Consider the following 248,747-nt stretch of genomic DNA (forward strand, 5'->3'; position numbering starts at 1 on the left):
AGGAAATGCAAATGCTGTTTCCTGTAGGAAGTCTGGAAGTAGCAGCTTCTGGGACGGGCACCTTCCTCTAGATTTTTGCAGCAGCTCGGGGTTGAGATGGAGCTGGCTCCTCTCTGCCCTCCTTCTGCCCTCCACACATGAACAATGCCATGTGTCTGTTTTATAAGCAGACTTCATCATTGTTATTATTTCAGTGGGTTTACTAAATGCCTGTTTGCACATATGCCATGCTAGCTGCTCCAGCATAACTGACGAGTCATCTACAAATCCTCTCGCCAACAAATTCTGGTTTTGTGTTTGAGAAACAGTGTCACACTGTGGCCCGGGGCTGGCCTGGAACTCACATCCCTTTTCTTGCTGCAGAGTCCCACGAGCTGGTATTACAAGCATGCACCATTATGCTCAACTTCCTTCTGATACCATTCCACTAGTATTCCTTTTTTTTTTTTTGGTTTTTATTTTGTTTTGTTTTTGTTTGGTTGGTTGGTTTTTGGTTTTTCGAGACAGGGTTTGTCTGTGTAGCTCTGGCTGTCCTGGAACTCACTTTGTAGACCAGGCTGGCCTCGAACTCAGAAATCCACCTGCCTCTGCCTCCTGAGTGCTGGGATCAAAGGCGTGCGCCACTACGCCCGGTTTAGTATTCCTTTTTTATAACTAATATCTAAAGTGGCCATACAAAGTAATGGGTTTCACTATGACATTTTACACACGTGCATAATTATGCCTTTGTTATGTAATTCAAACTAAAAGATACTAATTTTCTTATGCGCATAAAGGCCATGAATGTGAAACCTCTCAAGTCTGCCTCAGGCTATTCAGATGACATCTTAGCCATTGACCACCTGTTCAAGAAAAAGCAACATTGGACTGTGACTGATGCGGCTGCTATCAAACAGCATGTGAGTGATGGCCGCCGTCAAACACCTTGCCCAGGCTGCACTGTCAAAAGTATTCTCTACTGAGAAGACTCTGCCTCCAAAAACAAGCAAAGCTATCCACTCTATAGTGAGACAAGATGAGCTGTAGCCTGCCCAGAACTCCTGGGAGAGAGTATTACCTGAGAGATTCAAGGAGGAGGGGGCAAGACCCAGAGCTGCAGGGACCGAAGGTGCCCTGTGTAAAAACATAAGGAAGTGGCAGCATTAGAGCATGGTGATTAGCTTCATCACATGCTGAAGGGAGGTAGTATGGAGTCAGTGCATTCTTAATAACACAGGGTTATTAAGTAGTTATGGTTCCAAAAGTAGCCAGGGAGCGCAGAGTCGGGGTTAAAACTGCATTGTGGAGCCTCTCCAAGATCTGTGTGCACAGAGTGTGAGCAGCTGAGGTCAGCCTCAGCTGTGATATTCCTAAGAATCCTTCTGTTTTACTTGGGCAGCAATCATCGGGCTTCCGATGCTTCTGCCCCCCAGCTTTCTACCCACCCTGTCGGTCTCCTCATAGCACGAGCGCGCACACTCGCTCATAACTGGGTAACCATGAGTAATGAGATCAGGAGACATCACAGAGGGAAATGCGCAGCTCCTTCTCTGTGACCACTGAGTCGTGGAGGGGGCGTGGACAGAGTCGTGGAGGGGGCGTGGACAGAGTCGTGGAGGGGGCGTGGACAGAGTCGTGGAGGGGGCGTGGACAGAGTCGTGGAGGGGGCGTGGACAGAGTCGTGGAGGGGGCGTGGATTGTAGCAATGCGCTGGGGTGTGCGGGAGGAAAGAACACAAAGCATCATTGGGCAGTGACTCGTCTCGTTAGCACATTAAGCATCCAAGTCAATGGAGGCTGCCACTGGCCAGAGACCTCCAGGACCAGCACCAGTCTCCCTAGAAGTCAGCCGTAGAAGAGCAGCAGGGATCTCTGTGTCAGGTGAAGCAAGCTAGGGCGAACTCATGGGTGATTTCAACATTTGTTTAGCAGTGGCCACCTACATGTGGATAACTGATTTACCCCAGCCTGGACCTCTTCCCTATACACTGGCCCTCTGTCACTCACCACCTGATAAACATTTCCCCCTAGATGCTCACTCTCATGACATACGGAGCTCAGCCCATCGCGTGCTCACTCTCATCTCCCTCAATCTGGCTCTACCCTGAGGATGCTGTATCCATCTCAGTGGGTATCACTGTTTACTCAGTCACCAAAGCTAATCCAACTCACTCCGGGATGCTTCCCAGGTCTGTTCCCTACACTCTCTCCCCGTTTCTCTGCCTGAGTTGAGCCCTTCCACGAGACTTACCAGGTCACCAGCCTCTAGTCCGGTGGCCCTCGATTCTGCAGCTTTTCCCCTCCAGCCATTTGCCTACCGCTCAGCTAATGATCTAACGTGGAGATGTAAACATGCCATTGTCCTGCTTAAAGATAAAGGCTTGAGCTGAAGATACAGCTCAGTGGTAGCACTCTGGCCTAGCATGGAAAAGGCCCCTTGGTTTAATCCCCAATTCTGGGAGCTAGGAAAGAATGGATGCAGTAAGACACTTCCTCCCAAGCAGTACCCCAGAGACAGAAGGAGGAGGATTGCGCGTTGGAGAGCAGCCTGGGTTACTGAGACTTCCAGTTCTAGTAACCGGCAGAGTTTTCTACTCTACAGGGCTGAAGGATGTATCTCTCGCCACCCAGAACCCAGCTCCCAGGGCATGCTTTTTGTGATGCTCTCCTCCACCTCGCCAAACCTGCTAACTCAGTTACTCTAACATCACTTCTCTTTCCCTCACTTTAACCCCCACATTCGGGCAACATCAAGAGGCTCCCGCCATGTCCAGAATTTTTCTTTTCTTTAAGTACTTGCTTTTCTGGCCTCTTCTTCCTGGGACTCCTTCCCACCACCCCTTGTGAACCTCAGCTTTAAAATCCTTAAGGATTTGTTCAGCTCAGCATCTCCTCCCAGGTAACTCTCCCTGCCTTAGGCTGTGTCAGGTACCTTTATATCCTAACTTAGCCCCATACGGCTTCCTGTCTTAGTCCATATGTATTAGTAGGTTTATGAGTGTTTTATCTCAGCACCCAGGAAGCAGAAGCAGGAAGAGCTCCACAAGTTCTAAACCAGCCAGAGTTACAGAGTGAGACCTTGTCTAAAAGTTAACACACATTTATTTAGTTAGTTAGTTTGAGGCCTCACTTTGTAGCTCTGGCTGTTCTGGAATTCACTATGTAAACTAGGCTGACCTTGAACTCAGGGACTCACCTGCCTCTGCCTCCCAAGTTCCAAGATTAAAGGTGTGTACCACCATACCCAGCTTTCTTTTTTTTTTTTTTTTACCATTTTGAATATTTTTTATTATTTTCTTTATATGCATTTCAAATGCTATCTCGAAAGTTCCCTATACCCTCCCCATACCCTCCCCCCGCCCTGCTCCCCTACCCACCCACTCCTGCTTCTTGGCCCTGGCATTCCCCTGTATTGGGACATATAAAGTTTGCAATACCAAGGGGCCTCTCTTCCCAGTGATGGCCAACTAGGCCATACTCTGCTACATATGCAGCTAGAGACACGAGCTCTGGGGGTACTGGTTAGTTCATATTGTTGCTCCACCTATAGGGTTGCAGACCCCTTCAGCTCCTTGGGTGCTTTCTCTAGCTTCTCCATTGGGGGCCCTGTGTTCCATCTTATAGATGACTGTGAGCATCCACTTCTGTATTTGCCAGGCACTGGCATAGCCTCATATGAGACAGCTATAACAGGGTCCCTTAAGCAAAATCTTTCTGGCATACGCAATATTGTCTGGGTTTGGTGGCTGATTATGGGATGGATCCCCGGGTGGGGTAGTCTCTGGATAGTCCATCCTTTCGTCTTAGCTCCAAACTTTGTCTCTGTAACTCCTTTCATGGGTATTTTGTTCCCTATTCTAAGGAGGAATGAAGTATCCACCCTCTTCTTGATTTTCTTGTGTTTTGCAAATTGTATCTCGGGTGTTCTATGTTTCTGGGCTAATATCCACTTATCAGTGAGTGCATATCTAATGACTTCTTTTGTGATTGGGTTACCTCACTAAGGATGATATCCTCCAGATACACCCATTTGTCCAAGAATTTCATAAATCCATTGGTTTTAATAGCTGAGTAGTACTCCATTGTGTAAATGTACCACATTTTCTGTATCCATTCTTCTGTTGAGGGACATCTGGGTTCTTTCCAGCTTCTGGCTATTATAAATAAGGCTGCTATGAACATAGTGGAACATGTGTTCTTATTACCAGTTGGAACTACTTCTGGGTAATACCTCTTCTAAGATAGGAGAGGTATTGCTGGATCTTCCGGTAGTACTATGTCCAATTTTCTGAGGAAACTCCAGACTGACTTCCAGAGTGGTTGCACAAGCTTGCAATCCCAGCAACAATGGAGGAGTGTTCCTCTTTCTCCACATCCTCGACAGCATCTGCTGTCACCTGAATTTTTGATCTTAGCCATTCTGACTGGTGTGAGGTGGAATCTCAAGGTTGTTTTAATTTGCATTTCCCTGATGATTAAGGATGTTGAACATAAAAAAAAAAAAAAAGATGTTGAGCCATTCTGTATTCCTCAATTGAGCATTCTTTGATTAACTCTGAACCCCCATTTTAATGGGGTTATTTGAATTTCCAGCTTCTATTAAAAAGAATGAACTTATGAAATTCCTAGCCAAATGGATGGACCTGGAGGGCATCATCCTGAGTGAGGTAACACAATCACAAAGGAACTCACACAATATGTACTCACTGATAAGTGGATATTAGCCCAAAACTTAGGATACCCAAGATATAAGATACAATTTGCTAAACACATGAAACTCAAGAAGAATGAAGACTGAAGTGTGGACACCATGCCCCTCCTTAGAATTGGGAACAAAACACCCATGGAAGGAGTTACAGAGACAAAGTTCGGAGCTGTGACGAAAGGATGGACCATCTAGAGACTGCCATATCCAGGGATCCATCCCATAATCAGCTTCCAAACGCTGACACCATTGCATACACTAGCAAGAATTTGCTGAAAGGACCCAGATATAGCTGTCTCTTGTGAGACTATGCCAGGGCCTAGCAAACACAGAAGTGGATGCCCACAGTCAGCTATTGGATGGATCACAGGGCTCCCAATGGAGGAGCTAGAGAAAGTACCCAAGGAGCTAAAGGGATCTGCAGCCCTACAGGTGGAACAACATTATGAACTAACCAGTACCCCGGAGCTCTTGACTCTAGCTGCATATGTATCAAAAGATGGCCTAGTCGGCCATCACTGCAAAGAGAGGCCCATTGGACACGCAAACTTTATATGCCCCAGTACAGGGGAACGCCAGGGCCAAAAAAAAAAAAAAAAAAATGGGAATGGGTGGGTAGGGAAGTGTGGGGGGGAGGGTATGGGAGACTTTTGGGATAGCATTGGAAATGTAATTGAGGAAAATATGTAATAAAAAATATTTAAAAAAAGAAAGAAACTAGGAGAACTTTAGTACTGAAAGTTGTTAAACAATGTGCAAATTATATAAAGCCACCAGACTTCACAAAAATAATTTAATGAATTTTTAGCAATAAAATTACTTTGGATAATAAAAAAAAAGAATTTCCAGCTTCTTGAGCTCTTTGTATATATTGAATATTAGTCCCCTATCAGATTTAGGATTGGTAAAAATCCTTTCCCAATCTGTTGGTGGCCTTTTTTGTCTTATTGACAGTGTCTTTTGCCTTACAGAAGCTTTGCAATTTTATGAGGTCCCATTTGTCGATTCTCGATCTTACAGCATAAGCCATTGCTGTTCTGTTTAGGAATTTTTTCCCCTGTGCCCATATCTTCGATGCTTTTCCCCACTTTCCCCTCTATTAATTTCAGTGTCTCTGGTCTTATGTGGAGGTCTTTGATCCACTTAGACTTGAGCTTTGTACAGGGAGATAAAAATGGATCAATTCGCATTCCATACCCAGCTTTCAAGTGGTACATTTTGATTTCCACCAACTCCTAGCTCCCACGCAACCCCATACGTAGTCTTACTGATTTTCACATGTATAACTCTAGAGCCACCAATAATTACAGTTCGTACATCAAAGAGAGTGAAGGTAGCTACGGTGAGTTAATATCTGCCCTCTCGCCGCAGGTAAAGAAAGCCACGGAGAGTTATAACTTAGGAATTGCCCTTGACCACCGGAAAGAAATGCTGAACCTCTGGAAGAAGATTCGAGGGGATTTGGTTGGGATCGAAAGCAACAATGAGTCCTTTTACAACACCTTTTCGACCTACACCTGGTCCTGGAACGTCTGCCAAGAGCTGCTCTCCGCTAAGGACCTCCGCTTGCACGACGCCAGCATGAACAAGAGTTCCCCCTCCAACTCTGGGTTATCTTCCCCATCGGACTTCAGTGAGTCTGACCCGGAGACGGGGAGGAAGAGGAAACGGAAAAGTTCCAGAGGGTTTCGGCAATGAAAAGCCTACGTTTTCTAAACAGCTCTTCGAAAACCGCTTTCCATAGTAATCAAAAGTATGGTTTCTTGCTTTTATCTATTACATGCCTAGGTGGAAATTTTGACATCTTATGGATTCCGACCAGTAAAAACCTTTAAATCCGGGATGCTTTCTCTTTCTGTGGTTTATATAATTACCCTATTACTAGAGCCAGGCATTCTTCGCTATGCCCACTTGACTTAAAACAACCAAGATACCAGCAGAAAGCAGGGGAAGTTGGCCTGGGTTCCCAAGAGCCCTCTGGACAATAAGCGTCTGAGTTTGGGGTAACTCTAAATGGCGGATTTGCTTGACACCAGATTCAGAGGATTGCAGCTGCAGGGAACCCTAGCAGCATACCCTCTCCCCACGCCACAAAGAACCTCAGAGAAGTTTAGGAATTCCTTAGGCACACCTCTCGCTTAGATGGCTCCTTCAATTAACAGCTCATCCATTACACGAGAGACACAACTATATTGAAAATATAGGTACCGTAGTGTTGTGTGCATGTATGTGTAACTGCATGTGCAAGTGAGCACATATGAGTACACTCGAGTGTTCTCGCCCATGCTGGTGTGTGGAGCATAGAGGTTGATGTCGGGGCATCTTCCTCAATTGGTTCTCTGTTCTGCTTTTCGAGACAGGGTCTATCACTGGACCTGGGGCTCACCATTTCTGCTGGACTCTGGCCAGTGGGCCTCCAGAATCTGCCAGTCTCCATTGCCACCTCAGTGCTAAATTTATAGACACAAGCCACCACATTCAACTTTCTCCAAGGGCACTGGAGATTGAAACTCTGGTCCTTGGCTCACACAGCAAACACTTCACCCGTCGAGCTATCTGTGCACTTTGGGATGTTGTGGCTGTTATTGATAAAACTCAACTGTCCAGAATTTACTGTCTTAAACATAGTTAAGTGTGTATCATTCTGCTTCTTAGTTCCATTCATTCTTAGAGTCTTGGGGCACTCTGAAGTTTTTGACAGTTTTTTCAAATATAGGCACACAACTTTGGAATTCTATAAACATTAAGTCTACATTAACCATTTGATATATTATCAGGATGGCAAAAGTGGTTTTTTTTTCCTCTGCAGATTCTCATCTGTCTGTCCCTGTCTCTCTCTCTCTCTCTCTCTCTCTCTCTCTCTCTCTCTCTCTCTCCCTCTCTCTCTCTCTCTGTATCTGGGGGAGGGGTGACAGACTCATTCAGCCCAGGCTAGCTAGCCTCAGGCTTGATAAATAGGCAATTGATGGTCTTGAATTCCCTGATCCTCCTGGCTCTGACTCCTGCATGCCAAGTGTAGAGCTTGCAGCCATGCCCCACCATGCCAGTTTATGTGGTGTTTCATATCAAAACCTGGCCTCCATGCATGCCAGGCAAGCACTGTGCCAACTGAGCCACAACTGAAAGTTTGTCAGTTCATACTGATCCCCTTTCCCTCCCCTTGCCCTCCTTCTGTAACCGTGGCTGACCCGGAACCGGCTTTCTAGATCAAGCTAGTTTAGGGCTTGCAGCACGGGTCATGCTTCTGACTCCCAAGTGCTAGGATTATGGTTCCATGGATCATGCCCAGCTCTTGCTCTAATTCTCTAAAGCTGATAAACTCTATCTACCTACCTACCTATCTATCTATCTATCATCTATCTATCTATCCATCTATCTTTCCCCCCATTTATTGAAAATAGATTCTTTTTCATTCAATATATCCTGCTTACAGTTCCCCCTCTCTCCACTCCTCTCAGTTCCTCCCACCTCCCCTCCCATCTGGATGCACCCTCTTTCTGTCTCTCATTAGAAAAGGCTTCTAAGCGAAAACCACAAAATAAAATAGAAAACAAAAACCATAAAACAAACACACAAATAAAAACTATCACTGAACAAGACAAAACACAAAAAGGGAAAGAGCCCCGAAGGCACAAGAAGAATCAGAGACCCGCCCATTCACTTACTCAGGAGTCCTATAAAATCTCTACACTGAAGCTGTATACACAAGCACACAGACCCTGTGCTTGCTACTTCAGTCTCTGAGTTCATGTGAGCTTTGCTCTGTTGACTTAGAGGGCCTTGTTCTCCTGGTGTCCGCCATCCCCTCTGGCTCTTACACTTTCTTCTTCCTCATCCCCAGGGGTTCCCTGAGCTCTGAGTGGATGGATTGGATGGAGACATGCCATTTAGAGCTGTGGGTCTCTGTGGGTCTGTGTGGGTCTGTGTGTGTGTGTGTGTGTGTGTGTGTGTGTGTGTGTGTGTGTGTGTGTAATGTCTGAGTCCAGTAATTTTAACATTGTCCTGGACAACACAGTAAGGCCTCAATCTCAAAATATAAGTACAGGGGCCTGCAGGATGGCCCAGTGGGTGAAGGTGCTTGCAACTAAGCCTGAAGACCTGAGTTCAATCCCCAAAATCTATATGATAGGATAAAACCAACTCCTGCAAGTGGCCTTCTGACCTCTTGCATACCCAGTAACTAAATAAACAGGCACATGAGTATGATTTAAAAATTAAAAATAAATATTAGTTATTTTATAGTTATACTTTGGGGGAAAGCATTGATGAGTAACCATATTTTCTAACCAAAAGGTAAGATTATTAGTTTTAAGAAAATATCTTTATTTTTTATGTGTGTGTTACAATGTCTGAGAATATAGAATTAGGAGCTAGGCATAGTGGCACGTGCCTATAATCCCAGCACTTCGGAAGCAGAGACCAAAAGACAAGACCACAGGAGTTCAGGATCATGCTGCAGTGTGGCAAATTCAGGGCCAGCCTAACTTACATGAGATCCTGTCTGAAAAGAAAGTATAATATAAAATATTAGAATTACTGCAGGGTTTTTTGTTTGTTTGTTTGTTTTTTCAAGACAGGGTTTCTCTATGTAGCCTTGGCTGTCCTGGAACTCACTTTGTAGACCAGGCTCGTCTCGAACTCAGAAATCCGCCTGCCTCTGCCTCCCAAGTGCTGGGATTAAAGGCGTGCACCACCATCACCCGGCAGAACAAGATATTTTTAAGGAGTTCTGATAGAAAAAAAATTTAACCTGCAGGGCACGCCCATCTCTCTGTTGCACTGTTGCAGACTACATATAATAGTAGCAACTGACACCTCCCTGCTGGGATCTATACACAGGGACAGGCATCCACCCATTCACTCACCAGCTTGCTGAATTGCCTGCTGTGTGCCAGACCCTGGTCTAGGATCTAGATCTGTAGCAGATAGAATGCCTGACTTGCCCAGATCTTAGTAACAGATCTAATTATAACCAGTGGCTCAGCAATGCCTGCTGGTGACTTTGGTCAGGGCAGATGAGGAGAACAAATCTCTATTCAGCCCAGATAGGGAAATGACCAAAGACACTCTCCCACCCCAGACCAGCCTGATGATTCAGTAAGCTAATTACAGGACGCGAGGGAGGGATTACAGAAGCACTCACACACAGCATGGGTGACCCTTAGCAGTTGCATCACTGAAAAGCCCACGCCAGCATGGGTAACAACTCTCAAAGGTTACACCCTAGAGCTCCCTGCTTTCAGAAATGACTCCTCTCTCCCAGGAGTTGACTGGGGCTTATATTACCCAGGGAAAGTGGCTTGCACGTTTCCTGTTTCCTAAGCTGTCTTAGAAGCTTCCCTCCTCCCTCTTGGAGGGAACATGTCAATTCAGAGGAAACAGTCACAGCAATGACAAAATAGGTTACAAAAATGAATGTTTAGTAGATGGGTCTCATTCTGTTGCCCAGGCTTACCTTTTGTTCCAGGCTCAAGAAATCCCCCTACTTCTGCCTCCTGAGCAGATGCACTAAAAGTGCACCACCCACCATGGCCAGACTGAATTTTTAATAGCAAGAAACTTAAAACAGCCTAAATGTCAATGAAATCATGCTACAGCTATTCAAAGTCAGACCAGAATGTCATTACAATAATGTTTCACACAATGAAACATTCCCCCAGCTGTTATTAGGTTAAACTATTAAGTTAAAAAGCGCTTAAGGTGTGGCTCTCCACACAGATGTGACAGCATGGCTGTGACCACAGCACTAGAGAGACTGAGGCAGGAAGACATCAAGTTCCAGGTCAGCCTGGGCTACATAGACCATCTCAAGCCAGTACCCCCAACTCAATTATGTAAGCAAATTAATGGAAAGACTAGGAAAATATAAAACAAAGTATCGATGAATCAAATGGTGGGATATAGCATTTTCTGGTCTTAACTGTATCTTCTAAATATTCCACATATTTGGTTTTTAATAAGGGAAATGTAGCTAAGAGTGGTAACACATGTCATTTAAAAGGCAGATGCAGGAATCTCAAGTCTCAGGCCACACAGGGCTATAGCAAAACCTTGTCTCAAAAAACACGAATAAAAGGTGTGGAAGCTTGAGTAAGAATGGTGAGGGGGGCTGGAAAGATAGCTGGCTGTTCGGGCTGGAGAGATGGCCCAGCCGTTAAAGGCTAGGCTCACAACCAAAAATATAAGAATACTGGCTGTTCTTCCAGAGGTCCTGAGTTCAATTTCCAGAAGCCACACAGTGGTTCACAACTATCTATAATGGGTTCTGATGCCCTCTTCTGGTATACATGAAGACAACATACTCATATACATAAAATTAAAAAGAAATGTTAAGGGGCTGGTGAGATGGCTCAGTGGGTAAGAGCACCCGACTGCTCTTCCAAAGGTCAGGAGTTCAAATCCCAGCAACCACATGGTGGCTCACAACCATCAGTAACGAGATCTGACTCCCTCGTCTGTAGTGTCTGAGGACAGCTACAGTGTACTTACATATAATAAATAAATAAATCTTAAAAAAAAAAGAAATGTTAAGGAACCTTTGAATAAGGGTGGTAAGGAACAGTCTGACGTGAGTAGCCTATGCTGCCATCTGAGGCCATTGTAAGATCCTGGCCCATGCTGCCACCCAGGGCCATGTCTGGGTCCATGACCCTGCAGTGGCTGGAATCTGTTAATGTCAGTGGCCGGTGTTACCACCAAAAGCCATGCAGATGTCCCTGGTCTGGGCTGCTGCCTGGGGCCATGTTGATGTCCAGGGGCTGTGCAGTGCTGGCCCCACCACTCACCTGAGCACAGTGGGAGAGCTGGCCCTGAGGGTGTGACAGTGGGAGAGCTGGCCCTGCCCCTCTCCAGCGGCATCACTCAGGAGAGTGCCTACCCCACCCATCCCACCCTCATCTGAACAACACAGTAGTGCTGGCCCACAGGAGAGCACAGGAGATATGGTCCTGACCCTCACAACCTGCAGGCAGGAGAGCCAGTCCTGACCCTCACAACCTACAGCATTCGGGAGAGCAGGCCCCATCCTTTCACCTGAGCAGAGTGGGAGAGCCTACTCCTACAGTGTGAGAGCAGAAGAGCTGTCCCTACCCCCTCACTAGCGGGTAGTGCTGGAGAGCTGGCAAACTGACCTACACCTCACGCTCAGATACGGGGGTTTGAGTTGGCCCACCCCAACATCTACCCCCTTTATGAATTGCTGGAACATATGAAGGGGTGTAATATCTAAAATGAACTCAAGACCACCCAGTACCTTCTCCCTTCGAAAAGGACTTTCCAAACTGTACTAACAGGCCAAGTGCAGAGCCAGATAAGGAAGCTGGCTGACTAAACAAATGTAAAAACCTAGTTTTATCGGCCAAAATGATTAAGCCTGCAGCTACCAAAACAATATTAGCTGTTCTCAGAGAAATAACCATAACAAGATTAGCAATTCTCCTGCCCCCTGCTCCACACTGAATTCTGACAAAGACCACAAACCACCCTGACCTTGTTGTGAGAATTCCCCTGGCGTTAATAGCTGTGACATTAATAGCTGATCCATAAGTTCAAAATGTACTATTACTTTGCTGACCAAATCATAATAACCCACCATGGGGGCAAGCAAAGTGAGTCACTAGGCCAAAGGGTTACTTAGTCACTATACAAACCAACCAATGTCTGAAAGGGTCACTTGCTACACCAATGAGAACCCTGTTGCTCAAATCTGCCCCTTACAAAGGTATAAAAAGTGTGTCCTCTCTTTGTTCTTGGTCTCTCCTCTGGCCTGCGTGCTGGGAGGGGAGTCCCCAACATGTTAGATCAATAAAAATCCTCATGCGTTTTGCAGTGATGGCGGCGGTCTCTGTGGTCCTTGTGAGTAAGGGTCGTTTGACACTACAACAGGGGCAGGTCCTGCAGAACCCAAGCTGCAGGATCTCCATGACACAGGCCAATAATAGGCTATCTGAAAAGAATTCAAGAGAGGATCCAGTATTGATAGTATAGCAGAAGCCAGAGGTACCAAGCCAGATCAATGATATTTGCAAGCCGTTTGAGTAAAAGAGTAAACTGTGTGATACACCGCAGATTCGACAGAGAGATGGGGTTTTTGTTTTCTTTTGGAGGGTAGGTTGTGAGGGCAATAGGGAATATGGAAGGAAGGAGAGATGAGTGGGATTGCATGCTGTGAAATCCACAAAGAATCAAAAAGTTTTTTAAAAGAAAAAAACAAAAACAAAAAAGGTTATTAAATCAGTTTATACAAAAGGCTGCTCATGCTCTGTAAAAGTTAAAAAGAAGCAATTAAGACATCAAGATCCTTCCCTGGAGCTCTTGTTCCACAGCAACGCCATTAAATGGCCCAGAATTGGCACCGCCTGCAACAAGGGGTTGGGAGGGTGATGGGGTTGGGGTGGCTGGGTCATGAAATGATTAACTACCCTGCCCTGGGCTAACATCCAAGTCGATCCCCTGGAGAGCCTTTAGCCTTTCCAAGCATTGAATATATCCGCTTAGTAGGAGAGTGCCCTTTATCGTCCACTAGGGGGCCCCTCGATTCCTCTGAAACACAGTTCTCAATGTATTCTGACCACCTTGCACCACGTCTTCCGAACTCCTTTCAAAAGATGTTAGATGCTTCAACTGCCGAAGGAAAATGAGTTGGTACAGGCCAGCAAAATACATTGTGTAAACTCATTTAGTGGGTTAGCGAGAGGGCACAGCGATTAAGAGCTGCTCTCGAAAGAGGACGTGAATTCAGTTCCCAGCACCTACATCAGGCAGCTCACAACTACCTGTAACTCCAGCTCCAGGAGATCTGATATTCCTCTGAACACACACACACACACAAATAATTTTTTAAAGAAAATGGAGAGGTGACTCAGCGGTTAAGAACACCATCTGCTTTTCCAGAGCACCAGGGGTCAAGTCTTAGCACCCACGTGGCAGCTCACAACTGTGTGTAACTCCTGTTCTAGGGGATCTGATACCTTCACACAGAAATGCATGAAGTTAAATTACCAATGGACATAAAATAGAAATAAATAAATTTAAAAAAGAAAACCAAGCACACACACCATTTTCAGTAAATGATACAATACACTGAAGTAAATAGATACACTGAAATACACTGATGTAAATAGACACAAAAAAGAAAATGGTCTAAAAACAAAAGCTCAAGTTTAGAATAGTTAAACATTTGGAAATGCATGTTGTAATTCCAGCACTGGCAAAGTTAGACGTGACAGGAGGGTCCAGAGTTTGAAGCCAGATAAGGGTACACAGTGACACACTCATCCATTTTCAGAAGCCATGCATTTGAAAGAGTAAGGAGGGGAATATGGGAGGGTTGAGGAGGAGTGATGTAATGTCATAATCTCAAAAATAAAAACCTAGCCAGGTGTGGAGGCAGCACACATCTTTGATCCCAGTACCCAGAAGCCAGAGGCAGGCAGATCTCTGAAGTTGAAACCTTCCTGGTCTACAAAGAGAGTTATGAGATAGTCAGAGCTATATAGAGGAATTCTATATTTAAAAAGAAAATAATAATTAAAACACACACGGGGGGGGGGAAGAAGGGAGGGAGGAGAGGAGAGAGAAAGAGAAGCAGCCATATATTTCAAATGGCTCACTTATTAAAAATAATGTTGGAACTTCAAGTAAAAGGACAATGAGCTTTCTGCACACACAAAAATTATATAATGGGATTGTTGAATGTGAACACTAACAGCTTTTAAAGAGCATGATATTAAAAAAAAAAAATACATATAGCTGGATGTGATGGTGAATGCCTTTAATCCCGGTACTTGAGAGGCAGAGACAGGCACATCTCTGAGTTTGAGGCCAGTTTAATCTGCATAGAGAGCTGGAGGCCAGCCAGAATTACATAGTCCTTCAAAATGTATCAAAATAATAACAAAAACAACAACAATAATAACAACAACAACAATAACTCTGGCTGGTAAAATGGCACAGCAAGTAAGCTGCCTGCCACCAAGCCTAAAGAAATTATAGAGCCTGGAGAGCCCTATAATTAAGGGCACTGGCTACTCTTCTAGGAGACCCATATTTTGATCCCTGGTACCCATATGTTGGTTCACAAGCATCTGTAACTCCAGTTCGAGGAGATCTGGTGCCCTCTTCTGGCCTCCATGAGCATTGCATGCACGTGGTGCACAACCATGCGTACACATAAAGGGGAAATTTATTTAAATAGAAAATATAAGGCTAAAAATGTGCAATTATAAATTATATACCAGTGACCTACTATTAGTTTTAAAATATTTATACATATATGTATAGTATATAAGTGTACAATGTATACATTTAAATAAATTGAATACATATTACAAGCTCTATGCATGAACGAATTACAATTTTTATTGTGCCAATTAAGCCTGGCTTTTCAAGGAGGTGTGGTCGGTTATGTCATTTAACACGGAAGCTTCATGCTCTCAAAACCCACGCGCTGCCTCCCCGCGGACTGTGGTCTGGTGACCACGTCTCATCACAGTCGGCTAGTCAAAGCTTTTCCTGGGGGGAATCTTGGGACCTGCACGGAACCGTACTCGAGGGAATAGCCTCCTACTTCCTCCCCGTGCTGCACGCCCTTGTGCATCTCCAGGGAGAAATGACTCCTTTCGGACTCGCCTCCGCTGAGCTTCCCAATCACTTGGAACCCGCCCCGCCCCGCCCCGCCCCGCCCCGCCCCGCCCCGCCCCGCCCTCCATCTTCCCTCCCAGTGACGCTACTTCCGGAAGGGGCGTGGCCCACAGGAAGTCCTCGCCTTCGGGAAGAGAAGGCGTTTCCGTCTCCGGTGTCATGGCGGCCTCCTTCCCTGAAGGCGTGCCGGAGACCGAGGACGGGAAGAGACCGCAGTTCGGGCACCGGTTCCTGAGCGACCCGGCGCGCGTCTTCCATCACAATGCCTGGTAACTGCCCTGCATCTCGCCCGGCTCTTCGCCAGCCCGGAGCACTTGGAGAAAAGCCCTGCCCGCTGGCCCTCCTCCCGCGGCGGTAGCTGAAGCGTTCGCCTCCCGAGGACCGACGTTCCCGGGTCCGGGACCGGTGGGCCTGAAGCTGCCCGTTTGGTTTTCACAGGGACAACGTGAAGTGGTCCGAGGAGCAGGCCGCGGCGGCGGAGAGGAAAGTGCAGGAGAACAGCTCCCCGCTGGTGTGCCCGGAGAAGCAAGGTGCGCTCCGTTGTGCCCGCAGTGTGGGACGCGCCTCCTCCAGACGGCAAGAAAAATGGGGGCACCGGGATCGTTTTATCACTGACCTGATGGAGAACTCCGGCCCAGAACGGGTCGGGGAGGGGACGGGTTAGGAGGCAAAGGGGCTGTCTTCTAACAAAGTCTTGAAGCCATTGGGGTTGGACTTTGTTGTTGTTGTTGTTGAACTCTCTAGTTCTACGAGTGTCGCGTTGATGTGGCTGGCCTGTGGCAACCGTAAAGTCGTTCAGTCATCTTAGGGTAGCTTCTACAGTTTACCTTCTGCTGGGACGTTTCCATCAGAGCTAGATTGATGTGGTCGGATCCTAACGTACTGTGGGAGGAGAGGATTAGATCATAACATCTTTTCTTGAGGTGTTGGGTTTGGAGATGTGGGACTTCTACCAAAGAAAGATGCGTGCAGCAGAGTGGAGAGACGAGTCTGCTCAAAGCGAAAGAGGTCATTTCCGAAGACAAGAATAATTCCTTTATAAAATACTAGAACTGGTTGTCCCTGTTTCTAGGAGGCGTTTGAAAGTAAACCTGGAACTTTAAGGTAATAGGCATCAGGGGGTTGGAGAGATGGCTCATCGGTTATGATAATAAGCACTGATAGTTTCTCTATAGTACCGAGGTCACTGGCCAGGCACGTACCTCCTAAGATGTAGGGGTGTAATCTCTTGGGAGGCAGAGACAAGAGGTTGAGTGGGGTCAAGAGCATCCTTGCTACGTAGAGTTCCACTCCTGCCTGGGCTGCATGAGAGCTTGTCTCAAAAATAAGTATATGTATATATTCCAGTTGCAAAGTAGGCACCCTGCCTGCATTGTTAGGTAGATAAGACTAGATAAAGCTTCGTAGAGTTGAGAGGGATTTTGAAAATCATGTAGCCCAGTATCCTCTTTTCGCAGTTAAAGGACCAGTTAGCCAAGTGCAGTGGTGTATTCCTGTAGACTCAGCTCCGTGGGAGGCTGAGGCAGAAGGATCACTGAATTGGAGGCCATCCTGGGCAGCATAGGGTGATCTAGTCTCCAAAACGATTAAACTTGGACCACGGGGCCTTAAGTGCTTTGCCTAGAGGTAAGCAGTCAGTGGTGGATTCCAATTTCTCAGGTTTTTATTCTTTCATCAATTCTAGTCCAGGTCTCTTGTGTTGACAACGAGCAGAAAAAGAGCCCCTATCAGTCTCCTGATTAATCAAAACTCTTCTTGCTTCTGGAAGGCAGTTTCCCATTGTCTAGTTTTGTGTGTTTTCTGGTTATTTATTTTAGTATTCATTAGCAATCTTGACTTTGTGCCTGGCCCCTGCATTCTAAAGAAGCAGGAACATGCCTTCTGAAAAGCTTCGTGGATGACAGTCACTGAATGTATACAAACGTCCAAAGAACCTGGGACATTTAGCTTGTAAATTTAAAAAAAAAAAAAAAAAAAAAAAAAAACTTACAAGGGAAAATAATTACCACACACACCAAAGAACCTGTCTGTCCCTGACGAGTAGAACCTTGAAACCAAGAAGAATTAGGTCTTTACTTCTGTGCAATGCTAGGGATTTGCTTAATTTCATAATTTTCCTGTAGTTGAAGGCCATCCAAAGCTGTGTGAGGAAAATGATGGGTAGCTAACTCCCTGTCTGGTGGTTCCAGCAGAAGCTGGGTTTCCTGGGGATGAAAAGTGAATGACCTTAATGTAAGATAGATAGCAAGATGATTACCAGTGGAGGTGTCCAGTTCTGAGACTATGACTGTTCTTAAGCATACTTCTGGATAAAACGACATTTGGTGATGCAGGACAGTTGACATTAGATATAAATAAAATATTTGAGACTGACGTTTAATATTCTTTCTTAAATGTTTGCAGTTGATTATGAAGTCAATGCCCATAAATACTGGGATGACTTCTACAGAATCCATGAAAATGGGTTTTTCAAGGATAGACACTGGCTTTTTACTGAGTTCCCTGAATTGGCACCTAGCCACAGTCACCTGACGGGTGTACCCTTGGAGAAGCAGAGGAGTGACGTCTGTGAGGACGGACCTGGCTTGACAGCAGAACAGCACAAGTGTTCTTGTGCCAGCCCTGGATGTGAGACTCAGGTGCCTCCCTTGGAAGAGCCAGTGACTCAGAAGCTCGGTCACCTAGAAATTAGTGGTGAGGAATTTCCTGGCTCCTCTGCCACCTACCGAATACTTGAGGTAACTTGATTTTTCGAATAATAGAGTTAGTGAAGATGCCACATTTTACTCGCAGATAGACTAGAAAGGGTGACCCAGAGTGTCTTCTGTCAGATCAACTTGGCTAGATTTGAGCATCATATCAGCGTGGAATGGTCACCCTTGTTTGTTTGTTTGTTTGTTTGTTTGTTTAAACCGAGAAAATACCTAGGTGCTTACTATCAGGGAAATTCATATACAAGGGCCTACCAACTCCACTGGAAGCTAATTCTAGAGCTGGTAAAACTTGAATTAAATCCATTGCCATGAGGGGGGGCAGTGCTGGGAGTTGAACCCAAGGCCTCAAACAGATTAGCTCTTTACCACTGAACTAATCTCGTAAGCTCATGTCACTCCTAGAGTAAAGGAGTACTTGGTCTAACTGTAAGGAACGTTGCAAAATAGCTAAGAAGTATGTCTGCCAAGTAGCCCTCCATAAAGTTTACAGTTTGTGTTGCTGCAGAAAGCTCTACATTTAGCACAGTGCTACAGTGTAAATGTTCTCAGCTGAGGCTGTTGTGGGAAGCAGAGGTCCTTGTCCTCACAGATACACATAGGGGAACCTGGAAGGTTAGCACTCAGAGTTGTTCCTTCAAGGGAAGGAATGCAGGACTTATTACTTGCCTAGAAGGCTGGGAGCAGAAGTGGTTAATGGTGTGGTGACCAAACCAGACGCCTCACCCTTATCATAAGTTCTTTTTCTCAGTCGACTTATAGAAGATGTCACATGTACTGTACAAAGAGTTTCAGTGTATTCACATTGATGTTTATTCTGTTTCTTTATGGAGATTTATGGATGCTTTAGTGTACACATGGGCAGGAATTAATCATCACCACTCAGGGTCGGCCTCCCTGGGTGGTGTTGAGCCAACACTAGCTGTGGAGTCACGGTGAACCTGCCTTCTTGCCTCCCAGGTCATCTATGCTGGCCATAAAGGTCGCAGAGACCCTGCAGTCTATCTTTCTAATAATGGTGTAGTGAAATCATTAGGAAACTAATGTGTCTGCAAGGTTTTTGCTGGAACTCAGGATGTAAAAGTAGCTTGTGTTCCTTTTTTTAGACTAGCTTTCTTCAGCCAGTGGAAGCTGGTGTTCTTGTCCTTTACTAAGTCTCTTTAATTAGAGTCCATGAGAGATCAGGAAATGCCATAGGTCCTATACATTTCCTAGAACAATTCTTAAAAGCTGGGCATGACAGTGCCTGTAGTCTCAATACTCAGGAAGCTAAGGCTCGAAAACCATAAGTTATAGACCATCCTGGAGCCTGTTAAAAAAAGAGAGAGAGAGCAAGAAGAAAGAATGGCGGGGAAAGGGTTAATAACTTCTGGGACTAATGGTTCCTTTCTGTTGCAGGTTGGTTGTGGTGTAGGAAACACAGTCTTTCCAATTTTACAAACTAACAAGTAAGTATGTTGTCAGGTCTTCAGGACAGTGAAGGGAAAAGGGGAGGGTTTGCTCCTAGAAGCGTGGGTTAGATATCCATTTAGGAGTAGCTTTAGTTTAGTGTTAGAAAATTAGAGTTAGCACCAGCCCCAGTGCTAATGTGTAATGTCTTATCTGAAGTGCCTAAAAGACCTCTGTGTTGTGTTTCTCTTGTAAGCTCTGTGGAGTATCATTAGGTTGTTAATCCTTACACGACCACCGTATGGTCAAGGTGGGATGGCTGGCCTACCTGGCATTGTCTCCAGTTCCCCTGAAAATCTGCCTCTGTGGCCAGGTGGTCAGCACCTGAAGTCTAGGTGTCCTTCAGTGCGGTTCCAGTACTGACTGGCCGGGATTAGCGTCAAACCCCACAGGTTAAAGGCCTAGTCTTAACAAGACTTCTCCCACTTCAGATTCTAGCTGCAAACACAGGTCCCCCATACTTGTGATGTGCTGTAAGCCGGGAGAGTCTTCAGTCCCCTCCTGGTTTTGGCTGGTTTTACTGTTCATCATGAGCGGTATTGTAAGGACACAGAGAGCAAGCATCCAGGTGAGGAGATAGATATGCAAGGTGAGGTCTGAAACCCGTGTGCTCAGGTTCATCTCATGGAGGTGAGAGAGGGTCAGGAAACCCTACCACAGGAACAGAAGGTCAAAGGTTATTGCCAAAAGACTTTTAAAGAATCTCACAAGTCTTGGAGTACTTCACATTCTCCATAAGCCACTTCAGATGAGAGTGTGTCTGAGTCTCTCAAGAATTATGTAGGTTCTTGTGATGGTGCAGTTAGAGCCCTTAACCACTGTGGCTGTACCATTTAGGATTACTGGAACTCACCTATTGATGTAATGCTTGCTTAGAAGTTCTGGGTTTCCTACTGATGGTTTGATAAACTTAATATTAGCCATATCCACTTGTCCAAAAAAAAAAAGATAAAAATCACTAATATAGTTTATTTGGATGAGTGACACTCTTTGTCATTTGACTGTGCTACTCTACAAAGAGAACAGTCATGATCCAGTTTCTCTCCTAATTGTTGCTTTTTTCTGCCTGTTTCAGTAACCCAAACCTCTTCGTTTACTGTTGTGACTTTTCTGCCACGGCTATTGAACTGCTCAAGGTAGGTACAGTGGCTCCTGTAATCTCTTCTAGCTGAAGGAAAGAAGCTCTTCTAAAACCCACACTCACTAACTCTGTTTTTGTGGCCTGAAAGCTTAGCAAATGAGTACAGCAGCCACAGTACAGAGCCAGGAGATGCTGAACCCAGCACTTGGCTAGCACTCAGGTGGGGTCCCAGACCTCTTCAAACTCATTAAGATCGTGCGTGCGTGCGTGCGTGCGTGCGTGCACTTACAAGTGTCAGAGGTACTGGATTCTCCGGGGCAGTTATGAACTACCTGATATGAGTGTTCGCAATCAAACTCATGTCCTGCAATAACAATAAGATGTTAAGATGAGCTCTTAGCTACTGAGACCTCTCTCCAGTCCCATCTGCAAACATTTTTGTTTATTTTTGAAAGGCAGTCTTTTTTTTTTTAAGATTTATTATTATACATAAGTACACTGTAGATGACTTCAGACGCACCAGAAGAAGGCGTCAGATCTCATTATGGGTGGTTGTGAGCCACTATGTGGTTGCTGGGATTTGAACTCAGGACCTTCTGAAGAGCAGTCAGTGCTCTTACCCGCTGAGCCATCTCACCAGCCCTTGAGATGCAGTCTTATGTACTTCATGGTGACCTTGAACTGGCTATGTAACCTTCCTGATCCTCCTGACTTCACTTTCCAAAAAGTGCTAGAATTTCACCCCTTTTGGTGACCAGAAGTAAATCCTTCTGGTGGGAGTTCTGGCATTTAAGACAGGATAAGCCTTTTTTTATCCTGTGTTCATGTCTTCTGACCTATTTGTCGCTCCAACTCTCCACAGACAAATTCACAATATGATCCTTCTCGCTGTTATGCCTTTGTTCATGATCTCTGTGATGAAGATCAGAGTTACCCAGTGCCTGAGGACAGTCTTGATGTCATCGTTCTTATATTTGTTCTTTCAGCAATTGTTCCAGACAAGTAAGTTTAAGGTCCCTTAGCTAATAGCCTAACTAAGATAAAGCTGTAAGTGAAGACCTTGAACTCCAATTATGCCCTAAATACAAAGGGTTTTATTATGTCTAGTAGACATGAAAAGCCAAGAGACTGTTGTATTGATGTCCGCCTTTGTTTGAGCCTTTGACCCTCTGCCTGCTGACTGTGGACTGGTTCCTGCTTTCTTTGTTGGAAGCTAAGTCTGAAAACCCTGGGAAGATATCCACTTAGTCCACTCTCAGCACGTGCTGCTTCAGAGTCAAGATGGCTGTCTCATTACCAACCTTTTAAATGCTTGAAATAAGTCAAGATTCTTAACACCCTAAAATCTATAATGACTGTACTGTGTTTTCTGGTGTTAGGAAAACTGAAATACAGCCTTCCATAAAATCAGGTTGACATAAAGGGAATCCAAAGGCTGGGTGGTAGTAGTGTAAGCCTTTAATCCCAGCACTGGGGAGGCAGAGGCAGGCAATCTCTGAGATGGAGGACAGCCTGGTCTACAGAATGAATGAATCTCAGGACTACACAGAGAAACCCTATCTCAAAAAGACATGGGGAGCAGGGAACAGTTGGATTGCTCTACTGGAGAGCTGGCTCAGAGGTGAAGGGCGCCAGAGGACTGCAGTCTGCTTCCCAGCACCCACACCGTAGTTCACAGCCATCCATAACTCCAGGGTCAAGAGTTTCAACATCCACACTTGGCTTCCATGAGCACTGTATGCACATGATGTGCATGCACATAAATACCAATATATATAAAATAAGAACGCCTTTCTAAGATACAATTTTAAAATTTCATGTAGGGTCAATGAGATGGCTCAGCAGGTAAAGGAATTTCCACCAACATGAGATCAAGCCCAGGGTTGTGTGATGGAAAGAGGGAACTGACTCCCCCACATTCTTCTCTGACTTGTACATGTGATATGTGCACGCACCCCACACACACATCACAGTAACTAATTTAACATATTTTTGTAAGTTCATGTGCAGGCATCTGGTGATAGGGTTTAGTATGTGTTTAGCTTGAGTTCCTAAGGGTGTGCCTCAGAGGTCAATGTGCTTCACACGTACAGGTCCCTGGGTTCAATCCCTAAACCAAGAAAGAGAAGGAAGGATAGAAGTATGCCCTGGGGTCTCAGTGATGCAGGAGGCTGAGGCAGGAGTTAGCCCTGGAGTTCAGGGGCAACCTAGGCAACGAAGCCAAAGCCCAGCTCCAAAAACAAAACGCCTGTGTTAATCAGACTGCTGCAATCCTGTGAAACTGCTCACTTGGAAGTAGAGTCAGTTGTGAGAGCCTTTGACACAGCCTACTGAGCTAGCCATCTTCCTCTAGATTAGCAGTAACGTCTCTGGCCCAGTAGTATATGAGGCTTTGAAACATTTTGTGTAGACTGTATTCTTCAGGTGCTGTAAGTACCTAATCCTGTGTCAGACTTTTGGAGAGTGCTACATGAGCATTTACTTAGAAAGAGAAAAGGTTATTTTGGCTTGTTTTGTTTTGAAACACTGCTTTTAGGCCTTCAGCAAGGGGGCATATCACGACAGAGCAAAACCTCTCATTCCACAGTCAGAGTAAAAAGAGAGGAAGGGGAAGGGGACGGAATCTCCCTGTTCCTTACCAGGGCACCCACACATGCTTCCCAGTGACCTAAAGGTCCGGACCTTTGAGTTTCTACCACCCTCTAGTAGCTCAAAGAAGAGCCATGCTTTTAACATGTGGCCTCTGGGGAAAAGCAGGGGACAGGTGGGAAGCCCCCTGGCAGTGCTCACCTGCCTGCTGCATGCAGCACCATGTAAGCTGGGGCTTTTTATGTGTACAGTTTTTTAGATTGTTTTTCTTTTTGGTTTTTAGACCTGAGCTGGCCTCTGACTCAAAGTCCTCCTGCCTCAACCCCCCTGTAACTGTGAGCTTTCTCACCCACACATAAATTCCCCAAAATAATGACCCTAGACTTCTATATATGAATAAATGCTGAGGCCCATAGCTTTGGCTCTGTTCCCTGACTGGCCCGTATCTTAATTACCCATTTATTTTATTCTGTATTCTGTTACCTGGCTGGTTACTTGGTCCTCAGTTTCTCATGACTGTCTTTTTCTCTGTCACGGAGCAAATCTTCCTCATGCCTGTCTCTGTCCTATAAATTCAGTCTCTTTGTGCCAGATTCCCAAATTCTAATCCTTCCTAACCCTTCCCCAGCTCAGTGGCCAAAGGTTTTTTTCCTAACAGGTGGAACTTGCGTACATTGCACAAAAGATTCCTCTGCACCTTCTGAGTGCTGAGATTGCAGGCTCGTGCCATCACACCTGCAGCGTTATCTTCACAGTTGAAGGAGTTTGGGTGTGATCGATGTGTGGGTGCCCTGGAAGGGGACAGTGGCCTTCCTCTTCCTTTCTGTTTACCCTGATCATGGAATGAGAGGTTTTGCTCTGGCCGTGATGAAGACCTAAACACCAACTTCTCTCCAAAACACAAGCCAAAATAAGACAAGTCATGAGTATGGCCATACATACACTATATGTTCAGGGCTCTTAGAGAGCTACAGGAACCTGTTGCAAGGGTGGCGATCACAGGACCAGCAGGAAGTGAGTCAGGTTTAATACTTGGAATGTCCACCACCAGGTAGGACATCAGGGCTGGCTTTTAGTGTCAGAGTTAGGAAGTCTGTTGTCCGGGGGTTTGCTATAGGAGGGGACGCCATCCCTAAGGAGACTTACACTTCATTCCCTGCTGCCCTCCAGGATGCAGAAAGCGATCAGCAAGCTAAGCCGACTCCTGAAGCCTGGAGGGGTGATGCTTCTTCGAGACTATGGCCGCTATGACATGGCTCAACTTCGGTTTAAGAAAGGTATGTGAGGGTCTGGAGAGATGAGTCAGGGCTACGAGTCCTGGCTGTCCTTGGGGAGAACCCAGATTCAGTTTCCAGCATGCACATGAGGTCTTAGCCGTCGGTGACTCCAGTTCTAGGGGACCTGGTGCCCTCTTCTGACCTAAACAGACACTGGGCGTGCATGAGGTACAGATACATACATGTAAGCAAAATACAAAAAAAAATTAAAAATATATAAAGATGTGGCCAGGCAAAGTAGCATATGACTTTTTTATCAGCACTCGGAGGCAGAGGCTGAGCTCTGTGAGTTCAAGCCTGGTGGTTTACATAGTAAATTCCAGGTCAACTGGGAGTTTAGCTCAGAGTGGCACACTTCCAAGCATGTGCAGTGCTCTCAGCACTAAAGTCAAGTCAGATGGCAGGGTGAGAAGACATCTTCGGTGTTCACAGCAGGTGAAGTCTTTCTTGATGTTTGTGTTTATCATAGTGCTGTCAGGAACTTGATAAAGAGAAGATCCAGGACCCACCCAAAAAAGCAGCTCAATTTAAATGACCCACAAACACATGTTCATCATTCCTCTCAGCCCCGTTGCCGCCGCTTCAAGCAAGGAGCCACGCGCCTCTGCTTAAGATAAAAAGACAGTTGCCTCTGGCCTTTCTTTTTTTTGTTTTTCGAGACAGGGTTTCTCTGTGTAGTCCTGGCTGTCCTGGTACTCACTCTGTAGACCAGGCTGGCCTCGAACTCAGGAATCCACCTCTGCCTCCCGGGTGCTGGGATTAAAGGCGTGCGCCACCATGCCCGGCTTTTCTCTGGCCTTTCTTAAGCACTCTCATTTTTTTTTAGTTTATCCATCTTGGAAGAAACTCTGCCAGCATAAAGTAGGTATAAACAAAACCTTAGAAGCTAGGATTGCCACACAGTTTGTTCTGGAGAGTTTCTGCTCTGTGTTACTAGGTGAAAAAACCCATGTGTGGATGGATGATCATTTTAAGCCTGGTCGCTTGGATAAAAGTTCACTGGGAAGAAATGCATGTTGTTCCATGTGAACTGTTAGGAACACGTGGGGAAGTTTCACAGGAAAACTGAGTTCTCATGGTGTGTGCTTGGGGACTCGAGCAGCAGCATGGGCCAGTTTAGTTAAGAGTCAGTTTCACTGATCTTGTTTTTCTTTTAACGGAATTTGTAGGCTGAGCGGGTGGTGGTGCCTGGGACTCAGCTCGGATCACGTGTATTATTACATACTGACATTGGCTTTCCCGTGGTGCTGCTCCCTGCTGTTCCTTTGTAGGAAGTTGTGAGTTCCTTTGAAGAATCGCATGTCACCCAAATGAACATCTGATTTTTTTTTTTTGAATTCCCGTTGTTGAGGGGAAAGTGCTTGGTGCAGGTGTACACGGAGAGGTGAGATAGAGTCCCACTCGGTGTCATCGTGCCCTGACACTCTATGCCAGCCCTCCTTGCCTGAGCCTCCTCTACTGGGATTAGAAGTGTGAGCCCCCACAGGTAGCCTGTTGCACATTTGTTAAATGATGGAATTCAAAGTACTTTAAGGATTGGAGAGAAGTCTTAGCAGTTAAGAGCATTTTCTGCTCTAGCATAGGACCTGGGTCCAATTCCAAGCACCCACACTAGACAGCTCACAACTTCCCATAACCCACAATTCCAGGGAATGTGACATCCCAGGACTCCGTGAGCCCTGTGGTTCACATAACTCTCTCAGGCACAAGCTTATACACAGAAGCTTAAAAAATAACAAACCCTTTTTATTGTTGTTGTTGTTTGGTGTCTTAATTAGGGTTTTACTGCTGTGAACAGACACCATGACCAAGGCAAGTCTTATAAGGACAGCCCTTAATTGGAGCTGGCTTACAGGTTCAGAGGTTCAGTACAGTATCATCAAGGCAGGAAGCATGGCAGCATCCAGGCAGGCATGGTGCAGGAGGAGCTGAGAGTTCTACATCTTCATCTTTAAGCTGCTAAAAGACTGGCTTCCAGGCAGCTAGGATAAGGGTCTTAAAGCCCACGCCCACAGTGACACACCCACCTCAAAAAGGCCACACCTCCTAATAGTGCCACACCCTGGGCCAAGCATATACAAACCATCACATTTGATTTAGTTTTTCAAGATGCATTTTTTCTAGAACTCTGTCTGTAGACCAGGCTAGTCTAGAATTCACAGAGATCTGCTTGCCCTGAGTACTGGGATTAAAGGCGTGCACCACCACCACTGCCTGCCATCCATTTTGTTTTTCAAATGTATTAACATATCTGGTTTTGTCGTGTAACTGCAGGTCAGTGTCTATCTGGAAACTTCTATGTGAGAGGTGATGGCACCAGAGTTTACTTCTTCACACAAGGTATGAAAATGGTGATGTATTAGTGCTAAAGGCAGTGTCTACAGGTCAGGTAAATAGTTACCTGCCCTTAAGTCACCTGTCCCTCCAGCCTTTCTCCTCTCATACTGCCCTGAGCTGTCACTTGAGACAACTCTGGCTCATGCTTGTTGTAAATGATATTTGATAACTGTATAAGCTCTTAATATGAACCGTCACTCCCCACCCCACCCCCAGTTAATCAAGACATAGTCCTATGGATTTATTTAATCAGATTAGACAATTCATAATTACTGGACAGTTGCCCCAATCTGTTTTTCTATATGCCAGACTGGCTCATTTGCAGCTAGCCTCCCTAGGTTACTTGTTTGGAGCCTTGGCTGCCATTGTTCCATCAGCCTGTCTTCTGGATGCACTTCTGTCCGCATGATCGTGGTCCATCTCCTCTCTACTCCTCCTCTTCCTCCTCCTCCTCCTTCTCCTTCTCCTCCTCCTCTCTCTCCCTGCCCCCACCCCATCCCCCAGTTCTTGTCCCTGAACCTGCCTCTGTCTCTGTCTCTCTGCCACACTACCTGAAACCACCCAGCCCTGTAGTTGAAGGCCTTCCTACCTCTGTTCTCCCCAGTAATTGGCTGTAGCCACTTTTGTTTAACCAATAGCTTTAAATTGGAGAGCGGGGGGGGGGGGGGGGGGCGGGTGAGGGTGAGGGTGTATGTATACAATGTCATTTGGTGTACGTGAGGATGTGCTCTGCTCTAAATCAGCTGCTTTTCCTCTCACTTCTGTCTCTTTGTCCAAAGTGGGAACTTGCCCTTTTGGCAAGTCTCAGCCTCCAGCCTCGTCTGATTTGCCCTTTGCAGCAGCCTGTGCTTCAGGTGCAGCTGTGTCCAGGTGAGGCGCGACCTGGACCATCTCTGCCATCAGCCCTGTCCACAGGCTCCTTCCACCAGTGCTTTAAGAGAACTGGTGGGCCCTTTATTGAGTCATATACTTAAGACGTTGTCTATGTAGCATTGAAAGTTGTCCTGTGGGCTGGTGAGATGGCTCATCAGTTAAGAGCACCGATTGCTCTCCCGAAGGTTCTGAGTTCAAATCCCATCAACCACATGGTGGCTCACAACCACCTGTAATAAGATCTGATGCCCTCTTCTGGGGTGTCTGAAGACAGCTACAGTGTACTTACAGATAATAAATAAATAAATCTTAAAAAAAAAAAACAAAGAAAGTTGTCCTGTAAGACATTGTGTTGACATACTCATCTGTCGGCTTGGGAGAATAGTTTTTGGTTTGGGAATTATTGCTTTGTTTGAAGCCAAGTCTCTCTGTGTAGCCCAAGCCAGCCATGAACCCTATCCCTATCCTGCTATCCCTTGCCAACTGCTAGTGTTATATATAGGCTTCCCTTCACCCTTATTGTGTCGTTTGTTTGTTTGTTTGTTTGTTTGTTTGATTGATTGATTGATTGATTGATTGATTGATTTTGGGGGTGGTATGTGAATTTCTATCTTCTGGTTTTTTGGTTGGTTGGTAGGTTTGTTTTGATATTTTGGTGCCCAAACCTGGACCTGTCATTGTCAAACTGTCACTACATCAGTATTCAATGCTAATAGGCCTCTTAAAAAGCACAGTGACTTAGGAGGCAGAGGCAGGTGGATTTCTGAATTTGAGGCTACCACAGAGAAACCCTGTCTCGAAAAAAAAAAAAGGCACAGTGTCGAGGCTCCACTTCACATGGAGAGTCGCTAGCAGAGCACCCTCTCTCCAGAGCAGCCTCTGTAACGCTGGCTCTTTTCACACCAGGTGAGCTGGATACGCTCTTCACCGCTGCTGGCCTGGAGAAGGTGCAGAACCTGGTGGATCGCCGCTTGCAGGTGAATCGAGGGAAACAGCTGACCATGTACCGCGTCTGGATTCAGTGCAAATACAGCAAGCCTCTAGCACTCCGCTCCAGCCAACATGTGCCCATTCCCCACGCCACAGAAAGTTCTTCACATTCGGGGCTTTTGTAAGAAGACATCTGTAGACAGCGGCTTGTTGATGATGGACAGTCTGGGGATTCAAGGAGCTCTAACTTTGAGCCTAAGAACAACTACTTTCCGGTTTTTAGCCAGGTGCAATGACACATGCCTTTAAACCCAGCACTCAGGAGGCAGAGGCAGACAGATCTCTGAGTTTGATGACAGCCAGTGATACACAGAGAAATCCTGTCTCCAAAAGCAAACCAAAAAAGTGTGGTTTTATTTCTAAAGCCCATTAATGCGTATTTTCTGGAGTTCGTTTTATTAATATCATTGGTCGAGGCAATGCCCTGGTGAATGTGGGGAGTTCAAAGGGCAACTTGCAGGAGTCAGTTCTCTCCTACAGGCTGGTCCTAGAATTCAGACTCAGGCTTGACAGCAAACACCTTGAGCTTTTTGACTGCCCTCAAATTTTTTAATGACTAGAGTTTTATATAAAACTCATTCTGTGACCAAAAATGACCTTGAAGTTTAGATCCTCTTGCCATCATATTGCAAGATGATGATGGTCCACACCTTTAATCCTAGCACTCAGAAGCCAGAGACAGGCGATCTCTGAGTTCAGGGCCTGCCTAGTCTACAGAGTGAGTTCCAGGACACCCAGGGCTACACAGACAAAAAAAGAAAAATAAGAAAGGAAAAAGAATGCTAACACATTTGAGAGTTAAGAATTTAAAATCCAAGCCTGGCCAAGTGTGGTGGCTCACAGCAGAAATCCCTGCGGGTAAAAAGCTGAGTTAGGCCGGGCGTGGTAGCGCACGCCTTTGATCCCAGCACTCAGGAGGCAGAGGCAGGCAGATTTCTGAGTTCGAGGCCAGCCTGGTCTACAAAGTGAGTTCCAGGACAGCCAGGGCTATACAGAGAAACCCTGTCTCGAAAAACCAAAAAAAAAAAAAAAAAAAAGGCTGAGTCAGCACAGGGATCCCGTTAAGATCAAGGCTAGCCTGGACTGCACTGTAAAACCATCTCACAGATGGTGAATATGGCTCAGTGGCATGAGCCCTGGAGCCAGCCAGGTACGGGGTGTTAGCTTAATCTAAATTGGCATGGGGGGTCTGAGATAGGAGAACTGCCTTCAATTCCAGGCCAGCCCAAGCTACATGGTGAAAGCCTGCCTGGCTTGTTTGATCCTGGGGCAGGATGGAGGTGATGCTGTGCTCCGCTGCAAGGTGCTGGATTATGAGGGCCTTTTACTGTCTCCAGTATTAGCACTAGAACGAAGGCTCAGCAGGTTTAGGCACTTGCTGCCGAGCGTGACAGCCTGAATTCATGTCCCCAAAACCCACATGGTGGAAGGAGAGAGCCATCATGTGCTGTAGCATGTCTGTGTCCTCAGACATACGTACCAAAATAAAATAATTTTCTATATCTTTTTGGTGGTGTGGCTTAATTTAGATGGTGTTTGATAGGTTCCCTCGCTGTCATCTCTAGGGCATGAGAGCACTCTGGCTGTGCCATCTGTCACCCTATTGACCACCAGGATTTATTGGTTTGCTCTGGTCAGCTAAGCAGGTGTCCCCTTTCACCTTCACCATCAAAGAGCTGGTCTTCTGTCCCCTACTGAAACCTCCACACAAGCTCAGTTATCAACTGTTGTGTAGGAGAGTTCCTTGACACATGATCCCTGCCACACATTTCCCATGGTCTCTGTCCAAAGGGTTTTAGCTGAATCATTCTAATAGCTGCACGTGGCTCTACAATTAAACCTGACGCGGCTGAGTTTCCTGAAAACAGTTGGGTTGGGAAGGTGGCTCCAGCTGCGAAGCTGCCTAGAAAGATTTGCTTAGGTGTATCTAACAGAAATGCTTCAGGATAGCGGGGCATGGTGGTGCACGCCTTTAATTCCAGCACTCGGGAGGCAGAGGCAGGCGGATTTCTGAGTTCGAGGCCAGCCTGGTCTACAAAGTGAGTTCCAGGACAGCCAGGGCTACACAGAGAAACCCTGTCTCAAAAAAAAAAACAAAAAAAAGAAATGCTTCATGAAAAGACTTATCTTCCTACGTCAAGTGCCAGCCATTCAGCTGGAGAGAGAAAGTCAATATTCTTTGAAAACTGAAGGATGGTTTGATGTGGGGCAAGTACAGAGAGCTGTTGGGGTGAAAGGCATGCCAGGTCAGGGTGTAACTCAAGTCCTTGCCAGTGTGGATTCTGTGGTGCAAAGGTGATTCGTCCTGAGCCTGACCTCTCTCGGTCCCTGTATGGGGGAGGGGGGGTGTCTCCTGTCTTCCTTCTTGCTCTCTTTTACTCTTGACTGGAAAAGTGGGACCCTGGAAATTTAACAAGAGGAAAGCTTAGTTCACGAGACATTTAATGTTCCTATAATTTGATTCCTGTCCTTGGAGACATTGGCAACAGTCAGGGCTTCTCTGGAGTAAAGACGAGCACGGGGCAGTTTCTTTCATGCTGTTGACAAAGGCCTGTTTTTTCATTGGTGGCTATAGCTGCTACGTCCAGAGGTCCAGAGCCCGGCTGCATCAGGGCATCACAGGTCTCCGCTGCTTCATTTGATCTTCAGGTTGTGATTTGACAAACTTGGTGATGAGCTTCCCAGTTGAGATGGTGATGTGGTACCCTGCTGCCTCTGCAGTGAGCAGTCAGCCAAGGTTCACAACTCAGAGGTCTGCTGGCTCTAATCAGTGGGCCATGTAGACAATTAAACATGACTGAGTTTAGGGGCAGAAGGCCACATATGGTTACTTGTTCCACAGAGGGGTTTTAAGGCACAGTAGCCAGAATATTCATCCTGAGATGAACCCAGATCCATCATTCCCCAGTTTCCTTTCCATGAGATAGGATTTCACCATTAAAATAGAAAATATCTGGTTACTTGTAGTGCCACACACCTTAATCTCAGTGATCAGAAGGCAGACAGACATCTAGATCCCTGCGAATTTGAGGCTTGCCTGGTCTACATAGAGAGTTCCATTCTAGCCAGGGCTACACAGAAAGACTCAAAAAGTTTAAAAAGATTCATATATATATATATGTTGTGTCCGGCCAGCAGATCACAGGCCTGGGTTCTAGCCTGGAAAGGCATTTTAAAAACCTGGAAGAGAAGAAGGACTAGGCAGGCGAGAAAAAGATGCAGCTAAGACAGTCATTCTGATCAAAGCTCAATTTTACTATTCTGCATGCAGTTATGAAGCAGGGGAAGGGGGCCCGATTCCTGCCAAATAATCTTGGAGTCCAGTAGCAGGGTGACCACATGATGGCTTCGGAACAGGAAAACGGCCCGGCCGGCTCCAGCGGCAAGCTCTACCCCTGAGCAAGCAGGTTTCAGGCTGGGGGAGGGGAGACTACATATATATATATATAGAGAGAGAGAGAGACAGAAAGATAGACAAACAGACACACACCTTCCGGGCCACTTGGGTCAGCGGGTAAAGGCTCTTTTTGTCTTGCTGCCAAGCCTGTCAACCTGCATACCTAAGTCTGGTCACCAGAACTGATGCGGTGGCAGAAGAAACCCATCCTCTGACTGCATCTGTTTTTAGCAAGTTTTGTTTTTTGTATGAGTGCACTGTCGCTGTCTTCAGACACACCAGAAGAGGGCATCGGATCCCATTACAGATGGCTGTGAGCCACCAAGCGGTTGCTGGGAACTGAACTCAGAACCTCTAAAAGAGCAGCCAGTGCTCTTAACCACTGAGCCATCTCCCCAGCCCCAACCTTAGCATGTTTTAGTAGAGTATCACCCAAGAGAATAATAGTTGTCAGATTCCCATTGGCCCAACCCAGAATGCTGGGTTGTTAGTTCAGCTGGAGACTGTTAACCCTAGAAACAACACAGCTTGGAAGAATGGGTTATTAATCTGGGATATGGGAGTGACAGTGGAAGGGAGCTCCCTGAGAAGAGATGCTGCCAAACTTACACCAGAAGTTGATGGTTAGCACATCAGGGCATTGGGTGGGGACAAAGGTTTGTCAAGCTAAGGCTGATCCCAAATCTCTTATCCAAATAAGCAGAGCCCTTGCTGAACAATCTAAATGTGCTAACATTTCTTGGAATATTTGCTATCCTTACACACACACACACAGTCTTGTACAAACTAGGCAAATGCTATACCATTGAACCTATGTCCCTAACCTTGACTTTAAGACTGAAATGTAGAGCCAGGCATGGTGGCTTTATTCCAGCACTCAGGAAGCAGAGGCTAGCAGATACATTTGAGTTTGAGGCCAACCTGGTCTACATCATTCCAGGACAGCCAGAGCTAACTACAAGGTCCTGTTTCAAATAAAAAGACTGAAATTTATGGTGGCACATACCTTTAATTTCAGCACTCAGAAGGCAGAGGCAGGAGGATGTCTATGAGTTCAAAGCCAGCCTGGTCTACAAAGGAAATTCCAGGACAGCCAGGGCTACATAGATCCTGTCCCCTAAAACAAACATTTGAAAAAGTCTTTTTAAGAGACTAAAATGCCTTTCAGGCGGGTGTGACACTGCCTACTGTAGTCCGAGAACTCAAGGTGCTGAGGATGGAGAACTGGAGGGCAGCCTGGGTTATAGTGATAGCCTGGGATGTGTGGTGAGGTGGAGAGGGAGGGTGCTCTTCCTGTCTCTGTCAGGGATGTAGGTCAGTGACAGCTCTTGGCTAGCACGTATGACCCCTGGGTTTGATCTCTTAGGCACACATCCCCAAAGGTTGTTTGTTTGTTTGTTTGTTTGTTTGTTTTTCAAGACAGAGTTTCTCTGTAGCTCTAGCTGTCCTAGAACTCACTCTGTAGACCATGTTGACCTCAAAGTCACAGAGATTCACCCGGCTCTGACTCCTAAGTTCTGGGATTAAAGTCCTGTGCCACCACTGCCCGGCCAAGATGTCTTTTTTGTATTTAATTGTTACAGTCACCCTGTGAAAAATGATTTATCTCCATTTTGCAGATGACTGCATCTGCTCTGGAATTCAAGAGGGAAAGTAGTTTACCAAAGTCAGGCAGATAGTGTTAATCACAAGGTAAGCAGCTTACAGAAGGTGAACTGAGGGTCTGGAAAGATGGCTCACCAGTTACGAGTGCTTGATGCTCTTCCAACTTTAAGGAAGCTTGATACAAATTACTAGCTGCCATAGTCTATGGGCTTAAACATTCTGGGGGCCAGCCAAGTGTGTTGTAGTACGGAGGACTGGGAGGGGGCAGCACCTCCCTACCAAACCTCCAACTTTAGTGTTAGAAAAGGGCAGCTGGCTGAAGTGTAATAAAAACATCAGAAGTCCAGGAGCCAGAGCTCAGGCACACACATATGGACCGATGAGATAGCCTGGCGAGTAAGGTCTCCTGCTGTCAAGGCTGACGACCTGAATTCAGTCCCCGGGACCTACACATCAGAAAGAGAACCCAGGAGTTGGCACACATGCGCACAATAAGTAAATGTCGCACACACACAAAAAGAAATTGGCGAAATTGTGTTTGTTTTGTAAGATCCAAACTGAAACACACTGAGGAAAAGCTAGCAAGGAATGAACCTGTTTAGCCTGCCCAGGGCCGTTTGAGTGAGTCAGCACAGGGTTCTGCATCTCCTCTTCATGGACGGTGGGCGCCACGGCTCTCGCCATGACCTGCCAGCTACAGTCAGGCCGATGCTTCCTTGTATGTTAGGATGACACCGTCCTTATGGCCAGTTTGCTTTCTACTAAGTAGCTGAGTTCTGGCACTGGTCCTGGCGCTGTGTCCCTGTCCCCCCTCCTCCCTTCCTTGGCACAAGAGCTGTTTCCCCTTTTAAAATTATTTCCTTGTTTGTGTGAGTACATGTGTGTGTAAGATGTACGTTCTCTTGGGGGAATGGCATGCGCAAGCTGTAGAGGATGTCAGATGTCCTGTATCTATTCCTTTGTGACAGTGCCTCTCATTGAACCTAGAGCTAGACTGGCGGCCAGAAGGCCCCAGTGATCTTCCTGCCTCGCCTCCACAGCACTGGAGTCGTGGGCCAGGATCTCTGCCGCATGGGTGCTAGAATCTGAGCTTGGGTCCTTGTTCTTGCAACAGCAAGATCTGCTGCCCATGGAGCCATCTCCACCCCAGCAGCTATCTGTCTTCTTTTAAGGATTTCTTTGTTGGTTGGTTTTATGAAGCCCAGGTTAGTCTTGAACTCCTGATCTCCCTGTGTCTATCTCTAGAAGGCTGGGGTTATAAGCCTGTACCACCACACTGGCTTGACACTTAGGCTTTCCTACTGTGTTCGCCCTTGCCACCAATCTATTGCCTCATGATTACCCAGACAGCCATGCGGTCGTACATCTCCACCCAGTAGGTCCCTTCCGTCCTGCCTCTCCTACCTTGTGTCCACTCCCAGGCACACATAAACTGGAGCCCAGACCCCTCCCACCTGGCCCCTCTCTCCTGATCTCTGACTAGTGACCAGGTCCTCCGGGCACGGTGACTACAGCTCTGTCTTCCCCATGACAGCTGCACTCTGACCTTTGCCAGAGTTCATGGATGTTCCTCTCTAGACTCACAGCGGAATCTCAATGCCTAGAGTAGCATCTGCCCCAAAGAGAGGATTCGGTAAATATTTATAATTCCCCAGGTGAGTGCGTAGAATGTCACCTAGGAGCTGGATCCCTAGAGAAAACCAGGAAGTGACATCCTCTGAAACAACCCAGTGAGAAGAGCGGCTCCCAGAATGTCCCAGAAGCCAGGCACACCTGGGCAAGGGATGGAGGCCATCAGCTACCAAAGGGAACAGGTCATATGGGTTCAAGGTACAGTGCACAGTCCCAGGTGACAGCAAGAGCAAAGAACAAGACACTAGAGATGGCAGTGTCACCAGGAAGCGTGTGATTCCCAGATGAGAATCAATCCCTTGTCTTGAGCCTTTAGTTTATCTAAATAGCTCCTGAACATCTCCCTGCACTCCCAAGGCCTTCTAGAACCTCAAATTCTGTCTAAAAACTCAAAAGAGCAGAAACTTCATTGAATTCTTGAAGCCCCCAGCTGAGAACACTCGTTCTGTCAGTGTTTTGTAGTTAGAGCGGCTACCCATCCCTTGGGAACTGGGACCTGGAACAAGTAAGCAGGCTCTGTGCCTGAGAGTTCCAGGATCCACTCTGCCCCTCAGCCTTTCAAAGGATTTCAGTTTCGCCCTGAGGCAGGAACAGCTACTGCTCAGCTTGGGGCCTGTGTACTTTTTAGACACTTGGGAAATGTTGCTCAGATTTTCATTTATTTTGAAAATTCTGACCTGGGGGGTATAGCTCAAACAATAGAGAGTGCACTTCCCACTTGGAGACTGTATTCAATTCCCAGCACTGAAAAAAAGAAAATTAGAAAAAAAATAGATAGTGATGAAAATGTTAATGAATCTAGACTAGATTATGGGCTGTTTGGGGGAAGGAGGTGGTTTTGTTCCTTGCAGAGCACAATGCTAGGCAAGTTCTCCAGCACTGAGCTCTGTAGACCAGGCTGGTCTCGAACTCGCAGATCTGCCTGCCTCTGTCTCCCAAGTGCTGGGATTAAAAGTGTGACATCATTTTGTTGTTGTTGTTAACAAATGGAGAAGCCCCTGGAAGTCGTCACCCAGAGTCACAGTGTGGCCTGACCCTCGGTTGACGTCACCTCTTCACTGATGGAGAGATAGGCAGATGAGCCAGCCCTTCACTCTCTCTTCCTCTACCTGAGGAACGTGTATGTACCTGTGGGAAGAACAGTCGCCTCTAGCGTGGTGGTGGTGGTGAAGGTGGGTGGGAGAGGATTGTTGGTAAGACGGGAGCTTCAGATGGAGGCACCCAGAACACCAAGGAGCAAAGGGAGGCTTTTATATTTACTCTTTTATTTTCAAAGATTGACTGATTTATTTTATGTATATGAGTACACTGTCACTGTATTCAGACACACCAGAAGAGGGCACCAGATCCCATTACAGATGGTTGTGAGCCACCATGAGGTTGCTGAGAATTGAACTCAGGACCTCCGGAAGAGCAGTCAGTGCTCTGAACCGCTGAGCCATCTCTCCAGCCCCCTTTATATTTATTCTTAAGGACATCACTTCAACTTCTCTACCTCTTGGTACTGGGTGTTGTTTTGTATGTGTGACTGAGTATGGATAAAAGTTCATGTGTCTAATTGTGTGCACATACACGTGTGGAGACCAGAGAACAATTGAAGGAGTTAGTTTCCTTCTCCCACCATGTGAATTCCAGGGGTTGAACTCAAGCCGACAAGTTTTACCCTATCTCCTGCCCCGGGACCTCGTTTTATGAGGCAGGGTCTCTCACTGAACCTGGAGCTCACTGATTTTGGCTAACTGGCCAGCAAGCTGTATCCTCCTAATTAGGGTAGGATTATGGTATGGTATGTATGTAGTGTATGCATGTATATAGTATATGTATATATGTACATATGTAGTATATGTATGTATGTAGTATATGCATGTATGTATGTAGTGTATTATGTATGTAGTGTGTGCATGTATGTATGTAGTATATATGTATGCATATAGTGTATGTATGTAGTATATATATAGTATATGTATGTAGTGTATGTATGTAGTATATGCATGTATGTATGTAGTGTATTATGTATGTAGTGTATGTATTGCCATGCTTAACTTTTTGTGTGAGTGCTTAGGACCCAAACCAAGCCTCAGACTTCCATGGTAAGCACTTTACTGAGCAATGTCCCCAGCCCAGGTTTGTTTGTTTGTTTGTTTGTTTACTTGTTTGGTTGGTTGGTTTTGGTTTTTTGAGACAGGGTTTCTCTTTGTAGCCCTGGCTGTCCTGGAACTCACTCTGTAGACCAGGCTGGCCTCGAACTCAGAAATCTGCCTGCCTCTGCCTCCCAAGTGCTGGGATTAAAGGCGTGTGCCACCACTGCCCGGCTTGTTTGATTGTTTTAAGAAAAGTTCTCAGGGACTGAAGAGATGGCTCAGAGGTTAGAAGCACTGACTGTTCTTCCAGAGGTCCTGAGTTCAATTCCCAGCAACTACATGGTGGTTCACAACCATCTGTAAGGAGATCTGATGCCCTCTTCTGGTATATTTGAAGACAGCTAAAACATACTCATGTACATATTAAAAAAAAAAAAAAAGCAATTAAAAAAGAAAAAGAAAGAAAAGTTCTCCATAACCCAGACTGAAAGTCACTATGTAGCCCAGGCTGCCCTCAAACTTGGTCAGCCCTCCTGCTTCAGTCTCCAAAGTGCTGGCATTAGAAATGTGAACTAGGGGCTGGTGAGATGGATCAGTGGGTAAGAGCACCCGACTGCTCTTCCGAAGGTCCGAAGTTCAAATCCCAGCAACCACATGGTGGCTCACAACCACTCGTAATGAGATCTGGTGAGTCTCTTCTGGTGCGTCTGAAGACAGCTACAGTGTACTTACATATAATAAATAAATAAATAAATAAATAAATAAATAAATAAATAAATAAATAAATCTTAAAAAAAAAAAAAAGAAATGTGAACTAGACTTCTCAGTATTATAAACTGCATCTTCCATCCTTCTTCCTGGAGCTCTAGGAGAGTGACTTAGGATGCTGCCACCAGCAGGCTATCCTCAAGCAGACTCACAGAGGATGGAGACTTTTCCTGTGTGGCAGGAAGAGAAATGGCAGGACCTGGCCAAAGAAATATAGTTTTGCAAAGATCCATTTGCAAGGCACATGTGTGCCTTAGAACAGTAAAGTACCTTTTATTCTCCTGTAGAAATTATCTCCTAAGCGTACTGCCTCTGTCTGCTAACCTAGGCCTAGTTCGGGAAGCTTCTAGCCTCCAGACAATCTTATCTAAGCCTAGAATGTTTTCAGCCTCTGAAACTTCCTGCTGAATAGGCTTAACCTTTCTAGTTATTTCTAAACTCTGACTGACTGATTCAACTCAGCTGTTCTGGCTCAATCTCCTCTCCAAGCTGACTGATTCAATCTGGCTTCTCTCTTGGCTTCTGACTTAAGCTCTGCTTGACCCCAAACTAATTCTGGTAATATGTTCTAATCTTCTGGCTCCTTTTCATTCTCTGGCTTGTTCTGTCTTTGCCCGTGTCTAGCTTGTTCTCTCTTCAACCTGCCTCTGTAACCTCCTGGTACAACTGCCTCCCCTCTCCCCCTCCCCCCCACCCCCTCCCCCTCCCCCCTCCCCCCTCCCTCCTCCCTCCTCCCTCCTCCCTCTCCTCCTTCTTGCTCCCCCTCCCCCAAGTAGCCTCTTTTTCCTTGCCTAGTGAGAGATGGGCATAATCTATTCTGTCAAACCTTTCTCTGATTCGTCACTTTATCTGCCACTCAATATGACATCACTTTCAAACATGTATGCATTCTTCTACAAACTTTACCTTCATTGTCTGGAATTAAAGGTCTGTACTAAGGGCATGTCTATGTTCCAGCCAGAGGGATTAAAGGTGTGTGCCAAGGGCCAAGCCACACCACAACTAGACAAGGGTTTTGTTGTTGTTTTGTTTTGTTTTTTAGTAAATAACACAATCTCAGAGTATGATCACAGGGGTTCCCAGTGTAATCAAATATTCTACAGCACAGAACAGTACACAAGGCACTTAGGGTGATACTGAGAAATGCATTCCAAGGGTTGAGGAGAGCTCTTGCCTAGCTTTGACCTCCAGCAAAGGGTGGCTGGCATTTGCACATCTCCCTCCAAGCCTTTATAAACCTGGCATGGCGTGATGGGATGACTAATCCCAGCACTTGAGAGGTAGACGTGGAAGAGTCATCATTGACAGCATAGTGAGTTTGAGGGCAGCCTGGACTACTTGAGAGAGACCTCCTTGTCTCAAGAAGAAACGAGAGAGAGAGAGAGAGAGAGAGAGAGAGAGAGAGAGAGAGAGAGAGAGAGAGAACAGAGAAAATGACAAATAAAACCTCTCCCTGGAAAGAGAGTGGATGAAGGGAGAACAGAGAATAAAGAAAAGTGGATGAGGGCAGGGGGTGGGGGGTGGGGTGGGCCAGCAGGACAGGAAAGATTGAGGATGGGAAAGACAGACAGAATGGAACACAGGTAACCAGTACACAGGTAGGATTGGTGCTGCTCATGCAGGAGGCAGAGTGTGAGAAACCATCAGGGAAACTAACCCCCAATGATGGCTTCACCCAGAGGGTCAGGAGACCTGAAGGCTTAGAGGGAGCTGTGCAGATGCCAGCCACCCGTAGGCATCACGTGGCGATCTCTGAGGCCTGAGACACAGCCTGAAACTAAGAGGCAGACAAAGGGGAGGAGTCACCAAGATGGCAGTCTGTACCATGGATTGAGCAGCAGGAAGAGCTAAGGCTGGAGGCTGTGCGGAGAGGACACTAAAACAGGATTAACTAGTTAGAGTCAGGTAGTAGAAATGAGGGGAAGAAATCTGTCTTCTTTTCTCAGCCCTCCCCCTCCTCCTCTTTCTCCTAGGAAATCTATGTTGAAAAAAATAAAATAGTTCCCAATAAAAAGCCAAGCACACTGCAGACTGCGGTCCACAGCCTGCGCACGTTCCTCTTCCCAGGTTCCAGCCCCTAAAGGAACAAGGGATTTTCTGGTGCTCTTGTTTCTGCCTGTAACCTGCTTTCTGGCGGATCAAGTCCTTCCCTAGGATGCTTAAAAATGGGAGGAAGCCATTTCTAGGTATCAGGCTCCACACAGGGTGAGCCAGGGAGCTTTGGCGGTCAGGAGACTGAGAAGAGGACAGCAGGGTGCACAACTGCAGGTTGAGGTTGAAGCACGTGCTCCAACAGCCCCTGGGTGGGAAGCCTCCACTCAAAGCTAACAGCGGGCCGGAAGTGCTGAGCAAGCTGAAAAGAAAGGGCAAGGCTGGACCGCCAGGTACCCCCCCCCCCCCCCCCCAGAGCCGGGACACTCATTACTATGAGAAGCTGCCTGAGAGGAGCGGCCTGATCATGCTTGACGATTAGCTGTGCTGCTGGGAGAAGAGGTGTGGGGATTACGGAATACCCACGCTCTAGAGGTGGACAGTGATGGGGGGGTGGGAGGATCAGGGCAAGCAGCAGGTGCTGCTGCTGCTGCGTTCTTGGGATGGGGGAGAAAAGCATTGAGGTTTCTGTTCTGACCCACTGTAGGGCAGGTGCACTTCCAACTGGAAATACCTTAAAGCCTGGGGGGGGGGGGGGCGGTAATGAAGGCTCCTGCTGCTAGAAGCTGGCTGCAGTGGCACTGTGTTTAAAGCCGCAGGCTCAGCTTTCTGCACCTGGAGGAAGTGACTGTGCTTCCACGAGGCCCGGGGGATACTGCCCTTGTTAACACCTTCCAGCTCACCCCCACAGCCTATTCCCGCCCCACCAGCGATTGGCCCTCGGACCAGTCAGTCCTTGGGGAAGAACAATCTGAAGGTGGGTAGGTCTGGAAGTCCAGCAGGGATGAGTGAAGGATAGTCAGCTTGTCAAGGGAGCCTAGAACTTGGCTGAAATATAAAGTAAAAAAAAAAAAAAAAAAAAAAAATAGCCACAAGGCTGTGGGGGTGGGGAGGGTGGCGCACACCTTTACTCCCAGCATTCCAGAGGCAGAGGTGGATCTCTGAGTTCGAGGCCAACCTGGCCTCCAGAGCAAGTTTCAGGATAGCAAGGGCTACACAGAGAAACGGGGCGGGGGTGGGGGTGGGGGGTGGGGGGGAGGGGGGGTGGCGGGGGGGGGGCAGGGGAGATGGGATACCCATAAAGCTAGAGTCGTGGCTCAGTGAAGATATGCCTCCTTTGCATGTATGAGGCCTTAGGTTCATGTTAGATAATTTTGTGGTTTAATTTCTTGTGTGCGATAATGTGCTGTGATCAGATTAGAGAATTCTGGTCCTTAGGAGACACACTTTTCTGCACCACAGACACTAACAGGAAAGCAGGAGGAACACTCTGGCTTTGTCACTTGCTTTTGTCACTGACTTTAAAGGTTACCCTCACTAGTTCTGCGGGAGACACCATCTCTGACCGGTCAGTCGCAATGGTCATGGAACACAGAGATAGCTCAAATTACTACAACACCACCCAAGCGGGCCAGAGTTACGTGTCAGATGGGTGTGCCCCTTTCACCAGAGGCCCACACGGCCCCCCAGGGCACAGTGACACCACCCTTCCTGAATGCCTATTCTACAACCATAAGGTTTCTAAATGTACGGCATGGAGCACTGGCAGCTGGGCGGGTAGGTTCTAGATGGCCTGGCTTTAGAATGAACCACGCCTGTTCCCCAAAACAAACTAAACAACTGCAGGTTGCCTGTGTTAATATATACCCGGTAGTCCTAGCAGTCAGGGGCAGAGGCAGGCGGATCTCTGGGTCTTGGAAGCACATTCAGGGATTTCAAAACATCACACACACACACACACACATACACACACACACACATACACACACACACCACACACTTTTGCTGTTTTTGTGGGGTCCTGGGGACAAAACAAAACGCATCACCCAGGAGGTTGCCTGGGAAGCTGAGGCAAGAGAATCAAAATTAGTTAGGGCTACATAGCAAGCAAGAGGCCAAATTGGGCCACATGAAAAAGACAGCAGCCCCCGGGGCAGCCGTGACAGCTGACGAGAAGCCCAAGGCAGGCACACTCTGCTAAGTCCCCGCTGATGAGAAGCCCAAGGCAGGCACACTCTGCTAAGTCCCCATGGTCTTTTTCTCAGGGAGCGCCTGAGAAAAGTCACTGCTTTTCACTACTGATGGCTCTCTCTAGAGCCATGACTCCCCATCTTATAGATGGAGAAACCGCTCTGTCAGTGACAGGTCTCATCAGTCCTGAGGGCAGGGAGTGTGTGAGTTACCCTGTGGCTCCCCATGACTGGCAAAATGCCAGTGGAAGGGGGCAGGGAGGGAGAGTGCGCTGGGCTCGCCCTGTAGTGGCTGAGTGCTGAGTCGCTGGCCACTGTACACAGATGGTCCCACTTAAGCTTGATGAAGCCTCTGGAGGGTGGGATTATTAACCCCTAGAGGAAACCCTGGGCCAGGAGGTTAAATAGTGTGCCAAAGGTCACCCAGCAGAAATGAGCTGAAAGTCTTTGAACAAAAAACGTGTGCCCTTGACTGCCTGCCAGTGTACTGTTTTCTGACAGAGCAGGAGTGGACTTCAGGAATTCCTGAAGCCACTTTCCTTGAAAGGGGTTAGCACCGTGCTGAACTCAGATAATTGTGTGTGGGTGGCTGTCAATGCTAGTGAGTGAGTGAATGAATGAATTGAAAACCAAACTTCCTGGCTTTCCTCAAATGGAAGAATTTCTCCAAGAGCCTTTTTAATGCTCAGTCTAATTACAATTACAGCAAAAGGGCGCTGGAGAATTGCTGGGTCAGTCCTTTATAATCTGTCAAGTCCAATCTGCAGGCTGTTTATGTGTCGAGGTCAGAGCAGTCGTTGGCCACTCTCCTCTCAGTGTGGCAAAGAGAAGAACATGAAATCTGTGGATGTAAAACAGATTGACAGACAAGGCAATGCTGAGGTGGGGCCAGGGAGTACCAGAGTTCTAAGTTACTGTCATCCAGGCTGCTCCTCGCTGATCAGGCTTCTCTCTCCCTGGTTGGGCTTCTCCTTACTGATCAAGCTTCTTCTCTCACTGGTAATGCTTCTCTTTCCCTGGCCAGGCTTCTCCCTCACTGGCCAGGCTTCTCCCTCATTGGTCATGCTTCTCCCTCACTGGCTATGCTTCTCCCTCACTGGCAGGGCTTCTCCCTCACTGGCTATGCTTCTCTCTCACTGGCCAGGCTTCTCCCTCACTGGCCAGGCTTCTCCCTCACTGGCCAGGCTTCTCCCTCACTGGTCAGCTTCTCCCTCATTGGTCATGCTTCTCCCTCACTGGCTATGCTTCTCTCTCACTGGTCAGGCTTCTCCCTCACTGGCCAGGCTTCTCCCTCACTGGTCAGCTTCTCCCTCATTGGTCATGCTTCTCCCTCACTGGCTATGCTTCTCTCTCACTGGTCAGGCTTCTCCCTCACTGGTCAGGCTTCTCAGGCTGCCAGGTCACAGTTTTGCACTAACACTGAGCTGAATACCTATGCTGACTTGCCTGGGACATTCTCCGGGAGGCCAGCAAGATGAGGATGGCAGCATGGACCTGGCAGCTAAGCGGCTGTGACCAGCTTGTCAGGTGATTTTGGCAGAGTGAGCATCGCCCACTGTGCTCTGGAGTGCAGACCCCTGGGATTTTGAAGTGTGTAACTTGTGGTGAGAACTGCTTTTCCTTTGTGAAATAAAAAAACAACAGCAACAGACACGATGGACGGCTTTGGAGTTGTCTGTTAATTTGGAAAGTGTGAGGCACAGAAGGTTAGGGGTGTGTGGTTGTGAGATGTCACAAAGCAATTCCAGCTCTGCCCCACTCAGGCAGTCTTGGGAAGGTGGAGCTGTCTCCCCTGAGCCACTAAAAGATTTGTTCATCACACACACACACACACACACACACACACACTTTTGCTGTTTTTGTGGGGTCCTGGGGACAAAACAAAATGCATCACCCAGGAGGTTGCCTGGGAAAGCTGAGGCAAGAGAATCAAAATTAGTTAGGGCTACATAGCAAGCAAGAGGCCAAATTGGGCCACATGAGACTCTGTTGCAAACAGACAGAAAATCTCCACGACACTGGCAGTTAGTTCCATGGGAGAAAGGCAGACCCACAACTTGTTTCTCATGCCCTTGTAATGGGAAAGGACTCAGACACGACTCTTTTCCATCAGGACCAAACATGATTCTTCCTGATCTAAGAAAGGCATCAGAGGTCATTTCTGATGTTTTCTTTGTCAATGTAACTCAGAAATGATGTTTTCCACAGTAGACAGCTCTCCAGCCAGCTCTCCGGTTTTAAACCGTCAAGTAGTCAGAGATGGCGGCTCATGTGTTTAACTCCAGCACTGTGCAGGCTGAAAGAGGAGGATCAAGTTTGAGGTCAACTTGGGCTACATAATGAGATCTTGTCTCAAAAAGTCCAAAAAGGGGGGTTGGGGGCTGGAGAGATGGCTTAGTGACTAAGAGCACTGGCTGCTCTTCCAGAGGGCCTGGGTTCAATTTCCAGCATCTACATGGCTGTTTACAGCTGTCTGTAATGATCGTTCCAGGGAATCCGATGCCCTCACACAGACATACATGCAGGCAAAACACAAATCAATGCTCCTACAATATAAACAAATTATTAAAAAGTCCAAAAACAAAATGAAAATCTCTAAGTAAAATAGTCCATTTCAAAACAAATAAAATTAAACAAAACAACCCCCCATCCTACCCTCTTTTTTTTTTTTTTTTAATTGGAAACAGTTCTGTTCAAGGTCTACTTGAAGCAGGGACTCACTGACTCCTCTTCAAGTATGTTTCTGGACAGGCAGGGAGCAAAGTCCCTTTTCTATGAACTGGTAGTAGGCCTGGCCCCTGGATACGGAGAGATCCAAGAGAACAGGCCACTGCAGAGTCTAGTGGAATCCAGTCCCGGCTCTACCCTCGTGATCTCCAGGAACTTGAGTAGTTTCATCTTCTCCAAGGGCAGCAATGACACTCCCCCAGAGTTCTATCAGTAAGTGTTGAATAACTGCCATCGGGCCCTGGACTACAGAGGTGACAGAGGAAGGATCCTGGATGCCCACAAACCAATTAGACACTGAGATGATATAACATGATAGATGATGTGTTTGTTGTGGCAGGAAAGAGCAGTCTGAAGTGCAGAGAAAGGAGAGCTAGAAATGTGTATATCAATGTAGTTTCTGGGACTGGGGGAGGGACTCAGTGATGGACACTTGGGGGTAAAGTGCCCGCCCGTCCGGCATTCAGACAGCTCTGGTTCAAACTCCACCACCACTCCACCCCTGCACAAGAAAAACAGAAACTGCTTGGTGGTGGCTGCAAAAGCCTTTAATCTCAGCACTCTGGAGGCAGGGGCAGTCAGATCTCTGAGTTTGAGGCCAGCCTGGTCTACAAGAGGGAATTCCAGAACAGCCAGGGCTACACAGAGAAACTTGTAGGCTTAGATTTTTCAAAACCTACTTTATTTAATTAGGGTTCTTTAAGCTTTCAACCTCCCTTCTAGCCCACCCACCAGAGGTAGGGGGAAAGAAAGGTTAGGAAGCAGGGTTTGTAGACCTGTTTAGAAGTAGTTCTTTGGGGAGATCGAAATCTTTGTTATCAAGATAGCGGCGGTCCAGTCTAATCAGCAAACACCAAACAGGAATCACTAGTTGAGGCTCGATTCAGAAGAAACCACAAGTCTCTGCCAATCAGCCGGAGTCCTCAGAAGTGACAAGAAGCAGCCGGAATATCACCGGAAGTTCTTTGCCGAGTTACTCCCTACAAAGTCCCAACAAGTGAAGATCAGCGAGCGGCTCGGTGCAAGGCGAAGCAAGGCCAGAGCTTCCACACTCCGTTTGTGGGGTCGTATTTATATTTCTTCTAACCATCGCTTGTCTGCTTCAGCAAAATATCACACGACACAACTGAGGCCCCAAAGAAACCTGAAGTGGAGGCTTCTGAATATGCGAGGTGATGCAGACTCCCGTGGTGTTTTGCTGAGGTAAGACCTGTGGGACACATGCTGTTTGGAAAGGCTATAAATAGGACTCCGCAGACAGTGGCAGCAGGCTTGCATAGCTAACTTTGCAACGCTTTGTTGGTCTTGCTTCCTCGATCTTTGCTTTGCTGAGAGAGGCTCAGCAGAGAACTTCTCTCAGGCAGCGTCCTGGCAGTTTCTGCTTGACCCTGCTACCACTGCTGATTGCTGTTTGGTGTCCTGACACTACTGAACTGGACTGCAGGTTACCCTGACAAGTGGAGATTGAAACTGCCCCCAAAGAATTCCCTCTAAACAGGTCCACATACCCTTGTCCTATTTACCATTTTTTCTCCCCTACCTTTGGACAATGGGCTGGCGGGGGGTAGGGGAAGTCAAAGCCTTTGTGAACCCTTATTAAAAGTAGGTTTTAGGTCTGGAGAGATGGCTCAGCGGTTAAGAGCACTGACTCCTCTTTCCGAGGTCCTGAGTTCAAATCCCAGCATCCACATGGTGGCTCACAACCATCTGTAATTAGATCTGATGCCCTCTTCTGGTGTGTCTAAAGATAGCAACAGCCAGTCAGGCAGTGGTGGCCCACACCCAGCACTTGGGGGGAAGAGGCAGGTGGGATCTCTGAGTTTATGGCATACTTGGTCTACAGAATGAGTTTAGGGACAGCCAGGGCTACACAGAGAAACCCTGTCTCAAACAAACAAACAAACAAACAAACAAAAACCTACATAAAAACAAATCAACCCCTCAAAAAATGGAGAGTTGGGAAAGAGAGGAAAGGAAAGATAAAAGGCATGGTGGACTTAGCATCTAAGACAGGAGAGTCTGCAGGACTCACCAGGAAGGGCCTATTTATTTCTTGTTTACCATCTAAAAATACTTGTGATTTTTTTTTGTATGTTTCCAATGTGTGTGTGTGTGTATACCTGTTCATGTGTGAGAGGGGTGTGCCAGTGTGTGTGTGCAATCAGAAGACAACCTCTGTGTGAGTTCTGGCCTGCCACCTTGTTTGAAATGCCTCAGCCACACAGGGATAGTTTATTGAGCATTTGCCCCAGGACTGATGGATCAGGGTCAAAGTCCAAACTCAGGAGCTGACTGGAAACCCAAGCCAGGATCCTTCAGAGCTTTTAAGTCTGAAATCCATGAACATCTGTGCCAAGTTCTTCAACCAGTCAGGATGTAGGGATAGGGGACTTCCCTGGGAACATGTTTTTGTTGTACACTTATCCTGTTCCTATTGGTTGGGATATTCAATTGTGGCAGGGACTTACCTTGCCTAACATTCATCTCGTGACTTGCCAACCAGGATGTCAGTTACCCATGTATATGACTCTTTCTGCCAAATAGGATGTCAATTTCCAGGGAGGTCTTGGGAACTTAAAGCTTTCCACAACCCCTATACAAAATGGAAGTCTTGTTCCAAATGTATTTTTATATTGGGACAGGTGGCTCTCTTGTGTTGGTGTCCACCCCAAGGGCATCTTATAAAGGCAAAAACCATAAAAGCTTATACATAGGTACAGAAAGTGTTGCTGGGCCGATGGGTCAAGTCCAAGCTTATTGTAGCTATACAAAGCAGTTCTGACTGACCTCTGTTGTGATTGGTTTCTAAGAACACCAAAACACAGAACATAACAGAATATGTAATCAACTTGGGCATGAGAAAGTTTCCTAGTAGCAATAGAAACAGTGTAGGAGACTGATTCCTTGTAACAGTAATAACAGCATTAAATGGCTGGCTAGACAGACAGGCAGTTACCCAGGCCTTGATATGAGGCACAGTGTCTTATGGTATGTCCAGACTAGCTGATTGGCAAGCTGCAAGGGAGTCCTCTTGCCCTTCCCATTTCACTACTGCAGGAGAGTTTCAGTGACCCATGGAAAATCTATATACTGAAGGAAGTCAACATCCAAGTGTTGTTGCTTTGTGGGTGTGCTGAGTAACATACCATTCTCTGGACATTTGCATCACATTCTTCTTGAATCTGACAAATGCTGGGGCCAAGGGCCCTAAAAAAATAACAATTGGATGCTTGGTGATAGTGGCTTTCTTTTTTTTTTAAATTTTATTTTATATATATGGGTACATGCATGGTTGTGTACAACATGCCTCCCTAGTGCACTCAGGGGTCAGAAGAGGGTGCCAGACCTCCTGGAACTGGAGTTATAGATGGTTGTGAGCCACCATGCAGACGCTGGGAATTGAACCCAGTCCTCTGGAAGAGCAGCCAGTGCTCTTAACCAGTGAGTTCTCTCTTTAGACTGAGATAACTAGATAACTTTATTTTTGGTAGAAAAGGTGATCTTACTCTGTGGTAGAGGCTACCACTGCCCCTCCAACTCTAGGGACTCCAGCACTCCTTTTCTGTGTGTACCCCACACATACTGCATACACATGTAAATGAACAAAATAAGACACAAAACAAACAAACAAAACAGAAAGAGTTGATGGGATGGGGGGGGGCAGGGGGAAGTGTTGAAGCAAAGTAAAAGAGCCTATGGTGCTTAGAGGAGGCCTAAGAACTCATGACTTGGTCTCTTGAAAAGTGCCTGCCTAGGACCCCTGAGGCCTAGGTTTCATTCCAGGACTACAAAACTTAACGGGGCAGAGTCCTCCTGTATCCAAACAGCTGGGAGGTCGAGGCAGGGGGTACTTAAGGCCAGCCTCCTTCTATGAAACTGGATCTCAAAACAACAAAAGATGCTGGGTCATGGTGTGGGGGTGGTGCACACCTTTATTCTCAGTACTCTGGAGACAGAGGCAGACAGATTTCTATTAGTTCCAGGACAGCCTGGTCTACAGGACAAGTTCTGGGACAGCCAGGGCTACACAGAGAAACCCTGTCTCAAAAAAAAAACAAAACCAAACCAAACAAACAAGCAAAAACCCCAACAGGGACCATATTCCTCAGTCTTGTGTGCACATTCCAAGAGTGAATCACACCGCCTCATTTGGTTTCACAGCCCCTGGGGACAAAGGCCTGAAGTGCATTTTTTACATACCAGAGGAGACCTGGTTCCCAGGTTCTCCCAGCATCCCTCAGTCCCAGCCTGGCACACGATGCCCCTGCCTGAATGTACCAGCCTCTTCCTCCACAGCTCCTCCCTATATACTCCAGACATTTGACATTTGCTCTTCTTCTTCGTCGTGTCATCTTTCTTTCTTTCTTTCTTTCTTTCTTTCTTTCTTTCTTTCTTTCTTTCTTTCTTTCTCTCTCTCTCTCTCTCTCTCTCTCTCTTTCTCTTCTTCTTCTTCTTCTTCTTCTTCTTCCTCTCCTCCTTCTTCCTCTCCTTCTTCTTCTTTCTCCTCCTCCTCCTCCTCTTCCTCCTCCTCTTCCTTCTTCTTCTTCTTCTTCTTCTTCTTCTTCTTCTTCTTCTTCTTCTTCTTCTTCTTCTTCTTCTTCTTCTTCTTCTTCTTCTCTCTCTCTCTCCCTCCCTCACTCCCTCCCTCTCCCTCTCCTCCTCTTCCTCTCCTTCTCCTCTCCTCTTCTCTTCTCTTCTCTTCTCTTCTCTTCTCTTCTCTTCTCTTTCTGCACAATTGCCCACTTCCTTTTCTCTCCCTCTTCTTCCCCCTGCCCTGTCCCCAGGGCAAGTTCCCCTGGCCTTGGTCCTTGGGGCTAGTAAACTCACCCAACCTAGAACAGCTTCCCAATAAACCTGCCTTTAATATCATCTAATCTAGTTTAAATTGGCTCATTTTATGGGCAGTGAAGAAATAACATAGCAGATGGTGACACAACTGTGAAAAGATCAGTACCTATCCTGATGGCCATGGCCATTCCTGAGCACATAGGGACCACTCTATCACTCTCTCCTCTTCTAGGTACATCATTTCTTTTTTATTTATTTATTTATTTATTTATTTATTTATTTATTTATTATATGTAAGTACACTGTAGCTGTCTTCAGACACTCCAGAAGAGGGCTTGATGCCCTCTTGTTACGGATGGTTGTGAGCCACCATGTGGTTGCTGGGATTTGAACTCCTGACCTTCGGAAGAGCAGTCGGGTGCTCTTACCCACTGAGCCATCTCACCAGCCCCGGTACATCATTTCTTGAGACTCTGTAAGTACCCATCACCAGCTACATCGTCTCACTTAACCCTTACAACCCCAAGGTGGGCTCATCTGCAGCAACCAGCTGTGTAGGGATGAGAAATTCCATTTCCTAGTAATATTGGCTTCCCTCAGAGCACTCAGCAAAACTCTGCCAATGGAATAGCCAAGACTGTCTTTTGATAGCAGGGGTGGCAGTAGTGGTGTGATGGACTGGTATCCTTGCAATCTATCTATCAGACAATTGAAAAACTGGACCCCAAAGACATAGGCATTTCCCCAGGAATACCTTGCTGGGAGGAGCAAAAGCCCCAGCAGGACATGGGGGATGGGCTGGGGTGGGGGTGGGAGACATGTGGAGCAGTTGCCTTTCCAAAGGAGACTTTACCCAATCCTAAAGTTTTGTCACGCTGGGGGAGGAGTGGAGCAAACTTTACTCTAAGCACTCAGGAGGCGGAGGCAGGCTGATCTCTGAGTTGGAGGCTAGAATGATTTAGAGTGAGTTCCAGGACAGCCAGGGCTGCACAGAGAAACCCTGTCTCAAAACAAAATAAAAACAAAAAAGAAGCAGCAGATATTATTATAGATGGGTTTAAGCCTCCATATACTTTCTTTGATATTACAGAAGCCCACATTTCAGAAACTTTAAATCTCTCTCTCCTCTCTGTTCTCTCTCTCTCTGTAGGCAAGGCTAGCCTTAAACTTAAAGATCCAACTGCCTCTTTCTTCCCAGTGTTGAGATTAATGGCATACACTACCACTGCCAGGCAACACTTTGAAAAAAATGAAAAAAAAATGAGATTTGGGGTTTTATAGAGAATTTGGATTTTAAAAGAGACTGGATTTTTTGTGTACATGAGTACACTGTAGAAGTCTTCAGACACACCAAAAGAGGGCATGGGATCCCATTACAGATGAGCCATCATGTGGTTGCTGGGAATTGAACTCAGAACCTCTGGAAGAGCAGTCACAGTGTTCTTACCTGCCCTCTCTCTAGCCCCAAAGACTGGATTTTTTTTAAAAGATTTATTTATTTATTATATGTAAGTACACTGTAGCTGTCTTCAGACACTCCAGAAGAGGGCATCAGATTTCGTTATGGATGGTTGTGAGCCACTATGTGGTTGCTGGGATTTGAACTCGGGACCTTCAGAAGAGCAGTCGGCGCTCTTAACCACTGAGCCATCTCGCCAGCCCCTGGATTTTTTTTTTAAGATTAAGTTTTTCATTTAATGTATGAAAGTCACATGGTGTTCCAGGATTGAACAATTCCATGGAAACAACAAGACGTTTCGGCCACCTCAAGCAGTCTTTCCAATAACAATTTAAAATCCATTCAAGAGAGGCAGGGATCTGCCAGAGGGGCTGCAGCTAGCACAGTGCTGGTGGCTGAAGACCAGAAGTGGTCCACTGTACTGTGTAATTATTGAAAAACTATGCAGGCTATCACTGGCTTCTCTTGACTGCAGTAGTCTTCCTGCCTCTGTGTCTACCCTCAAGTGGTGGTCCACACAATAACCATCAGTTACCTGGGGGTGTGTGTGTGGGAGGGTGTGGTCACTCGCCTTTCTAGTCATCCTTCCCCTGCAATTAGTCTGCTGCAGCTTGCTATAAACCCCCTCCTCCCAGCCCCGTCTAAAGAAAACGCCAGAGACTTGTAATTTATTGGTCAGATTTATTACAGTAAATTCTCAACCCACAAAACACTCCACACACAGATTGCAAACACAAATGATATCACCACAAGCTTCACGACTAGATGGGGCTAACCCACCCTACATATGATTTAATCTTCGAAGAAATGCCCACTTCATATGGCTCCCTGGACCACACGGTTCTGATTCCTCTTCCTCTCCTATAGATTCCATCTTATCTACAAGTCTCCATCTTCCTCTCTGTCCCTGAGTGCTGGGGGCCACCCCAGTGTGGGATGTTCTTTCTCGTCGGTTCTTATTGAGGCAACGGCAGGGGAAGAGCTTAGGCAGAGGGTAGGACTTTGTGAGATATTTAGGGTTGCTGTATAATAAAACATTTACTTATCTAAGCCCAAGTTACTAAGCTGTTGTAGCTGACCTGCTTTCTGTGATCCTATAAGGCCAGAAACTACAGTTTCTGGCACCTAGTGCCACTACTTCAAGCCACAAAGGATTAAGTAAATAGCCTTTGTTCTATCTCAGCAGGAACTGCTGGGCTCTAACTTTCAGCCTGCTAGTTAGAAGTCTCAGGAAGAGAAGACACTTAGAGAAGTGATTATAGAGTTTATTACTAAGTTGTAAAAAGTTTCCTATGAAAGCTATTTAAGAGGAAAAGCAAAAAAATCCTGTGTGGGGAAAAGGAAAAATTCTCTAAGTAGGAAAGGGAAAAGATTCTAGTCTAAGTGGGGAAAGGCAAAAAAGGTCTCCTCTGTTGATTTCTCTCATCTCTTTGTCCTCAGTACTTATACATCTTTCAGAATACATGAGCATGTGTTACAAAATTCATCACACGTTCACACAAAAAATCAAATCATAAATTGAAATAGAAGTTTACAATAGTGAATGTTTACATGCATATCCATTAGGAGTAATTATCTGGCTAAACATCCATCACTTGTTTCAGCTCCACAAATTCACTGAAGGTTTAAAACCATAACGAAGTTATTAGTGAAGTTTTGTATAGGCAAACCCAGTCGGAACTTTATCTTCTGTCCCAACACCTGTAATACATCAATTAGTTCCCTTTTAATGACCTTTGGTTAATTTTATTTTTTCTTTGAGACTGGGTTTCTCTGTGCAGTCCTGGCTGTCCTGGAACTCACTCTGTAGACCAGGCTGGCCTCGAACTCAGAAATCCACCTGAGTCTGCCTCCCAAGTGCTGGGATTACTGCCCGGCCTGGTTAATTGTTTTATAACCTCTTGGAATGTGCTCTGAGTAGGAGAAAGTCTGGTTACCAACTAAGAGCAATTAACTGGTAACACTTGGAAGACTGACAGAGTTCTCATTGCAGCTTTGACTATCAGAAAAAGACCTAATAGCAGTCCCGTTAATAAAATAGCTTAATAATCACAGATATGATTTTAGGAATTCTAATAAGATCATCACTAAGACTTAAGTCATCTATTTGTCTATATAGCATCACTACAAGACAGTACATCTTCATGGATCTGCAGAGACCTGCTCCAAAGGGGTGTGCTCCTACTTAGTGATTGTTATATATGTTTAATGATTACGAAAAAAGCATATTAATATCAGGAATCTTTCCTAAAATGAGTCCCTCACAGCCTTGCTTAATGAGGGCTCACCTGTCCCAGATTATATAATAATCCGAGGCAGGCCACTTCAGGATGATCGCCTGCTAGCTTGTCCCATTATGGCTCCTGACACCTGAGCCTCTCTCTGTCCAGCCTCTAAGACTATCAGGCCGCCCTCTTTCCCACTGCCCAATCCCAGGCTCTAGCCTCATTTTTCACCCGCCCTCACCTCTGTGTCTACAGCACACAGATTCCCCGAGGCTTCTGAAGGAGGCCTCCTGGTCCTCTGGCCTTGGAGCTGTTCAGGTAACCGTAGCTAGCGCTTGAAGTGGAACCAGAGCTGGAAGATTCCGTTGGCGAACCGGCAGCGGAAGCCATGGCCGTGTGAGTAGTCACACTCGCGCCTGACGATCTTGAAGGCGATGTCGTCGTAGGGAGGGCAGGCGTGGAAGTGCAGGACCGCAAAGTCCGGGTTGTCCGGGCATGCCTCCAGGAAGTACTCGGGCGTGGCGCGCTTACGGATGAGGTCCGGGTAGAAGATGTTGAATTTGTAGCCCTGCACGATCTTGAGCGGAGGGTTGTCCGAGTCGTAGTGCGTCTGGTTGTATTTGTTCCACTCGAAGCCCGTGTGCACGCGGTTGAAGAAGCGCGGCTTGCAAGGCCGGTACTTGTCGGCCCACAGGTAGGCGCCGCCGCCCAGGGGCATCTCCAGGCTGAACTGAACTGCGCCTCGTCCTGCCCCATGCCCTCCCTCGCGCACCGGAAGAAGATGTCCTCAGCGCTCTCGCTCGCATCACCCGGAGCCTGAAGCTGCTGGCGAGACAACAGCAGGCGCTGCAGGCCCTCGTGCGGCTCCAGCACGTGCGCGTCCACGGGCAGCTCCCGTGCTATGAGCAGCCTAGCTCGTAGTCCCCGCCAGACTCTGCGGGATCAGGTCCTCCTCCAGCAGCACTTCCTCTCCATCTGCCTCCCTTGGTACTGTGGCCCCCTTGGGTTCCGCTGTGTGCACTGAAGTCCTCCGGCTGGGAGGCCGCTCCTCAAGTTCGGGGCTGTGGGTGGCCGTGGGCTCTTCTGGCTTGAGGATGGGGAAGAACGGCTCGCTCTCCACACCCTGCTCCTGCTTCAGTTGGAAGAGCTTCTGTCTAAGAACATCTTAGTGGCGCTCACGGAGCCTGGCCCTGGCCATGAGTGCAGGCAACTGCTGCAGCAGGCTCTCCCAGTAGCCCATGCCGAGGTTGGGGCCGTCGGGACGGACCTTGCCCTCGATGGCCTGGAAGAGGACCCGCAGCTGGTTATAAGTCTTTCCCTTGAACACCGACTGCACATCGGAGCTGACCGAGGTGTTGACCGCCTCACGGCGCTCGCCTGTGTCCTTGCCAGAGGCCTCCAGCTTGCGGAGCTCGGCGAGCTCATCCTCTGTGATGGTCTTCATGCCCCGCCAGAAGTCCACGTTCTTGCCCGGCTCCAGTTCCATGGACACCTGGATGTCCTCGAGCAGGTCCTCCATGTCCGCCACCGTGAGGCGGTTGAGAAAGGTGTAGGGTTCGTGCGTCTCCTCCGGCAGCTCAAAGTCCTCCTCTGCACTGATGTAGTTGGCCAGCAGGTCGATGGACTTGGCCCGCCCATCTCGGATTCGGATCTTGGAGCGAAGCTTGGCCTGCCGCAAGTGGAAGCTGTCCTCCTGCTCCTCCCAGGCCTGAAAGTGTTCTGCCTCCTTCTCCCGCTGCAGCGACTCCTGCTCCTGCTCCCGCAGGGCTTTCTACCGTTCCCGCTCTAGCCATAGCCGTTTGACCTTTTGCAGCTCCAGCCGGTTCTCCTCCCGGATCCTCTTGTCGCGCTCCTTCAGCTCCTTTTCTCCCAGGTGGCTGATGCCTTTCTTCTCCGAGATCTTCGTCCAGATGAAGGTACCCAGCAGGTTGTTGTCTCCAAAGGGGTTGTCGGTGTTGCTGTAGCCCATGTACTCCTCACCCCAGCCCATCTTCTGGCGCTTCTTGCGCTCCTTAGCTTCCTTCTTGGCCAGTCTTCGTGCACGCTTTTCCTCAGGTGTCTCCAAGGCCTTGAGCAGCTCTTCTTGCTGCTTGCGCTCCTCAGGAAGCCCCAGTCTTTCCTGCAGGCTGTGCTGCTGGCTCAGGGCCATGGCAGCTACCCCGGGAATCCGGGAGTGTCTTGGGGAGTCTGAGCTAGACGCTGATGACCCCGGGGACCAAGAGTGCCCGTGACCCTTCCGGGCCCGGGAGCCCTGTGCCTGCTCCTCACCCGAGTCAGAGCATGAGAACTGGTCCTGTAAGTGCCAACGAGGTGGCCGAAGGCTGCTCTGGTTTCGCCTCCTAGACTCTGCTGCCAGGGTCCTTAGGAATCTGACCTGCGCCCCAGGCTGCTCTGCTTGTCTTCCCACTGGCGCTCCTGTCCCACTGGTGTTCCTGTCGCCTTCAGCTGCTCTGCCTGTGGCCCCGGCTCCAGCGCTGGCTCTGGCTCTGGCTCTGACTCCTACTTTGTTACTTCCATCCCCATCGAGAGTCAGGTCTCTTTTGGTGGGCCAGCGAAGCCATAATGCCTTTATGTACATTTTTACAAACAGGAAGGGGTGGATCCCACTGGGCGGGGCCAGTTCCAAAACCTAGGTGAGCTCTCCCTGCCTGTTTGTTTGTTTATTTGTTTTTTGAGACAGGGTCTGTATAGCCCTGGCTGTCCTGAAACGCACTCTGTTGACCAGGCTGGCCTGGAATTCAGAAATCCTCCTGCTTCTGCCTCCCAAGTGCTGGGATTAAAGGTATGTGCCACCACTGCCCGGCTCCTTTTTTAAAAAAATTTTATTTATTTTCTGTATATAAGTACACTGGAGTTGTCTTCAGATACACCAGAAGTGGACATAGGATTCCGTTACAGGTGGTTGTGAGCCACCATGTGGTTTGATGTCAAGAAATCAAGAAGAGCACTCAGTGCTCTGAACCGATGAGTCACTTCTCCAGCCCCAAGACTAGATAGTTTTGTATTGTTTTGTCCCCCCCCATATATTTGATATTTTATTATATACAAGAAAAATACGTGTTACAGAAGAGCTTCTTTATATAAAAAGCTAGAAACACACATACATATTCAATGTAAATCCCAAATGGCACCCAGCTTACTACATCCTTGGACTTTAGGAATTATAAAAAAAGACTTTCAATTCAACTACAGCACTGTGAGGCCCTCATTTAGTGGTCCCCTTTGCATCTGTACATAGCTTCAGACTGGAGTTTCAGGTTGATTTTAATGACGACACCTTAGCTTCGGATCACATAGAGCTATGTAGGCCCTCAGTGGCAGTCTGCTCGCTCTTGGAGATGGAGAGATCAGAGGACTCTTCCACTTTACACTTCTCTACCGGGTTAAGGCCTCTGTTTTGTCTTTTCCATGTGGCTTTTTGTGCTGGAAAAACGGAACACCTCCGCTGGAAGAGCAATCCACACTGGTATGTACACTTGTCTCTCGACTTACAAGTTCTTCAGTACACTGCTCTAGAGCCTCCCTCTCTTCATCCATGTGTGGAGACAGAGTACTTTCTCTCTCTCTCTCCTCTCCTCTCCTCTCCTCTCCTCTCCTCTCCCCTCTCCCCTTCCCCCTCTCCCCTCCCCCCTCTCCTCTCCTCTCCTCTCCCCTCTCCTCTCCCCTCTCCTCTCTCTCTCTCCCTCCTTCCTTCTCTCCCTCCCTCCCTCTCTCCCTGTTCTCTTCTCTCTCTGTACTCTTGCTCACTTCTTTCTTTTCTGTTCCCTCTTCTAGCTGCTGCCCCTTTCCTATGCTGAGTTCCCTGGCCTTGGTCCTGGGGGCCAGTGAACTCATCCACCTGAGAACAGCTTGCCAATAAACTTGCATTTAATATAATCTAATCTGGTTTAAATGGGCTCATTTCATACGAAGTGAAGAAATAATACCCAGATTGGGCCAGAACTGGGAATAATTAGGTCCCCGGCCGATGGCCTTGGTCATTCCAGGCCACATGGGGACCACTCTGTCCTCTCCTCTTCTAGATACATCATTTCTTTTTTTTTTTTTTTCTTTTTTTTGGTTTTTCAAGACAGGGTTTCTCTGTATAGCCCTGGCTGTCCTGGAACTCACTTTTGTAGACCAGGCTGGCCTCGAACTCAAAAATCCGCCTGCCTCTGCCTCCCGAGTGCTGGGATTAAAGGCGTGCCCTGCCACGCACGGTGATATATCATTTCTTGAGATCTGTGAATACCCATCACCAGCTACGTTGTCTCAATTAACCCTTACAACCCCAAGGTAGGCTCATCTGCAGCAACCAGCTGTGCTGGGAAGTTAAGTTTCCTAGTACTATTGGCTTCCCTCAGAGCTCTCAGCAAGACTCTGCCAATGGAATAGCCTAGGCTGTCTTCTGGTAGCAGGAGGTGGCAGCAGTGGTGTGTCAGGCCTGGCAGGAATGGTATTCTCTCAATCTATCAGACTATTGAAACAAAGGACTCCAAAGAAAGGAATTTCCCCAGGAACACCAACCTGGGAAAAGCAAAAGGCCCCAGCTGGAGGTAGGGGATTGGCTGGGGTAGAGGTGAGGCAGGGGATTTGTGGAACAGTTTCCTCTCAAACTTAGGTATCACACAATTCTAAAGGCTTGTCAGGCTGGGCAGTAGTGGTGCAAACTTTAGCCTAAGCCCAGGGCAGGCAGAGGCTGGCTGATCTCTGAGTTTGAGGCCAGCATGGTCTACAGATTGAGTTGCCGGACAGCCAGGGCCACACAGAGAAACCTTAAGTGGGAAAAAGAAAATAAAACAACAAAATGACTTGTTTTTCCCTCTTCCTAATATGGCCACATTGAATAAATCTCCTTTTCTTTCTGCTTTCAACTTTGAATTTGGCTGCTTTTTTGTTGGGGTTTTTTTTTTTTTTTTTTTTTGGTTTTTCAAGACAGGGTTTCTCTGTATAGCCCTGGCTGTCCTGGAACTCACTCTGTAGACCAGGCTGGCCTCGAACTCAGAAATCCACCTGCCTCTGCCTCTCAAGTGCTGGGATTAAAGGCGTGCGCCACCACTGCCCGGCTGAATTTGGCTGTTTTAAATGGCGTATTGAGGATGGGTAGGCTGCCCTGACTTGGGGCTCAGGTTGGGACCTCCACTGCCTGGGCAGGAAGTTGCAGGAAAAGGGCACTCACTCAGAGACTGCATTTCAGTAGGTGCCCAAAGGAACATAACTGAGTTGTTTTTTTGTTTTGGTTTGGTTTTTTAGTTTTGTTTGTTTGTTTGTTTGTTTGAGACAGGGTATGAAGCCCTGGCTGGCCTGGAACTCTATGTAATCCAGTCTGGCCTCAAATTCCCAGTGATCCTCTTGCCTCTGATTCCTGAGTCCTGGGAGTAAAGGCTTTTTTTCCAGTAAGCTGGTGTTGAAAGGAATGGGTGGTTGTGCTATAAAGGCATCCAACTTGAGGTTGGATAATTTTTATATACTTTTCATATGTCATGAAACATATTTTCCAGCCATTTAAAAACGTAAGACAGGAGTGGGCCCGTTGTCCCAGTTGCTTGCGAGGCTGCAGGGTTACTTGAGCCCAGAAGTTCTGCATCATTTTGGGCAACATCATGCAATGCAACAAAATCATAAAAAACACCCTCAGCTTGAAATCCATACAAAGACGGGTGGGCAGATGGAGCCTGGGGGCCTGCAGTTTCCTGACCCTTGGTCCACATCCCGGCCTTCTCAGAGCTCCTTATCACCTCACACCCATCTAGCCTGGACCTACCTGCCACTGACTGAGAATCTCTTTCTTCTCTATGGACATTCATATCAGATCCTAGCTCTCCTGTGAGCTGTGTTACGCACAAAGAATCATTATTTAGCTTAGAATTTAGCTCAGTGGTAGAGTCCTTGTCCGCCATGTTTGAGGCTCTGGGCCTGATCCCCACATGATCCAGTCTCAAACCACCTGTTTCCCCATCTGAAAACTGTTGACCATGATTCCACGGGCAGTGTTAAAGTTGACATGACATCTGATAACTATCAAGTAACCGTGGCTGACGTAGAGTAGGCGTGCCATCAACCAACTGCTTGCAGGAAAGTACACTATAGATGAAAATTCCAGGTCTCAGCCTCCCTGAGGATTAAAAAAAGTTGATTAAAAAAAAAAGTTAATGGGAGAGATGGCTCAGTGGTTAAGAGAACTGACTGCTCTTCCAGAGGTCCTGAGTTCAATTCCCAGCAACCACATGGTGACTCACAACCATCCATAATGAGATCTGATGCCCTCTTCTGGTGTGTCTGAAGACAGCTACAGTGTACTTACATGTAATAAATAAATAAATCTTAAAAAAAAAAGTTAATGGGAGAGATGGCTCAGTGGTTAAGAGAACTGAGGTGGTTCTTTTGTTCTTATTTGTCAGGTTTTCTTTTTACTTTTTACTTACAGGGTTTTTGAGAATAAAGCTTTGTATGTAGCCTTGACTGGCCTAGAACTCCATGACCTCCAGGTTTGTGTCCTGAGTGCTGGAATTACAGATGTGAGCCACCACATCCAGCTAACTACGGTTCTTGTCATTGTCTCTCTCTCCCCAGTTTTGCTCTAATGTGGGCTGGGTGTGGTGGCACAGGTCGGGAGGTAAAGACAAGTTAATCTTGCTTAGTTTCAGATAGCAGCTGAGGCTTTAGGAATTCCTGTCTCATCGATTCTCGGCCTTTTGGCTAAGATCAAGTGTAGGAATTCCTGTCTCAAAAAACCAAGGGGTGGGGCAGCAAAGGCTAGTCCGGATGGTTCAGTATTTTAGCAGTGGGGACTTGTTAAAACAGAGTTTATGCCTCTCTTGCATTTTAGCTATTAGAAAGAGGGAACATGGCAATGATTTTTAAAATATGGAGAAGAGGTTAAAAGAGGACATGAGGGAAGGGAGGCTGCTCTTCAGGGAACAGGAAGATTGTTCAGCATCAGTGAGCTGTGGGGAAGAGCTTATGACTTGATAAGTGAAACAATTGTGTCAAGACTTGCTTAGGGTGTGGGGGATTGACTTCAACAGCAGTCTGCTTGCTGCCTAGCAAATGCAAGGCCCTGCCTGGGTTTGCCTCCTAGGATGGGGGTAGGGAGTATATGTTCAATTGGCTTAAGCAGAGCTTCCAACTAGGCAGGGAGGGGAGATAGGAAACAAGAGATGGCCGGCAGTGGTGAATCTCAGGGAGGCTGAGTGCTAGGGTGTTCATCTATGCTGTACTTTCCTGCAAGTAGTGCTCCATTTTGTTAGATATGGGAAAAAGAGGGACTGGAGAGATGGCTCAGTGGTTAAGAGCACTGAGTGATCTTCCAGAGGTTCTGAGTTCAATTCCCAGCAACCACATGGTGGCTCACAGCCATCTATAATAGGATCCAATGTCCTTTTCTGGTGTGTCTGAAGATAGCAACAGTGTACTTACATACATACAATAAATAAATCATAAAAAAAAGAAAAAAGAAAGAAATGAAATGGGAAGAAGAGAGGAAATAAGACTGACAGCTTGCTCAGTCTGTCAGCCAGTTACTTGATAGTTCCTGGATATTGTGTCAACTTTAATACTGCTCATGGAATCGAGGTCATAGTTTTCAGATGAGGAAACAGAGGTGGTGAGATGGAACAGTCTTCTGTCAGACCACTGCCTTTTCTCACTGGCCACTGACAATCCTGTCATGTCTGGGGCTGGAGGTATAGGCCTTGGTTTCTATACCCAGCAACACAAAGTCTGAGCCCCCTAAGTCCGCATGGTAGGGGATGAACATAATCTAAGAGATTTTCTTTACTTTTTAGTGTTTAGATATGTAATATTCTTCCAAAGGGCTGCTGTGCTTAAGGCTTGGTCACACTGCGGTGGCACTTTTGGGGAGTGATTGGATTATAAGGGCACTAACTTCAACAATGACCCATCTACTTACTAGTTCATAAACAAATGGGATCATAGGTCCTTGGATGGAAGAAAGAGGTCCCTGCAGGTAGATGTTTGAAGCATATATCTTGTCCTCAGACACTTCCTGTTACAAGATGAGCATCTCGACTCCATCATGCCCTCTGACATGAAAGAGCGGCGCCAAGGACCTTGGGCTGAAATCTCTTGAGATGGAGGCCTTAAATAAATTCTAGTTTCTGCAAGTCGTTTTCTCAGATTATTTGTTACAGTGACCAAAATCTCAATAGCCACACTCCAAAATGTAATGTTTATGTTAAAATGATAGACAACCTCAGTTTTGCTTCAAATACTATCACTAAATGGTTCAATCCATTGATAGCCTGTTTTTCCAAATCAAACTGCACTGACAAATCAACTTAATGACAATTACTTAGGTCCCTGGCAGAAATGTGACGTTAAGGGCTGGAAAGGTGGCTCAGAGATTAAGAGCATTGACTGCTCTTCCAGAGGTCCTGAGTTCAATTCCCAGATATCACATGGTAGCTCATAACCATCTGTAATGGAATCTGATGCCCTCTTCTGGTGTGTCTGAAGATAGCATCAGTGTACTAATATACATTAAATGAATAAATAAATTAAAAAAAAAGAAATGTGAAGTTAAGCTAAAAACCATTAATTCAGGAATTACTGTCAGGTACATAAATGTTGCAGGATATTTGATCATGCTGTGAACTCAGAGGTTGTGTTATTTACTGAAAAGAAAAAATCTGTCTAGTTGTGGTATTGCTTACCCTTTGCACACAACTTTAACTCCACTGGCTAGAATATAGACAGGCTCTTAATACACACCTTTAATCCCAAACAATGAAGGTAAAGTTAGTTTGTAGAAGGAAGCACCCATGTTTGAAAGTGATGTCTAATTGAGTGGCAGACAAAGTGATGAATCAGGGAAAAATAGACAGGATAGGATCTGCCCAACTCTCACAGGAAAAGAGAGGAAAGGGAAGCTACTTAAGGGGCGGTGCAGAGAAGGAGGAGGCAGCTTTACTGGGACTGTTGTACAGAGATAGGCTGCAGAGAGAGAACAAGCTAGACACAGGTGAAGACTGAACAAACCAGAGAGTGAGAAGGTGCCCGGAAAAGAGAAGCCAGATTGAATCAGTCAGTGTGATGGTTTGTATATGCTTGGCCTATTGGTTCTATTAGGAGGTGTGGCCTTGCTGGAGTTTGTGAGTATGGAGTATGTGTGGGCCTGGGCTTAAGCCCTTCACCCTAGCTGCCTGGAAGTCAGTCTTCTGGAAGTCAGAAGATACAGAACTCTCTGCTTCTCCTGTACCATGCCCATTTGGATGCTGCCATGTTCCTGTCATGATGATACTGGACTGAACCTCTGAACCTGTAAGTCAGCCCCAATTAAATGTTGTCCTTTATAAGACTTGCCTTGCTGGGCAGTGGTGGCACATGTCCTTAATCCCAGCACTTGGGAGGCAGAGACAGGCGGATTTCTGAGTTTGAGGCCAGCCTGGCTACACTAACTACAGAGTTAGTTCCAGGACAGTAAGGCTATACAGACTGGGGTATTGCTGTGATAGGCCTGACCATTCTTTTGTTTGGAAGAATGTGGGTTTGGGAACTTTGGATTTGGAAAGCCATAGAATGCCTTAAATGGGGCTTAATGGGCTATTCTAGTAGGAATATGGAAGACTTTGTTACCAAGAGTGATTTGAATTGTGTGGACCTGGCCCAAGAGGTTTCAGTGGAGAATTTCAAAATGTGGCCTAGAGACTGTTTTTGTGGTATTTTGGTGAAGAATGTGGCTACTTTCTGCCCTTTTCTGAAGAGTCTGCCTGATACTAAGGTGAAGAGACTCAGATTAATTGCATTGATAAAAGAAGTCTCAGAAACACCTAACATAGATTTTGTTCTCTGGTTAAGTCTCATGAAGAGCATTTTAAACAAGAATAGTAAGAGATGAAAGAAAAATATAAAATATATGATTCGAGTATTAAGGGGCACCAGGAAGTGAATAGAGCTGAAGCCTGTGTACAAGGATATCACATTGAATTAAGGCAATAGTGACCTTGGGGCAAGACCTCACCCATCCAAGCATGGTAGTACAAACCTTTAATCTCTAGGAGGCAAAAATAAGCAGATCTCTGAGTTCAAGGCCATCCTGGAACTGAGCAAGTTCTAGTTGAATAAAAACTGAAATCCAGGCTTGGTGGACCAACTTTTAATCCCAGTGTTTAGGAGACAGGCATGCAGATCTCTGAGTTCAAGGTCAATCTACAGAGCAAGATCCAGGACAACCAAGATTAGACAGAGAGGAAGTAAGAAAACAAAGCTGGTAATAGAATAAGGGGGTGGGCTATGTTCCAGCCCCAGCAAGCAGCAGAACACTGCAGTTTTGGCCATGTGGCTCTGGCTTTAGAGTGAAAAATAGAAGGGACTACTGGGACAACTGATGTTGGTTAGCTAGAGCTAAGAAATTAGCTGTGATTAAGAAGAGACCAGCATCACTGAGGTGAAATATGGAAGTGTTCCAGGAATAACCAAGGTTGTACCTTGTGCTGCAGCTGGCCTCGGTAATATGTAAGAGTCCCTCACGTGGTACTGGTTTTGAAGGCATGAAGGGGTCATGAAGAGCAGCTGAGGCTCGGCACTGTGAGAGGTCATGGAAGGCCATTGGTGAAAGTGCAGCCTCATTTGCAGTTGATGGCCCAGGACTGAAGAAGTCATGCCAAGGAGTTGAGGCTTGGCACCACGAAGAGAGCCTATAGGTGAAGCCTAGTTGCAGTGGAAGACTCCAGCGTATTGGAGATGCCGGTACCATGGATGATCACCAAGAATAGCAGCAGTAGTAGAGTAGATCAACCAGAGCTTAGAGTACTACAGAGGGTAGAGATGGAGAAGTGACAACAGTGTGGAGAAGCCCAAAAGATCATATGTGGATCTCAGACATTGAAACAAGAAGCTGTAACATGGGCTGGTGAGATGGCTCAGTGGGTAAGAGCACCCGACTGCTCTTCCAGAGGTCCGGAGTTCAAATCCCAGCAACCACATGGTGGCTCACAACCATCCGTAACAAGATCTGACGCCCTCTTCTGGAGTGTCTGAAGATAGTGTACTTACATATAATAAATAAATAAATCTTTAAAAAAAAAAAAAAAAAAAAAAAAAAAAAGAAGCTGTAACATTGAAGATGCTTTGGAGACTCCAAGATGTTTGAGATGCCAGAGCTGTGGGTTATCTCCTGAGGAAAGCTGCTAACAGGGAGTGGAACCAGCCCAGGAAAAAGAAGTTTGTTACAGTCAACAAAGATGAAAAGGGAGTTGGAGATCTGAAGACTGTTATATCTGACATGGAGATGCAGAGTTTGGAGTTTGCCCAGCTGGTTTCCTGTCTTGCTTTGGGGATTACACTAAAGTGATTGGATGAATCTCAGAAGAGACCTAGAACTCTGGACTTTTTACATTCTTAAGACTGCTATGGACTATGGGGACTCTGGAAGTTGGACTAAATGTATTTTGCAGTATTCTGTTTAGGTGGGACCCCCATAGACTCATATGTTTGAACAAGTCTATGGGGGCCAGGGAGTGGAATATAATGGTTTGTATATGCTTGGTTCAGGAAGTGGCCCTATTGTAAATTGTGGCCTCGTTGGCTTAAGACCCTCACCCTAGCTGCCTGAAAGTCAGTCTTCCACTAGCAGCCTTCAGATGAAGATGTAGAACTCTCAGCTTCTCTTGCACCGTGCCTGCCTGGATCACCATGCCTGCCTGGATGCTGCCATGTTCCCCCTTGATGATACTGGATTGAACCTCTGAACTTGTAAGCTAGCCCCAGTTAAATGTTGTCCATTATAAGACTTGACTTGGTCAGGATGTCTGTTCACAGCAGTAAAACCCTAAGACAGTCAGCTTGGAGAGGAGTCTGAACCAGAACAGCTGAGTTGAACCAACCAGCCAGAGCTCAGAAAGAACAAGAAAGACTCAACTAATTCAGCAGGAAATTTCAGCGGCTGAAAACATTGTAGGCCTAGGTAAGATTGTATGGAGGCTAGAAGCTTCCAGGACTAAGCCTAGGTTAGAGATGTAGGCAGTAAGCCTTGGGAGATCGTTACTACAGGAGAACAAGAGATACTTTAACACATAAACTATCTCATTTAATCCTCCAATGGCCCCGTGTTTTAACACCATTTTATGGACTAAGGAGCTGAGGCTTGGAGCTTAAGCCTACACATCCTTTACAAGGTCAAGGTTGGGCTGGGGTTAGAATCAAGGGCTTTACATAGGGTCTGTGTCCGGGCTAGCATACTGCAACATCTTTCAGAGGTCGGAGGTGGCAGCAGTGCTACAGGTACCATCATCTCACTCTTGCTTTATGTTGGTTTTCTTTTTCGAAACAGGCTCTCATTCTGTATCTCAGGACGGCCATGAAAAATCCTCTTGCCTAAGCCTCCTCAGGTGCTGGGATATTAAAGGTGTGAACACCATGTCTGAACTCTATAGTACTACTACCACCATGTCCAATGATAGCATCTCCCTCACGTCAATCAGTGTGTGTATGTGTGTGGCACAGCATGTGAGTGGAGGTCAGAGGACAACCTGTAGTTTTTCTCCCTCCTATATCAAACTCAGGAATCAAATTCAGGTTCTGAGACTTGGTGGCAAGTGCCTATACCCTACTCTCTCACTCTCTTTTAAAGATTTATTTATGTATATGAATACAGTGTAGCTGTACAGATGGTTGTGAGCCTTCATGTGGTTGTTGGGAATTGAATTTTTGCCCCGGCCCAAAGATTTATTTATTATCATAAGTACACTGTAGCTGACTTCAGACACACCAGAAGAAGGCATCAGATCTCATTACGAATGTTTGTGAGCTACCGTGTGGTTGTTGGGATTTGAACTTAGGACTTTCAGAAGAACAGTCAGTGCTCTTACCTGCTGAGCCATCTTGCCACCGCCCCCCCAAACCATCTCTTATCCTTTTGGTTGTGAGCCTATTTCTTACCAACTGAGCCATCTCTTCAGCCTTGATAAACCATTTCTTTGGCCCTGGTATCACCTTTCTGATGAAGGAGGTAACCATTATGGAACATTCAAGAATATGCTTGTCAGAGATGGCTGTGGCACTCTCACCTGTAATTTCAGAACATGGGAGGCAGAAAATGGAGGACTGCTGCAAATTTTTGTCAGCCTAAGGTAGAGTGAGACTTTGTCTCAAAAACAAAACAAAAATTACTCAGGAGTCTGAGGCATCAGAGGACACATGATACGGTAAAAGGTGTTAAAGTGTTCTGGTGTCTTCCTCAAGATGCTTTTTCTACAATTTAATTCTTTAACAACCAGCCACTTTGCTTTTGGTAGTTCCAAAGGCAATGTTAGGAAAACACAACTTGAATACAGATCCTCAGGGACAATCACATATATATGTATTATAGGCTCCATAATGAAGTACAATCAAAGAGTCTGCATAAGTTTAACCCAGATTTCCCCAGTTTCTTTGTCAAAGCAACCTTTCCTCTTCCTTTGATTCTTTTTTTTTTTTTTTTTTTGGTTTTTCGAGACAGGGTTTCTCTGTATAGCCCTGGCTGTCACTTTGTAGACCAGGCTGGCCTCGAACTCAGAAATCCGCCTGCCTCTGCCTCTCAAGTGCTGGGATTAAAGGCCTGCGCCACCACGCCAGGCCCTTTGATTCATTATTAACCTACAGAGAAATCAGCACAACACACTGTGGAGAAAACTACAGCTAGTCTCGAGTATGACCAGGGGATGTGTGATTCTCTGACTTTAACATGAATTTGGAAAACTTTTCCTTTATTTCTCTAAAACCAAAATCTGGTTCCATCTATGTTTAAGTTTTTCATAGCTGATGGGAACTGGATTCTTATACAGGACATAGCATCACTTGCCATTCTCAAACAGGCTACTTCACATGACCAAACACTGTTTACATAAATTGATCCCTGAAACCAAGGTTATAAATGTTACAAAAATTTTTCTGAGAAAAATCTATTTTCTTGCCTGTTATTTTTATTATATTTTTTTTGAGCCAGAGCTTCTTTGTGTAGTCCTGGAGCTATATATAGTTAAGGCTGGCCTCAAACTCAAAGATCTGTCTCTGCCTCTTGAGTGCTTGGCATCAGAGGCATGCGCCACTAGGCCTGGCTAGTATATTTTGAATTATATGATGCTTAAAATAAGAAAGTCTCCAATTTTTCTAAGTAGTTTCTATTGGAACAGCTGTTAAGCCTAGAGTGAGCACACTTGGGTGGTATGACTTTCCTTGACACCTATATGTAGTACGATTTATTTTGTGTGCCTGGCCCTTTAAAGGATCCCCAATGGCTAGTCAACTGACTCTTTGGAAATGCTTAGCCGTTAGAACTGCTTGACCCTATGACCTTTTGTGTCAGTTAACTCTTGGACTTCAGGAGACAGAGAGTAGGGTCCAAGAGTCAGAGGAGTAGGAAGAGAGAAGGGTCAGAGAGTAGGGTTAGAGAAGACAGTTGGTACAGAAGAAAGGAGACTGAGAAGGACTAGAGAGGAGAAGGCAGTTGGTGAAGAGAATGAACAGTGAAAAGAAAGGCTGGTGAGCCAGGGAAGCTAAGCTGAGCCAGAAAAGATCCTACTGTTAGGAAACAGAGGGAGAATCCATGAAGAACTCACACAAAATAGCAGGAAAAAAAAGACATAAAGCTTCATTTATAGAAAATTAAAATTGCTGGGCAGTGGTGGCATTCGCCTTTAATCCCAGCTCTCGGGAGGCAGAGGCAGGCGGATCTCTATGAGTTTCAGGACAGCCAGGGCTACACAGAGAAACCCTGTCTTGACCCCCCATCTTCCCCCCCAAAAAGGTGAAACTAAAAATTTCATCTGTCTTCAAATGGTTCCTTTAAAACTGCACTCAGGAAACAGGCATCAGGGCATATGCCTATACTGCCAGCTCCTAGGGCCTGGGACAAAAGGACTGAGAATTTAGAACAATCTTGGCTACATAGTGAGACTCTCTGAAAACAGATAAAGGTGAGTCTGTGTGCTTGGAATGTAGTTCAGTTGGTAGACTGCTTGCCTAGCTTATAATTAATCCTAGCTCTTGGAAAGCAGGAGCAGGAGGACCAGAAGTTTGACAGTATCTTCAGCCAGTGGGAGATCTAGGTTAGCCTCAGCTATACATTAGACCTTTTATCAAAACAAAAAGCTGAAAATGGGACCTGTGGTCTAGAAAGGGCACTGGGAATCCTCTAGCTCTAGCACAAGGTTGGTGAAACTTGAAACGATTAGATAATTGGCCCAGACAACTTGTTTGTGGACCAGCTGGAAGAACTCAGTTTCAACTGTCCATTTCTCTTTCTCTTCTGGTCTCCTCTCCTAATTTATGACACTCTAGTGTTATTTAAGGAGTTATTTTTAGGCTGTGTATAGTGGCTGCATGCCTGTAATCCCAGAACTCTGAAAGAGGTCGAAGGACCCACCACCTAAGGCCAGCCCATGCTGCATAGTCAGTTGCAGGCCATATTCTTTTCAGATTTATTTTTAATTATGTCTGTGTGTGCACATGAACGCACTGTCCATGGAAGCCTTACGGGTGTAGATGTTTTGGAGCAAACCCAAGAACAGTGCCAATCTTAACCACGGAGTCATCTCTCCAGGCCCCTTTCTTTTGGTCTTAAGATACCCAGGCTGGCAATCTTGTTTCATCTCAGTCTCCCAAGTTATGGGAATGTGGGTGTTATTTTCTTGATCTCACTATAATCAAAGAACTGTCTTTGTTTTCCCACTGTGCAGACTTGAGGAGCCACAGTGCACTCCTTTTGTTCATCATTTTCATGCTTGAGACTGACTGCATTCTGGGGGCTCCTCCTTGCCCCCTTTCCCTACCCTTTGCTCCTGACTTGCTCTTCCCCTCTTCCCTTCAAAACGTTCATCTTTCCAAGCAGCCTGGGATCTGGAAGATGACTCCCAATTTGAGTTTTTCTACTTGAGTTCTGAAGGATGGAGAATGTACAAAAAGGAATTATCATCCTTTGCCCATTTGGCAGGTCTCTGTCCAGTCAATATGTGGAAAAATTAATAATAACAGAATTCTACTTTGGAGTACTTGCCAACGCCTGGAAAAGTTCAAGCCGGCTGTGTAAAAGCTTGAATGTTTCTCTTGTGATTCCCTTGTAGTCCTTCAGACACGTTCAGACATCTGGTCAAGGAAGCATCAGAAGAAAACAAAAAGCTGAGTCGTTACTTTGAAGTCCGTGTCTTGGCTCGTGAAACTAGGTGAAGAAAGTGACTTTTTCCCCCTTTGGCGCTGGGGTCAGAGGTGGAACCCTTTCCCATGCAGGAAAGCCCTCCTGTCGCAGGCGCTCACCCTCTCAGCAGACACTCTGAAGAGCAGGCCCCCAGCACCCCAGGAGGGCCATCTTGTCACCGGAGGTTAAGATGGAACCTCCCCCTAGGTGCTTTGAGAGAGTTCCCCGGGGGGCGGGTAGCGACCTCCGCTCTGGAGGGGGGCATGCTGGTGAGGGCTCGGCTGTGATCCCAGGACACCTTTGTCCCTGGAGACGCCAGGCCAGTCAGGTACGTGGAAGGCGAGAGCCGCCGGCCGGCTTTCCGTGCCTGTGGCGTGGCGTGGCGTGGCGTGGGGTCTGGGGACGTGGACCATGGCTGCGGGGGATGGCCGGCTGGCGGACATCGGGTGGGCACCGCGAACTCAGTGACACCCCTTGCCCCGCTCCCGGGCTCTCTCCTCGGATCCATCGCTGGGCAGAGCAACCTCTTTCCTCACCCCAAAAAATGTGTGTAGATGAGAGGCAGGGCGAGCGCGGCAGTCCCGCCGGGTCGCCGCTCCGACGCTGCTCCGCGGCCTGAGGCGCAGCCCAACCGTCGGCCTCCGACTCTGTCTCCACAAAGGCGGGCTCCCGAGGCTCCGGCCCCGGCCGCTTACCCGGCGCCCCCGAGCCGACCAACCACCCCTCACGTCGCAGGCGGGGCCGCAAGCGCCGCCAGCCGCCCGCCCTCAGCAGCCCTGTCAGGCGCGGCCTGTTCCGCCGGTGCGGGGTCCCCTGGTTAACCCCTGCCCGCCAGCGCGGCCGCTGATTGGAGGAGGCGGAGCTCCGGGGGCAGCAGCGACCCTCCCCCCAACACCTTTCCCGTCCCCTCCCCCACGGCCGGCACTACCTCCCCCCCACCCCAGGAACACCCCCCCCCCGTGCCTCCCAGCCGTGCAAATCTCGCGAGGAAACACGCGGTTTCACTAGTGTGTTTACACCGATCACTACTAATCCGGACCGAACCGATCCGGATTAAGGGGCCGGAGGCGGGTCCTGGGCACTAGCGGTTCCGACCCCCCCCCCATCCCGCCCTCCGCGCCGCACCCGAGTGGCCCCCAGCCGAGCGGGCCCCCACTTCTCGGCCCGACCCAGACCCTTCTGCGCCTCCCTTGGCCTTTGTCCGGCGCCAGGAGGCCGGCCCCGCGCCCCCCGGCGGCCGCCCGGGCCCGGGCCCGCGTCAGCCGCCTGGCTCCGTACGCGAGCTCGGGGATCTGCGGCCTCCGTGGCCCCCCTCCCCCGCCCGCCCTGTCGTGGAGCCCGGCGCCGCCGGCGGCTGCCCGGGCGGGGGGTTGCGGCGCTCAGGAGAGGCCCCGGCTCCGCCCCGGGCCTGCCCAGGGGGAGAGCGGAGCGGTCAGCAGCCGGGTCGGGTCGGGGCCCCTCCCGAGAGGAGAGTGGAGCGGCAGCGGCGGCAGGTGAGAAGCTCAGCCCCTGGACGTGGAAGGGCGCCGGGGCCTGGGGTATTAACCGTCCCGGGGGCCCCACTCCAGGGCCCGAGGAGGCTGCGACCCGGGCCGGCGTCGTGCCGCAGCTCCTGGGCGCCGAGGCGGGAGGTGCTCCCCGAGGGCTGCGGGGTCGCCGAGGGGCCGGGCCGAAGATGGACCAGGCCCAGGCCTGGGAGTGTGGCGGTCGGCCTGCCGGGAGAGGCGACTCCGGGGAGCTGGAGGCCTCGGCAGCCTACGGGGCGCCCCCGAGAGCTGTCCCTCGCTCCGTCCGTGACAGGTGGGCCCGGAGTTGGGGAAAGTTTGGAGCCGGCGAGGGGCGCCGGGACCAGGCCCCATCGGTCCTGCTTCCCGGCTTGGGGCCATTGGGAGGATCCCGGTCCAAAGCCCCTCTGGAAAGAGATGGGGTGGGTATTTTCTGATCATGAGTTGACATTAAATGGGGTAACTGCTAGGGCCTCATTTTCTGGGCCAGGCCTGGGGATGGAGGGTTGGGAAATGTTTCCAGAGACCTTGGGATTGGGGAGAGACTGCATTGTAACCTCTGCCTTTCCGACCTCGATTATTAGGGCAGGACAAGTAGTGAGCAAGGCCACCTACCTACTTAGGGAAAACTCGGTTTTCTTCTCAGTCTTTTTTTTTTTTTTTTAAGATGCCTTTCTACCATTCTAACAGTTTCCTAATTCCTTACTTGTGTGTGTGAGTGAAACTTGAATTCGTCACCTTTTCATTCCCCTTTGCTCCAGGCATTCAGTCCAGGAAGGGAAATGAAAGTTAGGACGGGTGTAGGGGATGTTACTGGAAATTATGGAGCTGTTAGATTGCAGAGAAGGTTTGATTCCTTTTTCAGTGAACTTTAATACAAATTTCTGCCAATCACTCCAGGAGTGCCTCCAGTAACTCTGGAATACTAGAATGTTTGAAGGGTTCCTATGTTATGATGCATGCTCTTTTTCTATTCTCAATATTGAAGAACTTTTTAATGGATGATGCAAGAGTACTTTCTCCCATCGGATGGACAAACTTGCTCATAGCATCTACATTAATTGGTCAGGAAAAGAGTTTAAAAATGGTGCCCTCCTGCTCCTCCCTGTTTGGGAGGAGTGCAAGCAGGTACCCAGAGTGGAGAGGAAACTACTGTTCCATGGAGTGGTCAGAAAAAGATTTTGTAAAGGAATTGTTACAGTTACATCAATTTCCTGAGTGAATGTAGGTTGATGGTTTATGTTGGGTTCTACATTACATTTACCATGAAAGAATTCCATTTTTCACTAGCTACTGTGAGCTATTCAGAGAAAGGAGCTATATACAGTAGGGCTTCTTGACGTTATTTGCAGCTTCTGATTCACTCTGGATTCACTTGAAATTATTAAATGACTCATATTTTTAGCTTAACTAGTTCTTATGTGTTTGGGAAAGAAATCTCTAGAAGTACTTAGATTGAAAGGTATCTGACAGGAGTTTTCTATTTGTAAGTTTGCCCTTGTTCTACCCTTCTGCTTAACTTTTACAGAGTTTATATGAAGAGTTTCTTTCTTTTTTTTTTTAAAGATTTATTTATTTATTATATGTAAGTACACTGTAGCTGTCTTCAGACACTCCAGAAGAGGGAGTGTCAGATCTTGTTACAGATGGTTGTGAACCACCATGTGGTTGCTGGGATTTGAACTCTGGACCTTCGGAAGAGCAGTCGGGTGCTCTTACCCACTGAGCCATCTCACCAGCCCCTTTATTTCTTTTTATTTACTTTTTTTTGTAATTTTTTTTTTTAAATTTATGTAGCCCTAGGTGGTCTTGAGTTTGCTGTGTGTAGACCAGGCTGCCCTTAAATTTGTGTCTGTCTGCTACTTATACCTCTTGAATGTTAGGATTATTACGGGGGGTAGACTTCCATACCTCCCTCCCCCTATAAAGACCAAATTAGAATTCAGGAAAAGTAGAAACGATCCTCGTAGGTGAGAACTTGAACTGCTACGGAATCTTAGATAACTGTTGATGACATCAGATAACTTATAGCACTTGAATGTGTATTTCCTTGAGGTTTACAAAATTACTGTGTGTTTTGTTTTACACAAAACTTTTTTCTTTTCAGTTAGTTTTCATGGCTTCTTGTCCCTCTTTCTTTTTCTGTAGAAATGATGGAAGAACTGCATAGCCTGGACCCACGAAGGCAGGAATTACTAGAGGCCAGGTTCACTGGAGTTGGTGTAAGTAAGGTGAGTTATTCAGCGATAATGAGCATTTCAGAGGATAACTTCAACACATTTAGGAGTTGCACAGAAGAGTTTCTGTGCTAGAAAACAGACTGATAGGTTGCAGGGGAGATTTGTCACGGGGTCCAGTGAACTTTGAGAATCCGCCAGTCATTCCTGTAGTCTATTTAAGTGTTTGTTGGGAGACTGTGCTTCTGTTAAGGGCAGAGCTTTCCTGAGGGGCTTGCTGCAAGACTACTGTTAAGATTGTGGATCTAGATTCTGTTTCATTGTCCGTTAAAACTTCTCAGCCACTCAGGAAGAAAAAGGCATTGTATAGCGTTCATACACTGGCTCTGTTGGGTGGTTACGTGACGGAGAACTGATGAATTGGCTGAGGTCTGCTACCTCTCCATATCTGCAGATGGCAGGCAGAGTCCTCCTGGTTGTATCCGCAGACTGCCTTTTCATTCTTCTTAATTTCTACTAGTGGTTTTCTTCTTTTAATTAATTAATTTACTTATTTTATGAGTATTTGCCTGCATCTGAGTATGTATGTACTTGGTGTGCATGTTTGGTGCCTGCAGAGGCCAGAAGGGGGCATCACATGCTCTGGAACTGGGTTTAGATGGGTGAACTGCCATGTGGGTCCTGGGAACTGACCCTCGTCCTCTGAGAGCGCTGTGCTCTTCTCTGCTGCACTGCCTGTCTAGCTTCTCACTGTTGCCATTTTGTGGAAGTGTAAACTGAAATCAAGCCCACCTCACTGGGCAGGTGGGATGTTGATAAGATAACACTATTCTGGCCTTCCGTGTTTTTCGGTACCTGCCTGTTTACCCCTCTGTTCTCACAGGACGGTTTTAGTGCATTATGTCTGTCAATAATGTTTTATTTAGGAGCTTTGCCCAATGATCCAAGGTTGTCTTATTACTTGAGCGTGAGATAAGTCATGTCTGCATTTTGATGTATAATATATATAATGGATTCCTGTCTTTTTCAAAAAATGCTATATCTTACAGGAATATGATATTAATTTCATGCTCTGGCTAGTTGTTTCCTCAAGGAGGAGTATGTTAGGTTTATTATGCTTGGAAAACCTAGCTTCTTGGAATAACTTGGTAGTTTTTTTTGTTGTTGTTTTTTGTTTTTTGTTTTGGTTTTTCGAGACAGGGTTTCTCTGTATAGCCCTGGCTGTCCTAGAACTCACTTTGTAGACCAGGCTGGTCTCGAACTCAGAGATCCACCTGCCTCTGCCTCCCGAGTGCTGGGATTAAAGGCGTGCGCCACCACGCCTGGCTTGCCTTGGTAGTTTTTATTTACTTGAAAAGTACATAGTACCTACAGTACACTGGGCATTGTATATGTGTTGTTGATAATACCTCTGTATTGAGCTTTGGTAGTTCTTTAATTTTTGTTTTGTTTTTAAAATGTGTAACCTAGGTTGGTCAGTGATTTGTGATTGCCCTGTCTCAGGCTGGTAAGTGCTGGGAATACAGGTGTCCACCGCCATACCCAGATGTACATTATGTTCATGAATGCTTTGTTTCTTCAGCTACTCTAGTAACTGACTTTGGTTGCACTTTAGAGCAACTGTACCTCTGATCATTACATACTGAAGATAAACAAGTAGACATAAATTATTTGTTCAAAGGAATATTTTGAGTACTTTGAAAGAAGTGTGCTGTGCTATTTGAATATTAAGTCAATATCTGGTCCAATGATGACACGTTTCTTTAGCCTGGCCTAGAACTCCTTGTTCTTCCCATCTCAGTTTCCTAGGTGCTGGGGCTATAGGTGTGAGTAACTGTACTAGGTCTTGTTTATAACCATTGACTGATGTTTGTGGTATAAAGGGTCAAACCCAGGGTCTGCACTTGCTAAGCAAGCACCTTACCATTGAACCTTACTTTATATGTCTAGTCACTTGGGGTTTTGGTGGGGTTTTTGTTTTTTAAGATGGTCTCACTTTGTAGCCCTACTACTCAGGTGCTGGGATTAAAGGCATGTGTCACTACACCTATCCAGCCCTTCTTAATTTTTTGTTTTAATTTTTTTTAAAGATTTATTTATTATTATATCTAAGTACACTGTAGCTGTCTTCAGACACACCAGAAGAGGGCGTTGGATCTCATTACGGATGGTTGTGAGCTACCATGTGGTTGCTGGGATTTGAACTCAGGACCTTCGGAAAAGCAGTTGGTGCTCTTAACCACTGAGCCATCTCTCCATCCCTTGTTTTAATTTTTTTATTGAGATAGAGTCTTTTCCAGGATAGCTTTGAGCTTGCTCTATAGCCCAGGCAGACATTGAACCAGTGATCTTCCCACCTTAGCATCTTGAGTGTTGGGAAATACACTGTTGTCTTTTCCCTTGGCAATTCTGCATAAAACTCATGCCTTTAACTACTTTATTTTAGAGACAGGATCATATTATGCAGCCTAGCCTGGTCTGGAACTTAATTGAGGCTGGTCTCAAACTCATGGTCCTTTTGTTTCTCTCAAAGTGCTAGAATTATAGGTGTGTTCAGCTAAAACTCATAATTAAATCTATTTACATAGTTTCCTACTACGAAAGTTTATATTCAAACTGCTTATAGTTAATTTTCCCAATCTTGTTTGTTTGTTTGAGACAGGGTCTTTTGTATAGCCCTGCGGGTCCTAGAACTCACTCTGTAGGCTGGCCTCGAATTTAAGAGATCTGCCTTGCCTCTGCCTCCTGAGTGCTAGGATTAAAGGGGTGTGCCATCACTCTTGTCCATTTTACTAATCTTTGTTGGGCTTCTTTCCTTTGTATGTAACTACAGAATAGCTCTATTAAAGTGTGCTTTTGGTAAAATAGGTCCAAGTGATGGGAACGAATGACATTTTAATTTTACTGCTTAGACTCAAGATCATGTAACTAAGTTATAGGAAAATTTCAGTGTACACTTGAGAAGCTGAGGTAGTAGGATCCTAAGTTAGAGACCAGCCTGGACCACATGGTAAGCCCTGTCTCTAAAAACAAGCAAACCCCAGACCTCAAACTTTAATACTGTTTGTTAGAAAGTTCATAAATACTAAGTTGCTTCTATGCCATTAATTACACATTTTGACATGTCTGTCATGGTAAGTATATTTATCTCAATAAATGCATTATTTAGTGATCAGGGGAAAATTGATTTCTTTAGCACAGAATTGAAAGAAAGGTAAGTTACTGCATTATTTGCAGACAGGTAAAGGAAAGGAAGTTTTATTTTGTTTTGTTTTGTTTTTGAGTTAGAGTCTTTCTGTGTAGCCCTGGCTGTCCTATAACTCACTCTGTAGACCAGGCTGCGGTCCAACTCATAGAGATATTCCTGCCTCTAGCCTCCCAAGAACTGGGATTAAAGGCGTGTGCTATCATTTCCTTGCTAATCTACTCTTTTTTTAAAAATTATTTATTTATTTATTTATTTATTTATTTATTATATGTAAGTACACTGTTGCTGTCTTTAGACACCCCAGAAGGGGGCATCAGATCCCATTATAGATGGGTGTGAGCCACCAGGTGGTTACTGGGAGTTGAACTCAGGGTCTCTGGAAGAGCAGTCAGTGCTCCCAACTGCAGGCTGAGCCATCTCTGCAGCCCAAGCTACTCTTTTTTTATATATAACATTTTTTTGAGATAGTCTTATTATTACTCTTTCTGTTATGGTTAGGGCTAGACATTATATCTCACGGGTCACCTATTGAAATGAGGACAGTGGTATTGGGTAGAAAGGATGCTTTTGGTGAGACTCCTTTTCTGGTTTACTTGATGTGTTGTGGGTCATGTTTTCCCAGTAAGGATGGCACTGTTGACAGCGTTCAGTTTGTTAAGATGGAGACAAGTCTCTACCTTTGCTGGTCCACAGTGACTTGCCTGTGATGGTGCCATCTAGTGAGATCTGTGTGATCTCCTGAGTTTGTCCTAAGTGCTCAGGACACTTTCAGATGCCCATAGTAGGAAGGCAGTCAGAGCCGTTGTGGACTCTTTCCAAATGGACAAGAGTGCTGGAAGTAGTTGCAGTCTTTGAACGTTCTGGTTATTGCAGGGCTTCTACCGTATTGCTTCTGCTTTTTCACACCGAAAATTCAATGTAACTCACAAAACTTTGGCAAACCATATTTATTACTTACATTCAAATGCTTATTTATATTTTGGCTTTTAATTTCACAATTTTTTTTGTTCTTGCACAGCACACGAATACATTAATTTTCTCTATGTTAATAGGTTTATTTAATAATCATTAAACCAGAACTAATTGGTTTGGGATGCTTTATGTAGTTTTTGTTTAAAAGGTTTAAGATGGTTTTTCTGAGTTGGTAATAGGGAAAAGATGCATCATGCACAGCAAGGAGCCTGTGGAGCACACGCTTCTGCTGTGGCTGCCACTTTGTAGGCAGAGCTGGAAACATCCCTTTACAAGGTTGAGGAGATAAGATTAAATTGGGTGGTAAACTTTCTCACCTAATAGTTAAGCTAGCTGTTTGTTTTTTCCAGGCAGGGTTTCCCCATGTATTCCTACTGTTCTGGAACTCACTATGTTCAAGGCTGGCCTTGAACTCAGAAGTCTGCCTGCCTCTTGAGTACTGGGATTAAAGGCATGTACTACCAGCGCTCAGCAAGCTATTTTTTTTTTTAAACTCTGTCTTTTTTCCCTAATATTTATTTGTCTTTATATATGTGTTTTGCCTGCATATATATCTGTGCACCACATGTGTGTAGTACTCAAAGAAGCCAGAAAAGGGGTGTTGGATCCCTGAGCTGGGTTACAGGTTGTTATGAACTGCCATGTGGGTGCTGGAAACTGAACTTAGGTCCTCTGAAGACTACTTCAGTCCATCTCTTCAGCCCAATATCTCTTTCTGTGTGTGTGTAGTTTGAGACAGGGTTTCAGGGAGCCTTGGCTGTCTTGGTACTCAATATATAGACTGGCTGGCCTTGAATTCACAGAGATCCACCTGCCACTGCTGCTGCTGCTGCTTTTTTTTTTAAAGGTTTATTTATTTATTTTATGTATATGAGTACACTGTCGCTGTCTCCAGACACAGCAGAAGAGGGCATCAGATTCCCATTACAGATGGTTGTGAGTCACCATGTGGTTGCTGGAAATTGAACTCAGGACCTCTGGAAGAGCAGTCAGTGCTCTTAACTGCTGAGCCATCTCTCCAGCCCTGCCACTGCCTCTTGAGTACTGGGATTAAAGGCATCAACACTATGTTTAGTTCAGGATCTCTTTCCTTAAGGACTAGATAATTTACTTTTCATAATATAAAACTTACTGTCTTGTTTTCAATCAAGACTTGTTACAGTTTATTCCTTCCTCTGCTCCTCTGTAGCAATTTAAATGTGCATTTTCCTTGATTCTGGAGATGGAAGGGGGTGTGGAATTCCAGCCTTGCTTGTGCTATTGTTTATACCTAGTAGGATATACTTAAATTTTTTATAAATTTTATTTCTGTTGGGAGTTGGTACAAGTGCTGTTTCACACTTGTGGAGATGAGAGGACACCTTGTAGGAATTGGTTCTCTCTATTTACCATGTAGATTGCAGGGATTGAATTAAGGTCATTAGGTTTGGGACCAAGTACCTTTACCTGCTGATCTATTTCCCTGGCCCCTTAGTTATATCAGATATAAAAAAGTGTGTGTGTGTGTGTGTGTGTGTGTGTGTGTGTGTGTGTGTGTCTCCCAGGTATAACAGGTTTTTATCTTTTTTTTTTAATTAGGTATTTATTTCATTTACATTTCCAATGCTATCCCAGAAGTCCCCCATACCCCCCCCCCCCCACTTCCCTACCCACCCATTCCCACTTCTTGGCCCTGGCGTTCCCCTGTACTGAGGCAGATAAAGTTTGCACGATCAATGGGCCTCTCTTTCCACTGATGGCCAACTAGGCCATCTTCTGATACATATGCAGCTAGAGACATGAGGGGTGTCTGGGGGGTACTGGTTAGTTCATATTGTTGTTTCACCTATAGGGTTGCAGATCCCTTTAGCTCCTTGGTTACTTTCTCTAGCTCCTCCATTGGGGGCCCTGTGATCCATCCAATAGCTGACTGTGAGCATCCACTTCTGTGTTTGCTAGGCCCTGGCATAGTCTCACAAGAGACAGCTATATCTGGGTCCTATAACACATGTTGTTTAGCAAGTCTGTACTTAAGTCATTGAGTTAACAGACACTCTCCGTTCTCTTTTTGCAAGCTGCTATGTCACTCCCACAGGTTGAGTTGTAGACTTGCTAAGGACCACTTTATTACAATGTGCTTTGTAGTTACAGAATATCGACTTGTATAAACAATGAAATGATTGCAAAATGAAAGAGTTTTTATTTCTTTGAAAATTAGATTAACTGCCCTAGGAGACTAAATTTAAGGTGTCAATAAGGAGGTATATACGTGTATACATACAAAAGTTGGCTTACACAGTGATGAGTTTAATTACAGCAGTTCTCTCCATGAATGCTGTTATACTTTGTTCCTATTCATTTTCCTTCCCCATTGCACCTTTTTTTTTTTTTTTTTTTTTTTTTTTTAAACTATATGGAAGAATGTTAGGTCTTTGGCAGTTGTCTTTAAAGTTTTCATTTTACTTTTTGAAGAAATTGAAACTGGAAGTTGTAGATACATTATGGGTGTGGTTTTTGTAAGATTACACTTACAAAATATACACATGTATCTATAACTTAAAGGCATATCTAAAAAAAGTGACAAAGATTGAGCATTTTGAGGAGCTTGAAATGTAGCTGAATTGGTAGAATTCTTGTCTACTGCCTCCCATTCATGAGGCTCTAGTTTCAACCTTCAGCACCCTCATAAACCAGACAAGGTAACATAGGTCTGTCATCCTAGCCAGAGACAGAGAATCAGAAATTTAGGGTTATCCATGGCTATAGAGGAAAAAAAAAAAAAAAAGCCTGGACCTTGTCTCAAAGAAAAGAAAGAATGTGGTAGGATACTTGTCTGTCATGTGTGTAAGCCCTGGGTTTAATTGTTAGTTTCACATTGTTGTGACAGAATACCTATAAAAACCAACTTGAGGAAACAGTTATTTCTGTTCACTGTTTTCTGTGACTTTTTGGCTCTGTTCCTTGGCTTATAGTGAGACAGACAGACAGAACATCATGGTAGAGAGGGTTTGGAGCAGAGCAAGGAAAGGTCCAGGGACAAGACACAGTCCCCAAGAGGCATGACACCATGAGCCCACTCCTTCACCTAAGTACCCTAATTTTCTGTTACCTCCTAAGAGCCTGCAAGTTAAGAAAAAGTGATTAAGAGCTGCACGTGCGCGCGCACGCGCGCACACACACACAAATAAGTAAATAACACTAAAGAAAAGAACTCCCATATATAAATGATGTCAGAACTCTTTTGATCCAGTCACTTTCCGAAGCCCCACCTCTGAACTTGGCTGAATTGGGTACCAGGCTTTTAACACATGGTTTGGGGAAATCGTTTTGATCCAAACGATAATAAATTCTCAGCATTACGAGAACTTTTTTCTTTTGCTACTTTTTTTTTTAATTAAATTATTTTATTTATCTACATTCCAAAAGTTTCCCCCTTCCTGGTCTCCCCTACTCAAGTTCTTTACCCGATTCCCTCTTCCCTTTTTTAAAACATTATTTATCTTTTAAATTTAATGTATATTAGTGTTTGTTTGCTTGTCTGTGAACCATGTCCACTCTTGGTGCCCTCAGGTCAGAAGGCATCTGATCCCCTGGAACTGGAGTTATGAGTGGTTATGAGCACCATATGGGTGCTAGGAACTGAACCTGGTCCTCTGCAAGAGCAACACTGTTCTTAACTGATGAGCTATTTCTCCCCCCCCCCCTTTTTTTTTCCAGAGAGAGTTTCTCTGTGTGTAGCTCTGATTGTCTTGCTGGAATCTACTCTGTTGACCAGGCTGGCCTTAAACTCAAAGAGATCCTTCTGCCTCTGACTCCCAAGTGCTGAGATTAAAGAGTTGCCCCACCACCGCCTAGCTCAAGTTATTTAGCATAAGATTCTAAGCAGGATTTCCTATCACTTAGTTAAAATCAAAGGTGGAAGTGTTGAAGATTTCCTTCTGAGCAACATTGGAGAGCATAAGCATACCCTTTCCAAATATGTCAGCTGGGAGCTGGCTCCTGACAGGGGCTCCTGACAGACACAGTCTCAGGTGCCACACACAGACGCCAGGAAAATGCACGTAGGACAGTGCTTCTGCTTTAGTGGCTTTCATGCCCCTTCTACTTTGAAAGTCTTCTATCCTTTTTACTCTTATTACTGATTCTCATAGAAGTTGCAATATGTGGCTTATCAAAGGCTCATGGTAACATCTTTGCCCTCTTTTAGACCAACCTAGGGCCTTGAAAAGACAGTGAGACCCTATCTCAAAACCCAGGCTATACAGCACTCATCGTAGGTAGAAAACCAGTATCCATTTTTTTCTTTAGTTTAAAAATAAATGTGTGTGTGTGTGTGTGCGCACACGTGCACGTGTGCAGGTGCCCACAAGTGTTACTACTGTTAGAGGTGGCGCCTCACATGGGTGTTGGGAATTGAACCTGACTCTCAATAAGATCACTTTTAAGCTCTTATCCTCTAAGCTTTTTTCTCCAGCCTCAAAGTCTTTTTTAACTCAGTGTATTGAATGAAACAGAAGGATAATTGAGTTGAAGAGTGCCATACATAAGTTAGTGGCATTTGTCTCTGGCTCATATACTTAAATGAGCCCAGTGATTCTCAACTTTCCTAATGCTGGGACTCTTTCTTTATACAGCTTCTCATGTGGTGGTGACTCCAACCATAACATTATTTTTGATACTACTTTATAACTGTAATATTGCTACTTTTGGAATCATAATGTAAACATCTTTTTTCCATGGTCTTAGGTGACCATGTGAAAAGAATCATTTGACCCCAACGGGGTCGAAGTCCACAGGCTGAGAAATGCTGCTGCAGCCCTTCTCTAGTTCTTTATTGCAGTGCTGGGAATGAAAACCGTTGAGTTACATCCCTTGCTCTAAGAGGATTGCTGAAATAAAAGATGTAGACTGTGCTGTGCGGGCCAGCAGTCAGCGTGCCATCCTCACCCTGATGGCTCGATACACTTCATTTGTCTCACACAGTTTACACCGTGGGCTTTAGTGTTCTTCAGGCTTCTGGAGAGGCTGCAGTAACTGTAGCTCTCTAAAATTTTACAGACCAACAAAATTTATTCTTTTCTTGTTATCTAGCCTTGGCTGGCTTGGAACTCTCAATGTAAACCAAACTTTAGCTTCAGATTAACAGAGATCCAGCTGCTGGGATCTCTGGCTGGGATTGAAGGCATGGGATACTGTAGCTGGCTCAGAATTCATTCTTACCTCATGAGTATTTCATAGCAGAAATAACTGAGAGAAGTGACACTTCATACCCAAGAGTGACTTATAAAACAGATCTATTTGACCCATTGTTTAACAATAAAGCTAACGTCCTAGGAAATTAGTCTACAGAAGTTCCACCTTACCCACAGGGACAAATGCCTCTAGTGGATGTGAGAAAGCACAGACAGTGATAAACTTTATGTGCATAAACATACACAATGTTTTCCTATACATAGGCTCACCAGTGTAAAGAACTGTCACTGTAGCTGGTAATTCTTGTAGTTCAGGTGTGAGAACAAAAAAATTAACTTTTTCTTATTTTACCTTTTTCACACCTTCATAGAAGATTCATCCTGGCAATCTCAGCATATAAATCTTAGCAAATTCCACATACAAGTTTTTTTTTCCTTTCTGTATTAACTTAAGAACTTTTACCCTTTCACTTAAACAAGACATTTTTTGTCATGCCGAGTTGCCAGCATCACTACTCTGGTTTGGAGGCAGTAAGTAAACTGAGTCATAAGCAGGAGCACTGCAGGCTGTCAGCAGTCAGACTGCTCCCCACCAGGACACAGGGTCTTTCGCACGTGAGGTAGGACGGGCTCCCATGGTTGCTCATAACAACATACAATTTAAAACTTAAGAATTATTTATTTCTGGACTTTTCCATTTAGTATTTTCAGACCATAGTTGAACAAAAGTAAATTTGTGGAAAGCAAAGTCATAGCTAGAAGTAGATGACTGGATGGAGGAAAAAAACTTTGAGCTACTAGTAATGAGAACCTTAGCCACAGGCAAAGTTAATACCACTAAACTGAGGAGAAAGCCTTTCACTGACTTCTAGATTCTGTGAACTGCTATAAACTGCAAGAAATGTGTACCAGAAGGATCCCATAGCTAGTACCAGTTCTGTCAGATCCCATAGCTAGTACCAGTTCTGTCAGAAAGGCAGTTGAAGTTACAGCAGTATGAGTGTGGGCCGCTACTTGGCTATTGAAGGGGCTTGAGCAGGGTGAGTAAGTTCTGCTTCTGTAGGGTTGGTCTCATTTCATCCAGCCACGCAAGTCTGCTTACAGCTTGCATCCTTAGATGAAGCTTTCCAGTAATGGCACGCAAAGGGAGCCCAGGCAGAAAGTCCACACCTAGTATACCTGTTTGGTTTTGTGTGTGTGTGTGTGGGGGGGGGGTTGTTTGTTTTTTGAGACAGGGTCTCTAGGTAGGTTTTCTTTGAGCTAAGTGTATCCTGGTCACTAAGGCCCAAGTGTTTTCACACATTAATATGACCAACAGATCTGATTTGGGGGGCTGGAGCGGGGGGTGGGGAAGACAAGGCCTTAGTATATAGTCTCAGCTAGCCTCTTAACTCACAGATATCCTCCTGTCTCTGTTTTCCAGCTGTTGGGATTAAAAGCATGTGCCACCTTGTTTTGTACAAATCAGTATTTTAGCATAGGATCCCTGTGTGAGGTGTCTTGGCCTTGATTATGTCATTAGGGGAGTAGCTAGGACGGATCCCGCCTCCATCCAGGTTAATGTCTTTTCACAGCAGGGGTAGTGGCGATTTATAGCAAGATATCCTGCGGTTGTCATTCGCCTCTTACTGTTCAGTTTTTCTTAGCTTTCTAGAAATTTAGAAGCAGAGAATCTAACTGCTCTAGCTGTACATGAGTCTTCCCCTCTCCCCCACCAACTTTTGACACAGACTTTGACTCTTTGGATGACCTAGACAAGTTCCTTGTCTGATTTCTCTTGTTCTTCCATAAAACTGGCAAGCCTGGATTAGAGAAATAAGATAGTTCATTGGTTAAAAGTGCTTATGATTGTTACTGAGGAGCCAGAGCCCACATGACAGCTTGTACCTCCCTGTAACTCTAGTGCTAGAGGATCCACCTTCCTCTTTTAGTCTCAGAAGGCTCCTGTACATGGTGTACCTGCATTCATTCAGGCTGAAGCACACACATATAAGCTTTATTTATTTTTTTGGTTTTTTTTCAAGACAGGATTTCTCTGTGTAGCCCTGGCTGTCCTGGAACTCACTCTGTAGACCAGGCTGGCCTCGAACTCAGAAATCCACCTGCCTCTGCCTCCCAAGTGCTAGGATGAAAAATTTCTGACATATAAGCTTTTTAAAATCTAGGACCCCCCCCCCCCCAAGCCAGCACCTCCATTTCCCCCTTTCTACTAGTCACTTTTCCTTCCCAATCAGAGGCTGAGATGGAAAAAGCTTGCCACTGTCTGTTCGTCATTGTAATTCTTCCCTTATACAGGCAAGTTCCTTCTAACCCAGTGGTTCTCAGCCTTCCTAATGCTGTGTCCTTTTACTACAGTTCCTCATGTTGTGATCCCCAACCACAACATTATTTTCATTGCTACTTCATAACTGTAATTTTGCTACTGTCATGAATCATAATGTAAATATTTTTGAGGATAGCAGTTTGCCAAAGGTGTTGCAACCCACAAGTTGAGAATTGCTGCTCTAGGTAGACAGCTCAGCCTCAGTTGTGTTTGTATCTGATTACTAATAGCAGGTGTCACATAGCTGCTGCTATAGCTTTCTTACAATGGACTGTTTCAGAGGTTATAGTATTTTCTTTAGAACTTAGGCCATTTTCAGAATATGCTTGCTCTCCTGGTAGACCATATCACCTCATGCCATGTGAAGAAAGATGACAGCTCATGGAATTGGTACCCAGATTCATCTTTGATTCTGTCAGATTTCTGTTAAGATGCAAGTATGACCACATCTACTGTGTTTTGTGTTAGCAGAAGTCATGACAAGCCCAGAGGAAACAGTTATACTACCTGTCTAGTGAGAGTCAGGGAGCTGGAGAGATGGCTCGGGACAGTGGCAATGAGTACTTGCTGTTCTTACACAGGACCTTGGTTCAATTTCTAGCACCTAACAGTTTGTAACTCCAGTTCCAAGGGTCTAGTGCTCTCTTCTGGACTCCTAGGGCACTGGGCATGCATATGGTACATGGACATTCATGCATTCAAAGTATTCACACACATAAAATAAAATTTAAAAGGATAATATAAAAAGACAGTGGTAGGAGAGGCTGGGGATTTTATTAGGTAGGTAGAGTGCCTACCTAGAATGCATGAAGTACCCTCAGCTTGATTCCCAGCACCACAAAAACTGGGCATGGTGGCAGGGCCTTCAGAAGTATAAACTCATCTTCAGCTATGTAGGGAGTTCAAGATCAGCCTGGGCTACTTGAGACCCTGTCTCAAAACTAAGGGTCAGGGTGGAACTCCTGTGTTTCTAGCATTTGGGAAGCAGAGATAGGAGAATTGTCAGTTTTGAGGCCAGCCTAGGCCACATAAGACCCTGTTTAAAAAAAATAAACAAAAACCAAAAGAACCAAAACTGTCAGACAAGGGGCTGGAGAGATGGCTCAGTGGTTAAAAGCACTGACTGCTCTTCCAGAGGTCTTGAGTTCAATTATCAGCAACCACATGGTGGCTCACAACCATCTGTAATGGGATCCGATGCCTTCTTCTGGTGTGTCTGCAGAGAGTGATAGAATACTCACATGAAATAAATAAATACATCTTTAAAACAAACAAAAAAGCCCTGTCAGAATAAACTAAGCAGCTGCAACTGCAGATTGTTTATAGGAAATCCTCTCTGTTTTAACCCATACAGTTTGTATTACAAATTTGTTTTAATTTAGTTTTAAGACAGTGCTTTTCTGTTTAGCTCAGGCTGGCCTCAAACTTAAAATTTTTACTTCAGCTTTCCAAGGCATGTACCACCATTCCCAACATTAAAGTCAGCGATCCAAGACTCTGCCTGGAGCTAGGAGTGGGACAGTCCAGACAGATACATCCCAGAGAGTTGAATATGCTGACTCACACTCAGGAGGCAGAGGCAGGCAGCTAAGCTTAATTCTAAACCAGCCAGGGTTATATTTTGAGACGTCATCTCAAAAAACAAAACAAAACAACAAAAAACACGCAAAAGATAAGAGTTGGTATAAATGAACTAGAAAATAAGTATGTATAACCCTATTTATAGCCAGACCCTATCTTAAAACACAGAGCATGGGCCCTTGCTATCAAGCCTGGATTTCACATCCAGGGTGGGACAAGTTGCCCTCTGACCTTCATCTATGTTCAGTGTTACACATAATGCCTACACCTGCAAATAACACACAAAATAAATGCACTTGTAGAAGAACTAAGATTTAATTTAGTTTTATTTTTAATTACATGTATGTATGTGTTTATGTGTTGGGATGTGCATGTGAATGAAGGTATCCTTGAAAAGTAAAGAGAAGGGCGTTGGATCTCCTGGAGCTGGAGTTGACCAGTGGTTGTGAGCCACCTGCAGTGAGTGTGGGAACCAACTACTGGTGCTCTGCATGGGCAGTTTGTGCTCCTAATGAAGCCAAGCCATCTTTCCAGTGTTCCTGCCCCCCGCCCCCAGAGAATGTAAGGATAAAGCAAAAAAAAAAACCCCAACCAAACAAAAGAGCTAAAGCCTTTAAAAGGTAATTGAAAGCCAGATGTGGTGGCACTTTGTGTAAGTTTAAGGTCATCCTGGACTAGGTAGTGAGTTCAAGGAAAACCAGGGCTGCCATACAGAGAAACCCTGTTTTGTTTTGTTTTGTTTTGTTTTGAAAAAAGGTAATTGAGAAGCTGGGTATATATCTTGTGACCTCAGCCCAGGCTGAGGCTAGAGGGTCTAGAATTTAATGTCAGGCCTAGGCTGTCATAGTGAAACTCTGTCAGTGGTAGTAGTGGTAGTAGTTGTATTGGTAGTAGTAATAGTAATAAAATTAATAAATCTTGTGTTTTATAAGTTTGTACTAAGAGGCCTCCTTTATGTATTAGTATAATTAGATTCTCTTATAAAAAGACCTGACAATGCTGGAGTTTATCAGCAGTTAAAGAGGGCTTGCTTCTCTTTCAGAAGACCAGACCTCCATTCCAGCACTCAGATTGTGTGTCTTACACACAACTGCTTATAACTCCAACTTGGGGGGAATTGTGCCACTGCCCTCTTTTGGCTTCTGTGAGTACCTACAACTTACATGGTGTATACTCACACAAATAAATAAGTAATTTTAAAAAAACTTAAAAAAATATATAAATAAAAGGGCTTGATAAGTAGACTGTCTTAGTTAAAGTTTCTATTGCTCTGATAAACATGAAAACAACTTGGAAAAGAAAGGGTTTATTTCATCTTATTATTTGTTATCCATTGTCCAGGGAAGTCAGGGCAAAAACTCAGCAAGAACTGATGTAGAGGGCTGGAGAGGTGGCTCAGCGGTTAAGAGCACTGACTGCTCTTCCAAAGGCCCTGAGTTCAAATCCCAGGCTCCCAACCATCTGTAGTGAGATCTGACTGTCTCTTCTGAAGACAGCTACAGTGTACTTAGATATAATAATAAATAAATCTTTAAAAAAAAAAAACTGATGCAAAGGCCATGGAGGAATGCTATTTGCTGGCTTGCTCAACTTGCTTCCTTATAGTATCTAGGACCATCAGCCCAGGGGTGGTGCTGCCCACAGTGTGCTTGGTCCTCCCACCTTGCATACTCCCCTACCCCAGAGAATACCATAGATGAAGCAGAGCCCGACACTCACTACATTCATTTCATTCTCTAATCTTAGCTGTTCTAGCAGCTTGTGAACTAAGCTGAATGGTTAGAAACACATGAAGTCTCCTTATCCCAGACCTTAGTAAAAGCTGTGTGATCTGAGGTGGGTTGATAACTCTTTTTCTTCTTTTTTTTTTTTTTTTTTTTTTTTTTTTGGTTTTTGAGACAGGGTTTCTCTGTATAGCCCTGGCTGTCCTAGAGCTCACTTTGTAGACCAGGCTGGCCTCAGAAATCCACCTGCCTCTGCCTCCCAAGTGCTGGGAATAAAGGCGTGCATCACCACACCCAGCAGGGTTAATAACTCTTAAAATCCCTTTGTTCCCTTTATCCATAAGTACAAATAATAGCAGCTACTTCACAAGGTTATAGATTAGTTTCATAAGGCTATCATAATACAGACTGTGGCTTATGAAATAGAAACACCGTCTTAAAATTTTGGAGGCTTGAAATCAGGAGCAAGGCACTGGTAGGTTGTGGTTTCTGCACTCTCTCTTCTTGGGTTCTAGGAAGCTACCTTCTTGGCTGTGCGTTAATGTGGGTTCCACACACACTTGCCTGCCTTCACTCTTCCTCTGTCTCAGTGTCCTGAGACACTGGTCTAGTTGCATTAGGCCCATTCTAATGACCCCATTTACATGTGATCCAAACATGATTTACATGTGATCCAAATATGATTTAGCTGGGTCAATGAGGCCTGGGACTTGCTACTGAAACCCATGTCCTGAGTTTTACCCTTGGGACCCACATAGTAGGACAGAAGCAACTCTATTAAGTTGTCATCTGAGTTCCAAAGGTGCATTCTCGCTCTGTCTCTGTCGTCTCTGTCTCTCTTTCTTTCTCTCTCTCTCTCTCTCTCTCTCTCTCTCTCTATCTATGTATATACATACATATATATATCATGCATGCATGAGTACCCTCCCCCACAAATAAATATAATTTAAAATTTCAAATTTAATTATTTTGAAAACTTCCTGTGGCTAAATACTTTGAGAGGTGCTGAGTATTGATAAGGGTTTCAGTACATAAACCCTAAAGACTATAAACTTCATGATAGACTCATGGGAAGTGGTAAGTATATCTATGTAAGAAGGGGCTGAAGAGATAGCTCAGCAGTTAGAGCACCTCAGGTTCAGTTCCCAGCACCCGCACGGTCTGTCCAGGTGTCTGTCTAGGATCCAAAGCCTCTCTTGCTTTGGATGCATGCACGTGGTACACAGACACGCAGACAACATTCATACACAAACTACATTAATTAAAATGTAAAGATATAGGGAGCTTCTATTCAGGCATCCCTTCCTACCCCATTCACATTATGAACTAAGAATGTATTATAAGAACCAGAAAGCTGAGATTGATGCACATATATTCTTTACCACTTTCTTTGTGGTGTTGAGGCTTAAACATAGGGGCCTCGTGAGCACTCATCTCTCACTGCTACTGAACCACAGCTCCAGCCTAGTCAGCTTTTGTCAGAGTAGATTATTCAGGTATCTTTTGTGTGTACATACATGTACTTGCAAAGGCATTTGGCATGTTTCTAAACAGTTTTAATTTGCTTTAGTAGCTTTTGTGACCATCCAAATCAAAATGCAGAACTGTGGTCAGCACAGTTGTTTCTTGATGCTTCTTTGTAGTTATCATGCTTATGGCCTCTCCTTCAGAACCCTTATCAGTGATCACTTCTAAGTTGTTTTCTATCTTCATTGATTTCTTTTGAGTTAATGTTTAAAATTAAGACTCTGGCTTGTGGATGTCTTTAGTATTTCAGGGCCATTTACTGAAAGACTTTAATTTTCTTTTTTTTTTTCTTTTTTTTTTTTTGGTTTTTCTAGACAGGGTTTCTCTGTGTGGCCCTGGCTGTCCTGGAACTCACTTTGTAGACCAGGCTGGCCTTGAACTCAGAAATCCGCCTGCCTCTGCCTCCCACGTGCTGGGATTAAAGGCGTGCGCCACCACTGCCTGCAAGACTTTTAATTTTCAACTTTCATAATTATATATTCTGCTGAATTGCTCTTGCACCTTTCTCAGAAATCAAGTCCATCTTTTTATTTTTTAAGATTTATTTATTTAATATACATGCAATATTCTGCCTGCATGTACACCTGTAAGCCAGAAGACAGTACTGTTTCTCATTACAGATAGTTATGAGCTACCATGTGGTTGCTGGGACTCAAACTCAGGACCTCTGGAAGAGCAGCCAGTGTTCTTAACTGTAGAGCCATCTCTCCAGCCCTCAGTTGGAAACCTTTATGTGGGTTTGTTTTTCATCAACTGTATCTTTATCAACTTACAGCTCTAAATAAAGAGCTCTAAGTGGAATGGCTTGTTTGTGCGAGTGCTACATGAATGTTGGTCATTTCTTTGTTCAGCAAATGAGCGATGGCTTTTCACTGTGTTTAAGAATTAGGCTCAGGGCCTCATGAATTCTAGGCAGGCCTAGAATCTGTCATTGCCTTATTCAATAACCTTATAGTTTTAAAAACGCTTTTATTTATTTGTATGTCTGTGTATCCATGTGAATGTATGACACAAGTGCCTATAGAAGTCAGAAGAAGGCATTAGATCCCCTGGAGCTGGAGTCATAGGTGGTTGTGAGCTGTTGACATGGGTATTGGGAACTGAACTCAGGTCCTTTGAAAGAGCCGAAGTGCACTTAACTGGTGAACTATTTATCCAGCCCCTATAATTTAGTTTTTAATTAAAAGTTAAAAATCCGTTTGTGTGGGTATACCCATTAATGTATGTGTGAATGTGTACCATAGCATGTATGTAGAGGTCAGAGAACAAATTTTGAAATTGGTTCTCTCCGTCCACACAGGGTCTGCTACACTCACCAGACTCACACTGCAAGTGCCTCTGCATACTGAACATCTCACTGCCCAGCAGCTTTATAATTCTAAAAACAACATTGTAGTGTGATCAACAAAATACATAATATAAAATTATGTGGGTTTTTTTTTTTTTTTGATTCTTTGAAGCATTTAGTACTATCTGGTCAAAACTATATCAGCAAGTTAGCCTTGAATGCACAAAATTTACTGAAAATCTCTTCATATACAGTTTATGCTTTTGTCCCAGGAGTGTTTTTGCATGTGTATGTATGGGAACTGTTGACACTTGTGTGTGTGTGTGTGTGTGTGTGTGTATGTGTTTACAATTTTGGGGAGTCAGTTTTCTTATATGTGGGCTTGGGGGATCTAATTTAGATCACCAGGCCAGCACAGCAAGTGCCTTAATTCATCAAACCGTCTCACGGATCCTTACTAATGTTTGGTTTTTTTCCTTTATTTTTATTTTATGTATATGGGTGTTTTGCCAGCATGTGTTATCTGTGCACTGCTTGTGCAGTGTCTGCAGAGGCCAGAAGAGGGCGTCAGATTCCCTGAGTTGTGAGCTACTAAGTGTTCCTGTTGTGAACTAGAACTGGGTCCTCTGTAAGAGCAACAAGGGCTTCTAACTGCTGAGCCATCTCTCCAGCCCTAGTAATGTTTTTTATAGCTGTTTAATTTTGCTTTTGTGGGGGTGAGACAGTACAGGGGAATCAAACCTTGGGCTTTGTGCAGCCTAAGCAGATGCTGTACCAAGGTGAAAATAGAGTTATATGTTGATACTTAGCATGCCTTTAGATTATAGTAATCTAGTTCAATTTTCATTTTGTCATAGTTGTTTTAATGACAGGGACACTTTTAAAACTTAGCACGTAAATTTTGCCTGTAAGCCTTGGTTAGTTTTTACTAGACAGTAAGCTGCTTTAGAACAGGAAGTGTATCTCATTGATCATTAATTAAGTTTAATCCAGGGAATTTATAATAATATGAGATGCTATACTTGAAGATGAGAAAAGATTAACTAATTCTTAATCTTTTTAAACTTTTGGTTATGTACACATGCTATTTCAAACAGTATATCTACCACTATATATCTGTAATTATTTTCATTGTAATTGCTAAAAAAACTTTTTAATCCTCTTATCTATGTTCACCACTCTTACTGTCACCTTTGTCCCCATCTTAGTCACTGATCTATCGCAGTGAAGACACTGTGACCACAACAGCTCTATAAGAAAGCATTTAACTGGGGGCTTACTGCTTCAGAGGGTCCTCTGTTATTATCATGGCAAGGAGCATGGTGACAGGCATGGTGCTAGAACAATACCTGAGAGCTGCATCCTGGTCTGAAAGCAGGGAGGGGGGGAGCAGAGAGAGAGAGAGAGAGAGAGAGAGAGAGAGAGAGAGAGAGACAGACAGACTGATTGACTCTGAATAAGGGCATGCCTCTTAATCCTTCAAACAGTAAGACTCCCTGATGACTAATCATTCAAATACACGAGCCAGTGGGGGTCCTTCTTATTCAGCCCACCTTTCTTCAATCACTCCCTTTCTTCCTTCTCTTTCTCCCTCTCCCTCTCCCTCTCCCTCTCCCTCTCCCTCTCCCTCTCCCTCTCCCTCTCCCTCTCCCTCTCCCTCTCCCTCTCCCTCTCCCTCTCCCTCTCCCTCTCCTCTCTACACAGTCTTGCTGTGTAGGCAAGATTAGTTATAGCTCACTATGTAATCCAAGCTCATGTTATACTCATTACCCTTGTTTCTGCTTCGGGAGTGTAGAGAGTACAGAAGCATCACTGTTTGGCTTTATAGTTTCCTTTAGGAAATGAAGATCATTTCATGATGAAGTAGATGTGGTCTTATTGCAATCTTGGGGGAATTGATTTGCAATGATTATATTAAAGGTAGTTCATGCTGGGAGCATGGTTCAGTGATAAAGCACTTGCCTAATACACAAGCTTTTTATAGGGCCCAATTCAACTGGTTTGCTGTTGGCTAGCCAACTTCCTGGCACCATTTGCTGAAAAGACTTTTCTTCATTGAGCGGCTCTAGCACCTTTCTCAAGGATCAGTTGGTCACAGTTAGAGTGTTTGCCAAGAGTCACCCTCTGTTCCACCCGCTGATGAGTTAACACTAGTTAGTACTGTTAGTACTGTTGCTCCTGTTGCTGCTGTTGCTTTAGAGAAAGTCTTGGTGTCAGGGACTGTGATTCCTTTTCTTTGTTCTTTCACATATTGTTTTGTCTGGTCTGGTCCCTTACAATCCCATATGAAATACCAGTATTTATTTCTTATTTACATTGAGCTCTGGAAATTGAACCTAGGTGTTTTAACCTTTACTACTAAGCAACACTTCTAAGTTCTGCCTCTACATTTTAGAATCAACTTAATCATTAATTTTGTGTGTAAAAATGTGACTATCATGAGCACAAAAATGTGTGCATGCAGGCGTGTGTGTGCGTGCGTGTGTGTTTTCTCTTTCTGTTGTGGGTTCTGGGGATTGAACTCAGATGGTTTGTACAGGCAGAGGTTTTACTCACTGAGCCATCTTGCTGCCCCCAGCTTAATATAAGAAAATCAGTAGAACACTAGCTGGGAGTATCAGTAAATTGGTGAAATGGAGACGGAGATGTTGCCATCGCAGCCATATTAAGTCTTCTGACCTACAAGCATGGGGGGGAGGAGTGTGTGTGTGTGTGTGTGTGTGTGTGTGTGTGTGTATGTTGTTTACTTATTTTAAGACAGTCTTACCCTCCTTTAGCCTGGCTGACCTGGAACTCAGTAGATGATGGGCAGCCAGTCTCTGCCTCCCAAGTTCTGGGTTAAAGGTGCGCACTTCATACCCAGTATTTATGTTCTACATTTCCTTGAATCCTTGTTTGTACTTTTTTTTTTTAAAGATTATTTATTTATTATATGTAGACACACTGTGGCTGTCTTCAGACACACCAGAAGAGGGCGTCAGATCTTATTACGGATGGTTGTGAGCCTCCATGTGGTTGCTGGGATTTGCACTCAGAACCTCTGGAAGAGCAGTCAGTGCCATCTCTCCAGCCCTTGTTTGTACTTTCTAGAGTATAGGTTTTATACTTCCCTTATTAAATTTATCTGTATTTTAATGCTTATGCCTATATAATTGTTTTTAATGTAATATTTATATTATTTACTGCAAATGTATAGAGATAAAATTTGTGTTTGTATGTTGCCACTTTACTTCATTTACTTCAGCCATAATTGAATGGATCCATTCTGGTTTTCTGTAAACATGATTGTACTATGTGTGGATTAAAATAGTTTCACTATTTCTTTCAAATATGATGCCTTTTATTTCTTGTCAGTTGCCTTGGCTGGACCTTCTAGCCTAGTGTTGGCTAGAAGCAGCATGTGTGAACCTCCTTGTCTTACTCCTGGGAAAACAGGAATTAATACTGAATTAGTTCTAGGGTGACATACTTCTCTCCCCCATTTCTTTTCTTTTTAAAAAAGATTTGTCTATGTTATATGTATGTTTCCCCTGGATGTGTGTTGTACACACCATGTGAGTGTCTGGGGCTGCTCTCAGAGAACAAAAGATGTCGGGGTCTCCTGGTACTGAGTTGCCAGTGGTTGGGAACTACAAGAATAGCAAGTGCTCTCTCTTAACCTCTGAGCCATTTCTTCAGCCTCTCTCTCTTCTTCCCACTCCCCTCCCCCACCCCTTTGACAAGGTTTCATATAACCTAGCTTGGTCTTGACCGAGCTGTATAGCTGAGGATGTCCTTTAATTTTGGATCCTTGGGCTGGTGAGATGGCTCAGTGGGTGGGAGCACCCGACTGCTCTTCTGAAGGTCCGAAGTTCAAATCCCAGCAACCACATGGTGGCTCACAACCACCCGTAATGAGATCTGATGCTCTCTTCTGGTGCATCTGAGGACAGCTACAGTGTACTTACATATAATAAATAAATAAATAAATCTAAAAAAAAAAAAAAAGAATCATGTTGTCCACCAAAAAAAAAAAAAAAAAAAATTTGGATCCTTGTACCTCTACCTCCTAGTTGTAGGGAGACATGCACTACCATTCTCAGTTTTGTGATGCTGGGGATTGAACCCAGGTCTTCCTGATACATGTGACACACGTACTTTATTAACTAAGCTATATTTCCAGCTGAGTTTTGGATTCCTTGCAGATGTCCTTTGTCAGGTTGAGGAGGCTCCTTTCCTGTTGATCTTATGAAGCCATTTGATTTTTTTTTTTTTTTTTTGATTTTATTTTTTTAGACAGGGTGTTATGTAGCTCATGCTGGCCTGAAACTTACTACATAGGATTGCCTTGAACTACTGAATGTTCTGCCTCCAAGAGTGCTAGGCTAGCAGGTATGCACCACCAACATTAGGCTAGTGATAAAGTAGTTTGCCATTTCCTATTGTGTAATTTTTTTCAGACAGGTTCTTAACTATGTAACCTCCACTGGCCTAACTCTTATGATTGCTGGAACTGTAGGTATGTGCCATGTTGCCTTGCGTTAACTAATACATTGTGACAATGCTGGGTACTGATTCTCTCTACCTTCTAAATTTTTTACTGTTTCTTGTTTTGGGGACAAGCTTATTTCTCTGTCTTCTCTTCTAGCCACCCTTAATCTGAAGTGTTAAACTTCTGGTGTTGTTTCTCAGAGAGAAACCTTTCTGTGTATTGCCCTAGCCTGGATATCTGTGGGGGGAGGAAGGCTCTTCTCCTTCAGATCCTATCTGTCTCTAGCTTGGGCTCCTTTGACCACAGCCTTCTGAGTACTGAGATGTTTTTAATATTGCATTCATGTCTCTGTAGGATGTTTTTCAGAAAACACTTTTTGGTTTGGTTTTACTTGGGAAGTAGAGGCAGATGGATCTCTATGAGTTGAAAGCAAGTCTGGTCTGCATAGTAAGTTTGAGGACAACCAGAGCTATAGAGATAGAGACTCTTTGAAAAACCAAAGTGTTTGTTACAGTGATCCTTAACTGCAGTCACAGAGAGCCATTAACCTCCTCAGGTGCTGTCATCGTGAGAGGCTGTTTTTATGACTTGCCATTTTTATTGTTCCTAAAGAATGGCTTTAGGACATGATCATACTCTTGAAGGGAAGACTTGCCTATGTGTAAAGCAAATAAAACTATCAATAGTTAGAGAATTTGAGCATGGAGGCCACAGTGTTGTAGCTGATCCCTTTCAGCTTGGTTTAGAGGGGTTGTAACAGCTGCTTCTGGTTCCTCTAATCTGACTTAGACATTCGAATCTACAGCCCTCTTGCATACGTTTGCTGTCATCTTAAATGAAAACTTTAATTGCTCATAAAACATTTTCCTTCCAGGGGCCACTCAACAGTGAGTCTTCCAACCAGAGTCTGTGCAGCGTGGGGTCGTTGAGTGATAAAGAAGTAGAGGTAAGCCGTTCCTGAACAACCCTGCTCTCATGTTTATACCTCTAGTCTGGGTTCAGGGTAGCACCATGTCACTGCAGGGCATTTCAGTGCAGTGCTGAGCTGTTGTCTTGGTGCAGCTTTGATGTGGCCCTCTGTCACATTTTTACTATACTCATACATGGGCCTTTTCTTTCTCTTTTTTACATCTTCTTTTGGGGGTGGGGTGGGGTGCGGGGAGGGATGGTGTTAGGAGCCTTAGTTTTTTAATAAAGGTGGGAGATTTGTCATTATAGCAAATTAGCTAGTTACTCTTGAGTTCTAATACTTCTCTGTACTCGTAGGTCAGTGGCTGAATTTAGCAGTAGCATTTGAAAGACTTTTTGTTGTTTAGTTTCCATTTTTTCCTGCTTAGCTGGAAGATAGTATTAAGTAGATAACTTACCCACATGGATATAGGTGCAAGTCTTTTTTTTTTTTTTTAAAGATTTATTTTATTTATTATTCGTAAGTACACTGTAGCCTTCTTCAGTCACCAGAAGAGGGCATCAGGTCTTGTTACAGATGGTTGTGAGCCACCATGTGGTTGCTGGGAATTGAACTTGGGACCTGCAGAAGAGCAGTCAGTGTTCTTAACCTCTGAGCAATCTCTCCAGCCTTAGGTGCAAGTCTTAAGTCAGTTGCTTGCTTTGTACTGTGAAGCTTTCTATAAATTTAGTTAGTTGAACAGACATTCAGGCCTTTACTTTTAAATCTCCCCTTTTTTTTTTTTTTTCTTAAAGATTTATGTATTATATGTAAGTACACTGTAGCTATTTTTCAGAAACACCGGAAGAGGGCATTCGATCTCATTACAGATGGTTGTGAGCCACTGTGTGATTGCTGGGATTTGAACTCAGGACCTCTAGAAGAGCAGTCAGTACTCTTAACCACTGAGCCATCTCTCCAGCCTGGGCCTTTCTTTTTAAAGGGTTGGGTTTAAGCACTTTTGAAGTTGTTTGAAAGCCTGCTATATGAATTGACATTTGTCCTTCAAAAATACTTTCATGAGACAGGTCTACGTGCGTACTCAGGCAGGCCTTGAATGTGAGATCCTGCCACAGTTTCCTGCTTGTGGGATTACAGGCATGGGCTACCATACTGCTAAAACATCTTACATTTTGTGACAATTCTGAATTACTGATGAGTATGTTGAAAGTAAATAACTTTTATTTTAAATTTTAAATAACTTTCTAAAAGTTGTTTATGTTTGATTAAAAACCCTGTACTTTTCCTGTTTCTCTGTCCCAAAAGCAGGACACTGATTTAAGACTTGTCTGTGCCAGTTATAACTCTTTTATATCTATAATATTTTGCATATACTCTGTTATCCTAATGTGAAAATTTACCAATATTCTAATTGTGACATGCATGGTGTTTAACAGACTCCTGAGAAAAAGCAGAATGACCAGCGAAATCGGAAAAGGAAAGCCGAGCCATATGACACTAGCCAAGGTAGTGGCCATCTTACATTAAACCCAGGCTGTCTGCGTACGTGAAGTGGTCTAACTCCCAGCATGTGATTTGTTTGCTTTGAAGGATCCCTGACAGAGGTTTCTGTGTTTTAGGGTATTAGGCTATTGCAGACTTGCTATTTGACACACACTGACGAAACGGTGTCAGTTCTTTGGGGACTCTTGTTTTCCCTGTGTACTTGAGTGATTTTCTTACTACAGACTTTTCTTCAGACCAAACAGGAATCATATGGGAAAGAGGGCACAATGAAGTCTTGTTAGTAGTGGTAGCCAGAAATGGTTTCATCTACAGAACTCTTCCATAGGAACCTACTGGGATGAAATTTGTATCAGTGATAGTTACACTGTTAAATATATAGTCAAGGATAAGAAAAAAAAATGGTTTAGCCTTTCCCTGTCCTGGTTAAGGACTGGAATTCCCAGTCTTTTTGCATTGATGTTCCCTTTTAAAAATCAGTAGTTAAAGTCATTCTGTCTTGTGTGAGGGAAGTCCTTCCAAGTTTACAAAGTTATGTAAAAGGTGACCAGCTCTTTAGTTCTGATGCATTTGTTTGAATCTTGGTTTCTTAAATTGGGATGTGGATTATAGATGATTTTTGTTTCCTGATTTTAGCATGTATATTTTTAAAACAAGGTGTGAAAAATTCCCATCAGTGTTCATTTAGTCACTTGTTACATAGAAGAGATAAGGTAATCTTAGTGTACGGGCTTGTATCATTTGTTAAAAGTAAAGCTGACACTTAAGATGACAGCGTTGTGATTGGTCAGTTACTGCGCTTTGACATGCATTTCAGTGATGATGGCTTATGTGTGCATTGGAAAAACTGTACCTAACTTTGGTTTCATTTTCAGGGAAAGGCACTCCTAGGGGACATAAAATTAGTGATTACTTTGAGGTAAGTTAAATTGGGGGTTAAAAAACAACCTCCAGTATCTTTAAACAACTTAATAATACTCTTGTTTATTTAAGGCGTTAGAAAGTAGTGTTTTGCCTTTACTGTGATCTTGCCCTTCTCTTTCCATCTTCATCAAACTAATGTTGGCCATCTTGTAATTAGAAGGACTGCTGCAGGTTTGCTAGGTTTAAGTTTTGTATCATGTGTCTTGTCTGTGATGATAGAAGAATTCACATATGAAGTGCACTTTCTCTTGGCCAGATTAGGTTTTGTGTTTCTCAGTGATTAAGGTACAAGGACTTGTCTCTCCTTGTGGAATGTATGTGTAGTGAACTCAGTGACTCATTGTTAAGTGGTTACTAAAGATCACTAACAACTTCTACACTACTGTCTTTCTGCCTCATGTATTTTGAGACCAAGTGGGGGTGGGGAGATGCATTCTTCTCTCATGTCTGTCCAAAACCATGCGTACTTTCAGCTTCAACCCATGTTTTCTATGTATCTTGTTACATTTCTTTGGGAGCTCTTTCTCAAAACTCTCATTGAAAAGATAAATTTGGCTTACATGGCATTTTATCTCTAGAATGAGATGTATTGACTTAAAGGGCCATGTATAATTAAGACCTGTTTGTATGTTAATCTTTTACTCTCCTCTGAAGCATGGTACTGTTTTGAATTATTCATATCCATTTTTCCCTGTTGGCCAGTTTGCTGGGGGAAGCGGGCCAGGAACCAGCCCTGGCAGAAGTGTTCCACCAGTTGCACGATCCTCACCGCAACATTCCTTATCCAATCCCTTACCGGTAAGCATTCACCTGGAGAATTTGACACCTATTATGTAGGAGACCAGTAGCCCAGGAACACTAAAGCCATTTCTCTTCCATTAATTACCCATAAGGAACGAGGGAGTAAACTTTATGCTGTTGCCTATAAATCACTTACTTAGATTGACATCTTTCATTAGCAAGTCAACTCTCTCAGAGTTAGTCCATTCTTTGATTCTTAATGGCAGCTCTTTAATTGCCTGTAAGCCTGTCCAATTTACCAGTCTGTTAAGAAAGTAATTCCAATCAGACGGTGGGTTTTAAACCATTGCCAAATTCTAATTTCTTTTCTTCCTTTTAAAATTTTAATCAGCTTCTGATATCCATATCTTTTAGGCTTTCTCACTGATGTGGTAGAAAACATAATGTATTTGAGATTGGTTTGTTTTCATCCTTTAAGAGAGATTTCAAAGCTTTAAAAAAAAGGACAAGGGCTAGGAAAGCTGGTTCCTATAAAGTTAGGTTAGCACTGCCCATCAGGCAAAGGATCTAAATTTTAGTAGCTGATGTTGCTACTTCCTGAACTCGCTAATGTAGGGTTTTATATTACTTTGCTCCAGTACCTTTGGGTAATTTGTTGACACTCTACAATGTGACTTATCTGTCTTTATGTCAGATTTCAGGAGCTGGGGTTAAAGTAAAAGTAAAAAAAAAAAAAAGGCTGGGATGCAACTTTGTAGTAGTGTGTTTGCCTAGAATTTGCAAGGCCCTAGCTAGGTTCAATCCACAGTATGGCTTTCATGTATCTCATGTAGTTTCGGAGCTCAAGGAATTGTAAAGTTCATTTGCCAGCCCTGCAGAATTGAGTGGCTTCTGTAATACAGTACATGGCTTAGTAGCTCCTGATGCTCTTTGTTCTTGCCTACTTGTCTCCTGTACAGCAGTCTTTCCTGTGCTGCTCAAGGCTTCCTTGAGTATTGTGAGGCATCCTGCTGCTCAAGGCCTTTGCACTGCTGTTTTCTTGTACGGAACCATTCATTGCCAGATTCCAGCAACCTCTTTAATAGGATGTTGTTCAAAAATGACCTTAACAGAGATCTGCCCTGCCCAGCCGCTCTAAAATATCATTTTCTTATACCTGGTTTCTCTGTTTGCAGTATTGCTTTGTGTGTGTGCATGGGTGGGTGGGTGGGCGTATGTGCGCGTGCTCGCACACTCATGAGCACATGCTTAGGCATGCACTTGCCACAGACTATAACTTGGGGTGTCTGTCCTTGCCTTACACCTTGTTTGAGAAGGGATCTCACCACTGCTACATGTATTGGGTCACCTGGCCTGAAAGTTTTTGGATATTCTGTGCCTGCTTTTCCACTATAGGAGTATTTGGGTGGCAGACATTCATTACCTTTATGCAGCTTTTTTTGTGAGTACTGGGGATTTGAACTCAGGTCATCTTGCTTGCATGGCAAGTGCTTCTGCCCATCTAGCCATTTCTCTACCCATTTCTCTTAGTGTTTGTCATTGCCTCTGTTCCTTCCGTCTCTCAGTTTTTTGTTCTACCTCCCATCCCTTCCTTCCATACACAAATTTCGATATATACTTAATTTTTTAAATTGGTATCAATTTTCAGATTACACAAACAGTTGTCCATAGTTTTCACAAACTGTACCAGCATAAGAAACCAAATATTACTAGCCCTAAAACATCACCATTGTGTTCCTTGCCATTCTAGCCCTTTCTCTGCCACTAGGTATAGCTGCTATCCATAAAATCATAAATATGTATTGTTGTGTTTGGTTCTCTGTGTTCAGTATTATTTTTGTGAGATTTATTGATATTGTCCTGTTTATTGTAGATTGTTTATTGTTATTATTATATTGTATAGTTTTAATATTTTTTTGTGTGTAAGGATGTACCTGCTTGCCCATGTGTGTGTTGTGCACACATGTGCACACATATGCAAGAAGACAACCTTGGTTGGATGTCATTCCTCATGTGCCATCTTTTTTTGAGACATGATCACTCACTGGGCTAGAACTTGCCAAGTAGGCTAGGCTGGCTGGCAATGATTTGTCTGTCTCTGTTTCTTCAGTTTTGGAATTTCATGTATATGCCATCATGCTGCACACACACCACACACAGCTGCATGTATGAGTAAACACACATATCACAGGATGTATATATAGGTGAGAAGATAACTCATGGATGTTGGTTCTCTCCTACCATATGGATTCAGGAGATCAAACTCAGGTTGTCAGACTTGGGGTCAAGTGTCCCATGCCCGGCTCTCCCTACCTCTTTAGTTTTATCTTTTTGGTTTCGTTTCATTTCATTAGGGAGCTGGTGAGACAATTACATTAGACCAGGCTGAGGCTGGTCTCACACCTGCCTCTGCCTTCTGAGTGCTGGGATGAAAGGCATGTGCCACCATGCCTAGCTGTTCTTTAGTGGGATCTAGGGATCCACCTCAGCTCTTTGTGTTTTCAGGGCAAGTGCTTTACCAACTGAGCCATCCCTTCAGCCTTAATAGTAGTACATTTTTATTTAATAATTTGTCCTAATTTTTAACTATTAACTCATTACCTATCTCTTCGTCCTCAAGTATTAGTCTTGCGAGAGAAGGCACCTTACTGTATTTCTTGTTCACTGCTATTTTCGTCTGTTACAGTTTTTGGTTTTGTTTTTCTTCCAGTTTTATTATATAAAACAAGTTATTTTTTAATCATTCCCTTTATTTGGCATGGAAGAGATAATATCTTGTTCAGTTTTTCAACCTCTAGCATCGAAAATGCTTAGGACCCAGTGGCCTCTCAAAATTGTTCAAAGGGAAGATAAAGTGAAGAGGTGTCATTTTGTATCCCTCTTCTTTGTGGCGCAGGGGTGGGGTGGGGGATGCTAAATACTGAACATTTTTAGGGTCTTGCACTTGCCTAGCGAATGTTCTGTTGCTGAGCTACTTCCAAAGCCCCATTAATGATTTTTTTGTATTTTTTGTTGAATATTTTAAATAAAAAATGTGCATAAAACGTGAGCATTTTCATGAAGGAGTTGGCAAAAGTCATGACAGCTGACAAGCAAGGAATGTTAAAAAAATTTTAACAAACAATATATGATAGAAAAGAATGGTCCTTTAAAGCTTAAAATATTTTTCTTTGGCCTTTCAATAACAAGATTGTAAAAAAAGATTATAAAAGTAGTTATAACCATCACATACAAGAAGTAAACTTTGCAGGAGTCTGTAAACTTAGATGTCCTTCCTTAAGTCCCTGAATGTATCCCACCTCTATGCCAGAGGTAATCTTGTTTCCATGGTAACTGCTTTTCCTTAGCGTTTCACTGTTACTCTAAGCAGACACATTTAACTACAGCTTAGTTGTGCCATTAAGTCACCTTTGCTAAGTATACTGTTTAGGCTGGAGAGTACAGCTTAGTTCAGAATATTGCTTGCTATAGTGGTGGTGCACACCTTTAATCTCAGCACTCAGGAGGCAAAGGCAGGCGGTTCTCTTGAGTTCAGGACCTATCTTGTCTAGAGTGAGTTCCAGGACAGCCAGATCTACATAAAGAAACACTGTCAAAGAAGAAGAAAAGAAAAAGCATTGCTTGATATGTGCCAGGCTTTATTTAAATTTGATCATCTGCTTGTTTTATCAGTTACTAAGGCAGGTGTGGGTATTTCTCATTATGACTGTAGAAGTTGCTTATGTATTTATGTTAACCTTTACCTATATATTAGGTGACTTTATTTACTTGAAGCTCTTTATTTTAGTTTATTTCATTTATACTGGTATTTGGCCTGTGTTTATATATTTGTGTACCACTTGTGTGCAGTACCTGAAGAGTCCAGAAGAGGGTGTCTGATCCCTTTACCTCAGTAATAGATGTGAACTGCCATGTGGTGCTTAGAATCAAACTCAGGTCTTCTGGGAGAGCAGACAGTACTCTTAATTGCGGAGTCAATTCAAAGCTCTTCTTCAAATGTGGTTTGTGTGATTTTAGTATATCCAAACCATTATATGTTCTTAGTATTTCATTTTATATACAATCAGCTTTTTGTTAATATGATTCCTGGCCAATATAATATGGTTGGATTTTTCCTTCATATATTATATAAACTTTTCTCTTAAGGGAACTGCTATATTTATTTAATTCTTTGGTATTGATTGATTGAGACAATGTCTCATGTGACATGGGCTAGCCTTGAAATTGCTATGTAGTGTAAGGATGAACTTAATTTCTGATCCTCCTGCCTACCTACCAAACTCTGGGGTTACAGGTGTTTGCCACCCTGCTTGGCTCCGGGCCTGCTCTTTACTCATTTTTACTTTTTATTGTACTGGGCATTGAACTCAGGATCTAATTCACACCAGGTAAATGCTCTGTCACTGAGCTAGATCCTTAGCCATCTGCTCTGGCTGCTTTTTTTGGTATTCTGACGTTTCAGTGTGTGTCATTTTGAATTATCTTCTTCTTGGTTAATGACTCTTTGGGGTCTTGGGGTCTGTGAGTTGGTATGCTTCTCCAGTTTTGAATAATTAATAGTTATTGTCTCCTAGGTATCTCTGCACTGTGCATTTTCTGCTGTTAGCAGAGCACACAGGCATCATTTCCCTTTGTCTCTTTAACTTCACGTCTATATAGTCTTCTGTCTGTGTATGCTTTTTTGTGGATTATTGCTTCTTGCTCCTCAGTTTCCAAATTGCCTTCCCCGGCTCAATCTCCAGGACCGTGCCACATGCTAAACAAGTGCTCTACTATGATACTATGAACTATTTCTATCCCGAGTCCTCTTGCTGCTTAAAAACAAAAAGCTCTCTGCTTTTTACTTACTTCTGTCAAGCTTTGTTTACTTTTTAAAGATTTACATTTTTAACATGTGACTGTTTGCTTGTGTATATGTATGTGAGCCGTGTGTGTACCTCATGCCCATGTCAGAAGAGGATGTCATAACCTCTTGGCACTGGGGTTATAGATAGTATAGGTGCTGGGAACTGAACCAGGGTCCTCTACAAGAGTATAATATGCTCTTAACTGCTGAGCCATCTCTCCAGTCCTCTTTATTTTTAAAAATCTTTATTGTGATTGTAGGGGTCAAACCACAGGTCTTGCTCAGCAAGTATTTTACCATTGATCTCTTATTTTTCTAAATCTTGAACACATGATTTTATAGTCAGTATCTGATAATTCTGGCATCTGAGGTTTTTATAGTTTCTGCTCTCATTTTTTCTTTTTTTTTTGTGGTTTTATTTAACTTTACACTGTTTTCTAATGATGTATAACTTAGAGTTCTTGAAAAATTATTTTTGACTGTGAAGATATATTTGTTCTTTGAGGGAGAATATTTGTTTTTTAGTTTCTAGAGAGTTTAGCTTTCTGTTGTAACCTCATCACATTTAAGGCCCATATTTGTTTTTTTTTTTTAAAGATTTATTTATTTATTATATGTAAGTACACTGTAGCTGTCTTCAGACACATCAGAAGAGACAGTCAGATCTCATTACGGATGGTTGTGAGTCACCATGTGGTTGCTGGGATTTGAACTCCGGACCTTTGGAAGAGCAGTCGGGTGCTCTTACCTGCTGAGCCATCTCACCAGCCCGGCCCATATTTGTTTGGTTGGTTTATTTTTGGTGTTTGTTTCAGCTGTCAAAGAATTGGTTTGGATTCTCCTAACACTTTCTAAGCCCAATTCCCTACATGGCCGAGGCAACTTCCTTGAAACCATGAGGCTAGAAGAAAGTTTTCTCTTGGTTTACTGTTTCCCTAAGAATTGCTGCATTGGAGGCCCACCTTGCAGTGGAAAGTGTTTCCCGTTGAGCTCTCTACTTGGTTGGGCTTTGGGCCAGAGATTACTTGACATCTTGGTGCCATATATGACTTTGATGTTTTATTTATCATGTGCTCTTAGGTTTTGTCCTAGCAGATCCTATATATTTTATCACATCCCTGATGTTTGTATATTCTTTAAAGATATTTATCCTGCCCCTTTAAAAATTGCTGTTTTGATAAAAAGTCTTGACTATGCTGGCTTGGAACTTGTTGTGGATTAAGGCATGCACCCAGCCGTGTTTGTTTATCCGTGGTGTCTAGGAATTGAAGGGTTTAGCTATATCCCTGGCCTGTGTCGTGTCTTTAAATTTGCTTTCCAGGGAAAGATTTATTCAAATATCCTAACCTGCCTTTGTTTAGTTAAAGACTTTAGACCTTAGTGGATATTTATTGAATGTAGGGCAGAAAAGTTGACTTAGTGAGCACATTGTAATGAATGGTTACCACAGTGTTATAGTGCACAAACTCAGACTCTTATGTTTGGTAAGAGTGTTGATACTGAGGACTAGTTACTTACAGATTGGAAAACTAAATTCATTTGTCAGTAGAATTTGATATATTTATCTTACTTTTACTTTCTCAAATGAATAGTTAAGTAGCCAGACATTATAGTACACAGCTGTAATCCCAGCATTTGTGAAGTTGAAGATAGAGGGTCATGTGTTTGAGGTTAGTCTGTGCTAAATACCCAGACCAAGGGCTAGAGAGAGAGTGCACAGTTATGAGCACTTGTTTCTGGCACCCACAATGGCTCATAACCATCTATAACCTGTAACTCCAGGGTATCCAACAGGCATACATATACTGCACATATATGCATACAGGCAAAATAGTCATACAAATAAAATCTAATGATTTTTAAGTAAGATAAAATTAGATGTGGGTTAAAATACATACTATGACTTTGACGTTTTTCCTGATAAACAGATTATAAAGTCTCTACAAAACAGCCATTTCTACAAAGGCCCACCTTGGCTACAGAGCAAGTTGAGAACCAGTATATGCCATTCAGTGAGACTGTCTCAGAGAAAACATAAAAATGATCTGGGAAAAGCCAGGTGTGGTAGTGCATGCCTTTTAAACACCAGTATTTGGGCGACAGAGGCAGGCAGATTCAGACAGATCTGAGTTAGAGGTAGCCTGGTTACACAGTGAGTTCCATGACAGCCAGAGCTATATAGTGAGACATATCTCCTCCCCCAAAGAACTGGGGATGTAGCTAAGCACATTCAGAGCAATCGTCAGCCCTACCCTCACTCCCCAAAGGCGGTTGGCAAGTGTTTCTATTTCTAGATCCTTCAGGATATATACATGTATGTTTGTACTAGTTGGTGCTAGTTTTCCTTATTTCAATCATATTAATTTATTCAGTGTCCTATAAATATTTGTGTTTTATAAGTAGTGTTGTCATTGTAATTAATGTCTCCTTTGTAAATACTTTTATTGTTTGTTTTGCCTGTTGAGACAGGCTTCCTGGAACTCACTCTGTAGACTAGGCTGGCCTTGAGCTCATAGAGATCCTCCTGCCTTTCCCTTCTAGGCACTGGATCAAAGGTGTGACCCATCACCACTCAGATGGCTCAGCCAGTAAAGCTTAGGCTCACGACCAAAAATAACTTCTGTATAATTCCTTAGTCAAAAAGTATATTTACAAAGATCATTCCAAGCTGGGCATTGGCGCTATACTCCTGTAGTCCTAGCACTTGGGAGGCAGAAATGCCTGTAGATCTCTGGGAATTTGAGGCCAACTTGGTCATCAGCTTGTCTTTCAAGTTTTGGGACAGCCAGGACTACAAAGAGAGATTCTGTCATTATATAGTTATATTTAGGTAATATATAGAGGTATATATTATATAAATACTATATGGTGTTACGTACATTTCTGTCAACAGTTTTAGTTTCTTTTGGCATATCCAACTAAAACTGAATTTTGTCATTACAATCTTTCTACCGAGAAAAATACTTTGATTTAACTTTGATTTTTTTTTTTTTCCTCTAGGGATATTAAACATCTTTTCATATGTTGAATGGCCTTTTCAGTTTAGCTAGGAGGACATTTTAAGATTCTTAATTTGGTGTCATGTATGTTGTAATTATGTTTACAAATTCGTGATATGCTTAAATTGATTTTTTTTCATTTAACTTTATAAGTGTCTTTTATTATTTTATACTTTTTAAAGTATAGAATAGAGTTTATTCAGGGCACGGGGAGGGGAGCTAAGAGGGTAGTAGAGGCAGAGAAAGGCAGGGAGAGGGAGAGAGTAGAGAAGTAGAGGCCGACTGTGACCACGTAGAGAGAGGGGGAAGAGAATAGGGAAGGGAGTAGGGAAGGGAAGAGGGCAAGAGAACAAGAGAGACTATGTTATACATCTTTAATGTCACTATGATTCAAAAACACACACATGCATGTTGCATCCCCAGGTATAAAATCTTTGACCACTAAGCTATAGCAGCATTTGCTTATGTTTTCTTGTATAAGTTTTCTTTTTCTTTCTTTCTTTTTTCTTTCTTTCTGAGATAGGGTTTCGCTGTGTAGCTCTGGCTGTCCTTCAACTCACTTTGAACTTATATTAGGCTGGTCTCGAACTCAGGATCTGCCTGCCTCTGCCTCCCAAATGCTGGGATTAAAAGTGAATGCTGCCACCAGCCATCTTCTTGTTATAATTTTTATATGTGATAGAAGATAGGAAGATGCTTGTCTCTCTTTCCTGTATAACTTCAGAAATAAGTGTGTTGATCTTATAAATACATTCTCTTTACTATAAAACATGCTTTGATCACAAATTATATAGCCATATTATATGAATTTGCTTCTAAATTCTTTGCTTTTTTTGCCACTAGAACTTAAACTATATAAATGCGTAAATAAGTACTTTGAGACAAGTTATCACCCATGTAACTCAAAGCTGACTGAATTCAGTGCCCCTTACTTCATCCTCAAGTTTTGGGATTACAGGAATGTCATTTTGAAAGTAGTTCTGTAGCATGTTTTGATATCTAGTAAGGTTTTCCTAATACTTTTTTTTGCGAGGGAGAGGGGTTCAAGTCAGGGTTTCTCTGTTTAGCCTTGACTGTCCTGGAACTCCTTCTGTAGACCAGGCAACTCTGCCTCCTGGGTGCTAGGATTAAAGGTGCGTACCACCACTGCCTAGATCCCTAATATTCTTTGTTAAACATTATGTGATTTTCATGTAATCCCCTAATATAATCTTATAAAAGCCGGTGAGAATTTATCCTTCCCCTCCAAAGCCTAGAGTAAAATAGGTAAAATCTCTGCTGGTTTTAGAGAAATTGGGAATTTGTGCATTTAAAACAGGATATTACCATCTAGGTTATCTTTCTCTTTGTTTGTTTGCTTGCTTGTTTTGTGACAGGATCTCTCCATATAGCCTGGCTGTTCTGAAATTAGCTTTGTAGACCAGGCTGGTCATGACATCACAGAGACCTGCCTGCCTCTCCCTGTCTTGTGTAGATTGTCTTTTATGTTTATCTGTGAAATTGTTTGGTTTTCTTTACATATATTTTCATAGTCATGGTTTTTGATGTTTTGTTATTTTCAATGTGGTTTTCTTCTATTTGCTGATGATAATTGTTGGTGTGTAGTAACTATACCTATCTTGTACTTACGTATCTGTCTACTGAAGTTTTTTGGCTAATTTGCTTGGTTTCCTTTATGACTATTTACCTCATCCAAAAGGGACACTTTTAAATATTTTCCAGTGTTTATATCACATTGTCTAATTTTCTTTATTCCATGTTACCTTTGCCTGTTCAACAATAATGAATGTTCTCTACTTACTATAGTACTCTTTTTTTTTAAAGAAAGATTTATTTATTTATTTATTTATTTATTTATTTATTTATTTATTCATTCATTATATGTAAGTACACTGTAGCTGTCTTCAGACATACCAGAAGAGGGCATCAGATCTCATTTACAGATGGTTGTGAGCCACCATGTGGTTGCTGGGATTTGAACTCAGGATCTCTGGAAGAGCAATCAGTGCTCTTAACCGCTGAGCCATCTCTCCAGCCCTACTATAGTAATATTTTTAGTGACTTTGAGAAAATACTCTCTTAGGTATTAAAATTGGATACTTCTAGTTTAAAAAAAACTTTTAGAAAACTTAAAAAAAAAAGTTGCCTGATAATATACAAGTTGATTGATTTTTTTTTTTTTTTAATGATCCAAAAGAAGAATCATAATTTTTTTCTGCCATTAGTGTAATGAATTATTTTAGGAGATTTGCTAATGTCTACCCATCCTCTCCATTTCTAGAGTAAACTAGACATGGTTGTCACATGGTTGTCACATGTTTCCCCTTTACTGTCCTATGCTTGCTTGCTCTGCTTGCATTTAGTTTAGAGCTTTTGCGGTATAATGAGATATAATGAGAGTAGAATTCAGAGTGCCATAAACTCTTGTCTGTAAAGCCACACAGCAGGTATTTTAAGTTTTTGTTTACTTATAGGATAGAAATAACTTTTCCTGTGTAAGATTGAGAGATCTATGGAGGTGATTTACTGAACAATACAAAGTAATCTGAACGTTGAGAGTTTTGTAAAATTGAATCATTAGAACGTCTTTTATACAATCTGAGTAAGGTATTTGCTCAGGTTTGAAGATGGTGGCCATGTGGTTGCACTCTGTTTTCAGAGGAGTTTTGTGTACCATGCTATTGAAACCTGTTGCATGTTGTCAGTACTGATTACCCTTTCTTACATCAGCTGTGTGTCCTCTTTAATGTTTTCCAGCGTCGAGCAGAACAGCCTCTGTATGGTTTAGATGGCAGTGCAGCAAAGGAGGCCTCAGAAGAGCAGTCTGCTCTGCCCACCCTCATGTCAGTGATGTTAGCAAAACCGCGACTTGACACAGAGCAGTTAGCGCCACGGGGAGCTGGCCTCTGCTTCACTTTCGTCTCTGTAAGTAGAAGTCTACATGCTTAAAGATGTTTATCCTTCTGGATTTCTAGAGAGGATGTTTTCTGTTCTTTCATTATTTAAAAATGTCAATTTAAAAATTTTAAAATTTATGTTGAAAATTATATGTATATGGGTATGCCTGTGTGGGTATCCATGCATGTGTGAGTGAGTACCCAGAGTCCAAAAGATAGTTGTTAAGTCTCCTGGAGCTTGAGGTAAAGGTGGTTGTGAGTCATCCAGCACGTGTGCTGAGAGCTAAACTTGAGTCTTCTGTCAGAGCAGCACAGCTCTTAACCTACTGAGCCTTCTCTCCAGCTCTTCCTTGTTACTTCTTAAAGGCATTACCAGTACTTCACTCAGTCCCTGGGGTTGAACCTCTCTAGAGAGGCTGCTCTGCCCAAGTCTTGAGTATACATGGGAAGGAAAATGTGATCTTAGGTTGGCAAAAAGTAAAGAAAATTCAGATTCCGTTTTAGACAAAATTTCATCTAACTGAAGAATCACTAAATTCTACCTAACATTTATGTAAGGTAATACTTGAATAGTGTAATTTTATTCTTTCTGTGGGCAGGCATTGTGAAGAGGGTATTCCCCTGTGTATGAAGACGGTCCACTCTCCTGTCTTCTCATTCTTGAGTATTATATGTTCCTTTTTAAAAGGACTGTTCTGTTTGTTCATTTCAACTTCTCTTAAGTATTTTTAAAAAATAATTATTTTATGTATGTGAGTACACTGTCACTCTCTGCAGACACACCAGAAGGCAGGGAGGGCATCAGATCCCATTACAGATGGTTGTGAGCCACCATGTGGTTGCTGGGAATTGAACTCAGGATCTCTGGAAGGATAGTTACTGCTCTTAACTACTGAGGCTTCTCTCCAGACCAATTAAAGATGTTTTTTTATTTATGCATGTGTGTATCTATGTATGTATATGTGTACTAGTGTGCTGGTACCCCTGGGAATCAAAAGGTGGTGACAGGTTCCCTGGAGCTGGAGTTAGGTAGGTAATGTGAGCCTCCCTAGAGTGTGTGTTGGGAAATTGAACTCAAGTACTCTGTAGAGCATCAAGGACCCTTCACTGCTTAGCCATCTCTCCAGCCCCTTTGTCTTTCTCTTCAAGGAGTATGTATTCAGGTTGAGGGTTCAGCTTAATTGGTAGAGTATTTGCCCAGCATCCATGATGCCCAGGTTCAGTTCCCAGTACCACATAGAACTGGGCACATTGGTATGTATATGTTTGTAGTCACAGTGCCTGAGAAGTAAGAGATTCATAAGATCTAGTGATAATCATCAGTTGAAGGTTATCATTGAATATAGTAAGTTTGAGGCCAGCCTGGGCTAAATGAGAACTCTGTCTCTAGAATAGAGAGAGAGGGATTTAAATGGTTTAAAATACTGACTCCATGTTATTTACCATAATTTTTCTTAGTTTATGTGTTTTTGCCAATGGAGGTGTGATATACAAGTTGGCCCTATTGCCCCACCCCCACCCCACCACCATTCTTTTGAGACGGGCTTTCACATGGCAGCCTAGGTGGGCCTGAAACTCATCATATAGCCCTCACTACCCTCAAACTTGAGGCAGTCCTGCTTTAGCCTTTTGAGTGCTGGAGTTACAGGTATGTGCCACCTGTGGAATATCTAGCAAGAGTACCTGACTTGTCAAAAAAGAAGTTACCACCAATTCCATGTTCACCTCTTGGTCATTTTCTATAGTTAGAAGACTTCCTGGCTATATTTTTTTTGGAGTTTTAATTACATCCAAAAATTTTATATACCCCCAATTAATCAATACATTGTTAGAGATAACTACTATTATGACTTCTACTCTTCATGAATACCTACTAAGCTCAATATCCATTTCTCCCCGACCACAGGCTCCTTCCAGCTTTTTTCACTCACAGTAGTTTGTGGTACTTCACCACATGGTTGTGTGAATCAGCAGTTCATTCATTAGGTCTGCTCAGTATTCTATTCTAAAAGCAATATATGGATTATTTTTATAAATATCTTATGTGTACTTAAAAATTGTATGTTTGTCTCTTTTTATATATATATATATATATTTTAAAGGTATTTTCCTCATTTACATTTCCAATCCTATCCCAAAAGTCCCCCATACCCTCCCCCCCACTCCCCTACCCACCCACTCCCACTTTTTGACCCTGGCATTCCCCTGTACTGGGGCATATAAAGTTTGCAAGTCCAATGGGCCTCTTTTTCTGTGATGGCCGACTAGGCCATCTTTTGATACATATGCAGCTAGAGTCAAGAACTCCAGGGTACTGGTTAGTTCATAATGTTGTTCCACCTATAGGGTGGCAGATCCCTTTAGCTCCTTGGGTACTTTCTCTAGCTCCTCCTTTGGGGGCCCTGTGATCCATCCAATAGCTGACTGTGAGCATCCACTTCTGTGTTTGCTAGGCCCCTGTGTAAGTCTCACAAGAGACAGCTATATCAGGGTCCTTTCAGCAAAATCTTGCTAGTGTATGCAATGGTGTCAGCGTTTATAGGCTGATTATGGTATGGATCCCTGAATATGGCAGTTTCTAGATGGTCCATCCTTTTGTCTCAGCTCCAAACTTTGTCTCTGTAACTCCTTCCATGGGTGTTTTGTTCCCAATTCTAAGAAGGGGCAAAGTGTCCACACTTTGGTCTTCGTTCTTCTTGAGTTTCATGCGTTTAGCAAATTGTATCTTATATCTTGGGTAGCCTAAGTTTCTGGGCTAATATCCACTTATCAGTGAGTACATATTGTGTGAGTTCCTTTGTGATTGGGTTACCTCACTCAGGATGATGCCCTCCAGGTCCATCCATTTGCCTAGGAATTTCATAAATTCATTCTTTTTAATAGCTGAGTAGTACTCCATTGTATAAATATACCACATTTTTTGTGTCCATTCCTCTGTTGAGGGGCATCTGGATGCAGGGATGGTTTAATATACGGAAATCCATCAACCTAATCCATTATATAAACAAACTCAAATAAAAAAAGCACATGATCATCTCCTTAGACTCGGAGAAAGCATTTGACAAAATCCAACACCCATTCATGATAAAAGTCTTGGAAAGATCAGGAATTCAAGGCCCATACCTAAACATGATAATAGCAATCTACAGCAAACCAGTAGCCAACATCAAAGTAAATGGTGAGAAGCTGGAAGCAATCCCACTAAAATCAGAGACTAGACAAGGCTGCCCACTTTTTCCCTACCTATTCAACATAGTACTTGAAGTCCTAGCCAGAGCAATTAGACAACAAAAGGAGATCAAGGGGATACAAATTGGAAAAGATGAAGTCAAAATATCACTTTTTGCAGATGATATGATAGTATATATAATTTTATATATATATAAAATTCCACCAGAGAACTCCTAAACCTGATAAACAGCTTCAGTGAAGTAGCTCGATATAAAATTAACTCAAACAAGTCAATGGCCTTTCTCTACACAAAGAATAAATAGGCTGAGAAAGAAATTAGGGAAACAACACCCTTCTCAATAGTCACAAATAATATAAAATACCTTGTCGTGAATCTAACTAAGGAAGTGAAAGATCTGTATGATAAGAACTTCAAGTCTCTGAAGAAAGAAATTAAAGAAGATCTCAGAAGATGGAAAGGTCTCCCATGCTCATGGATTGGCAGGATCAACATTGTAAAAATGGCTATCTTGCCAAAAGCAATCTACAGATTCAATGCAATCCCCTTCAAAATTCCAACTCAATTCTTCAACGAATTAGAAAGAGCAATCTGCAAATTCATCTGGAATAACAAAAAATCTAGGATAGCAAAAACTCTTCTCAAGGATAAAAGAACCTCTGGTGGAATCACCATGCCTGACCTAAAGCTTTACTACAGAGCAATTGTGATTAAAAACTGCATGGTACTGGTATAGCGACAGACAAGTAGACCAATGGAATAGAATTGAAGACCCAGAAATGAACCCACACACCTATGGTCACTTGATCTTCGACAAGGGAGCTAAAACCATCCAGTGGAAAAAAGACAGCATTTTCAACAAATGGTGCTGGCACAACTGGTGGTTATCATGTAGAAGAATGAGAATTGATCCATTCCTATCTCCTTGTACTAAGGTCAAATCTAAGTGGATTAAGGAACTCCACATAAAACCAGACACTGAAACTTATAGAGGAGAAAGTGGGGAAAAGCCTCGAAGATATGGGCACAGGGGAAAAATTCCTGAATAGAACATCAATGGCTTGTGCTGTAAGATCGAGAATTGACAAATGGGACCTCATGAAACTGCAAACCTTCTGTAAGGCAAAAGACACTGTCAATAAGACAAAAAGGCCACCAACAGATTGGGAAAGGATCTTTACCTATCCTAAATCAGATAGGGGACTAATATCCAATATATATAAAGAACTCAAGAAGGTGGACTCCAGAAAATCAAATAACCCCATTAAAAAATGGGGCTCAGAGCTAAACAAAGAATTCTCACCTGAGGAATACCGAATGGCTGAGAAGCACCTGAAAAAAATGTTCAGCATCCTTAATCATCAGGGAAATGCAAATCAAAACAACCCTGAGATTCCGTCTCACACCAGTCAGAATGGCTAAGATCAAAAATTCAGGTGACAGCAGATGCTGGCAAGGATGTGGAGAAAGAGGAACACTCTTCCATTGTTGGTGGGATTGCAAGCTTGTACAACCACTCTGGAAATCAGTCTGGTGGTTCCTCAGAAAATTGGACATAGTACTACTGGAGGATCCCGCAATACCTCTCCTGGCCATATATCCAGAAGATGTCCCAACCGGTAAGAAGGACACATGCTCCACTATGTTCATAGCAGCCTTGCTTATAATAGCCAGAAGCTGGAAAGAACCCAGATGCCCCCTAAATTTTTTTAAGAGTGTTCTGTCTGCATGTTGTATGTATGTACCTGGGCTTGTGTCTGCATGTTGTATGTATGTACCTGGGCTTGTGTTGCTCACAGTGCCAGAAGTGTCACAGATGGTTGTGAGTTTCTTGATGTGGATTCTGGGTCCACCCTGTCTCCTGAAAGAGCAACCAGTGAATACTCTTTTTTTTTTTTTTTTTTAAAGATTTATTTATTATTATTTCCAAGTACACTATAGCTGTCTTCAGACACACCAGAAGAGGGCGTCAGATCTCATTACAGATGGTTGGGAGCCACCATGTGGTTGCTGGGATTTGAACTAAAGACCTTCGGAAGAGCAGTTGGTGCTCTTAACTGTTGAGCCATCTCACCAGCCCCAGTGAATACTCTTAACTACTAAGCCATCTCTGTTGACTATCTTAAGGAAGAAAATAAAAATAATGAAAGAATTAGCTGGGTTAGGGAATCATGAACTATTTGAAATACTTCTTGAAAGCTTGGTTGAAAGTTCAAGGAAGGAAGCAACCATACTTAAAAATGATCCTCTCAGACTGAGGAAGGCGGTCCTGTTGAACCAAGTGTTGCTTTTGGAATAATGCATGTCATATGGGCATGGAAGAAGGGATACTGACCTAACTGGCCATCTGCTGACAGACAGATACTTCAGTCACATTGCCCTGATGTTGTGGAATACTTTTTTAGAACTATTGTAGCTTTGCTTCGAATAGTAAAGTATTTAAATATGTTTTTTTGAGGGTTGTGAATGCAGGCACACTGTCATATTGCTTCTTTATCCCATTGTCTAGCTTTTACAGATCTGTTTGGTTTTGGCTTTTTGTTTTTTTCCTTTGAGACAAGGTTTCTCTGTGTAGTCCTGGCTGTCCTGGAACTCATTATGTAGACTAGGCTGGCCTCAAACTCACTGCCTGCCTCTTCCGTCCAGTGCTGGGACTAACAGAGTGTGCTACCACTCACTTCCTGGCTCTCCATTAGAGACCTGACTTTCATAGGCAAAACCATTTGTTCTTTTTCTTTTGCATGAGTTGTTTGCTCATGTATGGATACACACATAGATGTTAGCATTAGGGTATCTCTATACTTTTGACTTCCATGGAATTTATCAGTTGGGTAAACTGACTGGCTGGCCAGTGAGCTGTAGGGATTTGCCTGTCTTTCTTTACCTATCTTTTACTGTTTAGATTATGAGTGTGAATGTGCAGGCTGGGCTGTGGTAGTGCATGCCTTTAATCCCAGCACTGGGAGTCAGAGGTAGGTGGATATCTGTGAGTTCAAGGCCAGCCTGGTCTACAGAGTGAGTTCCAGGACAGCCAGGGCTACACAGAGAAAGTCATGCCTGCCTTTTATGTGAGTACTAGGGATCCAAACTTGAAACTCAAATTCTATGGTTCTATGGCAAGCACTCTACCTGCTAATTCATCTCTCCAGCCTGCTTTTCTTCTTTGTCATATGAATTGCTTCCAATTCCAGAGGATGCCTCATTTATTCTATACATTTTTACTGTATGTCCACTGTATAGTTAGATACACAGAATTTTGATCAGCATTCCCACTATTCCCTGATGTAATCCAAAGGGATATGGGACAAGGGACATGAGGTGAGTACATTAGAAGGGCTACCTACTCAGTCCTATCAGTACTTTCAGGCTGTCAGGCCGAGCTAGAATATCCTCATGCTGCAGAGTAACCAAGAGATCAGACATACAAAACCCCAGTGCCAGGTGTTTTGATATACTTCTTTTTGTCTTTGCTTCTTAGTAATATAAAAAACAAATGTAAGGGCTGGAGAGATGGCTCAGTGGTTAAGAGCACCGACTGCTCTTCCAAAGGTCCTGAGTTCAAATCCCAGGACCATCTATAATGAGATCTGATGCCCTCTTCTGGTGTGTCTGAAGACAGCTACAGTGTACTTACATATAATAAATAAATAAATCTTTTTTTAAAAAGTGCTGTGAGTTTGATGGGAGAAATTTGATCTAAAAAAAAAAAACCATGTGAAAGAGTTAACTTTAATATACAGCAAGTATTATATATAAATCAGTAAAGATAGGCAGGGAACAGAAGGGCAAAGGTGGCTTCATGGGAAAGAAAAAGCCAAGTGCCGAGTAACTCAAAACTTAGGTCATAAAGAGCTATAGTATTAGAAGATAACTTTTTTATTGTGTTTGCTTTTGTATCTCGAGACAGGGTCTCTCTATATATATATTCCTGGCTGTCCTGGAACTTGTTCTGTAGACCAGGATGGCCTTGAACTCTGAGATCCACCCTCTTGCCTCTGCCTCCCGAGTGCTAGAATTAGAGGCATGCACAACCATACTTGGCTAAGAAGATGACTTTTAACAGAGATTAAGAAATTCTGCATTGGGCTGAAGACATGGTTTAATAGGTTAAGAATACATACTACCTTTACAGAGAGCCCGGGTTTGATTCCCAGCACCCACATGGCTTGTGGTCCTCTGTAAGTCTAGTTCCAAGAGACCCAGTACCCTCTTGAGGCCACAGAGGGCACCAGGCATATGGGTGGTATTCAGATATACATATATATAATGCACTCATACATATACAGTAGAAATTAATCTTAAAAAATAGAAATTTGATATTTGTCTACTTAGGTTTTAGTTTAAAAACATTCACAGTTTTGTATTGACTAGAAATTAATTGGTGCAATTATTTGGAGAAATTGGTAATGCACTTGTGTTAAATTCATATATATTTGGGCTACAAACTCTGTTCCTACAACACTACAGAGATAATTGTTGTGAGGTTTTTGTTTGATATTTAGTTTATGTGTATGAGTGTTGTACCTGCATGCATGTATTTGTCCCATGTGTGTCTGGTACTCTCAGAGGTCAGTTTTCCTGAAGTCACAGATGACTGTGAGCCACCTTGTAGGTGCTGGGAACCAAATCCAGGTCCTTTGCAAAAGTACTAAGTGCTCTTAGCTGCTGAGCCAGCTCTTGTTTGTAATTACAGAAGTCTGAAAGCAGGCATGGTGGTGCACGCCTTTAATCCCAGCATTTGGGAGGCAGAGGCAGGCGTATTTGTGAGTTCAAGGCCAGCCTGGTCTACAGAGTGAGTTCCAGGACAGCCAGGACTATACAGAGAAACCCTGTCTCGAAACAAACAAACAAACAAACAAACAAACAAAACAAAAAACAAACAAAAAAGAAGTCTGAAAGCCGTTTTCCTTCACTGTGTTTAAGTGTATGGCTTCCACATTGCTAAACCTAGAGATCAGTGGTCAGAGCTTATCCAGCACAGTTTGTTAGCCAGCACACACTCTCACCTTGGCCTCTATTACCGTGCTTCCTCGCTTCTGTCTCTACACACTGGGATGTTGTAGAACTCAGGCTAAAGATTCTTTTATCTACCTCCATTTTCCACTTAATCTCACCTAGTTTGACATTAAACCCTGTCACCTGTGTACAAAAGACTTTCAAGATTCTCTCTGTAGTCAGATCTCTCTGCCCTGAGTTCCAGACCTGTATAGCCAGTCGCCTCCAGTCAGTGGCACCTTCTTTTTCTGTCCAAGTGTATCAGCTTTCAAAGTGTTTTGGCATTCTAATTCCCCACTCACCACCCACTTCTGCAGTTTTACATATCTGAGTATTGTCTGCTCTTCATCTATTTCTGCCTTAAAAACATTTATTCTTATCTCTTCGAATTTAACCCTACAGTCAGGAGCAGTAAATATTAATGATCTTAGCTTCAGAAAATGCCCTGAATTCCTCCACTTAATTCTATTCACTATTGCCACTGTAGCTGAAATTTTTATCCCCCTGTTGAGATTTCAGCCTAACTGGACTCCTTGCCCCTCTATTTGTTCTTTTAGTTTCCTCAGTAGCACCCAATACTACTGAACCCCAGTTCATATGTGCCGCCTCTGTCTCACAAGTCCTTAAAATGGCCCTGCTTGGCTTGTTCCTGCCCCCATCCCTTGCTGCTTTTTCTTTTCTTACCAAGTGGCATTCAGACTGACTACTTTGTTTAAGTACTACCAGCTTTGTTGTTAGTTAAAGCCTTTGCACTTTTGAGGGTGAAGGTTTTAAAACAGTCTTGGGTATTCCATGTTAGCCTTAAACTTACTATATAGCCAAGGCTAACCTTGAATTCCTGTTCCTCCTGCCTCCACCTCCTAAGTGCTAGAGTTAAGAGGTCTGCACCTCTATATCTAGCTTATGCTTGCTCTTGCCTCAGCGTTCTCCCCCTAAGATGTCAATATACCTTCTGTTCTCTGTTTCAAGGAACTCTACTAGAGAACCCAGCTTGAGCACATTATAAAATAAGTCCTCACTGCCTTCCATTCCCCTAACTAGCTCTTGGGCCCCACTCTTTTGACTCATATCTTAGCTGCAGTAAAATGTACTGTGCCTGACTCCTTACTCTCTGAAATGTCAGCTGTTAGGTCAGAACTGCCCAATTTATATCTCCAGTGTCCTGTGGAATTTACTGTGATAGGAACTCAATGTATTTACATGTTGCATAAATTAATAAGGGCATTCTTCATAAAGGAATTGGTAAAATGAATTATAATACATTTATATGTTGGAATGCCATATAGTAAAAGGAGTTTTATATGTGTGTGTGTGAAAACTAGCAATGAAAACTGTCTGTCTGTAAAAATAGTATGATAGAAAATTCAGAGTTCATTTGTGTGTGTGTGTGTGTGTGTGTGTGTGTGTGTGTGTGTGTGTGTGAGAGAGAGAGAGAGAGAGATTGGAATTAAATCATGCCTTATCTTTTTGGGGGATGGGCTGGGGTTGAAACTGGATTTTATTGTGTAATTCTGGCTGTCCTGGAACTCACTGTATAGACCAGGCTGATCTCCCACAGAGATCCATTTGCTTCTTGCCTCCTGGGACTTAAGGTGTGTGCCACCACACCTGGCTAAGCCTTATTTTGTTAGGCAAGCACTCTCACTGAACTATATCCCAAACTCAGAGATGAATATTAAATTATTATGTAATCTCATGTTTAAAATAGGAAATGTTAAGACATAGTATATAATCTTCTAAATTGTAAAAATACTCCATTTGTACAATTCACAAGACCTTAAAACAATGGGGAAAATGCAAGTCTTTTTTGAGGCTCCTAGAGGAGATAGCCACTGCTGACAGATTGTATTTGAGATTTTCACCTTTACTTCAGATAATGTCTCTTATGTAATCAGTCAGTCAATCAATCAATATTTACTTATTTATCTCCCTCCCTCCCTCCCTCCTTCCCTATCAACCTATGTACCTACCTATCTATTTATGAGACTGAATTTTTCTGTGTACCCCTGGCTGTCCTGCAACTCACTCCATATATCAGACTGGCCTTGAATTCAAAGATCTGCCTTCCAAGGATTAAAGGCATGCACTACCACACCCAGTTGAAGATGTATTTATAGTTCATGTATTTGAGTGTTTTGTCTGCATGCATGTCTGTGCACCACATGCATGCACTGTCTGCAGAAGAGAAAAAGATGCTCCCCTGGAACTGGAGTTAAAGGTGGCTGTGAGCTGCCATGTAGTGCTGGGAGTTGAACCCACACCCTCTGGAAGAGCAGCCAGTGTGCTCTTAATCACTGAGCCACCTTTCCAGCCGTAACAATCTTTAAAAAGTTCCATTTTCAGGGCTGAGATGGCTCAGCAGTCAAGAGCACTGACTGCTCTTTCTTTCTTTCTTTTTTTTTTTTAAGTTTTTATTTATGAGTACACTATCTTCAGACACACCAGAAGAGGGCGTCAGATCCCATTACAGATGGTTGTGAGCCACCATGTGGTTGTTGGGAATTGAACTCAGGACCTCTGGAAGAGCAGTCAGTGCTCTTAACCGCTGAGCCATCTCTCCAGCCCCTGACTGCTCTTTCAAAGGTCCTGAGTGAGTTCAATACCCAGCAACCACATGGTGGCTCACAACCATCTGCAATGGGATCTGATGCCCTCTTCTGGTGTGTCTGAAGACAGCTGCAATATATATACTCTGTGTGTGTAAAAATTTTTTTAGTTCCATTTTCCCCCACTATGAAGGATTTATTTAACATAATCTTGTTTTCACCCAATCTTTTCAGATGTTCATATATTATGTATATAAATTTGTCATTTTAGCTACAATTGAGACTTTGTTATGCAAATTATTCTAAGACCTGAAAACAATAAGGAACATTATAATATTACAATTGTTTCATTGTTGGGCATTGCAAAAGCCAAATGATTTTTATTGGATTCACTGAGAGAAACAGTTGTAGTTACTAATTTAGTCTTCATTGGATTAAATAATTCTTGTTGTCAAAGTCTGGTGGATCTGTTTTTTAATCTTTGTCTGTATATATGTCCATATGAGTACATGAAAAGGCTAGGGTTGATACTGGGAAGTCTTCCTTAATTCTGTTTCCACCCATCTGTCTGTCTGTCTATTTATTTTGAGACAGGGTCTCTCACAAGACTGGCCAGTGAGCCTCCATTATCCTCCTGTTTCTGGCCCTAACATTGGGGCTACAGACATGTCCTGCCTAGCTTCTTCACGCTTGCATGGCAAACATTCTACCCACAAAACCATCTCTCCAGCCTTTTAAAACTTTTTTTTTTTTTTTTTTGAGACAGGGTTTCTCTGTGTAGCCCTGGCTATCCTGGAACTCACTCTGTAGACCAGGCTGACCTCGAACTCAGAAATTCGCCTGCCTCTGCCTCCCGGGTGCTGGGATTAAAGGCGTGCACCGCCATGCCTGGCCTTTTAAAACTCTTAATGCCAAACTACTGTTTCTTTGAAAGCTCCTTTAAAACTATGTAGGTATTTTCTCTTTGTTTAAAAAAAAAATGTGTATATGAGTGTGGTATGTATACAGAATGCTGCACTGCTGTACCCAGTTTTTTGTATGAATACTTAGGGCATGAATTCAGGTCTTTATTTCTGTATGCCAGGCATTTGACTAAGAATCCATTCCCCCACTGTTCTCCTTTCTGTCTTTTGTTGTCATTTTAAATTTTAATAAAATAGATATATAGAGTACAAAGTCTATCAGTCATTGTTGGTAATTTTTTAAGAAATATTTTCAGTAAAAATCTAGCATTGGGGCTAAAGAGATGGTTCAGTAGTTGAGCACTAAATGTTTTTCCAGAGGACCTGAGTTCAATTCCCAGCATCCACATGGCAGCTCATAACTGTCTGTAACTCCAAGATCTGACAACCTCATACAGACATACAGGCAGGCAAAACCATAGCAATGTGCATAAAATAAATAACATTATTTTTGAAAGATCCAACATCAAACTAATGTAACATTTCTAAACCTGCAGAATTCCCATCTTTCCCACCATTCTGGGAAATTCATTTTGAGAAATTGAAAAAATACCAAACAGTGGAAATGGTAAGGCAGTATCACTATATACAACAACTGAGAATTAGCCTGTACCATCAAATGATTAGTTTCAGTTTTTAAGAAAAATGTACGCTTATCTAAAAAGATGAAACCCCACCTCCCACACTCCCTTTCGTTTTCCACTCACACAGGGCAGCTCACAGGAGGTAGAACTGTATCATTCTCATGTATCTTCTAAACATTACATATATATGTGTGTATCCATCACCATACAAAGTCCTAAGCTTCATGAAAGAAAATTTATGTTGATGAAAGTCATCGTAATCCTTCAGTCTAGGCTCATCCCCTAACTCCCTACACACACATTGTTTTTAGGCATCTTTTTGTTTTTAGTGGATCTATTGTGGTGCACTTTACAGAGGTATATGTAGTATTTCATCTTAAGAATTTTCCATTGTTCTTGGCAGGCATGTCAGTATTTCCCAGTATTTATTTGGCTACCCTAAATCAATCCCAGGTAAATTTCCTGGTATCTATATGCTAATACTCACAAGCTAATTTAGTGTTTCAAGGAATGTTTCCCTGTTCTCAAAGTCAAAACCAGTCCATTGTTGTATAGCTTTTTCATATTCCACTTCCAGTCTTCCTAGATCTTACTTTTACTTTTCTGCATAGTTCATGGAATGCTTTTCTTCCTGCAAGAACAGTTTACTCCCAAACAGCCTTGGTATTCCCTTCTCTCCTGTGCCATTGCCTCATATTCTAAATTCTAGTAAACAAATCGGCTCTTTGTAAATCCATTCAGTTCTCCTGAATCAATATTAGACCCACCATGTTTTCCATAGGTCTGTGCTTTAAGATATGTTTCACTGGTCTCTCAAGTCTTGATGTCACTCTGTGTATTTATCATTTTCTCCAGCTTCTGTTCAGACTTTTTTTCACTTCTTCACCATCTCTTGACTTCTTGCTTCAATGCAGTTTGCTAGCCTTTAGTCTAATATAAAGATACAGGTGCTTGGAGAAAAGGTTCAATGGCAGAGTGTGCCTAGCATACATGAGGCTTGGGTCAATCTTTAGCTCCACTTGGTTTAATTTACTTTAATATACTTCTTGCCTTGGTGCCAAATGGACCCAGAGGCTGTACTCAACAGCTGGGCAAAGACCGCAGTGTTCCCCTGGCCTATTTAAGGTGTGTAGCTTAGGCCCGGTGAGCTCACTGTTTAGCAAGGGTGACCTTGAACTTTCAGTCTTTTTCCACTTCATAAATATGGCATTTATAGGAGTGCAACACTACTCCTGGTTTACACAGATTTTTTTTTTTTAAGATTTATTATTCATTTTATGTGAGTACACTGTCTCTGTCTTCAGACACACCAGAAGAGGGCATCTGATCCCATTACAAATGGTTGTGAGTCACTATGTGGTTGCTGGGAATTGAACTCAGGACCTCTGGAAGAGGAGTCAGTGCTCTTAACTGCTGAGCTATTTATCCAGCCCTATACAAAGTTCAAAAATTCCTCCCCACCCCCATTAATACTAAGACTACAAATTAAACTCTTGTACATGCTTAGAAAGTTTTAGTTGTCAATTTTATTTTTAAATGTGTGTGTGTGTAGTATGTGTTTGTATATCTTTGTGCACATGTGTATAAGAGCATATAGAGGCCAGAAGTAAATGTTGGGTGTGGTGTTTTACTGTATAACTTTGACTTTATTTTTTTGTGACAGGGCCTCTCACTGAACATAGAGTTGAACAATTGCCTAGACTGGCTGTTGAGCGATTTCTAGGGATCTGAATTCAGCAAGCATTTTCACTGAGCCAACCCTTTCACTGCTCAGTTTTACTTTTTGTAAAGATTTATCTTTATTTTAAATTATGTATATATGTGTATATGAGAGGTATGTATACATGAGTGCAGGTTCCTAGTGGTGTCAGGTGCCCTGGAACTGTAACAAGCTGTCTACATGGGTGCTGAGAACCCAACTCATACTCTCTGGAAGAGTACACTATTAACTCTAAGCCATTTCTTCAGCTTTATTTTATTATATTTTTTATTTTTCCAGTTAGGATTTCTCTGTGTGTCCCTAGCTATCCTGGAACTTGCTCTGTAGCTCAGGTTGGCCTCTAACTCAGATCTGCCTGCCTCTGTCTGGCTACAAATATTTAATTTTTGAGGTAGGAAATTGGCTCAGTAGTCACTTCATCAGATGGTAGTAGATAGCTTTCTCCTTTTTTATTATGTTTTCGGTCTTAAACATAAATTTAGTCCAAGCTGGTTTGGACTTCATGGCCTCTGGCCTCAGTATCCTAAGTATTGCTTGCTTCATTTCCTTTGACTATTGGAATAGCCTAGTGAATTTGTTTTTCTGTGTTGTCATGTGTGTATGTATATGTGCTGGGAATGACCCTAAGTCTTGGCACATGCTAAGCATATGCTGTACAGCTGAGCCCTACTCCCAGTCCTGGCTCCATGACTTTCTGTACTTGGAACATTAGTAAATACAACCATTGTTTGTGGTGTTCCTATTGCTGTGAGCTTTATTTACTCTATCACCAACTGATGGATTTGGATTGTTTCCAATATTTGGATCTTAGAAATTACATTGCTGTAGCATTTATATGAAAGCTGCTTCTGTGTACATGTTTTCATTTCCTTAGGTATGCTCAGAGATAATTTTACTGGGTCATTTGGTAGCTACTTTTGAGGAATTGACGGAATTTTTTTTTTCCCATAGCAGGTACACCACTTCATATTCCCCATCAGTAAGATACTTTCCCTTAACTTAGAGAGTACATTGTGATTTTCATTTATATCTCACAAGTAAATACTTTGTTTTATTTTTTGTTTTATTTGGTTGTTATAGTTAGTAGTCATTTAGTATCTTTGGTGAAATATGTACTGGATTCCAATGCTCTTTTAAAAAATGATAAGTGTGTGTGTGTGTGTGTGTGTGTGTGTGTGTGTGTGTGTGTGTGTGTGTGTAAGGGTAGAAATGTGGTCAGAGGACCATTTAGGGATTCTGATCTCTCCTGCCATGTGGGCTCTGGGCATGGAACTTTTGTTATCAGGCTTGGTGGCAGGAACCTCTACACAATGAAGCAGCTCACTTTCCCCCCACCCCCACTCCTTTCTAAATTCAGGTTACCTTTAATGTTGAGCCATAAGAGGGTTCTGTGATAGTCCTGTCATATACGGGCGGGCAGAGGGCTGTTATTCCGTGTCGTGTCCTTCCTTGGGTGCTGCTCATAATTGAACTCACAGCTTCATGCGTGCCTAGTGTACCCCTCAGCCGTATCTCTTGCTGCAAATGGGGTCTTTTGAAGAACAGAAGTTGTCCAAAATATCCATTTTCCCTTCTGTTATTTATGCTTTTGGTTATACCTAAGAAGGCATTATCTAATCCAAGGTCATAAATTTTTAGCTCTATACTTTCTTCTAAGTATGCTATGTTTTTAGCTGTTGCATTTAAGTCTGCCATATATTTTGTTTTAAATTTTGGGTGATTTAAGGAAAAGAATTTACCTTTATTCTTTTGTGGGTAGGCATTTAATTACCACAGCACTTGTCACAAAGACTATGTTTCCCCCCCACTGAATTATCATGCTACCCCATCAAAAATCAGTTGACTGTAAATGCTGTGAGTGCTTCTGGACTATAATAATTTTACCTTACTGATATACATGTCTCTTTCTATAGCAGCACCCTGACCTCCACCTCTAAGACAAGCCCATATGAGTCTTGATCTCCTGATTCTCCTATTTCTGCCTCTGGATTTGATGGCATTATATTTATAATCTCTCCCCCCTTCCTCTTTCCCCTGAAATAGGGTCTCATGTTCCCTACTTTGGTTTGGGCTATCTGTGTAGCTAAGAATGACCTTGAACTTCTTAGTTGCCCTTCTTCCTTTACCCTCCAAGTACCGGAACTGCAGGCATGTACCACTATGCTTAGCTTGTTTGTGGTCATTTAACTTGTCTTTCTTAAGTTTATTGTTCTTGGCTTTTTGTTGTTGCTCTTGTTTGTTTGAGTTTGGGAATTTTTTTTTTTCTTCTTCTTTTTGAGACAGGTTTCTCTGAGTAGTTCTAGCTATGCTGAGGACCAGGCTGGCCTCGAACTAAGATCCATCTGCCTCTGTTTCCTGAGTGCTGGGTTTAAAGACGTACACCACCATTGTCCTGTGGGTTGTTTTGTTTTTAAGAGATGGTGTCATGTAGTTCCTAGTAACACTGAATGAAAATGACCTTGAACTTGTGTCCTTTAACCTCCCATAAACTGAGTTTATACACATGAGTCAACAGTTTATTCCAACAAATATTTATTGAGTGCCTACTTTTTCTTTCACTGTTGAATAGTGAGCCTTGGGCCTTGTACTTTCTAGGTGAATGCTCAGTAACTGATACATTCACACTTTTCAGTTTCTTCCTTTTATTCTGATATGGGGTTGGGGGGGGAGCGGGGGCTGAATTGCCTAGATTGCCTTGAAGTTGTGATTCTCCTGCCTTGGCCTCAAATAGCTAAGATTTTAGGCCTGTACCACCAGATAAAATTTACTTTTAATTATAAACTCCCTTTAGGTAGACTAGGGTGTGGATTGTGTTCATTTCCCTTGCACATATGCTAATAGTTCTCAACCCTGTGCTGAGGCATTGCAGGTACTCAATAAACTGTTTTGACATGAATACATAAAAGGGACTGTTTGTAGACCAGGTATAGACATCTGTAATCTAGACACTCAGAGATTAGAGGCTAGAAGGTTTTAAGTTTGGGTTCAGCCAAGGATATATAGAGAAACCCCGTCTTTCTATATATTCTTATATATATATATATGTACATACATACACACACATACACACACACTAGATATAGTCTGTATATTCTATAAAAATAAAAAACAAAAACAAAAGATTGTGATCTACCTGGCAATGTGGGGAGAAATGGCTCAGTGCTTAGGAGCATTTGTTGTTCTTTCAGAGGACCAGAGTTTAGTTTCAGGTATCTATATTGGGCAGCTCACAAACACTTGTCACTCCAGGACCCCAGAATCTGATAGCCTCCTCCTCCTCCTCCTTCTCATCATCGAAAAGGAGGCCTAATGAAATGGCCTGCCTTAAAAAGGTCACAGCATAAGTCCCTAAGAGAAATTATTTGTGTGAATTCTTTAGCTTGTTAATAATTGTTGTGGATGCACACAGCCTGGGGTCTCTACTTCATTTAACTAGCTTGATAACTTTTCATAAGTGCTAGGTTTCACTTAATTTTTTTTTATCTGTAAAATAAAAATAATCATCACTTTAGTAGGAATTTTTGTGCATATGTATGCATGTTTGTATCTGTACACAGGTACCTATGTTGGTACATGTGGAGGCCAGAAATTGATATTGGATGTTGTTCCTTAATTATTTCTCCACCTCTTTTTGTTGTTGTTGTTTTATTTTTATTTATTTTTATTTATTTTTTTTTTTATCTTGTTTTTCAAGACAAGATTTCTCTGTGTAGCATTGGCTTTCCTGGAGTTCACTCTGCAAACCAGGCTGGCCTCAAAACTCAAAGAGTTACACATGCCTCTGCCTCCCAAGTGCTGGAATTAAAGGTGTGTGCCACCACCGCCTGCCTAAATCATATAAATTTAAAAATTACTTTGGGCTGGAGTTGTCAGTTAGTAGTAAAGTACTTACCTAGCGTATGCAAGGTGGGCTTTTGTCCTTAGCACCACCCAAAGCAACAACAAATGACCCACCATACCTCACACAGTGTCATTTAAAATATGATCTGGGGAAATGACGCAGAAAGCCATGTTCAAGCATGGAGAGCTAAGTTTAAATCCTCAATATCCAAGTAAAAAGCTAGGTGTGATATACCTATAATCAGAGGACTGGGCAGACAGAAACAAGAGGATCCCTGAAGCATGCAGGACAGCTAGTCTTACCAGATCAGTGAACTTCAGATACAAAGATAGGCCCTGTCTCAGAAAATAAGGTCTCTCTACCTTATATTTTGATAGAGGAAGACACTCAACTTTGACCTCTGGCATACGCACCTGCATGCGCACACTCACACACACACAAAGTGTGTTCATATGTCAACTCAGCAAGTAGAAGTATTACAAACAACCCAGAATTTTAAATACTTCTCTGCTTGTGGGTATTTTTTAACTTGAGACTTTTATGAGTATTTCCAATTCTATTTTAAAGCTTCGTTCATTTATTTTTGTTCTCCTTCTTAAATCTTGCTTGCTCATTCACTCGTTCTTAGTCAGTATGTATGTGCACACTGCACACTTGTGTGAGTTTATGTGCACCATGTGCATGCAGGGGCCTGAGAAGATGAGGATGTCAGCTTCCCTGGAACTGGAGTTAGAGAGAGTTATGAGCCACTTGGTGTGGCTGCTGAGAACTGAACTCGGGTCCTGTGTAAGCAGTAAGTGCTCTAAATAGCAGAGCCATTTACATCTTCATTTCACAGTCCTTTCTACTTGGACTATGTGTTTGTCCCCTGTGTTGTATATATCACTCACTTTTCCTGACAAAGGCACATTGAAACTTACATGCAAAACAAATTATAGAAATAACTACCCAATTTGTAATTTGTGTATAAAATAATTTATGATCATTTGATTATTTAAAGCTTACCTTCAGAAACATGAAGGTACCATATCCAGCTTTTGGATCTCATATTTAACTTGTTTTATTTTCCTCTTGGTCTTGACTTCTGACTATCATTAGAAAGGTTTGTCTTATAAAGAGGTAAATGTTTCTATTCATACACAATTATGGAGAAAGATGCAAAACTTTCCTGTGATTGGTGATGTACTTTTATTATAGGCTCAACAAAACAGTCCTTCTTCTACGGGTTCTGGCAATACAGAACATTCTTGCAGCTCCCAAAAACAGATCTCCATCCAGCACAGACAGACCCAGGTAGGTGGGGACACTGTAGAGCTATTATATTCAGGAATAGACCTGACCATGTAGAAAGTCTGTAACTCTTCCCTTTACCTTTGACTAGACCCCATTGTTTAGTATTTCTGGTCCTTTGGAAGGAATTTTTAACAGGCTTTTCTTTACTGTTGTGGTAGGCATGATTTTGCTGCAGCATGGTATGAAGACAAGAGCATACATTTTGAAGGCTTCTGGGCCTAGGTGCAAATTATGACTCTACTGTTTGCATTTAATATAATGCAAAATTAGAGTAATTCCAATCACCTTAGGCAGTGGTGACAGTAGGCTTTCAATAAATGTTAATTTTAAGAAAGTAGTTTATTTCCTGTACTTTGAAAATGTTATACCAATAAAATTTCTTCCTTAAACAGTCTTGAGAAATTTTCTAACAGAGACTCTTCTAAAAATTAACATGGTGTTTCATATGCCTGTAAATCCCAGCAGTTTGAAGACTAAGGCAAGAGGATCTTGGTTTCAAGGCCAGCTCAGACTGTCCCAGGAAAGTAAGGAAATGAAAAAAAAAAAAAAATGGAAATTATATTTTAAAAGGATAGTAGATCTTTGCTCCAACTGTGTTTTTCTAAGTTAGGTTATTGGGTGTTCTTGTCTGTGTTCCTCTCAAAACAGGATGCTTGTCAGTTAAGAACTTTATAAAAGATTTTTATTTTATTGGAACCACCAGTGTTTGGATATTGAAGAATCCTAGATAGTTGAGCACTCAGAACTTTTTTCCCTTTCTACTTTCTTTCTGTTTCCACTAGGGGGCACACTTGTTCCTCAAAACTGCATCCTGTCACCTAAAATCCTTTCTAGTCAAATCTGATTTCAGTTCTATGGTGTTGCATCATTTTTATTCAATGTACAGTATTGTGAGAATTTGTATAGTTAATTCCAGAAGTAATGTTTTTGCAGTACAAGTGTTGTGGATGTGGCTAAGGTTTGGAGGATGGGATGAGGAAAGCAGATTCATTTCCTGAGTTACCTGTGCAGCTATTGATGTTAGCAAGTGCTGCTTCCAAAAAGCAAGGAAAATGTGATGGCATGTAATACTTTGTGACTAATTCTAAATTTGTTTGCTTTTGTCTTTGTAGTCTGACCTCACAATAGAAAAAATATCTGCACTAGAAAACAGTAAGAACTCTGACTTAGAGAAGAAGGAAGGAAGAATAGATGATTTATTAAGAGTAAGTATAAGAGTATTCAAGAGACTATAACAAGCACCACTTCTGTATACTTGGATCATGTGCACATTGTGGATAATTATGATAGCCAATTAACACAGTGAATCATAGTCTAAATACCTTCTTTAAGTTGGAGAATTTGCAGAGTAGTATTTTGATATTTGGCTTTATGTTAGAGAAGTAAATATGTGGGGTTGTAGTTCATATAGAACTATTGGATTAAGTTTCACATTTTTACCATTTGAAAATAGTCATTTTTATATTCTTGCTTTTTAAATTTTTCTTCTGAGACATGGTCTTCCTCTGTTGCTTGACTGCCCTAGAACTTAGTGTCTAGATTAAGCTAACCTCAGACTCTCAGTGAAGCCTGCCTTTGCCTCTGCCTCCTCTGAGTGTTAGACTTAAAGTGTGCAACACCACACCTGGCTTTCACAATGTTAAACGATTTACTGGTTATTCCTATACATGCCACATACCTCATACTGTATACATGCAGGAGACCATGGGGCTCAAAAGAGGGCATTGGATTCCTTAAAACCAGAGGTAGTTAGTGAACCACTGTTGTGGGGTACTGGGAATTGAATATGGGTCCTTTCCAAGAGCAATAAGTGCTTTTAACTGCTGAGCCATCTCCAGTCCCATTTCTTACATTTTCAAAAGCTGTTTACAGGGACCTTTTCAGGGCATTCTGGATCTTTGGTTTCTGCACCACGTGTGCATGTGTACATGACTGAGTCCCACTGTGTAGCCTAGACTGGCCTTCAATTTATAATCCTTCTGTCATGGCTTCCTAAGTACTGGAATAATAAGCCAGTGTTACCATGCCGAATACTCTAATGTATATATTCATATTTACCTTTCTTTCTCTTCTTCTTCCCCACCCCACTTTTCCTTGATTTAGTATCTAATCATTTATTTTTACTTATTTTTATTTTTTTTTCAACTTTATGCATGGGTATTTTGCCTACACCATGTATCTTCCTGTTACCCTTTGAGAGGGCATTGGACTCTACAATTGGAGTTACAGATGATTGTGAGCTGCCATGTGGTGGCTGAGATTCAATCCTGGGTCCACTGCTAGAGCAGTTGGTGCTCTTAACTGCTGTGTCTCTAGCTCGTAGTTTTACTTTTTTGAGACAGGGTCTAATGTATCCCAGGAAGCTATTCATTACTTTTTTTTTAAGGTAATTTGTGTGTGTCAGCACTCATGTGCCTTGGTTATGTGCAGAGGTCAGAGCCTGGCCTTAAGGAGGTGCTTCTTGTCTTCAGTGGGAATCCCTGGGGCTGAATGGACTCAAACTGTCAGACTTAGCCCACTGAGCCACCTTCAAGTATTTATTACTCTAAGAAATTTATATTTTTGCCTGGACTCAGACTTACAAGTAGCTCTAGTGGACAGCTGGTATCTCTTGGCAGTCTGTGCCTGCAATTTTTCTTTGGCTTCCTTTATTCTATTGGCTAAAAGTTTAGCAGATTCTGCAAGCTCTGATTTTTCTTAGTGCATTGTTTCTTCAGAGGAATGTGCCAGTGCATATGTTGGGACACCTAGCTAGGGTGACAAGACACTGAATCTTTGGTGCTTTGGTCTTGGGTTTCCTACACTCCTTCTGTTTAAAGTCTTTCAAACAACATGTTAGCAGATATTATGTTCTTTAGAGAAACAGAATATTTGTAGACTTTGCTACATCATTTGGACTCCATTGAAGCAAGACAGAATCTATAAATCCCAGAGACTATCTATCCTTTAAAAAAAACAAGTTGAGAGCACTCAAATTGCATACACAATACAACTCAAGCAGATTTGCATGTTCTGTCTTCAGTTTTTTGTTTGTTTGTTTGTTTAGTTTTGTTTTTAAAGATTTATTTATGTATATGAGTACACTGTAGCTGTACAGATGGTTGTGAGCCTTCATGTGTTTGTTGGGAAATTAAATTTTTTAGAACCTCTGTTCACTCCAGTCAGCCCCGCTTGCTCCGGTCAACTCCATTGGCTCAGTCCCTGCTAGATCTGGCCCAATGATTTATTGATTATTATACATAAGTACACTGTAGCTGACTTCAGACACACCAGAAGAGAGCGTCAGATTTTATTACTAGTATTTGTGAGCCACCGTATGGTTGCTGGGATTTGGACTCAGGATCTTCAGAAGAGTCAGTGCTCTTAGCCACTGAGCTGTCTCCCTAGCCCAGTTCTTTGTTTTCTATAACAGGAATATCTCTTGCTTACTAAAAGGCACATTGACCACACACAGGTCAAGGTGCTCTGCTCTATAAGGAGACCTGGATTCTTGTTCCCAATGTAGGTTTGAACCATTGTAACCCTTCCGTTTTTCCCCCCCAGAGCTACTTGGCCACAAACTTTTGGAAAGTATGGAGTATTTGTCCATTGCATGTCCAGCAGCCAGTTCTGGGAAGGAGATGCCCAACTTCATCCCAATGAAGCCCAGAATGTGCTTTGAATATAGAATGTGTCAACACTGACCCACCTTTTTTTTTTTTTTTTTTTTTTTTTTTAATTTAATGATTGGGTCTTCTTTAGTGCTGAAATTAAAGCTGTGTGTCACCTTGCCCAGCATCTTCAAACTGATGTTCTCATTCCTCATCAGAGTTACATTCTATGGGCCTCCTTACTCATAGTTGTTTCCCAATATTTGAATGAGAAAAGCCATTTATTTTTAAGCAACAGTCTTACTTACATTTTGGTTGTTTGCTTGAAGTAAGTGTGTGTGTGTGTGTGTGTGTGTGTGTGTGTGTGTGTGTGTGTGTGTTTTGTATGCACATGTGTTGGGAGATCAAAAGAGCATATAGCATTCTAATTTTTCACTTCTTTTCCTTTGAAACAGCAACCTTCTCCCTGGAACTAGCCTTAGTGTTTTTCTTCCTCTGTCCTTCACAGTGCTGGGAGCAAAGGTGTACACAGCTGTGTGTCTGGCTTTATATTGGTGTTGAGGGTTTGAACTAAGGCCTTATGAGTATATAACAAGCACTCTTACTCACTGAGATATCTTTCCAGCCCCTTGGAGTTGTTTTTTGTTTTTGGTCCACTTGGATGCTAATTGAGTTGACAGCTAAGATTTATAGTGAGATTGTCTTTCTAAAAAATCCTTAGTCAAACTCCAGTCTCAGAGTTTAAGTCCAGAGCAGCGCCACAGGACTCGACAGGGATTATGGCTTTACTTACCTTCTTTATAGCCTGACGATTCGTCGAGATGATGGGAGAGCTCAGTGGCAGAGCACTTGTGTACATGACCCCACCACTGGGATGGGGACAGTGTTGGAGAGAGATCCAGATTGCTATGGTGGAATGTGGAAAAACTCAGGCCCTATGTTAGCTTTACTTTTAGGTCCCTTTGTTCTTCACCCTCATCTTCTACCTACTCATGATCCCTTTTTCCTACTTGATTCCTTGCTTGTCTTCTAGAGACTGACTCAGGGCCCTTTCAAGTTCTCTGTCTGTTGTTACAAAACATTCTGACCAACAACAAAAAGGTTGAAAGTATATTTGACTTACATTCCCAGGCTCACTGAGGGAAGTCAGGGCAGAAGCCAAAGGCAGAAACTTGGAGGAGTTTAGAATGGGAAGCAGAAGCATAAAAGAACACTGCTTGTTGGATGGCTCATTGACACATGCATAATTAGCCTTCTTACACAGCTCAGGACCGTTTCCATAGGGATGGTAGAGTCCTCTTTGGTCTGGGTCTCCTACAATCAACCATAGATGTGCCTACAAGCCAATCTGATCTAGGCAATTTCTCAAGAAAAAAAATTTTTTTTAATTTACTTTCAGGAAATAAAAGTTCATCATGCATTTTCTCACTTTAGTAAGATGTTGTGTATGACTGCATTGGGTACTGTCAGCCAGCTCCTACTCCCAGCATGGACTTGTAGAAACTGTTAAATGTTAGAAACCACAACTTTACATGGCCACAGAAGACTTGGTGAGATCATTCACCTTCCAGAAGTATATTAGATTTTGTATAGACATTCTTGGTCTTTTGCTTAAAGGTTTTTCAATATGAATTAGATAGTCACACTTACCTAAGTGCAATAAGACTTTTCCTTTGATAACATGGTCTATAGGATTCTGTAGTAATAACATGTATGCCAGTATAGAGATTAGATATATTTACAGTGGGAAACTGTTTGACACAGGCTGCTTTAAAACTGAAGCTGAGTTGTCACACACCTTTAATCTCTATACTTGGGTCTCAGAGATAGGCAGATCTCTGTAGTTCAAGGCCTGGTGTGTAATATTTCTAGTACAGGGTTTCTACTACAGGGTGAGCTCCTGTCTTAAAAAAACAAAAGCAACAAAAGACACTGGAGAGATTGCTTAGTGGTTAAGGACAATTGCTGATCTTTCAGAAAACCCAGGTTTGCTTTCCTAGTAACTATGTGGTGGCTCACAAGCATCTCTAACTCCAGTCCAGGGAATCCAATGACTTCTCCTGGTCTTGGAAGGCATGCATGTAACGCACAGACTAATGTGCAGGCAAAACACCCAGACACACACACACACCCCGTCTTTTTTTCTTTCCTTCCTTTTTTTTTAAAGCTGAAAAAAGTCAGCAAATTTTATTGTTTAATAACTGAGTGATAAATTCAGAAATTTTGAAGTCAAATTTGGCCTTGGGTTAGTAGTTCTTTCTCTCTCTGTTGTTTTAGGAACCTTGAGTATTTCAAAGTATTTAGCCTATCCTGTAAGATTCTGACCACAGCTAAATTATCTGTATGTTCATTCTCATATTCTTGAAGCAAGATCTTCTTATTTCTGGTTGGTGGAGGCATGACTGTCTGGGCTTCTCTGGGGAGAATCATCCATGAGAACTCATGTTCCTTTTCTCTTTAGAAATAAGCTTGGTATGTAGGTCAGCACATGTTTAGCATACTTACGCAAGGTCTTGGATTGATTCCATAGCACCACCAAAAACAGAATAACTCTTACATAAACAACACTTACATGGTTAACATAAAGATTGATTAAAGGGGTGAAGTATTTCCTTTATAGAGACAGACTTACAAAACAAATAGTAATGATTTTTTTCTCTTCTTAGAAAGTATTTTCTGCTAATCTATCTTCCTTAAAACTAATTTTAAAACCTTTTCCCATTGAAGGCCAACTGTGATTTGAGACGACAGATAGATGAACAGCAAAAGATGCTAGAGAAATACAAGGAACGATTAAATAGATGTGTCACCATGAGCAAGAAGCTCCTTATAGAAAAGGTTAGTGACGATGAGCCTGGAGTGTATGTCCTAAGGGGTTTTAGTGTGTGTCACTTTTTAAACATTTATTTATTCTGTACACAGTGTTCTGCCTGCATATATGCCTGCACACCAGAAGAGGGTGTCGGGTACCATACGAGATGGTTGTGAGCCACCATGTGGTTGCTGGGAATGACCTTTGGAAGAGCAGTCGGTGCTCTCAACCTCAGAGCCATCTCTCCAGCCATTGTCAACACTTTCTTAACTGAGATAAACATGTTGAAATGTAGAATTTCTGAGGAATAAAGTTCTTATGACAGCTAGAGTTTTTTTTCCTTGCATGTACACCAGACCTAGATTCTCCAGGTGATAACATGGATATGATTTCTGACTCTTTCGTATGAGTTTGATAGTTTGTCTCTGTTGAGTTTATTTCAGGTGTTGGATGCCTCCTCCCCTCCCTTCTTCCTTCTATCCCTTCTCTCCTCTCCCCCTTTGAGAGATGATATAGATTTATCAACAGTATTTTCCTTGATAATACTATAATTATCAGTTTGTAAAAATGCTAATTATTGTTTTGTTCCTTTTACTTCAGTCAAAACAAGAGAAGATGGCGTGCAGAGATAAGAGCATGCAGGACCGATTGCGATTAGGCCACTTTACTACTGTCCGGCATGGAGCCTCGTTTACTGAGCAGTGGACAGATGGTTATGCTTTCCAAAACCTCATCAAGTAAGTCAGCTGCCAGGATGAAGTGGAGGAACTTTAAATGTATTTGGATTTTTAAGGTTTTCTGTAATTATTGTTGGTTAAAAAAAAAAAAATGTAGGATTGCCAGGTGGTAGTGGCTCATGCCTTTAATCCCAGCACTCAGGCAGATGCAGGTAGGCAGATCTCTAGTTCAAAGCCAGTCTAGGCTACAAAGCAAATTCAGGCCAGCCCAGCTTACATGATGAAAACCCCTGTCTCAAAAACAAAAGAGACAAACTGTGTCTGTCTGTCTGTCTGTCTGTCTGTCTTGAGTTATATATCTAATACTGCTCTATTAACTTTATTTATTTTGATTTGTTAGGTCAGTTTCATCTAAGACTGGAAGATATGTGGAGGAGGCATTATATTCTTATTACTAATAATTTACTTATTTCCTGTAGTAAGGATTGAAACTAGGGTCTCCTGCTTGGTAGGCAAGCACTGTACCATTGAGCTAAATCAGCTGCATGTCCATTCAGGACAGTCTCTAACTTTTGACCTCCAGGTCACAGTTAGGACTTAGGTTCTCTTTCTCACTTTTCTCTGTTGAGATAGGTTGGTTAATACGAATTGGAGAGGAGAACATGTTACTACTTTTGAGTGACAATGAACCATAAAAGATTGAGTCCCGAAAGAAAAGTACAAATATTGATGCTATATAAATACCTATGAAACATCAACTTCAAACTTAGTTCAAGAGTATTTTTGCTTTGTAAATATACCAAATATGTGGTTGGTTGGTTGGTTGGTTGGTTGGTTGGTTTGTATGTATGTTTGTTTGTTTGTTTGTTTGTTTGTTTGAGACAGGGTTTCTCTGTATAGCCCTGGCTGTCCTGGAACTCACTCTGTAGACCAGGCTGGCCTTGAACTCAGAAATCCACCTGCCTCTGCCTCCCAAGTGCTAGGATCAAAGGTATGCGCCACCACGCCCGGCTTTGTTTGTTTTAATAAGAAGAGGCTGTCACATCAGAGAATATCCAGAAAGTAGAGTAGCATCTTCCCTATGAGTGAGGCATACCTGTGCAGCTGAAGTGTACTAATACTAAGGCTGTCTGTCATACCAAGGCGTGCCATCCCATGACACCTTGACCAAGAAGCACAAATTGCCCGTTCTGTGTTCATGAGTATGGAGTCAGAGGGTAGTGCTACTCAAATCTCTTAATAGTGTAGCTTCAGCTGTATAATGTGCACAGACTGAATCTAAGATAGGATGGTTAGTTGCCAATTAAGATATGTAATGAGATTGTTTTAAAAATTCTTTAGCCAGGTGTGGTGCGCACGCCTTTAATCCCAATGCTTGGGAGGCAGAGGCAGGTCTTGAGTTTGAGACCAGCAAGTTTCAGGGCAGCCAGGGCTACACAGAGAAACTCTGTCTAGAAAAACAAAAATAAACAAACAAAAGAAACTTCTTAGCCAAACTAGTGCACTAGGCCAGTGTACTGTATATAGTTTTTCAACATTATTGTTGTATGGTAATTAACAGAGTTAATTTCAAGGCACTCAGGACTTCTCATAGGGTGGGCATTTCATACCAAGTTTTCCTAATGTAATACAGATTTTATTTTCTTAGCTTTTAAAAGGGAATCTGAAAATTGTTCCTTTCAAGTCTGTAAGGTCCTAGCAGGTATTTATTCACTTTCCCTTACCTTTCAGTCATCATCATAACTAGTTCCTTAAAGTACAGGCTCCTTCCAAAAACATTCCCACTGACTATGGGGCCCTTACCCTGAAGGCTAAGTACAAATCTCTATTCCATGAAGCACGCTTAGCACTCGTGAAGTCTGTCAGACATGCAGGTGAAAAGTTGTTTGCATGAATTCCACAGCAGTGGAATTTATTTACCTTCTGTGTCATATTCTTTATATTTCTAGGCAACAGGAAAGGATAAATTCACAGAGAGAAGAGATAGAAAGGCAACGGAAAATGTTAGCAAAACGGAAACCTCCTGCCATGGGTCAGGCCCCTCCTGCAACCAATGAGCAGAAACAACGGAAAAGCAAGACTAATGGAGCTGAAAATGAAACGTATGTTCTTGATGCTATAAAATGAAATACCCCTTTTCTCCAATACAGGTACCTTGTTGAATATCTGTGGAAACACTTAGAAAGAGTTCCCTGGGGTTTAAAATTTTATTTTTATAGACATGTGAATGGATTTGTTCAACTCAAAAGCTATATAAGATATATTAGCTGGTCCATCCCATAATCATCCACCAAACACAGACACTATTGCATACACCAGCAAGATTTTGCTGAAAGGACCCTGATATAGCTGTCTCCTGTGAGGCTTTGCCAGTGCCTGGCAAATACAGAAGTGGATGCTCACAGTCATCTATAGTATGGAACACAGGGCCCCCAATGTAGGAGCTAGAGAAAGCACCCAAGGAGCTGAAGGGCTCTGCAACCCTATAGGTGGAACAACAATATGAACTAATCACTACCCCTAGAGGTCGTGTCTCTAGCTGCATATGTAGCAGAAGATGGCCTAGTCTGCCATCATTGGGAAGAGAGGCCCCTTGGTCTAGCAAACTTTATATGCCCCAGTACAGGGGAACACCAGGGCCAAGAAGTGGGAGTGAGTGGGTGGGGGAGCAGGGTGGGAGGGTATAGGGGACCTTTGGGATAGCATTTGAAATGTAAATGAAGAAAATATCTTTAAAAAAAAAAGATATATTAGCTGATTTTCATAGCCATCCTATAGCCAGAAAGTTTGAAATGAGAAAGAAAAGTACTGTTACTTCTGGACAACATATATTTTGTTTGCCTGTTGATAATAAATATATCACTAATAATTTTCATGTATGTGTAGCTCTAGGTTAAAATAAATTTGTATCATTTTATGGTAATTGATATTGTCTTACGAAGATGATCTGGCTAATATTTTAGAATGCTCTTTATTGGCTAAAAGAGTACTCCGTTAACACAAACTTAGAAGTAAGCCAAGATGGGCTGGGGATAACTCGGTGGTTAAGAGCAGCAGCTGCTCTTGTGAAGAGCCAGGGTTCTCTTCCCAGCTCTTATATGGCAGCTGACAACCGTCTGTAACTCTGGTTCCAGGAGATCTGGTACCTTCTTCTTACCTCTGAGGGCACCAGGCATGTATGTAGTGCACAGACATACAAGTAGTTAAAACATCCATACAAATAAAGTAACGAAAAAGTGTAAGGCAAGAAAAAAGTGGTTGCTATTTTAGAAAAAGAATACTTCACACTGGGCAGGTGATCATGTCTTTAATCTCCACAATTAGGAGGCAGAGGCAGGTGGATATCTGTGAGTTTAGGGCTAGCCTGCTCTATAGAGTGAGTTCCAAAATAGCTAGGGCTACACAGAGAAAACCTGCCTCCAATGCCTCTCTTCCCCCCAAAAAGGAGTATTTTATGATAAGACAATTCTTGGCCTTCGAAGTGTTCTTACTACCTCCCATCCCCTTGCCCCCATGTTCCATACTTTTTTCTGGACACTTATGGAAAACACTAGTATGGCATTTCTCAGCTTGTGGGTTGTGACCTCTTTGGGGTATAGGACCCTTTCACAGGGGTCACCTAAGACTATGAAAAACACAGATGCTGCCAGGCAGTGGTGGCACATGCCTTTAATCCCAGCACTTGGGAGGCAGAGGCAGGTGGATCTCTTGAGTTCGAGGCCTGTCTGGTTTACAGAATGAGTTCCAGGACAGCCAGGGCTACACAGAAAAACCCTGTCTTGAAAAACCAAAAAAAAAAAAAAGAAAGAAAAATACTGATATTTACATTATGATTCATAACAGTGGCAAAGTTATAGCTATGAGGTAGCAACAAAAGTAATTTTATAGTTGAGGGTCACCACAATATGAGGAACTATATTAGAAGGTTGCAGTATTAGGAAGGTTGTCAGTCAAAAGTTATTACATAGCCATCATACACAAGAGAGATTGAAAATCTTTCTCTCTTCTTTTCTTCTTTTGTCTTTAGTTGAAAGTAAATTTCTTGTCCAAAATTAGGACAGAGAGAAGATGCACACACACAGTATTATGTACACAAACATTAAAAAGATAAAATGCTTATTATTTTGCTTTTTAATGTTTATATATCAATATACAAAACCACATTAGCCTATAATCTATGCCAAGTGTACTACTTAAATTACAACTGTGTTAACAAGTTCAGGAACTGCATCTTCTTCTGTTCCAGTGAGAAAGATGCTTAACTCACCCTCACCCATGTATACCCAATGTGTTAGGAAGTCTTACCTTTGACACGTGCTTGCTAAGTCTATGTTAGATGCTTATTTTATGCCAGGCCCTGTTCTGGATTGCAGATCTTAAAGGAAACAACCCCAGTTTTAGGAGTTCATAATTTATACAGGGGGGACAATACCTAAATAAGCCAAAATTCCAATATAGTGATAAAAGTGTCTGTGGTAAACTAAGTTTGAGAAACACTTTTGTTAATATAACAGTATTTTAAAACTAGTATATTTTGTATCAGAAACGCCAAGCATTTTATTTGAAAGATTCTGTAGACATCCCAGGTCATTGTTGTCTTTGATGAGTTCTGTGGTTATATGTAGTGGGTCTGCCCTCCAGTATTACTTGAAAATTATTTATTACCAGTGCATGAAAACCATTGACTTAAAAATGATAAAAAAAAAAAGGTGTAGAGTGTGTGTGCATGCATGCCACGAGTACACACCACCAAACACTAATTAGATTTTAATCTAGACCAGTAAGTTCATTAGTGATTACCAGATGGAGTCTGTAAAATCCAAGCTCGGGGGCATTCAGTCCACTTCTTAATTATAGGATCTGAGACTTAGCTCTTGTGTCTGACCAGAAGCCAACACAGGCCTCTGGAGTGAGTTACATTATCACTTCCTGATACGGAACCTGTTAAAAAACTGTCATTGTCGTCGTCTTCTTCTTTTTCTCCTCCTCCTCCTCCTCCTCCTCCTCCTCCTCCTCTCCCTCCTCTTCCTCCTCCTCCTCCTCCTCCTCATCCCTCCTCCTATTCCTCCTCCTTCCATTTCTCCCCTTTTCATGGGATGGACTGGAGTAGTGGGTACAGGTGTTTCTGCAGCCATGGCTGATGCAGCAGCCCTGGTGCTTCTGTTGTTACCTTTTTACTTGCATCTTTCCCTTAGCTTAAGCCAGAGGTTGTTTGTGGCCCTTTCTGTGAGAATTCAAAGCTGTGTCCTGTTTGTCCTGGTAATTTAGTATTCATGTAAATAGTGACACTTAAACCTTTGAAGGAGGTGAGGGTGGGGAAGTTAAAATTGGAGTAAGTTCACTTTATTCTTAGAATGGAGGATGTGTGCTTGGAATAGTCGGTGGAACTGAGAGTGAGCGCTTGTCCATCACGTTGGCCCTTGCTTCAGCGCTCTCTAACATTCTATTCCATAGTTACAGCATTGTGGTAGCTAGGTGTTATGATGTATGTAACATGTAACTAAACATTTTGTAATAATGGAAAAATATAGCTTACATGCTTTTCTTTTTTTTCTCAAACTTTTGAGTCTTCTTTACATCTCGTGTGAAAATAAGAGTTTCCTTAATTTGATCATCGGACTTCAAAATAAACTGGCTTTTAGTCATTTTAAACATGAAAACCATATATACTCTAGGAGCATATTAAAGCAATTCTGTTCAGGTAAGCATGTTATTATTCATAGAATTTACTGAAATCGCCACCATTGTTTTTCAGGTTAACGTTAGCCGAGTACCATGAACAAGAGGAAATCTTCAAACTTAGATTAGGTCATCTTAAGAAAGTAAGTATGATGGGAAAATCTTTTTTTTTTTTAAATTTTAAACAAATTTTTTATTAGATATTTTCTTCATCTACATTTCAAATGCTATCCCGAAAGTCCCTCTACCCTCCCCCCCAGGGAAAATCTCTTTAAGAAACATAATTTCCACTTTATGTTTGATACAGAAATGATTTGGTCATTTGGACAAATATAATTAATTGTACCTTTGCATGCTGCAGGAATACCATGTTGCTGCTGCCACTGTCATGTCTTGTAGTCTAATGGTTGGATTTTTATTTTCAAGTCAGTGAGAGTTGGTTTTACGCCAGTGACATATTGGTAGAAAATGTGTCTATTTTATAGAGCTGCCCACATGACTATCCTTAAAATAGAAATGAAGTGTACTGGACTCGTACGTCTGAAATTGATGGAAGAACTCCTTTGTTATTAGTAGCTCTTATTTTTTTGCCTGAAGTAACTATAGAAAATAATATTGTACCATCAATATTCTAATACTTAAAAGAATTTGTTGGTGATATTCACTGAATCTTTCAACAAAAATAATCTTTTTATTGAAGGTCATGGGCATGGTATCTGTTGTTTTTTTTTTGAGAGAGTTTTAAGGCCCAGTTCAGCCTGGCCTAGAACTCAGGATCCTCTTGTCTCAGCTTCCTAAATACCAGAACTAAAGGAATGCATCAGTGTATCTTATCATTGTCATGTATGTGATATGAGGTTGGTTTTGGTTGTCGGGCTAGTTTGTGTGTGTATACCTGTATATGTGTGCATGTATGTGTATGTTGGAGATTAAATCCAAGACTTTAACATGTATATAGTATGAAGTGGGCTTTTTTGTTATTGTTGGGATAGGGGGTGTGTGCTGGAAATTGAACCCAAGGCATTAAAGATGTTAGGTAAGTGCTTTACCACAGACTTAACATCTCTAGCCCCAAGATACCATGAATGTAGTTTTTTGTGTCTGTCTGCCCTCCCTCTGTCCCTCCCTTCCTTCCTTCCTTTTGAAAGCTCTTAAATACCGAAGCCCAGGTGCTTAGGTGTTAAAGTTTGTTGTTCTTTTAGAGATCTAAGTTTGGTTCCCAGCATGTCTGGCTGCTCATAACTGCTTTTAACTTCAGCTCCAAAGATTTGATGTCTTCTTCTGTCCCCTGCTATGACCTGTACACATATGGCATACACATATAGACACACACACACACACACACACACACACACGTAAGTAGAAATAAATATGCGTGCATGTATTAAAGATGCTATTTATGATTATAGTAATCAACATTAGTTTTTGTGTAAAACATACACACACACACACACACACACACACACACACTTACTTGTTAGATGTTAAGTTAGTGGAATTTAAGGTATCGAGTATATTCAATACCCAAAGAGTAAAACCAGACAATAAACCTGAATTTTGTCAGATTTTTGCAAAGCCTGTATGTGTATGCATGAAGCATTGCTGGAAAGTTCCCGGTGGCTGCATCTGAGTGGATGATGATGAATGCAGAGGAGCTTTTGGTTTCTTTACAAGTGAAATAGATGTCGTTATTTTTAAATGAAAAGGTAAAGTTCACTGGATTCTGAACTTTTTTCTTTTCCCCTTTTCAGGAGGAAGCAGAAATCCAGGCAGAGCTGGAAAGGCTGGAAAGGGTTAGGAATCTACACATCAGGGAATTAAAAAGGATACATAATGAAGACAATTCGCAGTAAGCAACCTGGGGCATAGTGAGCTGGAAATTGCTGACTATTTTATGTCGTGTATGATCTAGAGTGATGTTTTTACTTTTTTTTTTCCTCCAAATGAGTGTATTTAGTTCCTTTTTAGGTTATAGTAGAATTTTATGAACAAAATTTCAATCTTTATATTAAAAGTAAGGTTATATATGTGTGCATATAGCAATTTACATGAGTAGAGTTTACTAAAACAGTAACGCTTGCCAGCTGTGAGGGTGGATGGGGTTTGTGGCATTTGAAGACATAACTGTGGAGCCTTGGGAGATGGAAACCTGGCTACAGTGTAGGAGAATATTAGGTGAGTTCACATCCATTTTCTGTGTAGGTAAGACTAATAAAACTTAAATTTGCCACATTAATTATAGATTCACACTCACCTTTGTTTATAAGCCATTTCTATGACTGAAATGAGGGAAAGTAGCTTACAAGTGGGAAATGATCTTTATCACTGATTAGTTCTTCCCATCTGTGTCTGACCATGTGTTACCTTTGACCACTGGGACCCATGGACCATTGCTCTGCCAAGTGGGAGGTACCAGCCCAGCATTTACTGTGGACTTTATGTATCAGGAAAGGGTTCATTCTGGCCTCAACACTTAATTCTCATGATAGCCCCATAGTCTTGCATATATCAGTCAGGAAACAAGTTTAGAGAAATGAAGTTAATTTGAACAGGAGCCAAATTAAGAGTTAAATTTAAAGAGTCTACTTAATTTAAATCTCCATAATAATATTATCTCTTCCCCACAGGCACACTGTTTTATTACAATAAGAATAAAGGAATTTTAGCACTAATTGGGGTACTGGTTATAAGTTTTTTTTTTTTAAGTACTAGGGTTGAAGTGTAAGGCATCATGCATGTGAGGCATGCATGCAAGCTGGGTCTTATTATGTAGCCCTGACTGCTCTTGAGCTTTCTTTCATTTTCTGCCTGCTTCTAGAGTCTGGGATGATAGTGCATGTACTACAGGAAGAATCTGTTTTGGGTATACACTGTATCCTAGACTTAGATTTATAGTAGACTTATCTAAAGAGAAAAACAAATTTGGTTAGATGGCACAGACCTATCTACATGTATTCCAAGCATTTGGGAGGCTTAAGCCAGAGTGAAATGAAACCCTGTCTCAAAAACCATAAAGGTGGGACATGATGGTGTACATCCACTACCCCAACACACTTAGCAGGCTGAGGCAGGAAAACTGGGGAGTTCCAGGCCAGAGTAAATCCTGTCTCTAAAAGACTCAATTAGACAGGTATGGCGGCACACAAGTTTAGTCTCAGTATTCAAGAACTAGAGGCAAGTGGATCTCTGTGAGTTCAAAGCCAACTTGGCTTACATAGTGAGTTCCGGGTGAGCCAGGGCTACATAGCAAGACCCTAGAGAGAGGGCGGATGGGAGGAAGGAAGAGGGAGAGAGAGATATGAATTCATATAGAACACATGGAATACTTTATTTTCAAGGCAATATAAAAATACCTTGAAGCTTTATATGATTTTAAAATAGAAAAAGGAGGGAGATCAAAATCAGCCACAAGTTTATATGTAGCTACTGAGACAAGAATCACTATCTGGCTTTAATGGCTGTTACTGTTTATTATAATTCTCTTTATTTCAGCTGTGTAACCTTGTACTCATAATAGACTATACTGATGTTAGTTGTCAAGCTCTTAGCAGTGGCTATATTAAAGTGTTCATTTAAAGTTGGAGATGTTCTAGGAATGCTGGACTATGGAAGACTAGTCTTTGACCTCAGTGTGTTATGAATTGTGTTTCCACAGGTTTAAAGACCATCCAACACTAAATGACAGATATTTGTTGTTACATCTTTTGGGTAGAGGAGGTTTCAGTGAAGTTTACAAGGTAAGTACAAAGAACTGGGTACAAAGAGGGTTATTCCAATTTGTAGAAATTTTCAATATTGAGAACTGTGAGTTGATATCTACAGATTTAAATTCAAAAGCTTTTGGATAAAGATCTTTAGGAAAATTGCTTTCAATAAATTTCTGTGACCACAAAAGACAGGATCTCCCCCTATAGCCCAGGCGGGCTTGTACATCATGTAGCTCTAACATTCACAACAATTCTCCTGCCTCAGTCTCCTGAGTGTTGCCATTCTAGTTATGAGCAACTGTGCCTGTTCTTTACTTTTTTTAAGGTAGAAAAATTAGATAAAATGATAAGAGGAAAAAGTCCTAATTATAAATTATGTTGAATTTGACCCTGGTTTTGTCCTTCCTAGTGCATTCATATTTGTTCAGGATAGGTATTGTGTTCACTTTAGTCTTAAATTTTTTGAACAAAATGTATTAAATTATATTTTTAGAATTTTTTTTGAAATTGTGTGTGTGTGTCTGTGTGTGTGTAGACATCTGTAGATGTTTGTGGGATCCTCTGAGGACTACACTTAAGTTCCCAAGATTAAATAAACTCAGGTTGTCATGATTAGTGATAAGCACCTTTACCCACTGAACCACCTTGCTGGCTTCAAATTGTTTCTTTTATGTAAGCTAGCTTTCTGCTTTAGAGCAGTCTCACCCAGAGTGTTGGGTACCATAAAAAAAAATTTTTTTTTAAAAGATTTAATTATTTTATTTTGAGTGTCTTCAGACACACTAGAAGAGGGCATCAGATCCCATTACAGGTGGTTGTGAGCCTCCATGTGGTTGCTGGGCATTGAACTCAGGACCTCTGGAAGAGCAGTCAGTGGTGCTCTTAACCACTGAACCATCTCTCCAGTCTGGAGCACTGCATTTTTAAAGGTTGTCTTTATTTAGTGCTTTCTTAGGGCCCATGGAGGGACCAGATATCTACAGCTTGATTTCCACAAGTAGGAGAGGCACCCAATTTTAAATATCAAAGACTCCACATTGTGTTCACCAACAAACCTATATATTTTTTCATGCCTGGTTATAAAATGCAACACTGATTTATTGTGTGATTTCATCATTGTGGAATTCTGTTTTGTAAGGTATAGAGATGTGGTCTCTGCTGCTAAGATTTATGTTTATTTATTCAACATTTTATGGTTGAGACGTCTGTAAAGCATGCCTTTGCTTCAGGTAGAAGCAACAACCCCTTGTGTTTTATTTGTTCCCCTCTTTGTTAAGTCCTGGGGTTTCAGCCTCGTGTCTCCATGGGTGTGTTAGGCATGCGTTCTCTTGCTGGGCTGTAACCCCAGACAGGTTTCCCTTTTTAACAGGTTCACTTTTTTATTTAGTTTTTTTCTTTATTTTAAACAATATTTTTATGTGTACGAGTGCTTTGCAAGCTGTACATAATGTGTGTGTGACACCTGTGGTGACCAGAATAGGTTGTCAGACTCCTTGTTCCAGTTACAGATGGTCTTGAGCCACCATGTGGGTGGTGGACATCAAGCCTAGGTCCTGTGGAAGAGCACAGTGTTCTTAGCCAAGGAGCCATCTCTCCATCATCTTGAATATTACTTTTTATGTATTTATTGGCCTTTGGAGCCCAGGTTTGTCTTCCTATCTTGGCCTCCTGTGTGTTGAGATTACAGGTGTGTATGCTGGAACCAGTTTTTAAATTTTTTTTAATTTTTTTTTAAATTTTTTTTGGTGATTGATATATGTATACAATTTACCTCTTTAACAACTTCTACTACTTCTATTACTACAACTACTTCTTTTCCTCCTCCTCCTCCTCCTCCTCCTCCTCCACCTCCTTCTTCTTTTTGGTTTTTCAAGACAGGGTTTCTCTGTGTAGCCCTGACTGTCCTGGAACTCACTCTGTAGACCAGGCTGGCCTCGAACTCAGAAATCCACCTGCCTCTGCCTCCCAAGTCCTGGGATTAAAGGCATGCACCACCATGCCTGGCCCTTTTTAACTTCTTTCCCCCTGTTTTTATGATGTTTTCACACTGTAGCCCAGACTGGCTCTAAATTGACAGAGTGATTCAGGCTGGCCCCAATTGTTGGCAGTTCTCCTGCGCATGACACGACCTTTGTTTTTTAAACAGCCCCATTTTACACATAACTTTTCTAGAGAAGCAATGGGAAGACTCGTGGAGCACTGGCCACCTCTGTTCTCTGTAGGCGTGCTGTACACTTGTGCCTGTGTGCACAGATGAGCAGCTCTGATTGACCAGTGCTGGGCTGCTGCTCTTCAGGAAAGCCCATTCCTGTGTGCTACTGCTGGAATTAAGACTTTGCTTTCATTGAGTTCATAGTTGTGACACCAAATGTAAAGCTGAGTGGTTTTGTTTTGTGTCAGTTCTTATTTTAGCGAACACAGCACACTGAATTATGGGATACTTTGTGAATGGTCACACCAATGATCATATCCAGCTGAGCTGTTTCCTGTAGGAAGCAGTCAGTCAGTCCGTGTCCCAGCTGGGCTGTTTCCTGTAGGAAGCAGTCAGTCAGTCCGTGTCCCAGCTGGGCTGTTTCCTGTAGGAAGCAGTCAGTCAGTCCGTGTCCCAGCTGGGCTGTTTCCTGTAGGAAGCAGTCAGTCAGTCCGTGTCCCAGCTGGGCTGTTTCCTGTAGGAAGCAGTCAGTCAGTCCGTGTCCCAGCTGGGCTGTTTCCTGTAGGAAGCAGTCAGTCAGTCCGTGTCCCAGCTGGGCTGTTTCCTGTAGGAAGCAGTCAGTCAGTCCGTGTCCCAGCTGGGCTGTTTCCTGTAGGAAGCAGTCAGTCAGTCCGTGTCCCAGCTGGGCTGTTTCCTGTAGGAAGCAGTCAGTCAGTCTGTGTCCCAGCTGGGCTGTTTCCTGTAGGAAGCAGTCAGTCAGTCCGTGTCCCAGGGTTTCAAAAGGAAACAGACAGTGTTGGTGCTTATGAATCTTCTAGGCTAGCTGAGGGGTGAGAGACAACCTAAGGAAGACAGGTCCTAGATCAGGAGGGATGAAGTCCAGAGTAAGTGAGCATTATTGGGAGCAAGCCTGAGAACATCTGCTTGTGGTGTTTGCTTGAGTTTGTCCTTTAAATCCCATGGTGCCAGTGTGTCTGGAGACTTCTAAATTATCTAATCACAATTTTCAAGAAGACGGTTGCAACACTGGAGCAAGTACATGATCTGTCATTTGCTGCTACTTTCATTTAATAATGTGTTTTGGATGTTGTGTTGGTTGATTTGTTAAATAGAAGCTTCAAGAGAGTTCCCTGTAAATTTTGTTAGTATTTATGTAGAATATAATTTATTCCTTTTTTTTTTAATAGGCATTTGATCTAACGGAGCAAAGATATGTAGCTGTGAAAATTCACCAGTTAAATAAAAACTGGAGAGATGAGAAAAAGGAGAATTACCACAAGTAAGTGTTGCTGAAGTGTCTGATGTTTCCACAGACATTAATGATAGCTGGGGTGTGTGTTTTTTGTTTTTGTTTTTTTATTATTGTTGTTTTGGGTTTTTTTAAGATTTATATATTTATTTTATGTATATAAGTACACTGTAGCTGTACAGATGGTTGTAAGCCATCGTGTGGTTGCTGGGAATTGAACTCAGGACCTCTGCTCTCTCTGTCTCTGCTCACTCCAGCTCAGAGATTGATTGATTGATTGATTTATTATATGTGAGTGCACTGCTGCTGTCTTCAGACAGACCAGAAGAGGGCATTAGATCCCATTACAGATGTTTGTGAGCCACCATGTGGATGCTGGGATTTGAATTCAGGACCTCTGAAAGAGCAGTCAGTGCTCTTAACCCCTGAGCCATCTCTCCAGCCTGGGTGTTTGCATTTTGAAAGTGCTTTGGATGAATTATTGACAGTTTTCTTTAATCTTCCTTACTGTCCCAGCAAAGAGAATATACTCCATGTCTTACCAATGATAAAACTGTTACTTACAGAACTTGAGACTATTAGAAGCTGAGTTTAAACACAGCCATCCACTTCGGAGCCTGTGCTTCTGACTCCTGTTGTTTCTAGAGACAGTAAACTAGGTCCTAGAAACTATTGTTTGTCTGTAGAAACTCAGTGATAATTCCCTTAGTCAACTGGGAAGGAGACAGTGGGTCTGGAAGAATGGAGTCTTAGTGTGCCTTCCTGTGGCCCGTCCACTTTCATATTTCAAATTTCTGTGATTGTAGTGCTCTGCTTCCTGTGGTTGCCTGTCTTGAGAATGCCAGTAAAATGGCATCCCTTTTCTTTTCTGTCCTTGGGATTGCGGGGCTAAAGGGTGGTTTCTTTGGAATGAATAGTTATTACATATGCAGCCGTGGATTTCTTTGTTCCACTAATGCCAGGTTTTGTCATATTCCCTCCTGAGCTTCTAAATACTGACGTTCATGGCTCATTTGTTTTGGAATCTCCAGACTTAATTTGCTAATACGTTCCCCACTGAGCAATTTTGTCTCCTTGTGATAGATAGGAATATTGAGTGAGGCAGGTTCTGTCCCTGAAAGGAGAAGACGAGCCCCTTTTGATAATAACAAATGCTTTGAGTTACAGAAATAGCCTTGGCCTTGGTGTTTTGCTTTTTGTTTAGATGTTTGTTTTTGTTTTTTTCTCATAAGACTTTGAAGGAGAAAAAATTAGTAGGTATTGAAGAAGCCTTTTAGTTAACTTCCTAAGTCTTAAGAGGAAGGTTAGATATTTCCTCAACAGTCTTGCTTTAAACCTACTGTGCTCCAGGGAACTGGAAGTCTTTCTGTTCCACACTAACAGAACTCAGCATGAGAGAAGTAGGCTTTAGACAGAGGTAGGACAAGGGATGATAAATGCCTTGTGTAAAACTCCCTGTGTGCACATGCTCACATGACAAGCAGCTGCAGTCCAGATGTTTCTGAGAAGCCAGATACATTATTAAAAGTCCATTCCAGTCACCTGACGTCAGGAATATATGGCATGCAGCAGTGAATGCCAAAAACACTTTTGAGAAGGAAACCACATATTCTGACCAATTATAAATGAAAATTGTGTTGTATTGAGACTTACAAGAATAGTTAATGGTATTGATCTAGGATATGCATCTCTCTACAAATACCTGTCATTAGCTACTGTAAAACAGTGTTTCTAGGGACCAGGTCAACCTTGAAAACACTTTCTCTGCTGGGACCTGTACATATTTTGCAAAGTCATAGACTCAGATCTAGCTTCTTGTTGACCTTAAGAGAACTGTGACACTGCATACCAGAGGAACTGCAGGAAGTTAGGCCCTGGTTCCTTCTCGATACTCTTGGCAAGCAGGTTGAGCCTCCGTGATTATAGATTGAGGTGTTCTGTTTTAGTTTTAGTTTTACATTCTTTGAGACAGCGTCTCATGGTGTAGACTAAGCTGGCCTTAAACTTACAGCAATTCTTCTGCCTCTGTCTCCTCTTAATGGTAGGATTTTAGATATGTGCTACCATGCCCAGCCAAGTGGTTGTCTTTCTCTCATTTCTACTGGAATTAGATCAAGTGAAGTGGCTGGAGAGATGGGTCAGTGGTTCAGAGCACTGTCTATTTCAGAGATCCTGAGTTCAGTTCCCTGCACCATATTCGTCTGTTACTCAATTTCCAGAGCACCTGACACTTTGTTCTAGCCTCCTCAGATACACATGCACACAGGCACACACAGACACACACACACACACAGCACTACCTTGATATCTCCCCCCCCCCACATACATACACATAGACTTTTGTTCATACATATAAATGAAAATAAATCAGGAAGAAAGGGAATGACTGATAGACACTGCCTCCTTTGTCTAAACTTTGGTCTTCTAACTAGAATTGTGTGTCTATTATACCTTCTCACTGTTTCCTCTTGGGGGAAGGGGAGGATCGTGGCACCTGAGATTGTCAGCCATTTCTCAGTTGACATATTGGGAAAGGGGTGTTCTTATGACCTCCAGTCTTGCCTGGGAAGAAATCTTTAACACTTCCACATTTGATTTTAACTAAGTGATAGGAAATCCTGCTATGAGCTTTATGCTATAAATAATGATAAGTTGAAGTTGGGGCTGGAAAGATGGCCCATTAGTTAAGACACTGGTTGTTCTTGCAAAGGACCTGAGTGTATTTTCTAGCCCCCACATGGTGCTTAAACCATTTGTCACTCCAGTTCACTAAGTAAATCTGTTTTTAAAAGTGGGTGAGTTGGTTAAGTGTCTAACTTCTCTGAACTTGGGTCAAGTACATAATAGATTTTGAAGCGTGCTTTGATAATTTAGCATTAGATTAACATTGAAAAGGAAGTATGCTTCAGTGTTAGTAAGCATTGCCCTGCTTAGTAAGGTCTTATTAAATTGTTTTTCTATTTGGGGGAGATTTCCCACTTTTGTTTGGAGCAAAATAATTTATTTGGTTAAAAAGAAGCTTAAAACATTCTTGTTGTGTTAAATTTTGAGTTGTATTCCTGCCTCTTGGGGATGGGAGAGGGGCATTGAGAGCAGGGTCTTAAGTATGCTAGGCTAGCATTTTGCTAGATGATAATAACCTTTAACTTCTCCTGCCTCCATTTGTATATTGCAAGTAGGATTATAAATGCATAACATCCACCATATAAAATTCTTTCCCTTCTTGTCTAAGCAAAATGCAAACTTGATATATATATATTACCCTTGCAGTATGAAAATAACGAATTACTATTTTTCTTTTAATTTGTGTAAAGCATGGGTGAGGCGGAGCTAGGGTGGAAGTGTATGATGTATGTGTACATGTGCATATTCATGTGGAAAATAGTGGTCTTCTTAGTCTCAGTCCTCCTTAGGATTTTGTTTTTTAATTAAATTTTTTTTTAAATTATGATTGTGTGGGTTTACATGCACACTTTTAACATGCATGTGAACTATCAGAAAACTGGTCTTGGGAGTCATTTCTTTCCAACCATCTATGTTCCAGAGACAGAACTCAAATTATCACATAGCAAGTTCTTTTTGTGTTGAGCCATTTCACCTTATTTATTTAAGACAGAGTATCTTCACTATAATTGGAGTTTGCCATTTTGGACAAGTGTCTTGGCCAGCAAACCCCCGAAGCTACTTGTGTCTATACCCCCAACACAGAGGCTTTAGTGTCACTGTGTCAGGCTTTTCACATGGTCCAGGGGTCCCAGTCTGGGTCCTTGAGCCTGCATAACAAACCCTTTACCCACTTGATCATCTATTCCTCCCTACTACATTTCTTTAATTTTCCAAAACATAACAAAATGTCTACAATAGGAAAAATTATTAAGCAGTCTTAATTAGTAAAAATAATTTATATCTATTTCTGTATTTATTTAAATTATTCTGGGTTGGAGAGATGGCTCAGCGGTTAAGAGTACTGTCGGCTCTTTTCGAGAGGTCCTAAGTTCAGTTTCTAACAACTACATTCTCACAACCATCTAAACTGAGATCTGGTCCTCTTCTGGCATGCAAGTGTACACGCAGATAGAGCACTCATACACAGAAAATTAAAAAATAATTTATATCCAAATTTATATGTCCTTATATAATAGCCTTATATTAAATTTTCCAATATAAAAGCAAGCATTCTAGAAATCTGTTTACATCATTCAATAAGAAGAAAAAAATGATACATTTTAGTGTATACATTTCTCCTGCTTTCTTATTTATAGTCCTTTAATCTATTGGGTGCTAATTAGAATGTTGATTGTGAGGGATCCAGATCAGTCATGCCTTGTTGGAGAAGGACAAAGCAATAGCCTGAGAGCCTGGCAGGGGCTGTGTTGGGCTTGCTGTTTCAGGGATTCCTGTAGTTGGTGAGGACTTTGGTATAAGTTGTTTGACATTGGGTCTCATTCTGTAGCCCAGCTGACTTTGAACTCATGCTGTTCCTCCTGCCTCAGTGTCCTAAATGCTGCTGTTACAGGTATGCAGTCACACCTGGCTTAGAGAATGAAAACTTTGAATGACACTTTCTTTCATTCTTAACTTTGTCTACCACTTGTTTTCTGTTCATTTACAATAAAAATGCTCTGTACTTTGAAATGTGCAAAAGTTACTCAAAGAGACATATTATAGTCTAGAAGTTTGCTGAACCAGAAGTGACTTGAACAGTGATCCCTTTTTTGCCATAGAGTTGCAAGTTGTTACTGGGTTTTTGTTCATAATTTTATTTTGTCAAAGGTAAAATATTGCACTGAATCCTAAGTAGAGCTATTTGGTGCAGTGGGATTTTGAGCCAAGGCTGTGTGTGCTCAGTAACCACAGGAATGCATCTCTAGATTTCCCACTCAGTGATGAAGAAGCCAGAGTCTAAGGACCCAGGTCCTCCGTTCTTCACTTAGTGTGTGTCTGCTACTCCCGGCCTTAGTATGGGCCTGTCATTTCTGTATAGGGAGACAGTGATGATAAAATGAAGCATTAGAAACAGCAGTGAAACTTAAAGTAGCATCTTGGCGTTAACTCCAAAGTATCCATTAGGAAAACCTTTAATAGTTACTGGGAGGCTTCTGTTCTTCCCTCATTTCCCCAGTTTTTAAATTTAATATTTTTTTAAGTTACGTGCTTTATGTGTACTTTTTGATATGTTGGAACATACCAGCTTCAGAAACAATTTTTTTCATTTATTTAATAGGAAATTTCTCTTTTCTGACTTCTTCCTTAAACAAACATCTTTTTTTTAACATCTTAAATGGTGTTAAGTTGCTTAAAGCGGTTTCTAGTTACTGTCTATAAAAAAAGAACCACTTTTAAAACCTTTTGATAAATATATGATGCAAATGCTCGTGCGTGTATGTGTGTGTGTCACTCTGTGTGTGTGTGTCACTCTGTGTATGCGTGTATGCCTTATACTGTGTGTGCAAGTGTATGAACCTACATGTAAAGACTAGAGGACAGCTTTATATGTTCCCCAGGAGCCATCACCGTGGTTTTCTGAGACAGGGTGTCTGTCTGTCTGTCTGTCTGTCTGTCTGTCTGTCTGTGTGTGTGTCTGTCTCATTCGACGTCATCAGATGGGCTAGACTGATGAACCAGTTAGCCCCAGGGACCCACCTTCCTCTGCTTCCCCAGCACTGGGGTCATAACCACTGGCCACTGCACCCAGCTGCTTTGAGCTCAGGACCGTGTTACTTGGTAGACAAGTAGTTTTTTGACTAAGCCAGGCCCTAGGGTGCTCTTTTGAAATTCTTTGTGTGGCTGATACATATCTCATATATATAATACACTTTGCTTTTACTTTTACTATTTTGAACTTGAAAGGTACGTTTTAAAACTTCTTTAGTTACATTTATTTTACTTATTCTGAGTAAAATAACACTGTAGGTCAAAGGATAAATTGTGGGATTCAGTTCTCCTTCCACCCTGTGGGTCTCAGGAATTGAATTCAGGTCGCCAGATTTGGCAGCAAGATTCTTACCTCCAGAGTATCTAGTGACCTCAAAAAGTCATTTTGTTTTGTTTCGTTTTGTTCAGTTTCAAGTGAAGGCATTTGTGGTGATTCATGCTTATAATTGCAGCACTTAGGAGATAGAAGCTAATGTCAGTAATCATCCTTCATTACGCTTCCACCTTATTTCATGAGATGTGGTCTCAGTCAGACCCAGAACTTGTGATTTGGGGGTTCTCTGTGTTTATCATCCGAGGCTGGGGTGCAGATGGGCTACCATGCCCACTCAGCGTTTACAAAGGTGCTGGGTCCATGTCTGCTCCCCATGCTTGCATCGCAAGCAAGCTCTTCACCAGTACACTGCCTCCCCAGTCCCCGGAAGCATTACTTTAGAAGAGAAGACTGTGATTTTTAGTATTGAGTATTAGCATAAAAGAGGTGTGGTTGTCACAGAAGAGTCAACATCCATTCATTTAAGAAATGCTTGAAGGCTGGAGAGATGTCTCAGAGGTTAAGAGCACTGACTGCTCTTCCAGAGGTCCTGAGTTCAATTCCCAGCAACCACATGGTGGCTCACCGCCATCTGTAAAGGGATCACTGCCTTCTTCTGGTGTGTCTGAGGACAGCTACAGTGTACTCACATACATAAAATAAATAAATCTAAAAAGATTTTTTAAAAAGAAAGACTGAGCACCTGCGATTTTTCTCAGTGGCTAGATAGGTTGAGGAAAGAGTGATTGGGTGAGATGACCAGATGTATCTTCCTGGAGCAAACGGATGCACATGCGGGGACGGGAAGTGCTAGAGAAGCGAGGGCCACGTGCTCTGTGTTGATGCTCCCTTGTGTTTGCAGGCATGCGTGTAGGGAATACCGGATTCACAAGGAGCTGGACCACCCCAGGATAGTGAAGCTGTATGATTACTTTTCACTGGACACTGACTCGTAAGTCCTGCTCCTCTTCCCTTCCCTTATCGTCCTGACATACTGAATACTTGTGGGATGGAGCTTAAATCTAGGCCCAGGAAATACTCTCTAAGTGAATTACATTTATTAATTTACAGGCAAATAGTTATAACAATTTAAATTTGGATCTCTTGACTAAAGAACAAGGGCACTGCATGCTGGTTAAAAACTGGCTTGACAGGGAGAGAGGATAAGGTGATTGCCAATATCTGTGGCATCAATATTTCTATTATGTCCAATATTAAGATACCAATTTTAAAAATTAGAGAACTTTATCCTAAATTATATACTTTCTTATTCATCCATCACAGTCGAATGAGTTTTCATGTGTGTCATAGATACATGGGCATTATCCAAGATCATTGTAGATGTTTTCACTCTCAGAAGAAACCTGAGCCTTTTTACTATTACCTCTCTGTTTTACTCTTCCTCTGTTTAAGCAGACACTGCTGTCTATCACCTTTAGAAGTCATGTTGTGGACAGTTTCACACATGGAATCATGTAGTATGTGTTCCTTTGTAATTGGCTTATTTAAGTTAGCATGGTGCTTATCCAGATATATGTTTGTTGTATTTAGGTGTCATTAGTTCCTCCCTTCTTATAACCAGGTCTATTTATCACACTCTGGTTAGTCTTATGTACAGTATCTAGCCAGCTCACCGTGTTCCCGAGAGTGTAGCAGTCAGTCCTTAGGAACTGGTTCCAGTTGCTGCTGACGTGCCACTAGCAGGCCCAATCTAGAGGCTGATACACACATCATCATCCTGTTATCCTAAAGCAGGATGGTTAATGTGACAAAAGGAAAGACAACCTAGTGACGCAGGTTGTTGGAATACAGGTTTCTGGGCAATAGGATTTTAGAACTGGGAGGGATCTTAGGGTTCAGGCTTTTCAAATATCAAAAAAATAAAATTATTAATGTAAGATCTTTGGTCCTCTTGATAATCCTGTGTATAGCAATAAGGTCAGTAAGCTGCAGAGCCTTTGGTTTATTCAGGGTTTAGGGACATTTCAGTGTTTGAAAACTTTTTTAGTTGCAGTTAGGCCTGAGTCAGGAGAACATAAGATACCTTAGGTCTTGCCCGTCGATGTTACATCACTCTCCTAAGGCTGTCTAAGAGTTTGGTCTATCCACCCAGAAGCTTTCTCAGACAAGCAGCCCTTGTGTAGACGTATATCCAAGAAAAAGAGTCTGACTCATTTCAGCATCTCAGATAAGAATGGGCATTTCAGATAGGCTCTCAGAGCATTACCATGCATTTTAGGTGTCATAAAAACTATAGTTTATTGTTCAGTCCTGAGATTCTGCAAGTGTGTGTTTGTAGTCAGTTGCAGTGTGGCTTGAAGTTCAGCTTATAGCTGTTTACTACTTCCTTTCCTTCTACTGCATTGGGGGGCATCTCTGGTAAGCTGTCAGTGGGCGCTCATCTGGGTTCAACCAGTGAGTAAGCACATAGCTCTAGTTTCCCTGGTGACCTGACTTCGAATAGCACCACCTTCTTCCTCTGACCCTCTGGCTTTAGGGTGCTAACAGTTTCCTGCTGTAACTAGTCACAAGGGTGCCTTACTGGACAGTTTGTCTTCTTAGATCTTCAGCTTGTAAATCAAAGCCTCTGTCTTCAATATTCAAGTGTTTTTTATTTCTTGGTTAAGTCCTGACTGATAAACCATAACCTAAAAAGATTTTTTAAAAAAGTATATATCTCTCAGGAATATTTTTTTAAAAAGTATATATCTCTCAGGAATATTCAAGTAGCTCAAGGAAACATACATCAATTTTAATACTTGGGGAGATAGATGCATTAGTTGTAGTGCCAACAATAACGTGCAATTTTAAATGGGGGATATGAGCGATATATTGGCATGAATATAAGTAAAAGAATCCGTACCATATGGAACACATTTGTGTAGTCTTCTGCCAGACATAGTATACAACTAGTTCTTGAGACCTGAGCAGAACTTAGACTCTTCCTTAGTGTATACACTTATATTGGACACGTGCAAGGATAATTGTGTGATTGATCACTGTGTAATAATGGACATGTGCTATGGGTATGCAGAGGAGACCCTGCTATAAGAGGGTGACTAGACACACATTACAGTTCTTGTCAGTGTTCTTAGAAGAAATGCGCCATAATGAACTTTGGCACAGTTGATGCCACTATGGAGATTGCAGAAGCTCATCTCCCAGAGAGCAAGTGTCTCGCCCTCTGAGCCTTTGGCAGCTGATAGAAAGGAATAGAAGAAGTTTTAGGAACAAAGGAAGGAATGGAAGCTCTGAGACCTGAGCTCTGCTGAGAGTGGTTTAGGTGGTTTGATCTGCTTTTTACTCCACTGTTAAATGCTGGTTTATGCCTTCAGGTTTTGTACAGTATTAGAATACTGTGAAGGGAATGACCTGGACTTCTACCTAAAACAGCACAAATTAATGTCGGAGAAAGAAGCCCGATCCATTATTATGCAGATTGTGAATGCTTTAAAGTACTTAAATGAAATAAAACCTCCCATCATACACTATGACCTCAAACCAGGTATGGCTAACTTTCAGGAGATATTATTAAATGACTTTTAAGTTTATTAAGTCAAAGAATTTGACAGGAGCCAAGAAGACCCAACAGTCTATCACTGTAGATGCCTGGGTAACGTGGGAAGAAGAGTCCTGGGCCGCTTGGTGCTGGGAAAGGGGGGATGGGTGGGGAAATAGTACCTTGTGTGCTGAACCAGGAAAATTAATGATGACATTTAGAAACAGCTGTTCTGGCAAGTTCTATTTTGGCTTTTTCCCATTACTCACAGAATGGAGCAGTTTGTCTCAGGTCTCCCTGATAAAGTATACATATGCCTTGCCTCATTTTCTTAAGGACCCAAGCAGTTTTTATCTTTTTAAATTATCATTTAACTTAGTAGGCATCAGGAAAAGGCAAGGAGCCTTTATCCCTTACTTTATATTTCTGTTAGCTCGCTTTTTGTCTGTTTAAATGTGTGTGCCTGTCTCCTTTTATGTGGAGCTATTGGCTGTGACCTTTAAGTTTAGCCACTCACCATTCTATTTCTAGAAAAGTCACTACACTTTTCCTGCTATAGGTGGCGCTGTGGCACCATTTTTGATTCCCAAGAATGTTTTCTTTATAATTCCCCTACCCCCACCTTCCTGAAATTGCTGTTCTAAGCTTGGTAGCATAGAGAGCACACTGAAAGTTCATGTGAAATTTTCCCACATATTTTCCTCCCCTCCCCTCCCCTCCCCTCCCCTCCCCTCCCCTCCCCTCCCTCCCTCCACCCTCCCTCCCATCCCCTCCCCCCCCCCTCTCTCTCTCTTTCTTTCTTTCTTTCTTTCTTTCTTTCTTTCTTTCTTTCTTTCTTTCTTTCTTTCTTTCTTTCTTTCTTTTTTCCTCCTCTTCCCCCGCCTCTTCCTCTTCCCTCTTTCTTCTTCTTCCTCCTCTTCCTCCTCATCTTCTTCCTTCTTCTTCTTCCTCTTCCTCTTCTCCCTCCTCTCCCTCTTCTCCCTCTTCCTCTCCTCCTCCTCCTCCTCCTCCTCCTCCTCTTCCTCCTCCTCCTCTTCTTCTTCTTCTTCTTCTTCTTAAAAAATCAACTGTACAAGTAATATTTTACTTTGGCAGGTCATTTTTGTTTCCAGTGCCCAGCGTGGATTTTGGCACATTAAACAGGCAATTCTAAGAAAATAGAAATTTCCAGTGGACACTGAGGATTCTCCCAAAGTTAGAATTAGACTGTTTTATTCCAAAGATTTAGAATTCACTTGTTCCCTTCTTGTGTGTCTTTTCTCTTAATAAAGAAGTCTCATTTTATTCATAAAGGTCTTTATCTTTTTAGGTAATATCCTTTTAGTAAATGGTACAGCATGTGGAGAGATAAAAATTACAGATTTTGGTCTTTCCAAGATCATGGATGATGATAGCTACAATTCAGTGGATGGCATGGAGCTGACGTCACAAGGAGCTGGTACTTATTGGTAGGTATCAGGGAGGAAGTCTGCCAAATCGGCTGGTGGGGAGGTGGCTCTGTTATACTGACTCCTTAGTGATTAACAATTAATCCTGATGTAGTCTGCTAAGACAGAAGTAGAGTTTTTAGTACTTTGATTTTCTATATCAATTTTTCTTCTATTTTCTTTCTGTTCTTGAAAACCCTTGAGAGAGTGCTTGTATAGTCTGTCCCCTGGAGATCTGTGTTTATTACACAGTGCTGACTGTACAAGCCAGCAGAGAACAGGGTTGTTTAGTTGCCTTAAAAAAATAGCCCTGAATTCTTAACAGTTCAAGTAGAAGCCTCTCCTTGTGTTAATAGGATGAGGGATTTGTTTCTAGGATGATGAATTGTTAAGTCAAGAATTAAGGATAGGCCTAAAACAAAACAACAAATCTATAGATTCCCTCATATTCCTGTTTGTTAGCATGTCCTAAAGGGTTTGAGACTCCTTTCTACTGAGCCCTGTGTCATCCTTCTCCCAGTCACCTGACCCCACCTAGCTCTGCCTCACAGTTCTGTGAGCACTCCTGCCTGCTATTGGCTTTTCACTAGTACTTTCTACAGTGAGAGTCACAAAGCATACCTGTGCCTGGGCATGTGATTTTGTGATTGTGACCTTGTGATTTTTATCCCCTTCTGAGGTTGTTACACAAAGCCACATTCTGCCCTAAATGGTTCTTAACCTAAAAAAGCCTCATAGCACAGGAGCGGTAAGTAGCATGCTGCTATATCCCAGGCTGAGAAAGCCCCGGGCTTAGAATTCTTTGTAGTAATGAGGGGCTCTAGTGGAAGCAGATGAAGGGGCGTGCCATTCAGAACATGCGGAATGAGCCCTGCTCTCCTAACTGAGCTTCTGATTGCTAGGTGGACAGTGAGCTGCGTTTCTGTTTCTCTGTACGCTTGGGGAAGTGGTGCCTATAGTCAAGAGTAAGTTTCTAAGTTAAAACCTTGAAATTCTATGTTTAAAATAGAGGTTACATTTATAGTGTTTACTTGACTTGGGAGATAGTGTGGGTTAGAGTGACTGTCACTAAGTGACACAAAAATGAACAGAGTTGGTACCTCTGGGAAAGAGGTTTGCACCTCTATTGTATAGGACTTGCACTTAAGCTTTGTTATGTGTTAGCGTGTTCTTTTTAAAAAGTGTGGACAGCCTCTCTCTCTCTCTCTCTCTCTCTCTCTCTCTCTCTCTCTCTCTTTCTCTCTCTTTCTCTCTCATATGTTTAAAATAGCTATTAAAAACTAATAGAATATGCAATATATAGTAGTACATACTTTAATCCCAGCACTAGGAGGCAGATGCAGGTAGATCTCTATGAGTATAAAGCCAGCCTGGTTTAAATAGTGAGTTCCAGGTTATCCAGGTACACAGCGAGACCCTGAGACCCTGTCTCATTGCTACCTGGTGCTATTTTTGCCAATTTATTAAAAAATAAATAAATAAATTCAGCAATTAAATTTGAAATAAAAATCATATAATGCTTTGCCCCCCCCCAAAACTTATTAGATAATATAAACAGTTATATGGGGTTGGGGATTTAGCTCAGTGGTAGAGCACTTGCCTAGCAAGCGCAAGGCCCTGGGTCCAGTCCTCAACTCTGGGGGAAAAAACAGTTATGTATATGAGTAATGATTAAAACTGGAGGATGGTTACTTGGTTATTTATTTGAGTGTTTTAAGTATATTTGAATATTTTTCCATAATGAAAAATAAGATAGAGGGTTTCTGAACTAGCATACATATGGTAGCATACACATTTAATCCTAGCACTCAGGAGGCAGAGGTAGATGGGTCTAAATGAATTTGAGGCCAGCCTCGTCTACATAATGAGTTTCAGAATAGCCAGTGCCATGTAGAAAGATCCTACCTATAAAGAAACAAATAGTTGGGCAGTGGTGGCGCATGCCGCCTTTAATAACAGCCCTCAGAAGGCTGAGGCAGGAGAGTTGAAGCAAGTGTTTCATGGTGACTTCAAGAGCAGCACGGCTACAAAGTGAGACCCTTACAAACCAAACCACGAGGTAATCGAGCCCAGGTGATGCTTTGGGCATTGTTTCTGAGCTTCACGTCTTCTCTGTGAGGATGTGGATTATGATAAAAATGGGCCTCTTTTTTTTTTTTTTTAACAATTCCTCCAAAAGCTCTTGGTAAGAAAGTACTATATTTGCTGTTTTCAGCATTATAAAAAAATTAGTTTTTTAAAATACTAATTAGTATAGAAAAAATTAGTTTATTTTTCATTTATAGAGAAACCAAATCTTAGAAGTTGAGTTACCAGACATGTACTGTTTAATTGAACTGTCTTTTACATTCTAAAAATCTTAACAAATTAACCACTCTACCTTTTGGATGAGTTCACTACCCCTGTTCTTCCCTGCCACCTCTTGGGGGGGGGGGGAGCCCTACATTTTTGCAGAAAAAATATATTCCAGCAGTCATTTTAGAATCAAAGTTATGCTGAGCAGTGGTGGCACACGCCTTTATTCCCAGCACTCGGGAGGCAAAGGCAGGCGGATTTCTGAGTCCGAGGCCAGCCTGGTCTACAGAGTGAGTTCCAGGACAGCCAGGGCTATACAGAGAAACCCTGTCTCGAAAAACCAAACAAAAAAATAGAATCAAAGTTACATTTGTTAGTACCCAAAGGTAAAGCGTAGTAAAGACCCGGCAACTATGAAATCAAGGGTCCAAGAAAGTTTGAATGCCACTTGGAAGAGCTGTTCTTATCATTTTTTTCTTTTGCTTACATTTTTTAAAAATATTTTTTCTCCCCTTTTTAGTCATAGTGAGTTGTATATCTTTCATTATTTAGGATAATTTGTTACGTTTTGTGTGGCACTGGAAATCCAACCTACAAACTCATCGCCACTGAGCTACACCTTCAGTGAATGTCTTAGGTACAAGTATATATTGTAAAATAATCTACCATAGGCTGTAGTAAACATCCATATGTCGATGAGAAAAATATGGAAGTAAACAAGTTTGACAGAGAATGTGGAAGGTTTTCCTTAGGCTGGACTTTGCTGCTCTGGGTCTACAGAAATTTATCTATTGTCTTCAGAATTCTGCCTTCCAGCGGGGCTGTGGCTAGGATTCCAAGCATAGTTCTTTGATTTCCTAAATGCTCACAGGTACCTGCCATACAGTTTGTTGTAGTCCTCTATCCTCTAGATTCTTTAGAGGCCAGTGGTGGGAGAGAAGAGGGTTAGGTAATGGTCTTTGTGTGGGTTTTACTGCAGTGTTTGTTAGTCTTTCCGCTGTCTCACCCAGAGTAGAAACATATATCTCCGGATAATTCAGAGTTTAGTGTTACTCTGAATTTTATATTGGAATTGTTGTAGTAAAAACTTCTAAAAGATGCTGTCTTAAATAGGCAGAATAGACTCTGCTTTCATAGATCTCTAGGTCTTGAATTTATTTGGATTTAAAACATTTATTAATTTTAGGAACTGGAAATGTAGCTTAGTAGAAGCTCTCATTCCATCTTTAGCACCCTAAAAAAGATTGATTTTCGAGAAGTCTCCTTTGGACAGCATGAAAAGAAACCTCTCTTCTTTTTTGGCAGAGGGTGGGGAGGGTGGGGGGGGGTTCGAGACAGGGTTTCTCTGTGTAGCCCTGGCTGTCCTGGAACTCACTCTGTAGACCAGGCTAGCCTCAAACTCAGAAATCCTCCTGCCTCTGTCTCCCGAGTGCTGGGATTAAAGGCGTGCGCCACCATGCCTGGCTCAACTTCTATTCTTTTTAACTGTGTGGTTTAAAGCTATCATAAAAGGGATTTTGTTTCTTTTGTGTCACTTCATGTTTAAAAAAAAATATATTTGGGCTGAATATATCCATGGTAGAACACTTCCACACTTGAGACCCTGGGTGTGATCCTAGTTATCACCATCAGTAAAGAATACTACCAATGACAAAACTTGTGAATGACACTTGGAGTAGACACAACCCTGGGAAAGGAGGTAGTGGGGGGTGATCAAAGTGAAACTAGAGAGAACATTTACCTCTCTACATATTGAGAAATGATAAATTGTGATGCCACATGAAGATATTGCCACCTATGTCAGTTCGAATGAGAGCCTTTCATTTACTTGTATATATTTCTTTTTTTTTTTTTTTTAGATTTATTTATTTATTATATGTAAGTACACTGTAGCTGTCTTCAGACACTCCAGAAGAGGGCGTCAGATTTCATTAGGGATGGTTGTGAGCCACCATGTGGTTGCTGGGATTTGAACTCTGGACCTTCGGAAGAGCAGTTGGGTGTTCTTACCCACTGAGCCATCTCACCAGCCCCCTTGTATATATTTCTAACCTGATAGTTGAGTCTTAAGTGTTGGGTATAAGGGTGTGTGGGTGTGGGTGCGCGTGTGCACATTTTATATAAAATGTTTGTTTGTTTATTGTGAGGCAAGGTCTTTCTCCTTAACTCTGATTGTTCTGATTGTCGCTATTCACAGTTTCACCCCCCTTTGCCCCTGTTCCTCAGTGCTGAGTGCTCAGTTTTTAACCCTTTATTTGCCTTTTTGTATACAGCTTGGATTTATATATTTAATTTTCTGAGTGTTTTATTTCTGTTTTCTCCTAGGTATTTACCACCAGAGTGTTTTGTGGTTGGGAAAGAGCCACCAAAGATCTCAAATAAAGTCGATGTTTGGTCAGTGGGTGTGATCTTCTACCAGTGTCTTTATGGGAGGAAGGTGAGGAAGAAGGCAGTGGAGCAGCCTGGGGCCATACCCACCACCTCACTGGGATTCTTCTTTGCAGTTAATCATTGGAATCCTGAAAGTAGTGGTTTAAAGAAAATACAGACTTCTCAGTAAATGCTTTGTGTATACCTACAAATTCCAGGCTGAAGAGCACCTACTGAATTCTCCCAAGCCATCAGAGACATGCATGTTGCAATCTCAAATATAAGACATGTTTTAATTCTGATGTGAATTCATGTAAAATAGGGTGTTGTATTTTTTTAAGATTTTGCTTTGTAGCTGTGGTTGGCCTGTACTATATACGTAGCAGAGGCTGACCTCAGACTCAAGGCAATCCCTGTGCCTCAACCTCTTGAATGCTGGTATGACATCACGTCTGTCTTGAAATCCTTTAGTGGCATGAACAATCTGCCAAAAAAAATTTCCCAAGCTTTCCAATAGGATCTGAAACTTAACCCCTAGATTTTATTTGTAACCACCTCATTAGATAAAAGCTGTTGTTAATAAAAAAAACATACTGTGTGCTCGTGTGTGCTTGTGAAGCCTAGAAGTTGACCTCAGGTTTGTCATTAATTCTCCATCTATTTTTTGAGTAAGGTCTTTCACTGAACATGTCTGAGCCAGCCTGGCTAGCTAGCAAGTCCCCACAATCTCCCTATGTTGGGACTACAGGCACATATGCTGCATCTGGCTTTTTTGTGGGTGCTGGGGATCAAAATCAGGTCCTCATTTTTGTATAGTAAGTAAGCACTATACTGTTTTATTTGTTAATTTTGTTTTGTTGAGACTGGTTCTCACTATGTAGCCCTGGCTGGTTTGGAGTTGTCTATGTTTAGATCAGGCCGGCCTTAAACTTACAGAGATTGTCCTACCTCTGCCTCATGAGCACTGGGATTATTAAAGGAGTGAATCACCATACCTGGCAAAGATTTATTATTTATTTATATGTATGTATCTCTGAGTACATGAGTGTGTGTGCCCATGGAAGCTGGAAGAGGGTCTCAGATACCGTCCTTGTTTGCTTCCTGTTGCTGTGATGAGCACCAGACAAAAGCAAAAGCCTGTCTCAGGAGGTGGTATTAGCTCATGCATCAGGATCATTGAGAGAAATCAAGGCAGAAACCATGGAGGGATGCTGCTTACTGATTTGGTCTTTGTGGCTTGTTCGGCTTGCTTGCTTATATCAGCCAGGACCACCTACTCAGTGACACTACTCACAGAGGGCTTAGCCTTTCCACAAAAAAGCCAGGACCACCTACTCAGTGACACTACTCACAGAGGGCTTAGCCTTTCCACAAAAATCCTGAATCAGGAAAATCCCCCTTGTCTTGCCTATAGGCATTTGATGGATACAATCAAATAAGGTTTCCAGATGACTCTAGCTTGTGTTACGGTGACAAAACTAACCAGCACAGATACCTTAGTGCTAGAATTACAAGAGGTCGGGGGATGATAGACTTGGGTGTTGGGAACTGAACTGGGGTCCTCTACAAAAAAGGCAAATGATCTTAGCTGCTGAGCCATCTCTCCAGCTACCCCTCCCCTCCTTTCTTATGCTGAGAATGAGAAGGTGGTGTCAGAAAGTATCCCTTAGCCAGGTGTGGTAGTTCATACCTATAATACCAGTATTTTGGGGTCTGAGACTAGAGGATCCAAAGAATTCATGGGAAACCTTTAGTCCCAGCACTTGTGAGGCAGAGGCAGGCAGATCTCTTGAGTTCAAGGCCAATCTGGTTTAAAAGGGAGTTCAGGACTGCCAGGGCTATAAGAAAATCATCTCAAGAAAACAAAACAAAACCCAGAAAAACCATCTCAGAAAAGTAAGGGCTAGAGATGTAGTTCAGTGGTACAGTATGTAACATCTACAAAGCCCTGGGTTCCATTCCCATGCCCACACAAACAGTAATTCTTTTCTGCTTCTAATAAAGGTCTTATATCATTAGAACAAACAATGATGGTATTTTCCCTCTGAGCATGTCTTTTATACACCCACACGTGTATAGTATATAGTACATATTAGGGTCCTGTTGTGTATTCATATTCCTTCTGCCTTTAGTGTTTAGGCAGAAAGCAAATGGGAGTTTTGTAGGCCCTGTGAACTCTTAATATTTTTATTAGGTTCCCAGTGCGAAGTCTTTAATGTGCATAATGCCTTCCTCTTTAGCCTCTTGTCCTTGGACCAGCCTTTACCCGACAACTATGCAGAGCTAGTAGAGCTTAATTATTTTGTGTTCTGTTTACGAATGTTGAATTGTTACTGATACTAGCGATAGAGGCTATGTAGAATTATTTCAGATCTGTTAGGGACACTGAGCTTTTAACCTGGTTTTTAAAGTTTTTGTTTTTGTTTTAAGAAAACTGCAGCTTGAGGCACAGTTAAAACCCCTAGGTGTTCCCAGGCCTTTGTTGTTATCTGCCAGGTTTTGTTTCTTTCGAGGTGGGATCTTTGTTACATAGTCCAAACTGGCCTAGGGCTCACTGTGTAGCCTTTGCTGGCTTTGAAATCACAGTGACTCTCTTGTGTCAGCCCCCTAAGTGCTGAGGTTACAGTTATGAGTCCCCATTCCCATCCTTCATACTGGATGCCAGTAAAACATTTTCTCTTCTAACCTTTTTTTTTAGATTTATTTTATGTTTTTGAGTGTTTTGTTTTGTTTTGTTTTTTCCTGCATGTACATATGTGCACTACATGAGAGCCTGGTACCTACTGAGCTCAGAAATTGTGCACTGGGTCCCCTGAAGCTGGAGTTACAGATGGATGTGAACCACCATGTAGTTTCTGAGAGTTGAACTCAGGTCCTCTGCAAGAACAATCAGTATTCTCCATTTCTGAGCCATCTCTGCAGCCCCAGCCACACCCATGATTTATTTAGCTTTCCATCCTATTTTGTGTACAAATTAGGTTGGCTAGTGGCACATAAATATGTATAGTCACCAAAGGAGTGAGTCAGGGTGCAAGAGACAGCGGGCTTCTTTCCGACTCTTTGTGAGTAAAGCTGGAGATAGGAGAGAGGGTTTCTACTTCTCTGTCCTGCCTTGAGTGGCCTGTGCGCTCTGGCCTCCCTGTTAAGTGTCGCAGGTGAGAGGTAGAGGAGACTTCTGTGGTACTGAATTGTGTGACCAGAGGCCAACCTTAGTTTATTCTGTTTTTATGTGACAGCCTTTTGGCCATAACCAGTCCCAGCAAGATATTCTACAAGAGAATACTATTCTTAAGGCTACTGAAGTACAGTTCCCGCCAAAGCCAGTAGTAACACCTGAAGCAAAGGTAAGTTTGATTCATTGACCAGCAGAAACGACTGTTTCCTGTTTTCTTTGAGTGGTAGTAACTGGATTAATATGAAATTGAGCCATTATTAAGCAGCAGGATGGGACAAATTAGTGTTCTTAAGAACAGTAGGTAGAAGAATATTGCTTATGGTCTGTCTACCTCACCCCCAAGTTCAGTAAAAGAAATTTGACAAGCAGATTTAATTTACAAAGGCTCTGTGATAGATGACAGGGAAGGCTACGTACACTCCAGAGGAGTTATACCTGGCAGTGTGTGTAATAGGAAGGGCACCCAGTTTGATGCCTGCAAGAGAGGCTGGTCTGTCTGTCTGGGGAGCTAAGACTGCATAGGAGAAATGATGCAGGGGTGCTAAGGTGGAAAGGTAGAGAAAGCCCCCTCTCCATTTCTGATGGCTTGGTTGGGCTAGGTCTCAATGGTGAAATGCTCTCTGGTCAGTACCTTGAGTAATGTGAATGTATAAGTTAGAGCCATGTGTAGATTTGAGGGAAGGCTGTTCTACAGAGAAGGGCAGGTTGTAGCTCTGCAGAGAGGTGAATTGTGGGAAGCAGGCAAATGGTGGGGTCATGCCAACTGTGTGGTCGGTCCATTTGCTGTTTTAAGAGCCTACACCATCAGCTATTTGAAGATACATTTATTTAGTCATTTTATAGTCTGAGAACCTTTTATGTATTTCACTAGGAAAGGCTCATTTTCTTTTCTTTTTCTTTGTCTTTTATGTATTTATTTTTTCACACTCCAGATTTTATTCCCCACCCTCAGACTGTCCCACATCCCATACCTCTCCCCCACCCTGAAAAGGCTCATTTTCAAAGCCTAGAGTTCCATGTTCATTTCAATAAATATGTGTCTTCCAAATACATTAAGCAAGCAAGTACCTGTGTCTTCAATTTTGAAAAGCCTGAGTTGCCTTTCTATCTTTATATTTTGGTAAACATTTGAAAAAAATAGAAAGTCAATCACTTGTTGCATGTTTTAGGTTTTCCAGAAACCCTATTTTATTTTATTTTATTTTATTTTATTTTATTTTATTTTATTCATGCTGAAGCCTGAACTCTAGGCCACGTGCTTGCGAGCATGCACTCTCTCTCTAGCTCCAACCTTAGCCAAGTTTAACTTTTCAGTTAGTTTTAGGATCATAACAAAATAGAGCATGAAGAACACAGTCCTTCTCATGATAGGATGTGTTGTCACCAAGGAGCCTGCCACACATTATCATCAGCTCACTGTGAAGTATATATTCTATATGAGTGTAATGTTTTACACTGAAAAACTGACCCCTTGGGATTGAGGGTATAACTAAGTTGGTAGAGTGCTTGCCCAGCACGCACAAAGCCCCGTCTTCCATCGCCAGCACTGCACTAACCAAAAGTGGCTGGGTGCACATGTGTGATCCCTGCATTCCAGAGGCGGAGGTAGGAGGATCAGAGTTCAGGGTCATCTTTGGCTACTGAACTTGAGACCAGCTTAGGAAACAGGAGAGTCTGTTTGAAGGGGGGGGGGGGGGAAGTTGATTAAATAAATTGCATTACTGGTAAAAAAAATCCATGGAAACGGAAAACACTTAAAAGTCTTTATGGTAAGAATTTCGTAAATAAGACTGCACTGCCTTTTGCAGTGTGTGGGAAGGGAATGCCCATGTTGATAGTTGAAGTTAAGTCATGTCTGAAGTACTCAGCAAACCCCAGTGCTGGTGCTGGCCCTTGTCTTCTAAGGTCTGCATGGTGGATTTTGGGAAAGGCTATAAACCTGTTTTCTGGAGGGAGTTCTAGCACTGGTTTTGGTGCCTCAGATACCTGTGTACCAGGATCATCTTTTCTATGAAACTTCCTTTTCAGGCATTTATCAGGAGATGTCTGGCCTATCGAAAGGAAGATCGCATTGATGTGCAGCAGCTGGCCTGTGACCCCTACTTGTTGCCTCACATCCGAAAGTCAGTCTCCACAAGTAGCCCTGCAGGAGCTGCTATTGCATCAACCTCTGGGGCATCCAATAACAGTTCTTCGAATTGAGACCAACTCCTAAGGCCACAAACTGTTGAGCACACACAGTGGACATACGGCATTCAGCAGTGGGTTTGGAACATAGTGAATCCGAATGGATCTCATGAAACCTGTACCAGGTGCTTTTATTTTCTTGCTTTTTTTCCCCATCCATAGAGCATGACAGCATCGATTCTCACTGAGGAGAAGCCTTGGGCAGCTCTGGCCAGGCCTCATAGGAAAAGGTCCCGCCCAAAGTTCCAGCGTCAACGGTCACCATGGGTGGCTGCTCTGAGTGAGGAAAAAAATTAAAAAGAGAAAACTGGTTCCATGTACTGTGAACTTGGAAACATGCAGACTCAGGGGGTTCCCTGACGGAGTGCTTCAGAGGAAGAATGTGGACTTGAAAATACAGACTGGGCTAGTCCAGTGTCTATATTTAAACTTGCTCTTTTCTTTTAATAAAATTTAGGTAACATCTCCTGAAAAGCTGGTAGCACAAGGCTCGGCTGGGGATGGTGTTTGACTTGGGAGGAAAAAGTTGCTACTGCCATTAAAGGCACTAGAGTTAGTGTGCTAGCCCTGAATAATCTCAGTTTCTAAAAACATGCAGCTTCCTTCACCCCTTTTTTATTTTTGAAAGAATACATTTGGTCATAAAGTGAAACCCGTATTAGCGAGTACGTGGCAATGTTCATTCCGGTCAGATGCAGCTTTCTCCTCCATCTGGTCTCCCGCGTGAATGCTTCCCTCGCCTCAGTAGGGAGAAACAGTGGGAGTTCTGAGATGCCTGGGTTTTGCCATCGGACAAAGAATGAGGTTAGAAGACTGCAGTTTGGAGTCTCTCTGGGTTTTCAGATACTTCTTCACAATTTGAACACTTGACGGTTGTCCCTTTTAATTTATTTGAAGTGCTATTTTTTTAAATAAAGGTTCATCTGTCCATGCAGTCCTCCTGGATTCTCTGATTATATATAGTAACTATGGGAACTGCTTCCAGAAGTAGACAGACGGCTCGAAGGGTGTCTAGCTCCTGCCCACAATCTTCTTGCTCATTTCTTGCTAACCATTAAACTCGATCAACACATGGGCTTTTCCAACTCTGTTAGATCTTTGAGGAGAACAAATCCTCTCTCAGGCATTTGAATTGTGGTGAATATGCTCTGGTGTGTGTGTGAGCATGGACCCTCTTCTTACTCACTTAGAGTTTGTTTTTTTTAAATCTCAAGGAATATAGGTATTTCAGCTTTTCTTCCCCCCCCCCCCCCCAATTTGGCTTATTTCTGAGATGTGTGATCTCCTGGAGGTGGAGCTGAAATGGGAGCCGTGTGACCCCACTGTGCCCTGGAAACAGCAGATGACTCTGCAGGAGAGAGTTGGAGCCAGGGCCTGAACATGTGGTAGCCAGCTTGGAATGTTACTGACATGTGGTAAGAGAGCCAGCCAGAAATACTTAGAGCTGGAGAGATCAGAGCAGGGGCGGGAGTCAGGAAGGGCAGAGCTCTTAAGGCAATTCATGCCTCTAGTGCTCTGTGCTTGCTAAAAGTGTTCCTAAGGACACCTTTTCTAAACCCCTGTGCATTTTGTAGTCCTGCCCCACACTCCTTGGTATCAAGTGATCTTAAAGAAAGGCAGAGCATTCCAAACCAAAGGAACTTGTAGGTAGGTTTTGTCGTATGGTGCTCTGAGGAGAGAAAACTCCTGAGGCTTTGGTGAAATGTGTATTTTGTGTGTACCTCTCCCCTGCTTAAATGCTAGGGCTGGAGCAGGACCTTCCGTATGCCAGGCAAGTGCAGCTCTAGCCTCAACCTGCGCTCCCATCCTGCTCACTGCCTGTAGCTTCAGTGATGATAGGATGTGTCCGTCCGCAGGCACGAGGAGAGGGTGAAGTAGAAGCCATGGTAAACTAGCGCAAAGGAACTCAATGTGCGAATGAGTGATTCTTGCAATTTTTAAGTCTTGACTCAGTGTGGAGAAAGATGCTGTGGCTTTAGGCCCTCCTTCCCTCACTTTTGGCCCATTTCCTATGTCCTTAGGAGTGTGTGGCAGGCTTACTTTGTGTCTGCCTTTTCTCCCTTTATCCTAAAGAAGGGCGCCATCCCTTCTCATGTGAATCAGTCTGAGTCTTGCCTGGTCTGGCTTGAATCTGCGCACGGCATCTTTCCACTGCCTGGAGAAGCCCCAGAGAACATACACTGGCCTCTTTTCCTCTTTGAAGGAGCCAGTAAAATCATTGAGTGGGTTTCTCTGATGTCAGATGAGTTTCACTTTCTCCAAGGTGTAGTCCCTTATTGCCACAGTGTTGACTTACTCTGTCCAGTGCATCCGGCATCCTTTTAACATTGAGGTGTGACTGTCATCTATAGATATGCTAGATTGCATTCCTGACTGTTCTGGGACACATGTGGCCCATGGCTGGACTCTTCCTGTAATACAGTGACCAAAGAAAGTATTAATTTATAATTAAACTTATCCATACTGTTTTGGCCTTTTCCAACATTGGATATAGGGCACAAGGACATACATTTAAAATAAATTATAAGAAATTAGGGTGATGAGATGGCTTAGCAAGTAAAGGAACTTGCTGACAAGCCTGATTACCTAAATTTAATCCCCGTGATCCCAGAAAAGTAACGCCTACAAATTGTCCTCTGACCTCCACATACCTGCCTTGGTACTACCATTACCCACACATAAACAAATTAATAAATGTAATTTTAAAAGAAACTAATTCCCAGTCTCTTGGTTTCGTTCAGGTTCGTTCTCCAGCCTCACTCAGGACCCTCTCTTTATCAAGGGGATATTGCAGTGGAAATCTTGGTAGCTGTTAGGTTCCCATGGGTCCTACAGGCATAATGGAAATGTGTTGGCTTCTGTAGTACTTCCTGTGCTTCTGATGTACCAAATGGTGGAGGTACAACAGTAAATAGCCAACATAACAAATGAAGGTCTAGTTAAGGGCTCACAGTCCATGAGCACCTGGGCTCGAGAAGAGACCGAGTATAGGGCCCAAGGGGGAGGGCTTGTGTGGTTAAGTGGCTTGCATCCCATTGCTGTGGCTGACCTGGGCACAGTGGCTAATTATCAGTTAGAGCATTGTGATCTTAACTTAGATAATAGTTCTCTTTAAACAGTTACTTTGCAGGGGCCTAGAGCTAGACGTGGATACTGGGGCTTCATTCTAAGAACATAACATGTATAACTAACTTGGCCACCTTTCGTGATTTTTTTTCTTTCTGAGACTTCTACTACCCTATGTGTTTCTAATGTTCCTCTTTCTCCTCGTTCAGTTTTTTAGGCAGAGTCGATCAGGCTTTAAAAGTTAGGCCTGAGTTCATATCCCACTTTTGCAGTCTCCAGGGACATCTTGTACTGGGAATGCAGGGTAAAGTGCCTGACAAGACTCTGTAAGAGGAGCTGAGTTTAGAATCCCTGAATTCACTGGTTTGAAGTTGAGAACCTTCTTGCCATGCTGGCAGGAGATGATTTTGCCATTCCGTGTCATCAGTGGGTCTCATTCTGCCTGGAAGGCAGCTTCTGCTGTGTCTGGGAACAGCAGCAGCGTTAGGAGTTTGTTAGATGTGTACATTCTTGGGCCCCATCCCACAGACTACAAAACTGGAGGTAGAAGTTTAAATATCTGTGTTATTCCTAGGTTTCTGATCCAGGTGTGTGTTTGAGAGCCTAGCCATGGACTGTTTGCCTCCTAGGGAAGGATGAAATGGAAGGGTGCCTTTTCTGTACCTGCTAGTCCTGTAGTGATGACGGCAGGGTCACTGGAGAGATCAGCTGTAAGACCTCTTAGTGCTAGTGTGACCAACCTCCCTGGCGGGTGTAAAGGATGTATTAAAGAAGACACCTGTCCCTCCAATTGATTGAACAATGTACCCCAAGAAACTAGAACTTCCTAAGGAATCTCACACTGGGGAAGAAAAATCACCTAAAGCTGGGGCCGCCAGTGATGGGTCCTTGACAGCAGCTCCAGATCCGGACTGCTTCATTATGCATATATCTTGCTTTCTACTTACACTTACCTATGTATGCTAGGACTCTGAAGATGGATGCACCCGTCACTGGAGCTCTTCATCCCTCTTTCACAACGTAGCTACAGTGCTTTTCACTGTTTTCAGCTCTTTCACTTGGCTTATTGGAGATGGGTGACAGAACCTGGCATGTTGGAGCAGCCAGATGGAACCCAGGGCCTTGCACACCTAGGTACTTCACTTAGCTTTCTGGCTTCTTCCAAACTCACCCAACTGCAAGAGAGATGAGTTCTGTTTTATTTTTATCTTTGGGAACCAAAGTCTGTCTATCTTAAGCTTAGGGCTTCTGGACTGTTGTTAGACACTGTCATTATGTGGAGCAGCAAGAAGGCCTAGACAACTCCTACAGGTCTCGTAACAATACACTTGGAGCCATTCTTCCCTTTGGCAAAACACTAGCTATCTTAATATGAGTTAACTATTTGGGTTTTCCCCATACATGAGGGACTACAGGACTACAGGAGAGAGACTGCTTCAACTGGCACTCTGATTAAGCAGTTCTTTGGAGGGGTGAAGAGGGTTAAAGGGGGAGAGGCCTGGTGATTGAGGGAACCTGCCAGAGGCTGGAAAAACAGGCAGGTCTGGGGCCAGGTGGGGGCAGGGAATACAAGAGTGCTTTTGTGCAGGCTGAGCCCAGCAGGGGCCCTAGACAGACTGGAGTCTGCCTGAGGAGTGTGGAGGAATACTGCTCTGGACTTGAGACCCCATGGTGAGAAGGGTCAGAGAGCGGCCGGCCCAGCCGCACCCATCTGGCCCTGGGTCAGGCCTATGGGTGTGGTAGTTAAGTGTCCAGTGAGAAGACTGTTAACCCCAGGTCTGCTAGCATCAAGCTTTCTTCCCTTGGAGACTGCATAGGGGAGGAGGAGCAGGGGGCCTTATAGAAGGGGCTCAATAGTACTGTTGCAGAGTAGGAAAGTGAAGCCGAGAGCCATTTGCTGACATGCAAAAGATAGAGCTGAAGTAACTGGGAAGGTTACTACAGGTTAAATCTTTTGGAACTGGATTCAGGGAGTGCTATGTTTGCACAGAGGTGGGTGTAGGCAGAGTAGCACATGGGCTTACAGACAGACAGACAGACATGAACGTTTATCCTAATCTCTATCAATCCTAATTCTGCCATGTTTTTTCCAACCCTTCCTCTCCCTCCTGGCTAGTGGTTGTCAGGACTACAATGAAGTGCTGCCCAGACTGCCTCTGCAGTGCTGGGTTGGCTGGAAGAGAAAGAAAATGTGACTCTTAGAACTCCATTAGTGTTTTCTAGTATCCAGCCCTCTCAGCTTTGATTTATATGGATATTACTTCCTCAGACTTGCTATCTTGCTTTGTCTTGTTATCTTGCGTATAGATTAGGAGGTGATAGGGCCTTGATTAGTAAAGTGTTTATGAGGCAAACATGAGGACCTGAGTTTAGATTCCCAGTTCCCACATAGCCTAGAATCCCAACTTGGAAGACGGAGATAGGTGGATCTCAAGAGTTCGAGACCAGCCTAGTCTATAAAGAGTTTTAGCTAAGCCAGGGCTACATAGTAAGACTCTGCCACAAAATAAGAGTTGGAGAGCAACTGAAGAATATACCTAATGCTAACCTGGGTTCCATACACGGGTTTGTTCCATACACAGTGGTTTGTTTGTTTTGGGGTCTTTTTTGTTTTTTTTTTCTGTAAGCTTGATGGTGGTATGGTAGGGAGTGGGGCAATGAACACCAGGTATGGCTAGTTGCCGTTTCTGTCAACAAAATCTCTAGAGGACATGGTCACAGAACAAGTATGTGCACTTGCTCTCCCCCCACCCCTCTTAAACACACACACACATGTTAGAATGGCCCTTTCCTTAACCTGAGCTGCTTATAGCCCAGTGCCAATGCCCTATGGTAAGGTTTTGCTCCTGGAAGATAAGAGAGGTGTGCCCCTCCAAATTAGTTCCAGAATCCATGGCTCTGTGTGTCTATAGCATCTTTTTGTTGTTGTTGGTTTGGTTTGGCTCTGTTTTTTCTTTTCAAGACAGGGTTTCTCTGTGTTGCCCTTGCTGCACTGGAGCTCTGTAGACCAGTCTGGCCTTGAGCTCAAGAGCTCCACCTGCCTCTGCCTCCTGAGTGCTGAGATGTAAGGTGTGTACCACTACCTCCCAGTCCATGTCTGCAGACGCATTGGTTCTTTACCTGGGGTTATCTCCACAGGGGTCACATACCAGATAACATGCATATCAGATATTTACATTATAATTCATAACAGAAGCAAACAGTTTTAAAGTAGCAATGAAAATAATTTTTATTGGGGGGGGGGGTCACCACAACATGAGGAACTGCTATAAACAGGCCGCATTAGAAGGAAGATTGAGAACTAATGCTTTAGAGCTTCCTACAACCTCAACAGGAGGGTTCCATGCCCATGTTTGTTAGTGTTAGTCAAACTGTCAAACTGACAGAACCTCTCCTAGGAAGTCTTTTTTTTTTTTTTTTTTAATTTGGGTTGAGAGATGGCTCAGCGGTTAAGAGCACTGACTGCTTGCTCTTCCAGCGGTCCTGAGTTCAATTCCCATCAACCACATGGTGGCTCACAACCATCTGTAATGGGATCCAATGCACTCTTCTGGTGTGTGTCTAAAGACAGCTACAGTGTACTCATACATAAAAATAATAAAAACGAATTACTTATTTTATGTATGTGCATACACATACATAAAAAGAGGAGTTGTGTAGATGAAGTTGACCTGTAGGGGATTGTCCTGACTGTTAGTTAAGGGAACATGCAGACCATTGTGTTAGCCAGACAAAATCTGCCTAGGCTTACAACTGGGATGAAAGTGACAGTAGGGCTTTGTGTCATCAGTCACTCAGGTCACCACTCTACAAGTGAAAGTGCCACAGATGCCACATGGGTACATTTCTAACACATCTGACACATCTGTGTAGAAACCTATGTCTATCAAATGCGAGGGCTCAGGAATATGATGAATTCGTACTTGAGCTGAGAGGATGCTGGGAGCTTAAGTGGTACCTCTGGGCTCTGGGGATGCGTTAGCCTTCTTGTCCTTATTTCATCCACCAAGCTGTTTGATTGTACCGTAATTGCACCACTGCCTGCTGGAGAAATGCAGGTGGTCCAGCCTGCCAAGGGCCTGTGAAAGCGCAACCTCAGTGGTAAGACCAAGGACCTAAGAGAGCATATTAGGGGCATACTGTAGTCAGGAACTGAGTGGAGAGCCTGGGTGGCTAGGTCAGGTCCTGAATAGCAGTCTTGTTCAGATTCCTGGAAGTTGCCAGCAGTGGTGGTGCTCCCCTTAGTCTCAGTACTTGGGAGGCAGAGCCTAGTGGATCTCTGGGGTCCAGGCCAGCCAGAGCCGCATAGTGAGACCCAGTCTCAAAACCAAAAGCAAAGGGGCTCCAGAGATGGCTCAGCAGGTAAGAAAGAGCACATAGAATACAGGTTTAATTCCCAGCATCCACATGAGACTCACAGTTGTCTGTCATTTTAATCCAAGGGTATTGATCCCCTCTTCTGCCCACCACAGGAACCAGACACACACACACACACACGCACACACACACACATATACACACAAAAGCAAAACATTCGCATTCGTACACATAAAAAATAAAAATTATCATTATTTCTTATTTTGTTTTGTTTGAGACAGGGTCTCACTATGCAGCTCTAGCTGTCTTGGAATTTGATTTGTAGACCAGGCTGGCCTTTAACTCAAAGATCTGCCTGCATCTGCCTCCTGAGCACAGGAGTTAAAGGCATGCATCACTACACCTGGCTACAAATAAAAATCTCAAGAACACAATAGAAAGAAAAAAAAAAGGTTCATGGATGGCACCCCACAGCCTGATATACCTACCAGCTCAGCCCAGTCCACAGTGCACAGAACGGTGCTTAGCTCGCATGCATTTGCACCCAGTAAACACCTAGGAAACAGAACAGAACTCCCCAGGTGCCAGCTCACTGTGACAGTGCTGCTGCAGTGGAGTCTGGGGAAGGGCTGCAGTGGGCTGGGCCAGCTCGACACAGCCATTGGCTCCTCGTGGTCTAGGGCTCAACTCCACCAAAGGCCAAGGGTGGATTGGGACAGTTCAGCATTTTGAACTTTTCTTTTTACCCACTTCTGGGCCACTGTTGGAGGGACTGGGCCCAGCCTTGCTTGGACAGGATCCTTGCTGTGGTTCCTCAGGAGAACCTCCATCCTTCTCTGAACTCCATTACCAGCATGCTTCTGCTTAGGCAGAGCTAACAGCAAGGATGCCTGAGAGGCAGGCATTTTGAATCCTGTGGCAGCCGGGGCTCCCAGTCCAGTCTGTCTGCTCTGAACTTAACTCCAGGGCCCTGCCGACAGCTGGCAACATTCCTGTGGCTTCTCTTAAGTAGGCGTTTGTGTCCCAAACTCCTGGAAGTCAGACTGGACTCCTAGATTTGGGGAGGAAGTCTGTACCTCCTGCATCCTGGAAGGGGCTGCAACCATCTCTTAGCTTCTGGGAGCTAAAAGGCAGGTTGGGAGTCAAAAGAGCAGTGTACACTAACAAACTCTTTCCAGGCTGAACCTGGGAGAGACAGACAGGGAGACCTTCCAGGGAGAGGGGAAAGACCTAGGACAGCTGACAGAATTCTCAGTGGCCATGAGGTTAGCCAAGAGATGACAAATGCCAAAGTGCTCCCCAGTAACAGATAGGGAAGAGATGGTCCTTTAGGTGACTGATAAAGTCCCTAAAACTGCACAACCTGGAGCCAAATGTGGACAGTTTAGAGCTGTCTCCAGCAAAGCTTCTTGTCCCTTTAGCCCAGTCCCTTTGGGACCCTCTCCTCTGTGCTGGGGAGGAGGTAGCCTGCCTGTGTAGAGCTGCTGGAGGAGATTGCTTTGTGGAGCATGCATGTGGAGGTCAGAGGGCAGTCGCCGTCCATATTTAAGAGAGGAACCTTTTCAATGCTGTTTGCTGCGGTGTGTGCCAGGCTGGGTGGCCTTTGAGCTTCTTCACCTCCTAGCTGGCTGTAGAAGCACAGGGAGGCAACCTCTCAGCTTTGGATGAGTTCTAGATCCTGAGTTGGGTTTGTTTTGAGACAGGCTTCACACTATAGCCCAGGTGGCCTGAAATTTGCTATATATATATAGTCCAGGATGGCCCCGAACGCTAGGCAGTCCTCCTGCCTCAGCTTCCCAAGTGCTGGAATTACAGCCATGTACCACCACGGTTGGCCTCACAGGACCTTTTTGCAATGGAGGACTGGGCCAGAAGTCACTGTGGAGTTGTCCAGTTTTGGCCCAGCTCTCTGCCCGAGATCTAAGCCAGATGGTAGTCATGGACAGGGACCTGGGTAGATGTGGCCAGTAGGCAGTACATAGTAAGCAGCCCTGACTAGGACAGACTTGAGGGCCTTGAACAAGACTCTGCTAGCACTCCATACCTCCCAGCTCCCCTCCTCCACCCCCCAGCAGACTCTTCTCAGCCTTGGCTATGGCCAAAAGTTTATTTCTCCCATCAAATGAAAGTCGCAGAACTACAAGTGTGTTAGTTTGTCTTTGCTTTCATGGCGGTTGGCACAAGATGATGTTTGGTGAGGGGACAGGGGAGGACTGATAGTGTGTGTGAACACACAGTGGGTCTTGTGTGAGCAACTGGCTGGAGCCATGTCACAGTTGTGTGATGTCCCAGTGTTGGCTTTTACTCTGCCAGCTGGGTAGTACCAAAACCTGCCCTGGCTGGTGGAAGAGGGATCCGATTGATTCTGTCCCAGAAGCATCCTGTATTTAGGCTGCTCAGATAGGGAAGTGCAGCTCATCCATAGCTGGCAGGTTCTCAAATCCCTCAAGGATGACAAGACTTGTAAGGAGGGAGGTGTCAGGAGAAGACAGCCCTAGCATAGCCAGCTGTGTACAGGACCTTAGGATCCCAAGACATGTCAAACCAAGAAGAGAGGCTCCATGGGGCCAGTGAAGCTGTGAACACTTTCCAGAAGCCAATCTGCAACCCTGCTCAAGTTAGCCTTAGGGTAAGGGGTTTTGTTCACTTGGCTGACAGTCAGGGCTGTGGCTAGCAGAACCTTTCCAGGGGCCTGCAGGTGCTCCTTTTGGGGACCTGCAATCAGTGGGCTATATTAAGCCAAGAATCTCAGTTGGCAGAGTTCAGAAGGGCTAAGGTGGAGCCTCCCTGGAGCAGAGCCTTTATTGCAGAGATACAGAAAGAGTACCTACAACAGGAGTCATGAAAAGTCATGTTTGTTATTTCAAAAAAAAAAAAAAAAAAAAAAAAAAAAGCCCCTCAGTGGCCAGTCCAGGAAACAATAAAACTTATATTACAGTTTTACAGTGTTTTGATCTCTTGTGATGGGAGAAGGTGAGTCTGCTTTGTGCTGTTGGACTCCAGAAATCTCAAGCCTGTTCTCAGCTGGAGCTCCCAAGCATCACTTTCAAGACTGGGAAATCAGAGGTTAGGTGTCGGCTGCTCTCCAAAATCCAGATTCTCAGCCCAGTGCTTTGCTCTGCCATCTGACCTGTTGCATAATGCTAAGTAACTGGATTGTCTTCATGAAATTTCCGTTTTGTTCTTTGCTACCGGCCAGCAGCCCAGCTGGTGGGAATGATGTAGGTCTTCTGGGACATCCAGTGGACCGCTTTTGTCCCAGGTCTCTGGATACAGCGGCCCCTATCAACTCAAGTGTTACATTCTTTGTGCCAGGGACACTGACACAGGAGTCACACATGCTGAAACAAGATGATCAAGAATTGTTTGCGCTGCTCACAAGCAACAGGAGCTCTACCTTCCCCTCCCCCAACCTCCGCACGGGTGGCGCGGAGTTCTGAGCTCCTCCTCTTCCCCATCAGAAATAGGGGAGGGGGGTCTTAGGAAAGGAAATAGCTGATGCTCAGCGCCTAAAACCTGGCAGAAGAGGCTGGATGGAGGGGATGCTGGGGGCCCAAGACTGGCCACCTGAGTCAGTCGCGCATCCCATCCTTCGGCTGGCCAGGCCTCGCAGCAGCCCAGGCTTCGCCACGCGGTGAAGTTCTGCGGAAAGTTTTGCAGTTGCTTCGCCTCTCGCGCCAGCAGGAGAAGCTGTGACGCAGCGTCTGGGGCTCCAGGCCCGGTCTGAAAAGAGAGGGTAGACAAGGCGGGAAGGAATTAAGAAGCAGAATAGGGGAAGATAAAGAGCGCACACTGGGATCCTTGTGGACCTCGCTGATCCTCTTCTCCAGCCTTCGCCTCCTCTCCCTCCCGACACGCACTCCCTTGCGGCCGGGTCCCCAGCCCTGCGCCCCCGCGCCTCCTCCGTCCCCTCCCACGCTGCCCGCTTCCCTTCCCCTCTGCCCCTCAAACCCTCCTCCAGGGTTCTGCGCTCCTCCCTCCGCCCTCCCTCTGCGGGGCCTGCCTCCTCCCTCCTCCTCTCCGGGAGGCATCACTTCGTCCGGACCCGGAGGAGGATGCGATCCCCTCGCCGGCGGTCATCTGAGCACAGCGCTAGGGCTGTCTCTGCACGCAGCCCTGCCGTGCGCCCTCCGTACTCTCGTCCTCCGAGCGCCGCAGGGATGGTACCCATCCGACCTGCCCTCGCGCCCTGGCCTCGTCACCTGCTGCGCTGCGTCTTGCTTCTCGGGGGACTGCGTCTCGGCCACCCGGCGGACTCCGCCGCCGCCCTCCTGGGTAAGGCGCTGCCAACTTGGCCAACTTCGGGAGTCGGGCCTCTTGACTTTTCCCTCCTTTTTTTCTCCCATCTTTTCTGAAGAAGTGCGTGCGTGCGTGTGTGTGTGTGTGTGTGTGTGCGCGCGCACGCGTGTGTGTGCGTGTGTGTGTGTGTGTGTGTGTGTGTGTGTGTGTGTGTGTGTGTGACTGGATTTTTTAAATTCGTCTCCACTTTTCTGGGAGCAAGGGAGGAGATGGGAGGAGGAGCGCGCCTGGAGGTGGGGGAGGACCTGAGTGGAACCAGATGTGGCAGGCGGCGGGGGAGGGGAGCCAAGGCACCGCGGCCTGGGAGGGAGAGGGAGGGCTGGTGTCCGGGCCACCCGGACCCCCGGCGCTCGCCCCGCGCTGGTCTGGGTACCTTGATATACAACCAGAGAGCCAGAGGCGCATTGTTTCTTACTCTGTACGTGAGGGGTCAGTCTGTTCAGCGTCTGGCAATGGGGTCTTTATGTTTTCTTACTTGGTCTTTAAGGACAGCTTGTGGCAGAGGACTTATGCACCGTTCGATCGTAACCCTGTGGAACAGTTTTGTGCCAGGAGAACCGAATGCGCGTGCGTGCGTGTGTGTGTGTGTGTGTGTGTGTGTGTGTGTGTGTGTGTGTGTTCGTTTCTCACTTTGTGTGTTCAATTCTGATCAAATTGGCACTTCTCCAGAGTGGACAGTCTTTGGTGCAAAAGAGTTTCTAAAGATACAAACCACAACCCACAGAAGACCAACCACACAAGCCCCCCAAACTGCACCCTTCTCTTTTCTGTATGTTTTTTTTTGTTGTTGTGTTGTTGTTGTTGTTGTCGTCGTCGTCGTCGTTATTTTAGAACTATCTGAAATGTGAGGTCAGACAGGTCCCTCGACAAGAACCTGAACACTCATAAACATTGATAGGGTAGATCTTGGGGGGCAGAGGCACTCAGAATTTTAAAAAATGTGCTGGGTGTTGCCTCCACATCCCCTTTTTATGTTTAATTGGGGGCTGGGTCAGCGGAAAGGGATGGGACAGCAGCTGCAGCTTTGTGCTAGGACTAGAGGGCCCCCTGAAGAGTCTGAGGCCTTTGCGGTGGCCTGGTGTGCTGTGGGCATTTGCTGAGGGGAAAGGTAGGGTCAGGGTGACCCACAGTTACATAGGAGCCTCCTCTGCCCTTCCCTCCCACCTGGATCTGAAGCCTGCATACACAGGAAGCAAGCCGGAGCCCCTTGTAGCTTGGTAGCATCAGCGTGCCCCTCACCTCCCGGGGTTCTTGCCAGAGCCTTGTTCCTCTGTATAGGACACGGGACTGCAGGATTCGAGGGAGGAGGGAAAGGACAGCCAATTCCAAGAGCCTTAGCTTGGGTTTTAACGCCAGGCCCTGGGAAAGAGCTGGGCCAGAGCGCTGACTTGGTCTTTCCCCCAGGGAGCTTTTGACAGGGGGGTGGAGATGCCTGATGAGGGGCCCAGTCAGGGAGGAAAAGGAGGCTTACAGTGTCCCTGGGCTTCCTGGTCTCTGCTTCTGTCCCTCCCTGCTCTCTCAGACTGTCCTACACACAAAATGCCCATGTCTGGGCTGCTGTGTGGCCTGGATCACCCTCCTGAGCCCTGAAGAAGCCCAGCCTGGATTCACGGAGCTGGGAGTGGGGGTGGGGGAGAGGGGGTGGGGGAGAGGGGCTTTTCGCTAAAGCAACTGAACAGGAGGGTAAAAACCACACAACTTCCCTGTCACCGAACAAACACAGCACTGACCGACCCTACCCTGCCATCTTCCATGGGCCCCTCATCTGGGAGGCTGGGCTAGAACCTGATGGAAGGGGCAAGCACTCTGCAAGTTTCACCATGGGGAACCTGTGGCTCTAGGTAGAAGTGCTTGTGGGAGGTAGGAGTTGAAAGGCACCCCAGGGGTGGGAAGTGGGGGGAGGGGGCTGGGCTGGCACCTTCCTGATCACCAAGAGGAAAGGAAGTCTAGTGGACTCTGGATGAGGAATGGCCGCTCTTCTTGGGGATCAGAGGTGAAAGGACTGAAAGGATTCTTAACATAGGGTGTCAGAATTCATCTTTACTTCTTCTGTGACCCCATAAAATGTGCTTTTGCTGTGTTGCTGGTATACTCTCCCTGTGTACAGCACTGAGTCAAGTGTTAAGAGTTAAGATGTGTCTCAGGGGAACCGGAAGTCTTTCAGGAGGATGACACAGGTTGAACCGCTAGTGGGGTGTAAAGGCTCTGTGGGCGAGTGTCATCTCAGCCTGGAAGCAAGTGCTTAGCATCCACTTTCTCATTCAATTCTGATGATAACCCAAAGAAGTAGGTATTGCTGGACCCATTTTGCAGAGTACAAAATAGAGTCTTAAGAGGAGTCTGATGATTTATTTTGGGCACATCTAGAAAGTGAAAGGCTGGGACCAAGGATGGTAAATGACCAGAAACAGGAGAGAATGTGGTCCAAGGGGGAGAGGCTCTCTGGAGGGAGCAGGGAGGGCCAGAGGAGGGAGAGCAGGTCAGAAAGGTGTCGCCGCCGTTGAATATTTTGTGGAAGCTTCTTGGGTTTCTGGAGGAAAAGGTGAAGGAACCTGGTCAGGTGCCTGGAAGGCCCCATGAAGATCCCACCTGCGGGCTGGCTGTGGAGCTCTGACGAGCTGGAGGTTTCTTACAAAATGAGCTATGGATTAGAACAGAGGGATCTGCTATTAGGTGGAACGGTGAGGGAAACTTGGGAAGTCCTCCTGTGGGGAAGGACTTCTGTCTAAAAGTCAGACAAAGATGGCTGGCATTCCCTCTGAGAGGTGTCGGGTTTTGTCTCTGCTACCAGAGCAATTGGACAAACCACTGTACGTTTCCCCAGCTCCTGACCAGGCAAAAAGCCCTGAGCACCGTCCTCCTCCATAAAACTCCACCTACCTGGCTCAAGCAAGCTGCCAGGGTCACAGTGCTCCTTCGGGGTTGCTGTGTTTCGTACCAGGTTTCTCTTCTATTCTGAGTTTACCTGGGCAAGGTGATGGTTGCACACAGGGGAGCAGGAAGCTTGTGCTCGCACCAGAGAAGTCCAAGGCCCACAGTTGGTGTGACCAAAAAGGCCTGCACTTCTTAGGGTCTTTGCATTCGTTGCAGGTTTAAGCATGAGGGTGGGGAAAGTAACAGCAGTAAAAGTTCCTCAAATCTCCTAGCCCTGGGCAGATCTCATCTTAGCCCCTGGGAGTCAAATGTTAGAGCTGTTCTTGGTTTGTCAAGATCGCACCACTAGAAAGCGGTGAACAGGACTCCGTTGCAGATGAGGCCAGAGCACCTAAACCTAGCAGCACCAAGCCACAACAAAAGCACTGCAGAAATCAGGACCATTGCAGGCGAGCCCTACGCCTACACCACCCTGGGTGTTAGCTAGCTTATCACTGCGACTCAGTTGTCTCATCTAAGCAACTTATAAGGGAAGAAGGGTTTATTTTGGCACTCGGTTTAGAGACTTCAGCCTGAAGTCAGCTGGTTCCATGGCCCTAAGCCTGTGAGGAGGCAGAAGCTTAACCAAGGGTCATGGCGCAGAGAAAGACAGCCAGGAAGACCGGGAGGCACCAAGGAAACGGTACACACTTCAAAGACAAGTTTCCAGCGACCTACTTCTTCCAACCAGGCTCTACTTCCTGGTTGCCCAATATGCCATTAAGACCCCGTCATTATAACGGTTCATCCATTATGATCTAATCAAAAGACTAACTGCAAACAATGTACTGACGACCAAGCTTTTATACCCAAACAGAACACCCGCCCACATGTCCTCTTGGAAGGGACAGTGAAGAAGAGAGTGGCTGGGACAGCTCTCTGTTGTCAGCGATTGGGCACTTGGTTCTTGTACATCTCCATGGGCCCGCGGAGGCAGAGACTAAGTTCCCTCTTCCTTGCCCTTGGGTCCTTGAGATGTTTCCCTCCAAGGAGGCATTGGCAAATAATTGCCAAATGCCTGAAGAAGCCGCAGCCAGGCACCCCAGCTCGTGGAGGTAGGAATTTCATCCACATAGTCATTTTTTTATTCATTCATTCATTCATTCATTCATTCCTCATCTTTACTGACCCTGTACAGTGATGAGCTCAAGATGACTAAGACCTATTCTTTTTTTTTTTTTTTTTTTTTTTTTTGGTTTTTTTCAAGACAGAGTTTCTCTGTGTAGCCCTGGTTGTTCTGGAACTCACTCTGTAGACCAGGCTGACCTCAAACTCAGAAATCTGCCTGCCTCTGCCTCCCAAGTGCTGGGATTAAAGGCGTGCGCCACCACCACCACCACCACTGCCTGGCTAAGACCTATTCTTCCAGGCTGTGCGGTGGTGGTGGTGGTCTCACATATTTAATCCCAGCACTCCGGAGGCAGAGGCAAAACCGCTTTGAGTTTGAGGCTAGCCTGGTCTACAGAGTCCAGTTTCTCTGTGTAGCCCTGTCTGTCTGTCCTGGGGAAACCCTGTCCTGAAAAACCAGACAGATGATAGATAGATAGATAGATAGATAGATAGATAGATAGATAGATAGATAGATAGATAGATAGATATTCTTCCTTTGAATATAACTCCTTGCCTGGCACCTCCATGGGGGTCTCCCTGGACTTGGGGGGCTTCAGTATCACTGACAGGAAAAGTATCTTTTTAGCTCTTCACAAGATGTGGAGAGCCCCTTTCCTACGACTGAGTCCTATAAATCTGGGTGGGATGGGTCACTGGAGTGGTGACATGGGTCTTAGAAGTTGCCCTGAGCTCTGTAGATTCTAGTTACTCCTCAGTAGGCTAGAGGAGGGTTTGCACAGTGATATCTGTGGCCCAGGAAATGCTGGGGACAGCCTGCTCCAACCACCCAGGAAACAGACTGGACTGCTTCCTCCAGACGGCACACCATGGGCTGCAGTGGGTGCCCTAATTGTTGGTTCCTGTCTACATTTAGTCTCAGGGCCACTCTCCTCTCTCTGCACCTTCAGAGTACAGCTCCTCAGAGCTGCAAAGATGCTCTGGGGTTAAGAGGACCTGGTTTTGATTCCCATCACCCACATGGCAGCTCCCAACTGTCTGTAGCTCCAGTCCCAGGGAATCTAACACTTCTCAGGGCACCGAGAATATACATGGTGCACAGACATACGTGTAAGGCAAACACCCAGACTCCTGGAAATTAGATTACATTCAAAAATAAAGGTCTAGACCCTCCACAGACTTGACCCATGCTTTCTGATGACCTCTGCCTACTTCAGTTCCTCTGGCTGTGTATCACACCCTCCAGGAGACAGCTGTGAAACCTCAACTCCTTTCCAGCACCCTGGCCCCACTCCTCCTCCTTCACCTTCCCGGCATGCTCTGCTCCACACTCCACTGCCAGACCTTTGCTCACTGTACCTTCTACCAAGTAGGTCCTTCCTTCCCTTGGCCTAACCGGCTCCTGAGCTTTCCTTTAAGACTCTAGTATCTTCAGGATACCTAGGAGTGAAAACAACCGCCAGAACCTTAGAACAGCGAAGGGCCGTGCCTCTTGGATTTCCCAGGAAGCTCGTCAAAGAGTTGTATCCAGGATGGTTGCGTTGGTTTTTTCATTGCTGTAACAAACACCTGACACAAAGAAAGGAAAATTACTTTGGTCAGCAGTTTCAGGGGACCAACCTGTGGTCGCACAGTCTAGTTGCGTTGAACCTGACGCAAGGTCAAAAGTCATACGGAGGATGTGATTAAAAACCACTACCTTCTCGGCAGCTGGAAAAGCCGAGAGAAGAGGGCCAGGACCAGGTGCAACTTCCTTCAGCAAGACTCCACTTCTAATAGGTTATCAATAGGGTGAATTCAGCAAGAATCAATCCGTGGGTTAGGTTTGAGACCTCAGTGTCTTAGCAACTCCCCACAGCCCATAAGACTATAACACATGGAGCCTTGTGGGACACTTTAGGTTCAAGCTATATAGTTTCTACAAGGAGACTCTAAACAAGGTTTCTCTGACCCCCAAGGGGTGTTTGAAAGAGGGTCATTGGTGTGGTCTCATGTAGACTGAGGCAGGGGGGGTAGGTGTGGTCTAACTTGTTTCCTTTCTTCCTCAATCCTCTGGACTTATTAATGGGGAAGAATCCTTGAGACCAGAATTAATTAAAAGACTCTGCTCTCTCCTTTTGACACATGAGAAAAAGAACAGTCCACCTTGTAGGGTATTGCATGAGAGTCGAACACAAGTCACATGATGGATGTCTGAGATATACATCCTATGCTCTTGGTATCCTAAGCTATTGCTGTTTTTATTACTAATAAGAAAAAAAAACCCTGTGAATATCAAGGGGCTTAAATATGATAAGGGCCTGGGCTGGAGAGATGGCTCAGCATGGTTAAGGGCACTCACTGTTCCTTTTAGATCACCCAGGTGTGGTTCCCAGCACCCATGTCAGGTGGCTCACAACCATCTGTAGTAACAGTTTCCAGGGGCATCTAGTGTCCTTTTCAGGCCTCCATGGGCACCAGGCACACATGTGGTATCCATCCATACATTCAGGCAAACACTCATCCACATGAGATAAAAAATAAATAAATCTACTTTAAGAAAGGAGAAATTTGTTTGTTTGTTTGTGGTTTTTGGCTTTTTGAGACAAGGTTCCTCTGTGTAGCCTTAACCTTCCTGGAACTCATTCTATAGAACAGGCTGGTCTCAAAAATCACAGACCCCCCTGCCTCTGCCTCTGCCTCTGCCTCTGCCTCTGCCTCTGCCTCTGCCTCTGCCTCTGCCTCTGCCTCTGCCTCTGCCTCTGCCTCTGCCTCTGCCTCTGCCTCTGCCTGAGTGCAGGGTTTTAAGGCCGTGCACTTATTTGGCTCTACCTTACTTTTTGAGGCAAGGTCTCTTACCGAACCTGCAGCTCACCATTGGCTAGGCTTGCTGACCAGTGTCCCCACCCCTCCCTCCAGCACTGGATGGCAGGTACACCACCACTCCACAGCCAGCTTTTTACATAGGCACTGGGCATCCAAACTCAGGACCCCATGCTTGGGCAGCAAGCCCTTTACTCACTGAGCCATGTCCAAAGCCCCTGGACCCTTTGCATTTGGTTCCACTAAAAGCCAATAAGCAACTCAAAGCCCGGTGACTTTCTAAAAGTAAATTTAAACCAAACTGGGGAAGGGCTTACCCGACCCTAGTGGCCCTGCCTCCCTCAGGCCTATGTTTACCACACTCCCCTCTGCAGGATCTCATGTCCTTCCGTACTTAGGGAGCTGCCCTCCAGTGGGCTGTGCTAAACCCAAGGCCATCCCAGGAATACTGGGTGCTGCCCATAAAAGCCACCATACCTGCTTTCCTCAGCACCCGTGGCACCAGCTTCCTGCAGGTCTGTCTCTCTCTGCTTAGTTCATACTTGAGCACGCGTGGCGCAGGCTGGACGTTGCCTTCAGCAAGAAGCCTCCTGATTATTTACAGCTCCCATCCCCCCACCCCACCTCCAGCCTTTGTGTGACCAGTTCTCTCCTACCTTTCTCGGCAGGGTGTTCTGTTTGGGGGAAGAGGGTCCTGGGAGTCTCTCCAAGGGCCTTGAGCATCTAAGCATATACACTCCTGCATCCAAGCTACCTCTCAGCTCCTTAGTCCTTGCACGGGTTCAGTGCCTATGACACGGTGGCATTTAGGAAATAGTTATTGAGTTGGAAACAATGAAAGCAAGCAGACAAGTGTTCCAAAGACAATAAGGGACGTTTTAGATGATGTCATGGTCATGAAAAACAGATGGCATCTGGTTAAATGAACTGTAGAAAGTCCAACGGAGGAGGGTAGTCCCCAGAATTTAGAGCTTTAAGCTGTTGTAGAAATGTAATGTGGGACACACCAGAAACAGCACTTTGATAGAAAAATGAGCTTTTTACTTTTGAATGTAGTTGAGACAACTGGATTTTACAATTAGAAAGCTCTGGGGGCCAGCAGTGCAGTGGTGGGGGACATGGTTAGTGTATGTGACGCTCTGGATGCTGGGAGCGGAGATTTCAGTAGTGAAAGACATGGTTAGCATGTGAAAGGTCCTGGGTTCAACCCTCAGCTCTGCACCTCCCACCGGAAAAAGAAAAAGGAACTTTAATTTCAATTTGCAGCTAATTATTCCTGAAGACAGTCAGATGATATATGCTGTCATGTAGAAGGTACAAAGATAACGAGAAATTTAATTGGGTCTTGGAGCTGGAGAGATGGCTCAGTGGCTAAGAGCATGTACTGACTGTTCTTGCAGAGGACCCAGAAAGAAAGCCATTGAGGAAGACAAACAATATGAATCTGTGGCTTGCACATGTACACATGTTCATACACACACATGTGTGTACACAGAAACATACACACGCCCAAAACAAACAGTCAGATGTTCACTAGTTTTATGTGAGATTTATAAAATACATTTCATTCAATGAAAAAAGAAAGTAGCTGGGCAGTGGTGGTGCATGCCCAACACTCAGGTAGCAGAGGCAGGGGGATCTCTGTGAGTTTGAGGCCAGCCTGGTCTACATAAAGTTCCAATTCTAGGACAGCCAGGAAGGGCTACACAAAGAAACACTGTCTCAAAAAACATGAAAAGAGAGGAGGAGGAAGACGAAGAAGATGAAGAAGAAGACAAAGGAGGAGGAGGAAGAAGAAGGAAGAGGAAGAAGAAGGAGAAGGAGGAGGTGGAGGAGGAGGAGGAGAAGAAGGAGAAGGAGAAGGAGAAGGAGAAGGAGAAGGAGAAGGAGAAGGAGAAGGAGAAGGAGAAGAAGAAGAAGAAGAAGAAGAAGAAGAAGAAGAAGAAGAAGAAGAAGAAGAAAAGAAGGTATCATCACGCTGCTCTGAGATCTCCAGTAGGAATAGACACTTTCATGGCAGCTAAAAGACACCTCTAAAATCCCTAGAAAAACGCAGATAAGTGTATTAAAGAGTAAGCACACAAACGTTTGGTTCTGTGTGAATGAATGAGTTCCAGTTTCATGCAGCAGCTTGCAAAGAAGAGGGTCCAAAAGGCAGACTATTTCTCGGGTTATGGCTACATGTGAAAATATCTGTACTAGATAGTTTTGTCAACTTGACCCAAACTAAAGTCATCTGAGAGGAAGGAGCCTCAATTAGGATAGTGTCTCCAGAAGATCCAGTTGTAGACAAGCCCATAGAGCAGTGGGTCTCAACCCTCTGGGGCCACAGATAGATAAGATATCCTGCATACTAGATGTTTACATTATGATTAATAACAGGCAAATTTACAGTTATGAAGTAGCGATGGATGGGATAATGTTATGGTTGGGGGTCCCCACAACATGAGGAACTGTGTTAAAGGGCCACAGCATTAGGCAGGGTAGGGACCACTGCTTCAGGTAATTTTCTTAGTAAGTGATTGATGGGAGAGGTGGGGGTTATTTTTTAGTGTGTAGTTCATGGATTTTCCAGTTGTGTGTGTTGGGTTCTTTTTGTTCATTTGTTTTTATTGTTTGTGACAGGGTGTCTCCCGATGTAGCCTTGGCTGACCTGGAACTCAGGAACTCACAGAGATCTGCTTGCCTCTGCTTCCTGAGTGCTGAGGTTAAAGGTGTATGGCACCCCACCCAACTTGTACCCGTTTGGTTGGTTTGGTTTGAGGTCTCATCTCACTGTATAACCTGGCTGGCTTCACAGTCTCCGTCCTTCTGCCTCTGCCTTCTGAGCGTTCAGATGAGAGACACGTGCTACCACACATAGCTCCCACTAATTTCTTTTTTCATTTTCTCCTTGTGTTCAGTTGTTCTTTCCTCCTTCCCTCCCTCCCCTCCCCCTTTCTTTCCAGACAGGGTCTTGTTATGGAGACTGAATTCACCATGCAGCCTAAGGTGGCCTTGAATTCACAGTAATTCTCTGCATCCCCGTCATGCAGTGTTTTGAGACTGGCTCCATGTAGCCCAGGCTGGCCTGAAAACCTCTTGTTGAAGATAACCCTCAATCCTCCAGTTACAGGCATGCACCCCCAATTCATGCAATGCTGGCGATTGATCCAGGGCCTTATGTTAGACAAGCACTCTAACAACTGAATCACACCCCCAGCCCCCATTAATGGTCTTTGGGGGGGGTTTATTTGCCTTACACGTCCACATCACTGCTCACCATTGGAGAAAGTCAGAGCAGGAACCCCAGACCCTGGAGGCAGGAGCTGATGCGGAAACCATGGAGGGGTGCTGCTTACTGGCTTGCTCCCCCATAAATGGTTTTCAAGACTGTTTTAAATGTAGCTGTCATGGTTCTCCAGCGTCCTTTACTCTGACCATGTTGCTTGGCTCCTCTGTTTGTCCTGGTGCTGCATTCCTGAGAGTTCTGGGTCAGCTGTCTTGTCTACATTACTTACCCACTACTGGGTACATCTTAAAACATTATCTCGGGGAAAGCTGCATGGATATGTGTCCTTCCAGTGTGTCACAAATGTGACAGTGTGTGTGTTCCCCTGTTTTGTGTGGACTGACTGATGACAGAGACAATCCTCGGTCGCCACAGACTGCTCCATTCACCAGGCACCTTTTCCTCAGTGTATTTCGTAGATAATGTAAGGGATTTAAACTACGTTTGTTTGTTTGTTTGTTTGTTTGTTTGTTAAAAAGCAGAGATGCTTTTAGCTTATAGCTGCAGTATTCACAAAAACCCAACCTAGTCAGGCAGTGGTGGCGCACGCCTTTAATCCCAGTACTCGGGAGGCAGAGGCAGGCGGATCTCTTCAAGTTCAAGGTCAACCTGGTCTACAGAGTGAGTTTCACAACAACTGATACACAGAAAAACCCTGTCTCAAAACAAACAAAAAGCCCAAACTATTAGCCTCCAGTGGAAACTCCCCAAGTGGCCCTCAACAATAGAATGGGTGGCTTGGGATTTCATAGGGATAGAGGGCAGCTTGCTGAAGTCCATCCCCTCCTTCCTCCATGTGGTATCTGAGGGTGGAACTCAGGTTACCGGTCTTGCCTTTTCCTGTGGAGCCGTCTCTGAAGCCCAAATTATGGTATAAAAAATGGTTTGACTTTTTTTTTCCTCCACAAATATTTTAAAAGCCAGTACTTTCAGTGAAGAATGAAATAGAACCAAGATTCTAGAATGTGTGGTTTGTACTTGTATATTATGTGCATACCCAATAATCATATTGGGTATTTAGGGGAGATAAGATAGAAAAATGCCACCCAAATTTAACAGTTTCTCGTACACTAAACTGAATTATATGTTATTTAGGAGCCGTGATTACCGTGGAAGGGTTTTTCCTTAAACACATCTGCATTTTAGGTCAAAGGGTGGCAGCTGCCATTCTGCCAGCTGTGCAGTCACGTTACCCAAGACCCCAGCAACCCTTTTTTATTTGGTTTGTTTGCTTGTTTGTTTTTGTTTGAGATGGGTCTCACTATATAGCCCTGGCTGGCCTGGAACTCTTTGTGTAGACCACGCTGGTCTTGAATTCAGAGATCCACCTATGAGGGTCTCCTGGGTACTGGAATTGAAGGCATGTGCTACCATGTCCGGCTTAGTTTTTTTTTTTTTTTTTTTTTCCTGGAAAGCATCTGTTTTCTTCACCTTTCCCCTTACACCATTGCCACCCCCACCCCCCACTTTTGGGTTCTGACTATGGAGCTCAAGTTGACCCCAGGCTAATAACCCTCCTGTCTCTGACTTGTTTGTTTGTTTTTGTTTTTGTTTTTTTTTTTTTTTTTCGATACAGAGTTTCTCTGTATAGCCCTGGCTGTCCTGGAACTCACTCTGTAGACCAGGCTGGCCTCAAACTCAGAAATCTACCTGCTTCTGCCTCCAAAGTGCTGGGATTAAAGGCGTGCGCCACCACTGCCTGGCCTGCCTCTGACTTTTAAGTGGCTGGGATTACAGATCTGGGCCATTACACCTACTTTGGCCTTATTGATACAGTTTGTAAAAAGCACTTTGGTCTCCAATTTGGTTCCTTCCCTAGGCCTTCAGCAGCACAGCTTAACAACTTCAGGGCTGCAGTTAACCAACTTTGAACAAAACTACAAAATGACAGAAAAAAAAATCTGTACCAATCACATACATGTTCCAGGCGTCATGAGGACATGGAGATCTGGTATATGACTGCCCAGCACCCAGTACATGCTGGACAGGTGTTGCGGCTCACTTGGAAGGCAGAGACAACTGGACCCCAGAGCAAGATGGCTAGTTAGATTAGCTGAATCAGTGAGCTCCGAGTTCAAGTGAGAGACTGTCCCTCAACATATAAGGTAGAGAATGATCCAGGAAGACATCCACCTTTGGTCTACACATTCCTGTGCATGTATATGTCTCTCTCTCTCTCTCTCTCTCTCTCTCTCTCTCTCTCTCTCACACACACACACACACACACACACACATGCACACACACATCTGTACACACATGTGCATGAATACACATGCACACCACACAGATGGAACAAAACTTACGTTGTTACTTTTATGGTTTATCATTGGGAAGGGTGCGAGTGTCAGGGTGGGCACATGGAGACTGGAGGACAACTTTGTGGAGTTGGTTCTTCCACCTTTATATGCCTTTTTCGAGAACCTCAAAAGACCACCAAGGAGCCGATTCTAGTGCCATCACACAAGGGTCTTTATTCAAGCCTCAGCTCGGCCAACACCATCTTCACTGACCCAGCAGGACCGAGGGAGGGTGAAGTCCCGAGCCCAGTTTCAAGCAGGCGTTTATAGAGACAAGCAAACCACGGAGGGGTTTCCAGCGATTAGGGGGCCATTATGGAACTTGTTGCCCTTTAAAATGATTGGCTGGTGCTGGGAGCCAAACCATGAACTTTCAAAAGTAAATATCTTTAGGTACAACTGTAACTTCTGCTTTCCTTCTGATTGGTGGTTGTTAAGGAGTGACCTGGAGACCAGTGCTAGATGTAGGCTTGGTGGTTAACTCGAGTTCAGCCTTAGGTCCGGTTCTTTAAGATGGAGCCTGAACCCAAGATGGAGTTGGTCTGATCTCTCAGTATCCTGTCAACATTCAGAAACTTGCAAGGCACAAAAGAGATAGCTCAGCAGGTAAGCTTGCAGAGGACCTGGGTTTGATTCTCACACCCACATGGTGGCTAACTGCCATTCCTAACTCCAGTTTCCAGAGAGTCTGGTGCTCTCTTCTGACCTCTTCAGGCACCAGGAACAAACACATGTGCTATGCTGTCATACTTACAAAACAAAAACAAAAACAAAACACTCATATGCCCGTGAGCTGCCTGGTGAGGTGCCGGGACTTGAACTCAAGTCCTCTGCAAGAGTAGCGTGGCTCTCAACCTCTTAACTGCATCTCCGCCCTCCATTTCAAAAACATGTCAATAATCCTTTCGGTCTTCCAATTGTCAGCATCTGCATGGCTTCCATGTTCTGTGAGGAAAGGCTAGCAGGTTCTCTGATCCCAGCGCAAGACCCAGGACGGTTTCTATCAGCACATAAGGGAAGGAGAGCAAAGCCGATTCATCCACACCTACATCCGGCAGGACAGCTTCTCCACACACGGCTAATTACTTCAAAATGTGGTTTTTTACATTTATTCCTGTATTTGCATGGCTTCAAATTCAGGTCACGAGGCTTTCACAGCAAACATCTGTACCCACTGAGCCTCCCCTGCCGCTCCCCAACACCGTTATTTTTAAGTTTAGATGCCAGGTGATGACGCACCCCTTTGATCCCAGCACTTGGGAGGCAGAGGCAGGCGGATCTCTTCTGAGTTTGAGGCCAGCCTGGTCTACAGAGCAAGTTCCAAGATAGCCAGGACTACACAGAGAAATCTTATCTTGGAAAAGAAAGAGGCGGGGGAGGAGGGGGAGGGAGGGAGGGAGGGAGGGGAAGGGGGGGAGCATTCCACAGTCCCCACCCCTTCCAGAAGTCTCCCTTCTCTCCTTCTCCCTCCTCCTTTCCAGAGAGACCTGAGGGGGAGTCCAGAAGTTCAAAGGGACTGAAAGACAGTTTCTAGGGCCCCAGAGTGCCTGCTGGGAATGTAGGGAGAAGACTGCATCTGGACTGTGGGTTTATTTTTCTTTTAATTCTTCCGAAGAGTAAACATTTAAATCTGTGGCCTCTTTCCCCTTAGCCTTTCTTCTTATCCCAATTGCATCTGCGAAGCCTGCTTCCCAGGCTCCGTGTAGTAGGAACAGAAACAGATTCTTGCCTGAATATTAAGGCACAGTAATGGCTCCCCTGAGAGCTGCCCAGGTACATGACATCACTGTCCCCACGCCCCATAGGACAGGAGTCAGTACCTTATCCAAACCACGGCTCACAGCTCCAGGCAGCTGGCTCAGGGTCCAAGGATCTAAGCCCAGATTTGAACTTGGGTAGTCCAAATTCTAGAATGGCCCTCTCCTGTGGTGCCTTCCGGGAAAAGGTAGGGAAATGTCTCCTAACCTTGACCTGGTAGAAACTAGCAACTAGTAAGCATGGGCAAGGTTTTTTGTTTTGTTTTATTTTTGTTTGTTTGTTTGTTTGTTTTGAGACAGTGCTGCTCTGCATAGTTCTGGCTGTCCTGGAACTTGCACTGTAGACCAGGCTATCCTCAAACTCACCTGCCTCTGCCTCTTAAGTGTTGGGATTAAAGGTGTGTACCACTACTGCCCAGTAAGCATGAAAATAATTTTAAGTAAGGTTTTTGTTTCTGTGTTTGTTTGTTTGTTTGTTTGTTTGTTTGTTTTAAAGATAGGGTCTTGCTAGATAGCCCAGGCTGCCCCATAAACTTGCACCCATTCTCTCCCCCAGCCTTTCTAGTGCTGGGGCATTGGGTGTACGCTGCTACATCCTGCTGTTAAGATTCTTAAAATTCATCGGGAAGAAGATTCTAAACTCCCTGGACTTAGAGCCAGGCTGTGCTTTTAAAACCAAGCAAACCATCCTTGACATTGGATCAGGAACTTGACCGTGTGAAAAGCTCATTACAGGCCATGTCATGTTTTCTTAGTCATATTGTGCAGACTTTGAGACACCACTCATGAAAGGAACGTAATACATCAGAGAGAACGGGCACAGAGCACCGAGCCCCTCCACTCCACCTCTGTCCGCCTCTGCTTTTCTCTCTCTCTCCATAAGATAGGGAAATAGATCTGAAACAAGCATGGCTTTTGATGGTTTGTTTTGGGGGCACAAAGTCTCTCCTCGTACATAGGAATTCAGTGTCCACAGAGACCAGAGGACTCTGGCTCTTCTGGCGTGGATTCACAGATGGTTGCGACTCTCCCTGCATGCTTGCTGGGAACCGAACTTGGGTCCTTTGCAAGAACAGTGGCCACTCTTAGCCACTAAGCCATCTCTCTGACCCTCCATGGTTTTTTGTTTTTGTTGATTTTGCTTTTTATTAAAAATGTAAAGACTTAGCCGGGCGTGGTGGCACATGCCTCTAATCCCAGTACTCGGGAGGCAGAGGCAGGTGGATTTCTGAGTTCGAGGCCAGCCTGGTCTACAAAGTGAGTTCCAGGACAGCCAGGGCTATACAGAGAAACCCTGTCTTGAAAAACCAAAAAAAAAAAAAAAAAAAAAAAAAAAAAAAAAAAAAAAAAAAAAAAAGTAAAGACTTATTCTTGTTTTATATGACTGTTTTTTAAATAACACCCAAAATCAAGGATAGAGTTTCTCAGCAGTCAGCACAGAGGTCAACACTGGCTAATTGGCCCCTGAGGAATGCTGGGATCACGGGTGTGAACTAGCACAAGTGTGCTGTGATGGGTATTAATAGAGACCAGGACACTAAAGAGTGCTTCATTATAGAAATACATAGCATGTGGTCTATAAGAGAGAGAGAGAGAGAGAGAGAGAGAGAGAGAGAGAGAGAATGGGAGGGAGGGAGAGAATGGGGGAGGGGGAAGGAGAGGGGGGACAAAGGGGAGAGAAAGAAAGAGAGAACAAAAGGAAGAAAGAGAATGGGGGAGGGGGTGAGAGAGATGAGAGAGAGAGAAAAGCTAGTGACCCCGAATATCCCCCAGATGTTCAGCTTCTCTCAGCTCCTGATTCCTTGGCAGACCTGCCAGCTCACTGGTGCCAGCCCTCAGAGAGAAGCTGGGAATTCATGTGTTCATGAGAAATCTCTCAAGTTTTAAATGTTGGTTCACTTTTCTCCCCACATGAAGTGAAGGTCAAACACAGCTTGCCTGCAAGCTATCAGTTTAAAATACCTCAGGAGCAGTCTGAAGCTCAACTGAAGCCAGTCTTCCTGGTCTCCACCCTAAGCAAACTGGACAGGGTGGTGCCAGCCTGTCATCTAGTCCTTAGAAAGTTGGGGCAGGAGGATTGCTGGGATTTCAAGATTAGCCAGGGCTACATAGCAAGACCCTGTTTCAAACAAAAATAGTCACTAAATATATCAGTTTCATCATTCATCAAATAGAGATAATAATTTTACCTAGCTCTCAGGGTTGCTATGATAATTTATAAATAAGTGTTGCAACTAAGAATTCGGAATTCATCAAGTGCATGATACACACTCACATATCATGCTGTGTCTCTTCCCACAAATGCAGGCTGACCCTCCTTTTACTGGGACGATCCTGGTTTTTGTCTGTTGCACTGGTATAATTAGTAATTCTCAATTTCATTATCATCATTGATCATACGTTTTCTGGGGACTACACAGAAGACTCAGTGGGTCTTGTAGACTTGCAGCACAATCGTGAGGACCCAAGTTCAAATCCCCGGCACTCACACTTGAAAAAAGTAATTCAGATGTGGCAGTACCCAGTACCTTTTGTCCCTGGGAGTGGACAGAGCTGGTCGCCAGCCTGGCTCCAGCTTTGGTGGGGGACTGTGTCTTAAGGGAGTAAGGTAAGACACTTCTCCTCAGCCTTTCACACCGTGTGTACCCACACACGCATGCACATACAACAGATACACATTTATCACACACACACTCATCACAAAAACAACAGTTAAATGGCTATACCCTAGTATTTTTACACAATTCGACCAGTTGGAGCTCTAACTGAGTAATGGTACACAAATACCTGTTAGAGCTGTAACAACCACCTGACCCATTAAAAAAAAGGCCAAGATTCAAGCTGGGTGGTAGTGGTGGTGATGGGCACCTTTAATCACAGCACTTTGGGAGGCAGAGGCAGGCAGATCTCTGAGTTTAAAGCCAGCCAGGTTTACAAAGTGAGTTCAGGGCTACACAGAGAAACCCTGTGTTGGAAACCGAACGGCCAGGATTCAGGACTGGAGAGATGGCTTAGCAGTTAAGAGCAGGTTCTTACAGAGGGTTAGAGTTCATTTCTCAGGCAGCTTGCACCTGACTATGATTCTAGCTATAGGAGTATCTTAAACCTCTGGCCAGTTTGGGCACCTGCATACACACACACACACACACACACATACACACACACACACAAATTCTAAAGGCCAAGAGTCCCGTGTTTGGATTGGACCAGGACTTAACCTTGCTGTGTGCCACTTCGATTGCCAGCGGGTGATGGTGAAATGCATTCTAAGCTCCCAGTTCACATCCAACAGACATTCACCAGAAGTTTCTGAGCAAGGACTCTGAGAGGCCAGGGACAGCACAAGCCCTCATGGGCCAAACAGCCAATGGAGGTCTGTGCAGGCAGCTGTGAAATTCTGCCGTCGCGTTCAAGTGGTAATACTTGAGATACTCTTAACCCAGAAATTGAATGGAATGTTAATAATATCTCAAACCTTAATCTCTCAGTAACACGTCATTATGTTTCAGTATAATTAGATATTTCTTTGGACTCAGTATGTGTATCTAAATTTCTCTTTTAAAAAAAATGCTATTGGTGTGAGTGTGTGTGGGGTGTGTGCCTGTGTGCTTGTATGTTCATGTTTATGTGAGTACCCACAGAGGCCACAAGAGTGAGAGTTACAGGGGCTTGTGAGTCACCTGACATAGGTGCTAGGAACAGAACCCAAGCCCTCTGCAAAAAAGTAGGACTTGTTTTTTGGTCTTTTGAGACAGGGTTTCTCTGTGTAGCCCTGGCTGTCCTAGAACTTGTTTTGTAGACCAGGCTGGGTTCAAACTCCTAAGTGCTAGGATTAAAGGCCTGTATCACCAGTCCCGGCAGCAATTGCTCTTAACCACTGAGCCATCTCTCCAGAACCCCCCCCCTCCCCTAAAATGTTTATTTAGAATTCCATGGCCACTGAAACCCTCGGGTTGGCCCAAAAGAGAACTTTATTCCCGTTGGTGTTATGGGAAGCAGGAGGAGGCTTCTCACATTCCTAATATTTTTTTTTCATAGAACAAGCCTTGGTTTTTATTACGTTAAAAAAAGTCTCATATTAATTTTATTTTCTGACTCTATGCTTGTGCTTCAACGTTTCTACAATGATTTTTCCACTCCTCAGTAAGGGATACTATTACGGGGCTTTGAGTCAGCCTAGTTTTGTTAGAGTCTGTATTTTAGGAAAGCTTACCACGGTATGGCAAGTGAGAGCCTCCAAACACCGTCCCTGTAAGAGCAAAAATGATATTTCTAGTATTTCAGTCCTTGCTGCCCCCCCCCACCCCCGAAGTCAAAATTAAATTTAAAGGAATGATGCTTTTCTGAAATGTGTGTGGATGTCTCCAAATACGTTCACTCAGCCATTCATCCCCAGCAGTTATGTGGGTGTCTAACCTGGTATAGAGGCCGGGACTCAGAAATAAGTGATTCTCTGAAATAATACGCTCATAGTTCCCTCCCACACACTGATGGCTCCCAGGAGCCTTGGAGACCTGCCTTCATAGAGTACTGGCGGTTGTTGGGGGCAGATCCTCTCAAGGTTGCCGAGGGCAGCGCTTTGGCGTGGATGTATTTCACCCACGCGTGTCCGGGTCTGAATTCCAATTTTGGCCCGGGGCAGTGGGGTTGGACTGTGCTGGCCTAGAAAATCATTTCCTGCCGTCATCGTCACAGTATCCGTGGTTGTGCAAGTGCCCTCATCGGGAAGGAAGTGGCTGATGGGCTGTTTGTTTTGGCTGGGGGCTCGCAGATGGCCTCTGGGGAGAGGGCCGGGTGAGCTGGGCACAGATCTCAGGGCGCCCCGGGCAGGGACCTGAGCCAGGCCCTCGCGGGTGTGGTAGGCTCCTGGGATGGTCGGGGATGCGGGTCTGGGTCTTTAGTGAAGGAGCTGATCCTGAGAGTAGCAAAGAGAGTCTCTGCTTTTGTGGACTCTAGGTGGCTCTAGGCTTTGTCATGGAAGATGAAGCCTGGGAAGGGACAGGCTGAAAAGGCATTGGTGATGCTTGGTCATGAGAAGACAAAAGCCATCAGGGTGGGCCGAATGATCTCCAGCCTCCCCCCCTCCCCCCCGTTTTGTTTGTGTTTGCCTTTTAGAGGTGTTCGTTTGTGTGTTTGTTTGTTTGTTTGTTTTAATAAAATTGTGTGTGTGTGTGTGTGTGTGTGTGTGTGTGTACACGTGTGCCCGCGAGTGTATGCAGGTACCCTAGGAGATCAGAAGAGAGTATCTATCAGATCCTGTGGCTCTGGAGTTACAGGCTGCCTTACATGGTCACTGGCAAGTGAATTCTGATCCTATGGAAGAGCAATGAGTGCTCTTAACCACTGATCCAGCCTTTGTGTATGTTTTAGAACAGGGTCTTACTCTGTGGCCCCAGCTGGCCTCTTAAGTACCAGTCATCTTGCCTCAAGCCTGCTGAGTGCTGAGACTGCAGACATCTGCCACGACGCCTGGCTAAGATCCAGTCGTCCCAACAAGCCAGGGAGAGAGCCAGGGTGGTGAAGGTTTGTGTTCCCAGAAAACCCCAGGGTTCAAGCCCCACCAAGACCCTTTTCCTGGGCCAGGACTTCAGATCCACCGGAAAGCGCACAGATCTAGGCTTCCCACAGTCTCCAGCAAGGTCTCTTGCATTTAACAGGGAGACGAGAATCTCACGCCTACACTCATTCCCGTCAGGCATCGGATAACACACTTGTCAGCCCACATGTTAAACCAGAAGGAAGGACATGTCTGGAAAAGAAGGAGAGAGGAATCCATCCCGTGGCGACTGCACAGCAAAGGGCAGAGCAGCCTGTGCTGCGGGCAAAGGGTTAGGCAAAAGCACTTGAAGCAATGGGTGGCCCACAGTTTGGACAGGCAGGAACTGATAGCTGCTGAGCAGGAGGAAGGAGAGGAGAGAGGGAAACCCACCTCAGGTTTTTGGTAGGGTGAAGTGGGGTAGGACTGTGTGTCTCGAGGGGAGGGATGGCTCCACCCCCTTGCCCAGAGTCCCTGTGTCTACAACTATATGGGCACAGTCTAGCAGAGGGAATGTAGGGTGAACTGCTGGGTCTCCAGGGCTGACCCCTTAGCAAAGTGGAGCTGGCAGCTTCTGCTGACTCAAGGACATTTCCAGGCTTGACCTTAAGGCCAATTAAAAACAGCTGCTTCTCTTGGCTGGCAGCCCCTGAGCCAGGCTCTGGCTCTCCCTGGAATGACAGCCTCACCTCTCCCTCTATGTGACCTGGGGAGGGGACTAATAAGAGGGATGCTGAAGGACTGAAGGCCACACTGCAATCTTTAGGTCAGATCTCCCCCCCCCCCCACCCCCTAGAGTCACCAGCTCTCCAAGAGCTAAGCCAGATGGTGGCCGGGGCCCCAGTTTCAGATTCCAGTGTCTGGCCTTTGGGCCTGCGGTTCCCCAGCCTGGAACACCCTCCTGTCCTCGCCTCTGCTCCAGCGAGCCTTCAGGATTTCGTAGCACATGCCTTTCGTTCAACAGCGATTTCCTGAGTCTGCTGCTGCATGTCAGGCACCGGGCTCAAATTAGCTCCTCAACCGCTTCCTTCAGCAGCAATGTCTTCAGCTTGTCCTAGAGAGCAGCCGGTTAGCTAAGGGCTCCCACCTCTGGCCCGGTCTGCTCTGGAGGAGTCTGGTAAGCTTCAGGGGCAGCGAGGAGGTTTCTGTGGAGAAATAAAACCCGCCTTGCCACATTGCTTTAAAACCCACTCTCTGTCTGTGCATGGGAATAAGTTTCCATGGTGATAGCCCGGACATCTGAGACATGGAAAGGGTGGACCACCGCTTTGGCAGTACCAGAGAGATTCCTGCTATACTCTGGTGACCTGGAAAGCCTCTTTCCATCCAACACCTTCCTTCCAACCATGCAGCCTGAATTTGGGCTGACTGGTTTGCACGTGTTGATGTGTGGCTTGTAACTCTTGCAGGGATTGCTTCAGGATGTTCATCTCTTCGGCTTCTCTGTAAACAGCTCAAGGGCAGAGGCCCTGTCATCTCATCCACATTTAATCCCCCTGCAGTACCTAGGAAAGGACAGGGTTGTCATCAGCATGGGGTGAGAGGGCTGGCAGATGGGGGGAGCAGCCAGAAGGGTGGTCAGGAGAATGCAAGGCAGGGTCCAGCCTCCTCCAAACGGATCGCCATGGCACTGCAGACCCAAGGAACAGGCCTAGCAAAGGCAAAGGGATCGTGGGGCCTCAGCATCCTGAGGAGGAAAGTGCTGAAGTGGGCTCTGGTCCCATAGATCCCTGCAGTTACCAGAAAAACAGGAGCATAAAGCAGTCAGGCTCAACACAGATTGCGGCTGTGGCTCAGTGACAGAGCACTTGCTCAGTGTAAACCCCTGGGTTTAAGTCCCTAACACAGCAAAAAGAAAAAAAAAAGGGGGGGAGTGGACATGATTCTGGGTGATTTTCAGCATGAAGGGCAGAGTCTGGGAGAGTCACGGAGGCTACGGGTGGAGACTGGATGCCCAGAGTTCCCGGAAGGCGTTTCTCCTTCCAGTAGTCAGCTATTTCCTCTTAGGTTACTCCTGAAGGATACTGTTGGCAACCTCCATCTAGAAATCTCTCCAGAAAGAAAACTTTCTTTATTCCAGGAGCACGCACTGACTGATTGGCCTGGTCTAAGTTGTGTTGAGTGGCCAGGGGCTTGGAGTACTGTCAGCGGTCAAAAGTGAGCCTTGGGTCCACCCACAGAGTGGTGGGTGGCTTCTTATTTATATAGAAAGAGGAGGGGTGTCAGGGGGAAAGAGGAGGGAGAAGAAAGGGGATGTTCGCTGGGCAAACAAAAACAAAGGACAAGAGACTATAGCCGGCAGCTCATTGAAGCTAAGAACTGCCATCTCAGTTCAGCACACTGTGATGAGGACTGGGATCTGTCGCTGGGGCCTCAAGGCCTGGTATCAGGCCTGGCATCTGTGAAATTTCTTCCTCCTCCCTGGCCCTGTTTTTGTTTTTTAAACCAGGTCTCATGTATCTTAGGCTGTCCTCCAACTTGCTATGTAGCTGAAGAAGACCTCCTCCTGCCTTCAGCTGGGATCATAGGTGTGCTCTTCCACGTGGATGATATGCTTGTATGATTCAAATATATGAGCACTGGGTGCCGTGTGTGTTTGTGTGTGTGTGTGTGTGTGTATGTGTGTGTGTGTGTGTGTGTGTGTGTGTGTGTGTGATGTGTGGTGTGTGTGTGTGGTGTGTGTGTGTGTGTGAGACTGTGTGTGTGTGTTTGTGTGGGACTGTGGGTGTATATGTGTGTGTGTCTGTGTGTGTGTTGCTGGCAATTGAACACTGGGTTGTGTACTTGTTAAGCCACTTATAATACAGTTACATCCCTGATCCTGAAATTCCTCACAAACATTTGTTAAATGGATACATGACTCACACCCAGCCAAGGCCCGGTGCCCAGGTCACTGAGGCGCTTCAATTACTTCTGCATTCATTCGTCCCTACGCAGCTGCAACGTGACAGCTAGCACTGTCCCAGGCATGAGCTGATTCTCAGCAAGAATACAAGTAGTCACTCTGCGCTGGGCAGGACCATCTGAGATCCTAGCAAGAGCAGGAGGCTGAAGTCTGGGGATGGGCATTTTCACACTCGACACTGGCAGCCTGTACCCCCAAGCGTGTGGGTGTACTTGGGTATGAATGAGGCTGGAGGGGCCCTTTGGGGACATAAGACCTCTGCACCTTGAGTCCCCTCTTGCCTGATCCATAGGAGCTTGATGAGGGCACGGATTCAAAGGAATGGGAGCAGCTCTCAGCAAGTCTGCATAGTCTTCCCTCCCTGATTGGCAGTTTCTGCTCCACCAAGGCTGTGTCCGTCCTCTCTCCGAGAGCCCTTGACTTGGCTGAGTCTCGGAGAGCCTCCTCCGGGAACTCTCTCCGCCTTGTTCTTTGCTCTTTAGCTCTCCCAGGCCTTTGTTCCTCATCTACGACCTGTTCTCAGTCACTAACACAGTAGCTCATGACCTGCATTCCTGCCCTCTGCCTCCAGATCCCGAGAGTCCTCAGAGCTCTGCCCTGAGCTGCCTTTCTGACTCCAAGAAGGCAACAGATTCCTCTCAGACACACAGCCAGACACTTGGAATTTAAGGGCTTGTCTTTCTCTAACTGGATTACAAATCCCAAGAGAGCAAAGGCGGTGGTGGGAGCTGGGAATTTCCCTGGGTCCATCTTGCCTGAATATTCTGTGTACTGTAGCAAGGGCTCCAAGAAGTTAGATGGATCTGAACCCAGGACTAGGGTGGTCATAGGAGGCCTGCAACCTTGTCTCGCGGGATAGGAGGGAACTCAGGTCTTGAAGGGCGCTGTGGTTGGGCATCCCAGCTCCTTCTCTGGGTTTCAGTTTTCCCTATTATCAAGTGAAAGGGGCTTGGAGTGGTCTTTGCTAACCAGTATGGGCTCTTCTGATTCTTCCATTGGACATGAATTATCACAATTTAAGTCTGACTAGGATTGGGCTGGCAGACATGTGGTCATCTGTCTGGGAACAAGAGAAAGATACTGTCCCTCTGGGAGCCCAAACCAGACAGAAGTTTTGAGACTCACTGTCCCGTCCTATCTCCAAAAATCATGTATAAAAGCAAGCCATATTTTCTCTCTTTTTCGGTCCCAGCTATGATCACTTTCATTTGCTGCTGCTGTCTTCCCTGGAGTGGAGTGGAATTTTAGAGAAGAAAATAGCCAACTTGGGGGTTGTGATGATGGTTTAGTGGGTAGGAGTGTTTTCTGTGTAAGTGCAAGGACGTGAGTTTAATCTCCTGTGTCCATGAATTAAAAGGAAAAAAAAGAGTCAGCTCTCTCTCTCTCTCTCTCTCTCTCTCTCTCTCTCTCTGTGTGTGTGTGTGTGTGTGTGTGCGCGCGCGCGCGAGTGTGCGCATGCACACGCACTCGAGTGCTCATCATAACCCCAGTGCTATGTGGGGCAGAGATAGGAGGATTCTCCAGACTTGTTGGTTCCCAGCCTAGCTGGTTCAGTGAGATTTGTCTCAAGGAGCAGAGACCGATAACGCAGCACATTGGCCTCCAGACATGGCATATGGACTCCATGTACCCACATGCGTGGCATGTGTACACATCATAGCACGTTCACACACAGGTACTTGCACTCACACATAGGTACTCAACCTTAAAGGAAGATTAGGCAGGTCTGGAACAAATCCTGGGCCGGTTGTATTTCACTACTCCAGCAACCGAGGGTGATTTGAAGGTGTGTTCATCACAAAATATCACAGTTAGGAGGGTTTTATAACAAGAGGAATTTATGTGGTCCTGGATTTGGAGGCCAAGAAGCCAAAGATTGAGGAGTGAAGAGTTTTGGTGTCTGGTAGTGTCTAATTCCTCCCACACTATTTCCTCATAGGTTGGAAGGGTGGGAGAGTCACTTAGCTCCGGTTGGCTTTGAACATCATTAAGTAACCAAAGATGACCTTGAACTGACACCCCTCCTCTCACCCCCTGATTGCAGTGGTGGGATTACAGGCATGCACCCACCGTGCCTGGTTTGTGTGGTGCTGGGAATTGAACCCAGGACTTTGTGCAAACTAGGCAAGCACTCTACCAACAGAGCCACACCCACAGCCCAACCCTTGGGAGTCTTTTATAAGGGCATGAATCCTATTAATTAATGTTATGACTCTAATAACTTCAGCACTTCCCAGAGGCCCACACCCTAACATCATCACCTCCAGGGTTAAGATTTCAAAATAGATGTTCGGAGAGGGACATAAATACGCAGACTGTAGGAGAAAGGAAGACTCAGATTAAGGGCAGAGGGCCCAGTATAGGAAGTTTAACTGTGGCAGCTGCCTGTACTTTGGGAAGCTCCTGTGCATCTTGCCAGAGACCACTCTCTCCTCCCTCACACAAAGAGACATGCTTTCTGTGCTGTCAGGATAGAGGAACAGGGCTCTACCAGACCGCCCACCAGGCTATTCTGGCAGGAGCTTATGGCACGATGTATTAGGAAAACCAATCTAGCAGTTTGGATGGGGGAGCAGAACGGCAGGCCGATTGGTTGTATTAGATATGAGATTTATTCATGTATATACACACACTTGTTACCCAGCATCTCCTAAGCACTGCTAAGTGTCAGGGCCATACGAGCTAAGTGTCAGGGCCACAGTGGTGGAGAAGCCATCAGGAGCTTAGAAGCAAGAGGGGAAACAAGAAATAGGACAAGGGGGATAATAAATTCTGGTTCTAGAAATGGCAGGCTAACTTGTTGAAGTCTAACCATGACCAAGAATGCTTAGAGACTAAGAATAAAATACAGCATATGGTGGTCTGAGGGCACTGGAGAACAACTAAAACCAGACAGATGTAGAGAGGGGAAAATATGCGAAAGACAAAATGAAGGTGGGTAAGATAGGTGACTTAGCTGGCAAAGATGCCTGCCACCAAGCCTGGGGGTCTGGGTTCAAGTCCCAGGATCCAAAGAGTGGAAGGAGCACACACACACACACACACACACACACACACACACACCAACACTGTGTGTGTGTGTGTGTGTGTGTGTGTGATTTTGTGGGGTTTTTTTTTTTAGACAGGGTTTCTCTGTATAGCCCTGGCTGTCCTGGAACTCACTCTGTAGACCAGGCTGGCCTCGAACTCAGAAATCCGCCTGCCTCTGCCTCCCAAGTGCTGGGATTAAAGGCATGTGCCACCACGCCCAGCTTGTGTGTGTGAATTTTAAAGTGTAATAAAAAATTGAATAAAAAGAAAGTATATTCTTAAGAAAGAAAGAAAATTAGATGAGTGGCGTGTTGAGCAACCCTGAGCACGCTGCCCAGCTTGAGGGTCTAATCGGGGCTGCAGAAGTGGAGATATGAGTTTAGAGTTCCAGAAAGGCTAAAGATCAACAGGGAAAGTTCTAGAAAGGGAGCCATCATAGAATTGCTTTCCACAGAGCTCTTCAAAGCCTCAGTGGTCCCTAAGTTGTGCATATGCAGGCAAAGGCTCCAGGTCCCCAAGTCCAGCCAGCAGCAGCAGCTGGAAGGAGAAGTTTAGGTTATTTCCTGGACAGAGTTCAAAACAAGTACAAGTTCCACCAGTCAGAGGGGCCTGGTCATCATCTGCAGTTTTCTCCTAAAATCCCAGTACAGCCTTCACCTCAGGACTGAGTCGAAGGATAAGGGGTACACCCTAAGACTCAAGGCATGACAAATGCTGAAACCCAGCTTCCACAGGACCACGTGATCCACTGTGAATGTAACTGCCTGCCAAATGGTACTCAGCATTCTTTAAAGGAAGATTCAAACCCATCATATTCCCTCTCGCACACCATCTACAAGGCCCAACATGCAATAGAACACCCATGATAGCGGATATGAAATAAAACTTAGTAGACATGGGGGCTGGAGAGATGGCTCAGCTGTTATGAACACTTGCTGCTCTTCCGGAGGACCCAAGTTTGGTTCCCAGCACCCACATGGCAGCTCACAACCACCGGTAACTCTAGCTCTAGGGGATCCAGAATCCTTTTATGGTATCCTTAGGTACCGCACGCACGGGATGTTCATGCATACACTCGGGCACACATGCATACACATTAAATAAATAAATCTAAAAAAACCAATTGGTGGATATTATCCACTGTGACTAGTAGATAATAAAAATTGCCAGAAGCCGGGTGTGGTGGCGCATGCCTTTAATCCCAGCACTCGGGAGGCAGAAGCAGGTGGATTTCTGAATTTGAGGCCAGCCTGGTCTACAAAGTGAGCTCCAGGACAGCCAGGGCTATACAGAGAAACCCTGTCTCGAAAAACAAACAAACAAACAAACAAAAAACAAACAAAATTGCCAAAGCCGGGCGTGGTGGTGCATGCCTTTAATCCCAGCACTCGAGAGGCAGAGGCAGGTGGATTTCTGAGTTCGAGGCCAGCCTGGTCTACAGAGTGAGTTCCAGGACAGCCAAGGCTACACAGAGAAACCCTGTCTCGAAAAACCAAAAAAAAAAAAAAAAAAAAAAAAAAAAATTTTTTTAAAAATGCCAAATAACATAGGAATCAAGTTCACAAATAACTCAGATGGAGGGGGGATCAAAAGTATTGCAAAAAAATTATAATCAAACCATAAAATAGAGGATAACTATGGTTTATTGGGAGATCAGAGAGAGTTCTGAAGAATATATATATTCTTCTGAAATGTGAGTTGTCAGGCGAAGGAAACAATGCAAGGGCCTTGAGACTGGAAACTAAATGGGCCAAAGAAATCAGCACAGCTTGAGTGAAGAGAGCTCGTGTGATCTAAACTCAGGCAGACAGTATGACTTCCGTATTAGAAAAGTCATCACTCAGGTGTTAATGTGCTTCGAAACACAGGGATCATCTTAGTTACGGCTTTACTTGCTGAGATAAAACACCATGAACAAGGAAACCGGGGAACAAAGGTTTATTTGGCTTAGGCGCCCACATCATTGCTCATCACTGAAGGCAGTCAGGACAGGAACTCAAGGAGGGCAGGAACCTGCAGGCAGGAGCTGCGGCAGAGCCCTTGGAGAGGTGCTGCTTACTGGCTTGCTCTTCATGGCTTGCTCAGCCTGACTTCTCATAGAATCCACAAAGGGCTGGGCCCTCCCCCATCAATCGCTAATTAAGATAATGCCCTACAGGCTCGCCTACAGTGATCTTATGGAGGTATTTTCTCAGTTGAGGTTCCCTCCTCTCAGACAACCTTAGCTTGTGTCAAGTTGACAGCACGGTAGGACTTAGTGGCCCATAGTAAGGAGCTTGAGTTTTATTTGAAAAATGATGAATTGCTTTTGAAGGAATTTAAGTAAGCTATTGTTTCTTTTTTTCTCTATTACTATAAGGTTATTCTCTCTCTCTCTCTCTCTCTCTCTCTCTCTCTCTCTCTCTCTCTGTATGTGTTTGTGTATTTACATGGTGTCTTAGTTAGGGTTTTATTGCTGTACACAGACACCATGACCAAGGCAAGTCTTAAAAATGACGACATTTAATTGGGACTGGCTTATAGGTTCAGAGGTTCAGTCCATTATCGTCAAGATGGAAGCATGGCAGCATCCAGGCAGGCATGGTGCAGGAGGAGCTGAGGGTGCTACATCTTCATTTGAAGGCTGCCAGGAACAGACTGAGCATTCTAAGGCAGCTAGGAGGAAGATCTCCAAGCCCACCCCCACAGTGACACACTTCCTCCAACAAGGCCACACCTTCTAATAGTGCCACTCCCTAGGACGAACATATGCAAACCATCACACGTGGCAAATGCTACCAGCTGAACCATGTGCCTAGCTTCTCACTTTTTCTGTATGTGTGGTGCAGGAAATTTAACCCAGGACTTTGCTCACTCCTCCACTGAGGTATATCCCCAGCCTTTTATTTCAATATTTAAAAGCCAATTATATTTCACATGTTTAGCTTTCTTTAAATATATTTAGTTTTATGCTGCATTGTTAGTATTTCTTTTTAGTTTGTTGTAAGTTCCTTTAATTTGTCTAAACATGCTCATACTTTTTAAATTTTTTTTTTTATTCTTTAATCTTTTTTTTACAGTGCAGTCTTTATCCCCCTCCTGGTCTGCCCTCTGATTGTTCCACATCCCATACCTCCTCCCCCACTACTCGTCTCCAAGAGGCTGTCCCTACCCCACAAGTTCCCCACCCCTACCCCACCAGACCTACCCACTCCCTGGGGACTTCAGTCTCTTGAGGGTTAGGTGCATCTACTCTCACTGAGTCAAGACCCGGCAGTCCTCTGCTATATATGTGTTGGGGGCCTCATATCAGCTGGTATATGCTGCCTGGTTGGTGGCTCAGTGTCTGAGCAATCTCTGGGGTCCAGGTTAGCTGAGACTGCTGGTCTTCCTATAGGGTTGCCCTCTTCTTCAGCTTCTTCCAGCTTTTCCTTCATTCAACCACAGGCATCACCTACTTCTGTCCATTGGTTGGGTGTAAATATCTGCATCTGACTCTTTCAGCTGCTTGTTGGGTCTTTCGAAAGGCAGTCGTGCTAGGCCCCTTTTTGTGAGCACACATTATTAGCATCAGTAATAGTGTCAGGCCTCCCCTTGAGCTGGATCCCACTTTGGGCCTGTCCCTGAACCTCCTTTTCCTCAGGCTCTTCTCCATTTTTGACCCTGCAGTTCTTTCAGACAGGAACAATTCTGGGTCAGAGTTTTTGACTGTGGCAACCCCATCCCTTCACTTGATGCCCTGTCTTTCTACTGGAGGTGAACTCTATAAGTTCCCTCTCCCCACTGTAGGACATTTCATCTAAGGTCCCTCCCTTTGAGTCCTCAGAGTCTCTCACCTCCCAAGTCTCTGGTACATTCTAGAGGGTCCCCTCACCTCCTACCTCCCAAAGTTTTCTGTTTCCATTCTTTCTGCCGGCCCTCAGGGCTTCAGTCCTGTTCCCCCTACCAATGCCTGATTCCCCTCTTCCCGTCCATGTCCCCTTTCCCACCCAGGTCCCTCCCTTCCTCCCTCCCACTCCCCACCCCCATGATTGCTTTCTTCTCCCTTCCAGGTGGGATTGAGGCAACCTCACTTGGGCCCATCAGCTTGTTAACCTTCTTCAGTTCTATGAATTGTATCCTGGGTATTCTGTATATTTTTGGCTAATAATATTTTTCTTATAGTATATTAATATTGATGAAAGCTCTCTTTATACTAAGGAATTAACCCTTTGCCTCTAATAAGTTGCATGTAATTTTATAACATGATTTCCCTTTTTATTATTTGAGATAGGGTCTTCTGTAGCCAAGACCAACCTTGAACTCCTGGTCTTTTTGCCCTCACCTCCCAAGTGCTGGGTTCACATGTCTGTGTCACCATGCTTGTCTACCATTTGAGTTTGACTTTGCTTTTGACATTTATCTTACCTTGAAAAACTCATGTGCCATGGAAACCATTCCTTTTCCTTTTGGCTTTCCGTGCTCCAATATTATATTAAGTTTTTCTAGAATACGTTTATACCTTTGGAAGGTCATGGTGAATGCATTCTAAGGGTTGGAGCACAAAAATAGACAGAATGTAGAGTTTGGACTGAAGAGACTGAGTCCAAATTGCAGCTCCATCTTTCACCAGCCTTGGGCCGGTGCTCATCAAATCTCTTCATCCTCTGCCTCTAACTCATAGACATTGTGTACCAGATCCAGTCCCAAACACTTAGCTGTATATCAGTTATTCTACTTACTATCTGAAGTAGTTTTGCGATGGAGAACTCTGTCAGAAAGAGGTTAGGCTCTTGCCTAAGTTACCCATGCACTTCACAAGTTTTATCCTGGAGTGCTAGTACCTCGCTGTTGTAGTTTCTGTTGCTGCTATGACAAAATAAACTTACAGGAAAGTTCTGTTCACAGTTCCATGCTATAATCAATGACTTCAGGGAAGTCAGGATAGCAGGAGCTTGCAGCAACTTGTCACAATATTAATGCATGTCTGTATTAAGCTCAGTTTCTCCACTCTTAGGCCCTTCTGGATTCCTTGTCTAAGGAATGGCGCCACCCATCTTGTGTGGGTCTTCTCATTTAAATTAACGGAAACAAGATAATTTCCCATAGACACTCACACAGGCCAGCCTGATCTAGATGGCCCTCTCACCGAGTCTCTCTTCTCAGTTGATTCTAGATTGTGTCAGAGTGGTATTTCAGACTAACCATCACAGTAGTGGATACAAACCCTCTCTTCAGGCTGGAATGTGCCATAAGTGTGTGTTGTGTGCAGAAGTGGCAGCCTGAGCGCAAGAGGAGGGCGGTGAAGTGTGGGTGTTAGAGAGACCCAGGTTTGTTTACTGTCTGGGGGACACTGTGGAGGACGTTGTGTCTCTAAGCCACAGTCTTCCCCATCTTTTGTTTTCTTCCTTCTTTCTTTTCTCCCTTGAGATACCACTCACATATTATAACATTGATCCACTTATAATGTGGTTAATTGGGTTTTAGAATATTCCCATGAGAACTTAATTCTAAAGCATTTTCATCATTCCTCCTACCCAAGAAATACCTTAAAAATGTTTTTAAGCAACCATTCCCTATTCCTATCCCCAGACTTCCACAAATCCATGTTAAGTTTTGTGTTTTCATCTGAAACTGTTGTGGGGTTAGGTTGGAATGTGTGCCTGTATATATGTGTGCACATCTGTGTCTCATTGACTAGATTTTGATATCTTCAAACAAACAAACAAGAGACAAAACCAAACCAGGCATTCAAGAGTTGTGGGGGTATGAGTGTTTCAGTTAGGAGGAAGGGAGGAGAGGTTGAGAAAGATCTAGAAGGATGAACTCTAAGAAGCTGAGTCTGTGATGTAGACACCTCCACGAAAGCCTTGTAAGGTCTTCAGGAAGGTAGTCATCTCCTTCATGTTCAAGGCAGCCGAAGAACCCCTGTGGATGCCTGAAACCATAGTTAATGCCAGACCTGGAACACAATGTGTTTTTCCTACAAATACACGCTGGCGATAAAAGCTTAATTAATAAATTGGGCACAGTAAGAAATTAATGATAAGGGCTGGAGAGATGGCTCAGCGGTTAAGAGCACCGACTGCTCTTCCAAAGGTCCTGAGTTCAAATCCCAGCAACCACATGGTAGCTCACAACCATCCGTAATGAGATCTGACACCCTCTTCTGATGTGTCTGAAGACAGCTACAGTGTACTTAGATATAAAAATAAATAAATAAATCGTTTTAAAAAAAAGAAATTCATGATGAGGAAATAGGACAATTATAAAAGGACTTTAATGACAGCTATTTAAAATTTAAGGATTAGCCAGATAGTGGTGGTGTACTTTAATCCCAGCACTCAGGAGGCAGAGGCAAAAGGATGTCTGTTAGTTCAAGGCCAGCCTGGTCTACAGAGCAAGTTGCAGGACAGCCAGGGCTACACAGAGAAATCCTATCTAAAAATCCAAAAAATCCTTAGGGATTATTTATTTCTAGAAATTTTCCATTTAATATCTTTGGACAGCAGTTTTTAGTAGATAACTGACACTGAAGAAAATGAAGCCACAGATAAAGGCACATGTATATGTATAAAGCATCTGTATGTGTATGGTGCCCATATATGTGTATGGTGCCCATGTATGTGTATGAAGCACCTGTGTGTATGAAGCACATGTATGTGTGTGAAGCACCTGTGTGTATGAAGCACATGTATGTGTATTAAGCACATGTATGTGTATGATGCCCATGTATGTGTATGAAGCACCTGTGTGTGTATGAAGCATTGGATATGCTGTGTAGAGTTGGGTTTGATTTTACAGTGGGGCAGAGGCCTGGGTCCTGCTTCCAGGTGGATGTGGACTGAACAGGAATGGACTGTGCCACCTCTGGGTACAAGGACCATAGCGGTGCCATTCACTCTACCTTGGACGGTAACAGAGAGCAAGCGATTAACACATGAGACAAATGCTGTCCGACGGCCAGTGGTTTGTAGTAGGCCTTAGCAGTTATCAAGGCCGAGGTATGATGACTTCCTGTCCTGCCTTTCCTTCCAGAGCCTGATGTCTTCCTCATCTTCAGCCAGGGGATGCAGGGCTGTCTGGAGGCCCAGGGTGTGCAGGTCCGAGTCACCCCAGTCTGCAATGCCAGTCTCCCTGCCCAGCGCTGGAAGTGGGTCTCCCGGAACCGACTCTTCAACCTGGGTGCCACACAGTGCCTGGGTACAGGCTGGCCAGTCACCAACACCACAGTTTCCTTGGGCATGTATGAGTGTGACAGAGAGGCCTTGAGTCTTCGATGGCAGTGTCGTACACTAGGGGACCAGTTGTCCCTGCTTCTGGGGGCTCGTGCAAGCAATGCATCCAAGCCTGGCACCCTGGAGCGCGGTGACCAGACCCGCAGTGGCCATTGGAACATCTATGGCAGTGAAGAAGACCTATGTGCTCGACCTTACTATGGTGAGGGGCAACGCAGGCAAGAAGTGCCAAAGTGATAGGTCTAGGATAGCAAGGCCTTTGACTGATGTGGGCCCTTGACAGTCACTGTTTAATAAGAATACTTTTTAAATAATTAGTAAAATTAACTTCAAAGGGTTTAACTTACTTTTTAAAAATAATTTAAAAATAATTAGTGTCTGGTGAGATGGCTCAGTCAATAAAGTGCTTGTCACGTAAGGATGAGGTTAAATCCCAGCGTCTACATAGAAAAGATATATGTATGGCAGCATGCCTATAATCCCAACACCAGGAAGGCAGAGACAGGAGGATCCCCGGGTAGCCTTGCTGCCTCTATAAGCCCTAGGTTAATGAGAGAACCCAGGGTGTGCTGGACGGTGGTAATTCACACCTTTAATCCTACCACTAGGCAGAGGCAGAGGCAGAGGCAGAGGCAGAGGCAGAGGCAGAGGCAGAGGCAGAGGCAGAGGCAGAGGCAGAGGCAGAGGCAGAGGCAGAGGCAGAGGCAGAGGCAGAGGCAGAGGCAGAGGCAGAGGCAGATAGATCTATGAGTTTGAAGCCAGCCTGGTCTACAGAGCAAGTTTTAGGAGTGACACAGAGAAACACTGACTTGGATAATAAACAAGCAAACAGACAGACAGACAGACAGACAGACCTATAATACATAGATAACCCAGATGGCAAAAAAATCAGAAGCAAACATTGCAAATAAAATTATAATCCCATAAAATGGAGGATAGATGGTTTCTTAGGAATTGTGACCTTTGTGACCTTTTCTTTTATTTTTTTTCTTTCTCCTCTGAAATGTAAATCATCATCAGGAGAAGGAAGCATTGCAAAGTCTTGAGACTGGAAACAACCAAACAGGGGCATAGAGGTCGGTGCTGACATCTAGTATCAACAGGCACATACATGCATATGAATACATATCTGCTATATGGAAGTACCCATGTATGGGTGTGCACACAAATAAAATTAAAAATTTGGGGTCAGCAAAGTGGCTCAGTGGATAAAGGTGTCTGTTACTAGGGACCTACATGGTAGAAGTAGCGAACTCCTGAAAGTTGCCCTATCTCACACACACACACACACACACACACACGGACATACTACATAGACTCACAGACTCACACAGACATACCACATAGACTCGCACACTCATACACAACCACAGACACACCAAATAAACGAATAAATAACTAAATGTAATTAAAAATTTGAAGATTAAAGAGCAAAAATCAAGAAAAATTTAAAATTAGCCTGCACCATCCCATAAAGTGGCAGAGTACACAGAGGCAAGGGTTCTCCCTGTGCCTAGGGAGAGTGGCGTTATGACAGGAAACGGGATGGCTATGGAAGCTAATCTGATTATTCTGGTAAAAGGCTAATGCTATAAAGAGGATTGCGCTGAGCCTCCAGTGTGTTAAGCCCAGTTAAGGGCCTTAGAGAGGTGACTTTTAAGACATGGCAGGCATTGTGGCTCAGGCTTCAGCAGGACAGGAGCACTAAGGCCAGCCTTGACTGCACAGTGCATTGGAGTCCAACCTGGGCTATGTCTCAAAGAGAGGGGGAGGGAAGTGGGGCTGTAAGCACTTTGGACTGAGAGGAGATAGGAGAAGCAGCTAAGAGAGTCACTCCTTAGCTGTATGTGTCAGGATGACAATAGAAACGTGTCATTGGGGCTGGTGAGATGGCTTCATGCATGAAGGTAACTTACTGCCAAACCTGACAACCGGGGACCCCCGTAGTGGAAGGAGAGAGCCAGCTCCCAAAAGTTGCAATCAATTTTTAAAAATCCTGATAGCATATTAAAATAACTAAAAGAACGTAAGATTACACTGCTTATAAAGCGGGATGGCCTAAAGTTAAGTGCCTCTGCCTCCCGCTCACTCTCCAGAGCAATCTTGTGGCAGCACCACACGGGTTTTGCAGGTAGTTAATGGGGATCTTAGTCGCTCAAGCGCTTGTCACCGGATCCATCGTTGGACAGAGAAGGATTTTCGCTAAGGCGGTGAGGTGGGATGGACCTGTGGGGCTCCAGGCACCAAGGCATGGCTCTCTTCCCCTGTAGAGGTCTACACCATCCAGGGAAACTCACACGGAAAGCCGTGCACTATCCCCTTCAAATACGACAACCAGTGGTTCCACGGCTGCACCAGCACTGGCAGAGAAGATGGGCACCTGTGGTGTGCCACCACCCAGGACTACGGCAAAGATGAGCGCTGGGGCTTCTGCCCCATCAAGAGTGAGAAGCCCTGGAGGGAGGCTGGTGATGAGGAGCTGGGATGGGGGTGGGGGAGACTTCAGAGAGGGCTGAAGAACGGATGGTGTAGCTTGTGGGATTGTGGCGGGACAGTCCGTCTGTGGTGGTGGCAGGTAACGACTGTGAGACCTTCTGGGACAAAGACCAGCTGACTGACAGCTGTTACCAGTTTAACTTCCAATCCACACTGTCCTGGAGGGAGGCCTGGGCCAGCTGCGAGCAGCAGGGTGCAGACTTGCTGAGTATCACGGAGATCCACGAGCAGACCTACATCAACGGTGAGGTGAAGGGCAGCCCCCTGTGGCTGAGGTCTGACCCATGCGGGGGATGTGGGGGACTCCAGGAAGTCTGAGATCAACCCCTCCTTCTCTCACCACAAGACAGGACACACACCACCACCATTCCTGCCCCTCACACTCTTCCATCTTGGGGCGGGCAGGTGGAGAGAGAGCGGTGGTGGGCAGGGATTCCCTGTCTCAGTAAGCACTCTTTCTGACAGGGCTCCTCACGGGCTACAGCTCCACGCTATGGATTGGCCTTAATGACCTGGATACCAGTGGAGGCTGGCAGTGGTCAGACAACTCACCCCTCAAGTACCTCAACTGGGAGAGTGGTGAGGCATGGAGACCCCATGGACACTGGGCTTCCTTCTACCCTACTCTAGAGGTGGGAAGTCTGGGTTTCCGCCCTCTTCTGGAATGGCCCCATAGCCTGTGAAGTGCCATGGTATGAAATGGGAACTGCTTTTGCCCTCTCAGGTAGATGAGTTCTGGTCCAGGGCTTGGTGAGCAGATCTGGTTTTAGTCTCGTTCACAGCTCTTAGGCACATAGATGCACCCATAAACCCAGGGCCTGGAAGATAAGTTTACATTGCTGATTAGGGAGTTCAGTGTGGCATGACCCAGTGGTGTAATATACAAAGGTGGATGGAGGCTGGGCTTCTCTGGCTAATGCCGACATCCGGGGAAGTGGAGGGAGAGAAGAGACCCAGAAGAGGGCTTGGGAGGGACCCAATTTGAGCTTCCCTTTCCTGGGGTGCTGGCACCCTGCCTGACCCACAGATCAGCCGGACAACCCAGGTGAGGAGAACTGTGGAGTGATCCGGACTGAGTCCTCAGGCGGCTGGCAGAACCATGACTGCAGCATCGCCCTGCCCTATGTTTGCAAGAAGAAACCCAACGCTACGGTCGAGCCCATCCAGCCAGGTGAGCCTGGTCACAAAGGGCTAAGGACATCAGGATCCCAGTCTGTTCAGCCTTTCTTATTCTACAGATACAAAGTGACTTTGGTTCTATTAATTATTCAGCTAGTCTGGAAAACTTGGAATGTGCCCTTAGTCATTGGGTGGACTTACTCTGGGAACTGTGTCAAAGGCTGGCAATATTCACCAGGCCCGGTAGAGACTGCAGCCTGATGGGGGAGAGGGGGGTCACAGACACCTTAATACTTAGAATGCCCTGAGCTGTGGGCTACCAAAATATGTAATAGACAGAGCTGGGGTGAGTGATTGAGCACCTGCGAGCTGAGGGTTTTATAAATGTGATGTTGGACTTGAGGTTTTCAGATTGACAGTAAGTTTAAAAGACAGAAAGAGGGCTGCGGCAATAGCTCCGTTCTAGACCTGAAGGCATCCATATTGAAATACACCAGGTGTGGTGGGAGCACCTGTAATTGAAGTTCTGGGGAGGCAGAGACAAAAGGCTCCCTGTGGCTTACTGACCTCCAGGTTAGCCTACTTGTTAAATTCCAGGACAGCAAGAGACTATAATAGCAATAATAGCAACAATAACAATTAGAGAATGACCCCCAAGGAAAACCCTAGTTTGTCTTCTGGCCTCCACATGCACACGTTTGCACCTGCACGTGCACACAGAGACAGAGGGAGGTGTGGGAGGGGAGCGATTCCAGCCGTGGGAGCTGCCTGTTGGAACTGCTTGTCACTAAGGTATAGAGTTTAGGGGGAAGCAGACACCAGCCCAGCAGCACCTGGAGGCCTGTTAGCAAAGCAGACTGGGAGGACCCGCCCCAGATTAACTGAATCAGAACCTGCATTTAACATGACACCCCCCTCCCTCGGGTGATTCATAAGCAGGGCGTTTGACGTGAGTGCAGAAAGGCAGGTTGCAGCCGGTCTCTGAAGTCTGAGTGGGACTGGGTAGCCCATGGGAACTTTCTGGCTTTTAAGCCTAAGAGTGTCTTGCTCAAAGGTATGATTGAGAGAGGTAAGTCTGAGGGCCTCCTGAGAGAGATGGAGTGTGGGGTGATAGACAGGACCTGCTTTGGGGACTGCCCCTTCCTGACATGTGGCCTTGGCTCTCTGGGATGTAGAATCCTTATTTTCACATTGAGAATGGATGCATTTCCTCTTGCAAAGTTAGTGTAAAGCTGGAGCCCTGGTTTGGCTTGGCCCAAGGAGTGTCTCTAAGGCTGGCATTTCCCAGGCAGTGTAAACAACAGGGGCTACTGTGCTCCGGCTTCTGTAGCTGTGGGGTTGCTAAAGTAGAGATGTTCACAGAGAAAATATGGCGTGCCTGTGGAGACCTCCACAGAGAGGAAGACAGAGGGGACCCTGCAAGGACTCTTTCCCCTGTCACTTGTCTGGGGAAGCTCTCCTCCAGCCGCAAGGACCTAAACACAAGTCTGTGGCTTGGATTTGCCTCCTTGCCCTCATTCGGCACCCCAGATGTTTGCAGAAGACCCATTCTAAGTGAATGGCCAGTCTCACTGTGAAGGACATGTCATTTCCAAAGCAGGGGACACATTTCCACAGGACCCTTTCTTCCCTCAGGATCCTGGGACTTGAATAGCTACTAAGCTCTGTCCTGGGCTGCAGCACAGTCATAACGCATTGGCTAATGAAGGGTGACTGCTATCTCTTACACTGTGGAGCTCCCCTGTCCCCTTTCTCAGCCCACCTTGAGGAGTCTCTAGTCAGAGGCATGTCTGGAACACCCCTCAGTTGACCGGGATGGAGCTGGTCTCAGAATGCTAATCTGGGGCAGTGCATAGCATAGGCTCACATCCTCACTCCTTCCTAGTCAGAAATCCTGCCCGAGCCTGATTTTGTGGGTGGCTTGATGAAATTGTGTTTTCTTCTGCCAAGACCCAAGTGAGGACTTGTTCGCTTCAGTTGCCCTCAAACTCCAGTCCCTAGCAGATTAAAACCCCAAGGCACCTCTGTGGGTGCAGGGGAGGGACTTCAGAAGCAAGAAGAGGTGTGGAGAGGGAAGGAGCTAGTGGGCGGCTCTAGAAAGGGGATGTGTCCAGATTTTATGGGCCCTGCAATGTTCCTGGCTGCTCTCCCCACCTCTGGTCAGACTGGGCCTCACTATCAGCCAAGACTCCTTTCCCTTGTTTCTTTTATCCAAGACTGCAGAGGTCAACACAGAGGGGGTGCCCTGTGGACCTGTTTGATGGAGGCTTTAAATGAATAAATGAATGAATAAAGCATAGTGTCCTTGCGCTAAGTTTGATTGTCGTAGCAGAAAACCCTATTTACTGTAGATACTGACTTAAGAGGCTGGTGCGTCCCACCACTTGCTCATCTCTCCCTGAGAGACTCAGTCAGAGATGGTCTGGCTATATCTGCTATTCCTGGGTTTTAAATATCCTAAGGCTATTGTCATGAAGAAGGCAGATGTGACAGATGAGACAGGTTAGGGATGGCGGGCGTGACACACATTAGATTCTGTCTGAGCACTTACACGTGCCTCTCCACAGACCGGTGGACCAATGTCAAGGTGGAATGTGACCCCAGCTGGCAGCCCTTCCAGGGCCACTGCTACCGCCTGCAGGCCGAGAAGCGCAGCTGGCAGGAGTCCAAGAGGGCGTGTCTGCGGGGTGGGGGTGACCTCCTTAGCATCCACAGCATGGCTGAGCTGGAGTTCATCACCAAACAGATCAAGCAAGGTGAGGGGCTGCTTGTCCTTAGTACTGGGTGGAGGCGAGGGTCTGTATGCCTGATCCCTTCCTACTTAGGAAGCACAAAGAATTTTCTTTCCTTCATTGCCGGCCTGGGGCTGACCTCAAGGTCTTCTCCCTTTCCTTTCTCTCCTGCCCTCCTGTACTCCAGAGGTGGAGGAGCTATGGATTGGCCTCAATGATTTGAAACTGCAGATGAATTTTGAGTGGTCCGACGGGAGCCTCGTGAGCTTCACCCACTGGCACCCCTTTGAGCCCAACAACTTTCGTGACAGCCTGGAGGACTGTGTCACCATCTGGGGGCCGGTGAGACTTTCCTTTCTCATAATAGCACCAAAGCACCCCCTCCACCCACATGCTCCCAGTGCCTCGTCCCCCCCCCCCCCACTGAAAAATAACTGTCTATTATCAGCCCTGGTGTACCCCAGGCCCCTCCTTTCCACAGGATCGCCTGGCAGGGTTAGAGCCCCACCTTCACCCCCACAGCTAAGTCACCTGCAGGACTGGGAGAGCTAATTTTCCAGAAGCCTTAGGCAAGCATGGCGGGCCCATTTTTGGTCTCTTGCCAGCTGTCCCCTCCTACCAGCAGATGGCACCAGAACCCATGCAATGGCGTAGCTGGGCGAGCAAGGCCACTGGGTTCCAGCCCTTGCCCTCCAGGACCTTTCTCAGTTCAGGGTTCTGTCTTCTCAAGAAATCATGGATGATTGTTGCTTTGCCGTGCCTTGACTCAGATCCGGGGCAGGGGGCGGGGGGCAGGGGGGGGGAAGCGGGAGTGGAAACTGAGGCAGAGTTTTGACAGAGAAGAGCCCCGAGGCCTGGGCAGAGTCTCCTGCTTTCACATGAGGTCCCAGGGCCTAAGCAGCAGATCTGTTTGCACAAAGGGATTCTATATAAAAATTTAAATGATTCGGTGAGCGTCTTGTATGTGCCAGGAGTCTCCTGATTAATGAGATGAACAGATGCTGTGCTGTCAGGGTGGGGCGTAAAGGCAGACTCCATGCTGACTGGGAGGCCCCAGGGCCCAATTCCTCGTCACCATCTGAGATTCAGGTCTGGGCACACCAGCCTTTTCTCTCCCAGGTTCTTCAGTAGTCTCAGGGAATAAGACCTATGGGCTTAGTTTGCACAGTTCAGTTACCTAAGATTATCCACAGTCCAAAGTAACCAGATAGAGAATTTCACGCCTGGTACCTGCGAAGGTCAGAAGATGGCACCAGATCCACCCAGAGCTGGAGTTAGAGATGTTGTGAGCCATCTTGTAGGTGCTAGGAATTGAACCTGGGTCCTCCGGAAGAGCAGCTAGTATTCCCAACTGCTGAGCCATCTCTCCCGCGGCCTCTGAACGATTTGTTTTTCCTCTAACTGCGAAGCCTATTGAACCAACTCTGCTCTCTCCATTCAACAGCCTGGGACATAGAAAATGAGGCTGCTTGCTAGGAATCACACAGCAAGTTCAGGTTCAGGTCTAGAAAATGGACTGGAAAACTTGGGTGGAGTGAGAGATTTGGGGTGAGTCTTCTTGATCCTGTGTCGTAGGAAGGACGCTGGAACGACAGTCCCTGTAACCAGTCCTTGCCATCCATTTGCAAGAAGGCAGGCCGGCTGAGCCAGGGCGCTGCGGAGGAGGACCACGGCTGCCGGAAGGTGAGGGTGTTTTTGAAACTGTCCAAGGTGGAGTCAGCCCCAGGGGCTCCCTGGGTGGGTGGGGAGAGACGGAGGAAACCCTGCAGCCTTGCCCAGCATCCTCTTGGTTTCCCAAGAGGGAAGGTTGCCCCTTCCTGAGGGTATGTCTTTGGGGGACAGAGAGTGGAGTGGGGCCTTGGGGGAGTAGAGGGCCCCCCACCCCAGCTCCAGGTCTCTTTCCACAGTTGAGTTTGAGAAAGCCAAATTGTCAAGCCTGGTCTAGTCACTGTAGGAGTAGGCGGGGCAGTGGGCTGGCTCTGTGCACCCCAGTCCTCTCTCTTCAGTGCACCAGTCTGATGGCAGAGTGTGTTTGGCCGTCTTCTCTGGAGGAGAGAGGCCACACAGTGGGGAAAACTTTCTCCCTCCTCATCCTTTAGCCCACTGGGCTCCAGCATTGTTTTGGGTAAATAAGGGGGGCTGTGAGTTGTGAAGGAGGGTGAGTATGTGACAGGCCTTCTCCACCCTACTTGGCATGGCCCAGCCAGTGAGTGGTCTATGGGGGAGGCTACTCATAACGCTCACGTTGTGGTCCTCTGTGCAGCCACTCCTTTCTGCAGATCCTTCCCCGTTTTCCTTTGGATTAAACTCCAACAAAGGCCCACCCCTAACTGAGCTCTCCCCAAGAGGCAGGGTCACACTTGCTGCAGGAGAGGGAGGAAGGCTGGCAGGGCTCCAGCCGAGGAGTCTGGGGGTCTGTGAGCTCGGGGCTTATCTCTGTCCTGGCGTGAGTACAGTGAAGAGGCAATTGGAAGCCAGCCTGGGATGTGTGTGTGTGTGGATAGTGTGTCCAGGGGGAAACACTGAGAGAGCCAGGGGTCTCTGCCTAGGCCCTGCTTGGCATCTGAGGGCCTCCCAGATGGCATGACAGCCACTTCTCTGTTCCTGGTGCTAACTCTAGAGCTGTCTCTGCACCTAAGGTGGTCATTTCTCTGGTTGATGCCCTGGCCTCCCTCCCACACTCCCTCCCTCCCCAGGAGCATCCCACCAGACTCCACTCTGCAGAGTCCCGAGGTCCACCCAGCCCTCTCTTTGTCCTCCATCTGTCCGTAGCTTCTCAGCTCTGGTGTCCAAGTTGGATGCTATTTTTTCCTAATGTTGATTCTTTTTCTTTCTTTCTTTTTTTTTTTTTTTTCGGTCTTTTTGAGACAGGGTTTCTCTGTGTATTCCTGGCTGTCCTGGAATTCACTTTGTAGACCAGGCTGGCCTCGAACTCAGAAATCCACCTGCCTCTGCCCCCCAAGTGCTGGGATTAAAGGTGTGTGCCACCACGCACGGCTATAATGTTGATTCTTTATCTTATTTTTTAATTAGTCATCATTACGCTTGTGCATATCCTATGCGTGTGTGGCATGCACATGTCAGAATGCGCCCGTGCGCGCATGCGCACAAGTAGAGAGTCAGTTCTCTCCTTTAACCGTGGGATCTGTGGCTCGAACTCAGATCAGTGTAGCAAAGGCCTTTTACCCTCTGCGCCACCTTGCCAGCACCTGGTTATTTTATGTATTCTATTTCCATGACTGTGTGTGTACATGGGTAAATTCTTATGTGTGTGTGCCCATGCACATGTGTATATGTGTTCATGTTGGGGCCAAAGGTCAGCCTCCTTATTTTGAGACAGGGTCTCTCATTGGACTGGGTCTCTCCAGTAGGTTAGGTTGGCTGAGCAGTCGATCCTCCAGGATCCGCCTGCCTTCTGCTCCTCACCGCTGAGGATAAAAGCACAGGCTGCCACACCTGCTTTTTCCATGGGTGCTGGGGATCCGAACTCAGGTCCACGTGCTTGCTTAGCAAGCACTTTACCAACTGAGCCATCTCCTCAGCCCGATTGTTTTTGTTTTGTTGTTTTCTTTCTTTCTTTCTTTCTTTCTTTCTTTCTTTCTTTCTTTCTTTCTTTCCTTCCTTCCTTCCTTCCTTCCTTCCTTCCTTCCTTCCTTCCTTCCTTCCTTCCTTCCTTCTTTCTTTCTTTCTTTCTTTCTTTCTTTCTTTCTTTCTTTCTTTTCTTCCTGTACCAAGGATTGAACCCAAGGCCCCACATGTGCTATAAATGTGTTTTTATCACTGAGGTATATACCCAGCTTCTTGGTTTAAATGCTACTTGTTTCTCTGAGCCACAGCTTAGGCAGGTCCATCAGCTACCCACAGCAGCGTTTCCACCCTGATCCAACAGTTGTTGGTCATGGTAGGGAGAGCTAAGAGTAACCAGATGCAGAACTTAGTACCGGCATTGCTCTCTGGCACCAAATCAGTCCCCTCTGTCCTGCACATAGACAGTGGCATCCTGATGTGACCCCTGCCCAAGCATTGGCAGGTAAGGGTGGCATCTTCCTCTCACAGACACCCCTCTTCTGCCCTCTCTCTTGAGCCAGGGTTGGACGTGGCATAGCCCATCCTGCTACTGGCTGGGAGAGGACCAAGTGATCTACAGTGATGCCCGGCGCCTGTGTACTGACCATGGCTCTCAGCTGGTCACCATCACCAACAGGTAGAGAGGGTGGACAGAAGTCCTGGCCAGCCATCTCCCATGACCTGGACTGATGGGATGATATCCTGGCATCCTGCCCAGAGGGACCCAGCATCCTTTGAGCCTCAGTGTGCCCCAGACACTGTATTTAAGCTATCCCAGGGTAGGGTAGGAGAGGGATAGATGGTTCAGGTTTGGACTGAATGGCCAAGGAAGAGTGTGGCAGTAGTGGGAGTCTGGTTACTGTGTGAGTTCTTTGGATCCCCGTTTCCCTGGGCACATTCCTGGCTGTGCACAGTACCCGAGCTTCTGGGGTGGGGTATCAGCCTTGTGGTCAAGGGCTTGTGGGAAGCCACTAGTAAGTGCCATGCCTTGACTGGCTCATTTCTGAAGGTTTGAGCAGGCCTTCGTCAGCAGCCTCATCTATAACTGGGAGGGCGAATACTTCTGGACAGCCCTGCAAGACCTCAACAGTACTGGCTCCTTCCGTTGGCTCAGTGGGGATGAAGTCATATATACCCATTGGAATCGAGACCAGCCTGGTGAGCCCTTAACACCCTGTTTGACTGGCCTTGAAGCAGGGTGGCTGTGGTGGACCCAGAGCTGTGTCGGGACTTAGGGTGAGGCCTTCTCGGAAAGCTGTTCCTTTGTTCCATGTGACCTGCTAGCTCTGGAGCCCATGGCCCTCCTCAGCCCCTTGGCACTGCTGTTTGCCAGTGGGGCCTTCTCTGAGCCCTGGTTTCTTCATCTTAAATTGGGATAATGAGGTATTCCTTATAGAGCTGATGTGAGGCTTAAATATCTATGTAGCTACGGAAGGGGTCACATATGCAATGTGCTCACTATTAATATCTGTTCAAGTTTCACATTCATTGTCTTTTTTCTTTTTCTTGAGAAAGGGTCTCACTATGTAGTTCAGGCTGGCTCTGCAGCAATCCTCCTGCCTTAGTCCCTTGAATACTGGGATTATAGGTGTGTACCATTTCACCTAGCTTCAGTCTCCTCTTCTTCTTCCTCCTCTTCCTCTTCCTCTTCCTTCTCCTTCTCCTTCTTCCTCTTTTTTTTTTTTTTTTTTTTTTTGAGACAGGGTTTCTCTGTGTAGACATGGCTGTCCTAGAACTCACTCTGTTGAAGAGGTTGGCCTCAAGCTCAGACATCCTCCTGAGAGCTGAGATTAAAGGCATGGACTACCACTGCCTGGCTCAGTATTGTTCGCAGCTTCCCTATAACCTAATGGGGTGTATAGTGAGATAGGCTCAGAAAGGCTAAGTTTCCCCACACTGTAAGTAGTCATTGACTAGGACTCTGCCTCATGCATCCCCCTACCCCATTTGAGTGCTGACCCTCCCCCTCCCCCAGCTTGTCCCTGTAGAGACAAGCTCTTTCTCCTTCTCAGGGTACAGACGTGGAGGCTGTGTGGCTCTGGCCACTGGCAGTGCCATGGGACTGTGGGAGGTGAAGAACTGCACATCGTTCCGGGCTCGCTACATCTGCCGACAGAGCCTGGGCACACCGGTCACACCAGAGCTGCCTGGGCCAGACCCCACGCCCAGCCTCACTGGCTCCTGTCCCCAGGGCTGGGTCTCAGACCCCAAACTCCGACACTGCTATAAGGTGGGGACACCCTATTGGTATGGTGGGGGTGGGGCAGAGGGAAGACAGGAGCTCTGAGGAAGTTCATCTGGGGGGACCTGGGGACCATCATGACCCTGAAGTGCCAGCCTAGATGGCAGACCAGAGTAATTGCCGATGAAGAATTTGCCTGTGGGTTCCGAGGCTTGATCTGTAGTAAGTGTTTAGTAGATGTGTGAAGAGTTGAGGAAGCCAGACCCCAGAGTGTTCTTCAGAACCCCAGGGGAGCCCACTAAAAAGAGAATCTCCTCGTACAGCATGGGCAAGACCGTGGGTTCTGTCCCTAGTACCTCTTCTGGGTGCCAAGCGGAGGTTTGCATTTGAAAGGTCTGGGTAAGGCCTGGTGATTTGCCAAGCTTGGGAGCCAACGGTCCGGTTTTTTGTTTGTTTGTTTGTTTGTTTGTTTGTTTGTTTGAAATTTTAGGATTTGCTTTTGAGACATTGTCCTGCCCTGCAGAAGTCAGGCTAGCCTCAGCTCTTGGCAGGCCTGCTTTAGCCTCCCAAGTGCTGATACAGGCATAAGCTGCTATGTCCAGCTTCTCTTGTGTAGCCCAGGCTGGCCTCAAGCTCACTATGTGGTTGAGAATAACCTTGAACTTCGACCTTTTGCCTCTACTTCCCAAAGTACTAGGATTGCATGTATCAGCCACAATGCCTGGCTTCCAAGGCCTTTTAATATATATGTGTAATATGTATATATTACATATAGAAACTGAAGCCCAGGGGGGAAAAAGTCCTGTCTTCAGTCAGTTGTGGCTCTGCTGGGTTTAGAGCCCAACTGAAAGTCTAAAGATGAGGTCCGGGGACTCTTGCCAGGAGCTGACAGCGGCACTTGCCTTCCTGAGATAGAATTGTCTTTAGCATGAGGAGGTGGCAGATGCCCTCTGGCCCACGGCCATAGCTTAGACAGCTGGCTCTGCTCCTGCAGGTGTTCAGCTCAGAGCGGCTGCAGGAGAAGAAGAGTTGGATCCAGGCCCTGGGGGTCTGCCGGGAGTTGGGGGCCCAGCTGCTGAGTCTGGCCAGCTATGAGGAGGAGCACTTTGTGGCCCACATGCTCAACAAGATCTTTGGGTACTGAATGGGCGTGGTGGCCTGCACTTGGGTGGGGGCAGGCATGGCTGCCAGATTCTGGGTTCTGTCACGCTTGGGGTCAGAAGGCAGGGCATTGACAGTGCCCTTAGAAGGCCCAGCTGAGGCTTGGAATGACCTGCGTCTGTCAATCATGCCAGAAGCATCCTGTTTCTTTTAAGTTGCCATGGTCCCCTGGAATCTTGGTTGGATGCACAGGGGCGACCCACTTATAGGAGATCCTGTTGCTAAGCAGTGTCACACAGCCAGCAACGTCCTTGCAGACACAGTTCCCATCTCAGGTCCACCGCCCCCTCAATAAACCATCCTGAGAGACAAGGAGAAAAGCTGAAACTGTTCAGGCAAAGGTTGAGGATGGGTCCGGATCCCATCTTTGCCATGGAGGCTCTGAGGACTGTAATTTATGGCACATGGCATTGTGATCAGTCACTATCAGTGAAAAAAATTTTTCCAAGTGGACCCAGGCTCCCTGAGATCTTCATTTTGGGGACATTTCCTCCCAGCGGTCAAGGTTTTATCGCCTGACTGGTAACTACGGCAACGTGTGTTCGCCACTCTTTTCAGCTCATCACACGGATGCTGTTCACATCCCGGCACCCTGTTCCTCACGCATCCCCAGTGTTCTCGTGTTGGACCCATGAGTTAAGTTGTGCGTTCAATGTCACGGTGGGTCCGTGATGAAACACGATCCAAATCCAGGTTTTCTGAGTTCCAGATCCTTACATTTCTCCCACACCCATAGGCCCAGCAACTTCCTAAATTCTCCAAGCGAAAAAGCAGTGCAGACTCCTGCAGACAGGTCAAGGGCCAGGGAGGCAGGCTACTGATTTTTGAGTTAAGCAGGGCACCTGCTCAAGCTCGCCTTGTCTCTAGGGAGGGAATTTCAGAGAAAACACACACACACACACAAATACACACACACACACACACACCACACACACACACACACACAAATACACACACCACACACACACACACACACACTACACATACACACTACACACACACACCACACACACACACACACACACACACATACACACTACACACACACACTACACACACACACACACACACACAAACCACACACACACACACACACACACACACACACACACACTACAGTGCTTTCGGACAACAGGTTGCAATGTCAACTGTGAAGGCTTCAGGCACCGGAGACTGCCCGACAGAGAGCTGGCATCGGCCGGGCGCTAGACTTGGTCCCCAGCTGCTCTCACCTCCCTTCTCTTCCGTCCCCACCCAAGTGAGTCAGAGCCTGAGAGCCATGAGCAGCACTGGTTTTGGATTGGCCTGAACCGCAGAGACCCTAGAGAGGGTCACAGCTGGCGCTGGAGCGACGGTCTAGGGGTGAGGAGCCATGAGGAGGCAGGATGGGGAGGTGGGTCGGGCTTGGTTGTAGGTGGGCACCCGCTGGGGTATAGCAGGGCCTGACACGGGCAGGGGTTTTGGCCAATGTGAGTAGGTTAAAAGTAATTGGGTTACGGACTGGACACTCGCCAGGCTTGGCGGTTCTCAGCTCAGCCTGGGCTTCTTGGTTACCTGTGTGTAATCCCTCTCTTTCCAGTTTTCCTACCACAATTTTGCCCGGAGCCGACATGATGACGATGATATCCGAGGCTGTGCAGTGCTGGACCTGGCCTCCCTGCAGTGGGTACCCATGCAGTGCCAGACGCAGCTTGACTGGATCTGCAAGATCCCTAGAGGTTGGATGTGGTAGTAAGTGGGGCGGGGTGGGACAGATGCTAGACAAGGGCTTTGAAGCAAGGAATTTGGGGGAATCCAGCTCCCCTCTAACCTGACGCTTTTGGCCCTGTTGTTTTGTAGGTGTGGATGTGCGGGAACCAGACATTGGTCGACAAGGTGAGGCCCCCCCCAGGCTACCTGATCCCTACCTTTGCCCAGAATAAAACTAAACAGGTCACCCCAAAAGAGACTCAGTTAGAACTGAGCACCCACTGCTCTGTTTTCTGGTTTGTGGAAGGAGAATCAAGCCGGGGGCCTGTCCCAGGTTTATCTTTGCAAGCCATTTGTTGCAGCCCTGACTTTGTCCCAGCCCAGAGCTTTCAAGGGCCTGCCTAGTGGCCTGGCATCTGCTCCCACTGCTGTTGCTGCTCCCACAGGCCGTCTGGAGTGGGTACGCTTTCAGGAGGCCGAGTACAAGTTTTTTGAGCACCACTCCTCGTGGGCGCAGGCACAGCGCATCTGCACCTGGTTCCAGGCAGATCTGACCTCCGTTCACAGCCAAGCAGAACTGGACTTCCTGGGGCAAAACCTGCAGAAGGTGGGCGCGAGAGGCAGCAAGTATTATGGGCTGGGAAAGGACCAAGGTTGAGGACAGGGGAGCCGCTCACCTTGACCCTCCTGTCTCCTTCCCCAGCTGTCCTCAGACCAGGAGCAGCACTGGTGGATCGGCCTGCACACCTTGGAGAGTGACGGACGCTTCAGGTGGGAGCACTAGTGAGCAGCAGGTGTGGGAGGGAGCACACATGGGGGGTGGCTTGCTGTGTTCCCAAGCTAGAGGTGTTGGCGCTGACCAAACCCAGACAGACAGATAGACCTGCATTTGAGTTCAACTCTGCTCCTCACTGGCTGCTTGGCCTTGAATGATTGAGTGATGTGTTTCTGGCCTTCGTTTTCTTATCTGAAGATGGCAATGGTGAGACCTGTCTAGCTTGCTTAGCATTCTTGAGACCCTGGGATTGATTTCTGGACTACAAAAAAAATACTTCAAAACACCAACAAATGTGTGTGTGTGTGTACATATATATTCATATATGGTTATAGTTATATATAGCTATATAGTTATACAGTGATTATTTTAGGTATTTATTTATTTTGAGACAGGCTCTCACTATATAGCCATGGTTACCTATGTAGACCAAGTTGTCCTTGAACTCAGAGATTCCCTTGCCTCTGCATCCCAAGGGCTGGGATTAAAGGTATAGTCACCATACCCAGCTTTATTTTATTTTTAAAGGTTAACCATTACTGTATTATTCCTTTAATACTGCAGTATTCCTTTAATTTGTCTTTTTCCTGTCCTGAAATTCACTCTGTAGACCAGGCTGGCTTCAAACTCACAAAGATCTGCCTGCCTCTGACTCCCGAGCACTGGGATTAAAGGCATGTGCCGCTACCACTACCAGGATTTCTTTAAATAGTTTTAATTTTTATTGATTTTAAAATATTCACATATATGGCTTCTATGTGTGTGTTTATACACGAGTGTGCAGATACCTACAGAGTCCAACAGAGGACACCAGACTCCCTGGAGTGGGAGTTATGGGTGCCTGTAAGCCACCCATGTGTGTATGTGTGCTGGGAACTGAACGGTAGTCCTCTGGAAGAACAGTACACACTCTTAACCGCTAAGCCATCCATCTAACCCCTCAATGATGGGGCCAGTTTCTACCTAGATGTACAATTTTTAAAATGACAAAAATCCATGATTTGCTCCAGAGTGCTATTGCTTGCATACCATGTAGGTATTCATGCAGATACTAGTTTGTCAAGCTTCGGATGGCAAAATGCTAAGTGACTGCATCTGCTATCGTCCACCTGGTTGTTGCTTCTCATTCTGAAGACTCTGGGGGCATGTTGTGTGACAGGTCACAGTGTCACTTCCAATTCTCAGTCAGACCCACTAAAATAGAGCATTCATGTCCTTAAGATACAAGACCTAGCAAAAAGCTGCTGGATACCACAGTGTTCTGACAACAAGCAATTTTAAGCCCTTACTACAGCATCTAGCACGCACTGGATGCTACATGATGGTGGCACTCTCCTGTCATACCTGGGGTCACATTATAAAGAAAACTGGCCAGGACATGGACCAAGCATACGCTGGTCTACAGGACTCTAGTCAGTGCCTGCCTTACGTGAATTAGGGCCTTTGAGGCAGGAAGACCAGGGATTGGTGGAGATCTGCGCACTTCTTTGCTGTAAGGGTTTTCAGGCGTCTGAGAGAGGTTAGCGTATGCTGGGTGGGGCTTTAATCAGAGGCTGTAGGTCTCTGGCTGCCCTGGGCTCTGTGCTCCTTCAGCCCCATTCCTGGTCCCCTTCTACAGCTTCCAGTGCTGTATATGGAGGAGGCTGAATCTGTGCTCTGTGACTCTGTAGGTGGACAGATGGTTCTATTATAAACTTCATCTCTTGGGCACCGGGAAAACCTAGACCCATTGGCAAGGACAAGAAGTGTGTATACATGACAGCCAGACAAGGTAAGGATAACGAGGACCAGAGAGGGTGTTGTCAGCACAAAGAAGGGGATATGGTAAGGGTTACCTAGGTGGGGGGGGGGGGGGGACTGGTCTCTTCTCTTTGTGAACAAATCCAAGAAGGGCTATATCCAAGGATCAATGGATGGTCCATGCCTCCAAGGACACAGAACTTGAGCTCAGCCCATATTCTCAGGGCATGGGACCAAGAGTGCTGCCTGCCCTGCCCGACCCTAGGGTAACCATTCTCTTTTCCCCTTCACAGAGGACTGGGGGGACCAGAGGTGCCATACGGCTTTGCCCTACATCTGTAAGCGCAGCAATAGCTCTGGAGAGACTCAGCCCCAAGACTTGCCACCTTCAGCCTTAGGAGGCTGCCCCTCCGGTTGGAACCAGTTCCTCAATAAGGTAGGGAGTTGGGAAGGGACACGGAGAGTCAGAGGAGAGGATGGGAACAGGTGTTGGCTGAGCCTCAGGCATCCCCCCAGCTGTTCTGCCACACCTTTCATCTGTCCGCACACACCTCTCTGTGCCAATGAAAGTGAGGTTCCTTGGAAAGTGGCTCAGTGTTGGTCCACCAGGGAGCAAAATTATCTAAATACTTTGGTGAGTTTTCTAGACCAATAGTTGTCAAGCCTTTTGATAATGAACTCTATTAATAAAACAAATTATTGAGCATTCGTACCCAATCTGTGTGTATATGTTATTTATGTATATGTACATGTGCATGCAGATAAAATTTATAGTTACTCCTATACTACAAAACTATCACCACATGGAGTCAAATATGCACAAGAACAGAACTAAAAACAGATAAAGATAAAAATAGTATCTTTTAAAATTCTCCTATTAGAGCCAGGCAGTGGTGGTACACACCTTTAATCCCAGTACTTAGGAGGTAGAGGCAGGCAGATTTCTGAGTTCAAGGCCAGCCTGGTCTACAGAGTGAGTTCCAGTACAGCCAGGGCTACACAGAGAAACTCTGTCTCGAAAAAAAAAATCTCTATTAGTAAAACAAAAATATGTTTGGGCCATGTGACTGATCAATTATAATAATTAATATTTATGCAATTTTAATAAGAACATATGACTACATACATTTCATTTTCTTGTTTTGCAGAATAAAAATCCATTTATTTTTCATTTGATTTTATTTTTCCACCGATACATAAAAACACAAGAATGATAGCTATTCGGGGGATGCCATGTAATATTTTGTACATTCGTACATTGTATAATGCTTATATTAGGGTAAATGCATCTGTCCCCTGAAGTCATGGTCTTGTTTTAAGGAAAACCATCCCAAGTCCTTCCTTCTAGCTGTTTGACATACTCAATATGTTCTGCCCTGCAGTTACCTCACTGCAGGTGACTTTATCGTGGCGTTACCTTACTGCACACTAGCACCAAAGAACTAGATTGCACATAACCGTACCTCAGTACTCAGTGGCCAACCTTTCCCTGTCCCCATTATGCCCACTGACTGACTCTGCTCTCAACTTTTTTTTTTTTCTTTTTGGGTTTTTAAGACAAGGTTTCTCTGTGTAGCCTTGACTGTCTGGGAACTCACTCTGTAGACCAGGCTGGCCTAGAACTCACAAAGATCCACCTGTCTCTGCCTCTGTCTTGTGAGTGCTAGGATTAAAGCCGTGTGCTGCCACCCCTTTTGAGACAGGGTCTCATGCAACCTAGGTTATCCTTGAACTCACTATGTATGACTGAACTTTTGAAGGTCCAAATGCAGGAATCACAGGTTTATGCAGTTTTAGGCAGTGCTAGGAATAGGACCTAGAGTCTCTGCATGCCAGGCAAACACTTTACCAACTGAGCTATATGCCCCATCAGAAGTTTATTTTTTGCATGCTTAGGTGTGGTTGGCACATGCATGTATGTGCACAGGCCAGAGGTTAACCTTGGGTATTTCCTTAATAATATATAAACCTTATATACAGAGGCAGGGTCTCTCATGTAAGCCCAAAGCTTGCTGATTTGGCTGGTCTAGCTAAGCAGCTTGCTCTAGACACCATCTGTCACCATCTCCCGAGTGCTGGCATGACAAGTGGCCCCCAAACTTAGAGCACTCACATGCGTGCTGGGGATATAAACTCTGGTTCTCATGCTTATCCAGTAAGCACGTTATCCATCCCCACATGTGGACGAAACCACACTGTGTTTCTTTCTGTGTTCAATTTTAAACATTCTTTCCCTTAATTTTTATTTTTTTAATTTTATGCCAGCATGTATGTGTGTGCACCTCTTATGGGCAATACCCATTGAGGCCAGAAGAGGGCATGAGAGCCCTTGGGACTGGAGTTACAGACAGTTGTGAGCTGCTGCTGTGTGGAGCCCAATCCAGGTCTTCTGGGGGGAGCAGCTGATGCTGAGCCATCCTTTGCAGTAGAACCTAAAGGTTTTCTTTTTCTTGACAACATTTAGAAAATTGTCTTTCTTAGTGTTTTAATTTGGGCACAATGGTATATACTTGTAATTCAGACCCTGGAAGGCTAGAGGACAGTGGGGCCACAAGGAGAAACTTCTCAAAACAAAAGTTCAAACAACAACGAAAACTCAAAAAATGAAAAGTGGGAAGGACTTAGGGGTTTGGCTCATTGGTAGAGTGCTTGCCTAGCATATGTGAGGCCCTTAGTCAGACAGGCAGACAGACAGACAGACATGTGCATGTTTGTACAAACACTCGCGCGCACACACACACACATACACATAAATAGTATTCAATACTAGGGAGTCTGAGGCAAAAAGATCCTGAGTTCCAGGCCAGCTTGGGCTACATAGCAAGACCCTGTCTCAAATAATAACAAGCTCCCCACCCACCACCACTAGAATGTGGGCATTTGTGACTTCTGTGCCAGGATGGGAGGGTGGGGCTTTGTCCAGGGAGATCCAGACGCCCTGTGTATGAAAGCCCAGAGCATCAGCTGCTGAGGGCTACCCAGCAGGGCTTCTGGGTATGTGGACAGGGATGTAGAGCTGTGTATCAATTCCATCCCCTGCTCCACAGTGTTTCCGAATCCAGGGCCAGGACCCCCAGGACAGGGTGAAATGGTCAGAGGCACAGTTCTCCTGTGAACAGCAAGAAGCCCAGCTGGTCACCATTGCAAACCCCTTAGAGCAAGGTAGGGTCAACCTATGGGGAGGTGCTGGTGTCTCCCCACAACTCGCTACAGCAGAGCAAACAGGGGCTACCCCATCACTCTTTCCTTTCTTCTGGGGGACTGCAGCATTTATCACAGCCAGCCTCCCCAACGTGACCTTTGACCTTTGGATTGGCCTGCATGCCTCTCAGAGGGACTTCCAGTGGATTGAACAAGAACCCCTGCTCTATACCAACTGGGCACCAGGAGAGCCCTCTGGCCCCAGCCCTGCTCCCAGTGGCACCAAGCCGGTGAGGACCCACACCACAGTGCTTTTCTCTGTCGCTGTCCCCCTCTCCCCTACCTCGCCCTTCCAGCCTCAGCTGTCCTTAGATGGGGCAGCCACTGAGGTTCCCCTAAGTAGCCTTTTCCCCCAGACCAGCTGTGCGGTGATCCTGCACAGCCCCTCAGCCCACTTCACTGGCCGCTGGGATGATCGGAGCTGCACAGAGGAGACGCATGGCTTCATCTGCCAGAAGGGCACAGGTACACGCAGCTGCTACACAGAGACACCCCTGCACTGGCTAGCTGCTCTGGGCCGGTCCAGAAGGAACCAAACATTGAATCTCTTTTCAGGGGCCATAGAGGTCCCTCCAGAGTCATGTATCTGCTTGGGAAGCAGGTGGTCTGCGGGGGGGGGGGGGGTGTGTGTGTGTGACATGCTGCTATGTCTAGGGTCAGAACCCCTGAGGTTCAACGTCAAGGCATCTCCAGCTCCTTCTGCATGTTAGCAAATAGAAAGCTCACTGATAAGGATGGCGACTGGCCATCCCCAGTGGAGACCTGCTCTGAGTCTGATGTCTGGTTTTCCCTAGCTTAGTCTCATACCTGGGAATGGGGTAAGGGTGGATGGGGCAGAGCTCGGTCTGAGTCCTGCCCCCTTTCCCTGTAGACCCCTCGCTAAGCCCATCCCCAGCAGCAACACCCCCTGCCCCGGGCGCTGAGCTCTCCTATCTCAACCACACCTTCCGGCTGCTGCAGAAGCCACTGCGCTGGAAAGATGCTCTCCTGCTGTGTGAGAGCCGAAATGCCAGCCTGGCACACGTGCCCGATCCCTACACACAAGCCTTCCTCACACAGGCTGCACGGGGGCTGCAAACACCACTGTGGATCGGGCTGGCCAGTGAGGAGGTGGGCTCCTAGGTCAAGATTTTGCCTCGCTTACCCCCACCCTACCTTCTGCCTTGATTTCACTTCCTCCTTCCACCTTGAGAGTATGTTCCCTTTATTCTCACCTATGGCTACCTAATACCCAGGGCTCACGGAGGTATTCCTGGCTCTCAGAGGAGCCTCTGAATTATGTGAGCTGGCAAGATGAGGAGCCCCAGCACTCGGGAGGCTGTGCCTACGTGGATGTGGATGGAACCTGGCGCACCACCAGCTGTGATACCAAGCTGCAGGGGGCAGTGTGTGGGGTGAGCAGGGGTGAGTACCACCCGTGAGGGCCAAGGCTTGCGCAGGTGCAGGTGGTTCTGGGAAGATGTTCGGGCTACGTCTTCAATTCTGCACTCCAACAGGGCCCCCACCCCGAAGGATAAACTACCGTGGCAGCTGTCCTCAGGGCTTGGCTGACTCGTCCTGGATTCCCTTCAGGGAGCATTGCTATTCTTTCCACATGGAGGTGCTGTTGGGCCACAAGGAGGCGCTGCAGCGCTGTCAGAAAGGTGGGTGAGAGCAGCCTAGCCCAGATCCGGGACTCTGAGGCCTGGAGAAAGAACTTCCCCTCTGCCTATAGGCACTTATCTCAAGCTCCCCTCGCTGTTTAATACACAGACCATGTTGTGTCATCTACAGAATATCCCACGGTCCACAAGTGCTGAGATTCACACCATCTTGCACTTGAGCTGCCAGAGAAGAGTGCCGGGGTTGCTGTGAAGCGGGAGGGGGGGGAAGTAGTTTGGGGGGGGGGTCTATCACCATAAGGAGAATCTGCTTGTCCTGACATGGGCTTTCTTTGTGTCCAGCTGGTGGGACGGTTCTGTCCATTCTTGATGAGATGGAGAATGTGTTTGTCTGGGAGCACCTGCAGACAGCTGAAGCCCAAAGTCGAGGTGCCTGGTTGGGCATGAACTTCAACCCCAAAGGTGGGTGCTCTGTGTACGGGAAGGGAAGGGCTCAGGCTGCAAGAGGGATGCTTACCACTGTCTCCAGGCTTGTGAAAGTACAGCAGTGGATCGTGGTTATCGCCTCCCACCTAGAAACCCCCCTTCCACCTATTCCCATTCCCACACCTTCCCAATGGGTTCCTTCCACAGGAGGCACGCTGGTCTGGCAAGACAACACAGCTGTGAACTATTCTAACTGGGGGCCCCCTGGCCTGGGCCCTAGCATGCTAAGCCACAACAGCTGCTACTGGATCCAGAGCAGCAGCGGACTGTGGCGCCCCGGGGCTTGTACCAACATCACCATGGGAGTTGTCTGCAAGCTCCCTAGAGGTAAGCCAGGATCTCGGTCAACAGCTGGGCCCATAGCTGGACTCACAGCTGGATGTCCAGCTGGGTCTAGGGTTACTTGATATACAGGGGCATCTGCTTTGGCCGGAGGGCATCAAGTACATTAGTTTGCAGCAAGGACTGACGCAGGGCCTCAACTTTCCAAAGTACACATAAGCCCAGAGGACAGCAAGCCCCATCATTCTATAGTGGTTAGGGACAAGGGATGGTCAAGCCCTGGACACTCACGTATTGACTCTGAGGCCTGGGGATATAGTCCATTTGGTAAAGTCACGCAAGCACCAGGATCCGAGTTAAGATTCCCAGCACCCCAATAAAATCCCAACATTGAGTGCCATCACCTGTAACCCTAAGACAGAAAGGGAGACGTGTATTTGTGTTTTATAGGCCCCTGGAGCTCATTCACCAGCCATGAGCTGAATCCATACGTTGTAGGTTCAGTGGTAGACCCTGCCTCAAAACACCGAGGTAGAGAGGCATCAAGGAAGACACAGTGCAATAACCTTGACCTCTGACCTCTACGCACATGCACACTCACAAGTATCTGCTTATATTCACCTATAAGAACACATACATAGACACACACACACCTGTCCCATCAGCTTCCTCATATATAGAACGGAAATAGTAGAAGCCAGGTCCTAGAGTCCTGGGAGGTTCAGTGACTCTGCAAGGTGACATTCACAAAGCAGTTCACAGGCACTTATTTAAATTGTGACTATGATTTCTGTGAGGACTGATTGTGATTCTCTGGCTCTCTCCTCTCCTACAGTGGAAGAGAACAGCTTCTTGCCATCAGGTGAGTGGAGGGAATGAGCGAGCCCCGGCCTGGTTCTTTCGCTGGCTCCTCTGTCCCTGTGGTCATGACTGGGGCCTGATGTGAACTCCCCACCTCCATCTCAGCAGCCCTCCCCGAGAGCCCGGTTGCCCTGGTGGTGGTGCTGACAGCGGTGCTGCTCCTCCTGGCCTTGATGACGGCAGCCCTCATCCTCTACCGGCGCCGACAGAGTGCGGAGCGTGGGTCCTTCGAGGGGGCCCGCTACAGTCGCAGCAGCCACTCTGGCCCCGCAGAGGCCACCGAGAAGAACATTCTGGTGTCTGACATGGAAATGAACGAACAGCAAGAATAGAGCCAAGGGCGTGGTCGGGGTGGAGCCAAAGCGGGGGAGGCAGGGGCCCCAAGGGCGTGGTCGGGGTGGAGCCAGAGCGGGTAAGGCAGGGGCCCCAGGTCAGCAGGCCCCCATCACCCATCAGCCCAGTTGTCTTTGGATGGCAACCCTTGGGAGTTGCTACTGGGTGCCGGGGGCATAGCTTGCCATGGGGTGGGAGTACCCAGCCTACCATAGAGGCTAGGCTGAGACTTGGCAGTGGGTCATGTTCCCCTTTCCCTTGGGCCTGGGATCGTGTCACCTGGACCTGGACCCCATGGCAACTGGAGGCAATATGAGAAGGGACATGAGCTTATTCATGTCTTTTCCTCCCCAGATCCCTGAGCCTAAACCTGCTGACCTGCAGCCTAGGATTCTTTCCTATCTGTAGGCCTGGAAAGCCTGCCCCGTCCCTTGGGGTGGCTCTCTGTCACCTCTCCTACTCGGCTACATCAGCTCTGTCTCCTCACCCTGCCCTCGTGCCTTTTTTTCCACCCAGTGCCTCCTTCTGAGCCATGGCCCTGGGACTTGGGTGATCTCTCTCTCTCTCTCTCTCTCTCTCTCTCTCATTCTCTCTCTCTTTCTCTCTGGGTGGGGGTCAGCTGAAGAGGCTGGCCAAGCATCTGTCACTCCTGTGCCTGCTGGAATGGACCTAGGGTATGGCAGGAGGGAGCCTAGGTGGCTCAGGTGTACAAACCAGGGCACCGGTGTGGTGTCTGCTGGAGTAGAGATGGAACTTCGGAGAGACACCTTATCCACTCACAGGGTGTCATCTCCTGCTGGTCAGGGGAGGGCTCTGTCCTTGAAAGAGTCCCCTGTGGGGACCAAAATAAGTTCCCTAATGTCTCCGGCTTCTGGCTCTGGCTTGGAGAGAGGGAAGATGGTTTGGAGGGGGAGGGGCGCTGGTGAGGCTGTAACCTGGGACAGCACCAGGTGCTACCATCTGGTGTGGCCTAGGAGACCAACTCATGGAACCACTCAGCACCTTTTTCCAGAGGAGAGTCCCAGCCAGGATGGAGAGTGCCAGTCCCCGTGTCCCAGTGCAGGACGATGTGAACAAAAACTCAAAGCGGACCCTCTATTGTAGTTCTTGATTCTCGAAATGTGCTATTATTGTTTGTCTTTTTTTTTTTTTTTTTAAAGAAGGAAAAAGAGAAAAAGAATAGCAAACAAATAAAAACCTTCCAGAGGCTTGAGAAGTCAGCGTTTGTGCCTCCTTCTCTGCAGAGTCTGACCCCCGCAGCCCTGTAGGGACAGATGGCAGCTCTGTCCAGTTGTTTCTGTAGCCTGCCATTTTGCCTCTGAGCTTTTGGCTCTCCTCAGGAGACAAGTCGTCCCTGCCTACAAGCGTGTGAACTTGGGCACCTGAGCTCATTGTCCCATCAGCTTGAATAGGGCGTAGAGGATCTCCTAGGGTTGGGCTGTCGGAAAGATGCTTAAGGATGTGGTGAGTGTCCTTACCAAGTGCCTCTGAGTGCATGCAGTAAGCACTCCATAAATGCTAACTGCTACTCTTATTTCTAAAGTTTTTTTTTATTACATTGTGTGTGTGTGTGTGTGTGTGTGTGTGTGTGTGTGTGTGTGTGTGCGTGTGTGTGTGTAGGGTGAGCAATATGAATACCTGGACCAGAGTGGGAGCAGAGGGTCCCTAATGTCTCAGAGGACCGACAGGGTGACTGCAGGAGTGTGGCTGAGTGGGTGCAGGCCAGGACGCAGTGGCATGGTGGATACTGTAAGGAAGGCTGCCAGTGGGAATGGCTGATCTGATCTTTAACAAGTTCATTGTAACCGCGGTAAGGGACACAGACAATGGATGGGAGATGGGGGAGGGGAAGCAGAGGAAGCCCTTGCAATCATTAAGACCTCAGAAGATGGTGGCTGGTTTGGCCTGGAACACTAGCGGTGGTTTAGAGGCGTTGTGCGTTCTCAGGCTTACCCTGTCCAGGACTTTTAAAATCTTAGTTCTACTTGTTTTGGATAGGCAGTGTGGTCATGTGGTTCAGAGCCTAAAGGAGTGAAAAGAATACATAAAGACACCCATTGAATGTTCTCGCTCCTTCCCTTGCCCATCCACCCTGGACGCTCCTGCCATGATGGTTTTCCGAGTCTCTTTCCAATGTTTGATTCAGGCTGGGGGAAGCCACTAGGAAACATGGGATCTGGATTGCCCAGGGGGACAGCAGATCAGCTGCTTTCTGCCGGGATCAGATGTGCAGGATGAATGGGTGGGACCGCCCAAGACAGAAGAACTCTAGAGAGTCCGTGAGCTGCATTCCTGAGTGTGTGTGTGTGTGTGTGTGTGTGTGTGTGTGTGTGTGGGCTCCTCCAGCTGTCCCTACTCTGCAGCTCTCACAAGACCCATGGGAGATAGGTAGGCCAGGCATTCCGGAAGGGACGGAAGGGACCGTCAATCCAAAGTAAGGTCCTTAATGATTAACCCACTTTACCTTCAAGTGATTTGCTCTCCAAACAGAGGCCAGAGTAGCCCCTTTGTGAGTCGAGTGCTTTGCTACTAGCTGTGGCTCAAGGGTTGCTCTTCAGGCTGCTGGGAGCGGCTCTGAGGGCAGGGATGCCAGTGACCATTGCCCTGAGAGAGAAGGAAGCAGCGTGGTAAAAAGCAGTGTGAGCTCTATTGGGTCATTTGAGTAGTTGAAGGAATGAGGCTCCAAATGTCCAGTGCCACCCATCTATTTGAGAGAGAGACAGAGAGAGAGAGAGAGAGAGAGAGAGAGAGAGAGAGAGAGAGAGCATGTGCATGCCAGCAGCTGACTGGGTAAGCAAGCCTACTGACCCCAGCAGCCCCAGAAATCTACCTATCTGTACCCCCAAGAGTTACGAGCATAGGCAGCTGCTGCTCCTGGGTTTTATGTGGGTGCTGAGGATTCGAACCCAGGCCCTCACCCTTCCAGGGCAAGCATGAATTGACTCCCCAAACCTTGACAAGTTAATTTTTCCTTTTCTTTCTCTGGTGACTGGAGTCTTGCCAGAGGCCACATTCAATCCAAGTTTGTCCTACAGCCTCTTAGGCCTGGGGGCTCCCCAGAGAGTATGTTCTAAGCCTTCCTGCAGAAGAGTTAGGGAATGTTCCCGTAGTTCTCTGAGTGGTCAGGAAGAAGGCTCTGGACCTGGCCACTTGCCCTCTGGCTCCCAGCCAGTTCTAGTTTTAGAACATGTGACAAGGACTTCTATCTTCTGGTGGGGCTCAGTTCAGTTGACCACGAAGCATCTCTTCTGTGTGCCAGGTTCTCTGCGGAGCCTGCTGAGTGGCAGATGGCCTGAGACCTGTCCCAGGCCTGAGCGAAGGGCACTGTCTACCAGGCACGGAGCCCAGCTTTCCCTTGCAGGTCTGAACTGGCCCAGCTTCGAGCACCTGAATATTCAGTGACAGCTCAATGAATCCATGAATGAATGGGAAGACAGGGCAGCTCTCCAGAGAACAGCATTCCCCTATCTCCTATCAAAGCAGAGATGGCCTCCTCCCAGGTACCCTGGCAGAGCAGGCCTGGCCCAGTGGGCAGCTCTCTGAGGCCACAGGGGCAAGGAGCCAGCCAGCCTCACCACATGGCTATCCTGGAACAGAGCCGCCCAAACCTGGTCAAGCTGCCTGGACCAGTGGGGCAGGAGTCTCTGGCAGACCTGAGGTAAAGAACTAGCATCGTGAGGGAAGGCAGAAAGGAGACACTCAGGGAAGTCAGAAGAGGACAAATGAGGGATTGAAGAGGGTCCAGCATGAGAAGAAAGTGCCCAGATCTTCCCGCAGGCCTGACTTTCCTTAGGAGGGTGTTGCCAAGAGGCCTCAGGGAACTGCTGACTTCAGTCTTTGGCTCCCATCAGAATCAGCTCCATTGCATCAAAGGGGAGGGGCTGGCTTTAACCCTTCCTTGTCTGAAAAGCAAGTAGTTACAGACACTAGAAAGAGGTCTGAGCAACTGCCAGGCACCAAGGTTCAAGGCCATGTATTCAGAGAAGCCAAATACTGAATTTATCAGTTGGCTGGTGGCTTTTCTGGGGATCCCAGGCAGTGACACTTTTCTAGTTCCATCCATACTGTCTTACTTCCAGACACCCCTGAGGTCTGTGGGGTGTCTAGCTGTCCATAGGGGAGACACCTGGCCCTCTGTTACTGTGGGGTGTCCAGCTGTGTGTGTGCGTGTGTGTGTGCGTGTGTGTGTAGACACCTGGCCCTCTGTTACTGTAGGGTGTCCAGCTGTGCCAGGCAGGGGGAGACACCTGGCCCTCTGACACTGTAATTCCATCAGCTTCTGCAGATTTGCACTGTCCTCCTCCCTTGGAATTTGAGGAAAGTGCGAGGTGTCCTCCACGATAAGGACAACAAACTGTTATTAGACACAATCTCCCCTTGCTATTCCAGTGGGTTCATTCCACGATCTGCTGCTGCTCTCTATATGCACGGCTGTCCAAGTCCAAGCCCCTTGTATAAAATGCATTATATAAATAGTATCGTATATAGTCTCCATTCCCTCATATATGTTAAATAAATGCTCGAAAACCTGGTCCTCCCTGTTGGTCAGCCCTCTCCTACCACCTCAGTTTCCCTCTCCTGGACTCCACAAGCCATTAAAAACCTTGTTCTCTTCTCGCTTCCTTGGCTTTGTGCTACTGTTGTTAATGCTGTGAGTGTGGGTGTTTTGCCTGTGCATGTGTTTGTGGACCACACACAGGCTTAGTGTCTATGGAGGCCAGAAGTGGGAATTGGATATCGTAGAACTGGAGTTACAGGTGGTTGTGAGGCACTATGTGGGTGCTGGGAATTGAAACCTAGGTCTATTGGGTGAGCAGCCAGGGCTCTTGACTGCTGAGCCCTCTCTGCAGCCCTTCTTCCAGGGGCCTTTGTTGCAAGTGCTGGCTCTGAGACCCCTGAAATCCCTGCCTGGAGCTGATAGCGAATGCTATCTGTTCTCTTTGTCACAGAGCTCACGGGTTGGGTGCATGGCTTTGCTCAATAGACTTAACAGATACTATGAACTTCAGAGGGCTACTTGAGTCACACAACCTCCCAAAGGTAAGCTTCCTCCCAGGCAACACAGGGTTAATAACACAGGTTGATTGTGAGGGCTGCAGCCAGAGTCAAGGGCTCATTTATCCCCATGGTAAGTTCACAGGAAGTGCTCCCTAAGTGGGGCCCACAGGCTCACTTCACCTCCATGTGCGTCTCTCTCTATGGAAACCTCTGTCCAGGTGCCTCCTCCTCTTTATGGGCTCTCATCCTGGTGCATAATTAGCTGATGTGGTATGGCAGTTGTGATGCTGGCCATAGGTTTGGTTTGTGTCTGTGGTTTGGTGGTAGTTGCGCTTGCCTGGGTTCAATTCCCAACAGTGAGAAAGCTTGAGAAGATTCTGGGACCCACCCAGGGCTCTTCAATCTCGCTCTGATGGAGTCGCTGATTCACAGAGGGAAAGATGGCCCCGTACAACCTGCCTCTTTACAAACTTTTTACTGATTCTTTTTGAGTTTCACACCACGCACCCCAATCCCACTCATCTCCCCATCCCCTCATATCTGTGTTCCACCCCTGCAACCTCTGTCCCCAAATAAAAAGCAAAGACATCCCATTCTGGAGGCTGTAGTGTGTCACAGAGGTCATGAGCAGGAGAGCCAACCCCTGCCTTTTGATCAATGATGAAACATGACCCTTTGAATACCAAGAAGTCAAAAGCAGACCTGTGGGTTGCTGGAGCCAGAGGTAGACACGAATTCTCAGTGTCTCTCTCATGGCTGACTTCATTGGAAACAATCCTGGTTATCTGGGTAAATCCTTGAAATCATTTTATATAGAAAAGAACACAGTTTTCAATAAAAGTTTTTTTTAGGCCAGGCAGTGGTGGTGCATGCCTTTAATTCTAGCACTCAGGAGGTAGAGGCAGATCTCTGTGAGTTTGAGGTCAGCCTGGTCTATAGAGCAAGTTCCAGGATAGCCAGGGCTACTGATAGAGAAACCCTGTCTTGAAAAACAAAAAAGCAAAACAAATTTTTTTGATGTGTAATATGTGTATCAGCGTGTATGCCATTGGTTGTGTACCGCGTGCCTGAGTGTGAAACCCAGAAGTCTACACTGGGTGCCTTCCCCTGTTGCTCTCTGCCTTGTTTTTGTAGAATGGGTCTCTTACTGAACCTGGGCTGGCTGAACAAACAAAATTCGTGCTGAGATTACAGACAAGCATGGACAGGCTCAGCTTTTTGTGTGGGTGCCAGGGACCCACACTCAAGTCTTCATGCTTTCACAGTGGGCGCTTTACCCACTGAGCCATCTTCTAGCCCCTCAATGACTTACTGGTGAAAACCTTTGGGTTTCTCAGCCTTCCTAATGCTGAGACCCTTTAATACAGTTCCCCATGTTGTGATGACCCCCAAGCATAACATTATTTCATTGTTACTTCATAGCCGTTGCTACCGTTATGAATTGGAATATAAATATCTGATGTTCAGGATATCAGATATGTGACCCCCAAAGGGGTCGGAAACCATAGGTTGAGACCTGCTGGTCTGGGTGGAGCTGCCTGAACACGTCTTACAGAAGACTGGAGCTGGCAGGATGTTGACATAGCCACTTTGGCCTCCAGTCAGCTCTCGGTAAAACTTTATTTTCATTGGGAGCCGAGATCTTGCTGTGTTATCTAGCCTAGACTTCCTGTGCTCAAGGCTGGGAGTACAGAGAAGCAGGGGGGCTTGTGAAAGACCCTGGGGTTCATCCTCAGGCCAGAACAAAGCAAAATGTTACCTCCTGGGCGTAAAGAATCCTGTCTCCCATTCTGAAGCAGCAGAGACTGTGGGCTTTGAATAATCATCATTATATACATTTATATAATCATGACTTGCAGTGCTAGGGATACCAACCCAGGACCCTGGGCAAGCACTCTACTCACTGAGCTAGATCTTTAGTGCTATAGGACTTCGATCTAATTTTGTTTGAGATGGTCTCATGTAACCCAGGTTGGCTCCAAATTTGTTACATAGTAGAAGGTGGCCTTGAGTTAAAATTTTTTCCCCTCACTATTGTAGGGGTTGGGCATCCATGTATCACAGGCATGTGGAGGTCAGAGGGCAACTTTGTAGAGTCCAGTTCTCAATCTCCACCCTTAGGTTATGTAGTACGTACCTGTCACTGTGATAAAACCAAGGCCACAGAGGAGGACAGAGTTTGTTCCAAGTTACACTTTCATGTTCCAGTCCATCACTGAGGGAAGTCAAGGTAAGAACTCAAGGAACCTAGAGGCCAGAGCTGAAGCAGAGACCGTAGAAGAATTATGCTTACAGCTTTGTTCCCCACAGCTTCCTCAGTCCGAGTTAAGAAATCACCAGACCTACCTACCCAGGGGTGACAAGCTGAGACCTCGCCAGTCATCATTAATCAAGAAAACGCTCGGCCGGGCATGGTGGCGCACGCCTTTAATCCCAGCACTTGGGAGGCAGAGACAGGCGGATTTCTGAGTTCTGGTCTACAAAGTGAGCTCCAGGACAGCCAGAGCTATACAGAGAAACCCTGTCTGGAAAAACAAAACAAAACAAAACAAAACAAAACAAAACAAAACAAAACAAAACAAAACAAAACAAAAAAAACAAAGAAAATGCTCCACAGACATGCTCACAGGCCAAACAGGACAGGGGCAATTCCTTAGTGGAGGCTCCTTCTTCCCTTCTCTTGGAAGTAAATTAACCCGCACAGGTAGGCACTGTTAGCGTCTGTCTAAACTCCACCCCCACAGTTACCTGGCAACAGCCAGGTGTGCCTGACCCACTATAAAAGGGGCTGCTTGCCCCCTCCTCCCTCTCTTGTTCCTTTCTTGTTCTCTTGGGCTCTTGTTCTCTTGCTCTTCCCTTCCCCCTCTCTCCACATGCTTATGGCTGGCCTCCCTCCTCCTCCTCCTCCTCCTCTTTCTTCTTCTTCTTCTTCTTCTTCTTCTTCTTCTTCTTCTTCTTCTTCTTCTTCTTCTTCTTCTTCTTCTCTCTCTCTCTCTCTCTCTCTCTCTCTCTCTCTCTCTCTCTCTCTCTCTCTCTGCCTCTACTACCTTCTTAACTCCCCTCCCCATGCCCTGAATAAACTCTATTCTATACTATACCGTTGTGTGGCTGGCCCCTCAAGGAAGGGATACCTCGGCATGGGCCCGCTGAGACATCCCCTTCCCGCACACCTCACTAACCCTTCTTAAAACATATCCCTTTTTCTTCATCTTTTTTATAAACACATCAAGTACCAGGAATAGAACTTGTGTGGCAAACCCTTTATTCACTGAATTATTTTGTTGGCCCTCATCTTGAACTTCTGATCCTTTTGCTCCTACATCCCCAAATCTTGCTACCATACTCAATTTATACAACTTAGTTTTACAGTTTTGTGTTTATTAAATGTGATGGGTAGTCTGTCTGTATATCTGTGTACCAGATGCATGCCTGGTGCATGCAGAGTCCAGCAGAGAACATCATGTCCTGTGAGTAAATAGTGAGTGTCCTTAACCACTGGGCTATCCCTCAAGCCCCTATACATTTTATTTCCAAGGATTCCTTGTCCTCCATCTCCCTCCATGCTTCTCAGTACCAATTCTTGGAAAAATCCTCTCTAAACCTTAAAAGTCAGTTAAAAACCAAGGGCCAATTTTTTTCTGTACAGCTGGGGCCTCCACGTGCAGCCGGAGGTTCCATGTTTGAACACAAGCACTTGAAACTTTGAACTTTATTTAAACCACGGAGTTACTGTCAACGTCAGCAGCGTGTCTAGGATCTACTAGCAAGCAAAGATATTGTTCATCTTTATCTCCGGTCTTGGGTCTTGGCAGCTTGGTTGGACCCTCCTCATTTCCAGGAGTTATATCGTGTTGTTTAAATAGGACATGCCGGAGGAATGGGTCAGGAATTTAGGTAGGCCAGACTAGTCTTCCTAAAGACTCTATTGCTCCCATGCTTCAGCTCCAGGCTGCAGAGCCTTATCCAGAGCCCCCAGGAGAGAGCCAGGGTGGGAAGCAGAAGCTGTTCCAGGAGCATGGGTCTTGAAGGCAGGAAGAATTTTGTTTGTTCAATCTAAATTTTGTTTGTATATTATAACACCACGATTAAACCGTCACTCAAATAAATATTTTTTTCTAAGTATTATTTATTTAGAGCTGGAGAGTTGGCTTAGCAGTTAAAAACCCTTCTTGCCTTTGCAGAGGACCAGGGTTTGAGCATCCACACGGAGGCTCACGACTCTTTACAATTAATTCCTTGTTCTGACCCTCAGCAGGCACCGGGCAAATACATAGTGCATTTACCTGTATGCAGGCCAAACACTCATACATACTGTAGGGAAAAGTTATCAGCTCAGGACCCCCAAGACCAAGTTCTCAGCACGAAGATTTATTAGCCCCAGAGGGCAGGGAATAAGAGACAAGGACAAGAGACAGAGGAGGAGGTCCCCAAGAAGGGGGGGGGGGACGAGGAAGAAGGGGGAGGGGTTTTTGTCCCCAGGGACAAAGGACTGCCTCTGGACAGAGAGGAGACAGACATGGCCCATAGGAAAATGGTGGCTTATAAAGGTAAAAAGAGAAGCCTTGTTTTAGGATGAAGTGTTTAATTTTAATTTGCCATGTTAATTGGGAGCCAAAGGGGGCTTCTGTTTGCTGGTATTAAATACTTTGATAGCTGGACCTTGGTGGTCAACCTCAGGAGGAGGAAGTGGCCAAATAAGGGAATAGACCTTGCTGGCTGGCTTTAGGATGTAATCTAATGGCTTTTAGCAAGGCAGAGGGAATGGGGGAGAAGGGCAAGGCCTGCCAGAGCCAAACTTACCAAACTCAGCTGGCCAGAGTCCCTTCACATATACAA

General features: G+C 45.0%; 4 protein-coding genes, 1 long non-coding RNA gene and 1 pseudogene across 33 annotated transcripts in view; 4 read left to right on the top strand and 2 right to left on the bottom strand.

Moving 5' to 3' along the window:
* The window catches only part of Efcab3 (EF-hand calcium binding domain 3), a 108,553-nt gene extending 102,029 nt beyond the window's left edge, over positions 1-6,524 (top strand). For all 7 annotated transcript variants that reach the window (XM_017314765.1, XM_017314762.1, XM_017314763.1 and 4 more), the window contains 2 exons: positions 777-899; positions 6,055-6,524. In XM_017314765.1, the coding sequence (XP_017170254.1) occupies positions 777-899; positions 6,055-6,381 (450 nt within the window). In that variant the 3' untranslated portion in view covers positions 6,382-6,524. The remainder of the gene's footprint in view (positions 1-776; positions 900-6,054) is intronic.
* Positions 6,525-15,411: 8,887 nt separating this feature from the next.
* Positions 15,412-30,133, top strand: Mettl2 (methyltransferase like 2). Of its 3 annotated transcripts, none has more exons than NM_172567.3 (9): positions 15,412-15,593; positions 15,763-15,854; positions 17,728-18,062; positions 19,434-19,483; positions 20,560-20,620; positions 21,428-21,567; positions 24,325-24,431; positions 26,706-26,771; positions 28,548-30,133. In NM_172567.3, exons 1-9 carry the CDS (start codon positions 15,484-15,486, stop codon positions 28,754-28,756), a joined length of 1,170 nt encoding a protein of 389 aa, NP_766155.3. In that variant the 5' UTR covers positions 15,412-15,483; the 3' UTR covers positions 28,757-30,133. The 3 variants fall into 3 exon arrangements, with proteins under 3 accessions (NP_766155.3, XP_006533777.1, XP_006533778.1); XM_006533714.1 differs by lacking the exon at positions 28,548-30,133 and adding an exon at positions 27,548-28,541 and having other exon boundaries at positions 15,419-15,593; XM_006533715.3 differs by lacking the exons at positions 26,706-26,771; positions 28,548-30,133 and adding an exon at positions 24,901-26,232 and having other exon boundaries at positions 15,419-15,593.
* Positions 30,134-51,876: 21,743 nt separating this feature from the next.
* On the bottom strand, positions 51,877-56,151 carry Gm11620 (annotated as a pseudogene).
* Positions 56,152-56,881: 730 nt separating this feature from the next.
* Tlk2 (tousled-like kinase 2 (Arabidopsis)) lies at positions 56,882-172,946 on the top strand. Of its 20 annotated transcripts, none has more exons than XM_017314550.2 (22): positions 56,882-56,900; positions 73,199-73,281; positions 96,367-96,438; positions 97,839-97,908; positions 98,781-98,824; positions 99,532-99,627; positions 110,173-110,340; positions 129,348-129,443; positions 130,556-130,648; positions 135,761-135,871; positions 136,446-136,582; positions 138,472-138,624; positions 142,278-142,344; positions 143,953-144,050; positions 145,857-145,938; positions 149,248-149,339; positions 156,140-156,229; positions 158,613-158,782; positions 160,086-160,224; positions 164,824-164,935; positions 168,105-168,212; positions 170,072-171,164. In XM_017314550.2, the coding sequence occupies exons 2-22, from the start codon at positions 73,201-73,203 to the stop codon at positions 170,243-170,245; spliced, it is 2,253 nt and encodes a 750-aa protein (XP_017170039.2). In that variant the 5' UTR covers positions 56,882-56,900; positions 73,199-73,200; the 3' UTR covers positions 170,246-171,164. The 20 variants fall into 20 exon arrangements, with proteins under 20 accessions (XP_017170039.2, XP_006533379.2, XP_006533377.2 ...); XM_006533312.4 differs by lacking the exon at positions 56,882-56,900 and adding an exon at positions 66,845-69,573 and having other exon boundaries at positions 170,072-171,160; NM_001294331.1 differs by lacking the exons at positions 56,882-56,900; positions 99,532-99,627 and adding exons at positions 67,794-68,328; positions 69,475-69,573 and having other exon boundaries at positions 170,072-172,946.
* On the bottom strand, positions 68,007-70,420 carry 1700052K11Rik (RIKEN cDNA 1700052K11 gene). Its single transcript, NR_027956.1, has one exon. It is a non-coding gene; the product is annotated as an RIKEN cDNA 1700052K11 gene (long non-coding RNA).
* An 8,133-nt stretch (positions 172,947-181,079) lies between the features above and the next one.
* Positions 181,080-240,133, top strand: Mrc2 (mannose receptor, C type 2). 2 transcript variants are annotated; one of them, XM_006532406.4, is made up of 30 exons: positions 181,080-181,888; positions 214,489-214,890; positions 216,959-217,132; positions 217,264-217,428; positions 217,650-217,763; positions 218,212-218,355; positions 220,871-221,059; positions 221,223-221,377; positions 222,611-222,718; positions 225,124-225,239; positions 225,612-225,760; positions 226,615-226,832; positions 227,779-227,921; positions 229,205-229,307; positions 229,525-229,663; positions 229,785-229,820; positions 230,081-230,241; positions 230,338-230,405; positions 232,080-232,180; positions 232,443-232,585; positions 235,197-235,311; positions 235,417-235,580; positions 235,707-235,815; positions 236,222-236,460; positions 236,586-236,754; positions 236,847-236,993; positions 237,294-237,413; positions 237,585-237,764; positions 238,555-238,581; positions 238,689-240,133. In XM_006532406.4, the coding sequence occupies exons 1-30, from the start codon at positions 181,669-181,671 to the stop codon at positions 238,910-238,912; spliced, it is 4,542 nt and encodes a 1,513-aa protein (XP_006532469.1). In that variant the 5' UTR covers positions 181,080-181,668; the 3' UTR covers positions 238,913-240,133. The 2 variants fall into 2 exon arrangements, with proteins under 2 accessions (XP_006532469.1, NP_032652.3); NM_008626.3 differs by having other exon boundaries at positions 181,633-181,888; positions 238,686-240,132.
* The last annotated feature ends 8,614 nt before the right edge of the window (positions 240,134-248,747 follow it).

This window comes from Mus musculus, chromosome 11, assembly GCF_000001635.26.
Source record: "Mus musculus strain C57BL/6J chromosome 11, GRCm38.p6 C57BL/6J".
Lineage (NCBI taxonomy): Eukaryota > Metazoa > Chordata > Mammalia > Rodentia > Muridae > Mus > Mus musculus.

What these genes read in the sequence shown, in the direction of transcription:
- Tlk2 (XM_017314550.2), top strand. Translation starts at nt 73,201, where the DNA reads ATGATGGAAGAACTGCATAGCCTGGACCCACGAAGGCAGGAATTACTA. An exon ending in GATTAGGTCATCTTAAGAAA is followed by an intron (nt 142,345 to 143,952) that starts GTAAGTATGATG and finishes TCCCCTTTTCAG; the next exon opens with GAGGAAGCAGAAATCCAGGC. An exon ending in CATAATGAAGACAATTCGCA is followed by an intron (nt 144,051 to 145,856) that starts GTAAGCAACCTG and finishes GTGTTTCCACAG; the next exon opens with GTTTAAAGACCATCCAACAC.
- Mettl2 (NM_172567.3), top strand. Translation starts at nt 15,484, where the DNA reads ATGGCGGCCTCCTTCCCTGAAGGCGTGCCGGAGACCGAGGACGGGAAG. An exon ending in CCACCTACCGAATACTTGAG is followed by an intron (nt 18,063 to 19,433) that starts GTAACTTGATTT and finishes TTTCTGTTGCAG; the next exon opens with GTTGGTTGTGGTGTAGGAAA. An exon ending in CCAATTTTACAAACTAACAA is followed by an intron (nt 19,484 to 20,559) that starts GTAAGTATGTTG and finishes TGCCTGTTTCAG; the next exon opens with TAACCCAAACCTCTTCGTTT.
- Mrc2 (XM_006532406.4), top strand. Translation starts at nt 181,669, where the DNA reads ATGCGATCCCCTCGCCGGCGGTCATCTGAGCACAGCGCTAGGGCTGTC. An exon ending in ATACATGACAGCCAGACAAG is followed by an intron (nt 232,181 to 232,442) that starts GTAAGGATAACG and finishes TCCCCTTCACAG; the next exon opens with AGGACTGGGGGGACCAGAGG. An exon ending in TCGGGCTGGCCAGTGAGGAG is followed by an intron (nt 236,461 to 236,585) that starts GTGGGCTCCTAG and finishes CCTAATACCCAG; the next exon opens with GGCTCACGGAGGTATTCCTG.